Below are 285,261 nucleotides of genomic sequence, written 5' to 3'. Positions count from 1 at the left end.
GAAGGAAAGAAACATCAGTGTGCAGTTGCCTCTCTCGCACCCCAGCTGGGGACCTGGCCTGCATCCCAGGCATGTGCCCTGAGTGGGAATTGAACCTGTGAGCCTTTGGTTCACAGGCTGGCACTCAGTCCACTGAGCCATACCAGTCAGGGCTCATTTTCATTCTTTTGATGGCACCTCCATTTTGTTCACTTTTTAAATTTTGGGAATGGTTCTCTGTAGCTCAGTCCTGAGCCCTTCCTGTTTTTCTTCGCTTTTTCCACAAGTAATCACACTTCATCATGGATCTTTAAATTAGCATATTGTCTATATCCTGGTGGCTTTCAAATTGAAGTCTCTAGTCCTAAAAACTTCTCTTACCACCAGACCTTTATATTCACCCACCTATTTGATACCTCTTCCGACTTCCCATGTTCTAAATAGAGACCTTGGTTTTCCCTGCTGCAACGTGTTTGTTCCCTGGTATACCCATTGGCACCTCACTCAACCCAGTTGTGCTAGCCAAATCCCCTAGAAGCTAGTTAGTCTTTATTTTTTATTTTCACAAGGCCTCCTGCTGACTATGTTTAAAACATACCCGAAATTCATACTCTTTTCTTCCTCACTGCTGTCTGTCAACTGTATTCAAAGCCAGTGCCATAAAGTGGCCAGATTTTAATTGCATTAAAAACATAAAATGGTGCATGTCACTTCCCTGTTGGGTACTCATTGGCTTTTCTTTGTACTTGGAATAAACTCCACAGTCCCTGATCATGGCCATCCTGCCTTTCTTCTAATGTCACCTCATTCCCTATCCCACTTGCTCTCTTCACACCAGCTCTAAAGACCATGTACTTGTTCTCTGTGTTTTCCTCATACTTTTTTGGAACTGTTGCACTTGTAGTGTTATTTCCAGAATACCCTTACCTCTGGTCTTTTTGTGCCTCTCCTTTTTATTTATGTCTCAATGTAAATGACCACATAGGGGAGGTCTTCATTGAGTACCATCTAGCATAAACTGCCACACGTACTGTAACTCCTCACCCTTTTATTTTCCTCAAAACTCTAATGGTTGTCTATTTCCTCTCACTCATAACACAGTAGATATGAGCACCCTAACTGATCTTGTCTGTCTGGTTTTCTATTAGAGCTCTGCTTGGTGCTTGGTCAGGTGCTAAACTAATACTCATTGAGTAGATCCATGCCATTAAAGTGTCTTGTAAAGCTCTCAGAAATCACTGGGCCTTTCTGTCACGTGGTGTACGTGTACCTCATTCAGTCTCAACACTGACAAGAACAAAGTACAGAGCTGCCACAGCTCTCATGGGCATGGAAAGTCTCCCGAGTGAGGATTCTTGTTTGTCCTGTGGTTTCCAAGAGGAGTGCTTGGCATTGGGTCTTAAAGTCTCAGTAAAGCATTTTTTAGGTGCAGCTCAGGTGGCAGTTACAAACTGAGGTCACTGTGTGGTGTTTGCAGAATTTATGTACTTACCTTGTAGCTTATTGTACTCCCTGAGAATTTAACACATCAGGGGAAAAAATAGAAATTTTAGATTTTTTCCTTCTTCAACATTCGAACATAAATGTAGAACCTTAGTGATAATGTGTCTTCTTAATCTGTCAAAATCAGCTAATTAACAGTAAACTAAAAATCTTCACCACTTTAAAAATAACTGTATTTCCAAGAAATTTAGTAAAATAAATCAGATGAAGAACATTGTTTATCATTAGAGATCCACTATAGTGTCATTGTAATCCATGAGTAGCTGACATTTAATAATGAGTATCTGCATGAACAGGCTTAAACTTTGCCCTCACATTTTAGTTCTGGAAATGAGCCTGGTAAAAGAAGCAGCCAAGCCCAATGGCATCATTGCTTCTTGCCAAGCAAGCTTCTTTTTGTGCCACGCAAGGAAGAGGAGTCGATGAGTTCGCCTGGTTGGAGTGTGGGCCGTAAGCACATGCCTAGTTCTGGGGCGTGTGCAGGGGGCAACCATCTGTGCTTCTCTCTCACATCAGTGTTCCTCTTTCTCCCTAAAACCAGTGGAAATAAAAAGGGTTTTGGGTAAGGATTAAATAAGTAAGTAAATAGTTCAAAAAAGAAAGAAAAAGTGGCCAGTGGAAAATATTTTGGCATTGTAGCAGAGGTAAGAAAATAGATAAGAGTTTATATATTATTACATCACAAACAACAAAAGCCTAGCTTTTTTGTGTTGGCAGTAATGGTCCAGCAGTCTAGCGACTGTAGAGTGTGAGAAGGCAGCGGAAATGCTGCTTTCTTTAAATTAAGTCTCCTGGAAGAGGAAGACAAAAACTTAGATTCTCTATGACTGTCAAACACGAACAGTTGGTAAATTCTCACCACAGCAGCCGAGGAACCAGTTGTTCAGCACCTGTGAACGCCTGTGTGTCAGGTGCCGACAGCCCAGCCGAGCAGAAGACAGCAGCCTCCCCCCAGAAAGCATTTATTAGTAAATTAGGGAAAGATGCACATAGTAAGGCAGCAATTGAATATTGGTTACATAAGGTGTTAAGTAGTCGGGGGGGGGGGCAATGAAGCAGAACAAGGGGACCAGCGAGACAGGGTAACTGTACAGAGAGGAGACCTCATTGATGGGTCACCGACACAGTGGGTATTTCTGTTTTCTGAAACTTACGCTCTTCCTCAGCTGTTCTTTTGTTATTTTATAGAAAGTTTGTTAGAATTATGATGATATCCTTTTCTTGTTATATTGAACTGTAATTAATACTACTCCCAGATGAGTGTGAAAGCCTCTTCATATCAAAGAGATTCTGTACTTGAGCCCCTCAGATTTGGTGCTAATGAAATAAAGGAAGAAAATCAGACAGAAGGTGTTTACATTTGAGAATAAAGTCAAATCTAAGAGTCAAAGAGGTGCAGATTAATACTTCAGGGAGGCACTGATAAACCATCAAATTGTAGAATATTTAAATGTACCATACAGAATACAAGGGAAACCTATACATGCTGATAACTGTGTAAATAGTTTGACTCTTGTTTATTTACTTTAAAGATTTTATTTATTTACTTTTAGAGAAGGGAAGAGAGGGAGAAAGAGAAAGACAGAAGCTTGAATTGGTTGCCTCTCTCACACCCCCAACTGGGGACCTGGCCTGCAATTCAGGCACGTGCCCTGACTGGGAATTGAACCAGCAACCTTTCACTTTGTGGAACGCTCAACCCAGTGAACCACACTGGTCAGGGCTGTTTGACTCATTTATTAAAACTATGTTTGGATGTGGTTACAGAGCAGGGATTAGGACTTTCACTTTTACATCTTAAAATTTCAATTTTACACCTGTTGAACAGTAGAAAAATATACCCAATTTTAAATTCAGTGATCATTAAGATTTGTCCACATTTGTTCATCTTTACCTCTTTTGGGTATTGTGTCATTTTTCTTATTTGGTGTGTATCCATGACAGTGTGGACATTTTCTTATAAACATGCACAGTGTCATTTATTATCATACCTGACAGAATTGACTGTGACTTTGTATCCACTCTCATCCAGCCCTTCATTGAGTTTCCTCATTCATCCAGAAAGTACCTTCAAAGCTTTGCTTTTTTGAATGTAGATTTAAATAAGGTTCATACACTAACTTTGGTTGATATGTCTCTTTTAGTCTAAACCAGTCTCTGCTTACTATTTTTATTTCCCATTCCATAAATTCTTCGCAGAGGGTTATTTGCTTGTAAAATGACGCATTCATGTTGTTTAAAGGGTAAGGAATATTAATCTCACAGTTGCAGGAGCTAGTAAAAGAATTATTATACTCAAAACATTAACAAAAACCTCTCTTCAAATATTAAAAAAAGTAGTATTTAAGTTATGATCTTTATTGTGTCAAAGTTTCTTTTGATAATCTTTTAAAGATAATGAAAAATTTTTATGACATTTAGCATTATTAAGATGGTCTTAGAATCAGGAAACATTAAATCTGCCATAAGTCACCCTTGATCAGGGGCCCTTTGTACTTGTATTTGCTGCATTAAGTCTATTTTATTTTAGTACTTACTATATGTGTTTCCAGGGTATACTTAACTTTTTAAAAAGTTGACATGTACATTGCTTTGGATTATACTAAAATTTGATTTCAGTGAAAACTTAGTCTCCTGAATTGCTTTTCTTTTGTTACAGCTGAAGCTTTGGGGAGCACTGAAGCCAAGGCTGTGCCTTACCAGAAATTTGAGGCACATCCTAATGATCTCTACGTTGAAGGACTTCCGGAAAACATTCCTTTTAGAAGTCCCTCATGGTATGGAATCCCAAGGCTGGAAAAAATCATTCAAGTGGGCAATCGAATTAAGTTTGTTATTAAAAGGTAAGATTATAACCTGCAGAAACAAATTTAATGCTGTCTTTAAGAAAAGAGTGGTTTCATGAAAATGGGTCTTTTATTCCCCTCTCTGGTATTCAGAATTAAGGTGTTACTTTAGATTCATTTACTGAGCAAATGCTTATTTACTATCAGGCATCAGACATACAAAATTGTTTTTGGAAGGCTTATTACAGAGATAAATGCAATAAAATGTCACTAAGCACTTTGGGGGAAGAGACAAGCAGTAGCATGTAGATTGATCAGTTGTACCTAGAGATTGGAGAAATGGTGTTTCAAGTAAAGGAAATATAAGTAGGGGCAGGGAGGTGTCAAACGTACTTTAATGTTTACATGACTGTATGATTCTGTGTAGAATAAGTGACATGCCTTGTGGGCATGGCGTGGTAGATGGTGGTAGCCAGGGGGAGGGAAGGCCTTATGTCCTAATACAATCGGAGTTATTAAATAATTTGGATTTGCATTTTAGAAATGCTGTTTTGGCCTCGGTTTGAAGGATAGCAGAGTGGACAGTTCAGGAGCAGGGAGGGACTGTGAACAGAAGGCCTGTCTTTACTACAGAATGATTGTGGTGGGGGTAGACTCTGATACTTGCTTGCTCTTTGGGAATTGTGTATTTGTGTATGTTTGTTGTACTAATTGTAGAAAGGAGTAGCAACTTTAGGATGGCACAGCTGGATGTTTCTAGCTGTGTTGTGGTATATAGTTCATCTGAGGTTTAGAAACAGAAGGTTGAACTGGGAATGGTTTTGTACATTTACGCTTAAAACACCTTTGAGGACACAAAGGTGGTCCCATGGGCATCTCTTAAAATTGCTGTTTTCTGAATAATCTGTAGTCACCAGAATGATACTTTCCACTCTACAAGAAGGCAGAATGAGCCATTTTGAAAATCATTAGCACTGCAGAGATGTGTGGGGAAAGCCTTTAAGGCATTCCTAAATGCTCTGTTACTAATTTCAACTGACTTTTTACAGACCAGAACTTCTGACTCACAGTACTACTGAAGTTACTCAGCCAAGAACGAATACACCAGGTAAAATAATTGTGAATTCCTTTTTTAAAAGCTTATTAGATAAATTGTTTTTAACATTTTTAAAAAAGATTTTATTTATTTGTTTTCAGAGAAAAGGAGGGAGAAAGGAGGGAAGCATCAATGTGTGGTTGCCTCCCACCCCCCTACTGGGGACCTGGCCTGACACCCAGGCATGTGCCCTGACTGGAAATCAAACTGGAGACCCTTTTGGTTTGTAGGCACATTGATGCTTCTCTCCCACTCTTTCTCTTTCCCTTCTCTGTGTAAAAGTAAATAAATAAAATTTAAAAAAAAATTTTTTTAAGTGATGAAATTTCTCTTTTTTTCCAGAAATATCTTTTGAGGAAGCTCAATAGCATATGTTTGATTTATCAGTATGAATTAAGCATAAGCAGTTTTGGAAAAGTTGAGCTTTAAATTTAGACCACTGGTATTCAGTAAGAATAAAAGGTTTGTCACAAATGCAAGCCACATATATCATTTTAAGTTTTCTAGTAGCCAAATCTATGTTTCAACATGTAATTATATAAAAAATACACAGTGAAGAAATTTACATATTTTATATGTTTATATTTTATTTGGAGTGCTTGTGTGTATTTTACACTGTGTCTAATTTGAACTAGCCACATTTCAAGTGCTTGGTCCCAAATGTGCTGATGTGTCAGACCATTCAGACCATGTGGGTTTAGATCTGAATCTGTAGTCACACAGATCCTGTTTTCTAAATGATGAACACTGTAATTCCAGCAGCTGCACTGATGTCCCTGCCCAGTAAAAAGAACCGTGAGCGTCAGTCTCAGTCATATTAATGGTTTTATATTCTTCATTCGAACCATAGTGTACTTTTATTTCTGTACATTTGTTTCTTTCTATTTGTTTACCATTACATAATGTCAGAAAGGTGACCACAACTTTTACAACCTTGGGGACGTCCGTTGCTAAGAACCAGTGGTTGTTTCTGAATTCATGCAGCTTATCATTCTTGTAAACGCTAAGGTTGGGTGTTTGTACTAAAATACTGATCCTTCGGCTTGTAGTGTACCAGTGGTAACTGGTAAAGGTCAACCAATATGCCAAATGGATTGCATAATTTTGTTTTTATCATGGCGTGAGAAGTGGTTGAGAAGTACTGAACTAGGGAAGAAAAATTATCTTGTGCCAGGAATTTAGCAGGGGAGGAGGTATAGTCAATGTTTAATAATGAAGTTGCGCATCAAAGCACAGTGGCCTCCTCAGCATGCTTATGATTTAGGCAAAGAAACAAAGTATTGGTGATGAATTGAAGATTAGAGATGACACAGACTTTACCAAGGGAAGTAATGGAAAAAATACCCCCAAGGGTAGAGCTTTAATATGAATAAAGAAGAATATGATGAAAGTCTGTGTATGAACCTCATTTCTTAAGACCTCAAATTCAAGGCTGTGATTAATGTGATTGATCACTGCTTTTATTAGGGGCAGTTGTAATAATTGACTGCAAATGGAAAAAGTTAAACATATGTCATTGAAAGGGTGTACAGGAATCATGGATGTTACTCCAAGGATTGAACTGTGTCATTTTCACTAGTACTTGATTTGCCATCTTCTAGCATAGAGGATTTAAGGCCTATTATCAAAAGAAGAATCTCAATTCTCTAACATTCTCGAGTCATTGATGTTTGGCCTCCTGTTGTTATTCATAGATTTTGGAAAGAATTGATGGTTATCATTCTTCATTCCAACAAAACCTTAACTTGCTCTGCCAGTGAACCAGGCATTAGCATTTTGCTGGGCCAATTCAAGTCTCAGACTACATGACAAGGATTTTGTGAGCCACTATTGTCATCAGCAATGTCTTTTTAATTCTTGGCATGGCCTGCTATTAGGTAACAGTTGTATGCTTAAATACACTGTGGGTATACTTTGCCTTCAATCTGGTAAAAAATGTATGTCAGCTGTGAGAAAGTTGTCACGCTAGACAAGTAATTGAGCTTCTAGCCAAGTAATTGCACTTTAAATGGGAAGAATGGGGAGGTTTACTTGGCTCTCGTGAGGAGGTAGTTCAGAGATTGTTTTTATTAGAGTAGCAGATAACCAGAGAAGGAAGTGGGGGGTGGGGCAGAACAGGAGACTGAGCAACAAGTTAATGGCAGCTTTTTGCCATGGGAAAGGAGAAGCTAGACATCTTTATGGTAATAATTCAGATTTGATTTATACCAAAGTTACTCTGGTTGAATGGTTAAGTTACCATGTTAAACCCTTGAGATACTAGTACAGTAAAAGTAAAAAAAAAAATGTTAAAAGACTTTCTGAGGCCATCTACTTTAGCAGTATTTGCAGAACTTTCCCAATGTCTTCCACTGCCTTTGTCAGTGAACAGTAGTGACTTTCACACTTCCGCGATTTGTGTACTCTCTGCTCTTCCTTGTGCTCGTGCCCCCTCCTTTCCTTACCGAATGCCCCAGTCATCCCTCCAGTGCCCCCCAGATCCATCTGCTTTGTCCTTAACTTCACCAAACATGCCCTGATTATCTGTCCCAGTGAGTGACATCCGAAATGTCTTCTACAATGACTTATATTTTCTCCATTTTTACATTACATTTAAAAAGGAGTGGTTGTCTTATAATAAGGGATAAGGAAATAAACTGGGTTGTAGATATGTGTAGTTTTTAAAGGTGAAGATTTTTTTAAATATATTTTTTAAAGATTTTATTTATTTATCTTTAGAAGGGAAGGGAAGGAGAGAGAGAGAGAGAGAATATCAATGCATGGTTGCCTCTCATGGATCCCCTGCTGGGAACTGGCCTGCAACCCAGGCATGTGCCCTGACTGGGAATCGAACCGCGATCCTCTGGTTCGCAGGCCCCCCGCGCTCAATCCACTGAGCTATACCAGCCAGGGCAATATGTGTAGTTTTGAGTGACAACTCTCTAACCTCTTTAACATTTATTTCTTCAATTTCCGTTTCTTTACTACCATTTATTTCTTGCTGTGATTAGTGAAGTTGTGTTTTGTGTGGATTTCTGGGCACATACCTGTTCAATAAAACAAGGAATGCCAGTATGGAAAGTGAAGCTGTTGTGGTTGAACCTGGAAGTCTGGACAGCCTTGCACAGCTGGCCTTCCAGTCCCCACAGGATTCTCTGATGTGACTCCGGAGGAGTGTTCGAGTGCCACTCATTTAGGGCAGTCCTGGGAGCAAGTGCTTTATTTACAGTGTGAACTTAAACTCGAATTCTGTTTTCCTCAGTTCTTCTGATATTTGACAAGTATACGAAGTCATTCTCTTCCTTAAGACCCAAAGTTTTTGATCTTAAAATAGAATTAAGAGCATCATTAGATTGTACCCTAAAACTAATACAAAAACAGCTTCCAATCTAATTTTGTGTCAGATCCAGCAAGGAGCATTGTTAATTAGATTTATTTTTGCCTTCTAGTCAAAGAAGATTGGAATGTCAGAATTACTAAGCTACGAAAGCAAGTGGAAGAGATTTTTAATTTGAAATTTGGTAAGTAAAACTTGGTGATTATGTTTTAATTTAAAAAACAAATGAAAGGCAGTGTTCTGAATGAATTATAGCAGTTCAGGACCTGAAGGATGGTCCCAGAAGCTGAGTGGTTTTTTATTTCTGCTACTAAATTCACTACTTAACCCAAAAGTTACTTTATTTCTCTTGGATTCAGTTTTCTCATATGTCAAAATGGGAGAGAAGGTTGGAGGTGGGATAAATCCCAGTTCCACTGTCTTTACTATAAATCTGGCTGATATTGAACGGCAAATAGGTTTCACCCTGTGTTTCAACATAGATTTGTTGATAGCCGTTTCCTGGAGCCTGTCTTGAGGATTCTGAGGAGGCTCAGCAAGAGTGTTTTAGTTTATTGGGTGTGTCTGTCATGAAAAAGGAAATAAGGAGTGAGAGTGATGGCAGGATTTCATGGGCGGTTTCTGTCCTCGTTTTACTACTTAGTAATGAGGATTTTGTCCTAGATCAGGAATCTTAATTCCTCTGCCTCTGATCTGTAGCTGAGGTTCTGCCTAGATGCATCATATGCAGCATATTTTTTTGAACAGCAAATTTGCACCTAGTTGACAACACAAAGGCTGGGTACGTGTCATTTCAGTATGGAATGGCTATATAGTTCATTTCTGCCCAGAGCACAGAAATAATTTTGACTAATAATATAAACTGTTCTTTTGATTTGAAGTGTTAAAATGTTCATCCTAAAAGTACTTACCTTTTAGCCTTGTTCTTCAGTTTTGCACAATATACTGAGCAAATGCCTTCATATTAAATAGATATTAACAGATTATACAGAACTTTTGCATAACGCATTTGATAATATCCAGATGTTAACTGGATTAATTGTGGTGAATGTTGTGCAATATATATGAAGACTGTATTGTTATATTGTAAGAGTACAAAACTTTACCTTCTATAAGTTATATTTTCTTACAATTTCAGCTCAAGCTCTTGGACTCACAGAAGCAGTAAAAGTACCATACCCTGTGTTTGAATCAAATCCTGAGTTTCTTTACGTAGAAGGCTTGCCGGAGGGAATTCCCTTTCGAAGCCCTACCTGGTTTGGAATTCCACGACTTGAAAGGATTGTTCGTGGCAGTAATAAAATCAAGTTTGTTGTTAAAAAGTAAGTTGTTTTTGCTTTCATAGTCATTTTTGGAATTAAAATCATAAAATTTTATTTTTATTTAAATTATTTTCTAGCTATATGTGACAGCTAATGCTTTGACATTCATGATGGAAAAGCATGTCTCTGAGCTACAGTCCTGATCTTTTCCATTACCTTTGCAACTCCTTTCACTTGTACTTTATTTTTCTTCACTAGTACAAGGAGAATTGGAACCCCTGCCTCCCAGTGGTGGTGTTCAAGTTGATTCGAGACACTATGTCTCTTAGTATTCCTAAATAGTTGAATGGAAGATGAAAATGCTGATCGAACTTATGGACAACTGAATTTCATGAATTAAATTTTTTATTTACATGTCTCCAGAATTTTAGTAGCTGAAGAAACTATAGAGTTCATTTGTATTTCTATGAAAGAAGTTATTTGCTCTTCCTAAAATTATGTAGCAAATAGTTGTGGGAAGGAAAAGGGAGGGTTTTGGTCCAGAAATACAGGCATTATTGCTGCATTACAGAATGATCCTAGGATCACCCTTACAAAAAACATTGGTCATGATCATTCTTACTGGCTGTGAAGACCAATATTACACTGGTTACTGTAATGCTTCTTGGTTTTTTCTCTAGACCTGAACTAGTTATTTCCTACTTGCCTCCTGGAATGGCTAGTAAAATAAACACTAAAGGTAAGAGATTGTATATGCTCTTTATTATATATATACTTCAGTGCATTAAAACATTATTTTTCAACATTACCCAAATCATACTGAATCATTGGCCAATATTTTTTAAGTTATTTTATTTAATGGACCTTTTGTTTTTTCACACATTCATTGGAAATTTCACATTTGCAATCCTCCTTCATTCATGTTTCCACAGCTTTGTTGAGACTCATGTGGAGGATTACACAAGCAGTTTAATTCTTCAGGTTTCTTTGAAAAGAGCCAAACTGTATGAATTTTAATACTCTGCTCTATAAAGCATCCCCTTCTGTTTTTTTCTTATAATATGCAAAGGTAATTATGTGCTCACTTTACAGCCTTGCAGTCCCCGAAAAGACCACGCAGCCCTGGGAGTAATTCGAAAGTTCCGGAAATTGAGGTCACTGTGGAAGGTGAGGCCCCTGTGGCATGTTTCTGTGGATTTTCCAGTTCACTCCTTTCATCTATTGATTCTTTAGATTACTGTATATGTTTTTATGCAGATGAAGTTTTACACAACTTGTTTAGATGTGAATAGGTGACCTGATTAAAGCTAAATTCCTGAATCTTTCTGATTGAAATTTTCAAAAACAGTTGCATGATGCTTATTGAGAATATATTGTAAACTGCTTCCAAGAAAATCCCTGAAATGCTTTTCTATCCTATTAAAACACTAAGGATGCAGATGAGAATGTGTGGGATTTTTTAATCTCCTTTTTTTCCTACACATTTTCAGAAAGAAAGTTTAGGGGTGGTTTAAACAGCAATACCTTGTATTAAACTAGTTCCTTCTATATCCTCAGATTTACTTCCATATCTCCACTTCCATTGGGTCTGTGGGAGTCTTAATCTTTTCAGAATCACAGTATTAAAGTACTTTGTACAACATTAAAGACAATCCTCAGCCTACTCTTAGGTGTGCACATCGCCTTCTGTCTTTTCATTAACTCAGAAGAAAAGGGTGGCTTCATTAGGATAGTTCTTTGTTGTCACATAACCTCAAGTTTTGTATTGAGCTGTCATGTTGATATTAAGTGGCGCCTTAGTTCATCCTGTTCAGGAATCCTTGTGTAGTTTATGGGTATTATATGCCAGTTGAATCACTTCTGTTAAAAATGGTCAAGAATTAAATTTAAATGTACTCAATCATTTACTTTCCCCCTTTTGAAAAGATCTGAGGGAGGTTTCTCTGTTACATAACTTTTCCCATACTTTCCTGGAGGACCTCAAGTACCAAGTCTAGGTAGTAAGATACTTGTGGTGTTAGTTTTAGTAGAAAGACATAGATGGTGAGGAACCAGACAAACCTGGGACTGAAACCATATAGATTTTAACAATATGAACAATGTGATACTGCATAAGATGGTGATGGAAGCGTCATAGAAAAGATTACACTTAAATTAGGCTTTGCTGGAAGGGTAGAATATGTTCAGGCAGAAACTCAGGGATGCCATTCTCTAGAAAGCGTAGCATGAGCAAAGGTGCTGATTAAGTATAGTAATACAGGGTGATGACAAATAATCTCGTATTTTAGGGAGCATAATTTTGTGTTTTCTTCTGACTGTACTTGTTATCTTAGGAACTTTTAAGATATCAATGCCAGAAGAGTCCTGGAACCAGCTGATTCTAGGGTCATAATAGTTGTCCTCTTGAAATGATTGGTCCATGTAGTCTTCATTTGATTGATGAGTAGAGCCATTATAGAAGTAATGGCTCCAAAATGTCACTTTTGAGGTTTTGAGATTAGAGATTACAAAGAGAGTGAATGTCAGAAGGAAAGATGGGGCGGAATAACACGTGCTTAAATTAAGAGGTAGAGAAGGGACCTGGCTGGTGTGGCTCAGTTGATTGAGCGCCAGCCTGTGAACTGAAGGTCATTGGTTTGATTTCCAGTCAGGGCACATGCCTGGGTTGTGGGCCAGGTCCCCAGTAGGGGGCACATGAGAGGCAACCACACATTGTTATTTTCCCTGCCTTTCTCCCTCCCTTCTCCCCTCTCTAGAAATAAATCCTTTTTTTAAAAAAAGAGATATGAAATATTTTACAACATACAATATATTCTGTGATATAGGAGTAAAGGTGGCTTAAGAAAACAGCGTGTACCTCAGAAAAGGAGAGACTGCTGTTAAAGAACCCTGGTAGAGTTACAAATTATCTTATTTTAAAACATTGTGGACATTAAGCAAGGCATAAGACCTTCTATACACAGATGACAACATGTAGTAAAAGTCACTACAACTTCTGGACTTCCAGCCAAGGTAGAGGCGTAGGTGGAAACACTGTGCCTCCTCACACAATCAAAATTAAGGACAACAAAGATGTAGAAACAAAAACACAACCAAAACATACAGGAAATTGGTCTGTAAGGAAGTCTGACAACCATTCATCCAGACCGGTAAGAGGGAGTGGAGTCGGTGGCTGGCGGAGAGGGTTGCAGCAGGAAAAAGCGGTGGCTAACACACCCAGGTGAGCCGGTAGCGTGGGGCTAGCAGACCTAGGGTGAGGGGAAGAAACAAGCAGACCCAGTGAGGCGCGCAAGGCCACTGGCTGACCACAGTCACACATTCACACGCAAATAAGGCGAAAACAGGCAGCAAGACAGACCACACAACCCAGGGACCCAGTGATGGGAAATAAAGCCTAAAAGCACCAATTGAAAACATTTTGGGGGGCACAGGTGCTGGGAGAGACTCCTAGCCTCACAGGAGCATTCATTGGAGAGACCCACAGGGTCCTAGAACTTACACAAGCCCACCCACTCGAGAACCAGCACCAGAAGGGCCCAGTTTGCTTGTGGGAAGTGGCAGAGGGGGCCGAAATCCAAGAGAGAGCAACCTCCTTTATTCCCTCTCTGACCCCACCTTCACATACAGCCACTTGGTTGCCCTCCCTGGTGAACACCTAAGGCTCCGCCCCTCACTATCTAACAGGTGCGACCACACCAAAAACTTACGGCGCAAACGGAAGAACAAATCAGAGCCCCAGAGCCAATACATCTAAGCATACATCTAAGCGACCAAGAGATAGCCAACCTATATATGAACAGGTCAAAACACTGGTGATCAGGATGCTCACAGAACCTGTTCATTTTGGTCACAAATTAGATGAAAAAATGAAGGCTACACTAAGTGAAATGAAGGAAAATACACAGGGAACCAATAGTGATAGAAAGGAAACTGGGACTCAAATCAATGGAGTGGACCAGAAGGAAGAAAAAAACAACCAAACAGAAAAGCATGAAGAAACGAGAATTCAAAAAAAATGAGGAGAGGCTTAGGAACCTCCAGGACGTCTTTAAACAATCCAACATCCGAATTATAGGGGTACCAGAAGGGGAAGAGGAAGACCAACAAGGGGAAAACTTATTTGAACAAATAATAAAAGAGAACTTCCCCAATCTGGCAAAGTAAATAGACTTCCAGGAAATCCAGGAAGCTCAGAGAGTCCCAAAGAAGTTGGACCCGAGGAGGAACACACCAAGGCACATCATCATTACATTAGCCAAGATTAAAATGAAGGAGAGAATCCTAGAAGCAACAAGAGATAAGGGGACAGTCACCTACAAAGGACTTCCCATCAGACTGTCAGCAGATTTCTCAAAAGAGACCTTACAGGCAAGAAGGGGCTAGAAAGAAGTATTCCATGTCATGAAATCCAAAGACCTACAACCAAGATTGATCTATCCAGCAAAACTTTCATTTAGAATGGAAGGGCAGATAAAGTGTTTCTCAGATAAGGTCAAATTCAAGGAGTTCATCATCACCAACCAAGCCCTTATTATATGAAATGTTAAAGGGACTTATCTAAGAAAAAGAAGATAAAAAAGATGAACAGTGAAAGGACAGCAAACTCACAGTTATTAACAACCACATCTAAAACAAAAGCAAACTAAGCCGATAGCTAAAACAGGAGCAGAGCTACAGAAATGGAGATCACATGGAGAGTTAGCAACGGGAATGGAAGGAGGACAAGTGAGGAGAAGATATAGAGAATAAGTAACATAGGTCATGGGGAGAAAAATAGGGGAGGGTGAGAGTAGTGTGGGAAATGGAGAAGCTAAGGGAATGTGGGGGGACGAAGTGTGCAGGGTGGAGGAGAGTGAAGGGAAATGGAACAACTGTAATGGCATAATCAATGAAATACATCATAAAAATTTAAAAACATGAAAATGCAGATTATAAAAAGCTGTTTTATAAAAAAAGTCACTACAACCTCTAAACTTTTTTTTTCTTTTGACTAGTATAAAGGTACATTGCATACGCACTGGTGTCCTGATCTCCAAAAAATTAATCTGTGTTTTGAGCAGCCATTAAATACACACCATTTTTATAGGCAGTTTGTAGATTGTTAGAATTAGCATATTTCCCAAATACAGATTAATTCATAATTGTTAGTTCACACACGGGGGAACTTCTGGAAGTTCCTCTTATATTTTTTAACTTTATCCATTGTGCTTGTTAAAGCAAAGCTTATTATCAAGTAAACTTGTTTATCAATTTGATGCTAGGAAACTAGAGAAGTGAAGATGGAATGTAATGAGTTAAAATGATTAGAAGTAAGGTTATAATTTAGGATTGTATTCTGTTATAACCAATAGTGATTTTACCAATAGGGAGATGCCTCCTTTTCTCACACACAAATAATTCGGATGGTAGGTTTCCTTCAGTAGCTCAAGTCCAGTTTGGCTTCACTGTTTCCTGTAGGCCACAGGTGGCAAACACAAGGCTTATGGGCTGAATCTGGCCCTCCACCTGGTTTCTATCCAGTGGCAGCACCGAGCTCTTGCTTAACTGTTAAGGAGTAGTTACATTTATACAGTCCTGAAGTTACATTTGGCCTTTGAAGGCAACCACTAGGCTGATGTGGCCCCCGATGAACATGAGTTCGACACCCCTGCTGTAGGCCCCCCTTCATGGGTGCAAGATGACTTGTAGAGCTTCAGTGGTTGTGTTTGTGTTCATGGCAAGACACAGGAAATGCAGACTCAGTCCTGCCTGCACCCGTTGTCAGGGATAGCAGGGCACTTTTCTAGAATACCTTAACAGATATTTGCTTGAGTCTTCTCGGTGTCCAAGAAAAAAAAAGTATTTATAACAAAGCGCAGGTACTGAGACCAATGTGTTTGGATTTGAATTGTAGGCACAAAACTAAAACCTCTTTATTTCAGTTAGGATATTTGTAAAATGGGGACAAAAATAATACTTAACTCATGCTGTTCTTAAATTGATACATAATTCACACATAAAGTTTATCATTTTAAAATACACAGTTGAGTTTTAGTATATTTATAAGGTTTTGCAACATCATTAGTAAGTAATTCCAGAACATTTTTATCACCTAGGGGGGGAAAACATAACCAGTTTGTAGTCACACCCCGTTACCCACCACTGCTCTTTTTTTTGTCTGTATGGTTACATCTGTTTTGGACATTTCCTATAAATAGAACCATATAATAACTGGTTCCTTGCAACTGGTTTCTTTCATTTTCTGGGTTCATCTGTGTTGTCGCGTGTATATGTATGACATAAAATTTACCATTTTAACCATTTCTAAGTGTACGGTTCATTGGCATTACTACCTTCCATTGTCGTGTGACAATAACCACCTCCCACCTCCAGATCTTTTCCACTTTTCCTACTGAAACCACCTGTTAAACAGGACCTCCCCACCCACTTCCCCTCTCACCCCAGCCCCTGATGACTACCTTCCGGCTCTTGGGAATGATGCTGCTATGAACTTAGAGGTACAAATAGCTGTTCAATTGCCTCTTTTCAGTTCTCTTCATTATGTATCTAGAAGTGAATTGCTGGGTCATGTGGTTATTCTATGTTTAAATTTTTGAGGAATGGCCATTTTTTTCATAGCAGTGGTATCATTTTACATTCCCATAAGCAGTGCACCAATGGTTTGAGTTTGCACACCCACACCAGTATTTTTTATTTTCTATGGTTTAGATAATATCTATCCTAATGGTACCATTCCTTTTTTTATAGATTAATTATATTCCATTATGTGGATATACCACTTTGTTTATCCATTATTTGATGGGCATTTGGATTGTGTCCACATTTTGCCTGTTACAAATAATGCAACTATGAATATTCATATACAGATTTTTGTGTGGTCATGTTTTTAACTCTACATTTATTTTTTTTTTTTAGGATTTGATAATTAAATGCAAATAAATATCTGAATTAAGACAATTTCTTATGGAACTGCAGATACAATATAAAGGACATCTCTACCATCCTAAAATCTTGCCCCCATGCTCCTTAGCTTTTCTTGCTTAGGTAACAGACCTGTTTATTACACTAGCCATTATGTTTCTAAATTGGAAAAAAATACCATCTTAGTGTTAAATCCTCACTTTGCACACTTACACTTTCCTCTGTTTTTGGTGTCTACTTTAAAAGAGTTAATAGCTTTCTTTGCTTTACCCATGCCAGTAATAGAAGTGCTTATCTCATAGTAGCTTTCTAGTGCTATAAATACACTCAGTTTAATTTAAATAGGTTAAAATACTACCAAATAGCTATTAGTACTTTTAAGTGATTTTAGTTGTGAATAGCTGTCTCTGTGTCTGGGCCCTTTTTGTCAGTTTCGTGGCAAGAAAGGTATTTTGGTCGCACCTCACTAATGTTACATTTTAAATTATGTGTCATGCTTGTAAGTGGAATTTTTTATTACTTTAAAAATCAAATTAACTCTGGCTGGTGTAGCTCAGTGGATTGAGGGCAGGCCTGTGAACTAAAGGATCGTGGTTCGATTCCCTGTCAGGGCACATGTCTGGGTTGCAGGCCAGTTCCCAGCAGGGGACACACAAGAGGCAACTGTACATTGATATTTCTCTCCCTCTCTCCTTCCCTTCCCCTCTAAAGATAAATAAATAAAATCTTTTTAAAAAATCAAATTAGTTAGGTATAATAAAATTTATTGGCCCTTTGATTCGAAGGTCAGCACTCAGTTCACTGAGCCACACTGGCCAGGGCAAAAATGTACCCATTTTAATGATACCATTTGAGTTTAAGTATTTGTTATAATCACTTAAGTCAACCCTAAAACGTTTCTCCCTCATGTTCCTTAGCAGTCAGTCCCTTACAGTTCAGGCCACAGACAACCATTGATCCACATTATCACCACAGAATACTTCTGCTGTTCTAGAATTTTATATAAATGGACTATTGGCTGTATCTTTTTGTATGATTGCCTTCCTTTGCTCAGCATAGTGTTATTAAATGTGTACTTGTTGTTGCCTATTGCAGTATTTCTATTTTTTGTCAGTTATTACTCCATGTTTGGGATCGCCACATTTTGCTTATCCATCTGTCAGTGAACATTTGGATTTATTTTTAGTCTTCCTCTAATGAAGATGCTGTGGACATTTGCATACCACATATGATACATGCTTTTCCGGTTTTTGAATAGATATTTAAGAGGAGAATTGCTGGGTTTTTATCTTTCTAAGAAACTGCCCAGCAGTTTACCAGGGTGGTTTTATTATTTTACACTCCTGCCAGGAATGTGTAGATATTCCAGTTGCTTGCTACACATCCTCGCAGTACTTGGTATTTTCAGTGTCTTTAATTTAGTTAATTCTAGTGCATGCATAGTGTTATTTCACAGAAGTATAAACCAAAGGCCAAATTATACTTAGAATGTGAACTGGATATTTTACTCAGTTCTGTTAGCCGATCATACGTTTCTTCAGTCTTGCCCTGTTGTTGCTTCAAGAGCATGGAGTTTAAGCAGAGATGTTAGTCAGATGACCTTGGTAGCCTGATACAGAATTTTGACTAATAGAATATACTGATTTCTTCTGTATTGTTGTATCTGCCTGGTAAACCAAGTTGATAGAGCCAAGTGGTTCAGAAACACCTTGCCGTCTTCACTGTCCTGTCTAAGGAAGCTGTGGTTTTTGTTCAGGAATTCTGAGATACTTTAAGACTAGAATGTTGAATCTTTATATCTCATAGGGAACAACAGACAAATTTCAATTTCATCCATTCCTGTCAGACACTGCTGATACTCTTACGGGTTCTGAGTCGATACCCAGGTTAAATAGGGAAGATTGGGGTGGCTGTATGTGTGCTGTGTGCGCCATCCATTCCCTAGATCTAGAAAGTGATTCATGAAAGTATTGTAAGTGTTTCAGGGAGATAGTATGTAGTGGTAAAGGCTGAGGAGTTAGACTCTGAAGGTTGGTATCCCAGCTCCACCATTTACCACTAATGGAATTGACCACATGACCACCGTGGCTCCATTTCTCCATAGGTAAAGTGGAGATGCCTATGAAAACTAAATTAGTTTTTACATATGATATTGTTTGTACAGTGACTGTTATATACTTTTAGCTGTTAGTAGTATTGCTGCAGAGGTTCTTCTTTAAGCAAAAGTTTTTATGTGAAGATAGCCATGGGAAGTAGGTAACTCAATAGAATGACAATTCAGATGAAAGCCTGGAGACTATACGCACATTTCTGCAAATTGGAAAAATTAGTTTCAGAATGTATCTTTAGAAAGAATGTTGGTTATTTTCCAAAGAAATACGAAGAAATTTAATTTCTTTGAGCTCTTTTGTTTATTTTTTAATTATATATTATTGGTTACAGTATTACAGTTGTCCTGATTTCCCCCTTTTACTCTGTCCACCAAGCACCCCCCACCCTTGTTCATGTCCATGGTTCATGGGTATAAGTATTTTGGCTACTCCATTTCCTACGCTGTAATTCACATCCCTGTGGCTATTCTGTAACTGCCTATTTGTACTTCTTAATCCCCTCACCTCTTCACCCATTCCCCTACAGCTCCTTCCCATCTGGCAACCATCAAAATGCTGTCCATATCCATGATTTTTGTCTCTGTTCTTCTTGTTTGCTTAGTTTGTTTTTTTATCAACTTTTTATAGATTTGTACTTTTTGCCATTTTATTATTCATAGTTTTGATTTTTTTAAGTAAGTCCCTTTAACTTTTAACATAATAATGTTTTGGTGATGCTGAAGTCCTTTAGTTTTTTCTTGTATGGGAATCTCTTTATCTGCTCTTCCATTCTAAATGATAGCTTTGCTGGATAGAGTAATCTAGGTTGTAGGTCCCTGCTTTTTGTCACTTTGACTGTTTCTTGCCAATTCCTTCTAACCTGCAAAGTTTCTTTTGAGAAATCAGCTGACAGTCTTATGGAGTCCCCTTGTAGGTAACTAACAGCCTTTCTCTTGCTGCTTTTAGGATTCTCTTTACCTTTAACCTTTGACATTTTAATTATGATGTGTCTTAGAGTGGGCCTCTTTGCATCCATCCAGTTTGGGACTCTCTGTGCTTCCTGGACTTGCATATTTATTTCCTTCAACAAATTAGGGAAGTTTCTTTCACTATTTTTTCAAATAGATTTTCAGTTTCTTGCTCTTTTCTCTTCTCTCTGTGGCAGCCTTATGATGCAAACATTGGTCCTCTTGAAGTTGTCCCAGAAGCTGCTTTTTGGATTCCTTTTTCTTCTTCTTCTTTTTCTGATTGGTTTTTGCTTGTTTCCTTATGTTCCAGATCATTGATTTGAGTCTTAGTTTCATCTACTCTACTTCTGTTTGCTTGTAAATTGTTCTTTATTTCAATTAGTGTATCCTTCATTTTTGACTGGATCTTTTTTGTGCTGTTGAGGTCCTCACTTAGTTCCTCGAGCGTTCTTATAACCATTGTTTTGAACTCTGCACCTGATAGATTGCTTATCTCCATTTCATTTAGTCCTTTTTTCTGGAATTTTGATCTGTTCTTTCATTTGGGTCATGTTTCTTTGCCTCCTCGTTTTGGGAGCCTCATTATTTTTGTTTCTGTATATTAGGTAGATGAGCTACTATCACTCCCTGTCTTGGTAGTGTGGCCTAATGTAGTAGATGCCCTGTAGGGATGAGTGACACAGATTCCTCTTATACCCAAGCTGGATACTTGAGATGCACCCTTCATGTGGGCTGAGTACACCCTCCTCTTGTAGTTGGGCCTTGGTTGCTGTTGTCAGATTAATGGGAGGGATTTACCCAGGCCAGTTAGCTGCAAGGGTTAGCTGTGACCACTAACCAACCTTTACCCTCCATGGAGGATCAGCTGTGCAGGGGCAGGGTGGTGGTGCTCAAACATGGAATGTACCTGTCCACTGGATGCACTGGCCCTGGGGTTTCCCCGGGCGGAGCAGGCCAAGGTCAACCCCCACCTGTGTTTGGCCCGGGGCCACCCTACCTGAGCTATAAAGCATTCTGAGATGGCTGCTATTTGTGCAAGGCTTGGAGATTCCCAGGCAAGCCAAGCTGTGAATCAGTTCCATGCTTGGGCCTCACCGAGGCCCACTATTGCTTGTTTGATAGGATGTAGGAGTTGTAAAACATGAGCAAAGACCAGCCATTCAAATGGAAAAGCAGTTCAGTTGGCCCATAAGTTGTGTGGGGCAGTCTCTGGGGACCTCTAAGGACAGTGTTAGGTTGGTGGAGTCTTAGGTATGGCACCCACTTGCCAGCTCTGGGGTGGGGGGAGGCTTTAGAAAAGGGACAATGGCCTCTACTAACCTTGTTGCCAGACACCTCAATATCTCCTTGCCTCTTGTGTGTCTCCTGCTGGGAACTGGCCTGCCACCCAGGCATGTGCCCTGACTGGAAATTAAACCATGATCGTCTGGTTTGCAGGCCTGCACTCAATCCACTGAGCACCAGCCAGGGCTCAATTTCTCCTTTAATGCCACTGGTGCCTTTCAGTCTGCTGCCCCTGTGCTGCAGTTCAGATGGAGTGAGTCTTAAATCAGTGAGTCTGTGTATGAGTTCTTCAAGCAGAACTGCTTGGAGCTCTAGCAGTTTCTTCCACCAACTCAATCCCTGCTGGATTTTGCAGCCAGAAGTTGTGGGAACTTATCTTCTTGGCAGTGGAATCCTGTGCTGGGGGGCCAGATGTGGGGCTGGAACTCTTCACTCCTAAGATATTCTGATGGTTTTGAGTGATGGTGGTTCTATGTTTTAGTTGTAATTTTGATGTGACTGTGTGAAGAGGGGAGCAATGTCTACCTATGTCCCCCATTTTGACCAGAAGTCTGTGCATTTTTTTTAATTGTTAGCTTCAGATTAAGATAAGCTTATCGTTCAAGCATTAGATGACCCCACATAAAGAAGAGTTAGGGCCTAGGGTTTATAAGGATCACTGAAACTAGCATTCATTTTCATTTAATGGAAAATGACTGATCGTTTCTAAGTTGTACTAAGAATTTAAAGAAAGGATATGCCAGGGGCAGTTGGCAAATTCAAAGGAAAGGTTCACACTGGAGATAATGTAATTGTACCTAAAGTTGTCCTTGTGTTCAAGAGTTGAAAGGAAAACATAAGCAAACATAGGCAACCAAAAATTACATGGCTCCAAGGGGCATGATGAAGCGTTAAGTGAATTAAAAGAACCTTAGGTGAATCAGAAAGCTAATTCTGATTTGGGAAAGAAGGCCTCATTATAGGGACAGAAGTAGGCAAATGGGTGTGAGTCTGTGGAACTAGCAGCAGAACCCATTTTCATTGCAGGGTGCTTATGTACTGTTTGAATCCAACTTTGTTTCCCAGCACTGGCTAGGCTTCAGTAGGCAAGATGAAATGTTTGTTGACTATGTTTTGTTTTGTTTTGAATTCTTCTTTAGGTCCTAATAACAACAACCCTCAGACCTCAGCTGTTCGAACCCCTACTCAGACTAATGGTTCTAATGTTCCCTTTAAGCCCCGAGGGAGAGAGTTTTCCTTTGGTAAATATGCATTTTATTGTTTTGATTTTGTCATTTGAAATAAAGAAGGAATTCATAAAAATATTTTACTAATTATTTTGTATTTTGTAAGCAGTATATATTAGCCCTTACTCATAGAGTCAGGCTGCTGGAGTTCAAAGCTGGTGCCAGTACCATATAATTATTCCATGACCCCGAGCAAGCTGTTTAACTTTTCTGTGCGTCAGTTTCCTTATTTATAAATGGAGATAACATTACTTTCTGCTTCATAGGGTTATTACGAGGATTGTAAATACTAACTCATGTACAGAGTAGAACTATACATGGCACTTAGTAGATACTACAGTTGTCTTTTGGGCGGCTTGGATGCTTTATTTGTTTTTTATTATTTGCTTTAGTATATGTCATTTATTAGTAGCCAGCATATTAGTCATATAGGCAAACGGTTAAATAATGTGTCACTATATTAGAGTAGTTGTCAAGTCATGACTATTTTAAAAGTCTATGTATTTTCTTATTTTGTATTTAAAATAAACCCCTGGCCATGGAAAGTATATTGGTCAATATTACTAACAGATTAACTGTCTTGGTTTTTTGCATACAGAGGCCTGGAATGCCAAAATCACAGACCTAAAACAAAAAGTTGAAAATCTTTTCAATGAAAAATGTGGTAAGTTTACTTTCAAACACTATTATTAAAATATAAGGCAGTTTTTAAAAATAGAAGAATGTGAGCTAAATAAAATATACAACATTTAAGTTATGCTGTTACTGGAAGCGTGGGTGTATTTCATAATTTCTCCCACTTTTCTGAGCATCAAGAATTTATTTACAAATAAAAATTAATACAGTTTTAAAAAAATGTAATTTTGCCTGCCGTAAAATGTAATTTAAAATGCACTTTTTAAAGAGCTTTCTCTTTTTTTTAAGTTATAAATGTGAGAAGTGTATGTGTGTGTTTTGTAGGTGAAGCCCTGGGCCTTAAACAAGCCGTGAAAGTGCCATTTGCATTATTCGAGTCTTTCCCTGAAGACTTTTATGTGGAAGGCTTACCTGAGGGTGTGCCGTTTCGCAGACCATCTACTTTTGGCATTCCAAGGCTGGAGAAGATACTCAGAAACAAAGCGAAAATTAAGTTCATTATTAAAAAGTAAGGAAATAAGCTGACATGAGATTGACAGTGTTTCACACTGGGTGACGGGCACACGGATCCACCTGCGTGGTAGGGCCATGTCAGCCCTGGCGTCAGAAAGCTCTTTAAGCTGTACTCGTCTGTGTTATAAATATTTCGTAAATGGTTAGAAGAGGGAAGGAAGGGCTCTAGCTTACCGAAAGGATAACAACTTCATTTTGTTAAATCTACCCACAGTTGTATGTTTTAATGGTTTGATGCTACTGGAATTTAATGAGTGGTTCCAGTTTTATGAAACCCTTTTATTTCTCCAACTTACACAATACTTTGAATTTCTCTCCTATTTACTTGGAGATCTATGAATTGAAACAATTAAAACTACAATTGAAACAGATGGATGGAAATAGTTGGAATTAGGAAATACATTGATACCCAGGAATTATTTGAAATTAATTGAAATGAATTTTAGGTTTTGTTCATTAATGCTGACTTTTGAGTCACCCAGAGATGCTGTCAGATAATCAAAGCTGACAGACATTGCAAGCATAATGGCCACTTTCTGTACTGGCATCCAGGTCTGTAGAGGTATGGCCTCTGCTTCTGCTTCTTCAGAAGAAAAACTTTTGCTGAAGTTTTCTCCACCTGTCTGTGTTTCCATGCTACCTGCATACAGGGTGTTTCCTGTTTCCATTCTCAGCTTAACACTGAATCTTTCCAGCAGATCTTAAAATCATGGGAAGAAGCAGCTGTTCAAATCAGATAGGACTGAGTGGATGTTATAATCACAGTTATATTAGTCCTTTTGTCTGTGTTCCTTGAGATAACCTTGCTTTTCTGTTCTTACATTACTAAGAACCTAGAGCATATTTACAGAGAACTACTGCTTTTAAAATCTTTTAGTTGTTTAATTTTTAATGTTTTACCATTGGAATATTAGCATACATGTTTTTTTTCTCTCTTGTTTTTAGGCCTGAAATGTTTGAAACGGCAATTAAGGAGAGCACCTCCTCCTCTAAGAGCCCTCCAAGTAAGCTCTTGCTGCAGGAAACATGCTATTAGAAATTTATTCTGCAGCAGTGGTTAAAAATTGTTTAAAGACCATAATTGAGCTAAAATTAGGAAAGCTCATTCAGAATTGGAGTTGTGATTAGTTTATGGGTTTTAGTTCTTCGGTAATTGAGAATCTCTATGTGTCTGCTATACTAGGCATCACATGGAAGAGAGAAAAGTAAAATGCTTTTTGGGAAGCTTAATATCGCTAAATGACAAAATATTCTGTGAAAACTATCAAACCTTGAACAAAAGTTTGGGTTAAAATACCATTTTGTGTAGTCTGAATTGTAAACATATTATTGAGAATATTTAATTCTTTTTTAAAGAAATATTTATGTAAATAATATGTTGTATGTGTTGTAATTTTATGTGTCTTATTCTAAGGAAAAATAAATTCATCGCCCAATGTTAATACTACTGCATCAGGTGTTGAAGATCTTAACATCATTCAGGTGACAATTCCAGGTATGAATTCTCTGCCTTTATCATAATTTGTGGGGTGTTTTCCTTTTCTGCTTTTTCACTTTCAGCGTATGGATTACTGAGGTTTGCCTTACACTTCAGAGATGCTGAGTACACGTTACATTGTTGCACTCCCCTTCCACCCTTCAGAGATTAACCAAATGCATCCCCTTGTCAGTTTATTGCTAATTTGCTCTAGGCAATTCACTGGACTTGGCATGAACTAAAACCTGCTGACCACCCAGATACCTAGTGTCTTGTTTTAAAAAAAGTCTATAAAACAGCAGATAAAGTTCTTTATAACAGGAATAAAATTGCAGCATTTTCAATTTGGTGTTATTGTTAAATCATTACAATCTTTATTAGTTTAAAATACTTAAATATTCCAAAAACATAAAGTGAGTTACACAGGGAACATAAAATTTACTTAGAATTAAAGTAGCATTGCTTAATTATTATGAGTTTTCTCTTAACTTTTTTTTAGATGATGATAATGAAAGACTGTCAAAAGTTGAAAAAGCTAGACAGCTAAGAGAACAAGTTAATGACCTCTTCAGTCGTAAATTTGGTAAGTTTTTCATTTGCATAGTACAGCTTGCAATAATCGAGGAAATTTTGTTTCAATAAAATTTTTTAAAAGATTTTATTTTTAGACAGAAGAGAAAGGCGGGAGAGAGAGAGGGAAACATCAGTGTGTGGTTGTCTTTCACCCGCCCCCAACTGGTGACCTTGGCTGGCAACTCAGGCAGGTGCCCTGGCGACCTTTTGGTTCCTAGGCTGGTGCTCAGTCCACTGAGTCACAGCAAACAGGGTTGTTTCAATAAGATCTTAACAGTAGATTATGTTCAGATAGTTTATTTGTAATATTATTTAAAATGAAAAGAAGTTATAAAATAATTATTTTGGTTTTGCCGAAGTTCTTTTAGTGAGAATGCATTGTTTAGTAAGAATGCATTAATTGTTTTGTATCAGTACTACTAATAATGGTTAGTATCACGGTGAATAAAATTTAGGTTTATGCGTAAGGTTGTCTGAAGTGTTCAAAGACCTTAGTTAATAGTAGAGGTCGTCTTCAAAGTCAGTGTCAGTCATGTGTTTCGTAAATATTAACCGATGCTTTTATGCTCTTTGTCTCATTATAGGTGAAGCTATTGGTATGGGTTTCCCTGTGAAAGTTCCGTACAGGAAAATCACGATTAACCCTGGCTGTGTGGTAGTGGATGGCATGCCTCCTGGAGTATCGTTCAAAGCCCCCAGCTACCTGGAAATCAGCTCCATGAGAAGGATTCTAGATTCAGCTGAGTTCATTAAGTTCACAGTCATTAGGTAAGTGAGAGAGTCCCCTGCTTGCCTGCAACAATGAATGCAGGTTGTGAGACTGTCATCTTACAACATGTAGTCATATGTAGTAATAGAGTCAAGTTTACCATGTAATAAACGAATAAAGTACTGTAATTATTATAGTATTAGATTTTCCCTTCCCTGAGCTGACTCTCTTAATTTTGTGGGTTTTAAGGCAGGAAGGCAGCAAACCATGGCCTGTGGATCAGATCCAGCCTGCCTCCTGTCTCTATAATGTCTTATTCAGACATAGTCACATGTGTTTGTTTACATGTTGTCTACGACTGCTTTCATGTTATAGTGGTAAAATTGAGTCTTTGGGACAGAGACACTGTGGTCTGTAAGCCCTAAAATATTTACTGTTCAGCCTTTACAGAAAACTGTTGTCAGATTTTATCTTAGGCGTTTCAGGGATTCGGTCCCAAGTCATCCAAATCCCTTCTGTTTTCTGCACTGTACAGTTAGAGATTGTACTTGTTTCCTTTGAGAGTATCAGCTCCTTATCCACAGAGTAGGAATGGTAAGTACACCTCCAACAGCATGACAAGAATCACATTATTAATATGTGCTTATCACAATCCATGTACAGCAAATCCACCACCTCTTTTCTGTCCACCTACTCAGAAGTCCCAAGGTGTCTTCACTCTTCTCTTGCGACTCACAAAAACCTGGCCATCACTAAGTCTACCTCAGTAGTTCATTGTCAAGTTCCCACGGTCTTAGTTTAAATGGTTTAGGACTAGCACTCAAATAGCTAAATGTACTACCCTCCCAAGGCTTTTCTCATCCATTCATCTTCTCCCAAAACTCTTTCTCTAAAATTCCCATATTTTTGTCCCACATAACCAATGTTTATTTTCTGTTCCATGCCCCAGGGGTCTAGGAAACCACCTCCTTCCATTAGACCATTTCACTAGAATTAGTCTATTCCCTTTTCTTTGTTCCTTTTATTTTGTTTGTTTTCCCACCATCTTTAGTGTAACGTTTTCATATTAGGGCTCTTCCATATATATATGTATTAATTGCTCAATTAAAAAGTATGTGAGATTAAGCCCTGGCCAATGTGGCTTGGTTGAAGCAAAGTCCCATAAACCAAAAGGTTGTGGGTTCGTTCCCTGGTCCGTGCACATACCAGAGGCAACTGATTGATGTTTCTCTCTCACATTGGTATTTCTCTCCTGCCTCTCCCTCCCTTGACCTCTCTCTAAAATCAATAAACTTGTCCTCAGGTGGAGAGTTTTCAAAAAAGGATGGAAGATTAAAAAGTAGTGGACAACATTTCTCATTCTAGCACATATGTGTCATGATTTAAAAATTAGTTGTATAGCCCTGGCTGGTGTAGCTCATTGGTTGAGCATGGGCCCGTGAACCAAAGGGTTGCCAGTTTGATTTCGTCGGGGTACACGCCGGAGTTGTGGGCCAGGGCCCCAGTGGGGGGATGTTTCTCTCCCTGTCTTTCTCCCTTCCCTTCTTTCTAAAAATAAATACATTAAATATTTTTTAAATTAGTTGTATAAATTGAATATGTCTGTAAATTCCTGTAGATTAAAACATTGCACAATTTATTTCTTTTTTAGACCATTTCCAGGACTTGTGATTAATAACCGTGAGTATTTTATGAAGTCTTTCTCATTTTTGGAATATGAACAGGTGTGGCTGTGTGCCCATGGACTTAGCTCACAAGATTTTACTGTACTTACAGCAGTAACCATGCAGAGTCGTTGTTAATTCAGCCTTTAGTGTTAAAGCACTAGTCATACATAGAGCACATGTAAGCTTGGGGGAGTTGCTTAACTTTTTAAAATCTCATTTTACTCATTTATAAAATGGTAATAATATTAGTACCCATTTGGGGAGTTTTAGGACATTTTAAATGACTCATTATATGTCAAGCATCAAAAATGGGTCAGCAATCGCCTGCCAGTGTTGGTAAATAAAGTTTTATTAAAACACTGCCATACCAGTTTGCTTACAGCAGGGTTCACAGAAGTTGCAATGGAGACTACGTGACCTGCAAAGCCTAAAATATTTACTAACTGGCTCTTTATGAAAAAGTTTGTTGACCCCTGACTCAGAACAATGCTTAGCCTTATAGTATGTCCTCAGGAAGTGTGATCTATCTGTTATTGTTATCAGTACTATTAATTACATTTATTATTGTTACATGATTATTATGCTGTAATAGATTTTTATTATTTTTATTTTAATTGTTATTCAAGTATAATTTTCTGCCCTTTACCCCCATCCCAACCCACCCCCCCACCCTTGTTATTGTCCATGAGTCCTTTATACTTGTTCCTGCAAATCCTTCCCCTTTCCCCTTGAAATTCCCTCCCCTCTTTCCTTTGGTCACTGTCAGTCTGTTCTCTATTTCAGTGTCTTTGGTTATATTTTGCTTGTTTGTTTGTTTTGTAGATTAGGTTCCTCTTAGAGGTGGAATAAATAGGTCTTTTTAATGTGATTTAGCTTCTATTAATATTAAGCACAGTTTTTGATAGACATTTGCATTAACACATTAAGTGCTCTTTCATTTCTGTTTGTCATTTTAAGTAGTGTGTTTATAGCAAAAACAATTGTGCTCACATGTTTTATTTTCTGTTAACTTATTAAAAATTTTGTAATTGAGAATGATCCTTTTCTACCATTGGCATTCCAGTCTTTTTCAACTTAGTATAATTATTCTAATTCTTTACAATCCATCTGCATTTGCCCTGGCTAGTGTGATTCAGTTGGTTGGGGGTCATCCAGTGAGCGGAAGGCACTCAGGCTCCTTCCCTGCTCAGAGCTTGTGCGGGGGCAGCGATTCTGTCTCTTTTACATTCATGTCTCTCTCCCTGTCTCCCCCGCTGCCTTCCTTTCCCTCTCTCTGAAATCAGTAAGCATGTCCTTGGGTGAGGAGTGAAGAAATACGTGAATATATAAATAAAATTTGTCTACATTCAGTTCTGTAGTTTATTCACTGGGAAAGTGTAATGGAAGCCCCTTCAGTGTCGTGTTCAGGACTCATCAGTGGCCCTGGAGAGACAGAACTTTGCCTGTCTCTCAGTTGTTGGTTTGTCCCCCTGACCTGAGAGGTGTGCTGTCATTGCACCTGTCCCCTGCCATTCCGTCTGCTTCACACTGTTGACCCTGGCCTCTGGCCTTGGTGCTTCAGGACCATGGATTTGGTTACCTCTCTTTTGCCTCCAGGTTTTGAATTTGATTTATCATAAAACTTACTCATTTGCTTATACCCCGAATCCATGAGTTCTTTTTTAACATATTTTGGTTTTGGTATGTGCTCTATCGTGGCCAATACCACTATGTTAGTATTTGGTACTCTCCATATGAAAGAGAGGTATACCTTGCTTCATAGATTTTTAAGTCATCTCTGTGACACTTAGCTTTAATCATGCCAGGGACTTCGTTATTTAAAGAAATCCCATTATAATTATTTTTCTGTTTTTTTTATTAGTCCTAATTTTCTTCTAATTTTTAGTTTCAAAGAACATTGTATTGTAATATTTTTTATCCTCTTCATGTTTAAAATGTTCAATTTTGTTCTCATCATTACTCAGGTCTATAGTAGAATTTTGTGGTAATTACTATGAATTTGTTCTTTGGTGGGAAATACCAGAACTCTTAATGTTTGTTCCCTTCTTGTCATAAGGAAAATAATATCTGTTATGGCAAAACTGGAGCATCAAAATAAAGAATGTTTGTAAAAATACTTTTCGAATATAACAGTATGCCATTACATTATGAAATGAATTTGCTTTATTTTCAGAGTTGGTTGATCAGAGTGAGTCAGAAGGCCCAGTGATACAAGGTAAATTAAGGAGGATAAAACAGGACTGTTCCTGCTTTTCTCAGTAAAATAGGTCAGATAAAAATTGTGTGGCTCCACATACTTTTGTTTGTCCAACTTTGCAGAGTTGGTCAGTCCGCAGTGCACGCGTGTGCGCACTTGGACTTGGCGTCTGTGACTCCTGTGGTTGAAAGCCGGGAGAAGCTCAGCTTGTAGGTCCTAATTGAGAACCATGGGCCGCGTACCATTTGATCCCACTGTCCCAGCGCTTGTACGGGGTCAGGCACCATGAGATCATTGGTGTAGAATGCAGTTTTTCAGTGAGAAGGTCATCTTTTTAAACTTTATTCGTCATGCCATTTGTTTATACTGGTAGTTGAAAGCCAAATTGTGTTGGGTAGAAATGGATGTATTGTAGATTTTAAATTCCTTAGAAACAGATAGTTTAGGCCTGTTACTGTGATTCATTGAAAGTAAGGAAAGGCTTTTATTAAAAAGGAACTCACAGAAGAAAGGGGGATGATAAAAAAGGAACTTCTTGCTCTCATGTTAGAGTCGAGTTGATTAGGATTGTTATTTAAGACTTTGGTTAGGTAAGCTTACTTACCACATTTCAGAAGAGGAGTAGAGTTTTGAAAGTCTAGTTGAGTAATTGTGCTTATTCCGGGAGTCTGTGGCTGTTGTTTTCATGTTAGACTTGTGACTTAGGTACATGGTGTGAAGAACTTTCTCTCGTTTGAAGAGCTGTTCTCTTTAAATAATTGAAAGCACCTTTTGAGCAGTGTCACAGTGAATCTTAACGTGTTTCCTTTCAGAATCAGCTGAGCCGAGCCAGTTGGAGGTTCCTGCAACAGAAGGTAAAAAGGGTGGTCTGGTTGTCAAAAAGTTGCTTAAGACTTTCATTAGGACAAAGGATTAATTGTTTTTACAGCTCTTAAAAGTAGAAGTGTGGTGGTTTTGTTTCATTTCAGGATGAATGGGATCTGTTGTTTTATGACCAGAAACATTGTGTTCAGAATGACTCATGGGTTCTTTGGTTCCATTTCCCTCAAGTGAGTCTGAAACCATGGAATGACTGCTATATGGCACAGACAGTGAGGATCCTTTACATACATATGGAATTAAGATGTGTGTTACTTTGAAAACATGAGTAGCAAAATTTAGGACTTAGAGCTAAAGAAACATTGTTGTCTCTGAAAATGTTACCGTTTTTTAGTATCTTGTGATTCCTGTTAAATCATGTTAGTAAATTGGTATGGGTTTGTAATTGAGCAGATTTGCATTCATAGTGCAATTAAAGAGTTCTCTTTTGTTTTTCTTGATAGAAATAAAGGAGACTGATGGAAGCTCTCAGATTAAGCAAGAGCCAGACCCTACGTGGTAGACCTCTTCCCTCCTAGGGTAATAACTCAGCTTCTGTGTCCGGGACGCTGTGTCGTGTCCGTCCAAACCCACCTGCTATCTACATGCATTTTCCCTGCTTCAGCTCTAATGGGGCCCCGCCTTCAGGGCTTGTGTGGTCCAAGTGTAAGCCATATGGGATTATTTTTAGCTACAAAATTCAGGCAGAGATTTTTTCCTTGGATCAATATGTGTGTTACTCAAAGATAAAAGTGCACTTTTGCCTTAAAAGGAAAAGATTTTAATCGACAGGGTAAATATTGTCCTCACATCAGAATTCACTGAGTCAGTATCACTACACTGACATGTCCACTAATCCTAAATTATGAGCCTGATCCTGTTATTCTGACTCCTTAAACTTGGCCAGGTTAGTACCAGGACGGGCAGCCCGAGACCAGGAATCAGCAAAACTTGGTTCTCATGCCTGCTGAAACTCAACAGGGATGCACTGTTGGGTGTTTAGGACCAGGTGGTAGGTAGGTAGTTCACGGGTTACAACCTGACCGTCCTGGATCTGCGTCTCATGGCGCTTTCTTTTCAATCCGGGACCCTTTGTCATGGAGTTTGCCTTGTACTCTGCATACGTGGGTTTAAGTGCTACATTGTGGTGTTTGTGAATGTTAAATTCGTATAATTAGAGTAACCTCTTTTCTTGTTTGTTTTCTCTCCCTTCAGCTTAAAGTATCAGTGGGTGAGAAGAGCTTTTTGGACCTGTTACTGCCCCAAGCTGTGTAATATACTTGTATAACAGAAATACCTTCTATACAAACCTTTTTTTCTACTTTTAGATAGAAATGTCTACTTTTTCAGCAGTTCTGTGAATTGAATTAAAGAGCAGAGTGACTGTAGATTTGGAATGGCTGGTTTACTTTGGAATGTATTATAAGGATTTTACAGCAATGCTGGAAAAACGACAGGGAAAACGACAGGGATGAATCTCACCAGGTTTTTTTACGGATTCAGCAGAGCCTTCAGCCACGGTGTCTGTTTCCCAATCAAGTGAAGACACATCTCCTGCTGGGACATCTCAGCTTCTGCAGTGAAGAAAACACTTGAGATAGTTTAGTTCTTTAGTTTTTATATTTGAAAAATCATTTAAATCATCCTTTTGTTCACAACTCTCCTTAATGACTGAGTGAACAGTTAGTGTCTGTATATTTGACTAAATCTTTTCCTAAGCTATCTATCATGGTTCATGTATTTTTTATCATAATTAAAAAAAAAAAAACACCACCAGGATTACCTAATAGGTAGTAAGAGGTCAGTAGTATCTCAGCGTGTGGCTTAGAGGGGGAATACAAAGGACCTCTCCACATTTACGTTTCATCCAAATAAAAAGCATGGTGCACCAGAAGTTGAAGACCAGGTATGAGAGTTTGGGCAAGCTAAGCGACACTAAAGCCTCACTATCGTGGAACCTGTTGTTGTGTGGGGGTTTTTTGGAACACTGTTCCGTTTGGATCAATCTCAAGGGGTTTTCATTGCCTTCGTTATTTTATAATTCTACTTGTGACACTGAGGCTCCAGTGTGAGGAGTGAGGGGTCATAAGCTAATTATGCACCCGCTGATATTCTGCGCCGTTTGTAGGAGAATCTTACACGTGTTGAGATTGCAGACAATAAGAGTTGTAAAATACCAGCTGTACGAAAAGCTAGAGTATGTGATGGCATAGCGTGTTCATTAGCTTTATCACAATATTCATAATGGAGAATTATATTACATGGTAGCAGAAATAGGCATTTTTATGTGTTGCTTATATTTTACCTCAAATTAAAATGTAGATATAGGGTAATAAATAAAATCCATCCATGCCTTTCACACACTAATTTATTTCTTTCTAAAGTGTTTTCATGATTATGTCTGGGGAAACGTGTGGGTGGGTCGGCGGTAGGTGGAATGCAAAATGAAGGCTAGGCTGGCACTGCTCAGAGGCTCCGGTCCTCGTAAGTACACCATTGTTTGTGGTGTTTCTGAGACTGCTGTGCATCTAGTTTGAGCGGAGGCCGGAGACCCCCGCTTTTTACCTGTGTACACCCACTGCCTGCCCCTGAAATAGGATGTTGGGGTCGGAGCCCCTCCCAGACCATGTGTACATGTTAGCTCCGCCCAGGTGAAAATCCCACTGGCTTGGGTTATGTTTTGTTCTCTCAGCAGAGCCTCCTGCTTCTGCTGTACCCTACGATCTATGCTCAGGGAAACTAATTTGTCCTTAATCTACCAACCGAAATTAGGAAGAGACGGTTTCTAGCGACAGTAGAATCTCCCAGGCCCTCAAAGTGCTCTAAGAAGGCGCAGACAGCACGCTGCCCTCACCCGCGCCTCTTAGCTCGGCTGCTAGAGAACCATCTCTCCAGAGGTGGCTTCTAAAGGGAGTTCAGCCCCTATACATGACTCCACGTATTATTTTAATCGTAATACTATGGGATCACCGACATACCAAAGAGATTTGCTTTCCTATCCAGTATAAAAAGTCTACCGAGCACTGACTGGTGTGGCTCAGTGGGTTGGGAATTGTCTCACAAACCAAAGGGTCGCCAGTCTGACTCCTGGTCAGGGCACATGCCTGGGTTGTGGGCCAGGTACCCGGTTGGGGGTGAGTGAGAGGAACCGATTGATGTTTCTCTTGCACATCAGTATTTCTCTCCTTCTTTCTCCCTTCCTTCCCCTCTCTCAAAATAAAACAACCTAAAAAATTTTTAAAGCCTGTATGTGCATGCACATTTTTTTGTTTTTATATATTGTTAGCATTTTTAAGTCTGTTATGTATGCAGGAACAAGTATAAAGGACACGTGGAGAATAATGGGGTGGAAATGGGAGGCAGGTGGGTAGGGCTGGGGTGGGGGCAAAAGACAAAACTACTTGAACAACAATTAAAAATTAAAAGCATTGGAGATTCTGCAAAGGTTTTCTAGATCCAAGATCTTTTAAAAAGTCTATTATGTGTACACATTATACACACACACAGTTAGAAAGCATTTTAAAAATATTTATCTATTTTTAGAGGGGAACGGAAGGAGAAAGAGTGGGAGAGAAACATAAATGTGTGGTTGCCTCTCATGTGTCCCCTACTGGGGACCTGGCCTGCAACCCAGGCATGTGCCCTGACCAGGAATGGAGCTGGTGACCCTTTGCTTCACAGCTCTGTGCTCAATCCATTGAGCCACACCAGCCAGGGCAGAAAGCATTTTTTAAGAAAACATTCTCACATCTACCAAGTAGACCAGTTTCTGTACTCTGGATAAGCAGCACAGAATCAGTGCTTATCTTCCTCATGACTTTATAATGGTTTAAGGAACACTCTTGTCCCATTATGTCTCTTCCCTAAATAAAAATCTTAATTCCTTCAAGAAATGTTAAACTTCACCCTCACCAGTGTAGCTCAGTTGGCTGGGCATCATCTTGCAAAGCAAAGGGTCACTGGTTTGATTCCCGGTCAGGGCACATGCCTGGGTTGCAGATGTGTGTGAGAAGCAACCAATGTTTCTCTCCCTCCCTTTTCCTCTCTTTAAGAATGAAAACGAAAAAAAAAATTTTTTTTTTCTGTTTTTTAATGTTGAATGTTGGGTAGGTGGTGCTGCTGCTGCATCTGTCTTCTGGAAAACTCCCAGAAGTGGTACAAGTTCCTTTTAACTCACTGTCTTCTGAAGCTTTAACACTTTTTAGTCTGCTTCCTACAGTCGGGTATCTCTTATTAAAGGCTTCCCTTAGAATAGCATTGTTACCTCATAAATTGCATCCACACCCACATGGCAAAGTTAGCCGTTGTTTCAGTGCTGTGGTCAAAGTTGGGTGGCAGTGTCACCCTGGCTCACTAAACCAGAGCCCAGTTGCAAGATGAAGCCTTCAGCACCTGTAACGACAAATAGTTCATATGTGAGACAATGGATAAAAAGCACTATTCTTTGGCGGGGGAGTGGGGGGGGGGGGGGGTAAAGTTGCCCCCCAAGATCTTTGTGAGATCAGTAAGGACCAGAAAGGCCTTAGAAATAATTGCAACGTGGTTAGTGTTTCTAAAACTCCTGATTCCATAATAGTTCAAGGTTGAACATTTATGAGGGACTGGAGTGACTAGGAATGTAGGCTCCGTGACCTATCCAAGCTCCACTTGTAGACGGCTGTTGTCCTAAGGAAACAGCCACTAGAAAAACAGCGAAACCAAGAAAATGTCTACATAGTATTAAATGGAATTGGGCTAAATGCTAAGTAATCCCATCCCAACTCCGGGACCTTTAGTGGTTGCAAGGAGCAACCTCTGCCCCTGGGTGTTTGCGGCCACGGGGCACTTGGTCCGAGCAGCTGAGGGCGGGCTGAGAGTGTCTGCTGTCCTTTGCCTTCCTTCCTAAAGCTGAACTGCTCAGAGCACAGGGACTGCCATTTTCAGCAGCACACTGTGGTGCTACCTTTATCTCATTGGTCTAAATTACCTGTGATAATTTAGAAGTGAGGTTAGGTGTCAGCCTGTCTCCAAGACTGAGGGCCAGGCCTAGCCCTCAGTACTCCCGTGATGGTGCTGTTCACAGCAGGCAGCCAGTACCCTTCTGAAGCAGGTGGGTTATTCTGAGCATCCTTCTGGCCTCTGTTTCTGCTTGCCTCCCCACTGCCCTGCCCCACCCCACCCCTCCCGGGATAAAAAGGTCTGTTCAGAGGAAGGCTGGGCCTTTTTGGTGTCTGCAACACCCCAGCCCGTGCCCAAAATTCCTGGAACTTGCTTGGCTTAACCATTAGTGGGCATCTGGAAGTGTACTACCCAGTACTTGGCTTTCTCAATGACTGTATGTGTTTGGAAGATGAGTTCTCCCAGCTAGAGTGTCCCCTGTGACAGGGAGGAAGAGGGGACAGGATTTCAAGAATTGAGACGACCTGAAGGGCACTTTATCGACTCGCTGAGCTGCTCAGACCAGTGAGTCTGATGGGATGACCACGAATGGGGCTGTTCATCCTGTTCAGGCCCCCAGGGTTGTGTTTCTACTACATCATGAGAGATCATTAGCATTTTTTATTTTTAAGATTTGATTTTAGAAAGGGGAGTGGAGGGGGAGAAACATCAATGTGTGGTTGCCTCTCCCATGCCCCCTACTGGGGACCTGGCCCACAACCCAGGCATGGTCCCTGACTGGGAATTGAACCAGCGACCCTTTGGTTCGCAGGCCAGCACGCAGTCCACTGAGTCACACCAACCAGAGTGGTCATTAGCTTCTGTATTTCACCTCATGGCTGCCAACCGAGGCTCAAAGAACAGTTTGAGGCAGCTTGCCACTTGCTGGCTGTAGAAACCATGACTTCCCAGGACCCTGGTGGCATACTGACAAAAAGTGGAGTGGACCTAGACTGGCCCGGCAGCCCCAGAGGGGCCTCTGCACCCCCGGGACTGGGAAAACAAAGCAACACTGATTTGCTCTTAGCTCTCCTAGCTTCCGTATGCTGGTCAACAAGGGTCACATTACCTCCCCCTCCTGCCCTGCCTCACCCCCAGACCATGCATAGTTTGTGGTTTTACTTTGAGGAAGTGTCAGAAAAGAGCACTGAAAGCAAGCTATGGTACAATACCCATTTGTAAAGGTGTTTCCTGCCGCATTTCCTCCGAAGCAAGAGCAAGTAGTTGGCAAACGTGCGTGCTCTGAAGGCTGTCGGTTTGAAGTCCACAGTGCCTCAAGTTCTGTAAAGCGATGGCAACCCTTGTCCACGACCATGCCTTTGGCAGTGCCTGAGAGGACCTGGAGGGGGGAGGGGGCGTTGCCCCCACTTCAGTAAAGCAGTGAGGCAGACCCACCAAGAGGCAGCAAGAGAAGAGGCAGCCCGCCTCCTGCCTGGGCCCTGAGAGGATCTAGGCCAGTCATGAAAGGGTCTATTGACTTGGTGCTTTGCATTTAGACCAAAATTATCCTCTCCCTTACATTCAGTCATCTAGATCTTCGAGGAAAAATCCTTGATAAAAGATGCAAGTGCAGGTTTCCAAAAAGGCGAGGTCAGAGCAGGCAATCCGTGGTGTATGGTCATAAAGCCACAGCAAGTGTTGACTTGTTGGCCTTTGGGAGCTTCTGCTCCAACAGGTGGCTTCACTTTGGTTCTGATGGTTGGTGCAGGACCAGCTGCTTCACACCTTTGCTAGCCACCTGCTTACAGGGGCCCATCCCCTCCAGATCTGCGAAAATTTGTATCCAGTCCATAGATTCTACAGTGGGGAAGAGAGGGAGAAGGAGAGGTAGAGAAGCATCAATATGAGAGAAAAACATCGATCAGTTGCCTCTCGTATGTGCTGTGACTGGGAATCAAACTCATAACCCAGGCATGTATCCTGACCGGGAATCGAACCAGCGACCTTGGTTTGCAGGACAGCACTCAATGCACCAAGCCACGCCAGTTGGTATCCTGCGTATCTTTACTGACCTGTATCCCCGTGGAACTGGCAAAGGTACTGAGCTCTTGGCAAATCCCAGCCTGACTTCCTCATGCTGCCTGCTGGTCCCCTGCACTCTGTGTGTCAGGGCTGGAGAGATGAAGTGGCCACCCAGCCCTGGTGACCGGATCCAGAAGCATAATTTCCCCATGACAGGACTTAGTTTCAAATTCAAACACCACAAAACTCCCTGCGATCATAGCTGGCTGCTGGGTTTTAGCCTTGGTGGTTGGTTGCTAAGCTTCAAATCGCTCCCTGTGATTTGACACATCTGGCCCCACAATGCAAGGGAGAGCATCAGGAGGTGGGTCTGGAGAGGGGGGTACAGCAGGCTCTGGGGGCTCCCTGGTGGCCAGCGTGGGAGGAGTCGAAGCTCCTCCAGAAACTGCGTTACAGTGGAACAGACAGCCCTGCCCCCGGGACTCCCAGGCTCTGGTCCGTGGCCCTGGTCACTGTCTTCAGCCCAACCTGGGCTGGGAGAGATGCCATAGGCCTTGCTCTCAGCTCCATCCCTGGGCGGAGGCCCTTCCAGGTGTAGGCCAGAGGCGGCACCACACTCGGCCGCCCACCTCTCTGCCCATGGTTCCTGCAGGTAATACAAGCCTGGCCCATGGTGCCGGCCTCGAACAGGTGGTCCCAGCAACCTGGATTGCCTGCTTTCATGGGACACAGTGGCCCAAGAAATAGGTATATTGGTTAGTGCCATTTTACAGATTAAAGAACAGCATGAAGCCTGAATTACCGAGCCAAAAAACCCAGCTGGAAATGAAGAATCAGAGTCCAAAGCAGGTCTATGTAACTATCAAGCCACTGTGCCCAGGCCAGCAGTCAGTGTGTTGCTCGCCCTTCGGTGTCCAGAGGCCAAAGGGGGAAGGGACTCCCAGAGTGTGCGGTTGCCAGGGCTGTGACTCTGGTGTGCCCTGAGCCTGTGTCCCAAGTGCAGGCACCTGTTTCCCTTCTGATGAGACCTCAAGGTCCAGCCCGGACCCGGCCAGAGCCCACTCCTAGCCCGATTTTGCTGAGAAAGGAAGCCTTGAGGCCCCTTGGGAAGTAGATCGTGAGTGACCTGCATTTCTGCAGAGACGCTTGTGGCTAGAGCCTCAGCCCCACACAGCTGGCGTCACCACCAGTGGGCTCTGCCTGCCAGGCAGCAGTGCCTCAGGCCCCATCCACTCCAGGCTCCAGACAAACCGGTCCTGTGGGCTTGCCCAGGAAGCCTTCATCACAGGGCTGGGCACCGGGGGCCAGGCCGTTCTAGCTCGAGAGGGGACAAGAGGGCTTAAAGTTAAATTTGGAGAAAAGCCCTGGCAGGGCGGCTCAGTTGTTGGAACATTCTCCCATACACCCGAAGTTTTCAGGTTTGAGTCCTGGTTGCCGGTTTCATCCCCATTCGGGGTTGCGTATGGGAAGCAACCAATCAACGTTTCTCTCTCTCCTCCTGTCTCTCTCCTCTCCCCCCTCTCTCCAAAATCAGTAAACATATCCCCAGGTAAGGATTTTCAAACATAAATAAATGAATACACTGGGGAAAGAAGTGTCCTAGAGCGAGGCCTGATCCGGTCCAGTCCCAGGAAGCCCTAGGCTCCCTCAGAGGCGCTGCCGAACCTCTCTCCACACAGCCTGTCCCCAGCCCTGGGGGTTTCCTGGGAGAGGAAGTGGCGCGCCCAGCCCAGCTGGGGAAGGCCCAGTGTGGAGAAAGTGGCATCTGGAGAGAAGCCCTACCTCCCCTCCACTCTGGCCTGATGTGAAAGTCTCCCTCTCCGGGGGTATTCGTGCAGGCCAGCTCCTCCTGCTGAACCCCCCACCATCACTCATTCACTTCGCATTCCGGAGCAACGCAGGGGAGCCCAGTGGTTAAGGGCATGGCCTGGGACCCAGACTGCCTAGCTTCCGACCCGAGCTCTTCGCTTACCAGTTGTGGCAACCTGCTCCCCTCCCGGTGCCCGGCTTTCCCATCTGTAAAGCAGGGGTGGTCGTAGTCCCTGCCTGATGGCCTCATCGGGAGGATAAGATGTGGGCATAGGTGCTCGGCACTGGTGACCCAGGTTAAATCCCTCACTAACACTCGATGGGGGAGACTTCCACCAAGATGGAGGCATAGGTGGATAAGCCGTGCCTTCTCACACAACCAAGTTTAGAGACAACTAAATATTAGCAACAGAAAACACAGCCAGAACACAGAAAATCGAACTTTTCGGAAGTCTATTAACAACAAATTCTTCAGCCTGACCGGTAAGGGGCGAAACCAGCAGCTGGTGGAGCGGGGTTGCACAGGAAAACTCCGTCAGACGGACTCAGGCGTGCGGAATCCAGGCGCAGGGTTGGACCTAGTGAGCAACCAAGTGAGCAACCGCGGGGAAACATCGAGGGAGCAGGGCTGCGGGTTGACTGCGGTCGGGCCTTTGTGCACGATAGACGAGCGAGGGAGTGGGCCATTGGACCGCGACCCGGCGGGTCCCCGCAGTAAGCGGCACGGAGGGCGCCGCCATTTCCCTGCTCTGACCCCACCTCCACATACAGCGTCATAACCCAGCGACTCTGAGTGGCCAGGCCCTGGTGAACCACCTAAGGCTCTGCTCCTCACCCAGCCGCAAGAAACAGCAGAGGGGGCCGCCATTTCCCCGCTCTGACCACGACCCCACATACAGCGTCACAACCCAGCGACCTGGGAGTCCAAGGCTCTGCTTCTCACACTTAACGGGCACGAACAGACCAAAAATGGCTCAGGAAGATCTCAAAGCCCCAGAGCCTATAAATCTAAGCGACGAAGAAATAGCAAAACTCTCAGACGCATAGTTTAAAACACTGGTGATCAGGATCCTCACAGAACTGGTTGATTATAGCCACAAATTAGACAAACATATGAAGGCGAAACTAATTGAAATGAATGGAATTGCACAGGAAACCAATAGCAATGAAAAGGAAACTGGGACTCAAATCAATGGAGTGGACCAGAAGAAAGCAAATAATGGCCAAACAGAAAAGAGTGAAGAAGCAAGAATTCAAAGAAATGAGGGGAGTCTTAGGAACCTCCAGGACATCTTTAAACACTCCAACATCCGAATTATAGGGGTACCAGAAGGGGAAGAGGAACACACACGAGTGGAAAACTTATTTGAACAAATAATTAAGGAGAACTTCCCCTATCTAGAAAGGAAATAGACTTCCAGGAAATCCAGGAAGCTCAGAGAGTCCCAAAGAAGTTGGACCCAAGAAGGAACACACCAAGGCACATCATAATTACATTAGCCAAAATTAAAATGAAGGAGAGAATCCTAGAAGCAGCAAGAGCTAAGGGGACAGTCACCTACAAAGGAGTCCCCATCACTGTCAGCGGATTTCTCAAAAGAGACCTTACAGGCAAGAAGGGGCTGGAAAGAGGTATTCCAAGTCATGAAATCCAAAGACCTACAACCAAGATTGCTCTATCCAGCAAAACTTTCATTTAGAATGGAAGGGCAGATAAAGTGCTTCTCAGATAAGATCAAATTCAAGAAGTTCATCATCACCAAGCCCTTATTATATGAAATGTTAAAGGGACTTACCTAAGAAAAAGAAGTTAAAGAACCATGAACAGTGAAAGGACAACAAACTCACAGTTTTTAACAACCAATCCTAAAACAAAAGCAGACTAAGAGGACAGCTAGATCAGGTGTGGAAACATAGAAATGGAGATCTCAAGGAGGGTTAGCAACAGGGGAGTGGGAGGAGGAGAAGGGGGGAGAAGGTACAGAAAATAAGTAGCATAGACGGTAGATAGAAAATAGATGGGGGGGCAAGAATAGCATGGGAAATATAGAATCTAAAGAACTTGAGACACATGGTCATAAACTAAAGGGGGGGGTAATGGTGGGGACGGGGGGTAGGGTGGAGGGGAATGAAGGGGGGGAATAGAACAACTGTAACAGCATAATCAATAAAAAAATTAAAAAAAAAAAACACTTGATGGGAGGGGGGAAGAGGGTTCCAGGGACTTGGCATTGTTCTCGTACCAGGTGATGTACGGAGTCCAGCACAAGTAATGTCCCTTTTTTATTACAGAATTTTCTATTACAAAACCACAAGCGTATAATTCTGTAACATAACAATAGCACACCCTAGCTGGTGTAGCTCAATGGACTGAGCGCGGGCCTGTAAACCAAAGGGTCGCTGGTTCGAGTCCCAGTCAGGGCACATGTTTGGGTTGTAGGCCAGGTCCCCAGTAGGGGGCACATGAGAGGCAACCACACACTGATGTTTCTCTCCCACTCTTTCTCCTTCCCTTCCCCTCTCTAAAAATAAATAAATAAAATATTTTAAAAATCAATATCACACTCAAGCACACCATATGGCATTCCAGGTGAAATGGTCAAATTAAAACTATAAATTATTACAGTCATATTATTAACCTGCCAACCACAGTCCATCCAGCAGGCGTTACTTCTGCTGGACCCCATAGAGCTAGATATCGACTTTATAATAAAGTTTTATAATCATTGGTTAAACTGTACATTTTTCTGCAATTTTCTATGTATTTCACAATTTAAAAGTTATAAAATGTTACAAAGTTTATCTCATACCCCCATCTTATATTATTACCTCCATTTGTGTTTATTCCTTTTCTTTTTTAATCCTGCGGTCACTCGCTTGTTCTATCCGTGCCTGAGACGAAACCCACCTCCTCCTGACAAAAGGCTCTGAGCCTGCTGACTCAGGAGACAGGAGTTCCCTTCACTCTGTACTTCAGATGCCTCTCTGCCGGGCGAGCCACAGGGAGGCCACAGGAGGGAAGTGGAAAGGTAGCAGCTGGTGGCTCTGGACGCCGTGGCGGGTGTCTGCACAGGCCTGTCCGGCCAGAGAGTTACGCAAGAGTGGAAAGACCACTGGGAGGAAGAGGAGGAAGTGCTGAGGGCCGCCGACCGGCGCTCAGCGGGAGGTCCCGCGCTGCCCTTCCTTTCCCTGCACCCAAGTGACCAATGCTGTGGGTCAAGCTCTGTCGGGGACCTGAGGGACAGCTGCTCAGCAGTGAGCCCCGGCCCTGTGCTGCCGGGGCCGCCTTCCTGCCATGAAGTTAAGTGAGGACAGTTATCCATCACAGGACCCCGCCCAACCCATGCTGTGTTCAGCCTTTTATTACAGTAAAACACACCCACAGAAGAGAGCGGTCCACAAATCTGTGTCTGGGGCTTAGCTTCGTTTTCAGAAAGTGAGCACCCTTGTTGGACTAGCACCCTTACCAAGAAAAGGCCTGCCGCCTGCTGCCTCCTGCTCCCCTCCAGTCGCTACTGGCCCCCACCCTCGCCCCAGGTCACCCAACACCACAGGCTGGCTTGGCACAGTTTAGAGCTCGGGGTACAGGTTCTGCACGGGTGCTTTGCGTCTGCTTCTCTCCCACCACATTGTGTCTGGAAGGTTTGCCCATGTGTGTGACTGTTCCTTTCCACTGTTGTGGAGTGTCCCCTTCTGTGTGGGAAGATCCTGGATACATAAATGGAAATGACCAGAGAAAGGACTTGTAAGGCTTGCCACACCCAGGGCTCATGACCTCCTGGTGGGGTGCGGGGAGCAGCAGTGAGTGGAGGGGACCTCCCAAGCAAACCTTGTCAAGCCAGATGCCGACCCTCTGCCCCCATAGTCCTGGGGGACCTGTGGCTATGAGTGCTCTTGGTGCAAAGTGCTTGCCATGTCTCTTAATCTTAAAAAAAAAAAAATTTTTTTAGAGACAGAAGAGAAGGAGAGAAAAATCAATGTGTGGTTGCCTCTGGGTGCCCCTACTCCTACTATGGGGACCTGGCCGGACCCCCAGGCATGTGCCCTGACCAGGAATGGAACCTGCAGCCCTTTGTGTGGCAGGCTGGTGCTCAATCCACTCAGCCACCAGCCAGGGCCATGTCTCAATCTTGCAGTCTTCCCCTGGGCCGCAAACCGGTCCTGCCCACCAGAGCCTGAAGCCAGACTGCCTGGGTCTGAGCCACTAGCTGTGCGACTTGGGATCAGCTCTGTAACCTCTGAGCCTCCCGGGCCCCCATCTCCCTGGTCCTAGTGCCCCAGACCAAGGGCACTTGGTTATAGTGAGAGAGACCGTGGCCTCTATTCAGGCATGCTGCCCCCTCCTCCCCAGTTCCTCCCAAATCCCCTTCTGGGCAGAGATGGCAGAAATGGTGGTCCCCTATTTTTTTAAATTTATTGTTTTGATAGAAAGAGAGAGAGAGATCCCCTTATTGTTCCGCCCATTCACGCAGTCAGTGACTGACTCCCGCCGGTGCCCCGACAGGGCACGGAACCCACAACCTTCGGTGTATAGAGAGGAGGTCCAACCAGCTGAGCCACTCCGCCAGGGCCTAAGGGTCTAATTAATTAGTTAATTAATTAATTAATTAATTAATTAATTAAGTTTTAGAGGCAGGGAAGGGAAGGAGAAAGAGAGGGAGAGAAACATCGATGTGCGAGACAAACATCGATCGGGTGCCTCTCCCACCCACCCGGACCAGGGACCAGCCCCGCTCGGCCCCCCGGGGAGTCCGCCGCCCACCTTTCACCTGCGGAACCAGGCCCGACCGAGTCACACCGGTCAACGGCGAGGGTCTATTCTTTGATCAGGATTTGAACTCAGGTGAGAAAGTCGGTCCCAGCCGGGCTGTGCGCCCAGGACTCGCACGCCCTCCCTTGGAGGCATTCATTCATTCACTCATTCGCTCATTCATTCATTCATTCTCGGTGCGTGGTGCGGTCACTATTCAAATATTTGTGGAGAGCGCACTGGGCGCCCGAACAGGCCAAGCCCTGGCCCTCACGGCGCTCACACTCTGGGGAGGAGAGACGTCGTAGAAAAGTAAAGTGACGTGTCGGTTGAGGGGAGTACTCAGAATGAGGACAGGTGGGCAGCGCGGTGGCAGCGCGGAGTCTCGCTATTTTATGCGTAGTTGTCCTGGAAGCCCTCTCCGAGCAGAAACCCAGAGAAAGGGAGGGAGGCAGCGACGCGTCTGCGGGGGAGACGGCCGGGCGGGCGGCGCGCGAAGGCCCCGAGGCGGCCGCGTTCCGGGGGCAGAAGCGCAGGCGGCGCGGGGTGGGGCGGCGCGAGGAGAGGGGGGCGGGGGACCCCCCGGCCCGCGAGGCCTCGTGGGGGGCGCCAGGTCGCCCTGGCACACACGCGTGCGCGTGGCCGTCCGCGTCCACGTGGTGGGGGCCGCGGAGTCCCAGCGGCCGAAAGAAGAAGGAAGCCCTCCCGCCCCCTACCGCTCTCCGCGTCCCGAGCAGCGACTTCCTCTTTCGCGCCCTTTTAAGGCCCAGCCCGGGGGCGCCCCGAGCAGTGAGGCCGCACGCAGCCCCGCCATGGAGGACGCCTTCATCCGCCACATCGTGCTCCTGGGCTTCGAGAAGCGCTTCGTCCCCAGCCAGCACTACGTGAGTAGCGGCAGCGCCCCGCCCGCGCGCGCGGGAGCCACGCCGCGCCGCCCCCCGGGCCCCCGCCCGAGACGCCGGCTCCCCGGGCGGCCTCAGCCCGCCGGCCCCAGGCTCCGCAGACTCGGCCCCTGCCCGGAGGCCCCTTTCCGCGCCCTCCGGGCAGCCCTCCCGGACCAGCCCAGCTCTTGGGGAGTGGCGCTCCCGGAGGGAGCGGTGGGGGAGGGCGGCGGGCTCTCCGACCCCTCAGCCACCCGCGGGGTCAGGTACCTGAGGGTCGATTCCCTTCCGGCAGGATGACAGCACCCGGGGGCCGGGGACGTGTCCGCCCGGACGCGGCAGCGCAGCGCGGTGCCCCCAGGCCCAGAGCGAGACCGGGGAGGTCTCCACCCTCCCTCCTCCCTTCCGCTTCCGCTTCCGCTTTCCCTTCCGCTTTCCCTTTCCCTCTCCCTCCCCTTTCTTCCCTCAAACCTTCTCTCTCTGAACATAAATCTTCGGAAACATTTGAGACCCAATTGGAGAGGCTGTTTCTTAACCTCTAAATACTGAGGAATTTGTTAAAAACCAGTGACATTCTCTTGCATTACTGCGACGCAAACGTGTCAAAACGCGGAAACTCGCACTGAGAACACGCTGCTGTCCACCCGCACACATCACTCAGATGTCGCCCCTCGTCCCGCTCGTCCTCCGCGGTGAGAGTGTTTCAGGTCCAGGGTCCAGCCCGGGACCACCTGCTGCATTTCAGTCGTCGCGTCTCTCCAGCCTTCCTTCGTCCCGGTCAGTCCCATCTCTCCTCGCCCTCTCGAGTGGGACGTTTGGAAAAGAAGGGACCAGTTATTTCGTCGACCGTCCCTCCATTTGGGCTCGTTGATTTTAGAGAGAGAGAGGGAGAAAAACATCGATGTGTGAGAGAGAGACATCAGTGGGTGGGTTGCCTCTCAGGCACGCCCTGACTGGGAAGGAACCTGTGACCCAGGCATGTGTCCCGACCCACGACTGAACCTACCAGACATCCTTTCTGTGCCCTTTTGGTTTATGGGCACCCAACCACCTGAGCCACACTGGCCAGGGCTGAGATAGTGATTTTTAAACTCTAACCTGCATTTAGTACTTAACATTTTACTGCAGGGTCTTTCCTTCTCCCTTATTTACTTTTGTCAATAAGGACCCATGGGTTCTGACTATTCAATGAGTTATAATCCATTACAACCATGAGTTGTTTTGATGCTCAGGTCGCTCCCAGACTTGGCCAGTGGGAGCTCCTTCAAGCTGGCTTCTGTGCCTGCCATTCTTTGAGCACATTCTTACTTCTGGCACAAGATGGTCCAGGCTTAGCCTCCTGATCCTTTTTAGTGGGGAGTGATATTAGAACCCCAATCTGGGAGCTAGGAGTGCTAGAGTCTTTCCAGGAGACACACTGGGGAAAATTGCCACTTCATATCATTCTTTCCTCTCGCCGTTCTATATTTGTAGTTCCTTTCTCTCACCCAGGAAGCCTGGCTCCCAACAAAATCAGTATATTTACTCCATTGCTCAGTTCTACAATACATACCAACTTGTTTCAGAATTACTACACCTGCACTGCTATTAATAAACCTGCTAACATATTAAGTCCAACTGAAGGTTTCTTTGCAGTTTTTCTGGTCCTTTTATCTTCAGACTGAGGGAGTAGAAGTACTGTAGCTAAAAGGTACTTGGATTCTTTCTTTTTCATTTCTCTTTAATATGGTTGTTACCCATTTGATATACTGGTAGATTTGTTTCTGTTTGTTTCCAATGTTGAAGGTAAAGAAAAACCCTGTTGACTTAACCTTTGGCATTTTTACTCCGACTGTGCCTTGGTGCAGGCTCTGTGGGCTCCCCTTGTGTGGGCCCCTCTGGGCTTCCTGGACCTGGGTGTCTGCTTCCTTCACCAGGTTGGGGAAGTTTTCTGCTATCATGTCTCTAAATAGGTTTTCTATCTCTTTCTTTCTCTCTCTCTCTCCGTCTTCTGGGCCCCCTGTGATTCAAATGTTAGTATACTTGATATTGTCCAAGAGGTCCTTTAAACTACCCTCATTAAAAAAATTCTTTATTCTTTTTGCTGTTCTGAAATGGTAATTTCCACCTCCTTGTCTTCCAGTGTGCTGACTCATTATTCTGCATCAACTAATTTGTTGTTGATTTCTTCTAATGTATTTTTTTCTTTTCTTTTTCTTTTTATTTATTTTTTATGTCAGACAGGTAATGTGCCGATGTTGTAACAAGGTTTATGGGAGGCACATCTCACACACAAAAGCATGAACACCTAATCATCACGTTTATGAACTACAGAAGGATCTTCTAATGTATTCTTCACTTCAGTTACTATATTCTTCACTTCTGACTGGTTCTTTTTTGTGGTTTCTATGTCTTTATTACATTTCTCAGTGAGTTCATCTATTTTTCTGCTGAGGTCATTGACCATCCCTATAACTAATATTTGAACTCTTTGTCTGATGGATTGCTTGTCTCTGTTTCATTTAGTTCTTTTTCTGGGGTTTTGTCTTGGTCTTTCACTTGGAAGACGTTTCTGTCTGCTCATTTCGGCTGTCTCTCTGTGTTCGTTTCTGTGAGTTGGGCGAAACAGCAATTTCTCCTGGTCTTGAAGGAGCGACCTCGTGTAGGAGCTGCCGTTTTGTTGACTGTGTGGCCAGGCATCTGTGGCGGGCCAGCTGGAGCTGGAGTGTTCGTGGGCCTAAGGGAGTCCTGGCTGCGAGCTTTACTGGGGCCTGGAGCTGTAGAAGGAGTGGGCACAGGCCAAGGGAAGTCACTGGGGCGAGCTGCACCGGCACTGGCTTGGCAGGGAGGGAGGAGTTGTAGCTGGAGTGGGCTCAGGCTTTAGTTAGGCCCTGGGGGGTAAGCTGAGCCAGGGCCTGGAGCTGAAGTTGGTGTGAGCCCCTGCAGGGACTGTAGCTGAAGTGGGCTTGGTCTACAGCAAGCCCAGGGGACAAACCACAGCTGGGCAGAAACTGTAGCTAGGGCAGGTGTGAAGCTGCCCGGAGGCCAGCAGCACAGGGCTGCCCTGACAGGCCGGCTGGAAGGAGGAGCTGGAGCCGGCCAGCGGCAGCAGGTCGCTGGGGACAGGCAGCAGAGCTGCTGGGGGCCTGGGGTGCACCGGGACAGCCTTGGCCTGCAGCTAGAGCACCTGGATCAAGAAGTGGGGGCCCAAATGGCACTCTGTCGCCTACAACCCTAGAGAGTTCCCCACTTCCTGCGCCACTTGGCAAATGCTCTAGGGTTAGTAAATAGATTTCCTTCCGGTCCTTTTAGACCACTGTTTTTCAGCTGTGCCCAGGGGCAGGCGACTGCAGGGTGTGTGTTGGGTGGGTTGCCCACAACCTGCTCGTCTCCTGCACTCACTTCCTTTTCTTCGTGTGCTCTGTCATTTGCTGTGCAGAAGCTGCTCAGTGACCCCCGCTTTCCTTTGGGAAATCGCTCTATCTGTAGGTGTAAATTCAATGTGTTCATGGGAAGAGGTAAGTTTAACATCTTCCTGTACTGCCTCTAGACCTCTTGGACCTGTGCCCCTCCTTCTTGATTTAATTTTATTTTTAAATATGTAAGCTATCCACATGTTATCAGACATCAAAACTTTATAAAAATATACTCAAAGACTCATTCTGGTTCATCTTTTTTGTATTCCTCTTTATGAAAATAAGTGCATGTATGTATACGTACGTATATAGTATATATACATATACTTATTTTTGTGTACATATATACATATGGAGGGGGACCTAAAAAACTGGAATTATCTTTTGGAGGGCTGGCTCTTTGTAGTACAGGCTCTATCCACTAGGTGAGTGTTCTGGTAACCCATCTGTAACAGTGTGCCAGCTGGTGGTGTTGTGAGAGGCTGCATTCAACTTAAGTGAAAAAATTTTTGAACTCTTTCAGTGCATTTGCCCATTTCATGATGGGTGGTCTACAAGCACACCTGCCCACACCACGCTGAGTGCTGGGCAGTTTTTGACCAAAATAAGCATCACCTCTGTGCCCCTCCCTATTCACCTGATTTCACCTGAGCAACTTGGTTTTGTTTCCCTGGATTAAAAAAGTCCTCAGAGGGAAACATTTTGCCTATGTGGAAGAGGTGAAACAAGAAAAATGGCAGAAGCATTAAAAGGCAACAAAATCAATGAGTTCAAAACCGGTTTTGAACAGTGGAAAAACATCTCCATAGGTGTATTGCTTCAAATGGAGAGTACTTTGAAGGTGTCTGAAGTTTAAGCATGTACCAATAAATACACAACTTATTATAAATGAATTCCGGTTTTGGGGTCCCCCTCGTACATGGAGCTACACGACACCCTACTGAGTCCTCACGTTGCGGGGCCCAGGCCTGTCTGCAACTCCTCTCCTGTAACTGTCACACCGGTCCTGGGGGAGGGCCTGCGTTTATCCCCAAGGACAGGCCAGGAGTTTGAGCAAATATGGGAGAGGCTGGTCGCCTTGTCCCGGGCCCTACAGCTGGAGAGTGACAGCTCCGGGGTCCACGCGGTTGGTGTCCTTTCTACCGCCCAGGTTGCCCTAGAGAGCGCCCCAACCCTGGTCCTTCGGGCTCCCACCGGGTGGGGGGGCGCGCAGCCCAGGTGCACGGCAAGGCCCTTGGACGCTGAACTGGCCTCCCCCCGCAGGTGTACATGTTCCTGGTGAAGTGGCAGGACCTGTCTGAGAAGGTGGTCTACCGGCGTTTCACGGAGATCTATGAGTTCCACGTGAGTGCTGGTGGCAGGGGCAGGGACGGGGCCCCCACCCAGCCCCAGCTCTCTGCCTTTGGTGGGGGTTAGTGACCCAGGTGCTAGCTGGGAATGAGGGGTCTGGGGTCTGCCAGCACCAGCCCACAGTTACGGGGGCATTTTTTTATCTTGAAGAAACATTTTACTAATATATTTTTTATTGTGGTAAAATATGCATAACATAAATGTACCATTCGAACCCTTTTCAGCGCATTAAATATACTCACCATGTCGAGTGACAGTCACGACCACCCATCTCCAAAACGTTTTCACCTTCCCACACAGACACTCTGCGCCCGTTTGACAGGAGCTCCAAGGGGCCTTTTGTAGGGACACGCTCTGTCCCTGCAGGGGGCTGGCCGGCCAGTGCCAGCACTGCGGCCATCCTCCCAGGGGCTCGCACTTTCACTCACGGTCAGTGGCCTGATGAGGCTGCTGGTGGGTCAGAAAGAGGGTTGAGAAGCCTGACACCCAACAAACTGGGCGCTCCTCCGTGTGCGCGCCCGCTGTCGCCAAGCTTTGCGTGAGCGAATCCCACAGGCTCCGAAACGCCATGGGGTCCCACACTGGAGCCTGGTTGGAAAGAACTAGGGCGGTCACTGGGGCTCAAGGTGTGCGGAGCTCAGCCGGTGGGTGGAGGGGCCACAAAAGCCAGATGGGTCTCCCAAGAGCCCACTCCATGTTCGGGGCCCTCCTTATCCAGGGAGGGAGTCCTGACTTTGTGGCTTCCTGAATTTCTCTTGTGAGAAAAATTTAAAGCAAAATGCAGATAAATGTGAAGAAAACTAACTGGCCCCAGACACACCCAGCCCCTGTCCTCACAACTGAGGTCACTGGGCCGTTCACTGCGAGGCGCTTTTAGGTCAGGGAAATACAATGTTACCAAAGAAGTGGCAGGCTCCCTGTGTCCCAAACCTCATCCCGGCTCCAGCCCAGGGCTGCTGCGCATGCGCACAGCTCTGGAACCGTGTGTGCGTGGCATTGGGGATGCATTTTCTGTCATCTGGGTAAAAGTCGTCAGAAGGCCACTGGCTTCCGAGGCCACGTTTTGGAAACCTGTCCTTGCCGCTAGGTGTGCGGCTCCATCTCACCTCTTTCAACTGTTCTGAGTTACTTCATTGTAGGATTAGCCTCTTTTATTAATTGGTGGACTCACTCATTCATCCAACAAGTATTTATTGAGCATGAAGCGCCAGGCGTGCTCTACTCGGTGAGCAGGAAACACTACTGAAGGTGATGGGTGCAAAGCCTTGCCTGCCCTTGTAGACCTTAAGTTCTAGTGGAGAACTCAGGATGGCAGGCCACAAAAATAAGTAACTCGTGTAGCATGTTAGATGGTCATTAGAACTATGGAAAAAAATAAAACAAGGCGGGGGAGGGAGGACTGGGTAGGGAAGGAGAGACAGTTGTCGAGGATAAGGCTTAAATGAGGGGGTTATATCTGAGCAAAGACATGAAGAAGGGGAAGGAGAGAGGGCACCGTTGACACATGTGGAGAAAGAATGGGAACAGCAAGTGCAAAGGCCCTGGGGCAGGAGTGGGCCTGAGGTATGCAAGGGGGAGAGGGGGCAGAAGGGGTGAGTGAGGGGGGCTGGGCCAGGTCTGGTGGGGCCTTGCTGACCGAGGTGAGGCTTTCGGCTTCCATTCCTAGTGAGCTGAGAGGCAGGGAGGGACAGGGTCCAACTTAGGTTTTAAGAGAATCCCTCTGGGGGCTGGATTGAGGACAGACTAGGTAGAAGCAGGGAATGACATAAGGTAGTAAAACCCAGGCCTCATGTCATGGAAGCTCAGACCAAGGTGGTGGCAGTGGGGGTAGTGGGGAGGGTCAGGTTCTGGACAGATACCTGGAGTAGAACTGCAAGCGTTTGCTGGTGGCTGGATTGGAGCAGGTGGGGGAGAAAGAGAGGACTGCCAGCGGAAGTTTGTAGTGTGACCGATCAGGAGGGTATTTGGGTCGTTTCCCGTGTGTTTTAGTGTTGTAATGAAAAATACTCTTTCATGTCTTTTATCCTGTCTAGAAAACTTTGAAGGAAATGTTTCCTATTGAGGCGGGGGACATCAACTCGGAGAACAGAATCATCCCCCACCTGCCAGGTGAGGGGCTGCGTCACCGGGGCGGGTTGTCTGGCTCTCCTCACCTGCCCTCCAAGCTCCCCCCTCCTCCCCTACGTCTTCTTGGACTTGACCTCAAGAAATGTGCTCACCGTTTCTCTGGCCCCTCTTCCTGGTCTGGTCAGCACCAAAGTGGTTTGATGGGCAGCGGACCACGGAGAGCCGCCAGGGCACACTCACCGAGTACTGCAATACGCTCATGGGCCTGCCGGTCAAGATCTCCCGCTGCCCGCACCTCCTTGAGTTCTTCAAGGTGCGCCCCGACGACCTCAAGCTCCCCACGGACAGCCAGTGAGTGACCTTGCCCTGGTCTGAGGCAGGTGGGAGAGGATGAGGGATGGTTCCCCGAGTCGGGGGCGGGACTTTGCCCATGTTACAGATGAGGAGGCTGAAGCTCAGAGAGGGGAAGCAACTTGCCCAAAGGCACACAGCCAGAAAGAGAAGGAGGCAAGATTCCAACTCTGGCCCGTGTGACCTCTAACTATTGAGCATCCTTTCCAAGTCTCTGCTCAGCCACCTCCGAGTGGCGTGGCCACAGGAGGCATGGGTTGGGGGGAGGGGGTCCCCAAAGCCTTCTGAAAGCCCTTTATCCGTGTGGTGCGCTCACAGATGGCAAAGTGCCAGAGGGTGTGAGGCCCCGGTGGCCTGTGCTGACTGCTGCACACCTCTCAGGCCCCTGGCTCCCTTTTGTCACCTCATTCTCTGCTTGCCCCTGCCCCTGGGGTCTCCTGGCCTCAGGGCCCTGCATGGAAGTCACCTGAGAGGCTGAGATCTCAGGGGGACAGGCTGGGAAGGTCTCTTTCTGGTCACTGAGTGTGGGGTGACCGGAGGACAGGGCGACCACAGACCACTGCTCCAGCCAGTGCTCCTGAACTCACCCTGGATGCAGGAAGGGCAGCTCCCACTGGCTCTGGCCCCAGAGGCAGGCCCCACCCCCCTGTTGGCCGCTCTGTCCAGGCTCCAGAAGAAGGGAGCTGGCCAGGAGCTGACAAGAGCCTCTTCCAGAACCAGGGTGCCAGGGCAGGAGGCCCTCGCTGTCTTTACAGCTGATGCCTTCCCTTGGGGTCCCCACATCAGGCCGGCAAGACAACCACCCCATAACCCCTGATGCCCCTTCTCTCTGCAGTGGCCTCCTTCCCACATTCCTTTCTCTTGTCGGAAGTTCTGTAGGTCCACCGGGAACATCCCATGTCCCAGTGCGAAGCTGAGCATCTAACCCAGACTGTTCTCTCTTGCAGGGTGAAAAAGCCAGAGACATACCTGGTACCTAAAGACGGCAAGACTAATGTTGCAGGTGAGAGGGCCAGGGGCAGCCAGTGCAGGTCACCCCAGGGGGACTGTTGACCTGGTCAGGGACCTGAGCTCAGGGTGTACAGGGCAAAGAGCAGGAGGTAAGAGCTGTGGTGAAGGCACTCCCCTCGCCTCCGTGGCTGCAGAGCCCAGCACGTGCTGGGGGACGTGGTGGCTGAATGAATGAACAGGTTCAGGGGCAAAGGTGGCCTTCGGGAGTGACACAGCTCTGTCTTATCCAGCTCTGGCTGCCATAACAGTACCACCGTCTAGGTGGTTTGAAAAACAAACATTTATCTCTCCCAGTCCTGGAGGCTGGAAGTCTGAGGTCCAGGCGTGAGGGTGGTGTCCGCTGAGGCCTCTCTCCCGGGCTCGCAGCCGGCTGCCTTCTCGCCGTGTCCTCACGTGGCCTTTCCTCCGCACACACACCCGGGTTCTCTTCTTCTTTTTAAAGATTTCATTTCTTTATTTTTAGAGAGAGGGGAGGGAGGGAGAAAGAGGGAGAGAAATATCAATGTGTGGTTGCCTCTCATGTGTCCCCCACTGGGGGCCTGACCTACAGTCCAGGCATGTGCCCTGACTGGGAATCAAACTGGCGACCCTTTGGTTCACAGGCCGGCACTCAATCCACTGAGCCACACCAGCCGGGGCTCTTCTTCTTCTTATAAGGACACCAACCGTATTAGATCAGGGCTCCACTTTTATGACTTCATTTAACCTTAGTCACCTCCTCAAAGACTCTGACTCCAAATCCAGTCAGATTCCAGAGTAGTGGGGGTTAGGGCTTCAGTGTGAGAATTTGGGGTGTCGGGGTACAGTTCAGCCCGTAACACAGAACCAGCAGCTGCCTCGTCTCGGGGCTGGTGGAAGGTGCAGGCCCTGTGGTCTCACTGCAGACCTGTAGAATCAGAGATCCATTTCAGTTTGAACCCGGGGTGATTTGTGCGCACGCTGAAAGTGAGGGGGACTGCTCACTAACATCATGAAATGAGAGCGAGAACGTGTGTAAAGTGTGTGACTAGAACACACTAGGTGCTCACTAAATGCAGGGCTGCGCAGCTGGTCTCTGCTGCCTTCCAGCTTGCAGGGCACATACACCTGTAGCATCCGCCTGGAGCTGGGTGGATGGGACACCAGCGCCAGTTCTGATGGCCCCACAAGGGATCACAGGGAGGCCAGGAGGCCCCCCCCCCACAAAGCACCCACTCACCCTGTGCTCCCTCTGCCCAGACATCACGGGCCCCATCATCCTGCAAACGTACCGGGCCATTGCTGACTACGAGAAGAGATCGGGCTCTGAGATGGCTCTGGCCATGGGCGATGTGGTAGAAGTCGTGGAGAAGGGCGAGAGCGGTCAGTCTCCTGTCCTGCGCGGACCTTCTTCCCCTGCTGCTTGGGCCCACGGTCACAGGCCCCCCACCAAGGCTCCGCCCTGGGGCCCTGGCTGTCCTCCCCACACCGTGATCTCCCTGTCTCTGAGCGTGCGCTCTGGGGCCGCTGTGGGCATCTGCACACAGGCAGGCTTCGCCGCGCATCTCTGGGGGCCGCATCTGGGCGGGCGGGCCAGCTCCTCATCGTGTGTGTGAAGCGGGTTCCAAATTCTGATTCTGTGACTCTGTGTGTTATGTGTGTGTATGATGGAGTGTGGTGAAGGTGACATTTCTGAATGTAAGTGTTGGATGTCTGTGTGTCTGAGTGTCTTCACCACCCTGTGGCTGAGGAAGGCTGCCAGGCCCGACCTGACTTACTGCCTCACACCCTGGGCACAGGCTGGTGGTTCTGCCAAATGAAGACAAAGCGAGGCTGGGTCCCAGCCTCCTACTTGGAGCCCCTGGACAGTCCCGACGAGGCCGAGGACCCAGAGCCCAACTATGCAGGTACAGGGGTGTGGGAGGAAGGAGTGGGAGGAACCTGGGGATATTGAGAAGCCAGAAGTTACTGCTTTGGGGTTGGACATCATGGGGGCTGGCAGAAGGGGGGTCAGAGCTGAGACCCCACCGTTTGGCTTGGGAGCCGTGGTAGGAGGTGGTCAGGGGAGGGAACCAGGAAGAGGAATGAGGTGGGGATGATGAGGTCAGCCTGGGATGCTGGGTGGCAGTTGACTGGGGCTAGGTCCAAAGGGAACCTGAAAGGTGAATAGACCCGAGGCTCAGGAAGGAGGGCTGCCTGAAGGAGGAGGGCATCATTGCTGACTAGAGGAAAAAACTGGCAGCCCCCAGACCGAATGGGGCTTCAGTAGAGTTTGAAGAAAGTTAGAACTAGTTCCCCATATTTTAAAATGGAAAGGTTTCACAATCTCATGTGGATTTGTGGGTCCTCCTCAAAAACTGGAAAAGCTGTGCCCAGCTGGGCCGCCGCCCCACATGCCCACCGTTGGCTGGAGTCAGTAGACAGGTGCTCCACCCTCACACTTCCTTCGGGGCCACACCTCTGTGCTGGGGCCTGACCAAGGCTTTGAAGTCATGGGAGCTCCTGGCCCCTGGTGTGGTCTGTGGTGGGCGGGACTGGGTCCGGAGGGCAGGACTCCAGGATGCCCCACAAGAGGCCGGGAGGAGCCTGCAGAAGGATGGGTTGGAGGAAGCCCCAGGACCAGAGAGGAGAGGAGGGCTGCTGAGTCCTGTGCTGGGCAGATCCTCACACCATGCCCCTCCCCCTCACTGTGGACCAGGTGAGCCCTATGTCACCATCAAAGCCTACACTGCTGCAATGGAGGATGAGCTGTCCCTCCAGGAGGGTGAAACCATCGAGGTCATTCATAAGCTCTTGGACGGCTGGTGGGTGATCAGGTAGGAGAGCAGGCCTCCTGCCATGGCACCAGCCCCGGCCCCGGGCAGGGCCTGTTTGGGGTCTGGGCTGACTTACTGCTGACTTGGCCGTGTGACGCGGGGTGAGTTCCTCTCTGAGTTCAGTGTCCATTGTGGTAGTAGGCAAGTGGCAATCCCATCCTTCCTGTTTTGGGTTCAGTGTCCTTGTCAGAGTAGGTGCATTTTTCCTTTGTGACTTGGGGTCACTTACCCTGACCAACCATCTATTATCCCTTGTCCAGCAACACAGCTAAGTTTTGTATTAATTATTATGTTCGATAACTGGTAGAATAGACCCTTCATCCATTTTTTCCTGTTAAATCTTTTGCTGCTCATTTCCCCCCTAGTTTTGGGAAAGCAGAGACAGTTTCCTAGAGCCACTGGGCCTCCCCAGGTCCCTGCACAGTGCTTACAGACCCTTGGGTCACAGGCTGGTGCACGACCCCAGTGAACTGTGGCCACAACAGCCATCCAGCATGGCTCCGGGCTGGAGGCTTTGAGACAGGATTTCTCAGCCTTTTAGACTCACACTTGTTAACCCCTATCATGCACCCCTGAGAGTCTGCTTGTGATTCTTCCACTAGCCAAGAAGAATCAGAGTTTTACTGAGTGGATTTTGTATTGAAAAGTTTTTTTTCAGTCCCAAATGCAACCATGAGAATGAAAAAAAAAAAAGTTTTTTCAATGACTTGATATCCATATGGAAGGAAAAACCCCACCTAGACCCCTACTTCACACCATACACATTTATTTGGGTTGGATCACAGGTTTTACCAAGCACAAAGCCCTAACCTAAACAGCTTTTGGAAGAAAGCACAGGAGAACTCGGTGAGTGGAGTTGGGCAAAGGTCTTAGTACACACAAGGCAATCCCCACGAAAGAAAAACTGACAAATGCAGTATTTGCAGACGTTTTACGGCAAACACACGTCCCTGGGGAGGTTTGGATTTCCTAATTTCCTCCCCCAGCATCACAGCTGGTAGGGTCTGTGTTGTACAGATGAGTAAACTGAGGCCCAGAGGGTCAGAGTCTGGTGTTCGCCAGCTGGGTGTCTGCAACCTCCCAGGTGCCTTACCCCAACTGTGTAGAGGGAGCCCTGATCTCCCCACTGCCCTGGCTTCTATTTCTGCTGCAGGAAAGAAGACGTCACGGGCTACTTCCCGTCCATGTACCTGCAGAAGGCGGGGCAGGACATAGCCCAAGCCCAAAGCCAGATCAAGAGCCGAGGGGCGCCGCCCCGTAGGTGAGTCCTTGGGACTGGGGGTACCACGGGTTCCCTCGGTCGGTCCTGGATTGGCGGAACTGGTGCTGGGGAGACAGGGTAGGAGCTCCGAGCCTGGCGGGGAACGCAGCACTCTCGCTGGGTCAAGAGTCAGGACATCCTCCCCAACCTCCCGCTGTGGCACTGACACCGGGGTGGTAGGAAAGCAGGGGTGTGAGGTGGAGGTGAAGGCGTTGATGCCCAGAGTCTTTGGGGATGGTCTTTGTGGCCTGAGGCAGTCCGGAGGGCTTCCTGGGAAGGGGGCCGGCTGAAGGCTGGTGAGAGGCGTGGGAAATGGAGCTGGGCTCTGCGACACAGTAAGAGCCCACGCCGGTGAAGGGCAGCCTCGGTCAGGCCGTGCCGGACCTCCCCACCCCAACCCCCACCGCCGCTCCCCACTTCCTCGGGGCAGTAGCTGGATCCCAGAGGTGGCCATGCGAGTCCCCACGGGCAGGGACGCGGCCGCTCCGGGGCGCCGGGGGCTCCCGGGCGATGACCAAAGTCCCTGTCCCGTTGGGCCCAGGTCGTCCATTCGCAACGCGCACAGCATCCACCAGCAATCACGAAAGCGCCTCAGCCAGGACACCTATCGGCGCAACAGCGTCCGCTTTTTGCAGCAGCGCCGCCGCCAGGTGCGGCCGGGGCCGCAGAGCCCAGGGAGCCGGCTCGGTAAGTGCCGGAGCCGAGGGGCGGGGCCAAGAAGGTGAGAGGAGTCTGGGGGCGGGGCCAGCGTGGTCGGTACTAACGAGCGCTGGAATCCCGCGGCGTAAGTGCTGGAGGGGCAGCTGGGGCGGGGCGGAAGGGCAAAGAGGGCATTGGGGTGAGGACGGGAGGCGGGGCCTCTTACGCGGACGCACTTTCTGACAGCTGAGGAGCCAGAGACTCAGCGCCCGAAGCCGCAGCCGGCCGTGCCCCCAAGGCCCAGTGCAAACCTCATCCTGAACCGCTGCAGCGACAGCACGAAGCGGAAGCTGGCGTCCGCCGTCTGAGACCCGGGTACCGCCCCCAGTGACGCTCTGGCCCCTCCGCCACCTCTGGCCTGGATCCCTGTATATGTTACTAGAGTCTGCGGTCTGGATGCTTAGGGCAGCTCTGGGCATCGCCCTAGCTAGCTACCCTCCACCCTCAATAAATGTTACTTGGAGTGGACAGAGGCTCTGCAGAGACACGAGGGACGTTGGGCTACGATTAGACATGGTTGTGAGCTCTGCTGAGGTTAGGGGGGAAGTTGCAAGAGCTGAGGTCTGATTGCACATTGACCTGGCCTTGGTCAAGATCATGTTTGCGTAAGCACAAACGCAAGAGGAACTTCTGAACCCCAGCTGCCTTCTCATACTCTGGCTCCACTGCAGAACAGTCATGAAGTTGGACACAGTACACAGCAAAGGGGTCAGGGGAGAGTGTGACTTCCTGTGTGCACCTTAGTTGACCAAAAAATTTTTGTAATTTAGGTATAGGGAGGAGGTATCTCTGATTCTTCACCCAGAGCCTGTGCAGTTAGGAGGCCGTCCCAGAAAGCAAATATTCAGATGAACAGATCCTAATCACTTACCCCAGCATTACCCCCAGCCTATGGCCTCAAACATTTTGCTGGTGGATCTTTCTCAAAATGCAAAGACTCTAAGGTGCACACTGGAGCTGCAAATCTTGCAGAGATGCAGCTTGTAACAAAAGGCCATAGGTGACATGAAGAGCTGTCCTCCCGTGGGAAAGTGGCTACCTGGGGGCAGGCAAGGCTGGTCCCTTAGAGACAGAGGAAATTGGGAAGGGGACAGATGCTCTTCAAGAGGGTAAGTGATCATCCAACAATGGAGACAGGCCTTGAGAAAACGACCGGGCCCTTCTTTTGCTTTTTTTTTTTTTTTTTTTTTTTGCAGGCTCCTGTTTGCTGGAAAAGTCCAGTTTTAGGGACTGTCATGCAAAGCTGTGAAAAAATTAACCACAGGCACCCCAACCTTTTAGCTCATTCAGTTGTAATTATAACTTAAAATTAAACACAGTGTAAGATAAAGTACTTAGTTTCATAATTTTTAGTTTTTTTCAAGGTAAAACCCCTTTCCCCCATGTTTTTCTCTGTTTCTAGTTCCCCAGAGGTGGTGATGGGCTGGCCCCGCAACAGCATGCTGGTGTGGAGGACCCTGGTGGTGGGTGTGCCTGAGGTCAGGAGGGCGCCCCTGCAGGCCTCTGCCATGCACAGGGAAGTGGACTAGAACGCTGCCGGGTGGGCATGTGGTAGGCACCAGGGTCTGAGTCAGGCCTGCACTGTCTGGACAGCCAGTTTTCTTGAGGCCAAGCATAGTGCTGGGCTCTTTACATCATCTCTAGTTCTGGCAACAGTCCTATCAGGTAGGTACTTTATGGATGAGAAAACCAAGGCTCAGAAAACGTAGGTGAGTTGTTGAGGGGGGCAGGGCAAGTAGGTAGCAGAGCTGGGAGGAGCTGGGCTTTCTTCTTTCTGACTCCAAAGCCCTACTGGACCCACCACATTATTCTGGCCCTGTGGTTCAGTGCTGTGGTTGAGGGACACTCAGAGGACAGAGTGTGATGTGGGACAGCTTCCGGAGCCCTCTGCAGCCCCCACGTCTGTTTCCTGTGTTGGAGGAGTAAGCAGCTCTTTCCTCTGCCCACCCTGGATAGGAATATAGGGCCTTGGGACACACGCAGGCCACCCCTGCCCCATGAGCTGACAGGGACCTACCAAATCCAGGCCTCAGCTCCTGGGCTGAGCCCTTCCCCATCTCTGGGACTGCAGCTCCCATTCGCAAACACTGCATCAGTATGACTGCTGAAAACCACCCCACTCGTTCAGTCATTTTGCCGTCACATGAGTGACAGTGCTGGTCAAGGCACCCAGGTCCCAACACACACTGCAGGGTAAAGAAGGAATCTAGGGGCCTTGGGAGTTAATGCAAAGCACCCCACAAATGGCCCATCAGGAGAAGGCAGCCCCAGCTGTCCCTTGCCTGTCACCAGGCTAACCACCAGGGAGCTACACATGTGACAGATGAGCTGAGGCTGTACAACAGTCTCCACATCGGGTACAGTGGCCACTTAGAGAAGGAAAAAGAACATGAGCTTTGGAGTCACACAAACCTGGGTTTGAGTCCTGAAGACTCCTCTGCTGGGCATGTGGCCCAGGGCAGCCCTTTCAACTACTCTGCGCCTCAGCTGTCTGTCTCTAAAATGGGGAGGCTGAGCCTTCCCTGCCAGCCAACCAGTGTTGTTTGAAAGTTATTCAAGTTCTCAAGTCTCAGGCAAGTCTGGTTAATGCAGGGCCCCACCTATGATATCTGGGGCACACATCTGCTCAGGTGCGCCAGGAGTTGGTCCCCCCATCCCCATAAATCAGTCCATCCTGGGTCTCTTCCCAGGAAGTAAGCCTCTGAACTAGCAGGACCCAGCTGTACCTGCAGTCAACCTTCCAATGACAGGAACTGCCCAGGCTGGGTCATTTCCCGTGTCTGCGGACAAGCATTCAGGCTCCAGCTGGCACTGGGTGCCTTGCCAGGTAACCACCTGCAGACTGTGGTCTCTCCCCCCTGCAGCCTCCCCTCACCCTTATGAAAGCCTCCTTCTCCACTGCTTCCTGCATGGGCCACTGGATCACGGTCCTTAGCCTGCCTGCGCCCTAATGAGATTAATTCCTGCAACCTGAAGTTTTCACAATTTGGGGTCACTAATTCCAATGACAAATAGAGACCAAGAACACAGATACACACACGTGCACACGTGTGTTTTTCTATGGCCACCCGCCAGGGGGAAAATGCTAATAACAAGGCCCTTACTGGGTCAGCTGACAAAGTTGGAGTATGAATGGTAAAACGGATTAAAGTGCCGCATCAATGTCTGATACACTGGAGTTGGTAACTAAATCTTGGTAATGTTAAGATAATATCTCTTTTTTTAAAGATTTTATTTATTTAAATAAATTTTATGTATTTGTTTTTTAGGCAGAAGGGAAGGGAGGGAGAAAGAGAGGGAGAGAAACATCAGTGTGTGGTTGCCTCTCACTTGCCCCCTACTGGGGACCTGGCCCACAATCCAGGCATGTGCCCTGACTGGGAATCGAACCTGCAACCCTCTGGTTCACAGACTAGTGCTCAGTCCACTGAGCCACACCAGCCAGGGCTATTGATTTATTTTTAGAGGGGAAGGGAGGGAGAAAGAGAGGGAGAGAAATATTAATTGGCTGCTTCTCCCATGTGTCCCAGTGGGAAGCCAGCCTGCAACCCAGGCATGAATCGAACCAGTGACCTTCTGCTTAGTGGGATGACACCCAACCAACTGAGCCACACTGGTCAGGGCAAAGATGTCCCTATTCTTAGAAAATACTCCATAAAGTATTTAGGGGTAAATGAGGTGTACAACTTTCCCTCAAATGTTCATAAAAATTACGCACAGAAGTTTGCACACACATCACAGTTACTCATTGGTTTCTACCCTGCAGGTGCCGCTGAACACACAGGAGACAGGAGAGGTGGGGTAGGCAAACTGGTGAGGGAGCACAGGGTGAAGTGCTCCGTGTGGGCATCCGGCTGACAGGCATACTATCTGCATTGTGGCAGCTTTTCTGTAAATTCGAATTATTTCAAAATGAAGTTGAAAAAAATACAAGTGGGGCAGGGCTCAACTTTCTCTGCCTTTTCAAGGCAAATGCTATTTGTTCAGGGGTTTTCCATTTCCAGCCCTACCTTTCTGGGGTCCTGTGGAGGCAGAGGCCAGTAACACAGGGATACTGCAGCCTGTGAATACATTTCCCACCAACCCTACTTGAACCTGGAACCATGGTAGGTCAAGAGGGACACCATCTGAAAGGGGGGGGGTGATAAATGTGTGTGCATGCGTGCCCCTCAATGAATACACACATCCGTCTACCTCCCTGTTCTCAGTTGACTTGGTTAAACCTGGAGATGCCGGCCCCAACGGCTATAGGCAGGAAGCAAGTATATGAGTGAGTGACACAGGCCAGGCATAAGGAAAGTCAACTCCTAGAAATACAAGAAACCTTTCTAGGTTTTTACTGGACTATAGTGAAGCATAAAATATCATTACAAAACAGTTATGATACTGCAAATTATGTTTCCAAGTCATAGTGAAAAACACTGAAAAACAGAAACATTGAATATTTCACTTCCCCATCTCAAAACCCCTCGGGCCGGGAGGATTCCAGTCTTCCTCCCTGTGGGGAATGGCTGGAAGTGTTCTCATGTCGCGATGTGGAGGACAGAGTCCCACTGTGAGTCCTTTAACTGGGAGGAGTACTTCATCTTACTCAGCTTCAGAATGGAAAACAGCTGTTCACAAATGTAGGTGCTCCCGAACATGGAAAGAATCTTTGCACAGTGGTTTTTGTATTTTGGGTAGCTGCTCCAGAGGTATTTATAGAACTCGGGCACTCCCACCTTGTCATACTTGGTTTTCAGTACCGTGTTGCACTGCAGGTCAATGACCTCCATCTGCAGCGCTTCGTGTACGCTCTCGATCTTCACGGAGAAAGGGGAGCTGAACAGGGTCAGTTCGCTTTCATAGAGTTTGAAATCAGACAGTCTTTTCTGGAATTCAGTCTTCAATTCCACAATTTTGGGAATGTAGTTCAGGCCATCACTTTCACTTCTGGAAACTGATTTCAGTGTGGGGAAGTGGGCCAGATTATTCCTTGCCAGATGAGTTTCCCAAAGGCAGAGTTTTGCCAGAAATGCCCGAATCAAGTCATACATCTGTGTAACGATTTGTGAATGCCCTTGGAGAGATACGTTTAAAGTGTTCAGATGCATTGTCATATCCACCAAGAAGGCCAAGTCTTTCACCCAGTCTTGAGAGCTCAGTTGAGGAATGGGCTTTCCTCTGGAGGACATGAAGGAGTCGATTTCTTCCAACGATTCAAAAAATCTCTTCAGCACCAGCCCACGACTGAGCCACTTAATCTCCGTGTAGTACAGAAGGCTGCCATATTGGCTGTCCAGTTCATAAAGCAGAGTTGTAAACTCACTGTGGTTCAGTCCACGGGAGCATATCCAGTTCACAGAGTTAACCACCACATTCATGACGTGGTCCATCTTTAACTTTTGAGCGCAAAGTGATTCCGGGTGAATAATGCAACAAACGGATTTCAGATCTGAACCCTTGCACACCATTGCCACCTTGGACTTCAGTTTTGTAACAAGCCCGTTGTTCGCATCTACCATGGCAGGGGTGCCAGTGGAGGCCACACTTACTAATTTAGACCAGTCGATATTAAACTTTTTAAGGCTTTTCTCAACACGCAAAAATATCTCATTTCCAGACTTTGTACCTGTCATGGGCACTGTATCCAAAAGTTCTTCGGACACATCAAAATTCTCATCGACCCCACGGATGAATATGGCCAACTGGGTGGTATTATTAATATCTGTGATCTCGTCAATGGCAATAGAGTAGGCCACAAAGGATTTGATTTTTTCACGTAACTTCTCCCATAAGTTCCCAGTCACGTCTTCTGCAGGCTGCACGGCAGCATTTTCTTTTGGACTCGCATTTGCAAATACTTGTTTTTGCTCAGGACACAAAATTTCTGATGACCCTAAGAGATACTTTCTGAGTCCTTTTTTCAACTCATGAAGCTTCTCGTCACGCATCTGCTCAGTATACTGGTCATAGTGCTTACTGTGGTTGGTTTGGTAATGGCGTCTTAGATTGTATTCTTTTGACACAGACATGCTCTGTTTGCATATTAAACACGTAGGGATATTCTGCACTTCCACGAAGAAGTACGCTCTCTCCCACTTTTCTTGAAATACACGGCCTTCTTGGTCTATCTTTCTTTTTCCCACTTTTAATAGAGACATGAAGACAAATATATTTCATTTTCCTTTTAACTCTACTATTAGAAAAACAGCCACAAAAGCATGATGATAAATTGGAGAGAGAAAGCGGCTGGGAGGCGTGGTTAACTGGAGAGTGATTCCCCCTGCAGGGAGGGACGGCTGACACTCAGCCCCAGCAAACTGCTGCCAGAGGGATGTGGGCCCTCCGATGCCAGAGCTTCAGGTTTCTAAAGAAAGCCTAGAAGTGGATTTTCATGAAAAAGCCCTTGCTTTTTAATACTGGCAACTAAGTCCCATTTTTTAAAAGGTATGTGAGCCACACAAAAGACATCTTTGGTGAAGTAGCAAGTAGCTCTATTTGCCACATTTAGTTTAAACAAGAATGATTTGAAAATATATTTGCATTTAACAGATGTTTTTTCACTTGATTTTCAAGAGATCTTTGGAACCAGGGAAGGGAATGAACACAGAAGGTATAGAATTCACCTGCTGTGAGGCACAAAGACACAGGTGGTAGCGTGGGACCGAGCACAGCTCACTTGGTTTAAATTTAATGGACCTGACCCCCGGGCAGGTGAGCTTTACTTTGAGAACAAAAACACAGAAACTTACCTTTGGTCGTCTTTCAGTAGAAAATTAAATGCTTGAACTTCACACCAAATTTAAAAAAAAAGAAAATATATGCAGAGACAGGAAGTGCACTTAGTGGTTGGCTTGCCTGGGGCTGGGGTGGGAATGGGAAACGACTGAAATGGTTGGGAGGAATATTTGGGGGGCGGGGGTAACAGCGATGTTCTAACATCAGACTGTGGTGATAGCTGCACAGCTCCCTTAAAAAAAAACACCCTGAATCGTGTGTACTTTACACAAGTGCATTTTCTGGCATGTATATTATGTCTCAATAAAGTTATTGAAAATGTAAACAATCATTTAGAACTGGAGGAATTTAGGAGTAATAACTGCACATTTGAAAAGGGTACTTAAGTTTCCAAACTTTGAAGAGGTTCCCTAGTAATCCAAGCTCTTGAGAACATCTCTACACCTTCTGCCTCACTCATACTGCAGGATACTGACTTGCTTGCAAGAATTCCAGGGCAGACATTCAGGATATTTATTTACCCAGCAGAGTGCCTGGGGCATTGCTCACCAGAACAGATGTCGACCTCAGCACTTGGGGCAGGGTAGGGGGACTACGGGAGTACCTGCTGTGCCCTTTTTGGTTCTGAACTGGGATTTTGGGGCTGTGCCCAGAGGGTGAGGCTGGGGTGGCCAAGCAGTCACTATCTACCAACTGAGACAGAGTAGTTCAGTATCACGATATGAGCCCAGACCACAAAGGGCTCACACACACACACACACACACACACACACACACACACACAGTCTGCCGTGTAGCAAGCTCTCTCAAACTGATATGTGAAAAAATTCAAGGAACAGAATTACAAGACTTTCCAACTAGCAGGAAAAATAAAATGCGTATAAAGAGCAGCATGCTTTGCTCTACAGCTCAAGAAGCAAGGACCCTGTGGTCAGTTCCCACCGACATTTCCCACTACACGCGGTTGCTGGAATAATGTCACCACCCCAAATACTCACCATTGCTGAACTCAAGGCCTGGAAGAGGTCTGGAGAGAAAGAGACATTGGTGAATCCAACAATGTTCATTTAGTTCTATTTGGCAAACCTTTGTGGGTGCTCCCTCTACACTAGGCAGATGAAACTGAGACAGGCTGCCCACGACCACCAAGAAACAGGAGCAGGGACACAGCTCACAGAAGCAGGATGTGATAAAATGAGCCGAGAGGCAGTGGGTCGCAGCAGCTGCCCCAGGGGCCCACAGCCTGTCTCTTGGAGTAGCCCTGCTCGTCCACTTCGGTCAAGTTACTATCTGCAGATTCCTTCTCATGACCAAGAGGGGACCTCTCACTTACCTGATGACTGTGAACTTGATAAATTCTGCGGCATCCAAGATCCTTCTCATGGAGCTGATTTCCAGATAACCAGGGGCTTTGAAAACCACCCCCGGGGGCATGCCATCAATGACCACGCAGCCGGGGTTGAATGTGATTTTTCTGTAGGGAACTTTCACGGGGAAATCCACTCCAATGGCTTCACCTGTGATGAGATAAACAGCAAAAAATTAGTTGTGTTCATCATTTACTTACTCAAACTATGCATTATCTTTAATGTCAAGATTTAAAAATCCTTTGTATCAAGGGGCAGCACTGGTGATCAGCCATTATTACTTTAATTTCCAGTAGTACTGTGATGTAGGAAGAATCTTACTGATTTTGAAATTGGCAATGGGTAGTACAGCAGACTCAGTTTCTCTGTCCATTAAATAGGTATTATCATAGTATCTACCAGAAAAGAGTTTTGTGAGGATTAAATGTTTAATCATGTGTTGAGCACTAAAAACGATGCTCAGTCATGGTAAGAATGCAGTAAATCAAAGATAGATATTATTATTATTGTAATCAGTGTTTCCATATAAAACCTCTTCAATAAAAATACACACTAATTTTGATCCTTCACATAAAGATCAGTTTCTTAGCTAAAGTAGTCAATTAAAAAGAAATATTGCAAGCCCTGGCTGGTGTGTCTCAGTGGGTTGAGTGCTGGACTGGGAACTGAAAGGTCAAGGGCGTACATCTGGGTTGTAGGCTGGGACCCCACTTGGGGGCATGTGAGAAGCAGCAATCAATGTTTCTCTCCCTCTTTCTGCCTCCCTTTCTCCCTCTCTAAAAAATAAAACCTTTAAAAAAGTTATTAAAAAAAGGAATACTGCAAATATATAAAACTTGGATATGTAATGATATAAAAACTTACCAAATTTTCGGCTAAAGAGGTCATTGACTTGTTCTCTGAGTTGTTTTATCTTTTCAATGCTCGATAACCTTTCCTTCTCATTATCTAAAAATAATTAAACAAATACGCAAACTAGGATTATAAATGTATTTGCCCTCAAGAAAGCTGTTAAGGAAATGCTCATTGGCATATGAAAAATCATTTTACCTGGTTTATCATTCAATTTAGTTTTAGCAAAAATGAAGCATTTTAGAAATTTGTAAATGGAAGCCATTACAGATGACATAAGACTTTTCAAAATTATAACTCTGTATAAACATACTACATACTACTTTCAGGAATATTTTTAATACCATGAAGGACAAGGATGTCTACTTTCACCATTACTATTCAACATTATAACAGCAATCCTAGCCAATGCAGTATGACATGTAAAAGGAATAAGATGTATTAAGATTAGAAGAGAGTATTTTTCAATATTTAAATTTTTTTAATTTAATTTTTGAATAAATAAACTACATGGTTCAAATCCAAGAGATATAAAATAGAGGACTTCCAGTATAGATGAAGGCATAGGTAGACTCGCTTCACTTCCTCGTGCAACCACAAAAAAAAATTACAACTAAATCTCAAAACAAATAACACCCAGAACTGTCAGAAAATCAAACTGTATGGTAGTCCAACAACCAAGGATTTAAAGAAGCCACAATCATCCAGATGGGTGGAAGGGTTGGAGACACAGGGTGGTGTGAAGAGACAGTGGCTGCATTGGCAACAGAACAGGAATGGTGGGTCCCACACTCAGGTGTGGTGGAATAAAATCAGGGGAGATCCCTGAGGGAAATGGGGCAAGTGCCGGGCAAACCCCCAGAAGCCAGGCAGCAGCACAGTTCCCTCTCTGAGTCCTCTGTTGACACAGAGCCACAAAGTGGTAAAGCAGGTTGCCCCAACCTGGTGATTACTTAAAGCTTCGCCCCACACAATTTACAGGTGCCTTTTACGGGGAGTCAAAGCAGCTCTGCCTAATACACAGAAACAAACACAGAGAGGCTGCCAAATTGAGGAAACAAAGAAATATGACCCAAATGAAAGAACAAAACCCCAGAAAAAGAACTAAACAAAACAGAGGTAGCCAACCTATCAGATGCAGAGTTCAAAACACCGGTGATAAGGATGCTTAAGCAACTCACTGAGTATGGCAACAATATAAAGGAAGAAATGAAGGTTATATTAAATGAAATAAAGAAAAATCTATAGGAAACCAACAGTTTCTGTTCCCTTCCTTCCTGAAGGAAGCTGGGATTCAAATTAATGATTTGGAACATAAGGAAGAAATAAACATTCAACAAAAACAGAAAGAAGACACAAGAATTAAAAAAACCAAAACGAGGATAGTATAAGAAGCTTCTGGGACATCTCCAAATGTGCCAACATCCAAATTACAGGGATGCCAGAAGCAGAAGAGGGAGAGTAAAAATTGAAAACCTATTTGAAAAAATAATGAATAAAAACTTCCCTAATATGGCAAAGGAAATACACATGCAGGAAGCACAGAGAGATCCAAAGAAGTTGGACTAAAGAGGACCATGCCAAGACACATCATAATTCAAATGCCAAAAATTAAAAATAAAGAGAGAATCTTAGAAGCTGCAACAGAAAAGCAGAGGGTTACCTACAAAGGAGTATTCATAAGACTGTCAGCTGATTTTTCAAAAGAAACTTTGTAGGCAAGATGGGACTGGCATGAAATATTCTACGTCATGAAAGGCAAGGACCTACATCCAAGATTACTTGGTCCAGCAAAGCCATCATTTAGAATGGAAGGGCAGATAAAGTGCTTCCCAGACAAGGTAAAGCTAAAGGAGTTCATCATCACCAAGCCATTATTACATGAAATGTTAAAGAGACTTATTTAAGAAAAAGAAGAGAAAAACTATGAACATTAAAAGGGCAAAAATTCACAACTATCAACAACTGAATCTAACAAAACCCCCCAAAACAAACTAAGCAAACAAGCAGAACAGGAACAGTTTCATAGGTATGGAGATCATCTGGAGGGTTATCATCTGGGAATGGGGAAGGGGAAGAATGGTAGAAATGGTGTAGAAATTAAAAACCATAATTGTAGGTACAAAACAGACAGGGGGATGTTAAGGACAGTATAGGAAATGGAGAAATCAAAGAACTCACATGCGCAATCCATGGACATGAACTAAGGGTGAGAATGATGGTGGGAGGGGGGTACAGGGCAGCAGGGGACAGAGGGGACAACTGTAATAATAACATTATCAATAAAATATACTTTAAAAGAGATTTAAAATAGTACACAGTGAAACACCTTTCTTTCACCCCTATCTCAGCTCTCAGTTTCCTTCTCCAGAGGAACTATGCTATTAGATTCTGTTGTATCTCTCCAAATATATTTTACATCACTTACTCGGAAAAGGAGATTACTTCACGGGCAGGAAATAAACTTCCCCTGTGTGGCCAAGTCTAATTCAATGGTAGCTAATTTTTGGAGTTGTCTGCCGTTACGTGTTTTCCACGTAATGCCAGGGTATGTTTGGGAGAGCAACGTATCAGTTAACAATGCTCTAAGCAAGACATTCAGTGTGTAGGAATCTGCAGCATATTTTCTATTCCTGAATTGTCATTCCATAGTTGACAGGGTGGATTAAGGAAAACAAAAGATGCCACAACTCCAAGAGACTGATTCATGTCACAAAATGGTTAAAATATAATAAAATTGAAAAATATAACATTACTTATGATAAAGCCAGATAAACTTCCATACCTGGAATTGTCACCTGAACGATGTTAAGATCTTCAACACCTTTTGCAGAACTTGAAGTACTGGATGAATTTATGTTTCCTTAAGACAGAAATTAAAATTTAGAACTTACAGAAAATTAGGCCAATTCTCATCTAAAAATGTCGAAGTGCCATTACTCAGAAGCCCAGAATGGCTTTTTAAAAAATCTTGAGAACATTTAGCTGGAGGAAAGCCCGATGGCTTGGCACTCACTGATATTTGAGTCTCTGCAGTTTCACGGTGCTGTCAGGGGGGAAAGGGCACCGTTGCTTTCATTTAGTTCGTAGCCCCACTACTTCAGTCAGTCTAACTAGATATTGAAAGAAGGATGTTTAAAAATATTGACCTTTGTTGTTATTCTCAGCTTAAAGGGGGAAAATAGGACATAACACATATGTGTCCAGGAAGACAATGAAATAGGAAGATGAAATATGATTTAACGCAGCCACAAAAGTGCTCAGCGCTGACAGTCAAAGCAGAGTTGATGTTTCTGTTTTCTTGTCCAACGATTCACACAATGTTCCCTCAAGCTCTCAGTGAGAAGTGTGGCTCCCGTCTGGTCCTCTCCCAGGAACTTCGGCCCCTGAGGTGATCCGCCTGCATTCAGAACAAAAATTCACGGGGACACGAGGAACCACACCGGCGACAACTGCCGCCAGGTTTTCCTGCAGCCAAACACATATTTCTGAAGGAAATGTGGGGAAATGTGCTGCTCTTTTCCTCAAAATTAGTCATTTTTCCGATCTAATAAATCCCGCAAGCTCCTATTCTTAACAGTCAGACTCAACACGAAGGGACCACTGAACTGCTGTGAGGTCTCCTGAAACATGCAGACTCCCTCAGGGCAGCTGATGCCACTGAGCCCAGAACACCAGGGCCCAATTCAGGGCATTACAGTCAGGTGGGGAGAGCGGGTGCCAGAGGGCGGGCGGCACCATGTCCTCAGAAAGTGCTCACGTTTTACCGTTGGCCTCCTCATAGTAGGAACATCCGTCACAAAACACAGGAAGCACAATTCAAAAACTGATCAAAACCCAGTTATAATTAGTGGGTAAATGGGCAGTTAACCCATTTAAATTACCCTACATATTTCAAATAAATGGATGGCATTTTCACTAATGGGTGAACTCCTCTAAAACTCTAAAATGAGTCTTAACTCCTCTAAAACTCTCACTTTAGGTAAACAATGACTCTTTCTGAACTGACTGCTCAACCACCTTGTAAGGTAGTTTAAAACTGCTCACCTGGTCCGCATTCCATGAGCCATCACAACAATCCCCGACAGATGAAGGGCGTGACTCCTATGATGGACTTCCGAAAGCTTTTAGACCTTTGTAGGTGCACGCTTGTTAGTAGCTATATTAACTGCCAAATAATTTGACCCATTTTTTCTTATTTTTCAGATCTTACTTATTTGTTTTTAGAGAGAGGAGAGGGAGGGAGAGAGAGTGAGAAACCATCAACTGGTTGCCTCTCGTGCGCTCCCAACCGGGGCCCTGGCGGGCAACCCAGGCATGTGCCCTGACTGGGAATTGAACCAGCAACCTTTCAGTCCGTAGGCTGACAATCCATTGAGCCACACCAGCCAGGGCCAATTTATGGCTAATTCTTTAAAAAAAACTTCTATCCAGGACAAAAGGCCGGTCCAGCCTACACTTCCCTTGCAATCCTGATGCAGCACAGTGTAGAGTCTGCCTTGGAGAACACTTCTGGCATTCAAATCACGGCTGGACTTGGATGCTAATGTGGGATACTTCTCTTTATAACTTAAACCATACTTGAAGGAAAGAACGCAAGTGTCCATCAACAGATGGTATTATTCAGACTTGAAAAGGAAGTTTGACACATGCCACAACATGGATAAACCCTGAAGGTTTTAAGTGAAAGCAGCCCAACACAAAAGGGCACATACTGTATAATCCCATCAATATGAAATTTGTAGAAGAGGTGAATCGACAGAGACAGAAAGTAAATCGCTGGCTGGCAGGGGTTAGTTAGCTGAATGGGAGTGGGGAGGGGGAGGAAAGGCTCAGTGGGTACAGGGTTTTACTCCAGGGAGATGAAAATGTTTGGAACTACAAAGAGGTGTGCTGGTTGCCGAACTCTATGGATGTACCAAATGCCACTGCACTGTTCACTCTAAGAGGGCTAATTTTATGTTATGGTAATTTCACCTCGATAAAATATTTTAAAAGTAACTTAAGGGGTTATTTTGGTAGAACTTCAAGGAAAAAAAACTGCATGGCTCAGAATGGTGGAACCTGATGCCACACTGACGTCCGAAGATGACTTTGAACCTTGGCCACGTAAATACATTTTATACACAAACCTACTCAGGCCCCACTGACTTCAAGAACAAATCCAACCTCGCTAATATCTGGGGATCGGGGACACCCTCTCCTCAGCACTCAGGTTGCCTGACAACATCACTCATAATTTCTAGGAAGGCTGTCAGGGCAAAAGCCCAGCAGAAGCTGTCCATGTGCACAGAGACGATCAATAGCTGAATTTTTCCCCTTAATACTTATGTAATATATGCCTTGTTGTGAAGAATTAGGGAAATAGGGGAGGTAGAAGGAGGAAAAATTGAATCCTGTGTATAGTTCTATTTGTATTTTCTTTTATTATGGATTTTTCCTATATATTAATTTTTTAAATATTTTTTTTACTTTTCAATTACAGTTTGCATACAAATATATTAGTTTCAGGGCTACAGCATGGTCATTAGACATTTACATGGCTTATGATGTGTTTACCCAATAAATCCAGTACCCATCTGACACCATACACAGTTATTACAATATTATTGACTGTATTCCCTGGACTACAACCCCATGACTATTTTGTAACTACCAATTTGCAGTTCGTAATTCCCCCCTCCCCCCTTTCCACCCATTCCTTCAATATCCCTCCCATCTGGCAATCATCAAAATGTGCTCTGTATCTGTGACTTTGTTTGTTCGTTTGTCCTTTAGATTCCACATATAAATGATATCACATGGTATTTGTCTTTCTCTGACTTATTTCACTTTGCCTAATAAACACCCTCTAGGCCCATCCATGCAGATGGCAAGATTTCATTCTTTATGAAATTGTATATGTAATATTACTTCACTTATTGACAGACACTTGGTTGCTTCCACATCTTGGCTATTGTGAATAATGCTGCAGTGAACATATGTCTTTTTGAATTAGTGTTTTAGGTTTCTTCAGATAAATACCCAGAAGTGGAATTGCTGGGTCCTTCTTTGTCTCTTTCTTCCCCCCATTAACCCCTCCTCTCTCCCCTCTGGTTATTGTTAGATTTTTCTTTTTTTAACCTTTTTTTAATTGTTCAAGTACAGTTTTCTGCCTTTTCCCCACAACCCCTCTCCACCACCCCCTTCTTTGTCTCTTGTTGTAGCCTTGTTTTAAAGTCCGTTTTGTATGAGAATTATTACCCCAGCTTTGCTTTCATTTCCATTTTCATGAAACATCTTTTTCCAACTCTTTACTTTCAGCCTGCATGTAGCTTTTGATCTGAAGTGAGTCTCTTGAAGACAGCATACATAAGCATCTTATTTTCTTATCTATTCAGCCACTCTATATCTTTTGATTGGAACATTTAATCCATTTACATTTTAAGTAACTACTGATATATACTTATTGGCATTTTATTACTTATGTTTTTGATCTCCTCCCCCTCCTCCTTCTTCCCCTTTTCCTTCTCCTTCTTAAAGAAGTTCCTTTAACATTTCTTATAATAATGAACTTCCTTTAACATTTCTTGTAATATTGGTTTGGTGATCATGAATTCCTTTAGCTTTTTCTGAGAAGCTCTTTATCTGTCCTTTAATACTAAATGACAGCTTTGCTGGATAGAGCAGTGATTTTCAAGTGGTGTTCTGCAAAAAACTTTAAAACATGCAATACTTTACTATTCAGTCAGGGACACTAACCTCTTTTTCTGTAGATTGTCAAATAAAAAAATGACAACAGCCAACACAACAACAGTTCTCCAGTGTGAATTAATCAAAATTATACCTATTTTTTTTGTCAGATTGGCAAAAAATATATTTTGGGGGTGTGCTAATGAACTTTAGTAATTAGTTTATGTGTGCCATGAGATGAAAAACGTTGAAAATCACTGGGGTAGAGTAATCTTGGTTGTAGGTCTTTGCTTTTCATCACTAAATACTTCTTGCCAGTCCCATCTTGCCTGCAAAGTTTCTTCTGAAAAATCAGCTCATAATGTTATGGGAGCCCCCTTGTAGGTAACCAACTGCTTTTCTCTTGCTGCTTTTAAGATTCTCTCTTCACCTTTAACTTTTTGCATTTTTTTAAAAGAGTTCTTTTTTTTAAGATTTTAAATTTATCTTTAGAGGGGAAGGAGAGAAGGAGAGAAACAGAGAAACATCAATGTATGGTTGCCTCTAGTGCATCTCCTGCTGAGAACTGGCCTGCAGCCTGCAACCCAGGCATGTGCCCTAACTGGGAATTGAACTGCAATCCTCTGGTTCACAGACCTGCACTCAATCCACTGAGCTACACCAGCCAGGGCTTAACTTTTTGCATTTTAATTATGGTATGTCTTAGAGTGGGCCTCTTTGGGTTCATCTTGTTTGGGGCTCTCTGTGCTTTCTGGGCTTGTATGTCTATTTCCTTCACCAAGTAAGGGAAGTTTTCAGTCATTATTTCTTCAAACAGGTATTTATTTATTTATTCAAAAATATTTTATTTATTCATTTTTAGAGAGAGGAGAAGACAAGGAGAGAGATATCAATGGGTAGTTGCCTCTTGTTTACTCTGTCCTGGGGACCTGGCCTGCAACCCAGGCACGTGCCCTGACTGTGAATCGAACTGGCAACCCTTTGGTTCTGGGTCCACTCTCAATCCACTGAGCTACACCAGCCAGGGCACAAATAAGTTTTTAATTTATTGTAGTCTCTCTACTCCCTACAGTACCCCTCTGAAGCGATTGTTGGTACACTTGAAGTTGTCACAGAGGCCCCTTAATGGTAAATGATGGTGCACTGAGGCACCATCATTTGTTTAGATTCTCTTTTCCTTTTGCTGCTCTGACGAGGTGTTTTCTGCTACCTAATTTTCCAAATCGCTGATTTGATTCTCTGCATCATCTAATCTACTGTTGATTCACTGCAGTGTATTCCCCACTTCAGTTACTGTATTCTTCATTTCTGAGTGGTTCTTTTTTGTTTTCTATTTCCATTTTTATGTTTACCATCTCTTTTTTAAAAACATGTTTATGGACTTTAAAGAGAAAAGAAGGAAGTGAGAGAAACATTAATCAGTTGCCTCCCACACACTCCTCCACTGGGGATTAAACCTGCAACCCAGGCATGTGCCCTGACTGGGCATCAAACTCCTGACCTTTTGGTGTATGGGTCGATGCTCCAACCAACTAAGCCACACCAGCCAGGGCTGTTTCCTATCTCTTTGTTGAAGTCCTCACCGAAATCACTGAGCATCCTTATATTCAGTGTTTTGAATGCTACATCTGGTGGATTGCTTGTCTCCATTTTGTTCAACTCTTTTTCTGGAGTTTTGTGCTATTCTTTCATTTGGGACATGTTCATCTCCTTATTTTGGCTGCCTCCCTCCCCTTATTAGGTAGAGCTGCTGTGTCTCCCAGCCTTGGCAGCATGGCCTTATGTAGTAGGTGTCCTGTCAGGCCAGCTGGTGCAGTTGCCCTGGTCACCTGAGCTGGCACTCCAGGTATATCCCTTCTGTGTGTTGTATATGCCTTCTTGCTGTAGTTGAGCTTTGACTGCTGTTGGCACTTCAGTGGGAAGTCAACTGACTCCTAAGCTGACTGGCTGTGAGGACTGGCTGAGACTATGGAGGAGGAGCTGTCATGCAGGGGGCACCTTATGGAGCCAGCTTCGCTTTGGCAGGGCTCTGGTGCTGCTGAGTCTGCCCTTTGGGTTCATTTGTTGAGGTGGTTGGGTGTTGCTCTAGTGTGGACTGAAGATGGCCATAAGGTGTGCCAGTCTGGGGCCTCTTAGGAGGCATTTTGGTGTGGGTCAAGTTCAGCCACTGTCTGTGCCCTGCCTGGGGCCACTTGGTATGAGCTTCAAAGTGATCTGCAGATGGCTGTCACTTGTGCTGGGCTTGGAGTTGCCTGGGAGAGGCTAAGCTGCAAACTGAGGCTGGCTGCTAGTAGTCCAGGCTTGAGGCTGCTTAGCAAGAGGTACAGGCACACTGAGGCCAGATGTTACTTGTTTGGGTGAGCTTTTGAGAGATTTTTAGGAAAGTCGCAGTATGAAGACAAAAGACAGGCCATTTGTATGGAAAAGCCACTGAAAGAGGCTTGAGTCCTCAAGTTGGGTAGGTTGGGGTCTCAGGGAATCAACAGGTCAGGATGAAGGGTATTAGCCAGGTTGATGGAGACTCAGATACGGTACTTGCTTCTACTTGCAGGCTGTGGTGGGAGGGAGGAGAGGGAAGGCTCAACAAAGGAGCTAGCACTTCTATCTGGGAGAAAGCTGCCCCTCCAGCCCTTGTCCTGGAACAGAACAATTCAGTTCCTCCCCCTACCTCTCTGGTGCTCTCTGACCTGCTGCCCCAGCGCTGGAGCTCAAGGTAAGTCTGAGTAAGTCGCTGTGCAATCCCTTTAAGGGGAACACCTGAAACTCCAGCCATCCTCTGTCTTATTCAACCACAACCTCCACTGGTTTCACAACCAGGAGTTAATGGGGATTCCTCTTCCTGACAATGGAACCCTGGGCTGGGGAGCCTGGTGTGGGGCTGGGATCCCTTGCTCCACAGGGCGGACCTCTGAAGCCAAGATATCCCTTCAGACTTAAACTGCCAATGTAGGTGTGGGACCAGCCCATTCTATGTCTCTGCCCACTACACCAGTCTGAACGTGGCTGCTTCTTTATATCCTTAGTCACAAGTCTCCTGTTCAGCTAGACGTCAGGGGGTTCTCAGTGACGGTCGTCCATAGTTTAGTTGTAACTTTGATGTGGTTGTGGAGGAGGCGAGCCATCCTGACTGGAAGCTCATATACTAATTTTTCTAAACAAAACTGAGATTCCCACAGTACACTGTGACATCTTTAGTCCGCTCTGTTTTGTGTATAGTTCGTCTTGAGCCAGACAGTTCGGTTTCCTGCTGAATGTGTGTGAGCGTTTTTCCAAAAGAATCACCACGAGCCATTCTCTACCTGCCGGGCACTCCCATTGCCCCGACTTTTTCTCTGTTATACACACTGGCAAGACAGGTATTCTTCCCCCTAAAATAACCAACTTAATGAAACCATTTTTAGAATTCAAAAAAGTGAAGTACATCAGAACAATCAAATTAGGATGAGAATGTTCATTCAATCTCAATTTCCCATTATGGCAAAACCAGTTTAGATGCTGTGATGTTTCAAGGAAGTAATATTATATACAAATAGAAAGGACTCACTGAAAAAAAAAGCAAATACAACTTTGAGGGCATAAATGATTCCTTTCAAAGCATAATTTGTATAGTTTGTATACTATCACTCAAGCACTATGTTTTCTTGTTAAATCATGTGTCCACTGGAAAAATGATAAAATTGCAATTTTATTTATTTTTTTTTAAATATTTTATTTATTTATTTTTAGAGAGAGGGGAAGGGAGGAGGGTGGGGGTGTCATCTTTGCATTAAATTCAGATTTTACTAATGCTATTTTATAATTCAGATTTTCCCAGTTCAAAATCACATCTGTTCATATAAGTGAGATTTTATTACATGCTAAGATAGAATTATATACCTAATGACCTTAATCCCTAAATATATAAAATAAAAGAACTTCTCATACTAGGAAGACACTATGGATCAGCTCATATATTCCAGCATCAGAGATAAAAATGGTTTTAGCAGATTATTAAATGGATCACAGTGAAAGAAAATAGGTACATTCTTTTAACTAAATGGGTTGAGAACCCACAGACTCCAGGATAAATGGTCTCATTTATATGAACAATAAAAAATGTTTTTTAAGAATTTTTAATTGTAAAGAATATCCTTAGAATATGTTTATAACTATTAGGTGTAGTTTTTAAGTAAACATCAAACAAAAATGCAGTCACCCCAATAAATTTAATTTTAGAAAAGATTTAGTTTTAATAAAATATTATGCCACATTAAATAAAAAACCCTAACAGGCTGCGCTTTAAAGAAAATAACCTTACATAGTGGATTGTATAAATCTCTTTAAAATCACACTCTGAAGTCCACCTCCGTGGATGCCTGCACTTAGACTGAGCTCACAGGCTCCAGGCCTGGGTGGCGGCCGCTTCTGAGCTGTTCATCACACTCCCGCAGGAGAGGAATGTTTCCAGTGAACCAGCCCCTGCCTTCCCTGCCCCCTCCTCTGCCCCTCCCCCTTCATTCCAGTCTCCGCTGCTCTGGTCATACAAGCACACACATCAGTTTCCGTCTTTTCCCCGCAATAATGCTTTAAGAAATGAAAACTGTACTTAGCAGTGTGAACGTGAGGAAGCTTTCAGCAACTAACCTTCAATTTTCACCTTGGCTTCAGGGTCCTCATTCGATTCTGAAGGGACAAGCGGAGTAGAGTCTTGAAAAAAAAAATTCTAAAATGACATTCATTATTATGTATTCTCATGTTCTAACATTTTACTGCTCCTAGCCAAAAATGTAGCTTATCCTGGCATTTTAAATACATTTTGTACTTAATAAAGGTAATTTCAATTTTAGAAGGGATAAAAGGGTAATAAAGGATAATCTTATAAGGAAGGAGTAAGAATAAGAAACTTTCAGACAGTATCCAATAATACAGAGTTACCCACACTAATGGATACAGAATATCCTTCTATTTGAGCTCTTCTTGCTGTCATCAGGAATTAAGGGGATAAAGAAAAAGCTGTCTGCTTTGGTTAACAGCTCCCCTCTGATCTTGCTAGCAGCCCCTGGCTGTTCCCAGTCTACACTGCAGGGAAGCACAATTGAGTTTTCCGGTGGACAAGAATCCTGACAGGTTACTAAATTTACATGCAGATAAAAATCTGATTAGATTATCTCATTTAACACTGGCTTATTTTAGAAAGATCTGGCAAGGCTTAGATGAACTGTTAGTCAAGTAAGAAAGACAAGAACTCGAAAGTAATTTTAGCTGTTTTGCTATTGTACTATTGATATGTGAGACATTAACTCTGAGGAAGATGGTGAAGGAATACAGCACCTCCGTGTGCTATTCTTGCAGCATCTTGTGAATCTAAAATTATTCAAAATTAAAAAGAAATCAAACTAACTCAGCTCTATCAAAAATAGGCTTCCCACTCTAGTGTAATAATAAAAATGTCTTCAGAAATAAAGTAATTCAAAGGCCAACATCTAATGAAGTCTTTTTGACTCTAGTTCAACACCAGTTCTACAACTGTTACCCATGTAGGTTTTCTTTTTTCTAAATATTATCTATCCATTAAAAAAATGACAAACACCTTAAAAAAGGGAAGTAAAATGTAGTAGCGGGGGAACAGATTTCAACAGGATTCAAAATAACTGTCCTCCTTCACGTCCAGGGAGGGCCAGAGACTTCGCTGAAGAAAAAGAGAGAAACAGGAACTAGACGGAAGGATTCTGTCACATGCCCCGGCATGGATGGACCCTGAGGGCATCATGCTCAGTGAAATACATCAGTCACCGCAGAACAAACACTATAAAGTTCTGCTTACGTGAGGCCCTTGAGGAGTCAAATTCATAGAGACAAAGTAGAATGGGGTTGCCAAGGCAGGAGGGAAGGAGTTCCTTAATGCAATAGATTCGCAAAATGAAAAGTTCTCAGGATTTGTTTCACAACCACGTGAACAAACTTGACACTTAGGGCTCGGCCAGTACTGAACGGCACATTTAACAACAGTTATGATGTTAAATTTTATTGTATGTCTTTTTTACCACAATAAAATACATATATATTTTAGTGTGTGTATATATGTATACTATATATGTACATATTATATATGTGTGTGTGTATATTTTGTGTGTATGTATATATACATATACACACAGGGTCCAGCACAGATAACACCCCCTTTTTATTATAAAATCTTTTATTACAAAATCATAAGCATATAATTCTGTAATATAACAATGTGACACTCAAGCACATCATATAACATTTTAGGTGAATGTTCAAATTAAAACTATAAATTATGACACCCATATTATTACCCTGCCAATCACACTCCAGCAGGTGTTACTTCTGCTGGACCTTGTATATAATTCAGAAAAATAAACAGAAGTTAAATAATGACAGAATTAACTGTTCTCTTACTTTAAAGCACTTAAATTCAAACGACTAACTTTATGAGTGAATGAACAATTCTAAGACCAGAAATCTAGCGTAGTATGTTCTCTGGCAGAATTTACCCAAATTCTTTTAGGTGAGCAGACTGGACCGATGGCTCAGGAGGCATTGGAATTTTCCTCCTCAATAAAGAACCCCAGACCCCCCAAGTCAGAGAAGCTATACAAATGACTATAACTGTAATAGAATAACAATAAAAAATGATTAAAAATAAAATAAAATAAAATGACTGCCAATCAGCTCCATGGAAAACACTTTTGACTTAAGAGAAAAATACAAATCATTCTGCTACTAAGACAGAGGTACGACTCCTAAAAACAAGGTCATCTTGCCTGTAAATGGACAAAGACGTTCCATTTCTCTAGATTTGTAGAGGAAGTTTACTTTATTAATGTTACTGTGGATATACACAAATCACTTTAAGAGTTCAGGCCTTAAATATGAGGCTCAAGATTTATAAATGAATGGAGGGAAGTATGATCACATTTTAGTTCTAATTCAAGAGCTTCCCAAGCCCTGGCCGGGCAGATCAGTTGGCTGGAGCGCTGTCCCACAGACAGAAAGATCACGGGTTGGTTCCCCCGTTGGGGTGAGTACAGGAGGAACCCATCAATGTTTCTCTTTCACATTGATGTTTTTCTCCCCCCTTGCTTCCTCTCTTTCTAAAATCAATAAACATATCCTCAGGTGAGGATTAAAAAAACAATTTTCTATAATACTTTTCAACTCAGTTCAATCGAATTTGGGCATGCTCATCGAAAGTCAAAATGAAATAAAGCAACAAATGGCACCAGTGCCAACTTTTTCTTTTAACCACTTAACTTCTACATCCAGGCGCTTTAAGCAGAATCACTTATAGATCAGGAAGTACAAGAGTGTGAGCGTTCCCAACATCACATCTCATGCCCTGGCTGGTGTGGCTCAGTGGATTGAGTGCCGGCCTGCAAACCAAAGGGTCACTGGTTTGATTCCCAGTCAGGGCACATGCCTGGGTTGTGGGCCAGGTCCCCAGTAGGGGGTGTGTGAGAACCACACATTGATGTTTCTCTCCCTTTCCTTCTTTCTCCTTCCCCCTCTCTAAAAATAAAAAAAAATAAAATATTTTTTAAAATTACATCTTAGGACTAGGATTCAGCTAGTTTTCTAAGAAAGCACACCAGGAAGTCCCTCTCTTCATTTCCAAACATGTGTTTAAAAGAGTGTGTTCTCTGTAAAATACTGTAAACTTAAAACACACACACACACACACACACACACACACACACTAAAATGCTTTGGTTTTCTAACCTTCCATTGGCAATTCCATTTCTGTCACTTCACTGATTGCAGGGGAATGAAGGCTTTCTGAAAGGAAAGCAAAGGCTGTATTAAAAAGGTGGAAATACAAATTTTAAAAACAAGTAGTTTAAAATCATACAAACAATTCAAGACCTGCACAGGAATGTACATAAAATACTTTGACTCCTTAAATAACATTTGCACAAAAGATCCTTTCTTTATATTTTTCCTTTGTCCCTTTGTTTGTTCTTTGGAAAAATTTCAAACCTACAAAACAGAGAGATGGTACAGAGAAGCCATGTGCTCAGCCCCCAGCCATCAACTCATGGGATCCTGCCTCATCTGAGCCCGCCCGCCAGGCCCCCAGTAGGGGGCGCACAGGAGGCAACCACACACTGATGTTTCTGTCCCTCTCTCTCTTCCTTCCCCTCTCAAAGTAAATACATCTTTTAAAAATTTTTTAAAAATCACAGCATTTAACATTGAAGCAAAGACTTTTATTTTATCACTCATATTCCAATTCTGTCAGTTGCCCCCACTGTCTTTTACAGTTCTTCCTCTTCTGTAGAGCATCCAGTCTGACGTCGGGACGGTGGTTGTGTTGCCGCGTCTCTCTGCGTTCCCTCTCATCTGTAGCAGTTGCATAGTCTGCTTTGTTATTTATGGCATTGCTACTTTTTAAGACTAGAAGCCTCCTCCCCCCATAGAATGCTCCTCATTTCGAGCTCGTCTGATATTTCTTCATGATATGATTCAGGTTTCCCATTTTCAGCCAGAACACTGCCTAGATGATGGTGTACCCTCCTCAGGGTATTGCATCTGGAGGCATGTGATGTCTGCTATAGACTAGAGGCGTCCCCTCAAAATTTGTATGTCGAAACCTTAACCCCCAGTGCGATGGTACTTAGAGCTGGGACCTTTCCAAGGTGATCAGGTCACGAGGGTGGGGCCCTCATGAATGGCATTAGTGTCCTCATAAGAGAGACGCCAGGGAGCTCTTCTGTCCCTTCCACATGGGAGGATGCAGGAGATGATCCTCTATGAACCAGGAAGTGGGTCTTCACCAGACGCTGGGTCTGCCGGCACCTCGGTCTTGGAACTGAGAGGAGTGAATGCCTGTTGTTTCTAAGCCCCTGACCTGTGGTTTTCTCGCACAGCAGCCTGGAGTGGCTGAGAGAGAGTTCATTTCTCTCTCTCTCTCTCATGTGAAATTTGATCATCTGATCAAGGTGTTATCTGATTTCTCCACGGTATCATTAGCTTTTTCCCTCTCTCTTGCAACTGACAAGCAATTTTAAGAGCGTGTGAGTATTCTGCTCCTAAATTTCTCTCTAGATTTAGTGTCCACTGACGATTCCTTCTTGATCCAATCTTTTGTTATAATGGTTAAAAAACAATGACTCTCCAATTCCAGTGTTCCCGCCATTGACCAGTCACCAGTTGACATTCCACAGGAAGCAGTCTTTTTGCAGTTGGTTTGCTCAAATCAGGATCCCAACAATGCCCACACATTACACATCTGGTTGAAATGCCTCTTCAGTCCTTACTACTGCAGAACAGGTTTCTGTCCATTAAAAAACAAACAAGCAAATAAACAAACAAAAAACCCTTGCAATTATATGATGAAGAAATCAGCACATTTGGCTTATTGCTTTTCTCCCATCCTGGAGTTTACTGCCTGTGTCCTTGTGGTGTATTTTCCTATGTTCCTGTATCTCCTGCATTTCCTACAAATTGGTAGTTAGGCCTAGAGGCTGGATCAGACTTAGGTCTGATTGTGGGGGCAAGAATCCCAAAGGCATAGTTCATAATAGGTCCCGTCAGGAGGTACATAATGCTGGGGTACCTCTACTTTGTAAGGTTAACATTGGGCCAGTGAGTTAGGACCTGTCAGCCTGATCCACCTGTGGTAAAGTCCGAATGGTTTTAATGGCCACTGGTGGTCACGGCTGAGATGCACTGTTACATTAGGGGTTGCAAAATGGGTGCATCTTATGACTTCTTCCTGAAAGCCACATGTTTTATTCCCCCAAATTCTTTTGAGAGAGAGAGAGAGAGAGAGAGAGAGAGAAAGAGAGAGGAGGAATTCAGCAATACTTTATTTACTAGGCAAAAGACTGAATCCCAATACATTTTAGTTTTTATTATCAGTGACTCTAACTAATTGATGTCTGTGTGCCAGCTACAGCAAGAAACCCAGAAGCCTTGTTCTCATGCTTTTCTCACTTTCTTTTCCTCACTGTGAAGGGCAGACATGGGCATGGAAGTTAACTGACAGAAAGCTTTTCCTCCAGTGAGTGACAACAGGAGACCTGTCAGCAGCCACTGCTGTCCAGGGTGAGCTGACTGATAGCGTGGGGCCTTCAGGTCCATTCCCACGGCTGACATCAGAGCTGCTGAGGTCACGAAGGAAGACTCTCCAAATGTCTCACATTGGACACTCACAGCCAGTGTTGTGGGAGGGCCCACAGCCTGATATCACAGTTAACTTTCTGCTCATTCACCAATTCTGCAATTGTTTGAAGAGAGCGCTTTTTTCTCTTTCCAGCCCCTTGCCCACGTTTGGTCATATTGGAAGGGAAGGAGCAGGAGGGAGGCTGAGGCCTCAGGAGTGTGCGCTGCGGAGAGGCTGTTGCTAAGAGGTGGAGGGCCGCCCACGCAGACCGGAACAGACCCTGTGGGCCCTCCCACCAGCACTCCCCTGAGGCTGTGTAGTCACAGCCCTGGGACCCCTAACCCGTGACTCTCACCGCCTTGTTAAACCTGCAGCACACCGCTGCACAGCCTCTGTGCTCATGAAGGACGAGTTAATCCTGGGCTGCTCACAGGCAGAACAGATACAGGGACGGCCTTTCTTTTCTTTCTTTATGTTAGGCACTTTATTATTTTTATTTTAAAAAAATCCTCACCTGAGGATGGGAAAGCCTTTCAACAGCTAGAGGGCATAGCCTGACAACTGAACTCGCAAACTGCTGGGTCAGTTCACCTGTACCTGCCACAATTCAGCTGAAGATGAAGCTTAGGGGGCTCCTAGGTGGGGAGGGAGGCAGACTGAAAAGGAGGGGGGTCTGGAAAGAGCAGTAGACATGCTGCTGCCAGTTGGGATGTTACAGGAGGTGAGGAGCCACGGGCAGTGTGTGAGCAGGGGAGGGCAGTGGGCGGGTCCCAGGCTTCAGAGAACCACTGCTGCGAGGGGAGGCAATGGCGTGGGATGGACGGTCCCTGTCCAGTGGGGGGGGGAGACTGGTCGTCAGGGGTTGCCACAGGCGGGTGGGGGCCTGGCCTGGGACAGCAGTAAAGAGAGACACTCCCGTTAGTCTCTACCTTTAGATGTTTTTGTAAAAAAGTTCTTAGTAAAATTTATGGAGCTACATGATGCTGTTGGAAGATTTCAGAGTTAAGATTTTGCAGAAAACATTTCCCATGTGATAACAGGGTTTGAGGACTGAAATTGCAAACTCTCCTGCACTCTGCCCACATTTCCAGAGGAGCACAAAGATGGAGAAAGGACAGGGGTGCGGTGCCACAGCCATCGAAGTGACAAACTGACACAACTGGCATCACGCTGGGGTCCCGCAGGACTCCCATCTTGGGGTAGAGGACTGAGCCACAGAACTGCACAGGCCGCCTACCTGCGTGCACCACACTCAAAATCTTGTGTTTGCTAATAATGCCCTCCTGCCTCCATTTAACCTGCAAGATGTCAATGAAGCAAATATTATTAAGGACATTTGAATTTCTTAACTCTCATCTCCATTTCTTCTAACTTTGAATATTTTCTCAGTAACCCAGGGACAGACTGGACTGGCCAGGATTGAGGAGGAAATATTTGAGAACACACGAAATGAGAGTACTAAGGACAAACTCAATCAAATGCAGCCGGAAACGCCTTCACATGCCCACGTGCTCACGAGCACTCGGATTAGGCTAAACGAGTCCACCTGATGACCGCATGTTGTTTTTCTTAAAGTGATGGCGCTCGAGAGCACAGGGAGGGTGTGGGGGCCTTTATTAGTCTTCGCCTATTTCTCAGACGGGAGGTAGTTAGAACTTTCCCTCATGAATAACTTCTGGAGAAGAAAGTGGTTCTAAAACAGTATTACCTTGCATGTTATATCGATAGTAATGAGGATCCTCCGATTCTTTCTTGACCGACACGGCTGCTGCTTTCAGTGGAAGGCCTTTGAATGCAATGGAAATTACAGAATTGTATGTTAGACCAAACCCACCAACAGAGAAATATGACCAGCTGATAGAATTTCCAGGTTCTGTTTTGATTACCAGAGCAACACTGTGATCAGCAAAGGAACTTGTTCACTTGCTATGAACAAATGGTGTAGCCTATAAGAATATAAATACCATAAAAGTAAAATAGCCCTGGCCAGGTGGCTCAGTTGGTTGGAGCTCCATCCCATACACCAAAAGGCTGTGGACTTGAACCCCAGGCAGGGCAGATCCCTAGGTTGTGGGTTTGATTCCTGGTCAGGCCACATATGGGAGGCAACCAATCGATGTTTCTCTCTCTCTCTCTCTCTCTCTCTCTCCAGCCCTCTCTCACTAAAACAATTAACATATCCTCAGGTGAGAATTTTAAAAAATAATATAAAATCAATATAAGAGGAAAGAAAGAAGGAGGGAGAGAAAAATGAAGGAAGGAATGGAGGGAGGAGAAGATGGGAAGGAGAAAGAGATCTAGATCCCAGTTTGGGGAAACTCCCCTTTTTAAAGTGGCTGAATATATACGTGCATTTATGTGAAATACGTAAACATTCTTCTGTAGTGGGACTTGAACTGGACCGTAGAATCTTAACTCTCAGTGAAATGGACTTGAGAACCTGGGGAAACTACAACAGTAAAACAAAAAAGCCTTCATCAGGGAGAGGTGTGGTGGGCTGAAACGCTTGGCCACAGTGGTCTCCCAGCCGGTACGCACACCTGCCTGCCACGCGGCCTGCCCACTCCAGTTCTCTGGAAGTGAGGCCAGCACTTCACCCTCTCAAGCTGGGCCTGGCCACGTGACTTGTTTTGGCCAAAGGGACATAAGCAGAGGCTCGGAAAAAGTTTGCATCAGAGCCTAGTGTTTTTGAAGCTGAGTGTCCGTGAGAACAAGCCTGGGCTGGTCTCCTGGGGGCTGTGAGGCTGTGAGGAGAGCGGGGCCCAGCTCCCCCAGGTGAGGCCCTGCACCCAGGAGTGAGGCCTCCCAGATGGTGCAGCCTCAGCCCAGTCAGCTCCGACAAGAAGCCATGCCAGCTAACACACAGAATTGGGAGAAAAACGAATCCCTGAAGCCACTAGTTTTGGTGCTTTTAATATAGCAACAGATAACTGCTACCCAAGTATACGTGTCATTCACCGTGAATGTTAATAACATCAAATACAAACTGCGGGGCAGCCTGGGCTTCACTGTTCAGCATCAGTCTACACGTTCTGAGGGGTCTTCGGAAAACGAACAGCTGCTGGTATGAGAATAGTGAGACTGGATTTTTAAAATGTGATTATCAAAAAGGAAAATTTGTTAGAACGACCGAGGACCAGAACGGGTACGGCTGATCGGCATGTTAGTGAAATGGTACATCATGCTGAGGAGCCTGCTCAGAAATGGGACAGGAAGGTAACTTGATGGAAAGATCAAAGGGAAGTCAACAAATGGAGGTCTACTTTTGCTGAAAAAAGAAAAAAGAAAAATGCTATTTATGTGCTTATTTTTAAGTAATATGAGAGAATTTTTACCAACTGGTTAAAAGTTGTTACCCCTACTATGGAGAAGGGATGAGAGTTGTGCAGGGAGCCCTGGGGGGCCGCGGAGTTTTGAGAGGAGAGAGTGAAAGGGTGAAAAAGAATTTTTCTTATTACACTCATAAGTCTGAGTTGTAAAAGAATTTAACATGGATACCTTTTGTTAATAGTTTATAATAAAACTTTGATTAAAGTACACATTCCGAGTTGATTAGGCAGCACAGACTCTACTAAGAGAAACATCTGACAAGCACGTGACAGCTGGGCCGTCAAGGAAAAGTCCCTTCCTAATCCAGGCCACGGAAACCAGCGCTGACAGTGGGGACTTTGGGTGAAAAGCTGATGAAAACATTCATGGCAGCCTTTCCTCAAAATGAGAGAGAGAAAGGGAGAGAGAGGGGAGGGAGGGGAGGGAGGGAGAGAGAGCGAGAGACAGAGAAAAAGGAATTCAAAATTCAAAACCATTTACACACTTGATTTGTGGAACAAGCGCTACACACGTATGACAGGAGACAAGGCCCGTTGACGGCCGGCTTGTAGAAGCCTGGGGGCAGCTGAAAGCGATTTGTATTGCATCACGAAATCCACAGTAGAATTCATTAATAACATTTTTTAAAACAGATGTTTACTTGTTTAATTTTAGAGAGAGGGGAAGGAAAGGGATTAAGAGAGGGAGAAAAACATTAGTGTGTGGTTGCCTCTTGCATGCACCCCAACCAGGACCAAACCTGTAATCTAGGTATGTGCCCTGACTGGGAATCGAACCTGTGACCCTTCCTCTATCCAACTGAACCACACGAGCCAGGGTTCATTTTCATCTTTTTGAGGTCTGGGTTTTAGTTTCAGGTACTTGGTTATTTTGAGTTTTTAAACTTTTCCACTTTTAATACTCTCAATATTTTCCCATCTTTTGATTAAACATTTGAAGGTTTTTTTTAAATCTATTTTTAACCTTTTAACATTTTCCATCCAATCAATGCCATTTTTCTTTTTTGAGGAGTGGGGTGAGGCAGGGATGGAGATAAACTCTTCTGATCCACTGAAGAGGGTTTTTTTCCAATATACATTGTTTCAGTGATGCATGTTTATTATAGAACATTTATTTATTTTAAAAGGTTTTATTTTTAAAGAGAGGGGAAAGGAGGGAGAGAGGGACAGAAACACTGATGTGAGAGAAACATAGATCAGCTGCCTCTCACATGCTCCCAACCAGGGACCCGGCCCACAACCCAGGCCTGTGCCCTGACCAGGAATTGAACCAGAGACCCTTTGGTTCACAGGCCAGCGCTCGATCCACTGAGCCACACCAGCCAGGGCTGTACAACATTTATAAATGACGGAAGAGTTCAAGAAAGTAGTAAAATATGTCCAAAGATGAAAACACTGCTCTATTTGTAAATCAAGTCATAATTCCAAACGTGTGCTCAAGACTTTTTTACTCATTTCACATTCGAGTTCTAATTTAAATATAATTAAAATAATATTTTGTCCACAAATATATCTACTAAATAACATCAAGTACCTAGTATTTACTGAATTAGAAGGCTCTTTCCTAGATAAGTGAATAAAATAGGATTATTCTGCAAATACCTCAATCCCCATTTCTGTGGTTGATTCGTTCAGACTTTCTGCACAATCAGGTCATCTGTGAACAACAGTTTCCTTTCTTTCTCCCCAGTCTGTGTGCCTTTTATTTCCTCTTCCTGTCTGCCCGCATTTGCAGGAGTGGGGAGAGGGGACAGCCTTGCCTCGCTCGGCAACTTAGGGGGCAAGAGTCCAGTTTCTCACCATGGACTCTAATGTTAGTTGTAGTTTTGGGTAGATTTTTAAAAACCAAGTCAAGGAAGTTCTCTATTCTTAGTTTATTGAGTTTTTTTTTTTTTTTAAGTAAAACAAAAGAAAGGAGTCAAGTGACTGGATTCTAAAAGCATTGGTGTACATACCAGAATCCTCCATGGGTTCAGTTTTCACATGGATGGGGCCACAGCTGAAAGGAAAAGGGAGCCCTGGTCAAGACAGGCGGGGGAGGAGCGAGCACAGGTGCTTGGACACGGTGAGTTCAACTCCCCAGACCTCCATGCCGCCAAATCCCTCTTCCCACAACAAACTGAGAGCAAAACTGCCACAGGTTTAACATGAATGTTCTTAATAATGTCACAAAATTAAAGGTATCAACTGAATATAGCCTCATAATCCCAAACATCTTTTTCAATAAAGAACGTACAGCTGACCCTTGGACAGTGGCGGGTGAGGGGCACCAAGCCGCCACACAGTGGAAAACCTGAGTGTAATTTAAGTGGGCCCTCCGCAGATGTGGACTCCCCGCCGCAGACGGAAAATGCAGGGGACCCCGAAGGACGTGCGCCGCGCCCGGTCCACCACGGGTGCGAGAGGGCCGTGTGGTTCAAAGTCAGGCTGTTCACGGGCCGGCTGCACAGCAAAGTCAGGAAGACCTTCTGGTCTAAAAAGTCACCCTTTGGGGCTGGATGCGGGTTGTCTTACCTTTCACTCGGCGATGGCGCTGACCTCTCAGCATGTGTTCCGGCCCCGGGCCCACCTGTGCAGGAGTGAAAAGACACACACTAGCCCCTTTCCACGTCTTGAACTATGACAACGTTCAAAGGCGCCTTAAGTGAAAGCAAGTACACACAGGGCAGAACTCCCATCTCTAAGTCATCATGGAATGGCAGTGCGGGCTGACCGCAACTCAAACCTGACCCCACACTCTGGGCTTGTGTGTGGGGGCAGAATGGGGGCGAGGAGCCGGCTGGGGCTGGAGCTCAAGTGTGGGCCCCATGTCGCTGCTCACCAGCTGGGTGACCTCCAGCAACTTACTAAACCTCCATGCGCCTCAGGTCCTCTGTCTGAAAACAGTGGCCGGTGAGAGTTAGTATGTGTAAAGTGCTTAGAACAGTTCCTGGCACACCATGAGCAATAAAGAAGGGCCGGCCACTATCATTACTGTTCTGTAATGAAAACACAAGTCATCCGGCCAATAATCACCTGGTGTCCTGCCACCCTCACCTTCAAATCCCTCCTTTAAGGTGAGCGAGAGGATCCCAGGAGCTCACAATTGTTCCAGGAGCAAACTCTGCCCCATGAGTGGTCCCTGCTCGGAGCGTGTCACGCTGCCCGCCGTACCCCACGGTGGGCCTTGTGAACTGTGCGTGCCCCGCCCTGCACCCCCTAGGCCTCCCCTACCTCCACAGTCTCAATATGACACCCTTGTTAGACCTGATCTTTCATATCCCGCCACGGTTTCCAATTACATTCTGAATAATAATCTGAGAAAACTGGGTACAGATAGATCTCTAAACACTTCTGGTAAATTACTATTACTATCATTATCATCTGTCGCTTCATAATCACAAGTTCAGGAGATTATAAGGGCTCACTGGTTCCCAACGTGTCCTCAAACACACTCCGCACGGCCTTCTGCCCGATCGCACTGCATGTGCTTCCCGGCAGAACCAGCCTGCCGACACCCTGTGTATCTGGAGGGCCCGTTCCCCAGGAAGCCCCTCCAATTACACACCTCTACCCCTTTCCAGGGGCTCTCGGGATTTCCTCCAGCCATCCTGACAGCGTGGGCCATGCCTGGTTCCCTGCTGGACAGTCTTACTCCTCAGAGACTGTGAGTTTCCGAAGTGCGGGAAGAGTCACACATCCCAGACCCACTCCCGAACCCAACAATGCCTGGCCCTCGGTGGTGGTCAAAGACCAGGACGTGACCCCAGAACGCTCACACGCCTGGGCACAAGGACGAGGTGGGTGTGCTGCTGACTGTGGTCTGGATGCAGAAACTCGCAGGCGTGCGGGCTGCAGGGAGGGTGGTGTCTCAGCTTTCTAGGCGGGCATCTATCCCTGACCGCGTACCCTGCAAACGTCGGGACCACCCACCCTGGAACGTCAGGGGCTGCCTCCTCCAAGAGGAAAAGCAAAGACTAAATGAGCTTTAGAATGTGCCAAACTTGCATTTTAATTAGAAAAGCATAAGTGTTTTGCAGACAAGGGCAGTCACAAAGTAGGAGAAGCTGGCACCTACCTCGCTGATCTGCCGGACCTAAGAAAGGCCTGCAAGAAAACCAACACTATTATTCAGTATGAACACACAAGACAGATTAAATATCGGAATAAACAACTTCTAAATGTAACAGAACATAATTAACTAACTGCAATTAAGCCCTCAGTTTATCTTTAACTAAGCTAACTGTTATGAAAGAATAGAGTCCGTCACCTGTTTATGATGAATGAAATCCCCGCTTTGTTCTCCAAAATCCATTTCAGAGTTGCAAGGTCATAGTTCTCAGGGTGTTTAAAGGCAACGCCCTCCGGAAGCCCCTGCACCACCACTGCCGACTGGTCTCGCAGCATCTTCTCATAGGGAACAGGCACCATTGCTGCTGTCCCTAACGCTTTCCCTACAAGAGGCACGACGACTTTAAACGCTACGAGCACGAAACCCCACCAGTCAGACCCACGCAGTGTGACAGACACAGGTGGTGGCATCTGGCTTTGAAGATACATTAGAAACATAAGGCACCCTCTTTCTCCAAAACCCAAGTTAGAAAAATTCCCAACCAAAGGGACAAAAAACCCTTTGTTTAAGATTTTATTATTTTTTTTAGACAGGGGAAGGAAGGGAGGGAGAAAGAGGGGAACCTGGCCCACAACCCAGGCATGTGCCCTGACTGGGAATTGAACCTGTGACCCTTCGGTTCACAAGCTGGTGCTCAATCCACTGGGCCACACTAGCCAGGGCAAAAAAAACCCCTTTAATATTTATTTTAATCCTTCACATAGGGAAGAGGAAACAACAGATCTCTTTTCCCATTCTCTTGGAGGCTGTACAATCTGGGGTACTTCCCCTGGCACACCAGGGCTGCAGAGAGCACCCCATGGTTACTCAGGATGCTGCCGCCAAAAGAGGACGGGTCTCCATGCAAAGCTTAATTGTCTCTGTGTCACACCGATCAAGCCAGGCCAACCTGCCTGTGGAAAAGTTATGATGTCAGCAGGGTCTCATGTCACCACTGGGGGCGGTGTGTCTTTCTACACTGGCCGCCAGCCCAAAGGTGCTGGAGCTCCGTTCCGCAGGGAGAGGTGTGGCCCGAGGCCCCCAGGCCCCTTGTGCTGGGGGTCACCAGAGTCAGTGCTCACAGGGACCTGCAGGTCACATACGTGTGCGCAGCTGTAGAGGCCCTAAGATGCTGAGGTACCTCTGCACAATCGAGTGTGACACCTGCATAGTTATTTGGTCATCCAGCTTTTCATAACAATGTGTAGGTATGTTAAAACCCTGTCTTAATGCCTGTGGAAAGACGTGGGCAGAGGGAGAGACGGATGAGGGCGAGGCTGCCGACCACGGCAGTAACAAAAATCTCTCAGTAACTGGCCGGCCGAGGAGCGGGGGCTCCTCGAAACAGGAGCAAAGACTGAAGTCCCACCAGGCAGGTTTCCGCGGACCAGGCCAAAGCAACATGTCTTCTGCCACAAACCTGACCTGGCACGTTAAGAACGGGCTCTTCTCACCCTGGCAGGTGTGGCTCACTGAACTGAGCGCCAGCCTGTGACCTGTGGGGTCGCCGGTTTGGTTCCCACTGGGGACACTATGTGCCTGGGTTGCGGGCCGGGTCTCTGGTGCGGGGTGTGTGAGAGGCAGCCACACATAGGTGTTTCTCTCCCTCTTTTTCTTCCTCTCTTCCCCTCTCCTAAAAATAAAATAATAAATAAAACCTTAAAAAAAAAAAGAACAAGCTCCTTGCTTGAACAGAATGTGGATTTTCAAATGTCACCAACCTAGAGTAGCGGCAACACGGTGACCTAACCGCCAGCTCCACAGGGAACTGTTCGGAGGACGCATGCTCCAAGCGCACTTTACCGTAACAAAAGCAGAAATAGTCCTGGACTGCTTTTCTGAGTATTTCCGTCTCCCCGGAGTGGAGCTGTGTCCCGTTCACCGGGCGTGGGGGCTTCACCTCGGGCAGGCCTTCCGAGACGCCTGTGAACGAGTCATGGCACAAGGTCAGCCCGCAGGCATTTGAACCCTGCATGTCCCCAACCTCTATGCTGCTGGTGTACAGAAAAGAAAAGGGGAGAAAGGGGAATGAACGTAACACAAGGTCTCTGTTTATTTAAATAATTATTTATAATGAACGGGATCATCTCTGAAATGAATCTACTGATAAAGAACTGTAAGTCATTCAACACACAAGGAAACATTTGTAGTTCAAAGGAAGTTATTTTCAAACAGACATGTTATTTGTTATGGTCTAAAAGTAACAGTCACCGTGTAGAGACCCTCACCACTGAACATGTTCCAGACCAGCCCCACCCCCTGGTCTGCTACCAGGCCCCCATCACCCCTGTCAGCTGCTATTCCAAAAGTTTTGAAACTGGTGGGTTTATTTATTATTTTTAATCCTCACCCAAGGATGTGTTTGTCGAACTTAGAGAAGAAGGGAGACAGAGAGATGCACCATCAGTCACCTCCAATATGCTCCTGAACTGGGGATTGAACCTGCAACCCACTGCTGCATGGGATGAGGCTCTGACCAACTGAACCACCAGGCCAGGACAGGCGGGTTTAATCAGAGCTAGTCAGGAGACAGAAACCACACGTTAATTTGAACAGGGAAAGTGTAATAAAGAATTCATTAACTATTTTATACCAGCAAGGGATTGACGACTAAGGGGTAAGAGAACTCCAGAGACACGCAGCGTCAGTAGTGGGCGCAGCCCTACTGCTGGGGCTGAAGCAGGGCACTGAGGAAGGAGCTGATCTGGAAGACAGTCCCCCGGAGAGATCGGAGCTCTCTGGGGTGGATGCAGCCACGGCCTATCGGATGGCGGAAACGTCGGCGGGGGTGCGGCAAGCTGTGGCCAGTGAGTAAGGACCCTGGAGGTACTTGGGAAACCATGGGCAAGTTGCCCCTGGGCGCCTGCACGGATTGCTGGGTGTTGCAGAGAAGCTGTCCTCTGGGGTGCTGGTGGAACCCTGAAAACCAGCTGTGGGTGATGCCAAGAGAATTCGCTGGGAAGCCACTCTCTGGGGCCCTGCAGGACCTTCCCGAAAAACTATGTGTGGGAGCAGTATTGCTGCTGCTGAGATTCACTGGGAAGTTCCCTTCTGGAACTTTCTGGGACTTCTGTGAGACTTGCTGGGAAGCCAGCAGGGGTGCCGGGAGAACTGACTGGACACTGGGTGTGGCAGGGGAGCTACTGGGATTCCCAATTGCTTCTGTCACCAGGGGCCACAGGCACAAGCAGCTGAGAACCCACTGGAATCCAGGAGAGAAGCCTCTTCCTCTCTAGAGGATCCCCTCAGCCCTCTCTGACGAAGGTGAAGGCTGTACCCCCCTGAAGGAGAAGTGTTTACAGGGCCCACCTCCAACATCCAAGGCAGAGCAGAGAGCTGAGGACCTGGAGTAGAGAGGCAGTAACCTGGTAACTGTCACACTGAAAATGGTCACGGTAATTTGATGTGGAGAGGCCTGTACATTAGAGTCATGTTCTAAGGTCAAATGTAAAACAAAAACTGTGTACAGGCAATTAAGTACAGAATACATAGTTTTGTGTATACAATTCTGCAAAGCAACTCTGATGCACATTCACATCTGAGACCCAGTCAACTAGGCTAAAAGAAGGAAGCAGTTGAAAACCTATGTGTGGCCGGTCATTCGAACAATTTCGGCTCACAGGTGAAGAGTGAGCGGAGGGATCGAGAGGGGACACCATCTCCCGGAAACAAACACCACATATTCAAGAATCACAACCAGTATTTCAGTTCCAGTAATGGCAGAGAAGTGTATGTTTGCCTGTAACAGTGATAGGCTCTGGACAAAATATTAAAGTCAGGTACTTTAAGGCACTGAAGTACGACCAAAGCCAGGCAGAAACGGGAAGGAAGGCTACCTTCAAAAAAGGGAAAGCTTCCATCCTGAGTGAGATTCACGCTGAGCTGTCTTTTCCCCTGTAGTTCCTCAAGTTCTCAAGGAAATAGAGCTTAACCAAAAAGCAGCATTCCTGCCCTGGCAGGTGTGGCTCAGTGGATTAAGCACCAGCCGGCAGACAGAAAGGTCGTCGGTCCGATTCCTGGTTGGATGGGGCACATGCCCGGGTTGCAAGTTCAGTCCCTGCGCAGGGCATGTGTGAGAGGCAACCAATCAAGGTTTCTCTCACATTGATGTTTCCTCCCCTTTCCCTCTCTTCTCTCTCTCTAAAAATAAAATACATAAAATCTTTAAAAAAGAAAGAAACAGACAGAGAGAAGACAGAATTCTAGAAATAAAACAATAATTGGAAATGAAAATCTCACACGATGGACTTAACGCCAGCACACTTGAAGAAAGAATCGGCATCCTCAAATGTAATAGAAACTGTCCAATCTGAAGCTTAAATAGAAAAAAGAATAGGAGAATAATAATAATAAAGGAAAAAAGCCTTAATAACCTATGGGGCAATATCAATTTTCTTCTATATGTTTAAATAAGGAAGAGAATGGCTCGGAATAAATATCTGAAGAGACAATGGCGAGAATGTCCAAAATTGACGAAGACCACAAGTATATCACGGCCAGATGTGCTGAGACCAAAGATTAAACAGAGCAGAGGGAAACCACACGTTACCTTCAGAACAAAAGTAAGAATTCTAACCTGACGTTGTATCTAACATGATGGAGCCTGAAGGCAACGGAATAAAACTTTGAAAGGGCTGAAAGAAGAAAACTGTCAAGTTAGAATTCCATATCAAGTCCAAATATTCTTAAAAAACAAAAGCAGGAGAGTGATGCCGGCAATATGGCAGATTCAGTAGTAATAGGCCTGCCCTCCGCCACAGACAGAGCAAATTAACGACACACAGACACCTCTGTGAGAACTGCACAGAGCAGCTGTGAAGCCACAGCACCTGAGCCACTGTGAAACCGAGAAGGGATTCCAGGGTAAGGGGCAGGGAAACTCCGGGCATCTGGTGTGACTATTTGTGCCTCTCCCTTCACATGGCATAGCTGCAGAGTAACTGGGAGGAAAACAAAAGAGTGGGTTGTGTGTCCAACATTCTGGCTTGTCTGGTGGCTGAGGGAGGGATGACTGTATTTTGCCATGTATGATGCACACCCACGTTTTCATGCACATTATTCACGGGATTATTATACCCACTGTATGTAATCATTATACCCACGTATAATGTGCATCCTTATTTTTCCCTAAAAAATTTGGGCAAAAAAAAGTGCGCATTATACACAGCAAAATGTGGTAGAATCTGTCTCACATTATTTCAAGCCCTGATGGGATCCATATCAGGGTTTGGCGGCTGCTGAAAACAGGGCTGAGTAGCAGGCCAGAGCTGCAGTTCTGCGGGTAGACACTAAGGGAGAAAGAGACTCAAAAAGGCGGGAGAGGCCCCAGGACCCCAGCAGGAAGGTTGGCGAAGGTCTTTGCCTGCACAGAGCCAGTATGCAAAGCCTGGGAGTGGTGGTTGGTTTTTTCAAACACTCAAATCCCAGAAAAAAAAAACTTACAAGGCATACACAGAAACAGGAAAACAGGCCAAAAGAAAGGAACAAAATAAAAATCCAGAAATAATCCTAAAGAAATGCCGATCTATGGACTGCCTGACAAAGAATTTAAAATAACTGTCATAATGCAAAGATGCTCGATGAGCTGGAGAGAATGCAGATAGATGACTAAATGACACATGAACAAAATGAGAACACTGTCAAAGACGGAAACTATAAAAAGAACTGAACAGAAATTATGAAGCTGAAAAATACAATGACTGAACTGAAAAATTAGAGGTGTTCAACAACTTACTTGATTAGGCAGGAGAAAGAATAAACTCAAAATAAGTCATTTGAAGCCACTAAGTTAGAGGAGCAAAAAGAAAAAAAAGGAAAAGAGTGAAAAAGGTATAAAGGACTTATAGGACACTATGCCATCTACAGGACTCACTTCAGATTTAAGGACATATTTAGGCTGAACATGGAAGGATGGAAAAAAAGATGCCACATGAACGGTAACCAAAAGAGATGCAAAAGGTAATGGTAATGCAAATGGTAGCCAGGAATGGTTCTTCCAAATCAATCAATACAGGCTTTAAATCACAAACTGTTAGAGACAAAGCGGGACATTATATAATGATAAAAGGGCCAATCCACCAGGAAGACAGAACATTGTAAATATTTATGGACCAGATCTCGGAGCTCCTAAATATAAGAAACAAAGGAAGGGAGAGATAGAGAACAATACGATAATGTACGAGACTTCACTATGCCCACTTTCAATAGTGGAGAGGACAATTAGACAAAAAAAATTAAAAAACAACAGGGAATGAAACAACACTGTGAGCCCACTGGACATAACAGACCTATGGCCACCGACAAGAGGAGAGTGTGCGTTCCTCTCCAGTGCACACAGACCACCCAACTGTCAGGCCCAAAACAAGTCTTAACAAATTCAACAAGATCAAAGTCATATAAAGTTATCTTTTTTTAAATCCAAATGGAATGAAACTAGAAATCAATAGCATAAAGAAAACTGGAAAACCTACAAATATGTGTAAATTAAACAATGGCTCAAAGAAGTCACAATGGAAATTAGAAAATACCTCGAGACAAATGAAAATGAAAACACAACATACCAAAACTTATGGGTTGTCACAAAAGCAATGCCAAGAGGAAAGTTTATGGATAAAAATTAGCATTAAAAAAATCTCAAATCAACAAATTAATTTTTACATTTCGAGAATCTAGAAAAGAGCCCTGGCCAGCTAGCTCAGTTGGTTAGTGCATTGTCCTCATACGCCAAGGTTGTGGGTTCGATCTCTGGTCAGGGCACATACAAGAAGCAACCAAGGAATGCACCAATAAGTGGAACATAATCTCTTTCTCCCCTTCTTCCTTTCTTTCTTTCTCATATCGATAAATAAAATTTCTAAAAAAGAAACTAGAAAAGAAGAGCAAACTAAACCCAAAAGTATCAGAATGAAGGACAAAATGAAGACTAGAGCAGAGACAAATGGAATAGAGACTAGAAAAACAATTTAAAAATCAATGAAACTAAAAGTTAGGTTTTTTAGAAGGTCAAATAAATTGAAAACCCCTTAGCTAGATTAAAAAAGAGAAAATTCAAATAACTAAAATAAGAAAGGACATTACAACCAATGCCTCAGAAATAAAGAGTACTGTAAGAGAATATCATGAGTAATTGTATACCAACAAATTAGATAACCTAAAAAAATATGCATAAATTCCTCAAAACACATAACCTACCAAGACTGAATTTTGAAGAACTATAAAATCTGAATAGACCAATAATGAGTAAGGGGATTGAATCAATAATGAAAAATCTCCCAGCAGTGAAAAGCTGAAGCCCACATGGATTCACTGGAGAATTCTATCAAATATTTAAAGAATTAACACCAATTTCCTGAAACTCTTCCACGCAATATAGTTGGAAATTTTAACAATCCATTGGCAGTAACTGATACATACAAGGAGGCAAACTCAAAATGATACAGATGAATTGAGTAACATTATTTAACAACCTGACCTACTTGGTCTATTAACTGCAGACTGTTTTTAGGTGCATACGGAATAGTCAGCAACATAAATGATATGCTAGGTCATAAATTAGGGCTTGATAAATTAAAAAAAAATTAAAATCACATTGAGTGTATTTTTGGAGCAACACTAAATTTAATTAGATATAAATAACCAAAAATCCCCAAACATTAAGAAGTTAAGAAATGGTCTTTAAGTAAGTATGGGTTGAAAAAAATTACTAGGGGTATTAGAAAATATTTTGAACTAAATAATAATAAAAACACAACATTCAAAGTCTTTGGAATACAACTAGAGCAGAACCCGAAGAGAAAATCATAATTTCAATATTTTTAAAAAGTCAATGACCTAAGCTACCAAATCAAAAAGCTATAAGAAAAAAGCAAATAAATCCAAAAAAAAAAATAAGGAAATAAAGATAAGAGCAAAAATAACCGAAAAAGAAAACAGACAAACAATAAAGAAAATCACAAAGTTGAAAGTTGGCTCATTGGAAAGATAAGTAAAATAAATGAATTCTTTGCAAGAGTTATCAAGAAAAAAAGAGAAAACACAAATTATCAATATCAGAAACTAAAGTAGAGAAATCAATAGAGAGTAAAATTATAAAACAAATATTATAAACCATTTAATGCCAACAAATTTGACAACTTAGATGAAATAAAGAAATTAAAAATAAAGTTTACTGAAATGGGTGCAAAAGGAAATAGAAATAGCCCTATATCTGAAAAAATTAACATGCAATTATGAAACTTTACAAGTCTCTGTAACTAGTTTTCAACAATTAGATATCCGATTGCCAACTGACATGAATGAACTGATATATCCCCTTCTTGTTCGTCAGTCACACACTCACCATATCCACTGCTTCGTTTTGCAATCAGTCTTCATGATAGTACAGACCCTACATTTTGGTTTTAGAAGTCAGTCTGAATCAATCAATCTCATATATATATGAAAGTCTCCTGTGAGTGGGAAGGGAGCTGGTGGACATGCCCCATCTCAGCCTGTTTCTTTCTTTCTTTTTTAAATATATTTTATTGTTTATGCCATTACAGTTGTTCTATTCCCCCCCTTCATTCCCCTCCACCCTGCACACACCCTCCCCCACCAGTCCCCCCCTTTTGTTTATGACCATGTGTCACAAGTTCTTTAGATTCTATATTTACCCTACTATTCTTGACTTCCCCCCTGTCTATTTTCTATCTATCGTCTATGCTACTTATTCTCTGTACCTTCTCCCCTCTTCTCCTTCTCCCACTCCCCTGTTGCTAACCCTCCATGTGATCTTCATTTCTATGGTTCCTCTCCTGATCTAGCTGTCCTCTTGGTTTGCTTTTGTTTTAGGTGTGGTTAATAACTGTGAGTTTGCTGTCCCTTCACTGTTCATCTTTTTTATCTTCTTTTTCTTAGATAAGTCCCTTTAACATTTCATATAATAAGGGCTTGGTGATGAACTTCTTGAATTTGATCTTATCTGAGAAGCACTTTATCTGTCCTTCCATTGTAAATGAAAGTTTTGCTGGATAGAGTCAGTCTTGGATGTAGGTCTTTGGATTTCATGACTTGGAATACCTCTTTCCAGCCCCTTCTTGCCTGTAAGGTCTCTTTTGAGAAATCCACTGACAGTCTGATGGGAACTCCTTTGTAGGTGACTGTCCCCTTATCTCTTGCTGCTTCTAGAATTCTCTCCTTCATTTTAATTTTGGCTAATGTAATGATGATGTGCCTTGGTGTGTTCCTTTTTGGGTCCAACTTCTTTGGGACTCTCTGAGCTTCCTGGATTTCCTGGAAGTCTATTTCCTTTGCCAGATTGGGGAAATTCTCCTTTATTATTTGTTCAAATAAGTGTTCCACTCGTGGCTGTTCCTCTTCCCCTTCTGGCATCCCTAATTCAGATGTTGGAACGTTTAAAGATGTCCTGGAGGTTCCTAAGCCTCTCCTCATTTTTTTGAATTCTTGTTTCTACATTCTTTTCTGTTTGGTCATTTTCTTCCTCTTTCTGGTCCACTTTTTTGATTTGAGTCCCAGTTTCCTTTCCATTACTATTGGTTTCCTGTGCAATTCCATTCATTTCAATTAGTTTAGCCTTCATATGTTCCTCTAATTTGTGACTAAAATCAACCGGTTCTGTGAGCATCCTGATCACCAGTGTCTTGAACTGTGCATCTGAAAGTTTGGCTATTTCTTCATCACTTAGATTTATCGGCTCTGGGGCTCTGAGTTGTTCTTGAGCCATGTTTTGATCTTTTCGTGCCTGTTAGGTATGAGGAGCAGAGCCTTAGTTGTTCACCAGGGCGGGGCCACCCAGGTCGCTGGTTTGTGACGCTGTAGGTAGGGGTGGGGTCAGAGAGGGACAATGGTGGTGCCTCTGCTGCTTCCTGCCACTGGGGCCTGCACAGTCTGTCTCACCACTTCCTCCTTCACCGGTTTATCAGTTTGGCTGAAGGGTCCGTTGTTGTCAGACTTCTGTGAAGTTCAATTTTCTGTGGTGTTGGCTGCATTTTTGTTGCTAAAACTTTGTTGTTTTTAAATTTGGTTGTGGGAGGAGGCACAGTGCTTCCACGTATGCCTCCATCTTGGCGGAAGTCTCAGCCTGTTTCTTAAAGTCAAGTGAGCGTCAAGGTCTCTTCCCCAGGCCCTGAGCCCCTTGGTCACATGACCTGCTTTTCTGGTGTCTGAGAGCTGGCTCCCAAGGAGCTTGTTCTCTCTCTCTCCCTGTACATCTCTGAGGCCCCTTCCAATTTCAGTCCTGTTCCATGTTCCCGTATCTCCCCCAGCTGCTCCACTCAGCAAACACCGTGCTGATGGGCTCCTTCAAAGTCTGACCAAGGTGATGTTGTGTGGGTCACGCAACAGGACCCAGATATCATCCTCGAAAAAAATATGTATACATATTTTAATTAAAAACAAATGTCTATCTATCAAATCAAGCTCATATATATATATATATACACACACACACACACACACACATAAATGCATCAAGATTACTCACATGTACATATATATGTGTGTGTGTATGTATGTATATATATATATATATATATATATATGAGCAAATGGTATATATATATATATATATATGCAAATGGTAGCCAGGAATGGCTCTTCCATATCAATCAATACAGGCTTTAAATCACAAACTGTTATATATATATACCCTCTGCCAATCCTTGGAGACATCTACATACCTATATATCGATATCTATATGTATATCTATTTCTATATCTATCTCTATATCTACCCTTTGATTAAACTTTCTTTTTTTTCTTTCTTGATTCCAGGAGATCCAAAATTGCTAACTCAGTACTTGGTAGATGACCTACAGCAGTACAGATAATCACTACACATAAGGCTGTAACACCTTGGAGCAGCGATTTTCAACTGGTGTGCCATAGGAGTTTTTAAAACATGTCATACCTGCTTGTTTAGTCAGGCGCACTCACCCCTTTTCCCTTAGGCTGTCAAATTAAAAAAAGGACAACAGCTGTCCAGTGCGAATGAATCAAAATTATACCTATTTTTTTGTCAGATTGGCAAAAAATATATTTTTGGTGTGCCGCAGAATTTTAGTACTTAGTTATGTGTTCCAAGAGATGAAAACAGTGGGAAATAGGTGCCTTGGAGTGTAATTTCCCTAAAATGTGACCACATTGCTCATTAATGTCCCTGGACACTCGCAACACATACCGGCACACTGAAGGCTATAAAAAAAGGGGAAAAGGAGTATAATGGTTATTAACCAAAAATAATATCTAATAAGCCCTCATGGAGTTTTACCCTTTCTTTTGGGAAGGAGCAAAATAAGAGTATTTTTTAAAATGTGGGCTTATTTTAGGAATTGAAGACAATTTACTTTACGTGCTTCACACGCAGTCTGCAAACCTGAGTCCCGCCTCGGACCCGCTGCCAGAGGCCACGGCTGTGCTCCCCGCTCACTGTCCTTAGCAGCTCTTCCCTGGTGTGTCCAGGCAGAGGAGGGGGGTCAGCACTGTTTTAGAATACTGCTTATGATATCTTAGAAGAAAAGATTACATAAGACTTGTCTGCAAATACTTTAAGATTTATGAACACAAAGGATAAAATTGCTAACACCTACAATATTGTGCAAAGTCCTTCTGCAAATCCGTCCTGGTGTTGACAAAGGCTCGTCCTCTCTCAGTTCCCACGACAAACACGTCTGTTTCATACACCGCGATGCAGGCCACTTCTGCCTTGGACTTGGCCAGTTCTTTGCACTGAAACATAATGAATGAAGTATTTTATTCAAGGGCAGATCCAGACCTTGTAGGGCCTAAGAGGCCTGCTTTAAGAAAACACAAAATTTTAGGTACAAAATGAATATTTATTTCGTATGAGAAAAATCACCAAGAGAATAAAACAAATTTATCAAGCAAATACCATCAACATCACAAAACCTGTAGAAGAACATATTTTTATTAACTATCTGTGATGATGTGATTTATAATAAAAATATATTTATTTGGTCTTTGTCCACTGTTCCTGGCACACAGCTTCTCAAGCCCTTGGAAGTCTCTAAGTGAAGAGAGGAATAAAGGTGAGGTCTGTGACCTGCTCTGGCAAATGAATCAAATCTGAGGAGGGGGTTGTGGGAACCCCTGCTGATGACAGACCAGATATGATAAATCAGAAGCACAGGGGATAACCCTGACTGCAACTGGCATCTAAAGAGGGGGCAGTCTTGTGGGGCTGAGCTGGCAGATCAGATGCTGTCCCTGGGTAGAGGGTGTCTGAACTGAGCTGGAAGTGCTGGACACCAGCTGGGGCTGGAAAAGTGCTGGCTGTGTGGGCAGCCTGCCCGGTACAATGGAATTAGGTGCAGAATCTTTTTTCCTACACTTTTGGCTATAGACTTTTAGACTGCCTCTTTCTATGACAATAATTTTTTAAATATTATTTTAATAATTTAACATTTCCTCCATCCTCGTTGATTACATTTTTATTATTAAAGGTAGGCATGCATAAAACATGAAACCTCATACACACACATACTTGCAGGTTTATGGCCTACAGACAACCATTCTGATACATTCTACTTTGTGTAATTCCTTTTAAGAAGTTAAAAGAATGTTTGGTGTATTTATAACTACATATGCTACACTACTGGGTATATTCCTGACAAAGAGAACTTTGGTTTCTAAAAGGCATCAATGAAAAACAAATCCTCTGTTTACAATTTTACATGTTTCATGAGTAGAATTCCCCCCAGACTAGCTTTCGGCTTCGTACATTTAAAACTTTGTTTTGTCCCCACTACCCAGACACATCCACACCACAATTCAACCTCAGGCTTTGTCCCCTGACGTCATGTTACTGAATGAGTGGACACAGTGGACTGTAGGAATATTCCTGGAAACCATTCCTACACTGAGATGCGCAGCACTAACTTATCCAGACATAAAAATAACAGCAAGCCACATAATACCACTAACCTAAAACTAAAGGTATCCTCAGCCCAACTTCCCCTTCTCAGGACCCTAGAGATGCCATGTCTGCTCCTCCATCACCTGACACAGTGATTCGATTGGCAGGACAACGACCCCGCACAGCTGTCCATGACCTCATCCCCAAACCCTGTAAACAGGGTGCCTAACACAGCAAAAGGGAGTTTGCGGACATGGTTGTCTTTAGGATCTTGAGATGGGAAGATAGTTTTGGACTATACAGGGTGGCCCAATGTATCATGAGGACCCTGACAAGGAAGAGAAGGGGGGGGCAGGAGATGTGACAGTGGAATCAGAGAGCAGAGTGGCACACTGGCTGGAAGGGGCCACAAGACAAGGGACATGGGGGGCTTCTGGGAGCTGGAAAAGGCCAGGCACGGAGTCCCTTCAGGAGCCCCTGGAAGGAACGCAGCTCTGTTAACACCTTGATTTTAGCCGTGCAAAGCCCATTTCCTGCCTTCTGACCTTCAAAATGATCAGATAATAAATATATGTGTTGTTTAAAGCCATGAAGTTGGTGTAATTTTTTTATAGCAGCCACAGGAAACTAGTACAGGGACTGTAACAGAGAGAAAGAGCAGGTGGAGAGAGCAACCTCACCAACGTGGTTAAACTACCTTATTCTAGCAAGTTCGACAAAAACACATGAGCCCTTATTGCTGGGACTCTCCCAGGACCACGGAAGGACCAGGGCAAGTGGGAGCCCAGAGCTCAGGCTCCATTAGCTTCATGGCAAACCTGTTTATGTCAAATGAGCCAAAAATTCAGCAGTTAATCTAACATGGAGACTCTGGTTCCAGGTGAAGGTACCAAATGTTAGCCTCACTTTGGTCGCCATCAGTAGAAAAGATCTTTTTGAAAGTATTTTTCTCATTATGAAATATGTACATTATAAAATCTTAGTGATAGCAGATACAGAAAAAAGAAATCCCCCGTAACACTATTACCAAGAGTTAACCACTATTCACACTTTGAAATATGCATGCACACACACACGCACACATATATATATATAATTTTTAAAGCAAAATTAGAATCATACTACTGTATATAAGCTGGCTTTCTGCTTATCATTATTGAGCATATGTGATCCTGAAAAATATGACTTTTAAACGAATATATAATATTTTGTCCTAAATTATCCAGTTGGGCCCAATGTAATCACCATCTGCCCCTTTAACCATAACATTATCCAAAAGGCTTTTTTTCCTATTATGAACAATACTACAAGAAACATCTGAAAACACAAATATTTCTGTGCAAGTTTGATTATTTCCGTGGGATGGAATCAGATGAACGGAACATCCCAAAGGATATAAATTATTTTAAGGCTCCCAAAACATATGACAAATAACACGTTTGAGGGGCTCACACTCCAGCGAGCTCCGTGCTGCAGGCCGCGTGGCACCGCTGGTACCAGCCTGAGAACCGCGGTTTGTGGGCGGGGCTCAGGGACTGCTTCCCCGGAACAGGACCCGCAGAGGGAAAAACAGTAACTGGACAACAGAGAAATGTGGCAGATGCTCCCTGTATTAGGGTTCTCCAGACAAACAGGACCAACAGGAGATTTTATACATGTAACAGGAGGTTTATTACAAGGACCTAGCTCATGTAGTTGGCTGAGAAGGGCCATGATCCAGTCTGCCAGCTACAGGAAAGCGGGTGGTGAAGGTCAAAGGCATGAGAAGAGGGGAACTGATGGAGTAAATTCCAGTCCAAGTCTGAAGGCAGGAGTGCAGCGGGCAGGAGAAGATCAATGTCTCAGCTGCACAGGGAGGCAGAGAACAAGTTCAACCTTCCTGCATTTTTTTGCTCTAGCTGGGCTCTCTACAGAGTGGACGATGCACACCCACACTGGGAAGGCCATAGGCTTTACTCAGGGTGCAAATTCAAATGCTGCTCTCTTCCAAAAACACCCTCACAGACACATTCCAAGATATTATTTAACTAGCTATCTGGACATCCCGTGGCCCAGTCAAGTTGACATAAAACTAATTGTCACACCACCTTGCCCAAGTGATCAAGGTGAATGTTACCAGTGATTAGACATGGTGGTGCCCTGCACCCCTGATACAAAGTCATGAAAGGGATAAATGGTGATGGGTGGAAAATACACAACACAGTGTACAGATGATGTGTGGTAGAATCGAGCACCTGAAATCAGTGTCGCTCACCCCCAGGAAATTCAATGAAGAGGAAAAAGAAAGACACACAGTGAACTGAACAGATCACAAAACAAGGCCCACATATATACCGTCTGTAAAAGACTCACTGCAGATCAAAAGACACACAGAGACTGAAAGTAAAGGGATGGAAAAGATATTTCATGAAAATGGAAACAAAACAAAAAAGCTGGGGCAGCAATGCTTGTACCAGACAAAATAGACTTTGAAACAAAAGGCTATATATAGCAAGAGACAAAGAAGGACCCAGAACGCCACTGATGATATTTACCTGAAGAAACCAAAACATTATTTACTGAAATACATAAAAATAAAACTTATTCCAAGTTTTTTTGTTTTTGTTTTTGTTTTTAGGAAAAACAGTTTTATTTACCCCCAGATATCTAAGATGATCTCCCCATCCGAAGAGCCTTCACTTAATCACGTCCGTAGAGTTCCTTTCGCCAAATCAGGTCACATCCACAGGCTCAGGAAGAGGATATGGACATCTTTGGGGAGGGCAGTGTTCAGCGTAACACGGTTTGTTTTCAAAATTCTCTTTACTTGGTTTCCCGCAGTTCGGGTATGACAGGTGGACGTGTTGTGTGTGAGCACACATGGGTGTATGTGAGGGTTATGTGTGTGCTTGGCATTTCGCCAATGACCCACTAATAGTCTTTATAGGAAAATAAAAACAAATAAATAGCTACGTATGTATTTTTCTGGTCAGAAATCCAAGTCAGGGTCCCATTTTCTATTTGGTATCCTGTCTCTTCAGTCTCCTTCCATCTGGAACAGTTTCTTCGACTTTCGTGGCACTGATATTTATGTAAGTCCAGTCCATTATTTTGTCAAATGTCCCTTAACTTGGGTTTGTATGATGTTTCCTCATCAGATTCAGGCTGTGCACTTTGGGCGGGAATGCCACAGAACTGGGTCTGCTCCTTCTAAGTGCATCGCAGCAAGAGACACACGATGTTATTCTGTCCCATTTATCACTCGACTAAGGGGCTGTCTGTGGGCTTTCTCCACTTTTATAAAGTTATTGGTTTTCCCTTCTTTAATCAGTTAAGTATTTTGTGATCAGACACTTTGAGGTATAGAAATTTAGCCTCAAATTCTCACACACAAGGTAAAATTTACATTTGGATGTAAACAGATGCATGTTAGTGGCTTATTAATTTACTTTTAAATTTAGACAAAATATATTCTCAAACAAGGTGATACAAGTGCCTTCATTAAATTTTCAGATCTGGAAAGCTTAAATTTATATCATTATATCCATAATGTAAGAAAAGCAAAAAAAAAAGAGAATTAAAAGAATTATCTGACAAGCCCGTTACCCTCAGTGAGGAAGGGTGCGTGCACACCAACAGGAGGCAAACCCAAGTTGAATATTAAACACCACACTGCAGTGTCACAGTTCTGGTATTTCTACAGCCACCCAAACACCGCTCGTGTTACAGAACCGTAGACTGTCTCACCATGGACTCCAGAGCAGACACGAGGAACGTGACCACCATCCTGCTCTCAGAGGATGCCTCATTTTCGATGGGCGGGGCAGACGTTGCTACTTGGGCCATGATCCCTGTGCAAGAGAAGTAAGAAGAAAGTGGGTGAGAGAAACCCAGTGTCCTGCTAAACACACACTTAGGGTCCTCCCCTGACCTCGTTCAAACCCTCCTGAGTGTTGAAGAAACTGGCACTTAAAGACATTAAGTGATTTACCCAAGACCTCTGTATAGAAATGCTAACTTTCACATAGTGTACTTTCCACTCAGTCTAGACATCAATCACCTCCTCACAAAGTAAATTCAGGGGTTATGCCAGAGAAGCGGGTTAGCTACTTCCTAGCTGACCTGGGGAAGGAAATGGCCCTTACTGACCCAGTGAGGTTCTGTCCGATTTCAGCATGGCAGTGCCAGGGACCACAATCCCGTTCACATACACAGGAAAAGGAGATGTGGGGGTTTGCACACTAAAGACAGGGAGACAAAATCCCTTTTCCTTTTCCGTTAGGACTTCTCCTACTTAAAAGCTCACTTCAAATTTTGCCAAAGTCTATATCGGTAGCATTGAAATTTTTCTTTGAAAAAGTTTCTCTAATACCATAGAATGTTTTTTAATATAAAGCATACAACAGTTAATACTTGTCATGCCCCTGCCATAGTAGGCTTAGTTACATTTGTAACGAAAAGGTACATAAAGCAGGCCAGGCTGCTGATGCAAGCTTACGCGGGGTCCCAGGCAGGATGTGCTGGTCCCCGCAGAACCAGCTGCCGGGAGAGCCAGGTCGCGGGTCCCAGGCTACCCAGCGCCGCGCCCCCAGTGGGCTGCACCCAGGCTCTTCTTCTGTGAAGGAGACACTAAGTCAGCCACCTTCACCTCTATTTCTGATCCCCCTCACGTTAAAATCAAGGATACCCCACATTTTATGAGTCCATCCAAGTGAAATGTCCAGAATGGGGAAATCTGCAGAGACAGAGATCAGTGGTGGCTCAGGGCCGAGGGGAGGGACAGCTACAGGGCACAGGGTTTCTTTAGGGCGTGATGAAAATGTTCCACAGTGGACTGTGGTGATGACTGCCCAACACTGAATACGTGAAAAACCATTTAATCGTACGCTTTAATGGGCGAATTGTGTGGTGTGAGAATTTTAGCTAAACAAAGCTGTTTTTAAAAATCAGATGAAGTCAGGTGGGTGGAGGAGGATACAAGGGGGATACATGGTAATGGAAAAGATACAATAAAAAAACAATCAAATGAAATAAAAAAATAAAGTGAAATAAAACAGAGGTTGGATGAAGAAAAAGAAGACTAACACTCAGAGAACACACACTAGGTGCCAGTGCTTCTCCCATAATCCAATTCAACACTCGCACACCCTCTAAGGGAAACATCACTCCCACAAAAGCACCGAGAGTGGGGAGGGGCCTGTCAGGGCTGTGCAGCTGGACCACGGCAAAGCAGGGCTGGGCCACAGCGGAGAGGCACACCGGCACACTGAAGCCCTAGATAACGCACCTCCAAGGGGCAGGTGCCCCACGATTAGAGTGACCACATGTCCGGGCCAGGACAGTCCTCGTTCACCCTGCCTTGCAGGTGAGGTTGGTCACAGCACTCCCTTCCCTCTCAGGTGCCGGAGGGTGCGTTACACAATGTGCCCACACGGGCGCTTTGTGAAATGGAAAACATCATGAGGACATGGCGTGGTGTGGCCTTAAAACCACCTCCAGGCTCAGAGGTCTCCCGATGAAGCGGTCGGAGGCATCATCTCTGAGCTCAGACGCTGTCCATGTCTGCATGCTTTACTTAGCAAGAAGAAAAATGGTCAAAATGACGGTTTGCTCTTTTCTGTTAAGTAAAGGAATACGTTTTTATCATATTATAAAAATTCTTTTAACTGATATAAACTAGAGCATCATTAGAATTGTTTCATTTCTTTGATTATTAAAGGTGAAATACCTGTTCATGTCACAAAAATTTAATTAAGGTATAATTTACATATAGTGACTTCACCCTTTTTAGTGTATAGTTTTATATGTTTGGACAAATATAAGTCTGTAGCCACCACTAAAACCAAGGTATAGGACGGATAGTTCCATCACCCCCAAAACCATGACTCTTTGCAGTCAATTCATGGCCTGTCCCTCACCCAGAACTGAGCGGTTTCTGTCCCTGTAGTTTTGCCTGTCCCAGAATGTCACATACATGGACTCTCACGCTGTGCTGTTCACTGTATCAGTTTCTTTTTATCACTGAGCTTACCACTTTTGGGATGCAACACAATTTATATCATCAGTTAAAGAACTTTTGTGTTATTTGCCGTTTTTTTATGATTATGAATAAAGCCACTAAAACAATTCACATGTAGGTTTTTGTGTCAACCTAAGTACCTAAGTTCTCACTTCTCTTGCGTAAATACTTGAAAGGGGTTTGCTAGGTCTAATTGTAACTACTTCTTTAGCTTTGCAAGAAAGTATCAAGCTGTTTTCCAAAGTGAGTGTACCACTTAGTGTCCCTCTCACTGATACAGGAGAACTCCGGCTGCTCTGCATCTTTGTCAACACAGAGTATTAACAGCTTAAAAATAACTTTAGCCTTCTAATGGGTGAGCAGCGATACCACTTTGTGATTGAAGTTCGTGTTTTCAGTGTCTAATGGTGCTGGGCATCTTCTCATATGCTTATCTGCCATCCATACATCATCTTTGCTGAAATGCCTGTTCAAATCTTTTGTCCATTTAAAAACTGGACTGCTTCCTTATTTTTGTATTGAATTTATAGAATTCTTTATGTATTCTGGAGACAAGAGCTTTATGTGTGATGTGCAAAAGTTTTCCCTTTTGCTGTAGAGAACATTACTGGGCAACCGTAAAACTTAATGAGGAGCCCTGGCCATTGCTGCTTAGTTGGATGGCCATTGTCCCACAAGCCGAAGGTCACAGGTTCCATTCCAGGTGAGGGCGTAAGCCTGGGTTGCAGGTTTGGCCCCTGGTGTGTGTGAGAGGCAACTGGTCAGTGTTTCTCACACTGATGTTTCCCTCTCTTTCTCCCTCCCTTCCCCTTGCTCTAAAAATAAATTAATAAAGTCTTTAAGAAAACTTAATGAGGTTTTAGTGTTATAATGGATTAAGGTTAATTATGATTGTAATATTGCTGTTATGAAGGAGAATATTCTTGTTTGTAGAATACTCATAGTCAAGTATTTGGGGTGATGTGCCCTCAGGTTGATAATTTCTCTTGAGTAGTTCAAAACAAATAAAAGTTCTTTGTATTATATTTGCAATTTTTTGTAAGTTCAAGATTGTTTCAGATTTTTAAAAATCATTTTAAAATTGACCTAAATATATATCATTTATATGGTCATTTCTGTTTTTAATAATTATATGGTCAGTAGTATGTAATTCCTTTTGGGAAAATCAGTATCTAGAATGTTTCATCAAGAATTCAGATCAAAACTTCTGGCCTAGATGGAGGTGTAGGTGGAAACATTGTACCTCTTTGCACAACCAAGTTTAAAGACAACAAAGTTTTAGTAACAAAAACGCAGACAAAACACAGAAAATTGAACTGGACGGAAGTCCGACAACGAACCATTCATCCAGACCGGTAAGAGAGGCGGAGTCAGCGGTGGAGTGGGTCGGGCAGGAAAGATCAGGCAACCGACCCAAAAGCTCAGGAGCACAGGAGTGCAGGTGGCAGATCCCAGGCATGGGGTGGCAACGGGTGGACCCAGTGAGGGCACAAGGCGGCTGGCTGACCGCAGTCACACGTTTGAGTGCAGATAAACCAAGTGAAGGAGCGAGCAGTGAGACAGACCGAGCAACCCAGGGGGGCCACAGCGATGGGAATCAGAGCCTGAAGCATCAATTGGAAAGACTTTCAGGGTTGAGGTGCCAGGAGATGCTCCCAGGCTCACAGAGAGATCGTTGGAGAGACCCACAGGGTCCTGGAAGGTGCACAAGCCCACACACCTGGGAACCAGCACCAGAAGGGCCCAATTTGCTCATAGGAACCGGTAGAAGGGACAGAAATCTGAGAGAGTGGAACAAACGCCATTGCCCCTCTCTGACCCCACTCCGACATACAGCATCACAACCCAGTGACTGGGTCCCCCCGCCCTGGTGAACACCTAAGGCTCCGCCCCTCATACATAATAGACACGACCTAACCAAAACATTATGGCTCAAGCAGAAAAAGAGCTCAAAGCCCCAGAGCCAATAAATCTAAGCAACCAAGAGATAGCTAACCTTTCAGATGCACAGTTCAAAACACTGGTGATCAGGATGCTCACAGAACTGGTTGATTTTAGTCACAAATTAGAGGAACATATGAAGGCTAAACTAATTGAAATGAAGGGAAATGCACAGGAAACCAATAGTGATGGAAAGGAAACTGGGACTCAAATCAATGGAGTGGACCAGAAGGAAGAAAAAAAATTACCAAACAGAAAAGAATGAAGTAACAAGAAATCAAAAACATGAGGAGAGGCTGAGGAACCTCCAGGACATCTTTAAACGCTCCAACTTCTGAATTACAGGGGTACCAGAAGGGGAAGAGGAACAGCCATGAATGGAAAACTTATTTGAACAAATAATAAAGAAGAACTTCCCCATTCCGGCAAAGGAAATAGACTTCCAGGAAATCCAGGAAGCTCAGAAAGTCCCAAAGAAGTTGGACCCAAAAAGGAACACACCAAGGCACATCATAATTACATTAGCCAAGATTAAAATGAAGGAGAGAATTCTAGAAGCAGCAAGAGATAAGGGGACAGTCACCTACAAAGGAGTCCCCATCAGACTGTCAGCTGATTTCTCAAAAGAGACCTTACAGGCAAGAAGGGGCTGGAAAGAGGCATTCCAAGTCATGAAATCCAAAGACCTACATCTAAGATTGCTCTATCCAGCAAAGTTTTCATTTAGAATGGAAGGGCAGATAAAGTGCTTCTCAGATAAGGTCAAGTTTAAGGGGTTCATCATCACCAAGCCCTTATTATATGAAATGTTAAAGGGACTTATCTAAGAAAAAGAAGATAAAAAAGATGAACAGTGAAAGGACAGCAAACTCACAGTTATTAACAACCACACCTAAAACAGAAGCAAACTAAGAGGACAGCTAGATCAGGAGAGGAACCATAGAAATGGAGATCACATGGAGGGTTAGCAACAGGGGAGTGGGAGGAGGAGAAGGCGGGAGAAGGTACAGAAAATAAGTACCATAGACGATCGGTAGAAAATAGACAGGGGGGAGGGCAAGAATAGTAGGGGAAATATAGAATCTAAAGAACTTGTGAGACTTCCACCAAGATGGAGGCAAAGGTGGATATCCATGCTTTCTCACACAACCAAGTTTAGAGGCAACTAAATATTAGCAACAGAAAACATAGCCAGAACACAGAAAATCGAACTTTTCGGAAGTCTGTTAACAAATTCTTCAGCCTGACCGGTAAGGGGCGAAACCAGCAGCTGGTGGAGTGGGGTTGCACAGGAAAACTCCGTCAGACGGACTCAGGCGCGCGGAATCTAGGTGCAGGGTTGGACCTAGTGAGCGACCGAGCAAGCGACCAAGCGAGCAACCGCGGGGAAACAGCGAGGGAGCAGGGCTGCCAGTGACTGTGGTCTCGCATTTGTGCACGGATAGACAAGCGAGGGAGTGGGCGATTGGACCGGGACCCAGCGGGTCCCCGAGGCAAGCGGCAGGGAGGGCACTGCCATTTCCCTGCTCTGACCCCACCTCCACATACAGCGTCATAACCCAGCGACTCTGGGTAGCCCGGCCCAGGTGAACCACCTAAGGCTCTTCTCCTCACCCAGCCGCAGGAAACAGCAGAGGGGGCCGCCATTTCCCCACTCTGACCACGCCCCCACATACAGCGTCACAACCCAGCGACCTGGGAGTCCAAGGCTCCGCTCCTTACACTTAAAGGGCGCGAAAAGACCAAAAATGGCTCAAGAAGATCTCAAAGCCCCAGAGCCTATAAATCTAAGCAATGAAGAAATGGCAAAACTCTCAGACACACAGTTTAAAACACTGGTGATCAGGATCCTCATAGAACTGGATGATTATAGCCACAAATTAGACAAATATATGAAGGCGAAACTAATTGAAATGAATGGAATTGCACAGGAAACCAATAGCAATGAAAAGGAAACTGGGACTCAAATCAATGGAGTGGACCAGAAGAAAGCAAATAATGGCCAAACAGAAAAGAGTCAAGAAGCAAGAATTCAAAGAAATGAGGAGAGTCTTAGGAACCTACAGGACATCTTTAAACGCTCCAACATCCGAATTATAGGGGTACCAGAAAGGGGAAAGGCACAGCCACCAGTGGAAAACTTATTTGAACAAATAATAAAGGAGAACTTCCCCAATCTGGCAAAGGAAATAGACTTCCAGGAAATTCAGGAAGCTCAGAGAGTCCCAAAGAAGTTGGACCCAAGAAGGAACACACCAAGGCACATCATCATTACATTAGCCAAAATTAAAATGAAGGAGAGAATCCTAGAAGCAGCAAGAGCTAAGAGGACAGTCACCTACAAAGGAGTCCCCATCAGACTGTCAGTGGATTTCTCAAAAGAGACCTTACAGGCAAGAAGGGGCTGGAAAGAGGTATTCCAAGTCATGAAATCCAAAGACCTACAACCAAGATTGCTCTATCCAGCAAAACTTTCATTTACAATGGAAGGACAGATAAAGTGCTTCTCAGATAAGGTCAAGTTTAAGGGGTTCATCATCACCAAGCCCTTATTATATGAAATGTTAAAGGGACTTATCTAAGAAAAAGAAGTTAAAGAAACATGAACAGTGAAAGGACAACAAACTCACAGTTATTAACAACCACACCTAAAACAAAAGCAAACTAGAAGGACAGCTAGATCAGGAGTGGAAACATAGAAATGAAGATCTCAAGGAGGGTTAGCAACAGGGGAGTGGGAGGAGGAGAAGGGGGAAGAAGGTACAGAAAATAAGTAGCATAGACAGTAGATAGAAAATAGAAGGTGGGCAAGAATAGTAGGGGAAATATAGAATCTAAAGGACTTGAGACACATGGTCATAAACTAAAGGGGGGGTAATGGTGGGCATGGGGTGGTAGGGTGGAGGGGAATGAAGGGGGGAATAGAACAACTGTAACAGCATAATCAATAACAAAATAAAATAAAAAAAGAACTTGTGACACATGGTCATAAACAAAAGGGGGGAACGGTGGGGGAGGGTGTGTAGGGGGAGGGGAATGAAGGGGGGAAATGGGACAACTGTAATGGCATAATCAGAAAAATATATTAAAAAAAGAATTCAGATGAAATAATTTCATGTGAAGAGGCAAAACTTGAAATGATTTCTATTTTATTCAAACTATATCCATTGGCAAAACTAGACTTTTCTTTCCAATTTCTTGTATTTTTTTAAATTAACTGCATTACTAGGTTGAAATATTAAAATTTTCCCATAGAAGTTATGGATATCTCACAGAGATTTTTATAAAATAAACTAAATATATTAAACATGTGTTCACTTTTTATTTAAAGTAATGCAAATATTTGTTTTAAAAAAAGCATTAATGTGGGTAAATGCACAAAGTTATAAAGATATACCTACTACCAAAACTCTTCAGAACATTATTGATATTTAAAATTATGACTAAGAAACTGGTATTTTTGCCCTGGCAGGTGTAGCTCAGTGAATTTTAGATGCAGAGTGTGGGCTGAGAACCAAAAGGTGGCTGGTTTGATTCCTAGTCAGGGCATATGCCTGGGCTGCAGGTCAGGTCCCCAGTGGGGGCCATGTGAGAGGCAACTACACATTGATATTTCTCTCCCTCTCTTTCTCCCTCCCTTGCCATCTCTCTAAAAATAAATAAATAAAATCTTCAAAAAGAAAGAAACTGGTATTCTTGACCATTATCTTTCAGAATAAACAACTTCAAACACTGTTTTAAAAAAATACAGACAAGGTCTCATACAGCAGAGTCCTATTTACAATGGAAGTAGGTACACCCAAAGGTAAATTCAAGCATCATCCAAGTTATCCAAGGGAGCGGTAAGTATCTGTCCCAGAAAGACTACTCAAGCAGGGACTGGCAAATTCCAGGTCCCCAGTTCATGCTTGCTGCTAAGGCAGATGCTCCTATGTTGGAATGGCAGAAAGTGCCTAAAATATTTTAATAGGTATTCTTCTCATTTCATTTTTACAGCTCAACCATACTGTGACTCCATTGTCTATTATTTCACACAATTCTTTCCTTAGAGAAGACTTCAACAGAGCCTTACTCTAAAACACAAAAGTAAACGGCTTGATCAGTATCTATTAGTGCTAGCGGTAAAGATAATTGTTTCTGCTAATTACACCACTGTTACCCCTAAGAGGACTGTGATGTCAAACTTTGGTTTTTGAGAGAATAAAAGAATAGGCTGAACGAAAGTAGGTGGATCTCAAAATGATATTAGTTGGTATCAACTAGGATACCAGCAAAATTTTTTAAAATTGATATTTTATAATTACTGCTTTGTTTGTATCTTTTACTTAATGAATGAAGGCAGAAACTTTGTCTTTTATATTTTTTAACTTAGAACACACCATGCCTTACTACAACATTAAAAAAAAGAAACATGGTTATAAGCTAACATGGGGTTTCCCCCAACACTATACATTTCCCTGAGAAAAAAATCTTTTCATCCTAATAAAACTAAAAATTCTTGACAAGAAAAGCTTGTGCTGCAGAATAAAATCTCCCAAAGTCTATATGGTAATTAACTTCTTTTCTATCACAGATTTTATATAATATTTAATGTTTTGCTCTTTAGAAACTGGCATGTAAACTAAAAAAGACTCTCAAATCTCACATAGTTCCCTTAGCAATCCTTGAGGACTGCCTCACCTTTTTGACAAATATTTTAATGATAAATCTAGAACAGGGGTCAACAATTTGCAGTCTGTGGGTCAAATCCAGATTGCCACCTGTTTTTGTCAATGAAGCTTTATTGGAACAAACCTTGGGAACCAGCACCAGAAGGACCCAATTTGCTCGTGGGAACCGGCAGAGGGGACAGAAATCTGACAGAGTGGAACAAACGCCACTGCCCCTCTCTGACCCTGCCCCCACCTACAGCATCACAACCCAGCACGACTGGGTCGCCCCATCCTGGTGAACACCTAAGGCTCCGCCCCTTATATGTAATAGGCACGCCCCTAATATGTAATAACCAAAACATTACATCTTGTCTATGGCCATTTTCCCACCAAGGCAGGGCTGTATGCATGTTGACAGCACATGCTGCCGAAGCTGAAAATATTATCTGGCCCTTTACAGAGAAAGTTTGCCCATCTCTGATCTAGAATTCATTTCCATCACTCACAATTTTTACCACTTGGAATGTCATCCACTATGTTTATCAAACCTCTGAAATCTTGAAATGGAGGCCTGGTTTATTTTTTAGAGTGTTTCTAATTTTCCTTTCCAAAGGTTAATTTTTCAGGTCTCTAAGATCTTGATTTTTTAATTAACAAGTTCCTGAGATGCCACCTTCTCCAGAGTTCAGCATTCAACGGAAATGTACTGAGACGGTCAAAAGGTACAAACTCCCAGTTTAAAATAAGTCAGTCCCGGGATGTAAGGTAGAGCATGGTGACTACAGTTAACAATACCGTATTAAGTTGCAAACAGAGTAGCTCTTAAGAGATCTCACCACAAGAACAAAAAATTGTAATATATGAGGTGATGAATGTCTACTCTTACTGTAGCAACACTTACATATTATCAAATATGCAATATTACAAATACATATTCACAACACTTACGTATTATGAAATCACTACACTGGACATCTAAAACAAATATATGTCAATTATATCTCAATAAAACTCGAAAAAATTTTTAAAAAGAATAACAAATTTCACAAAGTAGTCTTTCTATTCTGGAATGATACACGAGTATGGAAAAGAAATACAAGTAACATGTATTTTCAATAAAATTTAAATGATTAACAAATGATAAAGAAGTTTAGCTTAGCCAAATACACTGACAAAAGTTAAAAAAACACCACCAAAAATGTACTGAGCACCTCATATGTGAAAACATACATACTGGCAGGATGGGCAGGGAGGAAACAAAGATGAAAACCCACCTCCTGCACACTCAAGTGAGGCGGACCCGCACAGATAAGGCAAATAGCAGGTAAGAAAGGTAAAATGAAAGCCAGACACTCTTCGACTGCTCCAGGGCATGTGGGAACATAGAGCCAACAACTGGGCACTTGAGCAAGTTCTGCAGCCTGAGAATGAGGAAAAAAACTGTCCCAGCAGGTGTGGGCAAAGCTCTGGGCAGCAAACATCAGGGGCTAAACAACAGGCAGGAGGGAAGAACCGTGACCCACTCCCAATCGCCACCACAGAGTAACACCTGCTGCAGCCGGTGCCAAGCCCTGTGTCCACTGAAGGCAAGGTGGCTAGTCACACTGATCAAGCCTCCCTCCCCAAGTAGAAGAAAAGAGAAAGAGGAAGAAAAGGCTGCTTAATTCTTTAGTTGCAGCTCTGAACAATCTCCAACCTTCTATCTCAACATGTTTACTTCAAATTACCAGCATGAAAATAAACTGTAAAAAATTTCCCCCTTAAAACACAAAACTTGGCCCAGTTATTCCATTTCTTGATATATACCCGAGTTAAAAACATATATACACACAAACACATATACAAATGCTCATAGCACTATTCACAATAGCCAAAATGGAAACAAACCAAACTGACATGAATTGACAGAAAGTGAAAGTGTGGTATACTCATACAATGATTATTCAGCCATAAAAAAGAACCAATCAAACCATCTAAGGTCCTGGCTGGTGTAGCTCAGTGGATTGAGTGTGGGCTACGGACCAAAGGGTGGCCAGTTCGATACCTAGTCTGGGCACATGCCTGGGTTGCAGGCCAGGTCCCCAGTGTGGGCCATGGGAAAGGAACCACACATTGGTATTTCTCTCCCTCTTTCTTCTTTTCTGCCCCTCTCTATAAAAATAAATAAAATCTTTTAAAAAATCTAAGGAAAATATTCAGAATAGTCAGAGCCATAGAGACAGCACATTAGTGATTGCAAGGGGTTAAGGTGGGGCATAGGAAATGACTGCTATTGGAATCTGAAGCTCTGAGAGCCTTTTCCTCACTTTGTCTTTAAACCATAAGTGAAGGACTGCAGTCCTGGGCGAGAAACTCTTCTTGGTGCCTCTGGGTTTATTTTCTGCCACCAGACCGCTGGAGACTACCGGGCTGACCTAGTCCACTACAAACCCCATGCGGCGGATCACTCCTTAACGGGTAAGCGAAATGTGAGGGGCAGTCAGAGAATCTTCACTATGGAACCTGGGCTCCGTTACCAAGCAACAGGTGAAGCCCCGCCCCCTCGTCTAACCAATCAGTCACGCCTTCATGCAGCGCGAGATTCCCGCGTACATTATACTGGTTGTGAGCTCACAGGCAGCGTGCGCAGAAAGCCCTGGGCTTGCAGCATCCACCTCCACCGCTCCGACCAGCCAATCAGAAGGGAGAAGAATGCGCGTTCTGTGCGTAAGACGGTTGCCCCCACAACAGGGCTTCCTCGCCCCACCCCCACTCCTTGTGCCCTACCTTCGAGCAAAGGGGTTCGGCTCCCGCTGAGCCAGCTATTCCAGGGCACGCGCCTATTCCAGGGCACGTCTCTCCGTGCGCCTGGACGGGCGGCCTCCATAAACGTCCCCTTCGGAGCCGCAGGGTCCGCAGAAGGAGAAAGTTTAAAGAAAAGCACCCGCTCTTAATGGCGGCGGGGGCAGGGTACGCACCTGAGGTCCCAGCCAGTGGGCAGCGGCCGGCGGGCCGCGAGGTCCGAGGGTTAGGCAACCGGGGAGCGGCCAAAGGCCAAGGGCGGCAGCCGAGGCGGCGAAGAGTTGGGGGGGCGCGTCGTGTGAATGGCGGTCGAGGGCCTGCTTCCCACCCACTATTCCTCCTTTTTCTCTTTCTCCCCCTTTTTTTTTTTTTTTTGGCTTCCTGGAAGGCAGCCTCAACTCGTGTGTCCGCAGCGCCCCAAGTGGGAGTTGCCGTTTCCGGTGATGCCGAATCCAGTTCAGATGCTCACTGAGTTTGTTCGCAGGCTCTCAGCCCTGTTTAGCTGAAGGCCAGACATGTTCATCCCTCTCCAATCTTTGATCGACTGCTGGCACGTGTCCGGTCTAATCCCTGGATACCGCCCCCAAACGTGGACGTACTTTCTAGCGGTTATTTCATGTGCTTCGTATGGTTGAAATGTGTAGCTTTAGAGGGGTGAGGTCATAAACTCCAATGCCCAGTGAAGCTGCCTTTTAAAGCCATAGAGTTGTTTTTTATAAATTGTAACTGTGTCAGGACACGCTGTGTCCTTCCCAGTGATATAGCCAACCAGTCAAGAGCTATCCATCAGTTGATGGCAATTTAACAAATAGTCAAGTATTACAATAGTGTTATTTAATCTGATTGAGTTAGTTACATATTTATTTTAAATATGTCAAAAGAATAGGATAATAAAACTTTTACCCATTGTTCAGATTTAGGATATTATGCTTTCTTTATATGAAGAAAATACAGACAACTGAAGAACGGCCTCATTTCTCTGCCTTTCCTTGACAAAAGGTAACCGCCGTCTTGAAGTTAATATGTGTTCTAATACTTATTTTCTTTTGTAAAAAGATGTGTCCCAAATATGCTGATAATTTTTAGGTGGCTATCAAAAATATGCTTCCCAGTAGATGGCTGATTTCTTCTTTTTTCATCGACTTTCAAGGTAAAGATAATTTAACAATTAGTTGAGAAAGTACCTGCCTTTTTGACATCATTTAAAAAAGAGATGTTTGGCCCTGGCTGGGTGGGTCAGATGGTCAGAGCAGGGTCCTGACACACCAAGGCTGTGGGTTTGATCTCCAGTCAGGGCACATACAAGAAGCAGATAATGAATGCATAAATAAGTGGAATAACAAATTGGTGTTTCTCTTTCTCCCTTACACTCTCTCTAAAATCAAATAAAATTTTAAAAGGATGTTTGAAAATATTTGTTATGTTAGGGTTGATTCTTATTCGGTAGAGTTCTGTGCTATAAAATCATAACAAATGCTGAACCGTTGCTCCCAGGGGAAATACAAGGTTAGGCTTCTTCCAGGCTCTGGTCATTACATTTTCGTGACCCCATCAATATATCTTATATGTGTGTTTCTGTTTAAAGATACCTTATTTACTATATATGGTTGATTCATTAGGTGAACTCATGGCCAGTAGCATTGTAACTCATGCCTAAGGAAGCTTATCTAGCAAATATTTTCTATATAAGGCACATCATAGCCTTCTTGTGCTTATGAACACTAGAAAACACCTTAGCACTGCACCTTGAGAGGCATTTTAAACAGGAAAACCAACAAAGAGTACAAAAATATGAAAATATAGCATGAAACAGTCCAGTGCAATAGCTGAAGTCAGACCGCTGCTTTGTTCTACCTCAGCTGGGAACGAGTGCAGCCAGCAAGTCAAACCTGCCCCTATGCCCAGGTCTTCAAACGGTGGGGTTTGCGTTTACCTATACATTTTAGTGAGTAGGGGAATTAACAAATACGAAATTTCTCTCATTACTTTTTTTAAAAGGTGGTATTTTTCTTAGAGGGGAAGGGAGGGAGAAATGGAGAGAAACATCAATTGGCTGCATCTTGCCCCAACCAGGGACCAAACCAGCAACCCAGGCATATGCCCTGACCAGGAATGGAACGGGGACCTTTCACTTAATAGAATGACATCCATTCAACTGAGCCATGGCAGTCAGGGATCTCGTTTTTTCCTGAACCAGTTCCAGTTAACCCACATGACTCCATTAAAAGTGCTGTTTCCAAGGTTACAAGTGACCTTCTCATTGTTAAATCTGTAGTCATTTTTCAGTCCATGAATTACTTGATCTATCAGCATTTGACATAACCAATCACTACAACCTCTGAAACACTTCCAGGCTTCTAAGAAACCACACTTGATTGTTGTTCTGTCTACTTTTCTGGCTGTTCTCAGTTTGTTGCAGGTCCTCTCCACCCTTACCTAACCTTGAATAGAACTCTAACTCAGGGTTTAATCTTGGATCTCTTTCCCACCTGCTCTCACTCCCTTGATGACCTCATCCAGTCTTGGGACCTTAAATACCATCGAAATGGTTATGATTCAGTATGTATCTCCAGCACCAACCATTCCCCTCAACTCCAGTCCAACCAACTGCCTATGTTGAAATCTACATTTGGAGGCTAAATAAGCATCTCAAAGGGAACATGCCTTACCCTCCCCTCAGTTCCTCCTGCAGTCTCTCCTTTCTCATTGAAACTCTATTCTTCCAGTTACTCAGGACGAAGACCTTAAAAGCATCCTTTACCTCTTTCATACCCAACACTAACTCTTCCAACTGTTCAATCAGCTCTAACTTAAGATTCTACCATTTTCTGGCCACCACTACCACTGCACTGGTCCAAGCCAATATAGTCTTTTGTAATTAAGTACCACTTTACCCATTGTTCTCCTTGATTGTACCCTTAACCCTTTTCAGATTATTCTTAATACAGCATCCAGAAGAATTCTGTAACTAAGAACTCATTTGATGCCTCTGCTCAAAGTGGCCCAATAACTCCATCTCAGAGTAAGAGTTCAGGTTCTAAAATGTTTCTCAACAAACAACTAAAAAACAAACAAGCAAAATACGTCATACAGGAAAATGATGAGCAAGTTCTTGGCACTAAATTTGCCAATTTAAGTGAAATGGACAAATACCTTCAAAGACAAATTACCAAACCTCACTTAAGAGAAATAGATAACTTGAATAACTCTATATCAAAGAAATTCAAATTTAGTTAAAAATTACAGCCTTCAGCCTTCTTCTTCATAGAAAATTACAGACCTCAATGACTTCACTGGTGATTTTTACTACACATGTAAGGTAAAGAGCAATCTTCCCAAAAGCTGAAGAAAAGGAAATCTTTCTAACTCATTTTATGGTTCCGGCATTGCCATGATATCCAGACCAGACAAAGGCATTGCAAGAGAGGTAAAGCACAGACCTTATCGCTCATGAACATAAATGTGAAAATTCCTAATAAGCTTTTTTCATTTAAAAATTGTGAAAATGGTCAATTTTATTGTGTATATTTTACCACAATAAAAAATTTTAAAGGTGAAAATCCTCCCACTATATGATGCAGGCGATTCATTTACAGGTATTTATCTAAGATAAATGTATGTCCATACAAAGACTTGTATATGAATGTCCACAGCAGCTCAGTTCACTATATCCGATGCAAGCAACAAGCCAAATGTCAACCAACAGGTGAATTAATAAGCAAATAATGGCATGTCCATATAATGAAGTGGTACTCAGCAATAAAAAAATGAATTCTGGATATATGCAAAAACATGGATTAATCTAAAAAATGATCATACTAAGTCAAAGAATCCAGACATAACCGAGTCCCTATTTTATGCCTATGTATACATATTATTCTAGAAAGTGCTTCATATTCTAGGGCCTATTTTCACATATCAATGGGAAAACACACCCATTTCTTAGCACTGACTATAAAAGACAAGGATGTCTTGTGGGGGTGGAATTAGGCCATATGTTGACTGTGATGATGCTCAAACGGGAATGAGTACATTACACATTTTTCAAAATTTATTAAACTGTACAGTTTAAATGAGTACATTTTGTTACATATAAACTATACCTCATATTAAGAAAATCAGCCTTTTACATTTCTGTTTCATGAAATGTTTAAGCATATGCAGACACCTCGTTCTCACTAAAATATTACCACTGCTATTTTCCAACTGCAATGATTTTTTTAAAAGATTTTATTTATTTTTACAGAGGGGAAGGGAGGGAGAAAGAGGGAAACATTAGTGTGTGGTTGCCTCTTGAGCACCCCCTACTGGGGACCTGGCCCACAACCCAGGCACGTGTCCTGACTGGGAATTGAACCAACAACCCTTCGGTTTGCAGGCCAGCACTCAATCCACTGAGCCACACCAGCCAACGCCCAACTGCAATGATTAAAAAAAAATTTTATTTACTTGTTTTTAGAGAGTCAGGGAGGAAGGGAAAAAGAAACAGAGAAACATTGATGTGAGAGAGAAACATCGATTCATTGTCTCTCGAATGAACCCTGACTGGGGACAAAACCTGCAACCTAGGCATGTGCTCTGTCTAGGAATCGAACCAGTGACCCTTTGCTCTGCAGGATGACCCCCAACCAACTGAGCCATACCAATCAGGGCAACCGCAATGATTTTTAATTGGAGCAAGTGGTTTAACGAAATAAGACATTCGTTTAAACATTATTGTTTGCCCTGGCCAGGTGTCTTGGTTGGAGTGTTGTCCTGATGTGCCAAGGTTGCAGGTTCGATCTCTGGTCAAGGCATATACAGGGGGCAACCAGTGAATGCATAAATCAGTGGAATAACAGCTCTCTCTCCCTGCTCCCTCTAAAACTCATTTACAAAATAATTCTTATTTAATCTATTTCATTATTTAAATACTTTGTATATTTTATAAACTATATATTAGTATACTAATGTGTATAAGTAATTTGTATATATTTTTTCATGCTCACAAATTTTAAACATTGGGATGTGTTATCAAAATAATTTGGAGACTACTGCCCTAAAAAAAGGAAGATCCTGTTCTCAGAAAACTGGAAAGAGGAATTTATCTACATGCAGAGGTTTAAAACCATTCAAGAAGGTAATTGAGGCCCTGGCTGGCATAGCTCAGTGGATTGAGCTCGGGCCTGCAAACCAGACAATTGTGGTTTGATTCCCAGTTCAGGGCACATGCCTGGGTTGCAGGCCGGTTCCCAGCAGGGGATGCACGAAAGGCAACCATACATTGATGTTTCTCTCCCTCTCTCCTTCCCTTCCCCTCTAAAGATAAATAAATAAAATCTCAAAAAAAAAAAAAAAAAAGAAGGTAATTGAAACCCATGGTAAGATTAGGGTATACCAAGTCTTATACCCTAATATTAGGATATAAGAAAACTCAAGATTGTAAAGTGTCATTTTTCTCCTAATTTCTCTCAATTAGTTCATGAATTTAATGCAACCAGTAAAAATCCCAGTGGGATTTTTAAATGCAACTTGACAAGATGACTTTAAAATTTATATGAAAGTAAATGTTATGAATAGCAAAGACAATGTTGTAAAAGAACAAAGAAGAGAGACTTGATTGAATAAAAATCAGAGCATATTACAAAGCTGTAGCAGTTGATACCTTGTCATACTGGCTCAAGAATAAATCAGCCCTGACCGGTGCAGCTCAGCTGGAGCATCATCCCATAAACCGAGTGTTGGATGTCATCCCCACAGGGGCACGTCCCCCACAGACAGCCCACGGTGCTTCCCTCTCTGTCTCTCTCCCTCTCTCCTCTCTGTCTAAAAAATCAATTGAAAAGTGTCCTTGGGTGAGGACGAGACAATTTTTTTAATTAATAAAGAATAAATCAGTAGAAACAAATAGTTTGCAGAAATTGACCCATGCATATGGAAATGTATTATATGTTATAAATGGCATTTCAAACTTTTAGGTAAAATCTGTTAATAGTCAATAAATGATTTTTAGACAATCACATAGTTGAAAAATACTGATAAGTATAAAATCTGGTCTCATTCCATTAATTAAAATCAGCTCCAAATCTAAATATAAAAAATAAAAGTAGATTTCCAGCCAAGATGGAGGCATAGGTAGATATGCTTTACTTCCTCACACAAACAAAAGAAGGACAACAACCAGTTTAAAAACAAAAAGCAACCAGAACTGCCAGAAAATTGAACTGTGTGGAAGTCTGACAACCAAGGAGTTAAAGAAGAATCATGTATCCAGACTAGTAGCGGCAGCAGAGATGGGCAGCTGGGGTGGAGAGGATGCACTGCAAGGCAGTGGACCAGGCAGGTGAGGTGGCAGCTGGCAGACCAGGTGGTCCTACATTTGTGTGCAGATAAGCTGGGAGGAATAACTGGGGAGCAAGACAGACTGAGCAACCCAGGGTTCCAGCACAGGAAACTGAAGCCTCAAACCTCTGGCTATAAAAACCTGTGACGGTTGTGGCAGCAGGAGAAACTCCCAGCCTCGCAGAGGAGTTCGTTGGAGAGACCCACAGGGTCCTAGGATGTACACAAACACAGCCACCTGGGAATCGGCACCAGAAGGGCCCAACTTGCTTGGGGGTAGTAGGGAAGGTGACTGAAAGCCAGCTGAGAGCTGAGCAAGTGGCATGGTTCCCTCTCGGACCCCTTCACTACATACAGGGCCATAATACAGTAATGCAGGTTGCCCCTCCCTGGTGAATACCTAAGGATCTGCCCCTTACAACATAACAGGTGCACTGAGACAAAGAAATATGGCCCCAATTTAGAACAGATCAAAACCCCAGAAAAAGAACTAAGCAATGAGAGAGAGCCAACCTACCACATGAAAAGTCCAAAACACTGGAATCAGGTGCTTACAGAAATGGTCAAGTATGGTCTAAAAATAGAGGAAAAAGTGAAGGCTATGAAAAGTGAAATAAAGGAATATGTGCAGAGAACCAACAGTGAAGGGAGGGAAACTGGGACTCAAATCATCAGTTTGGAATAGAAGGAAGAAATAAACATTCAACCAGAACAGAATGAAGAAATAAGAATTCAAAAAAAAAAAGAAGAGAAGCTTAGGAACCTCTGGGACTTTAAACATTACAACATCCAAATCATGGGGGTGCCATGAGGAAAAGAGGAAAAGGAAGAAATTGAAAACTTATCTTTAAGAAATGAAGAAAAACTTCCCCAATCTGGCAAAGGAAATAGACTTCTAGGAAGTCCAGGAAGCTCAGAGAGCCCCAAAGAGGAACACACCAAGGCACATCATCATTAAGTTACCCAAGATTAAAGATAAGGAGACAATCTTAAAAGCAGCAAGAGGAAAGGAGAGAGTTAACTACAAGGGAGTTCCCATGAGACTGTCAGCTGATTTCTCAAAAGAAACATTGCAGGCAAGGGGGGCTAGAAAGAAGTATTCAGAGCCATGAAAGGCAAGGACCTACATCCAAGATTGCTGTATCCAGCAAAGCTTTCATTTAGAATGGAAGGGCAGATAAAGCGCTTCCCAGGTAAGGTCAAGTTAAAGGAGTTCATCATCACCAAGCCCTTATTATATGTAATGTTAAAGGGACTTATCTAAGAACAAGAAGATCAATACACTATGAACAGTAAAATGAAAACAAACTCACAACTATCAACAAATGAACCTAAAAAAAAAAGAAAGAAAAATAATGAAAACAAAAACTAAGCAAACAACTAGAACAGGAACAGAATCACAGAAATAGAGATCACACAGAGGGTTATCAGTGGGGAGTGGGTGGGGGAAGGATGGGGGAAAAGGTACAGGGGATAAGAAGCATAATTGGTAGGTACAAAATAGACTGTGGGAGTCCTGGCTGGTGTAGCTCAGTGGATCAACCAAAGGGTTGCTGGTTTGATTGCCAGTCAGGGCACATGCCTGGGTTGTGGGTCAGGTCCCCAGTAGGTGGCATGTAAGGGGCAACCGCACATTGATGTTTCTTTCTCTCTCTCTCTCTCCCTTCCCCTCTCTAAAAAATAAATAAAATATTTAAAAAATAAAATGAAATAGACTGGGAGAGGTTAAGAATAGTATAGGAAATGGAGAAGCCAAAGAACTTATATGTATGACCTATAGACGTGAACTAAGGTGGGGGAATACTGGTGGGAGGAGTGGTGCAGGGTAGAGGGTGATAAAGGGGAGAAAAATGTGGGACAGCTGTAATAGCATAATCAAGAAAATACACTTAAAAATAAGAGAAAAGTAGAAGGACTTCTGGTCAAAATTGCAGTGTAGGCAGACATAGCTTGCCTTTTTGCACAACCACATCAAACTTACAACTAAAATATAAAAGAACCATCAATCAGAACCATCAGAAATTGAGATGAAAGAAGCCTCACAACTATGAAATTGAGTTGAATGGGGGTCTGACAACTGTAGAATTAAAGAAACCACATCCATCCAGATTGGTAGGAAGGACACAAACATGGAACAAGGTGGTCCCATGCCCGTGTGTGGTGGATAAAAATTCGGGAGGGATATTTCAGAACCAAGGAGTCCCAGCTCCACACCAAGCCCCCCAGCCCAGGGTTCCAGTGTCGGGAAGATAAATCCCCACATCTGGCTGCAAAAAGCAGCAGGGATTGAATCAGGGGAAGAAACATCTCAAGTCCCAAGCAGTTCCTCTTGACTCAGCAAGGACTCATCTACTCAGATTCACTCCCTGTGAGTTGCAGCACCAGGGTAGCAGCTTGAAAGGAACCAGTGGTATACAGGGTGAAACTGAAGTGTGTAGTGTGAAAGCAAGAAGAGGCCATTGTCCACTTTCTAAGTTCTCTCCTCACAGAGCAGGTAAGCTGGTGCCATATTGAGACTCCATCAACCTGGCTAACCCTGTTTGGCCTAACTTGGAGATCCCAAAGACTCTACCCCACCCATCTTACAGGCCCACCCAACCTGCTTTCCCATATGAATGACTGGTCTTGGCTCATGCTTCACAATGTCCTAATTCCTATTAAACAAGTAACAGCAGGCTTCCATGAGCCCCAGGCCCTGCACTAGCAGCAGCCAGTTTAGGTTCACAGCTTGGCTTTTTCCAGGAATCTCCAAGCTCAGCACAAGTAGCAGCCATCTCACATTGCTTTATAGCTCAGGCAGGGTGCCCTGGGCAAAACATAGTGGGGGGCTGACCTTGGCCTACACCACCCTGGAAACCCCAGGGCCAGCGCACCCAGTGGACAGCTGCAGACCATGTTGGAGCATGACCACCCTGCTCCTGCACATCTGATCTTCCATGGAGGGTGGAGGTTGGTGTTCAGTGGTTGTAGTCAATCCTTGTAGCTGACTGGCCTTGGTAAATCCCTGTCATTGATCTGCCAACAGCAATCAAGGCTCAACTGCAAGAGAAGGGTGAACTCAGCCCACATGAAGGGTGCACCTTGAGTACCCAGCTTGGGTGATAGGGGAGACTACCACTGGACCCTACAGGACACCTACTACATTAGGCCACACTACCAAGACACGGAGTCAGAGCAGCTCTACCTAATACATAGAAACAAACAAGGGGAGGCTGCCAAAACAAGGAGACAAAGAAACATGGCCCAAATGAAAGAACAGATCAAAACTTAAAAAAAAAAAAAAAGCTAAACAAAATAGAGATAAGCAATATATCAGATGCAGAGTTCAAAACACTGATTATACTTCTGCCAAGATGGAGGCATAGGTGGAGACACCGTGCTTTCTCCCACAACCAAGTTTAGAGACAACAAAATATTAGCAACAGAAAACACAGCCATAACACAGAAAATTGAACTTTTTGGAAGTCTGATAACAACATTCTTCAGCCTGACCGGTAAGAGGGGCGAAGCCAGCAGCTGGCAGAGTGGGGTTGCACAGGAAAACTCGGTCAGACGGACTCATGTGCGCGGATCCCAGGCGTGGGGTTGCAACGGGCAGGCCCAGTGAGCGACCGGCGCACCCAGCAAGGGTGCAGGGCGGCGGGTTGACTGTGGTCCCACATTCATGCACAGATAGACCAGCGAGGTAGTAGACAGTGAGACGACAGGACCGAGCAGGCCCCAGTGGCGAGAAGCAGCAGAGGGGGCCGCCATTTCCCCACTCTGACCCCGCCCCCACATACAGCCTCACAATCTAGTGACCTGGGCGGCCCTGCCCTGCTAAACACCTAAGGCTCCGCTCTTCATAAGTAACAGGCACGAACAGACCAAAAATAGCTCAAGAAGATCTCGAAAAGCCCCAGAGCCCATAAATCTAAGCGATGAAGAAATAGCAAAACTTTCAGATGCACAGTTCAAAACACTGGTGATCAGGATGCTCACAGAACTGGTTGATTATAGTCACAAATTAGAGGAACATATGAAGGTTAAACTAATTGAAATGAAGGGAATTGCACAGGAATAGATTGGTGCACTATTGCACCAATAGTGATTAAGAGGAAACTGGGACTCAAATCAAGGGAGTGAACCAGAAGGAAGAAAATAATGGCCAAACAGAAAAATATAAAGAAACAAGAATTCAAAAAAATGAGAAGAGATTTAGGAACTTCCAGGACATCTTTAAACGCTCCAACATCCGAATTATAGGGGTACCAGAAGGGGGAAAGGAACAGCCACCAGTGGAAAACTCATTTGAACAAATAATAAACTACCCCAATCTGGCAAAGGAAATAGACTTCCAGGAAATCCAGGAAGCTCAGAAAGTCTCAAAGAAGTTGGACCCAAGAAGAAACACACCAAGGCACATCATTATTACATTAGCCAAGATTAAAATGAAGGAGAGAATCCTAGAAGCAGCAAGAGATAAGGGGACAGTCACCTACAAAGGAGTTCCCATCAGACTGTCAGCAGATTTCTCAAAAAAGACCCTATAGGCAAGAAGGGACTGGAAAGAGGTATTCCAAGTCATGAAATCCAAAGACCTACAACCAAGATTACTCTATCCAGCAAAACTTTCATTTAGAATGAAAGGACAGACAAAGTGCTTCTCAGATAAGATCAGATTCAAGGAGTTCATCATCACCAAGCCCTTATTATATGACATGTTAAAGGGACTTATCTAAGAAAAAGAAGATAAAAAATATGAACAGTGAAAGGACAGCAAACTCACAGTTATCAACAACCACACCTAAAACAAAAGCAAATTAAGAGGACAGCTAGATCAGGAATGAACCATAGAAATGCAGATCACGTGGAGGGTTAGCAACAGGGGACTGGGAGGAAGAGAAGGGGGAGAAGGTACAGAAAATAAGTAGCATAGATGGTAGGTAGAAAATAGATAGCGGGGAGGGTAAGAATAGAATGGGAAATACAGAATCTAAAGAACTTGAGACACATGGTCATAAACTAAAGGGGGGAATGGTGGGGGAGGGGGTGTGCAGGGTGGAGGGGAATGAAGGGGGGAAATAGAACAACTGTAATGGCATAATTAATGAAGTATATTAAAAAAACACTGATTATAAGGATGCTCAAGAAACTTAGTGAGGACCAACAGCATAAAAAAGATCCAGTTGGAAATGAAGGATACACTACTTAAAATAAGGAACAATTTACAGGGAAACAATAGTAGAGTGGATGAAACCAAGAATCAGATCAATGATTGGGAACATAGGGAAGCAAAAAACAACCAATCAGAACAACAAGAAGAAAAAAGAATAAAAAAAGAATGAAGATAGTATAAGCAGTCTCTGGGACAACTTCAAGCAATACAACATTTGCATCATAGGGGTGCCAGAAAGAGAATTGAAAAAACAAGAAGTTGGAAATCTATTTGAAAAAAACAGCAAAAGAAAATTTCCCTAATTTGGTGAAGGAAATAGACATGCAAGTCCAAGAAGCACAGAGAGTCCCAAACAAGATGGATGCAAAGAGGCCCACTCCAAGACACATCATAAATAAAAAGCCAAAGGTTAAAGATAAAGAGAGAATCTTAAAAGAAGCAAGAGAAAAGAAGTTAGTTACTATAAAACTATCAGCTGATTTCTCAAAAGAAACTTGGCAGGCTAAAAGGGGTTGGCAAGAAATCAAAGTCAGGAAAAGCAGGGGCCAATAGCCAAGATTACTCTACCCAGCAAAACTATCATTTAGAATCAAAGGGCAGGATAAGAGCTTCCCAGACAAGAAAAAAACCGAAGGAATTCATCACCACCAAACTATTATTATATGAAATGTTAAAGGGACATATTTAAGAAAAAGAAGATCAAAACTATGAACAATAAAATGGCAACAAATACAAATCTATCAACAGGTGAATCTAAAAAACAAACTAAGCAGACAGGAAGAACAGAGATGGAATCATAGATGCAGAGAGCATTTTGATGGTTGCCAGATGGGAGGGGTTGTGGGGAATGGGTAAAGAGTTGAGAGGATTAAGAAGTACAAATAGGTAGGTACAGAATAGGATGTAAAGTACAGTATAGGAAATGGAGTAGCCAGAGAACCTATCTGCATGACCTATGGACATGAACAACAGTGTGGGGATTGCCTGAGGGAGTTGGGGATGCAAAGGAAAAATCAGGACAACAATAGCATAATCAATAAAATATAAATTTAAAAAATGTATTAGGTTAAGTGTTTTACAACTGTTATAGAATATCTTTATATCTTGGATAAAAACAATTGTTCTAAAGGAAGAGCTCTACTGAATAAAATTAGTAAAATGGACTATATCAAAATAAAATTTTGTAGGTCAAAAGACACTATACTTAAAACAGAATAACATATTTCAGCACATAGGGTTTCTATGCAAAATACACATAAAATTACTCAAATAAATTAATGAGACAAACAACCCATAGAAATGTGGCCAAGGATGTGAATAGAGAAACTATTCTCAGTGGCAAAAACATAAAACGCCAGTTACCATAGATGTTCAAACTTTCTGGAGATTACAGAAATGCAAAGTAAATAAAAATGAGATATGTCGTAGGTATCAGGCTGACAAACATTAAAGAAATTTATATTAGGGGGCTGGGTATACAGAAAAAGTGAATCCACTCATATACTTGAAACACAGCTTTTGGAGAACAAATTAAAAACAGTTATTAAGTTTTTGGAACATGAGCATTTTCTATGACCCAGCAGTTCTGTTAATCTACCCAGGAGATCCCCTCACTCAAGTGCAAAAGGAAGTTGGTACAGGAATGTTCCTTGTAAACGCAAAAAAATGGCAATCACTGAAATGTCCACCAAGAGGAGTGGTTAAGTAAGATGTAGTACTTTATTCACACTAACATGCAACAGTGAAGAATAATGGGGTATGCCTAAAAATTATTATACAATTATCTTCAATACAGTGTTGGCATGAAAAGACAAAGTTGCAGAATAAGATATATTCCAATTTCCTTGAAACACACGCACATAAAAAAATAAAATATTTTTCCATGGCACCAGATATATGTGGAGCTCTTTAGCCTTATCCATATATACTGTTTTTTTAGCTCTTTAATTGTATTTCATATATAGTGTTTCATTAATTTTCCCCCAAGGTAAAAATCACTCATTAATTGTATAATTGAAAGTTAATAAAAATGAAAATATATTAGACTAAATTTACTCCTTCCCAAATTAGAGGATTTCAGCTACTCCAAATTAACAAAGACATCAGAACATCTGAGGACAATGTCATTATAGGTGGTGGGAAAATTTAGCTTATATACATTTTAATACATTTTAGTAGCTGATACTCTGCTGCAGGGCCGTCTTTTCCAAGCAACAAATTGCACAAAAATGCAAGTACTGTATTTGTCACCCTACAGCTAATATACAAGCATAAAACCAATGAGGTTTTGATAGGAAAATATGAAAGTGCAGTTGTGGTTATAACTTAAGCTCTTCTTTGGAAGACACCTGCTTTTAGACTCATTTCTCGTTTCGATTAACAGGAGCCACAGAACTGATAGGTGAGCACTGCCCTCCCGTGGCCGTGGTCTACATTGCAGAGTTTGTCTGGGTGCCCTTTTGTCCCCCAAATCTCAAACCAGAGGTTCTGTGTTTTGGATATCCCTTAAAAGTAAAATGTTTTGGAAATTCAAGAGGCCCACATAGGATTATAAATTTTTAAATTTGGACAAGTAAAGATTTTTGTAAAAGCCTCCCTTCTATAAGTTTGTAAAGGAACAGATATTAAAACCAAAATTTCAGAGAGGCCATAAACTTAAATAAAGGGATAGTTATGAAAAAACAGTTGAAAATTGCATATGAATTTCATACATATATGTTAATAAACTGTATATGTAAATATAAGGAACTGTATTAATAACTGAGATGGTTCATTTTATGTGTTAACTCAACTGGCCCACAGGATGGACGCCCAGATAGGTAGTTAAGCATTATCTCTGAGTGTTTCTGTGAAGGTGTTTCTGCAAGAGACTGGCATTTCAGCTGGTGGACTGAGTAAAGAAAATTTCTCTCCCTAGTGTGCGTGGCCTCATCCAAAGTTCCAAGGGCCCAAATAGAAGAAAAAGACAGAGGAAGGTTGGGAAATGCACAACCATGGCTCAGGGATGGTAGGGGCCCCTGCAGTACCGTGCGCTTGGGGAGTTCGCAGCGGTCCATTCTGCAATGGGCCAAGGGAAGCCTTCCATGGGGAGGCACCTAATAGGAGGGGGAACAGAGTTGCTATGCCATTGCATGGGGGGAGGGAGGGCTGCTGGAGGAAGCTGCCAGCTGCTCTGTGTTGCTCTCCACCAACTGCTGCAGAGCTGGGTGCTGGAGAGGCTATTCAGGCACCTGGAACCAGGGTTGAAGACTTCTTTCTCCTACTGTGTTTCTCCAGGAAAAATATTTATTTATTTTTTTAAAAATATTTTATTTATTTTTAGAGAGGGTAAGGGTGGGAGAAGAGGAAAACACCAATGCGTGGTTGCCTCTGGCACACTCTCTACTGAGGGCCTGGCCCATAACCTAGTTGTGTGCCCTGACTGGGAATCGAACCCATGACCTTTTGGTTCTCAGGCCGGCACTCAATCCACTGAGCCACACTAGCCAGGGCTCCAGGAAAAATATGTAAAGGGTTCATCTTTATTTTTCCAAAGCCTACAATTTAGAGTGGATTTGAAGCTGACAGTCCATAAATCAATACCTGATGTAATTGGCAGAGGAAGATGTGAAAAATGGGCTTTCATTTGTGAAACTAGTGCTAGACAAGACTTGGAAAGCAGATTTTTAAGCTATTCTCTCCCTTACATGAACAGGGTATGAGGATCTAGTGAGGCTTTCACTCTTAGGGATGGTCTGTCAATGGTCACACCAACCACTCTTAACAGGGGTAGAAAATTCTGTTTCTGTAATGCTTCTATCTGCTTTGAGAAAATCTTTCATGCACTGGGCTGGCAGGTGCATCTAAAAAGACAGAGAGCTGACACATTCCTGAACATACAGTTTTACGGGTCGTATGATCCCTACTTTCTAATGAATGTTTTAAAGTAAATGTCTGTGTGAGAAGATCTGGGTTGAGACTTGCTTTTATTATAACCTAGTAATGAAGTTGTGGGGCTTAGTTAACCATGACTAAGGCAAAGATTTTGGTGGCCGTCATCATCTACCAAAAACAACCTAAGAGTTGTACAGGACTGTTTTGGGATAGCTTTGGCTGCTTGGGTCCCTTAGCGGCACAGGCACCCAAGCGCTCTCTCATCTCTGGGCCTCTGTCCTTGCTGTACCTCTTGTCTATGAACACCCTTCCCAGGATATCTGATGGCTCACATTTTCTTTTCTTTTTTTTTAATTTTTATTTTTTTATTTTTTATTGATTATGCTGTTACAGTTGTTCTATTCCCCCTTTATTCCCCTCCACCCTACCCCCCATCCCCACCATCACCCCCCCTTTAGTTTATGACCATGTGTCTCAAGTCTTTTAGATTCTATATTTCCCATGCTATTCTTGCCCTAACATTTTCATTTCTTCATGCATTGGCTCCTTATATGTTAGTTGTATCCTCTGAGAACTAAGAACTATAACACCAAGTAAGAATTAAATAGGCAAGGATGTTATTAGGGAAAATGCTCTGTAAGAGAAAATGAAGGTGGGGCAGAGCCTGGGAAAGTTGGGAGAGCCATTAGGCCTTGATATGAGTCTGACTCTAAAGCGAGGGAGAGAGATGGGGGAGGGTGGGTAAAAGTGTCCTTGAGTGCGGTAATAGTCTAAGGAAGGCTTGGCAAGGCCACTGGGGAGTTCTCCAGCCCAAGCTGACCATCGGAAGTCCAGGTCTGCCTGAGTGTACATTTCTGCTTCATTCACTGAGTCACTGGGAGCAGTCCAAGGGAAGCAAGACCTCAGTGTAAACAGAGGGCAGAGTTCATAGTCCATCAGAGTGTCGGCCTCACAGCTTTGGCTGATTATGTTCCCTGTAGTTGGAGGCCCTTGAGGAGCAGTTTCATGGCTACCACATTTTATCAGTTTTCCCTCATCACCCTTATAAAACAGCCCCATAGAACCGTAGAACACCAACCACATTTCTCCATAGAACAGTAAAAACATGTTTCACAGACTGAATACAAGGTACATTTCAGAACAACAAAGTAACTGGTCTTGAGAGTACATTAAAACTGGATTAGTTGTAGGTATCAAGCAATATGAAGAGAACGAGAAAAGAGGAAGCAAGGGAAGGAAGAAATAGTTTGACCCAGCATTCAGGATTAGGATTTGGAAACGCTGTCATGGTTTATAATGGGCTGCAAGATCCTACAGGCTGTAAGTCCAAACATCTGATTTATGAAAAAAAGCTCATTTCATGTATTAATTTTTTACCTCCTTATTTTGGAGGTGAGATCCAGAGAAGGGAGACAACTTCCCAATACCATGTAGCAAAGTCAGTAGCAGAGTCAGAACTAGAACCGAGGTCCCTACACTTTTGAGTCATTCATTCATGAGGGAGTCCTCCCTTCTTCCTGGTGGCATGCTAAAGCCTAGTAGTAAACGGTTGAGGATGAGCTGAATAAACTGAAGTCTCTGGCTTCACAGAACTTCCAAGGAGGTGCTGGAGTTGAAACTTAGAAAATGAGTAGGAGTTTGCCAGACATCTGCAGGGAGGGGAGGCAGTGGGCAGGGCATTTGAGCCAGTGGGCAAAGTCGGGAGGCCTGAAATAGCCCTAGGTTTCCAAAATTACAAGTAGAACCACCTGACTCACCTGGAGTGACAGGCTAAGGGCCAAGGTGACTTGAGAGGAGGATGCACTGAAGACAGCATAGAACCCCTGCAGGCTTTGGGGCAGCGAATGGCAATGGTAAGAGCTACATTCTGTCTGTGACTGGAGCACAGGCTGAGTGGCTTGGTAGCTCACGCGAACAGGAACAACCGCGAACAGGAACAACCGCAACTAGGTAAGAAATGACGAGGGACAGTGGCAAAGGGAAAACAGAGTTAGGTGAGAGCACTGCACTGGAGTTGCAGAGAGCCAGACAACCTTTAAGTTTTACCTCCGCTGATTGCTAAGAAGTGAAGGACCTTGCTTTCATTTAGTTGCAAATGCTCAGCAAATGAGCATTGTGCGGGAAGGGAAGTGACTTCAGACTACCTGATGGAGCTCGGACAAAGGTCGCGACTAGGCGGGCGGGCCAGAACGGTGTCGCCGCCGTCAGCTCTTTCAGGTTCCGTGGTACTCGGCTCCGCCCACCCCTCCCGCTAGTCTGGGCCCACGGCTGCCCTCCGCACCTTTGCCTTTAGCCAGTAGTAAATGTGGTTGCAGGCTTTTCCGCCGGGGAGTGGGGTCAAGGGTTAAGGGTCAAACAAGATGGCGGCGCCCAGGAGCTGCTGACGCGTGAGGCAGAGGATGGGACTGGCGGCGCTGGCGGTGGGGGCTCGGCTGGGGCGCTGGCTTAGCCGGCCGGAGCTGGGGCTGGGGCCATGGCGAGGCCACTGGACAGCGGCCAGCCGCTCGCGGAGCCGGCGCGAGGCGGCAGAGGCCGAGGCAGACGCGCCAGTGTTCCAGTACGTGGGCGAGCGCGCCGCTCGGGTCGACCGCATCTTCGTGTGGGGCTTCAGCTTTTCCGGGGCGCTGGGCGTGCCCACCTTCGTGCTGCCCAGCTCTGGACCCCAGCCCCGCGCCGGTGTGCGGCCGCGCCGCAGGATCCAGCCCGTTCCCTACCGCCTGGAGCTGGATCAAAAGGTGCAACCTCTTCTCCCTCGCGAGGCATTTGGCCCTCTTTGAGAAGTTGGCAGCACTGGGTGGTCAAACTTTGGGGAGGACGACCCCGGAGCGGGCTGCAGGAGAGGCCCAGGGGAGGAAGGCGTTAGGGTCGCTGCCAACACTCACCGAGTGGCTGAAGTGTGCCAGGTGTTGTTGCCAGCTATTGTCATTCGCACATCACCCCAGGAATCGGGGTTGTCACCACAGTTACAGAGAAGGAAAGGGAGGCTCAGAGAGGTTAAAGGACAGGTCTCAGGTCTCACAGCTGCTAGGTGGGTGCGCGAACAGTGGGATTCTCCCTGGGGCCAGTGAGACTCCAAAAGTTCCACTGTTAGGAAAGGCGACTTTAAAGGGTCAGAGAAAATGGGCCCGCTGGAGTCGATGAACAACTCCGAAAGGAAGGATTTACTGGAGCAATAATAGGAATCAGGAAGGGTCAACAGCCTGAGCGCACTAGAATGGTTTGCACATGAGGCCTCAGACTTGACTCAGATTGGAAAAGACCACAGCAAAGGACAGCTTCAGCCAGGTGGTTATCTCCTGGGTGGCTGTGGAAGTCTTGATGGGTGATGAAAAAGAAGCAGATTTGACTTGTTTGGTTCCTGACTTCTGTCAAGGATAACAAACGATCTTTTAACTGAAACGGGGAGGTCAAGAGAAACCGGGAATTTAAGCTCAAGATGATGAAAGGTTGGATTGTTTACTTCTTAGGATTGAATTGTAAGATTTATTAATGTATTCCGGCCGTAGGTCCTTAATCACATATATGGTGATGCAAATACTTTTCTGGCAGTTTGTACTTTTTCTTTTTAAAAAAATTAACAGTGACCTTTGAAGAGCAAGTTTTTGATTTTGAGGAAATTAAGTTGACCAGTTTTTCTCCTGTGGATCATGCTTTTGGTATCACATCTAAGAAATCTTTGCCTAATCCAAGCTCACAAAGATAATTTTCCTGCTTTCTTCTAGGAGATTTTTAGTTTTAGTTCCTATATTTAGGTCTGTGATCCAGCCATTTAAGTTGATTTTTTTGTGTGTCTGATATGGGATAGGGTTTTATTCGTATGTGGGAAATGTAAGTCTTCCAGATTAAAAAAAAAGATTAAAAAAATTTTATTTTCAGAGAGAGGGGAAGGAGGGAGAAACAGGGAGAGAAACATCAGTGTGTGGCTGCCTGTCACGTGCCCCCTACTGGGGACCTGACCCACAACCCAGCCATGTGCTGTGACTGGGAATTGAACTGGCTACCCTTTGGTTTGCAGCTGGCATTCAATCCACAGAGCCACACCAGCCAGGGCTATAGTTGTATTTCTTGATGCATTGGTCTTTGTTATCATTATAAAATGTCTTCTTTGTTCCCAGTAACATTTTTTTTGTTTTCAATTCTGTTTTGTTTGATGGTGTAGCTGTTCCAGCTCTATTATCATTACTGTTTGCGCCCATCATTTGCTAACTTTTTACTTTCTATCTGTTTGTACCTTTGAGTCTAAATGTGTCTCTTTGGCTGCATATAGTTAGATCCTGTTTATTTTCTTTTTTTTATTCATTCTACCAACTTCTGCCTTTCAATGGAGTGCTATCCCTTTGCATTGAATGTAATTTACTGAAGGTAGGCTGTGCGTCTGCTATCTTGTTATTTGATGTCTTTTTTATTTCTCTGCCCCTCTATTTTCCCCATCTTTTGTGTTAAATAGCTATTTCACAGTGTAGCATTTGAATTCCCTTGTTATTTCTTTATTTCCTCCTTATTTCTTTTACTATGTTTTAAAAAAATGTTAAAAAAATGGTTGCCCTTGGGTTACATTTTAACTTAAAACAATACAATTTGGGTTAATAGTAAGCTAATTTTAATACTATACAAAGATTTTATTTCTTTATAGCTCCTCTAGTGTGCTATTATTGTCATAAATTACATTTATAATTATTGCTTTGTGCTCTTTTCTTTAAAATTAGGAGAAGACGTTAGAAACAGAAAATACATCTGTACTGTCTTCTATATTTTTATCCATTAAAAGTATGTTTACTTATGCAGTGACTTTCACCAGCGCCCCATATTGCTTCTTGTGGGTTTGCGTTGCTGTCCAGTGTCCCTTCGTTTCCGACTTGGGACTCCCTTCAGTGCTCCTTCTCTGTCAGGTCTGCTGGCAATGAATTCTTTCCATTGTTGCATATTGGATAGTAGCTTCCTTTCTTCTTTCTAAAGTTATTTTTAAAAAATGGCTTAATTGATATATAATTCACACACCAAACAATTGCATTTAAAGTGTGCAGTCAGTGGCTTTTGGTATATTACAGATTGTTAGTTTCTAAAATGATGGTAAAAATATATAACAATGTTTTCTGTTTTAACAATTTTAAGTGTAATTCATTGACATTACTTCAACGTTGTGCAACTATCACCCCTATTTATTTCTAAAACTTTTCATCACTTAAACAGAAACTCTGTGACTATTAAGCAGTGACTCCCCATTTTTCCTAATCCCAGTCCTTGTAACTGCTAATCTACTTTTTGTGTCTGTGAATTTGCCTATTATAGATATTTCATATAAGTAAATTATACGATATTTGTCCTTTGGTGTCTAGCATATTTTACCCAGCATAATTTCTACAGGGTTCATCCATATTGTAGCATGTAACAGAAACTCATTCCCTTTTACCACTGAATAATATCCCACTGTGTGTGTATTCCACATTTTGTTTACCCATTCAGCTGTTGCTAGATATTGGGTTGTTTCTACTTTTTGGCTGTTGTGAATATGCTGCTGTGAACATTGGTATACAAGCATCTCAGTCCCAGTGTTCAGGTTTTTTTGGTGTGTGTACATGAAAATGAAATTGCAGGGGCATGTGGTAATTATATTTTTAACCTTTGGAGGAACTCTCACACTACTTTCCGCAGTGGCTGCAGAACTTCACTTTCGCACAGGCAATTTCCCTACATCCTACCCAACAACTTTCTTTCATTTTATTTTTAAACAGCCACCCTTGTTATTTGTTATTTTTTTAAAGGTTTTATTTATTTACTTTCAGAGAGAGGACAAGGGAGGGAGAAAGAGGCAGAGAACCATTGGTGTGTGAGAGAAACATCGGTTGGTTGCCTCTTGAGTGTGCTCTGGCTGAGGATGGAACGTGCAGCCCAGGCATGTGCCCTGACTGGGAATTGGACCAGTGACCTTTCACTTTGTGGAAGGACACCCAGCCGACTGAGCCACACCTGTCTGGGCCCTCCGTTTATTTTTCTTCATTCTTTTCCTGTTTCTCAGATTGGATCATCTCAATTGACCCGTCTTCAAGTTTGCTCTAATCTAATAAGAGCTCATCTAGTGAATTTTTAAATTCAGTTACTGTACTTTTCAACCTCAGAATTTCTATTTGGTTCTTTTTTTTTTTTTAAATAAATTTTACTTAGTTATTTTTCAAGTATTTGGTTCTTTTTTTAATAATTTCTCTCTCTTTATTGATATTCTGTTTGGTGGGACATTGTTCTCATACTGTTCTTTAGTTTTTCACATGTGGTTTCTCTTAGTTCTTTGACTGTATTTAAAGCAGTTGACTTTAAAGTCTTTGTCCTAAATCCAACATCTGGGATTCCTCAGGAACAGTTTTTGTTGACTGCTTTTCCCCTCTCCTGTGGAAGGGCTATAATTTATTGTTTCCATTGCTTGTGTTTTTTCTTGTTGTTGAAAACTGCTCATTAAAAATGATACAAGGTGGCAACTCTGGAAATAAATATTCCCATCACTCCAAGGCCTATTGTTGTTGCTGTTTATTGTTGTTCAGTGATTTCTTTGAACTAATTTGGTAAAGTTTATATTCTTTGTCACGTGTAGGCACTGATGTATCTGTTCAGTTAGCTTAGTGGACAGCCAGTAATTGGACAGAAATTTCCTTAACTGCCTATAAACAATAAATCGCTCCATGTTTGCTAAGGGGTCAGGCCAAATAAAGACAGCCTTGCAAGTGGGGCCTTTGGGGAACCACCAGATAGTTTAAATGAGAGTTCTCTGGAAACGGGGCCCTGAGGCTCCAATCCTATTCTGCCCCCTTCAGTAGCTGCCAGATTTCTGATTTCCACCATGGTTGTAAGCTGTTGGTTTTCAAGGCCACTGCAGAGCTGCGGAGAGGTGAACGGGAATCTAGGGCAAGTTAGAACATGCAGATCCTGCTGTTCTTGCTGAGATTCTGCTGCTTTTCTTGAGTAAACACTCTTCAAATTCCTCCAAGCCTTTGGTGCATTTCTAGAGTTCTGAAAAGTTGACCCTAACAATATTTGCCAGTGTTTTCACTGATGTTACTCAATCCACGTCTTTTTAATGTAATTATTGATAATGTGGGTTATACCTGCCATTTTGCTGTCTTTTTTTTTGTTCCTTCCTCTCTTCCTTTACTGCCTTATTTGTGTGTTAAATAGGTATTTGTCTAGTAAACCTTTTTATTTTCTTTGTTGGGTGTTTTACTATATTTTTTGAGTTCTTTAGTGGTTGCTTTTGGGATTACAACATGTGTCTTAATTTATCACAATCTACTGTGGGGTAGTAGTGACCCAATTCATAAAAATTATAGTAACTTTCTTCCAACATAGCTTTATCTCCTCCTTTCCTTTTTGTGGTTACTGTGATGTATATTACATCTTTTTATGTTTTAAACCTACAGTATAATTCTGTAATTATTGTTTTATGCAGTTGTCTTAAATCATTTAAGAGAAGAGAAAAATATATTTACACAATGCTTTATAATTACCTGTGTAATTACTTTCACTGGTGTTGTTCATTTCTTCTTGTGATTGTTAGTTATCATCTGCTGTCATTTCCTTTCAGCCTGAAGTATTTTAAAAAATCAAGATGTAATTCACATATAACATTGTATAATTTTAAAGTGTGCATGTGTTGACTTTTGATATGTTTATGTATTGCAATCAGATTGCCAACTATGCATTAGCTAACACATATACTGTATCACAGAATTGTTTTTAAAAAAATTTATTTACTGATTTTAGAGAGAGGAAGGGAGGGTGCAGAGAGAGAGAGAGGGAAATTGGTTTGTTGTTCTATATATTTCTGTATTCATTGGTTCATTCTTATATGTCCCCTGACCAGAAATCGAACCTGCGGCCTTGGTGTATAGAGATGGTGCTCTAACCAGTTGAGCTACCTGGCCAGAGCTATTATTTCTTTCCTGTGGTGAGAACATTTAAGATCTAGTCTTACCGACTTTGAAGTGTATTGTACATCACAGATGACAGAAGCACTTCAAGATATGTGGTGCTAGGTCTCCCAGCAGCGAACTCTCTCAGTCTTTGGGAATGTCTGTATTTCATCTTTGTTTTTTAAAGGTAGTTTTGTTGGATATGGAATTCTTAGTTGGCAGTTTTTGTTAGTACTTTGAAAATGTCATTCTGCTGCTTTCTGGTCCCCATTGTTTCTGATGAGAAGTTAGCTGTTAATATTGTTGTTCCTTTGTACTTGAGGAATCCATTTTCTTTTTGATGCTTTTAAGATAGTCTCTATTTTTCAAGAGTTTAACTGTAGTTTGTTGAACAAGTTTGATCTGTAGATTTATGGTTTGCATAAAATTTGGTAAATTTTCTGGCCGTATTTTTTTCTTTGTTTTCAAATACTAATGTTTACTCTTTAAAAATTTTGTTATTAAGTGGTATTGGAGTAACATTGGTTAATAACATTCTATCAATTTATGTGGCCTGACCAGTAATCAAACCCCTGACCTTTCGGTTTGTGGAATGATGCCCAAGCAACTGAGCCATACCGGCCAGGGCAGCATTGCATCTTTTTAATGACTGAGTAATATTTCACAGCATATACATACTATGTCCTCTTCATCCAGTCTTCTGTGAAGGACGCTTAAATTGTTTCCATGTCTTGGCTATTGTGAATACTACTGTAGTGAATAAGGTGTACATATATCTCTACAAATAGTAGATATTTCAGATTTTCAGGTAGATACCAGCACAGGGATTGCTAGAGCATATGGAAGCTCTGTTCTTACTTTTTTCGAGGAACTTCTATACCTTTTCCATAGTGGCTGTACCAGCTTACCTTCCCTCCAGCTGTGGGGGATGGTCCCTTTTCTCCACACCCGGTTCAGCGGTTGTTATTCCTTATCTTATTGATAAGAGCCATTCAGACAGGTGTGAAGTGGTATCTCATTGTGGTTTTGATTTTTCTTATAACTAATGATGTTGAACATCTTTTCATATGTCTGTTGGCCATCTGCATGTCCTCTTTGGAAAAGTGTCTATTTAGGTCCCCTGCCCATTTTTAAATTGGATCGTTTTGTTGCTGTTGAGTAGTTTGAGTTCTTTTTTGAAAAATTCTTTTAAAATATTTTATTTATTTACTTTTAGAGAGAGGAAAAGGGAAGGAGAAAGAGGGAGAGAAATATCAATGTGTGAGAGATACATTGATCTGTTCCCTCTTACATGCCCCAAATTGGGGACCTGGCCCATAACCTAGGCATGTGCCCTGACTGGGAATCGAACCGCGATTGTCTGGTTTGCAGGCCCATGCTCAATCCACTGAGCTACACCAGCCAGGGCTAATTTTTTAAACACAGTTAAATGTTTTCTTTTGAACAATAGTTCATGAAAGTCTTTGACAAATTCATCATCTTTGTCCACATAAGGTCAGTTTCTGCTTTTTCCTCAGTGTAGGTCATACTTTCTTGTTTCTTTGCATGTCTTATTCTTTTTTAATAAAACTAGACTTTCTGATGATATATTATATACACTCTGGAATCAGATAGCTTCCACTTACCTGCTTTGTGAGTATTTTAGGCAAGTTACTTAATCTTTAACTTGTGTCAGAAGGAACCTTGTATCAGCTGATTGTTGTTGGCACAAATTCAATGCCAACATGAATCCCCAGTTTGGGATGCAGTGAAGAGGGATACTTTATTCAGTGCAAACAATGATACAGCACAGCTGTGTGGCTGCCCCAGGGCCAGGCCCCTTTTCAGCTAGGGAGCTCTGCTCAGTTCCACTGTGTGCTGGTCTGCTCCCCTATACTCTGGTAAGACATCTTGGGTGTTTCAGCTCTAGCGAGGGAATGGCAGTCTTCAGTGGAAAATCAGCTCTCTGAGCCAGAGAGGAGCTGGCATATATGGACAGGAATCACTATTCTTGGTCCTTGGTTGGTCCATCCTTATGCAAATGAGGGCTCTGAATCCTTGCAGTTTGACTGGCCCAAAAGGCCCTTCCTTCATCCATCAGAATAGAGCTGCTCAGATTGGTCAGAGCTGTGCAGCTCTGATTGGATGGGGAAAACCTTAGTCCTATTGGTTGAAATAGGATTCCAGAAATCCTGTATAATGGCTGGCTCAGATGGCAAGAAACACAATATGAGGGCAATTCAGCACAGGCTTCTCTGTGAAGTGCAGATTGCATGAGAAGCCCCTGTGCAGAAATGGTTACTAGGCTCTGTTTTTTAACATTTGATCCCATTAGCTACCAGGAGTTCTTCCCACCCTCCCACCCCAGGTTCACACTTGATTTCCTCATCTATCAAATACTACTGCTGGTAGTAATAATAACTACATTAAGTCAGATGCTGTTTACTGTAAGGGCTTTAGCTGTACTAATTTAGTCCTCACACTAACCTAATGAGAAAGGTATTTATTATCTCTGTCTTACAGAGAGGGAAACAGATATAGAAGGTTTAGTAATCTGTCTCGGGTCACACAGCCGGTAAGGGATAGAGCAAGATTCAAACTAAGGCAGGTATCAACTTAACTGCTATGCTAGACTATGTCCGAGTGAGTGGGGATGATGATAATACTTAGTTACAGGGTGGCTGGAAAAATTAAATGAGACAGTTCATGTCAAACACTTAACGCAGTAAATGTTGAATACATGTTAATTGCTATGTTAATAGTATGTGTTCTTGGATTGGGTAAATAACCTGCCATAAATTGCCCAAAACAACTTGATATCACAAGTCAATTAATGCCTTATGTGGACTCTTTTTCAGATTTCATCAGCTGCTTGTGGCTATGGGTTCACGTTGCTGTCCTCCAAAACCAAGGATGTTACGAAAGTTTGGGGTATGGGACTCAACAAAGATTCTCAGCTTGGATTTCACAGGAGCCGGAAAGATAAAAGTGAGCATTCTCACGTTGGCTTCTCTCTGCTGTGACTGGTCTGAGAGCTCCCTTTGGGTTTTCATGAGTATGATTACATAAACCAAAGCATAACAACAAAATAGAGTCTTAAAGGGATGCTGTTTGAAACCATTTGGGTTAGATTGTTTTTCAGCCTCTTTGGTATAATAATATTGAACCTTTAGGCAGAGGCATTTGCTGATAAGTAAAAATGTTCCATTTTGCTCCCAAAGTGATGACCTTCCTTTCTCAGCTGGGAGTTAGCCTGAAACTCTCTGCAGCACCTGGGGCCTGGGCTTGGGGAGTTTGTGCAGCACCTGGGGCGTGGTCTGGGGGTTCAGTGTGGTCCTGATGCTGGAGGCCTCATTCCAGCTGTTTGGAACTTGGGTTGTAAAAATGTTAGAAATGATTTCTAGTGACATTTTAAAAAGTAGACATTAGCCAGACAATGTTTTAAGAACAATAAGAAATGTTTTTTTAAACTAAGGGAGAAATTACCTAGACATACATACTAGGACACACCTTTTCCTTTTTCCCTGTTTTCTCATTTATATAATAGTACATTGTTTTATTTTGATCACAACGTATGTTTTATTTTCTGCCTTTTTCCACTTTATGTCATACCAGAATTCTTTTATAAGTTAGTGTTGAAGTTTTAGTAGCTGTAAGGTGCCACCTCACATTTTTTTATGCCATTTATTGGGAATAATTTTGGGTACACGCAGCAGTGGACAGAGTAGTGGGACGCGTCCGTGTGCTCCCAGCAGCTTCGTCAGCCATCGGCTCAGGCCGGTCTTGTTTTAGTCATTTCCCTTCAATCCACTGGAAGCAAATCCTGACATTATTGATTTCGTTCATAAATATTTCGGTGCATATCTAGAAAAGTAGGGACTCTAAAGTAAGTGCCACATTATCACCTAGAAATAATTAACAATATAGTAGCAGTATGATCTCAGTATCATCAAACATCTACTCAGTGTGCAAATTACTGGTCTCACGAATGTCATTGCATTTTTATTTTATTTTTTAAAATTTATTTGAATCAAGATCCAGATAAGGTCCAGACATTGCAATTGGTTGATAAGACTTTTAAAGGTGTCTTGGGTTTTAGTCTTTTTTCCTTGAAATTTATTTATTAAAGAAACCACATCATTTATCCTGTAGAATTTTCCAGTGTGGGGTTTGCTGAATGTGTCCCTGTTTATGACCTTTTACTTATTTTTATTTTTAAGATTTTATTTATTTTTAGAGGGGGGAAGGGAAGGAGAAAGAGAAGGAGGGAAACATCATTGTGTGGTTGCCTCTCACGTACCCCCCACTGGGAACCTGGCCCACAACCCAGGCATGGGCCCCAGAATGGGAATCGAACCGGCGACCCCTCGGTTCATAGGCCTGTGCTCAACCCACTGAGCTGCACCAGCCAGGGCTGTTTATGATCTTTTATATTCCTGTCAGTTGGTAGTTACATCTAGAGCCAGATTCCTTTTGAATGTTATATATTTACAGCTTCCCCTTAGGGGTAAATGAAGATAGTAATGGGGGAATGTGAGTCACTTCTCAGTATCCTAAAGTGCTGTGTATTTTCAGCTAATAAGGCTGTACCAGCTAACAACATTGTCTCATTTCTTTGATTTTGCCTAGAATTATATCACCTTACTGTGATAAGCCAGTTATTCCATGTTGATCAAAAACTCTGTCTGAATATTAAATTAGTCACTAATGAAACAAATGGGCAAGTATATTATTACAATCATAATAATGCCATTTATTTGGTAGGCAAAATCTTTTTTAACATGGGATTCAAAGGAGAAAGTAGAGGGGTTGTTTAGTGGGGTGTGGGTTGAGGACTGGTACGTTTGCAGATTTTCTCCTAAACTCCAGCCTACATTATAAATGTCCAAAAGCTTATCATTTAAAACCTACGAGAGGAATTCTTTATGGAGACCCATCTAGCTTCTTCAGTGGGATTGTACAGAACAGTAAGGTTCTTCTTTAGAGTGACTTCTAAAAAACTTTCCCCCTTACTTATTTTTTTAAATATTAAAATTTTTATATCATTCAGAATCCCAAAGGCACAGTAGAATAAACAATGACTAGTTTGCTTTCCCCCTCTGTCCTCTCCCCACATGGTATTTCTCCCTGAAGATGGCCTGTGTTCACAGTTCTGGGTTCCCCTCCTACGGAGATTTAGTGGGTATGCTAATAAATGCATCTACATATTCTTTTTGCCTCTTTTTCATATAACAATATTTGCTATTGTTCACTTTACTGAGAAGGTTAAGTGGCTATTGCAGGAAGAAAATGCTTTTACTTTCCTTAAAAATTCAAACACTATTGAATGACATGCAAAGAGGTTTTTAAATAAAACTAGTATACTTTGCAAGAACCCAAAATGTAACGGAGGCAATGGGATGCAGTAGGTTGAGAGTTGGGGATTGGGGTTCTAGCCTCAGCTTTGCCACTAGCGTACGCGTCTTGAGTAAGTCATTCCCGGGATCTGACTGAGTAACAAGGTGGCACTTCAGCAGCATATCTAATATTGGAGGGCTGGGGCTTTCAATCAGTGTGATGAGACCGATCGTTTTGGTTTCAGTGAGGGGATACGAGTATGTTCTGGAGCCCTCACCAGTCCCACTGCCTCTGGACAGACCTCAGGAGACACGGGTGCTACAGGTCTCCTGCGGCAGAGCCCACTCTCTGGTCCTCACAGACAACGAAGGGGGTGAGTTGACTTGTTCAAGACCTGTGGAAGAGTGGGGAGCTGCTTTCTTGCCGTTAGGTTTAAAGTGGCTTATTCGATTGAGCCACGTGTATTGAGGGAATCTGTTGGCATTTCCCGAGCAAGTCAGGAGGATGCCCAAGAGAGCTGTATTGGGCAGGCCTTGCTAAATCTTTTACGCTTTCTGCTCTGCGTGGTTCTTGGAAAACCTCAGGTGTCTGTGAATGGGACAGCACACACCAGGCAGCCTTACCAGAGCCTCCCACTCCCTTCGCATAAAGTCACCGAGCCGGGCTGCTTGTGCAGGTGGCTTTTTCTGTTGTTTTGAAAGAAACCTGCTTGCTAACCTTCTTCCAAGTGGTGGGGGCTTTCAGAGTCCAGGCTTGTGGGTAACCTCAACCCTCTCCAGAAGAGTGGTTTCTAGGGAAAGACCAGCTTGACTATGATTTTCAAGTTTCATTTTCTGTTTAAGTGTGCGTTGTAGGAAAAGGTGAAGATAGTGTTTTTTCAAGAGGGATTTTTGCATCGAGGGCAACCTAGTGACAGGTTCAGGAAATGGGGCGCCGAGGCCTTGCACAGGAGGTGCTTCCCTGCGTGAGGTGGGATTGCTGAGCGGCGGGACTGGGGCCTGGGGGGGAGGGCAGCAGGAGCAGCGAAGGTGGCACACGCTGATGCGGCAGGTCTGGACCTCAGCGCTCCTGTGGCTCTGCCCCCACAGGCTGCGAATGCAGGAGAAGGAAACCAAACAGCAGCTAGGATGAGTGGTTGGACTAGGACCAGTTTTGAGGTCCCCTTCCAGACCTGAGACTCCAGGATTCCATGAACTGAATTTGATTGGGGTGTTGTTTTTTCAGTCTTCAGCATGGGAAACAATTCTTATGGGCAATGTGGAAGAAAGGTGGTCGAGAATGAAATTTACAGGTAAGTTCCTGAAGGGACTTCCCCTTGCCCCAGTTGCACTAAGTATTAAACATTTCTTGAGTGATAGACCCACAGAGCAAGAAGGGAGACTCCCCTGAGAGCCGGGAGAGGGTTCTTCCACTGTAGGCTGAGCCCCCCCAAGTTAGCTTGGTGGGAGGGGAGGGCGCGTGAGCGTTGATTGTGATGGGTAGAAGTTCTTTGAATTAGTTTTTAATTTTTAACCAAATTGATTAACTTCACAAATTCCCCTCTGTTTCAGTCCTACTCATTTAGTCTTTTAAGAAAATTTCCCCCCAGTTCATTGCATTGTGCTGGTGGTTCTAAATACCAGTTTCAAGTCTGGCAGCATATGAAAATCACCAAAGGATTTTGTTTGTTTTCTTTCACTTTCACACCTTGGCCTAATTCCGCCTTATATTTCACCTTGAGAGTTTTCCTAACAGTCACTATGTATGTGGGGGCCACAATTAAAGGTGACAGGGGCGGGGCCAGAACTCCAGCTTCCTGTGAACACATCTTTTGCTTCTCCCCAAATTGCTTCTGGTGCAGTGAAAGTCACAAAGTCCACAGAATGCAGGACTTCGATGGACAAGTGGTCCAGGTGAGCCTCTCATGCTGCTCCCAGGGCGCTTGTGAAAGGGGGAGGTTGGGTAGAGTGGTGGCACATTTGGTAGGCAGATTTTCTGAATTAATAAATTATTTTAGTGAAAAGTCACTGCCTGCCTACTATAGACCAGGATTTGCAGTAGATCAAGGTCCAAAGTTTAATACGGTTTGGGGGATGACACTCTCGCGGGAGAGACAGACTGAAAAAATAGCTGTCAGAGCACTGTGGATGTCCTGGGCTGGCTTTATCTCGCTAAGTTTCTTCCCACCCCTAGTGCAGTGCCTGGCACATGGTCAGTACTTATAATAAATTCCTAACTAAGTGATGTACACAGAAATCTCTATGAAAGTACCAGTAGGGGAGTTGCTGAGTAGCTGGGATGGAATGGAAGGTAGAAAGGCATCATGGGAGGTGGCAGAGGAATTGACCAGTCAGACTGGTGGGAGGAAGAGTTTTCTGTCAGAGGGGAGGGAGCAGCTGGAGACTTTTAACTGTAGAGAACGTGCAGTGTGCTGGGGTTTTGTATGATTATGGCAGAGTTTTGGGGGATAGGCTGGAAGGTTCGGAGTGAGCAATGCGTGGTCTTGAATGCTTTGCTAAGGAATTTAGACTTCATCCTCTTGAGAGTTGGGGCCTATCAAAGGTTCTGAGCAGCAGGAGTGACAGCCACACCACGCTCTGTTTAGAAAGATAACTTTGGCAATGGTGTGGAGTAGAGTTGGAGGAGGAAGTGATGATGAAGGGCACTTAGGAAGCCATGGGGAGAAGGGACAGGTGGAGAGACATGTAAGGAGAATTGACTGGGTTTGGGGCTTGCTCACACGAGCAGGGAGTGAGCTAGAGGGAACTGAGCGTGAGTCTGTAGGCAAATGACTTGGCGGCTGATGTTCTCAGCCTGGGTGGGTGTGCACTGGAGGAGGAGCACACTCGGGTGGCTGGGCCAGGGAAGTGAGGAGAAGCGAGAGAGGGGAGTTGCAGTAGAACAGAGTGCTTCTTGCACAGGCTTCACAGTCACATGGATGCGAGGTTAACTCCTTGCTTCTCCACGTATTAACGGATGACTTTGGGCAAGTTTGCAAACTTCTCTGAGACTCAGTTTCTTGCTGGGTGGTCTTGCTTATTGACTTGGCATAGTGTCTGACATAAGTGTTTGGTGAAGGGGCTTTTCCTTTGGTAGTTAGGGAAAGAGGTTCGAACTGAGATTTGTTGGGACTGGAGAGAACAGTGTGGAGGTGACAACGAAAGCCTTGGGATTAGATGCAGCCTCCCAGGGAAGTGTGAAGATTGAGGAGGGAAGAGGGCAGGGAACAGAATCTTGAAGGGTTCCAGTACTGAAGGGTTCCAATACTGAAGGGTAGGAGGTAGACATGGAGCAACTGACAAAGACTGGATGTTACTAGAGAGGCAGAAGAGTGGAAGAGCAGAGAAAGCTTTTGGAGGAGAGAGTGGTTCCTCAGGTGCGGAGGTGATGGAGGAGCTCTTGGGTTTATTCCTTAGGACACCTGGCACTTTACTTCAACAAGAGCAGTTTCAGTGGAGTGGGAGACAAAAGCTAGGCTGCAGTGCATTGAAATGGATAAAAGATAAGAGGCAGTGCGGGGCAGCCCGCCTCGCTGAACCCAGCCTGCCGGGCGCTCGGGAGCATAGGGAATGCTGCTAGGCTTTGGGTCCCTTGACTAGGACCCTGGGCTTCTAAGGATTTCTTTTCATCAACCTCGCCTCTGTCTGTCTGATAGGTCGCCTGTGGTCAGGACCATAGCCTGTTTCTGACGGATAAAGGAGAAGTCTATTCCTGCGGATGGGGCGCGGATGGGCAGACAGGTATTGTCCCTTTCACCCTGGGGGTGGTGGGATGTGGAGGTGTAGGCCATAGGGCTCTCACTGACCAGAACCCACCCTCCTTAGTTTGGTTCTTGGGGAGCCCGTTCTGCTTCTCGAGTCCCGTTCCCGTCACCCCTGGCTCCCATAGCTATGAACTGATGAAGGGTTGGATGGAGGAGTGGAGCCGCCCCTCAACAAAGGAGCTTTGAGCCTTGTGAAGAAGAAGCCAGTGCCACCTGAAAGGAGCTCGATTCTACCTGAGTTCAGAAGAGTGTCATTAAGGGAGGGAGGAATAAGGAATAAGCTTTATCACCTTGTATATTTAATTTTTTTGTTTCTGATATTCATCTGAAGGAAAGGCCTTTAAATTACAAATTAAATCCTGTATAAATCCTCAGTAACCCTACCCCCACCGGACAGGCTGTGTTCACCTGTGTACACTTCTGTGTTGTAATGGCAGCATGGGTGTGGTTTGGTGCGCGTGGTTTATCGTTTAAGTTTGCATACACACTCTTCCACATTGGTAGAGTTTTCACAGTTATAATTTTGTTATTATATATATTGTAACATTTGTATGAAATGCATCAGACTAATAACTAATCCTCACCCTGTTATCAGGAGACATGCTTCTGGGGGGAGTGGGATGTACAGTGTGATGTATGTCTGTGCCGTCACATACAGAGAGCTGCCTTTTTCTTACATTTGAATTATTGTCTTAGGATAAATTCTCAGGAGTGGGACAGAGGTTTAGAATATTTTCTTTATTTTTAAAGTATTTTTAAAATTTATTTATTTTTAGAGGAGAGAGGAGTGGGGAGAAACAGAGGGAGAGAAAACATCAGTATGGTTCCCTCTCATGTGCCCCCTACTGGGGATCTGGCCCACACCCCAAGCATGTACCCTGACTGGGAATCGAACCAGTGACTCTTTGGTTCGCAGGCTGGCACCCACTCCAGTTGAGCCATGCCAGCCAGGCAGGGCAGATTTAGAATATTTTCATTATTTTCAGAATGTTGTATTAAATTGCTTCCCAGAAGGGTTATTACCAGTTTATACTGCCGTCAGCAATGTGCGGAGCAGCCCCTCGAATCATAACCTCTCTAGCAATGAACAGTGCCAGCTAGAGTGTGCTAAATCAATTACTGTGCCAGTTTTCAAAATGTGCATTTCTTTAGTAGCTATAAAGTTGAAGCTTTTCTCTTGTGGGCTTCTACTTGTTGCATTTTGATGAGAAACTGTTTCAGCATTTGGTGCTTGCGCAGGACTCATTGCACTTGGTAGAACTTGTGTGAGTCACACTGCCGCTCTGCAAGAGAACAGGCTTAACTATGTGTCACTTGCTCGGTACTCGTAGCTTTTGGCACTTGTCCTGAGCTCTGGAACAAATTAACGAGTACTGAGATACCACTGTATTTTTAAAATTGTGTGTGGGTAATTCCGAAGAAGCAGCTTTTCATTTAAAAATTGTTGATACACTTTAACAGCATAGACAGGAAAAAGGCCAAGAGGAAATACCCCACTCACTGGAGGTGGCCACGGCCGACAGCTTCCTGGTGCTGTTCCAGAAACTTGCTGTCAGGTGCTGCGCCTCCCCTGGCCTCACTGCCGTGCTCTCCAGGCTCTGAGTCCTGCCACACGGGGGCGCCCTGTGGTCAGTTTCTGGAGCTTGCCTTCCTCTTTGCTGCGGTAGAGTCTTTGCACAGGTCATTCCTCGGCCTGGATTGCTCTTCCCTGCTCTCCTTTTTATACTGTGGGCCTCAGCTTGGCTGTCGTGACTTTAGTCAAGGCTTGCCTGACCATTCGTTCTAAATTGGTTGTTTTCCTTTTCCCTTGCACTTTCTTTCTTTCTGTTTTTGTTTTTTAAAATATATATTTGTTTGTTTATTTTTAGAGAGGGGAAGGGAGGGAGAAAGAGAGAGAGAAACATCAATGTGTGGTAGCCTCTCATGTGGCCACCCACTGGGGACCTGGCTGGCAACCCAGGCCTGTGCCCTGACTGGGAATCAAACCAGCCACCTTTTGCTTCGTGGGACAGTACCCAGCCAACTGAGCCACACTTGTCAGGATTTTTGCACTTCACATCTGAGCCAGACACAAAAGGCCACGTAGTGTGTCCAGAGTGGGTAAACACATAGAGACAGAGTAGGTTAGTTGTTGCCAGGGGCTGGGAGTGGGGTGGGAAATGGGGAACAACTGTAAATGGGTGTCCGTTTTCTTTTTGGGTGATGCAGATGTTCTTCAATTAGAGATATTGTTTACACAGCATGATTATACCCAAAACTACTTAGTTGTGTACTTTAAAATGGTTGAGCCCTGGCCGGGCCACTCGGTTGGTTGTCCTGTGCACCGCAGTGTTGTGGGTTTGATCCCCGGTCGGGGTGCGTGGAGAGGCAGCCTGTTGATGTTTCTCTCTCTCTCGCCCCCTTCCCTTTCCTTTCTCTCTAAAATCAATAAACATATCCTTGGGTGAAGATTTAAAAAATTTAAATGGTTCAAATGGTGAATTTATGTTATATGAATTTTATCCTAGCTTTAAAATATGTAACATACATGGAGGTAATAAAACACGATAATGAAACAGCACTGGGGAAGCCACTACCCCGGTTAAGACCTAGAGCCTTCTCAGCACCGGGTGCTGCCTGCGTGCTGCTCCTGATTCCCATGCCTCCCCTGCGGGGGGGGGGGGGGACCGCCTTCCCAAATCGTACTTCTGTCGTTCCTTTCTCTGAGGGGACAAAGAGTTGTACACACACATTCACATAGTCCTCAAGAATGTACTGAGTAGTTTTGCTTATTTTAGGGGTCACACTCTGTGTGTCTTCTGTAACTTGGTTTAAACTCAACATTAAGTTTCTCAAGATTCAGCCGTGTTATAAACATTTGCACTTTGTTCACCCCCGCCCCACACCCCTAACAGCTGGAGAGGCCAGTTCCAGCCTTAACTTGTTTTTTGTTTTCCTTCAGTTTTTAACATTTGTGGTTAAATACACATAACATAAGCTTTACTCCGGAACCGTTTTCAGACGTACAGTGCATGAGTGTGAAGCACATTCGCGTCGTTGTGTGGCCACCCCACCACGCGTCTCCAGAACTCTCTCATGCGGTGAAACGGGAACGTCACACCCGCGAACAGCAACTCCTCGTTCCTTCTTCCCCTCTGTGCCCGGCAACCCTGTTCCACATTCTGCCTCCATAAATTTGACTACTCTAGGTGCCTTATGTAAGAGAATCATATAGTATTATTTTTTGTAACTAGCTTATTTTATTTAGCATAATGTCCTCTAAATTCATCCATTTTATAGCATCTGTCAGAATTTTCTTCCCCTGTGAGGCTGAATAATACTCCCTGCGTGTGTGCACCGCATGGTGCTTGTCCGTGCACCCACCAAGGGGCACTTGGTTCCTCTGCCTTTCAGCTGTTGGAGTAGAGCTGCTGTGGACGTGGGTGTGCGGACCCGTCTCTCTGAGACTCTGCTGTCGCTTCTTTTGGACGTAGACCCAGAGGTAGCATTGCTGATCGTATTGTGATTAGGTTTTAAAATATCAAGGAACTGCCATGCTGTTTTCCACGGCAGCTGCACCATTTTACATTCCCGTTGGCGTTGTGTCACGTGCTAATTTCTCCACATTCTTGCTAACACTTGTTATTTTCTTTATTTTTTTCTAATAGTGGCCATCCTAATGGATGTGAAGTGGTATCTTATTTGCATTTCCTTAATGGTTAGTGATGTTGAACATTTATGTCATGTGCTTGTTGGCCCTTTGTATATCTTTTTTGAAGAAGATCATTTTTAAAAAAAGATTCTATTTATTTATTTTTTTAGAGAGAGGAGAATGGAAGGAGAAAGAAAGGGAGAGAAACATCAGTGTGTCGTTTCCCCTCATGTACCTGCTGCTGGGGACCTGGCCTGCAACCCAGGCATGTGCCCTTCCTGGGAATCGAACTGGCAACCCTTTGGTTCACAGGCCCATGCTCAGTCCACTGAGCCACACCAGCCAGGGCTGAAGAAGATCATTTTTTAATTGGGTTGTTTGTTTTTGTTGTACTTGAGTGGTCTGTATATTATGAATATTAATCCCTTATCAGATACCTGATTTGCAGATATTTTCTGCTTTATGTGGGTTGCCTTTTCACTTTCTCGGTAGTGTCTTTTGATGCACAGAAGTTTTTACTTTTCATTAATGAAATCTGTGTATTCTTAAAATTTTTTTTACAATTTTATTAAGAAATAATTGACATATGCCACTGTATAAGTTTAAGGTATACCATGTGATGGTTTAATTTCTATATATTGTGAACTGATTACCAATAGGTTTTGTTAACATCCCTCATCTCACACAGATAAAATAAAACAAAAAAGAAAAGAAATTTCTTTTTTTGTGTGATAAAAGCGCTTTCTCTCTCTTTTTAAAGATTTTCTTTATTTATTTTTACAGAGAGGAGAAGGGAGGAAGAAAGAGAGAAACATTGATGTGAGAGAGAAACATCAATCAGTTGCCTCTCACACGCCCACAGCGGGGGACCTGGCCTGCAACCCAGGCATGTGCCCTGACTGGGAATTGAACTGGCCACCTTTCATTTTACAGGGCAGTGCTCAGATCCACTGAGCCACACAAGCCAGTGCATGATCTACTCTCTTAACAACTTATATTTTCTTTAGTTGCCTGTGCTTTGGGTGTCATATATCTAAGAAATCATTGCCAAATCTAATGTCACAAGGCTTTTGTCTTAGATTTTCTTCTAAGAGTTGTGTAGGTTTAGCTTTTACATTTAGGTTTTTGATCCATTTTGAGTTGATTTTTGTATGTGGTGTTAGCTAAGGGTCCCACTTTATTTTTTTTTCATGTGGGTACCCAGTTTTCTCAGCACCATTTATTGAAAAGAGTGTCCTTTTTCTATTGAATGGTCTTGGGATTCTTTTAAAAAAATCATTTGACCATGTAAGTGAGGGTTTATTTCTGGACTCTGTTCTAGTCCATTGGTTTATATGTCTGCATTTATGCCTGTATCACACTATTTTAATTAGTGTAACTTCACAATAAGTTGAAATCTCCAATTTCCTTCTTCTTCAAGATCATTTAGCATTTGGAGTCCTTTGAGATTCCATATAAATTTTAGGATGGATTTTTCTATTTCAGCACAAAACATTGTTGGGATTTCAATAGGGAGTATAGTTGAACATGAGATGTTTTTCCAGCTCTGTACTTTCTTTAATTTCAGCAATGTTTTGTGATTTTGATTGTACAGGTCCTTTATCTCTTTACATTAATTCAAAAGTATTTTAGTATTCTTGATGCCAACATAAACAGAATCATTTCCTTGATTTCCTTTTTTTGGATTGTCCACTCTTAGTGTTAGAGCTGAGCTGAGTTTTGTGTCGTGGTTTCATGTCCTGCTTCTTTGCCAAGTGCGGTTCATTTTTATAGTTGTGTGATATTCCACTGTGGAGTACACCTCGATCTGTTCGTTTTCTGTTGATAGGTATGTGGATGGTTTACAGCTTCTTGGTACACAGGAATCAGTATTTCCACGGTCATCAGTGTGTCTCCTTGTCCATTTGCTGAGGAGTCCTAGGAGCTCCAGTGAAGCTCCTGTGAGTGAAGTGCTGGGTTGGAGGGTGGGTATATGTATTCCAGCGGGTGTTTTCCAAAGCAGCTGTAACCAGTGACCCTCCGCCACAGCAGCAGGGCGCAGTTCCACAGCCTGGCAAAGTGTGGCGTTGTCCACCTAAAAGGGTTTGCCTGTTTGGAGGATGTGAAGTAGTGTATCGCTGAGGTTCCATTTTGCATTTTCCTGCTTACCACTGAGAGTGAGGATCTTTTCATGTGTTCATGGACCAGTTTTACTTTTTTCTCTGAAATGTACGTGGTGTTTTTACCCATTTTTGTTCTTTCTGATTTTTAGGGATTTGCAGTACATTCTGTATCTGTAGTCTTTATCGGTTAAGTGTTGCACACATCCTACATTGTGGTTTGTCTTTTTTTGTCCATCCATTTGAGTTTTTAATTTTAACTATTTTTTTTCATTTCTAATTGTTGCCTTTCCAAATTTACCTGGCCGCGTTATTCTTGGCCATCTCTTATTCCTTGAACATTGCACACAGTTATTTTTTATTGTCTGTATCATAATTCCAGTGTCGGAAGCCTGGAGGGTATTCTGTTGACTCCCACTCATAGTGGCATCTTTCCTGACAAGTTTAGTTAGTGCTTTTTATTGTGATCTCATATTTCATTGAGCTTAATGTGTGGAGACTCTGAGGGCCTGCTTCGGAGATGCTTCCCTGCAGAGAGGATTTGGGTTTGCCTTTGCTGCTGCCGGCCTGGCTGCCCTGAGCCCCGCCAGGGAGCCCTCGGGAGCCAGGGGCAGGGGTGCTTTAGCGTCGTGCCTCGGCGCTGCCAGGGACGGCCCTCCCTCACTGCCAGCGGTGACACTGTCCTTCGGGCAAGCCCTGTCTTTTCCTGTTTCCTGTGCACCACCCCGTTCGCCTGTTTCCATTTACCGTGTTCAAGGGGTGGGGTGGAGGGTTTGGTTGGGATGGGCTCAGATTTCATTTATTTTCCAGCAAGCTCAACAGTGCATTAGAACGTTCTTATGGTAATGTATGCAATGTCTAATAGGTTCATGGTACGGTGGGATTTCATCTTGAGAAGTTTTCTAACTTTAATTAGACCTAGAAAATTTCAAGGGTCTTAAAACCATTACCAGCATTGCCTGTCTCCTCCTCTGAGGGAACACGGGGTCGGAGTTGCACGGCTGCCGAGAGACAGATGAGGAATTCTGATGTTTGTAAAGTGCTCAAGTGTATTTGGTACCTAGCGAGTCTTTGTAAGTGTTAAGGGAATAAGAAATTAAAAGTCGATGTTTTCCCTTCCCTTAGGTCTGGGTCATTACAATATCACCAGTGCGCCCACCAAGCTGGGGGGAGACCTCGCCAGCGTGAACATCGTCCAGGTGGCCACCTACGGGGATTGCTGCCTGGCTGTGTCAGCTGATGGAGACCTCTTCGGCTGGGGCAACTCTGAGTACCTGCAGCTGGCTTCTGTCACGGACTCCACACAGGTATGAGGTTGCATAAGCCTGCAGCTCACTGAAGACACCTGTGCGACCCCACCCAGGCCAGGCGGTAGGCCGCCAGCAGCCTTCGGGAGCCCTGCCTGTGGCCCCCCCTCACCGCTAGCCCGGCCTCCTCATCAAAGCAGGCCACCACTTATACAATATAGCAGAACCTTAGATGTTTTATTAAGTAAATATAAAGAAAAAGTAAAGCTCACTACATAATTAATCTCTATACCCATCACCCATATTCAACAATTACCAACTAATGGCCCATTTAAAAAAATAGAGATATAATCATGATTGTTAAGTATATAATTTGGTGGGTTTTGGTAGTTACCAGGATGTGCAACCACAACCACTGTCTGGTCCCAGACATTTTCATTAACCTCCCTTCCTTACCCCAAACGCCCATGCTTCCTGACGGCAGTTTTGTTGCATATATAATTTTGTCTACTTCTCTGCTCTGGATGATTTTGAAGCAAATCCTACATATCATATTTCATCTATAGAAGTTTCAGTAGTATCTCTAAAAGCTAAGGACTAGTTTAAAAAACATACTTTGGGGTTAGCCAGAAAGTTCACTTAGTTGTGCTTAGTCTAAGTCTTTAACTTTATCCAAAACAATTTCATTAGACTGTATTGTGCAGCTGTTGTATCAGTACATTAAAAAAAACTTATCAAAACTCATGAACTTTTGTGCAGCCATTTTAATACTGAAGATGGAAGAAGATACACAACATTTTCAGTGTATCATGCTTTATTATTTCAAGAAATACACAAATGCAACTGAAATGCAGAAAAGGATTTGTGCAGTGTATGGGGGAGATACTGTGACAGCTCAAATGTGTCAAAGGTGGTTTGCGAAGTTTCTTGGTACTAGTGACACTTTAGCCCAGTGATTCTCTGCCGAGGGGCTGTCTGATGCACTGGAAGGTGTTCAGCAGCACCCCTGGCCTCTGCCCACTGGAAGCCAGTAGTGGGAGAGAGCCGACATGCTCAGCATATTCAAATCCATAAAGTTACTGGTGAAAATGAAAAAAATGTGTCTTTTACAGAAAAAGCTAAATGGACTTTTTGGCCAACCCGGTACATTCCTTAATATCATCAGACTTCTGAAAAATACAGAAGGATTTTGATACATATTAATGATAAAGAAACTGGCACAAAGGGAAACTGCAGATCAGCTCATAAGATGAAAAAATGCAATTCTCTGTGGCCTGGCACAGTGGCTAGAAGTGGTTGTGGATTTGGCTCTGAGCTTCCAAGTAGCCAAAGCAAGGAAGAAAACATGGTCATTTAAATGATTCATCGTTTCTGTAAGACAAACACACATGAAGTGGTCAGGAGAAGTACTGTTCTTCCTACTGCCAAGGCCTTAGAACAGGTCTCCTGTGTCAGGCCTTCCTCTGCAGAACAGGCCCAGTGTCGGGTCACTGCGTAACAAATGGCCCCTAAACTCAGTGACTTAAAACAACATTTTTAAAAAAGATTTCATTTATTTTTAGAGAGAGTGGGAGGGAGGGAAAAAGAGGAAGAGGAACATCGATGTGAGAGAGAAACATCGATTAGTAGCTTCTCGTATGCCCCCTGACTGGGGACTGAACCCGCAACCAGCGACCCTTTGCTTTGCAGCGCAATGCCCAACCAACTGAGCCACATCAGTCAGGGCAAGACAACATTTTTATCCCATCGTTTCTGTGGGTCAGTAATCTTGGGGTGGCTTAGCTGGGTCTTCTGGCTCTGTGTGTCTCAAAGACTACAGTCAGCTTAGGGTTCAGCGGGGGAAGGCTGGTTTTAGGGCCACACTGGTGGTGGTTGGCAGGATGCAGGTCCTTGTGGTCTGTTGCACTGGGGCCCCAGTTCCTCGCTGGCAGTGGGCCAGCTGATAGTTGTTGGCCTGGCCTTCCGTGGTTCCCTGCCAGGTGGGCTTCTCCACATGGTAGCTCACAACACGGCATCTGGCTTCATGAGAGTGAGCAAATGAGAAGGGAGAGAGAGTGCCAGTGAGACAGAAGCCTGTGTTTTGTAATTTCATCTTGGCACTGACTTTCCCTCACTTGGCTGGTATTCTGCTCATCATAAGCAAGTTACTTAGATCCAGCCCCCGAATAGAGTAGGTTTGCATGTGGGTTTGAATAGGAGGGGACAGGGGTTTTAGGGGGTCATCTTAGAAGGCTCCCATTGCAACTGGGATTCCGTACTGCGGCCTCGGCCTCATCCTGTCACTAACGACAGTGGTATGTGTCCAGTGGGTCTTTGCTGGAGTCGTTCTCAGCACTTGGTGGGACCTTGTGCCAGAGCAGAGCAGGCTAAAGAAGCTCTGTGCTCTCTGCCCCGGGCACCCAGCAGCAGAGGCCGAGCCCCAGCCCTGATGGCCCTTCTTTATCTAGGCACACATTTTCTGGGTTGGTAAGCCCCTTTACTCGTCCTCAGTCAGTTTAGGGACTGTTATCTTTCATCTGTCTCCATTTGGAAGTGACTCTCTGAAGATTCATGGCTATCACCGAAGCACTTAAAATCTATCTTTTCAGAGTTATTCCTCAGTAGAAGTGCCAAGACCGAATCCTGCTGGAAAGCTGAGTTGGCCACGTTTCACTCTCCACACCCCTGATCTTCCCATCTCTCACTCGAAGCAGATCTGGCCTCCTGTTCAATGGAGAAAACAGATGCTGTCGGATGAGAATGCTCTCAGTGTCCCACTGTGACTCCTGTGTTCTTACCGGGGCCTGTTCCTTTCTCCGGCAGTGGAGGGTTGTCTCTTTCTGTGGATCCCACCTTCTTCCACCTTCTCAGAAGCCATACTCCATCTGCTGGGCCTCCTTTCCCGTAACTTCAGTCTGTCCTTCTCTCCATCAGGCTATACCTGACTCGTGCCTTCCCTCTTACAAAGCCCACTGTGGGCTCCTCATCTCCTTCTGTCCTCCCACCCCTTTGCTTTATTACCTCCTGCTTCCCTTCTGGGACAAGCCTCTCAGGAGCTGCATTTGCTACTCTGTTTCCTCATCTGCTCCTTCCGCAGTCCCTGCTACTTAGTTTATACCCTTACCAGTTTGCTGGGTAGCTCTTGAAAGAGTTACCAGTGACATTCATGTTGCTAAAAATAATAATAAAAAACCTGGAGAATATTTGTCACCCTCTGTCTTTCTCGACCTCTCAGCAGCATTTGACATCTTCGTGAAAGCCACGCTTCCCTGTGCCCCTGTGACTAGACTCTTAGTGCTCTTCTGTCTTTCTCGTTCCTTCTCGATTTTCTTTACTGGGTCTCCTCTTGTGCCAGGTCTCTAAGTGCTGAGGACCTCGTGGCACAGACTGTGCTGTTCTTTTCTTCCTGTTCCCCCTTTGGAAGGTCTTATCCACACGCGTGTCTGCAGTTACCGTGTATATGCTGATGGTGCCCCAGCTTGCATATCAGGGTCCCAGACATCACCAAGTAGCACTTGGCGTGTCCACTTGGTCATCTCTAGGCCTTGTGAGTTCGGTACGTCTGAAAGTGAGCTCGTGCTCACTCCCACGCTCCGGCCCTTCTCTACCGTCACATCCAAAATTTCACAGCATCCTGCATGATCTGGCCACCCTCTCCCCTCCAGAGTCCTATACTGAGTGCTCCTTGTCCCCCTGCTTTAGCCTCTCTTACCTTGGGTTTTAAAAAATTATTTTTAGATAGAGGGAAGGGGGAGAGAAAGAGAGGGAGAAAAACATCGATGTGCAAGAGAAACATTGATAAGTTACCTCTTGCGTGCCCCAACCAGGGAAATGGCCCTCAACCTAGGCATGTGCCCTGACCAGGAATTGAACCAGTGACCTTTTGGTTTGCAGGATGATGCCCAACCCGTGGAGTCATGCCAGCTGGGGCCGCCGTCACCTTGTGTAACTTCCCTGAATGTGCCACGCTCACCTCGCTCCCCTTGCACATTCCATCTCCTCTGCTTGGCACGTCCTGCTCTAGTTGGTTCTGCCCTTCCTTCAGGCCGCAGGGGAAGGTGAATCCTTCCCCGACTGCTCTTTCCCTCAAACCAGGTCTGTCTCCCTGACACTCATGCTCAGAGACCCTATAGTTTCCTTGCTTACATTCAGCACAGATGCATTTTATGTTATTTTGGGCTGTCATCTGCCTCCTCCACTAGACTAAGTGGGGGACCAGGTCTCTTGCTCCTCCTCTTATTCCCAACATCCGGTTAGAAGGTTAGCATATGTTCAGTGTTTGGGAAATGTTGGTGGTGTGAATGGATGAACTCTGTGCACAAGAACAGATTATTTCCAGGTTCTCACTGGTTTGTCTTCCTAACAGTGTGGATCCTTCCTTTGATTCAGGTGAACATTCCCCGGTGCCTGCCCTTCCCAGGAGTGGGCCAGGTGAAGCAGGCTGCATGTGGCGGGACAGGCTGTGCTGTGCTAAATGGTGAGACCTGCCTGCAGACTCACTGGGCAGCTCTAGGTGGGCTGGGTAGGGAAGGGTTGGTGTCCAGTGGATTCAGAGGCAGCAGACCTCAGCCTGAGGAAGGGCGTGTGGCTGGGGGAAGGTCCCCTAGACGGCGTTCAGGTAATAGAGGGTAAGATGACATTCGTGCCAGAGAGATGAGAGCTGTGATTCATACGTGGACAGCACAGAGCTTAGCGGCTCTGTAGCAGACCTCTGATACAGAGAGTTAGCCACTTCCTCCCTGCCTCTTGGCTGCGGCCAAAGACCACGGTGCTGCCTTCTCCAGAGAGGCCATGCCAAGAAGCAAAAGGCAGATGGGGAAAGGCCCTCAGGCTTAGGTACTGAGAGCCATGGCTCTGGGGTTAAACATCTGGTACCAGTGATGAGTATTAAACTTTTTATAGGCAAGAATCATCTCTAAGAATTTTAAGCATCTGGCCAAAAGTTGTTTAGTACTTGGCTTCGTCTTCTGATCAGCGGGAAACACAGAGCCCTTACGAGACACTGTCCTTCGGAGGCGCTCCCGCGCTCCCCCGGGGCTTGGGGTGCTTCAGGGGTGGGTCCTGTCTGGCCCCTCAAGATGTGGGAAGTCTGTACTCTGAGGCTGGCGAGCTGGCTAGACATACTCCACAAGCAAGAATTCGAAAGAGGAGAAAAGAAACATTATTTTCAATATCTGTCAGCATGTTCTCTCCAAGCAAGGAGGAAAAAATATGCCTGTGGATATAATGTATCTTGGTGGTGCCTTTGAATTTCTAGTGGAGGGCGGCTCTTGCTTTGACTTACTGACCGTTGTTTTTCCTGTAATGCAGGAGAAGGACATGTTTTTGTCTGGGGCTATGGAATTCTTGGGAAAGGACCAAACCTAGTGGAAACCGCTCTTCCAGAAATGATTCCACCCACTCTCTTTGGCTTGACGGAGTTCAACCCAGACGTCCAGGTTTCCCGCATACGATGTGGACTCAGCCACTTTGCTGCCCTTACCAGTAAGTGAGCAAGCCACGAGGCCCCCGGGGCGGACAGAGCTTTGCTGTCTCAGGTTCAGCCCCAGACTGTGGGCAGCCCTCAGTTCCCATTCATTTAGTGGAGTGGTACCCTCGTGTGGATAATTAAAGAGAGCAGCTAATCCAGAAGTTGTTTGGCTTGAGGTTGTATAATATGTGTCTCTTTTCTTCATCCTGGAGTTTTGTTTTGGTTCATTTGGTTTGTGGTCAGGCTAATGTGAAAGTAAATTTTCTCAAGAAGATACCAGTTGGTGGCAGGAGAGGGGACCCCTGAGTATGTTGGGGTGCTGGGCGAAACCAGCAGAGGTTTGGCAAAGCCACAGTGGGAATTGGGAAATAAATGTGTGGGGCTTAATTCCACTGCCTGGCCAGGCCCAAACCCCGATCTGACCCAGGAACGCAGAGTGGCAAGGGGCAGACTTGCAAGATCCTGGGTTTTCTGACAGTAAGTCTGCCTGAATCTCCCAAGTGCCGGGGGGGAGAACGATCGGAGGGAAGGCAGAAATGGAGGTTTTCTCAAAGGTTTGCCAAATGACACAGCGGTGACATGCCCGGTTACTCTGCAGGCCTCTGGGATGTGTTTTTCTTGATTGCGTCTCCTGCTCTGCTGCCGTGGCTGTTGGCTCAGTTTGTTCCTCTTCAGTGGACTTGAGTCATCAGACTGTATTAATTTAATTTAATTTAATTTTGTGATTCTCAAGCAAATTCACTATTTCCTTGCAGTTAAAAAATCTTTTTGTCTCATGGTAAGTAATTGTTTCCTTTTAAACATCTGGGCTAGGACATTCAGCTCGGGTCCCCCTGGTTTGTGTTCCCTGGCCCTGTGCTAACGTGAGGGCCGCTCCAGATGAGTGCCATTCAATGTTCTCCGAATCCGGGCCCAGAGCCTGGCGGCACACGGGCTGCAGTGCGGGCTGCCGTGCGGTGGGCGGGCCTCGTGCTGGACATGTGCGTTGCAGTACCAAGCGGCAGCAGCGCCTACTGGGGTGGAGAACCCCTCATCACACTCAAGCAGAGCCAGCCACTTCTGTTTGCAAATGAGCCTAGTTCACGTGAGTTTTTCAAAGCTACTTCAACTTAGTAAGTAGGAGTCATTGTGGACTAATTCTGCAGGTGTCACTGGTCTCTTCTCCAGACTTTTCTAACCAGGGGTGTGCAACCCGTGGCTCAAGGGCCTTGTGCAGCCCATGGTGACTATGAAGGTGGCCCAACACAAAATCGTAAATTTACTTAAAACATTATGAGATTTTTGCCCTGGCTGGGGTGGCTCAGTGGATTGAGCGTGGGCCTGCGAACCAAAGGATTGCAGTTCGATTCCCAGTCAGGGCACATGCCTGGGTTTTGGGCCAGTTCCCAGCAGGGGAGGCATGAGAGGCAACCATACATTGATGTTTCTCTCCCTCTCTCCTTCCCTTCCCCTCTAAAGATAAATAAAAATAAAATCTTAATTAAAAAAGACACATAGTGAGATTCTCTGTGATTGTGTGCCACAGTGTATTTAACATGCAGCCCTGGACAACTCTCTTCTTCCAGTGCAGCCCAGACACACCGACAGGTGGGACACCCCTGAGACTGTGTGCAGGGTCACCTACCTGCACACCCATCCACAGGAAGTCGTCCACCAGGCCAGACTGTTTGCTGTCGTGCCATGTGGCCGTTTTGGGTCACACTGAAATGAGATCCTTACATAGCAGCGATTTTCAACCAGTGTGCCGCAGGACTTTTTAAAACATAAAATACCTGATTCTTTTTTTTTTTTTTAATTTTTTTTTTTTACAAATTTTATTTATCTTTAGAGGGGAAGGGAAGGAGAGAGGGAGAGAAACATCAATGTATGGTTGCCTTTCGTGCGTCCCCTGCTGGGAGCTGGCCTGCAGGGAACCGGCCTGCAACCCAGGTATGTGCCCTGACTGGGAATCGAACCTCGATTGTCTGGTTCGCAGGCCCGAGCTCAATCCACTGAGCTACACCAGCCAGGGCACCTGATTCTTATTTTCTAAAAGATTTTATTTATTTATTTTCAGAGAGGGGGAGGGAGAAAGAGTGGGAGAGAAACATCAACATCTGTCTGTCTCTCGAGTGCCCCTACTGGGGACCTGGCCCACAACCCAGGCATGTGCCCTGACTGGGAGTCAAACTGGAGACCCCTTGGTTCGCAGGCCAGTGCTCAATCCACAGAGCCACACCAGCCAGGGCAGAGATCCTGATTGTTTAGTCAGGAGCACTGATCTCCTTCCCCTTAGACTGTCAAATAAAAAAATGACAGCAGCCAGCACAACAATAGCCATCTGGTGTGAATGCCCTGTCTTGAACCATAAATATATAGATCATATAATCGAGTTGCATCTTATTGGTCACACTGCATAAGTTTGCATCTGATTGGTTAATTCTTGGTACCAGAAATCCTTATGTATAAGTATAGGCACCTGATATTTTAAAAAGTCACTTTGGAACAAAAATGGTAGGTAATTACTATTATTATTACTATTTTTTGTAAGTAAAAATTATACCTATTCTTTTGTCATATTGGCAAATATGTATTTTTGATGTACCACAAATTTTAGTAGTTAGTGTGTGTGTACCATGAGATGAAAAAGGTTGAAAATCGCTGCTCTGTAGCTTTCCCCCGAGATGCAACAGCCCCCCTCGGAGAGCCGGTGATGTCCCTCAGTGGGGGGAGCATCAGAGCGTGGGTTGCTCCATCTCTGTGCCCAGCGTCTGCGTAGGGCCAGCTGGGAGTTGGAGTTGGTTGGTTTGCCCTGAAATCTGCAAATATTTTGGGGGCCAGGCTGAATTGTTCCATTAAACACATAAAATCTGAGGGTAGAGGACCAAGGTGATGGCCAGACCAGACGGGCTCTGAAATCTTGTGACAGAAGGACTCCTTATTTAATCAGCCCAGATTATTGTAGTCCTGGCTTTTCCATGGCTTTCCTCCTCCTGCTCGCCACATGTGGGTGGCTGAATGGGCCTCCGCTCCAAGGAGCGCCCGCAGCTGTCGGGGGTGGAGGTGGGGACGGAAGGCTGGGCTGTGGGAAGCTGCCCTGCCAGGTCTGGGTCCCTTCCCGCAGGTGGCACTCCCAGAGCCCAGGCCTAGATGCCTTCTCTGGGCTGTCCTCTGTAGCTCCCTCTCCTTTTCCTTCTCGGCACTTCTTACGTGTGTAAGCGTGTACGTATTGGTTGGATTATTTGTTTATTTCTGGCTGTTCGACTGGTCTCCTGAGGACAGGAACCGTAATGCTTCAGTCATCAGACATAGGCCTGGCCCAAAGAGGTCCCAGTCACCATGCGTCACTTGACTGAATACTCTGGAGAAATGGAAGCCCAGGCATGGAATGCCAATCATCCTAGTTTGAAGATGCTCGGACTTCTGGATTTTTGGAGGGCGGGGTTTGGTTCGACATAGCTGTGGGCGAGGGGCATGTGCCTCGGGGGTGAGCAGAGTGGGCTGTGAGCAGGAGCCGCCTGGGCCCACTGCTCTGCGCGTGGATTCATCTCCCATGTGATGGACACAGTGTCAGTCTGGGCTTGGGCGTGTTTTCAGTAATGGGGGCTGTCTGCTATTCTCTTCAAAAGAAAGCATTACTCTCTGGTAGAAGCTGAAGTTGATCATCGGGTTCTGTTTGTACCAGGTTCTGGAAAGCCTGTTCTCATGACTCTTCTTGGAGACTTGCCCTTGGTCCATTCCCAACCAAGCCACTGTTTTTCTTTCTTTGCAGACAAAGGAGAGCTGTTTGTATGGGGTAAGAACATTCGAGGGTGCCTGGGAATCGGCCGCCTGGAAGACCAGTATTTCCCGTGGAGGGTAAGACTGGACTGGGTGGACTGGAGGGCAGGTCCACAGGGTGGATTCAGCTGGTGTGACAGTAGTGTCCCCTGTGCAGCTGGGCCAGTGCTGGGTCCATGGCTGGGTCCTGCCCCCACTTCTGGGTCATGGCTGCCTTCCTCCTCCCGCTTTGGGGCATCAGGAGAGGCCCCCCCAGGTGACAGCCAGTCCTCTCCTTCCTGGGGCCTGTTGATGAGCAGTGGGAGGGAATGAATAGCCTGTGCGGGGTTCCAGCCCCTGGTGCCCTAGAAGCAGCCTCATCGCAGGCTGCCTTAGGGATGTGGAGCAGGGAGACAGAGGCAGCCTCCGGGACAGCAGGCTGCAGACCCCGACAGGGAGAGGTTTGAAATGGAGAGGCTGGCGTGCCAGGGGCTGTTTGCTGAGGCCATGCGGAGGAATGTTTACAGCGAGTTGAAAAGAAAGCAGGATGTTTAATATTTAGAATGCCTTACCACAGCCACCAAAGTGAAAAAGCAAAGGTCTCCCTTAGGGGGAGGATGCAGTCAGACAACAAGGCTCATTTCAAAATTAAAAAGGAACTTCTTCAATTGTAGTTTATCTCAGTGTTGTTTACTAAGTTTTTTAAGTTCTAAAAAAAAGCTGTTTTTTTGAACATAGAACACATGGCCTGGCTTCAAAGTGTATTATGAAGAAAAGGGTCCCACGTCTTGTCCCGGAGGCGGCCACCAGCAGTGGGGCCTGATGTCCCCTCAAGAGACGGCCTCTGCTTGCAGAAGTGTGTGTGCGTGTGTGTGAGCGTGTGTGTGCCTAAGCATTTTTTAAAGTTTGATTTTAATAATGTGTTTTGAAATTGTGCGAAGTATCTTTTAGAAACACATGTAAAAATGCAAAAGATATGTATAATTTAAATAAAACAAGGATTTGTCTGTCCAAAACCCACTGCAGGATGTTTCGGGGCCTCTTTGGTATTTTAGGAGCTTGTTTCCACTGGCCTTTCCCTCGGCTGCTAACTTTCCTGGGTCCTCGTGAACTTGGCAGGCCCTGCCTCCTTTATAAACACAGTAGGTGCAGTTTCTAAGAGAACAAGTCAAAATGGAGACTTTAAACTTGTTAGGAAAAAAATGATCATGCACCAGAGCTGTTCCCAAGCTGGTTGGTGCTCACTGGCGTGTTCCCTGGAAATACAATGACATAGGAGGAGTGGAGAACCAACTGGTGGACAGTGGGTGGTATCACAGGCAATATGAATGTCCATGACGTAAATTTAGACTTGTTTTCTTGGTAGTTCCTCACTGCCCTCTCCTGAACCAGCCCCTAGCCCCCGAGTACGCACGCATGCACACACATGCACGCGCACACACACACACACATCTTTCTGAGGGAAAGCTTAGGGAATAATAAAGCACCTGGGTTTGGACGAATGGCTGCTATGGCTAGGGGCTCCCCACCTGCCTTCATTTCCTCCAGAAGGTAGTGAGGATACAGGACAGCATGAAATAAGATTTGAAATCTGACAGCATTTCCTTATTGGAATGGCTGAGCCACCCCTGGGCCCTGTCTTGAAGCTGGGTGCAGCTGGCTGCTGAGGCTGACACTGCGCGCCATTCAGACCAGCCCCTTCCCTGACTCCGTGCTCACCCAGCCTCCCTCTGGGAGTGGCATCCTCTGCCTCTGCCGTCAGGGAAGGGGCCTTGGCTGCTTTCTGCCAAGTTGTTGTCCTCCCTCTTGTACTTTTGTTGAGCCTTCACTGTTTGTGAAGCTACCTTGTTTCCTGTCAGCTTTTGATTGGGGTTGGGGGTGGGAGAAGGAGAGGGCTCGGAAAGGAGGTGCTGAGGCCCTGGGACGGGTGGCGGCAGGAGCCAGGTCTTGGGTCAGCCAGGCTGGATCCCTTAAAGATGCGATTGGCCCGTTGTTGAGTAGCTGGACCTTGCTCCTATCTCTTCTGTTATACTCACTTAAAAACATTTCAGGAAGTTTTTAATCTTTAGAAAACTGTGTTTTGTTATTGATCTTCAGTAGGGGCTATGTTGCATCATTTTAAAAGTATTTCAAGAAAGAAAAAGAGTGAAGTCTCATTTGTGGCTCCTACAAAGGTACTAGTTATTCTGGGACTCACAGAGCCTGCCCTTTTCTCTCGGTGTCCTTCTGGAAGCTTTTCAGGATGTTTTGCTGCTACACACTGATACTCAGAGATCAAAAGATTCAGTGATTTCTTCAAGGTCACACATCCCGTAAGCGGAGGTGAGGTTCAGACTCAGATGTGTGGCTGGGAGACACTGGTCTCCTCACGGCAATCCCTGTCCCCTGTGAGGGCCTCAGCTGCAGGGTCCCCAGTGGACGGAGGAAGGACGTGTGTAGAGGCGGACGCACTGCGCCGGTGCCCTCTGGCCTTCGCGGGACCCTCTGACCTAAAAGGCAGCTGGGGCAGTGTTTGCATGGGCCTCACCTTTCAGCCCTGGGAAGAGCGCGCGCTCTCCCCAGTCAGTGCAGCCTTTCTGAGGGGCCGGCGGACTGGCAGTGCACCAGATGCTCTGCTTTGGTTCTCTCATCCTCAGAATGATCTGTGACGTCAGGCTCCTCCCCCACAGTGCGCACCTGCGGACGCTGACTTTAGGAGTCAGAGGGCCTGGCCCCATCTCCCAGGCACTGCAGGTGGGGCTGTGGTGTGAATTTGGGAACCTCATCATGAGCCCCTCCGGTCAGTCCCAGGTCGGGTTTGGGAGCACCAGCTGGGAAACCCGCTGACCTCCAGGCATCTTTCTTGTGTGACCTCCTCAGCAGCCACAGGCCTCGGTGGTTCCGATGGCCCGTGAGGGAGGTGGGCACGCGTCCCTGCGGGCGGGCGAGCTCGCTGCCTTTCTCAGCCTGCTCATTCGGGGCCGGGAAGGAAATTTCAGACCCAGAGTGTCAGGGAAGCCGTGGGTTGGCTGGGCGCTGCCTCTCACCTTCCTCTGCCCTTCACCTGGTGTGTGCCCATTTCAGGAGCGTGTCAGTGTGCAGAGAGGTGTTCCTCAACTGAGTCTGCTTACACTTTCAAGTCACTCAGGCTCAATGTGCTTTTGGGTTTTAGAACTGTTGCCCTTTGCAATAATGTGAGTGTAAGTTGGTTTAGAATAGAAACTGCTGTTAATCTTGATGAGGACAAAAACACTGTGTGGCTGAAGGCATTCTTCGTCTGCACTCAGTTCAGAGGCTGCGAGCGCCTGCTCCACAGGCGAGCCTCCTGCTGCCCACAGGGGCAGGGCCTCAGGGGCCAGGCCCGCGCGGCCCACCCTCCTCAGCCAAGACCACTGTCCTGGTGAGTAAACCAAGGCCAAGTGGTCTACTCTGCTTTGGGCACTAATGGCAGAGCACGTGGGGAACGAGGACAGATGTGCGTAAGTGCCGCAGCTCGGCCGCAGATCACTGAGCAGAGGGCGCTTCCCCGGCAGCGGTGGAGGAATCGTGCTCTGATGGCCTGGGGAGGTTGCTAAGAGTTCACCTGCACCCCGTCAGCACGGAGGCAGCATGTGTCCCCGTGTCCCTGGCCAGCCTGGACGCTCTCTGCATCCACGAGCCTTTGCGATGAACCGGGGCACTGCTTCTTGTTTGTTTAGTGATTTCTCTAATAGGTTTTGCTAAAGACGTTTGTTTAGGGAGGGGGTGGTGGGAAGCCCGACTTGGTTTCTAGCGTTCATTTGTTTGTGGCCAGGAGTCCTTCATGGACTCATCTCCCACGCCAGAGGCGCCAAGCTCCAGGGCCAGCCCTGCCGCCTCTGGGCTTTGAGGCCAGGCCATCTGGATGAGGCTTTTCCCCTCTTAACTCAGTACACTCCACGGGCTGTCACAGATCCCCTTTCCAGCTGTCACACTGTTCAGCCGGGCACTGCCTCCAGGGCAGGGCGGCAGGACTAGGGTCTGGTCAGAAGAGCAGCCTGCGTCCTGGCCGAGCCACCGGAGTGGGCGCGCTGTCTGAGAGTCTGCCTCCAAGGAGCCAGCGTGCGTAGCATTCGCGCCTGGTCCCACCGAGAGCCTCTGGAAGGACAACGAGAAACCAGTGAAAAGTAGTTTCCATGTCAGAGGGGAGGTGGGGCTGGGGCCCCGGGTGACGGGCACAGTGAGGCATCTTTAATGCCTTTTTATCCTTTTTCATTGCATGTTGTTTTGTATTGCAGGCATGTGAATATATTGTCTTTTCAAAACAACAATAATAGTAAAAAATAAGACAAAGAAAAATGTCCCTTTTCTGGAGAACTGGCTTGGGCACACCCATTTCCAAGGCCAGGCTGTAGAACAGTGAGTCGTTTTAAAGGCAGACAGGCTGGAGCCCCCTGACCCGGGAGACTGCCCGCTGCCATCGTGGGAGTGGGGCCTTCCTGTGGCGAAATGTCCGCGTGGATGGGTGCAGTTGGCAGGACCGCTGGCCGGGCCTTGGGCACCTTCTGAGGCACAGTGAACACCCCTCCCAGAGGGTACATGTGACGCGTGTGCCTGTGTCTGGAACTGGTGGGCAAAGCAGGGAAAGACCCTGGGCCCAGGGCAGGCCTCGTTCCCAAAGCAGACCCTGAAAGCGGGAGAAAGGGTTTCCAAAGCCATTCTCGTGGGCCGTGGTGCTGACCACTAGGAAAGGTCACTGAACCTCTGGCGGGGTCACGCTCAGGGGGCTCTGACCGTGTGGGGTGTGCGCTCAGGCTCCGTGCTCGTGCCCCGATCGGCCCCTTGGAGGGGTGGGCGTGAGCAGTACCGTCTGCTGTTGACGAGGAGGGGAGTCGGGAGGGCCCTTTCCGTGGGGGTTGCGTTGACTCGTCCCAGCAGACTTGCTGGGTAGGTCGTAAGTGTCCCCACTGCCAGGGGAGGGAGCCAGGGCAGAGCCAGGATCGGGCCCGGTGGGGCCACCTCTCAGCCTGCCTCCCTCCCTGCTGGTCGGCTCCCCCTCACCCTGTGCTGGGTCTTGTTTTTCAGGTGACGATGCCCGGGGAGCCCGTGGATGTGGCGTGTGGTGTGGATCACATGGTGACTCTGGCCAAGTCCTTCGTCTGAATCTCCCACCTGGCCCGCTTGAGCCTGGCCCTGCCTCAGAACCCCTCGGACTACGAAGCAGAGGCAACCAGTGGGGTTTGATGGGGCGCAGAACAGGTCAGTGCCCTTCGAGAAGTGTGGCACTCTCTCCGACAGCCCCTAGGAGCTACGTACTGGGAGCCCGGGCCGTGGTCCCTGTCGGAGGAGAGCCCTGCTGAATTCACATACAACGGCTGCCTTTACCAGGCTGATGTACGGGAGGTCGAGTCCCAGGGCCGTGTGGCCCCAGCAGGGCAAGGATGATTAGAATGTCTCAGCTCTTTCCAGGGAACATAGGATGGTTTCTGGTGTCACTTCTGGCCCAAGATACTGGTCTTAGGCAATCTTAGCTCCCGTGGCACGCCATTGTGTTTGATCTCTAAAGGAGGCCCGACGGAGCGCAGTGCTCGGGAGGGCTGCTGGGGCCCTGGCATCGCAGCGGAGGGCGCCCCGCCTGGCTGAGGGAGCCGGCCTGGCTTTGGCCCGGGGTTTTCATCCAGGTCCCCCTTCCACGCAGCCATTTCCGGTCAGCTGCCCACAGCCAACCCGCTGCTGGGACACATGCCGAAATCCTTTCCTTGGACAGGGATTCCCCCCCGAAAATACCGGTGGGCGCCAGCTTGGTACCACATGGGCTCACAGCTGTCACCACCCTCGTAACTGTTCTTGGTGCCTGGCCTGGAAGTGGGGAGGAGCCCCCACAGGAAGGAGGTCAAGGCCAGACCCTCGTGGGCTGAGGGCTCTGAACACATCCTGCAAAAGCTGGGCTGGAGTGCCGGCCGTGGAAAAGACAGAGTTGAAATTGCGGGGAGCATCTGAGTTACTGTAACCTGTCTTACTCTTTCAAAAAATATTTTAAGAATTGTTTTGGAATTAAAGTCTATTTTCTGCCTTTTTATTTTTAAGAACTATGGAGGTTCTTTTATTTTACCTGACCATTTATAGAGGTTAGCTTCCCAAAACAAGGCTTTTGATAAAGAGTCTGTTAGAACGCCACAAGAAACAGTCCTGCTGGAAAACTGGTTCCTGAACAGCCTGCTCCCACGCACAGTTCAGCTGGAAGGAAACAGGCATAAAAATAACTGGTGACCGTGTCACAAACTGGGGGCTCGCTCGCGGCCTGCCCGCTGGGGGGGACCAGTTCTTTTGTTCATTACAGCAGAGTCTTTCTATAAGCTTGAAATAGAAGTTCAAAACAATTTGTCATTTTCCTTCCTGAAACTCCCGGACGGGCCGAGGACCCCATTGTCCTGGTGGTGGAGAGCAGGGACCGGTGCTTGGTGAACACACGCCATGTGCACACCCCGATCTGTGGAGGCCGGGCAGCCCCGAATGTCGGGGACAGCGGGTGAGGGGGGTGTGAAGGGCCTCTGTCCATGTAGGGATGGTTGTTAAGTCTCCTGCCAAGTGACAACTAAGATTCAGATGCAAGGACTACCTCCACCTTGGACACAGTAACCAGGGTCTAGTGAGGGACATCTTTGGGTTCGTCTTAAAACTCAGTGTCTTCCAGCTGGGCTTGGTCTGCCTGCCAGGGCGCTGTGGCGTGTTCTTTGTGGGTATCAGGAGTTTCTGGCCGGGTGCCTCTGCCACCGCCAGGCCCTCCCATAGCTGTCCACTGTGGACAACGCATGTCTTTTATCAGCTCTTGGTCCCTCGCCCCCAGCCCCTCCCAGCATTTAACACAGAGAAACCGGTGCCATTAGCTCGATTGCTATGATCTGTCATGTTCCTGTGTGAAGTTGGTGTTTGCAGCTCTGGGCTCCTCTCACTTCAGGGAGTGTGTGGAAGATACTCCACACGATGTGACCACGGGCCAGCTCTGGCTTGTCCTCTGACCGTTCTCTCTTCTTACACTCAGACTTTGCTCACTCATGTTTGCGGTTGGCAGCCACGGCCAGCACAGAGCCCGAGAGTTGCTGGACTCTGTGAAAGGTGCCGCCTGTGAGTTGAGGGGACTCTCGTCACTTGGTGGCCACCACCATCTCTGCCAGTGGACGGTTGTTCCCCCGGTGCTTGGTCTCCATCTTCCGCCCTGAGCTCCTGCCAGACACGCGGGCCACTGCTGCGTAAGCAGGGTGAGAGGGATGCTCCTGTGGGCATTCAGAACCTTGAGTCAGCTACTAAAAGTCACTTCTGGTAGCTGCCGTTCACACAGGCCAACCCCGGACACTCAGAACTGTGGCACTACCGTTCTTGTTTTTTGAATGTGGTTGGCCACTACTTTCATGTGTTCAGGAAACATGCAGTGTGTTCTGTGTGACAGGCCCGGTGGATGCTGGGAGCTGTGAGATGGTGCTCTGTGCCCAGTACTCTGCCTGCACAGGGCGAAGGAGCTGGTTGCATTTGGGAACATCCACACTGTTCTCTCACATCATCCCCTGGTCCTCCCACCTGTAGGGGCCTAGCCCCCCCGACCAGCAACGGGAGTTGTTTGCACTGTTCTGAGGACCCTTCTCACAATTGCTGCATCAGAACTGACCCAGTGCCTCTGTCTAACTGCAGCCTGCTGGAGGGACAGACCCTGCCAGATGGCCTCGGGGCAGTGCCCAGCACTGGCTCTGCAAGGCAGCCATCGCCCCAGCATGCTCTCCCCCCCCAGCCCTGTGATTGGGCCGCAGGAGCTCACCCCTCCCCCAGCCCCCCACACTTGCCTTTCTCCCATGTGCGAGGTGCTACTCAGCTACCCTCAGACTCAGGCTGCCCGGCAATCAAGAAATCCCAGCCTTTCTTTCAAACAGACCTTGCTGTTGAACATGGAGCAGTAGCTGCCAAGGTCAAACTTGAGTTGGAGACCATGGTTGGAGTCCTAGCCATTCTGTTCTCAGAGCTGGGGCCACACTGAAGTGCATGCTCAGTGATCAAGTTTAAGAATAAATCCAGATACTGGTTGTCACCTCCTCAAAGCAGGAGTTGACAGTGTTGCCAGGGGGGCAGACAGGTGGAGACTGGTGGTGGGGGGGCTGCCCGCAGGGGAGCAGAGAGACATCTTGCTGTCACTCTAGTAGCGTAACAGCAGCTGAAGTGCTAGGAGACCAGAGAATGCAAAACCATGCCCATCAGAAAAATGCCCTGTCGGAGTCCGCCCTCGGTGCTGGAAGCAGAACAGGCTCGGGCTCATGGCCATAAGCTGTCGTGCAGCCGTGGTTGTAGACCCTATTCCAGCGGGAAAACGTTGAAGCAAAGGCTTAACGGGCTGTGCATCCACCCGTCCTCCTGAGCACCCAGCACACTCCAGGCCTGGCTGGGCCTTGGGGAAGCATGGTGAGGAGGATGCATTCACTCTGGCTTGTGCGTCAGGGGGTCAGGGGGCCGCTGCCTCTGGTCCTGCCTCAGCATGGAGGGACGAAGGTGAGGCCACCTGCCCGTGGAGCAGCCGCAGAGGAGGGACAGGGCCTCTGGGCAGATTCTACCCCTTAATCCCGGGCTTCTCAGCGCTGGCTGTACCAGAGGATCGCCTGGGACAGTTTGTTCTGTTTGGGGTGCTCACTTTTTGACATAACCTCCTTTTGGTTGTTCATTCTTCAGTTGTTGGACATTGCAGTTGGTTTCAGGCTATTGTGAATATTGCCAACCCATTCTGTACAAGTTTTTTATGTTGGCTCCATTTTTACATTTTCTGGAACATTCCCCTACAGACACTTGTGTGAATGTTTTCAGTTTTCTTGGGTATATACCTAGGAGGGGGATTGTTGAGGCATCTCATTAATTTTTATCTTGGACACTTACATCCTGTAATCCATAACACACTCTGTAATCTTGAGTTCCAAGACACTGAATACTTCTCTCCCTGACTACAACTGGGGCTATTCCCCGCAGGCTTCTTAGGGGCAATCCACCCTGCCTCCTCCCCTCACACCCTGGGGCTCTGGGCTGCAGGTCTGGCCGAGGGCTGCCCAGGCTTCCGCTGGTTCGGCTCGGGCAGAGCTCCTGGAGGCTCCGCAACCTGCCTCGCCAGGCACGCACCTCCGTTGCTTCCCCAGCTCCTTCTCCCCTCCCCGTGCTCCCCCTCACCGTGTTTTCAGGAACTTTCTTTACTGTCAACAGCTGTCAGAGTAACACACATTGCTTTCTTGGCCGTCCTTCCTGCTGTGCATCCACACCTGTTGTTTTCTGTCACATTCTTTTTTTCAAAAAATGGAAATACAAGTTGCATAAAATGAACCACTTTAAAGTGTACAACTTAGAGGTTTTCTGAGCACAGGTTCTCTGTGGTGCAGCCACCACCACGGTCATATCCCACGAATGCCCTCTGAGAGCTTGTGTGCCAGCTCTTTGCCATTGTGACACCATCCCCACCCCCAGCTGGGTTTCTCATGATAAGACCAGGAGAGGCAAAGTGACCACACATGATGCTCTTTCTTTCATGGCTTTGCGTTGTTACTTTTTGAGAACAGGTGGAGATCATAAGACTATACTGAAGCCAAGACCAGGCGGAGTCTGGCCACGGGTAGCCACGCCCCACCCCCTGGGGGTTCCAGTATGCTCCAGGGTGAGAACCCTGCCAAGCAGCAGGCAAAGCTGCTCCCAGCAGGAATCACACCCTGGTTGGGGGAGGGGCACACCCCCAGTTCTGAGGACCGCCTGGAGGTCAGCCAGCTCTACTGGCCAACTGTGCGTACTGGGAAGGCCCCTCTTGAGCCAGCCAGGGTCAGCTCTCCTGAGAACTGAGGCCACCTGCCATCCCACTTCTACTGCCGTAGTTGATGACCCACCATTCAGGGGCTAAGTGGTCTCCTGCACAGATGTTCTCAATGGCTCCCTGTGGCCTGTGGGGAAGTGTGAGGCTCCTGGCTGGTGTCAGAACCCACCTTGCATTTCTGCCCCAGCCCCGGCCAGCCTTGTCCAGTCTCTCTGCCCATCCATTCCGGCTACAGTTCTCCTGTGCACCTTTGCTGTTTCCTCTGCTTGGGTTCCCCCACCTCCAGTCCCTGCCCCATGTTACCAAGCTCGCCTCTAGGGTCCTGGCCTCCTGGTCTTTCTCCTACCGCCAGAGGTCCCAGGGCACTGCGCCTCCTTGTGGTCTAACCTGGAACTGCACTCCCTGGAACAGCTTCTGTCTATGTACCTCCTACAGCCACCCTGGTCAGGACATCACAGGTTCACCTGAGTCCCCAGCTCCTGGCACAAGGTCTGGCACTGCCTGGGTGACAGTGAATGTGAGTGAGCAGTGGGAAAGGGGGCCTTTGCAACTGGTTTGAGAATATTAGGGCAATCAAAAGTCCCCATGGAGGCTGTGGCTCGGGCAGGGTACCTGAAGGACTGAGGGGATGTTAGCCTACAGACACCAGAGAGAAAAAGCCTTCACAGTAGCCAGAACTTCCTTGGGCTCAGCGTGCTGAGTGCTTTGGCCCCCATTTCACTCCCATCTCCAGTGCTGCTGCTCCCGCAGGGGTGAGGCAGGGTAGGGACTGGGTTGGTGGGGCCAAGTGCAGGCACAACCCTGCCCTCCGTGGAAAACGTCAGCGAGGGGCAGGGTGAAGGGCGTCTGAGTTCCAGGACCTGTTGGTCTCAGCCTTGTCTCCCTCACCTGGGCGGTCACAGTGCCCACCTGCCCAGAGGCCAAGAGTCACAGGTCAGAGCACTTGTGGGAGGGACGCTGATCCTCCCCAGCACCAGCAAGGCCCCGCCTCTGCCAGAGGCTTGAGGCACGACGGGCACTGCAGCCAGTCTCCAAGGTGGCCCCAGGGACTGCGGCCTTTTGGTTTTCCCGCCCTCGTGTGGTCTGCTCCTGCGTCAGATCATCGGCTGGGAGCATGGTGGTGATAGTGCATAGATTCTGAGGCTAGGGGAGGAATTTTGGGTTTGGGCTTGGCTCTTGAATCCTGGGCTCTGAGGGAAGCCAGGCACCATACTGTGAGGACACAGGAACAGCCCTGGGGGCAGGCCCGGGGCCTCCTGCTGGTGGCAGGTCGTGTGAAAGTGCCGTGTTGGAGGTGGACGCTCCGGTCCCAGCCAAGACTTCCGATGGCTGCAGCCTCATGAGTGGCTCTGGGAAGCACCCACTGCCCCAGTGGCTCCCGAATTCCCTGACACTATGACCCGTCAACAGTTATTTCAAACCATTAGGTTTTGGGAAAACTTACTCCACAGCATCTGCTAATACAGCCCCTCTTGCTCCGGGGGCTGCTCTCCCCGGTTCTGGATGTCGGGCCGGAAGCCTTTTCTGTCCCTCTAACTGCCCTGCTTCCCGAGCACAGTGTGGAGAACGAGGGGATGAGAGGGGGCGCTGGACCGGGACAAAAATCAAACGACTCACAGCCAAATTTTTCTCCTCCATTTTAATGAACACTTTACAAAGTACAAAATATACTGTCTTTTGGGGGGAACATTAGGTACTTTTTTCTCTCCATCATACAGTACATGAATCTCGAGGGTTTTGTTTCTTCAACAAAGAAAGTAAGTGTGAGGGGCCCCAGTGTCGGGCTGCCTGGTTCTCCCCCTCACCCGGGGACAGATGGAGGCGCCACTGCTACTGCTGGTGACCTGGGTGCGTTCACCCCAAGGGGTTCGCTCCTCAGGATGAGGCCGGGCAGGGCAGAGGCCCCTCAGCGCCCCACTGCGCGTCCCACGGCCACTCATCGCAGGGTTAACGGAAGTGATTTTGGCATGGAGCACGAAAAGGGCTTCGGGGGCTGTGTCAGGCGCCCCCCACCCCAGTTCTGGAGCCAACCCCGCTCAGTTCTTCCCGGACCACCCGGTCTCCATCTTGGGACCCGAATTTGGCCAGTTTTTCATTTTCCCCCTCCTGTGGCCCCCCCGGCAGATGAGGGGCGCGGGCACCCCCCACCGCTCCCTGTGAATACCAGCCTCAGGACTGCAAGCTGGTCTAGGCTTTCAGGCTTGGCTGTGTGGACACGGCCCTGCAAGGGACCCCTCTGCCCCAACCTCAGAGCAGTCTTAACAAAGTCAAGGGCACTGGGGCAGTCCTCACGGGCCTGCCACTGCCTGCCCATCCCGCCCTCGACACATGGCCCACGGAACGCTACCAAGACCTCCAAATACTGATTAAGCCAGCCCCTTAGCTCAGCTTTGGACTCTGCACACACATGCTCTTATACACCCATGAATGTGTATGCCACAGCACACACAGTTGATGCGTAAGAGTAAACACGTGTGGCCATGCACAGAACAGTGTCCTGACTCAGCCTCTCAACCCCTTGAACCGAGGACCACAAACTCCCTCACTGCCTGGCTGCCCACAGGTGCCAGGGGGCTGGGCTGCAGGCTTCCACCGCCTCTCCCCCCAGCCACTCCTGGAGCCCGCGGCCCCCAGCACCGCAGGCACGGTGGCCAGCGGGCGCCATCTTCCCTTCCCAACACGGCAGCCTTCAACAGGAGTGTACGCAGTCGCAGCTGAAGGCCACCACCCACCTGTGGCTTTCCCCCATGACCTGTGCAAAGGTGTGAGAGAGAATTAAGGTTGTCCTTTGGCTGCCTCTAATTTGAAAATAAAAAACAAAAACTAAACAGTTGGGGTGACCGCTGAGACCCAGCTACACCTGGGCTCATCTCCCCTCGCGACAACCTGGGGCCCCTCTTCCCAAGCCTGCCCTCTGTCCACCACCTTGCTGGGCTCCCTCCCAGGCGGCCTCTCTGAACGAAGGGCCACTGCCCGCTCTAGACCCAGCCCCTCCCTCAGCTCAGCAGCCAGGACTTCCCCAGGCTCCTCTCACCAACACCAGTGTTTCACAGTGGCACAGGCGTGTTGGGGTGTCTTCCTCCTCCCTCCCCCCACCCCCGCCCAGTGTTCACGCAGGAAGTGGTGTCAGTCATTTCTCAGGGCTGGAGATCCCCAAGGTTTCTTCCCTTAACCGGGGCTGGGAAGGGCCCTTGCTGTCCCACATCCAGAACGAGAGGCCCAGAAGGGTGGCCCAGGGTGACCGTCAGTCTCCTAAAAGGTCTTCCTGGGAAGCGGGGCCAGGAGGAGCTGGCGGTGGGTGGACGAGTTCATCTCTGATTATCAGGCACACGGTACCCTTGCCTGGAAATCTGGGTCTGCCCCCTCCCGGCCCCTCCGACCTCTGTGGCGTTCTGTTGCCTCAGAGCCGACAAGCCTCGCCAGACCGCACACCGTCTGGGAGCCCACACTAGTCCCCGAGGCCAGGGTCTCTGCCGGGAGTGGGGGTGGTGGGCAGCTCTGGGCCTCCTCGCTCCCTCCCTGCCGGCCAGGGCCCCACGGCCTGGAGGTGGTGGGACGGGCAGCCTGCTGGTGCCTGGGGGCCGACCCCCAGAATCTTGGGGTGGGGGAGTCCGCACGCCTGTCCAGCGGGGTGTGTGCCCTGGGCCGAGGGCAGTGGCGCAGGGGGCACCTCCTGTGGGTCTCTGGGGACCCTCAGGGAGGAAGGAGGTGCAGAGTGGGCACTGCCCATCTGTGGGGTCAGGACTGGGGGCTGGGGCAGGGCAGGAGTTTCCTGGGAACCAGGGGAGCCCAGGCTGAGTATGGAGCAGGGGCAGATTTTTACAACTGGGGGGGGAGGAAGGGGGTGGTCATGACACCCCCCCCCACTCTGTAGTGTAGGGGAAGGGGTGGGCAAGGGGTTTAGATAGTTCAAGCTTTTCTTCCCAGGAAGTGGCACGGAAGCAAAGATACAGGGCCTGCCTGCTCGCTGCGGCTGCCTTGTCTGCCCAGTGTTCCTCCCCCTGCTGCATGCAACCCGCCAGCCAGTGCCAAGAAAGCCTCAGCCCTGATGGGGCACATTCATTCCTCAGGCCACCTCTGGTGGGTCTGGAGACCCCCACACCCAGCAAACCTGCAGATGGAGGGGGCAGCTAACCAGTGGGAAAAGCACTCACGCCCTGCCCTCCCCCACACAAATGCTGCGGAGACCAAATCACTGACTCTGCTAATCACGGACATGCACACACTGCATAGGCCTGAGAGAACAGCCGCCGGCCTCCACGGGCCACCTCACACAGCAGGGCGGGGAAGCAAAGGGCAGGGTTTCCCGGGCAGCAGCTGCCTCGTCCCCTCCCTGGACACAGCATCCGGGGCTCCCTCAGACCCTTTCTTAGACGGGGCCAGCGCCCAGTAGACAGGGGAAGAGAGCCCGAGGTTTCTAAGCTTGCAGGTGAAAAAAATCAGGTAAGCCGTCAGCATAAAACCAGCCATGCAAGGGGCGCGGGCCTGGACGGAGCCTCGGGCGACCATCCAGCGGGCCTGGGCCTTCAGGTCCGGAGACTGGTCTGTTAGAAAGCAAGAGGTCCCACCCCACTTCTCCTCTCTCTGCTCTACAGTCTTCCAAATACAAAGGTTCAGGGGTCTCGGCCGTGGAGATGGAGGTACAAGGAGCTGAATCCAACTTTCCTGGGAGACTGGGGAGAAGGGGGAGGAACCTCGACACCCGACCTGGGGCTCAGCTCCTGAGCTGCTGGTTTTGTTTTTCTCTTGAGGCAGGGCTGAGGTGGCTGGCCCACTCCTTTCCGAAGCTTAGCGCCCATAGACTTGAATCGAAAGCACAGGGCGGCTCCAACGTGCCTGTGTGCACGGCGGACGTGGCGGGCGGGGCCCTCACGCCCACGTGCGTGCACACAGCGGGGTCTGTGTCCACACGTCGCACACATGTGCGCGTGCCCACACGGTATATATTAACATATATATTGCTCAAGTATATATGCTATTTACAGTATATATCTCTATCAACATAAAACACAGGTATTTATACGTGTGTACAATAGATGCGCCCTAGTGGCCTGGGAGCACGCATTTCTGGGGTCACGGGGCCTACGCACTTGCTCAGAAGGAGGAAAAGCCCAGTTACGTGATTGGGGACCGACAGGAGGGGTCTGGGGAGGCACACCGCGGAAAACCGAGGCCTTCCACGGACAGGAAGGGGACTCGGGGCTTCAGGTGCCGCCCCGCCCATGTGGCCACCTCCATTTTGGAACCAGCTAACAGTTTACACATTTTGGTTAGGGAGTTTTGTGCAAAATGAATTAACTTAAAAAAGAAAAAAGGTGGCTTCCTACCCGGGTGTGGGCCCTGAGACCCGCCCACAAGGGCTGGGACACACAGTTCCGAAACCTGGGGCTTCCAGCACAGGGGCCCACACAGCTCAGCGAGGGGGGCGAGGCCCGTGCGGGACCAGAACGCCCCCTCTCCCCACAGCTTCTCAGGGGCGGCGCGGGGCTGCAGTGGAGCCTGTGTGCTCCAAAAGCACCCCCAGCTGGGGAGGAGGCACAGGCCTTACCCCTTTCTCCCTGAATAGCCTCCAGGGGGACAAGCCACCTCAGCTGACCTGCCACCTGGCTGTCCACCCCCCGTGGCCCTCAGGTCCCCTCTGACACTTGGAACCACGGCTGCCTGGGTACCTGTCATTAGGCCTGGCTGGGCAGCCCTGTGTGAGGCACCCTGGGGCCCATCTACAAACGGCCTTCTGCTCCCAGTGTCCGGCTCCAAGGGGGGCCAAGGCCCACAGTCCTCATGCTTGTCCTGGGAGTCACGGGGCACCAGCTGGGGGACGTCGAGCCTCAGGGCCTGACAACCCGGTAGGCAGGCCCTGCTTCTTGAAATGGCTGCTGACCACAGCCTGAGCGCAAATACGTTAAATAAGAAACTAAACAAAGTACGGTTTTCTCTGTTAAGGCTCAGATAAGCTGCCTCCCAGATCAAGTACTGATGAGTGCCACAGGCCCCAGACTGAGGGGTGGGCAGGTGGGGGAGTTGGGGGGCAGAGGCCTTCTATGTCCCCTAAAGTGGGACAAGGGAGGGGGCAGGATGACAGGGGAGCCCTGTGCTGGCCTAGTTGGGGAGGAGGGCGGTGCCTAAGAAACCTCAGGCCCGGAAGGCTGGCAGGACCCTCACCTGGGGGAAACCGAGGCTCCGCCTGCCCGAGTAGGGTGCAGGGAAAGCAGAGGGGATGGGAGCTTGTGCCCCACGCTGGTGGGTCTCCTGGGAATCCGGGCAGGAACCCCCGGTGGGTCTCCCAGGAGTGAGAGCTTGTGGTGGGAGGGTGCGGAAAGGGCCCCGCTGGCAGTCTTGCTGGGAGTTGGGGCACAGGCCCTGTGCTTGGCAGGCAAGATCCCGGGGGGCTCGGTCGCCCCCGGCTCAGCGCTCCACCCGAGCTCTGCTGGAGCCTCATCTGCACATGCCCCAAGGGCTGCCCACTGGACTTCACTCCGGGAACCGGCCCCGAGCTGATGGAACCCGAGACCAGCAACCACAGGATCCAGCTCCCCACCCTCGCGGTGCCTCCCAAGGCTCCATAAACTCAGCCCCACTTGGCCTGCCCCCCCAAAACATGTGAATTGAATTGGGACCCCAGTGTCTTGCAGGAGGTGCCAGCTTACTTCAGTGTCTGCTCCCAGCTGTGGGTGAAGCCAGGTGAGGAGGTGGGTCAGCTCAGAAGCTCCCGGGGCCTCCGGCATCATTTTCTGGAGTGGAGGTGGGAGGAGGAGATGGGTGTTCTAGGGAAGGCCTGGGGGCTCTGGGAAGGCAGGAGGGGGGGTGGGGGCCTGGCTTGGGCTCCAGGCCTGGCAAAGTCAGCAAATGGGGATGGATGTCTCTGAGGCCCTTTCTTTGGAGGACCTAGGGATGATTTTCCAGTCTGTTGAGAAATACTGCAAGAAGAATCTTCAGGTGGGGCTGGGCCCAGGGCTGGGGCGTGGACAAGGAGGGGAGAGATGCCCTCCTAATGCTTCTCTGCTTGGCTGACTTTCAGGGCGCTGATGACGCCGTTGATGTTTTCTTCTGGTACCTGCAAAGGGCAGGAGGCCACCGACATGTGAGCCCTTGGAACCGGCTTCCCTGTGCAGGGCGGTTGGGGCTGGACACTCACCAGTGCATGGTCGAACTTGAAAGTACTGATGTAGTAGGCGGGGATGTCTGCAGCAGCCAAGGGCTCCGAGATTTGGGCCACAATGCCACACTCATCTGGGGACAGAAGTGGGGACCGTGCTCAGCCTCCACCTGACATCATCACCGGGGCGCTGGCCAGTGCGGCCCGGGCCCTCCTTGCTTCTCAGCCCTTCCCGTCCCTCTGCCAGTGGTGCCTGTCCTGTGCCCACAGTCTTCCCAGAAAATGCCCACCTGCCCCCTGAAGGCCCAGTGCAAAGGCTCCCCGACCCAGGAGCCTTCTTGGATTCCCTCGGCCAGCAATGAGCTCTGCAGTGTTAGGGCCCACCAGTTCTGTCTAACTCTGGTCATTCTCTGTTTCCACGCTCCGTAGCCCCATTCTGTCTTCCCCGCGACCTCCCGAGTTCTCTAAGACGGAGCCGGAGGCAGTGTGGGCAAGGGGCACATGGGTTCAGGCCCCCTTTTCTGTCACTGACACTTTTCTAGCCAGATGACTGTGGCAAAGTCGCTTCCTCTCTCTGAGCCTCAGTTTCCTCATCAGAGTCCCCACTGGGCAATGGCCCCTGCCTGTCCTAATGGCAGGGTCAGGTGTTTGGTTGGGCTGGGACGTGACTTCCTATTCCAAGGTGTGGTGCTTTCTGGTCTTCCAAACCTCATCTGATGAGGCAACCTTGGGGTTGCCTAGGGCTGGTCTTATCCTCAACTGCAGCTTCCTCCCTGACTTAAATGTACCACTCAAGGCTTCCTCCTACAGGAAGACCACCTGGACTACTCCCCTTGAACACAACTGTGTGTTTTCCTTCAAAGCTACTGTTCTGATTTTGATGAAGATGCATTTCCCTAACACTAGCCCAGCCGACTGCAGGTGGGGTGGTGGTGGGTGGAGAGTTTAGATCTGGTCACCAGCTCCCATGAAATTCTGGGGCTAAAACCTGGGATTAACCTGGGTCCCACCCCCAGGACCTGTGCAGTGACCCTGGTGGCTTCTCTAAGTCCGTGCTCTGCCCTTGGTCTGCCTGTGCAGACCTCATGCCTACACTCCCGGGGGCCGTCCTGTGCGGCTATGAACGGAGCCTGGCTGTGTCCCGGGGCAGCTGTCGCTACAGACACAGCTACTCCACAAAAGGGGGAGGGGAAGAGATGAGGGTCTAGAACGGTGCATTTCCAACTGCGGGTTGTGACCCACTAGTGACTTGACTTTAGAAGGCTTGTGACCAGTGTTTTATGAAATGACACCACAGAGGAGGAGAGGTCAGGCAGCACGGCCTGTGGCCAGATGAACGCAGTGTTGCGAGACTGTGGTTCAAGCTGCTGGGGGGTGTGATGTAAAATACGCTTACTCCAGCCACGGTCAGACACACGGAATCGCCGGTCTGGAACCTGTCAGAGTCTGCGCTGTTTTCCTTGCAGGGCCCTTCACAGGTAGGAGCGCGGCGCTAAACCCTCCCCCTCCTCGGAAGGCAGATCCGGCTGTCGCCTTCCCTCCTGCCTGCCTGCCCGGCTCGCAGTGGTGTCCACACACCCCTCTCCCCGTCAGCATCCACGAGGCCCAGCCTCGCTCCACAGCAGCGTGCAGATGCTCGCCGGCACCGAGACGGCGGTTCCCTCTACTGTCTCACCTGTACTCCTCCATCCGGGCTTTCTGGGTACTATTACTGTACTGAGTGCATTTTGGTGAACTCAAAAGCAAAGCTGGGATAAAAAGATAAGCAGGTGTGCATGTCTTCCAGCCTCTCCCTGCGTCTCCTCCTGGAGGCTGCTGCCTGCCGCCCCCACCTGCTGAAGCTCTGCAGGAAGACGCGGGCAGACCCCTTCCTTGGTCCGGCCCCGGAACCGTGCTCCTTCACCTGGGAGGGCCGGGCGGGAGCTACGCCGGACCTGCCACCCCTTCCTGCCCGCCCAGTGCCTGCCCACCGGTCGGCTCCAGAGCCACCGCCTTCCAGAAGCCTTCCCTTCCTGGACCTTCTCTGAGCCACCTGGTCCCTATGTGACAGTGACAGCAACGGCTGCTTGCTGAGCACACGGTGCAGCTGACACCTCCTGAGGTGCCCAGAACCACCACGAGGCACTATCTTTATCCTTATTATACAGATAAGGAAACCGAGGCTCGGGGGTAAGCAACACACCCCAAAGTCCAATCTCCCGCCTCCTTCACTGGGCAGCAAATGTGGGAAATGCTGGGGTTTGTGCAGAAGGTGGCCAGAGGGGCAGGCGGGGCCCCAGGGTCAGAGCAGGGGCCTTCAGCACGCACTTCTGGCCCCTGGACAGTAGCGGAATGTCCTCCTGCCCCAGGATGGCTCTGGCTTCGGCTTTGGCGTGAGCAGTTAGGGGACAGTGTCCTGCAGGTCACCATCCACCTGCAAATGTGGATGGTGGGAGCGGGTGGCAGAACCTGGCCCTCACAGACCCGCTGCTCCCAGGTCAAAATGCCCTGCCACCTCCGTGTCCTGTCCCAGGAGCCAAGCCTGCAGGGTGGACCTGAAGGCCCCCGGGGCAGTCTGAGTGTTACTGGAAGCACCCTGCACCCCGTCTATGAGAAATCACGGTTCGCTGGTCCCACGGGCTTGCCAAGGATGCTCCCTGGAAATAACCGCTCTGCGATTTACCAAGGGCGCCTCTGGGTACCGGCTCTGGGCCTCGAAGTCTGATGACGGAAACCAACCCTTTCTCACTGAGACAGAGCTCTACTCCAGGCGTTCTGCTGCTCCCAGCAGGGCCCTCGGCCTGCACCCCACGCTGACAACGTGCGTGTCGCATGGCCCTTCTAACCGAGGGGTCTGAGGCCCAGGGCCCCACGGAAAATGCTTATGGGCACAACTACCTACCAAAGCTACTGTATGGAGAATTGTAGAACCTGACGCTAGACTGAGCCTTAGGGAATCACGCGAACGTTCTCCCGGGGGATCAGGTCACGGCAGTTTCGGAGGAGGAAGTGCCTCCCCCAGAACAGACGAGGTGCAGCCCCCGGACGCCTGAGACTGGCTGTGAGCTGGCCAGTGAGTGCTTCACGGGAAGGACGCAGCCGAGACTGGTGAGCAGGGGGACTAAGGAGTGACCTTCTTTCCCTCTTCCACTGTTATCATGCTCCCAGTTTCCTAATACTGAGCAGGTGTGTATTTTCTAGTCGGGGCGGGGCTGGGGGGGAACAGGGGGGCTCTGGTTGAAGCTGCTCCTCCTGTCCTCCAGGGGCCTGTACCGCCCGTCACTCACTGGCCCGGGACCTGGGGCTCCCATCTGCACCACCGGGTACGACGCACAGGCTGAGCAATTCCCAGTGACACCAGTGCCCAGCTCTTGGAGGCACTCGGCAATGCCAGCCTCCTCACCCCGGCTGTTGAACCCCACGGGGCTTACCAAATCCCAGGGGCTGTCCTCCAATCCGCACCATCTTCCAGAGCTCTCCGGATGCACTCGTGAACAACAGATTACTAGGGAACCTTCGGAGTGGGGGGAGAACCATCCCAGACAGCAGAGGTTAACAGTGCTCCCCGGCCAGCCCTCCACGGAGCCACCGGATGGGCCTGAGGACCCCTGTCGAGTCCTTGACCCACTCTCTCTGCACCCTCCTTGCCTGGGGGTGGGGGTAGGGGGACGGGAAGGCAAGGCTGGGGCTGGGCTCTGGACCAGCACGGGGGGCCGAGGGACCAACGGCGCCCAGACGACCTGGGGCCAGCTCTCCTGCAATGAGGGGCTGTGGTGAGGACCCACCGGGGACAAAGTGGGCGCCGTGCCCATCATGGAGTCTAGCCCACCCTGAGTCCACCTCCGCCCTGTGGCCGGCTCACCTCTGCTGGGTCTGCACGTCCATCACCAGGGAGATGTAGCCCTCAATGAGGGAGAAGGAGAAGAAGCGGATGTGGCCACAGTCATCACTGGCAGCCATCGGGTCCTTCACGCTGGGGGCAGGGGTGCTGGTGAGGGGCAGAGTGGAAGGCCCACTGCCCGCTGACCCCCACCTGGCTCTCTGGCCCCGCCTGCCAGCCTCGGCATGAAGCGTCGGGCAGAGCCCGGCCTGGGAGAGCAGGGCCAGGCCCCGGCCCCGCCCCTGCCCTGCGGGGTCACCCTGAGCCAGGGTCATCCCCTTGGTCTCATCTGTGAGATGCACAGGCCTCCACTGCATTCACGGAGGTGAGCACAGCACTTCGCAGTGCAGAGTCCAGCTGGCCCCGGGCAGGCTGTGCTTGCCCCCTCCCAGGTGGGGTTTCTTTGTCCTTGTGCTGGCCCACGCCTCGGCACAACCCGTGGTCACTGCCAGCTCACTGGCACCTGCACCCACCCGACCTGGTGCTGGCCTAAATTTAAAATCTGTTCTGAGAAAAAAATGTAAAGCCTGTCACCCTCCGAATGAAAAACCCCGAGTTCCTGGCTCCTCCAGGGCTGAGCTTGCCCTCGGAGCAGAGAGCAGCGGGCGCTGTTCCGTCCACACGTGCACCTGGGCTTCCCCGGTTCTGAGGTTCCCGAGGAAGGCTGTCTCCCTTCTGGGGACGGGGCTGTGGGTGGAGACACACTGGCGCCCAGGGCAGGTCTGGATCCCAAGACGGGGGGGCTCCTGGGTTCTGCCACGGCTCCCCTCGGCCTGGCCCGCGGCCCCTCACACCCCAGGGGGACCTACCCGTTGGAGTAGAACATGACGTCCATGAGGAGTGTGGCCACAGCGGGCAGCGTGTCGGGGTCCAGGCTGGTGACACAGAACCTGTTGCTGGGGCTGGACAGTGGGTGGATGACAGGCCTCTGGACTGTGAGACGACAGAGGGGGCGTCGAGGTCGTGAGAGAGCAGCGTGTGGGGCGGCTGGAGGCCCAGGAGGCCCGCCCGTCATTGCTTTAGCCTCCACCTGCACGCACTGCTCCTCTCATCGCCACCCCGCCCCCAGGGCTGGGCCTTTGCACGGGCTGTAGTCTCCGCCTGGAACGCTCTTCCCGACCGTCACTGTCTGGGTCAGCTCCCACGTGGGCTCCACACGTCACTCAGCTCGAGCATCGGTGCCCCTGGGAGGTCCACCCTGACACCGGGGGCCGGGCGGGCTGCGTCCGCATCCACCACCCGTGCTAGACCCTGGAACAGCGTCCGAACCAGGACTCCGGACTGCGTGGTGCCTGGAGTTCAGCTGATGCTGTGAGCCTGGCCTAGGGCAGGACTGGCTAACAACTCCTTTTTTAAAAATTGAATTTGTTGAGCTGCCCTTGGTTAATAAAATTATACAGGTTCCAAGTGTCCAACTTTATAACCCATCATCTGCATACTGCATCATGCATTCACCACCCCAGACAGTCTCCTTCCGTCACCATTTACTCCCCTTGACCCTCATTACCGCCCCCCCCCCTCTGGCAGTCACCCCACTGTTGTCCGTGTCTGTTTTCTGTCTTAATGACTTCACCATTTTCACTCAGCCCCCCATCCCGCCTCCTCTCTGACAGCTGTCTGTCTTGTCTGTTCTCTAGATCAACGAGTCTCTTTCTACTTTGTGAGTTCAGTTTGCTCATTAGAGTCACACTAAGAGAAGTCATATGGTACTTGTCTTTCTCGGACCGGCTTACTTCAGGGACCTGGTGACTCCCTGAGGTCCCTCGCTGACCACAGCCCCCACCCACTCACCCATCTTGGGCTTCACAAAGCCATTGGTGATGCCAAGGTTCTCAGCCGCCACCGTCTCACCATTGACGACCCGCAGAATGGTGAACTCAGAGGACAAGGTGTGGGTGACAAAGGGCAGGTCCCGCTCACGCACCTGGGGAAGGGGAGTTGAGGATGTGAGTGTCTTGTGGCTCTGGATCAACTGGGCCTGGGGCAGCGACCCCTTCACTCTGAGAGTCTGGGCCCCAGAGCCTGCCTCCCGCCCGTGACTCCTGCCCCCTGGTGGGGGACGGGAGCTTGGGGTCAGGGGCACTGCGCTCCAGGGGCAACAGGAATGGCACAGAGGGGAGAAGACACCGCACCGGGGGCTGGGAGGTGCAGGTCCGTCCCTCGTCCCACCCTCTAGAGTGCTGGGCCCAGACCTGTTCCCCCTCCAGGCCCCTTCTCCTGAGGGTGGCCATGCCCCAAGGAGGAAGAGAATGAGTAACACGGTGTCCAGGAGCTGTTGCTGGCCCCCTGACCAGACAACCTGCCATCCCGGGGGAGGGGCGGGGGAGTGGGGAGACAGAGGTCCAGCTGGGAGGGCATCCCACCCACACGTGCGCCCCGCAGACCTCACTTCCTGGCCTCCAGGAAAGCCCAGCATGTCCCCATCAAAGGCAGGTAGTGGGTGTGGTGGGGCAGAGACCTAGGGTCCAGTGCAGGCCATGCTTACATTTCACTGATGACCCTGAGGTCCCCTGACCTCTCTCTGAGCTGATCAGAGAGTGGGGACCACAGAACTTGCAGACAACGCCTGCGGGGGTGTCCGTGTCGCCCGAGGCCCGGGGTGGGGTGAGGCGGTTACCAGGATGAAGTCCGTCTGGTAGGTGGACAGCATGAACACGGAGATGTTCTGGTCGGCCAGCGGGGCGATGACCGACTTGGCGATCTTGGTCACTCCGATGGGCTGGGAGCTGGAAAAGCCGCCGCCGCCCGACACTACATTGAGGGCCAGCCAGGTGGCACCTGCCACACTCAGATGCTCCGAGGAGGGCAGCTCTGCAGGGGGCACAGAAGGCCGGCCTGTGACTGACGGGCCCCAGGTCCCCAGGGCAGGGAAGGTCCCAGGGGTGGGGACTGAGACCTGGGACCAACTGTGTGACCTCAGCCAGACCTGCCTTCTGGGCCTGAGTACCCTCATCTGTCAGGGGCGTGGGATCTGCCTCAGAGGACTTTGGACATGGTGGGCGGCTCAAGAGAGTGGGAAACACAGGGACACAGGGACACAGGGTTTATCAGTGTTGGGCCTCAGTTTCCTCCACTGTGAAATGACAAATACACAGCAGCCAGTAGTGATTTTGTTACTCTTAGACCTCACCGCCCTCTGGGCGGCAGCCGCTGCCATCGCTGCCCACACCAGTGGAGTGGGTCCCCTGGTTTTCAAACTGGGCTCCCGGGAACTTCCCGGGAGGCGGGGGGTGGAGGGGAGGCCGGGAGGAGACAGGACGGGGGCCCGGGGGTCCTCCCTGCTTCAGCCAGACCTGCTGGGCCGCGGCTTCTCTGCAAGAACACACGGCTCCAGGAAGGCTCCTGGGGCCACCGTCAGGTGGGCAGCGGCTGTCACCCAAGCCCCTCCCGAGGGCCTGGGAGTCCTGAGGGGCTGGCAGGGGTGGGGCGGGGTGGTTCAGAGCGACAGCAATTCTGGGGCTCCCTGACCACCTCACGAAGACCTGGATTCCATGCGTTCAGACCATCCGTTTCACTGCATCCTGCAGAGCCGCCAGAGAGGCGGGGGCACAGAATGTGTGCACTCGCCTCCACGAGCACAGAGCTGAGCACGGACTCTCCACGCATCACAGACACCTGCCCAAACCCACCCCACCGAGGGACTGTTATTCCCACCGCAGACACCCCAAACCAGAGCTCTGGAGGGCAGTGATTTGCTCAAGATCACTTAGGGAAGGACACTGCCAGGATCCAAGCCCAAGCCCGATGCTCTCATGCTCTATCTTGGGCACTGAGTGGGAAGAAGGGCCAGGCCCCCAGGAAGAACAGAGGCTAAGAGGGGCCCAGACACCAGTGATGTGGATGATGACGGTAATACCCCAGGGAAGGCTGTGCTGGCCTCAGGCAAGATGGCTCCCAAGGAGGGGAGATTGAGGGAGGCCCCGCCAGGCTCCTACCTGCCCAGCTCTGGTCGTCATGGCGACCACAGCCCAGCAAGTCCATTAGTCCTGCTGGCTGAGAAGGGCCAGTCCTTGGCCAGGCTGGCTGGAGAGGCAGGCCACTTCCCAGAAGAGGGAGGGCAGGGGAAAACGCCTGAAAAGGCGCTGGGTCTCAGGCAGCCACGTCCAGTCTCTGCTCGTCACCTGAGGTGTCCTGGAGGAGACTTCTCCAGCCCGGGTCCGTCTGGGCAGACGCTAGCAATCCCCCCTCTGGCTCTCAGCCCAGAAGAGAAGCCCCCGAGGCTCCTCCAGCGGCAGGACTGGACTGTGGGGGACCCAGACTAGCAGTGACCCCCTGAGTTTTCCGGAAGAGTGAGCTCTGTAAGCGGGAAACCACAGCATTTGCTGCTTCTGGCCCCACAGACCCCGAATGCTGCCCTGCATTCTGAGGGACAGGGAGGGGCTGCAGGGCATCATCCTCACCCCAGGCCAAGCCTCAGCGAGCCCACAGTGCTGCACTGGGGCCTGGGGATGAGCTGGCAGGAGGTGCAAGCTGACTCTTCCCTACAGGGAAAGTGGACCCATTCCAAGACTGAAACAGATTATCTTGTCACTGCCCATTGTCCAAGGCCCCAAAAATAGCTTCTTGGAGCTGAGGACGCTCCCTGGTAGACGAGGTACTAGTGTCTTGCCACCCTCCTAGTCACAAAGTTGGGTGACTGTGCTGGGTGCGGCCCCCACCTGCCCAGGAGCCCGGGGTTCTGGCTGCAGGACCTGCGGTGCCCTGTGGTACACAGCAGCGTCCTCTGCACAGGCCTGTGTGCCTCCGGCTCCCCCTGCCCTGCCTGCAGCGGGGCCAAGCGGGGCCAAGCGTCCTAGGGTAGGGCAGGCAGCTTTAATCCTGGCCACGTGACCTTGGGCCCCTGGGTTTTTAAGTTTTCAAACGTGGGATGATGAAACCAGGATCAACTGGGGAAGTGCTTGGAGGATTAAATGAGATAATCCCCACCGAGCACTGGGCTGAGTGCCTGGCACCCACCCAAGGGCTCGTCCAACGCCAGAGCCTCTCTGTGCTCACGAGGCTGGTGGTGGCCTTGCAGGTTCTGGATGGCAGTTGGGTAAAGTGTATCAAGAGTTTTAAAAATGTTCAACTTCGCTGTAAAGGAGCACAGCCAACCCTTGAACAATACGGGTTTGAAATGTCTGGGTCCACTGACGTGCCACGTCGGCCACGAGCGTGCCTTAACAGAACTGAGAGGAGGGTGGTGACCGTTTGGGACGAGGCCACGGAGGCCCCAGGGTGCTGAGCGGCTTGCCCAGAGTGATAAGCAGTGAGTAGCAGGGCTAGATCCGAACCTGGACCTTCCCCTCTGAGCCCAGTGCAACACCAGGAGTTGCCTCTCAGCATCTTCCTCCTCTACCTTTCGGCCGGTCCTGGCTCCAGGAGCATGTCCTCCTCCAGTGTGGTACAGACCCCGCTGACGCAGGTAAGGGGACTGTGATGCGGGGGCAGTGAAGGGGTCCTGACTGGCACTGTGCCCCGCTTAACTGCAAACCTAAGATGCTGCCCACTACCCAGAGGTCATGGTAGGGGCTGCCGCTCACATTAGCTTGGGTCCCTGAGAGCATCTAGCATTGCACCTAGTAAGTGCTCATTAAATATGTAAAAGATCCAATCATACACACACACCGAGAAACCCCTTTCTCGCCACACATCGACACCCGGCATCCATTTGCACAAAGAACCTCTGCAATTCCACATGAAACAGAGAGCCATCTGGTCAATGTCACTGACAGCTGCCCCACCCTCCCAGGGAAGGCTCAGCATTTTACATACATGTGAGCCACAGACAGCTGCTCGTGCCTACCCGGGAAGGCTTCCCGCTGACAATACTGCCAACGAACAATGACCAAGGCTCCCTGGCCACGGGAGGCCCCTGGGCGAGAAGCAGTGTTCGCACAACCGGGACAGAGCTCCGTCCTTCACACGGCGTGGCACACCAGCACCCCCGCCCGCCCCGCGGCGGTGGCCACAGACTGAACCCCCTTTCTGAAGAGGAGCCTCCTCCCAGAAACACCCCCGCCCAGAGCTGAGGCGAGAGGCTGGAACTCAGCAGCCCCCGCCCCACACCCGGCCCTCTGCGGGCCCTCCCAAACAGCCCACTGCACACCGGCCCATGCTCCTGCTCAGCTGCCCCTGACCTTGGCCTGTGGGGAACCACCACCGCACTTCCTACTTCAAACAGGCCCCCATCACTCAGGGACTCGGGGCACCACAATGTCAGTCTTCCCTCTTAGAAAATGCATCTGTACACTTTACCCTCAGGCCGCTGGAATGATCCCAGGAAGCGATGCATCTCTGCGGCCGGGTACAGGTGAATCTTATTTTGGATACTTCCCCCTGTAGCTCCACAACAGGAGTATGAGAAGTACTACTTTAAATGCACAGTTTTTTCTTGGGCAACAACAGCTATCCAGGCAGCCAGCTTTGCTAGCCTGGAAGGGAGAAGTTACAGAGCCCTGAGGCTCCTGGGGTCAGAGATGGTATCTCTCAATTCCAGTTACATCTCCAGGGCCAGCCAGGTGATGGCGCATCCTAGGTGCTCAGTAAATTCTGCCTCCTGCAACCCTGGGGTTGGCTCCGACAACCGGCCCCTCCTCCGTGGGCCGGTTCCTGCACATGGGCTTCCAGGGCCTGCGAAACTGGCTGATCAGGTCCCACGGCCTCCCTCTCTCCCTCCTCATGCTGTTCTCTCATTAGCTGCTTCCAGATGTGGAGACTTTAGTCTCCTCTCGGGAGGAGGGTTAGATACAATATCTATTCCCGGAAAACATACTCCGGAGCGTTCCTTCTGTGTCCAAGAGGCCATGATTCTCAGCAGTTCTGCATCAGAAGCATAAGTGCCCACGAGAAAGGGAAGAGGTGTCTGGGTTGCCTGAGTGTACAGCTTTCCTGTAGCAGTGGCTCCTGTAGTCAGAGAGCGGCTACTGAATACATGGACGGGTGACTACAGGGGTGCCTCCTAGCCCTGCTCCGGCCATGCAGGTGCCCCGGGGAGGCAGGGGACGACACTGCGTCCTTGCGATGTGAAGGCTGGGCCCGTTCCAGACGCTGGCGTGGTGCCCCGAGTGCCAGTGGGCCAGGATGACAGAACAGAGCTGGAGAGATCGCCTCCCGGGGGTTTCAACATGAGTGGAGGACCGTAAAACAGACAACTTCTGACCCGAACGCCATTTCTCAGATCCCATTTTAGGGATCAACCCGAAGAAGCCCAGACATCACACATTTAGAGAGTCTATAAATTTATCCTCGGAGAAAATGAAAGCAGCTTTAACTCTAACCTTAGGGTGCTGGGCGAGAAGTGGGGCTACTGTGAAAGACTGTGATGTCACAGGGGACTTGAAGCTGTAAGGTTACGTGAAACCATTTGTACACATACTGTGCTCATAAGTAAATTAAAAAGAGACATCCCGTGCACAGAAAAAGCTGAAACGCTAGAAAGTCACTAGTCACTGGGGTGGGCTGCGGCTTCACAATGCCGGGCCTGTCTGTCTGTCTGGCAGGATGGGGTTCGGACGGCAGCTCTGGAGGACACGGCTCCCCCTTCCGTTCTCAGCCTCTCGCGTGTGGGTGCAGTGCCTTCCCATGAATTAATGTGTATCGGTTAATTCACGAGTGAATGTTCGTTGCTACTTTAGAGCAGAACAAACATGAAAACTTTAGTAATGAAACTGCAGTGCAGTCCGGGGAGGGGAGAGTGACTGCCAACAGGCAGCGGGTGTTTCTGGGCGAAGAAGGGTTTGGGACAGAGTGCCGCGGGCCCCGCCCCCACCGGGTGTCAAAATTCGCTCGGCGGTTGCGTACAGCACGTACACTACACCTCGATTTCAAACGTGGAGAAAAGGTAAAGGGAGGTCACGAAGGATGGCCCCTGGGGCTTGCTCCAGTGGGAACGAGGACTGAGTGCAGGGTCAGGCGCCTCAGCCCCGGTGGGCACTGGATGACACGTCTCTTGCTCCCCGACTACTTTAGTTCCTGGCTAAGTCAGCTCTGCGTCTCGGTCACTCTTTCAGCTCTGAGGCCTTTCGGGGCAGAGAGAGGGAGGGGCAACCAGCGACAGGACACGGGGGAGAGAAGGCTGTCGGCCGACGGCCCCCCCCACTGGCAGGTGGGGGCGGAGATGAGGAGGCGGCAGCCACGGAGGACAAGGCGGGGGCATGGGGCAACCACGTCCCAGAGAGAGGCACTCACCCAGGAAGCCCTCCTCATCAACGATGATGGTGTAATCCTCTGGGGTCTCAGTCAGACTGAAGAACTTGCACCTGGGTGGACGGACAGACAGACACAGGATGTCAGTTCCACATCGGTCCTGGCAGAACACTGTGGTGACCCAGCAGATAACTCGGTTTACCCAGAGCTCGGTCCTCAGGCTGCACGTGACCTGCAGTACGCTGCAGTAAGCTGCTTATCTCTCCCCCCACACCCCCCAGGTCTGACTGGGGAGGTCTCAGAGAGCCCTGGCGACGGTGAGCATCCACGCTGAACCCCAACCTTTGGGGCCTGTGAGTCAGCAGCCTCTAGGGCCCGTATAGACCTGTGGGTCGCGGACCCCACTCTTTCAGGGAGGAAGTGGCTGAAGGGCAGCTCTGGCAGGGGTCGTGCCAGTGAACTGTCTTTCCCATGGGCCCCCCATTCTGACCTCTAGGCCTCAGTCACTGTCCCTCTACCCGCAACCATCCAACTGGAGAGCCCCCACTGTCACTCGGGGACTAATTCCTGCCACCCAGGTGACAGCCCGGCCTTCGGGCACTTCCCCCTGCATGTGGCCATCTCTGCGGTTTTGGGGCACGAACCCCTCAACTGCCACATGTCACCTTTGGTAATACTGCTTAGCCTGGGGTGTACAATGCTCACTCCCCAGCAAAGACCACCAACTTCCCAAGGCCAGGGACTGGCAGTCACTCCGTCCCTCCTTCCCTCATCCCTGCTGGGCCTGGATCTACGTACACTCTTGGTGCCTGGCAGACACACTGAGCTCTGCGTCCAGGCTTTCTGTCATGGGGTGACGGGGTCACCACCCCTCAGTGCCTGTCTCTGTCCCCCATGCAGCCAGAATGGCCCCCGGACACTCCGGGTGCAGCTTAGGGAGAGAGGGTGTGCACAGGCTGTGGGACACAGGCAACGTGGTCATTCGCCCGGCCTCGCCGCTCTCAGGCGTGAGGCCCGGCATGGGCTCCACGCCCAGGGCGTGAAACTCACCCGTCACGCGAGCCGTCAGAGAGAGGCCCAATGAGTAGACTCAGCAAGGGCCCAGATATCACTTCTCCAAAGATTAAAATGGAAAGGGGACCTTGAAGGGGGTCGGCGGTGCAAGGACCCGGGGGGGCCGGGAGGCCCGAGGACCTCTCCCCTCCTGGGGCCCCCTCTGCCCGGCCGCACCGAGCCTGGTCGATGGCACCACTGCAGCACCCTTCAGTGCTCTTCTTCACATTTTTCAAAAGGAACGAGAGCAACCAGAACTAGTAGGAATGCAAAATGACACAGCCATGTGGAAAGCCGTCTGGCAGCTTCTCATCAAGTTAAACACACACCGACCACACAAAGGAGCAACCCCACTCCTGGGTAAACCCCACCCTGTTTACCTGGGAGAAGGCAGGCACACGCGCACACAAAGACCTGGACGCGAGGGTTTGTGGCCCTGGTTGGTCACCACCCCGACCTGGAGACAACCCAAGTGTCCTCCCCTCGACTGGAGAGCTGCATGAACCGCAGGGTACTGGCTGGCAAGAGAAAGAAATGAGTTACCGACCTGTGCAATGATGTGGTGAATCACAGATGCATCTTGCTAAATTAAAGCCGGACTCAAAAGGTTCTGATACTCTACGATTCTCTTTATTACATGATATATGGAAGAAGCAAACTGTGGTAAGGACAGAGGACAAATTCGTGGCTGCTGGAGGCTGGCCCAGGGCCAACTTTCGACGGGGGCCCAGGAGCTTTTGGGGCATTGGAAGTGTTTAGTGCCTGACCGTGGTGGTGGTTACGGGATCATAGCCATTTGTCGAAACGTAAAGAACTATACCCCCAAAAGGGTGAATCTACTGCATGTAAATGGTAACTCAGTGAACCTGACCTTACAGGAAATGCTGGTGCCGCGCCGTACACGAGGTGTCATTTATTCTCGTCCCTTCTGACACTCTGCCCGACCAGCAGCGCTCACTCCTCCGCTTCCCTCCAGCTCTTTGGTTTCCAGGTGACGTCTCTGTCCCTGCCTGTCCCACATCAATTTGCAACCACTGCCTGGACAAGTGAGATCTGTAATTGCCTGGGAGAACAGCAAATCATCACCCTAGTAAGTGGCCACCACTGATGTGGCCCAGCTCCCTCCTGGGGACGCCTGTGCACACAGAAAGACCTAGGAAGGCGCCCCCCCCCCCACTGGCCTGCGGGAGCAGGTGCTCACTGGGCGGGGCGGGGCGCGGCCTCCCCACGTCTGGGAGCCCTGTGAAGGCAAAGGGATGTGGCATTTGCTCCCAAGCCCGCTCGACTGTGAGGGACACTCCCGGTAAATCGCCCTGGAGGCACCGACACCGGCCACACTGGCCTCTGAGTGGACGTGACATAAACATGTCATCGACGCAGTCGCCTCCCCCTTCAAGACCCACCACATCCATCTTTTTTTCTTAAACAAAGATTTTTATTTATTTACCTTTAGAGAGAAGGAAAGGGTCCCCCAACTGGGGGACCTGGCCCTCAGCCCAGGCATGTGCCCTGACTGGGAATTGAACCTGCAGCCTTTCAGTTCACAGCGAGGTTCAACCCACTGAGCCACACCAGCCAGCGCCCAGTATAAGCATCTCCTTTGGGGTAAAACTTGTTGTGATTGGTACCAGCCACCGCCCCCCTCACCTTCCAGCATTGGGATGGGTCCCCCTTGAGAGCTCACAGCCTTACACTGCATCTACAAGAGGATGTCAAGGCCACCGTGGGCTGAGGAGTGGTGGTCCACCACGACTCCAGGGGCGACTCCATCCACCTCACGGTGTAGGGCAAGTACACCCTTCGAAGTGGGCGGTGCACAGCGTGAGCAACAGTGAATGACAAGTACCTCCCACAACCCACCCCCAGACCAGGAGCTCTCACAGGTGAGGACGGCGGGTCCCTGTGCACACACCAGGATGAACCCTGGCTGGGCGCAGAATCGGCACTCAGTGTCTGACGGGCAGGGGTGCGGGCTGCAGCCACTCCTACCTCCAAAGACAGAGAGGCCCTAACCAGAACGAGCCCTGCTGGCCCTGGTGTGGCCCTGCCTTGAATCACACCCCCGCCCCCCCGCCAGGGAAACACTGAAGTCTCTAGTTCCACCTCGGCGCTCTCTAATGAGCTGTGGCCAAATCCGCACCTGGGTGCCAGCCCCTGTCAGTGGCCTCTCTGTACTTGGTCTACAGGGAGCTTGAAAGAGGACCGGACCCGAGCGACTGGCCAGCCTGTTAGGAAGCCGGAGGAGATGTTTGCCCTCGTGGTACTGAGGAACGGGACGAAACGACAGGAGAAGCAGCAGCCTGGGGGAGCGAGAGAAAGAGACCACAGTCCTGGAGCCAAGGGGCCTGGGTCCCAGTCCCAACCTGGTACCTGGGGGTGGTGAACCTGGGCTGCTTCATTCCTCTGTACGATGAGGGGCAGCTTCAAGGTGGGCTAGTTCCCATCCGGTTCCAGCTCGGGCAGTGAGTGCATGGGCCACCTGGAACCCTGCCAGCTCCACAGCAGGGTGGACCTCAACAGCTCTGGCCAACCAGGCACGGAGACACGATTCCAGGGGGCGCATCACAGCTGCGGGGAGAGAGCGCACTCGCTTCGAAGTCTGGGCAGCGCACAGGCTGTGCACTGTGTGATGGTGCTGGGCGGATCCTTCAGCAACACTCAGGGAGGCGGGGCACACACTACCCCTCCGACCAATGGGGAGGGGAGACGGGAACTGAGGCTCGGGACAGCCCTGGCTCGCCCTGGCTCAGGACACACCCCGAGAATCATGCATGTCCCCCGTCTAGGGGGTGCGAATGCACCCCTGGGCTCCGTGAACACAGCATGGGTCCGGGACAAGCACAGGCCACACCAGGGAGCCCCTGTCTGTGGGGAGCCTGACAGCCAACATGGAGCAGGCCCCAAAGAACAGTCCAGGGCACCCTAGACTATTTCTCTTTGGCCTAGGGGAAGAGTCCAGTCACCACCTTTAAATCTCTGTGGTCACTGTGTACCATGGATGGAAGCAATGTTGCAGTGTATGGTTGTGTGACCACAGGCAAGTTGGTTACCCTCTCGGTGCCCCCATTTCCTCACCTGTACAATGGGATAACAACAGTACCTGTCCACTTCACAGGGCTGTTGTTGAAGAATAAATGATGTTATCAGTATGACTATGATGAGCACTAAATGTGTCGGTTACTTCTTCTTAGTGGGCAGACAGAGCTAAGGGGGAGGCAATGGGGAGGCCAGCTTGTGTTCTGAGTAAAGAAAAGCTCTAAAGCCAGCTGACGACAGAGACCAATGGGCTGGCTTGGGAGGCCGTGAGCTGTCGGTTCTGAGTGGCTGAGCCCCGGGCGGACAGGCTGCAGTGGTGATGCTGCCTCAGTGGGGAGACGGACTAAGCTGAGTGTCCATCCTTTGAAACACCTGGTTCCCCAACCAACGAGCTTTGGCCAGAAAGTCCATTCAGCTCCCCAGTAGCTCCCCTCTCACCACAGAGTCAGAGAAGGAATGATGATTTATGACAGAAGAGACGGACCCAGCCTGTCACTGCCACTGAACCCGTACTGAAGCCAGACCTGCAGCCCTGGACCCGACCCTGCTCGCTGACACACCACACCGAGGCCTCAGCAATCCTCACAGACATGTGGCGTGTCAGCACAGGGGCCATCCAGGCGGGGACACCAGGGGGGTGGCCTGACAGACCTCCACTGGGTGGAAGCTCCCACTGGCATCTCTCCTGCCTTCTCCATTGCCTTGCTGGCTGTGCTCACTTTCTCACGGTTCCTAGATACCACAAGGAACCCTTGGGTAGTCGGGGCTCAGCAAAGGCTGCCTGTATGTGGGATCTTGCACAGAGGACCCAGGTTTCAGGGAAGTGGGGGCAGCCAGGTTTGTTAGACTGCAGCCTGCTTCCTGCAGGGTCTCGGTGCCCTGTGTCAGCCAGGCCCTGCTGAGGTCAAACTATAACTGCAAAGGTCTGGACTTGTTCTGTGAGTAGCTGGCAGGAGGGCACTGATGGGGGTTTGTGTCGGGACTCAGGCCTCAGAAGGGCCAGCAGAGGCTCTGTAAATGAGCTCCAGGGAGGGCCACCGGAACATGGTGGCCAATTCACTGTGCTAAGGCCCCTGGTTAAGCAGGTTGCTAGGATCCTCTCCTGGTTGGGAAGGCCCAGACCTCCTGAATCGGCCACCACGTTCCAGTGGCCCTCCCTGGAGCTCATTTACAGAGCCTCTGCTGGCCCCTCTGAGGCCTGAGTCCCGACACAAACCCCCATCAGTGCCCTCCTGCCAGCTACTCACAGAACAAGTCCAGACCTTTGCAGTTATAGCCTGACCAGCGGGCTTTGAAATGAACCCAGTCTTCACACAGGACCTGCAAATAGGCTTCCAGTGCATTCCAGGTATCTGTTTACAAACCATTCTTGTTTTTTTGTTCAGGTAGGGCCTCTGAATGCCCATGAGCCTATTTTGAATTTTAGCACCACCCTGGAAAGCCAGGGGTCCTTCTCACAAAGTGCAGTCCATTCCATCTGGAAGGAGGGAGGTCCAGCCACATCTTCCTTTTCAGGACGTCACAGTGGGGACATGCAGGGGCCCCGGCTGTGGCCCCCGCTGCCCCTTTCTGCAGTGCAGCACCGGGGCCTTTCACAACACGCGGCGAGTGACCGAAGTGCTCCGGGGCCTCCTCAGGGCACGGGTCTCACCCATTCCTGGGCCTTTTCCTCCCCAAGGATGACGAGTGTCGGCCTTCGTTCTCTTAACCACGGCAGTGTTTTCATCGTTTCTCCGGGGTCCTCATAGGTCTCTCACGTTACTCCCCTGTTATTTTCACTGTCTATAACTACCACGGGGACCGGCTCGGGGAGCAGTGGCACTGGTTCTGCGATGTGAAGGGCCCTCCTGAGCAGGGGGCTCCTTTCCACTAGGACAGAGAAGAACCCGCGGTCGTCACAGGCAGCGGGACGGATCAGACAGTGTGGGCAACACTGCCTGCAGCAAAAGGGGTGGGCAGGGCCCTGACTGGTGTGGCTTAGTGGGTTGGGTGTCACATCACAAAGCAAAAGGTCACCAGTTCAATTCCGGTCAGGGCACATGCCTGGCTTGCAGGCCTGGTCCCCAGTTGGGGGTGTGTGCAAGAGGAGACTGATCAACATTTCTCTCCTTCTCTTCCTCCCCCCCTTCCCTTCAAAAAAGGGGGGGATGGGTGGGGCAGAAGGAATTAGTAGGGTCTGGATAAAGCCCCTGAGACCCAGACAACAGCTGCAAGCAGTAGCCAGATCATTCAGTCATTCAACAAACCAGCCAGACAGCATTTCAGGTGCAAGGGACACACCTTAAACAAGACAACTGGAGTTTACACGTGCTGGGGGTAATAAATAAAACACAGTGGGTCAGATGAAGGTGTGTGCTGCACAGCAAAAACGTCCTGGGAGGGCAGGGGCTGGCAGAATAGCTTACAATTTAAAAACGGAGCAGGACGTGGTTGCCAGGGGCTGGGGGGGCGGGGAAATGGGGAGCGAATATTTAATGGATCCAGGGTTTTAGTTTGAGATGATGCAAAGTTCTAGAGATGATGGTGGTGATGGTCTGGCAAACAGCGTGAATGGACTGAATGCCAGTGAGCTGTACACTTAAAAGTGGTTAAGATGGTAACTTTGGATTGTGTGTATCTGGCTACAATATTTAAAAATAAAGAGCTGAGCAGGGAAGGGAAGGTCCCCACAAGACCTGCAGGAGGCAGAGGAGCGGCTGCCCCCCCACGGAGGCCACGGCCAGGAGACCGTGCGGGGCCCCGAGGGGCGAATGCCAGGAGTGACAGAGACCGGGCCGGCTGAGCGGTGGGGACAGGGAAGTGACAGGCAGTGACGTCAGAGGTAATGGGGAGGGACGACGCCTTGTGGCCCGTGTGAGGACTGGGCGAAGGCCCATAAGCAGTTAGGAGACCGTTCTTCTTCAAGGACCTGGCAAGAGCTGCTGGTGGTTTGGACCAGGCTGACGGTGGTAGGCGTGGGTCTGTCTGTGGCCAGGAAATAATATTCAACAAATTGGGGAAGAAACGTGAGGCTAAGGCAGGGAACAGCAGTCTCCCGCGGCAAGGGCTCTGGCTGGAGGCACCAGGAAGGAGGCCAGCAGGCAGAAGTGGCAAATTCCGTAAACACTGAATTGGCAGGACTTGCTCACCTTTAAATCTGCCCCAATTGCTTCAGTCCTTTCCTCTACGGAGACCAGGGGCAGGTACGGAACCTGGGGCTGTGGGGCTGCCCTCGCCTTGCCCCGAGGCCCAAAGCACAGACCTCTGGCGGAGGGCTGCCTGTCCCAGTGGCCTGGTGCAGCCGGGCGGGGTCGAAGGGTCACGCCAGAGTGGGAACACAGTCTGGGAAAGGCCAGCCTCTTGCTTTGTGAACACAAGCCCGGGTGCACACATGAAATGAGGACTGGTGGTTTCCCTTCTTCCTCGGGGGACCGAGATGGAAAAGGCCCACGGGTCGCTCTTGGCCTTACCACCTGCCAGACATGAGGCTGGAACATGTCCTGGTCCTCGACTGGCCTTACCGGTGAAAGAGTTTGGAAGTACCTCCCTTGCGGTTTAGAATGTAAGGAGGCACTGAACATACATGGATGTGCTCAAGAATGCCCAGTGTGGTCACTCGGTGCAGCCAAGTGGAGCAGCTGGCCTGTGAGTGGGGGGGAACTGGGTGTCCTCAGCCGCAGGCCTGCCTGGGGGGTGCTCAGGCCTTGGAGACAGGGGCACACCTTCTGCTTGTAGGCTCTTGGCTTCTCTGTGTTCAGTGATCTCTACTGTCTCACGAGGGACCAAGGAGCCCAGCCTGGCTCCTGTGCCCACGCCCTCTTACGCCCACCGGTCTGTCTCCGCAGCCAGGGGAATGCCCAGTGTGGTACAGAGTTACTCATTCAGGTCTGTCTTCACCAGTGAGATCCCTGCTCCTGGAAGAGGGGCCGAGGCTTTCCCATCCAGGCCCCCAGGCCCGCACAGGACTCAGCACAGCCGTGCACGATCAGTGCTGTGTGGATGTGCAGTGCCACCCACTAGTCCCACTTCTCAGACAGGAAAGCGGACGTTGCGAGGGTAAGGCACTCCTGCCTTGTGCCCGCTGCGCTGTGCCATCCCTAAGGTGAGGGCGCCACCTTCTTCCACAGGTGAGAATTTGTAACAGCCTGTTCCCAGTGCCAGAACCTGGCTCCAGCCCGGGTGCCCGTCACTGGAAGAGGGGAACAATGACAGAAGAATACTGCCCAACAGTCCAAACGACCAATCTGCAACGACATGCAGAAATATGAAAGAATCTTAGTGATGTCATAACGGATGGAAAAGTCCCCAAATATGACATACAGCATGGTACTCTTTTTAGAGTTAAACCCAGCTAAAACAAAAACCAACACACCACTGTTGAGATTCCTCACAGCTGCAATGTAACTGCATGGACAGGACGCAAAGGAACGAAGAACACAGGTTCACCAGAGTGCGGGTGCCCGCCACCGCCTCCCCGGCCCAGACCTTTGGTTGAATGTAAGGTATTGTCTAGATCCTATTTCTGCTCTGGCTTAACAGGAGCTGATTACATTATTAACACTGATTAGTCAGATAAATTGAATAAGGCGGGTCATGCAAGGATGCTGATGGGTAAGGGTCATGAACTTGAGCTGAGGTCCCCTGGGGCACAGGAGAGGCTGTCTGGGGTCCAGGGGAAGGGCACGGACGACCCAGCCACAGAACTGGAGCCGGGGCGGGCTGCTGGGCCGAAAACGGGTGTAGGGAACTCAGCAGAAGGGCTGCCGCCGCTGGTGTCCAGGTGCCAGAATCAGGCAACAGTCCCAGGATGAATGCGAGGACTGGTTCCAAGACTCTGATCCCCGACATCTGGGTCATCCAGTTTGACTTTGGCCCGTCAGTGATTTGGGGATTCCCTTTGGCTCCACAGATCTGCCTTCACCCCTTAACTTGGTCCTCACAGTTCAGCCTCTGGTTGACCCTTGGATGGTGCAGTGGGAATGGCTAATGCTCTGGAAAAGGCGGTGCTTTGGAGTCAGGGGGCCTGGGTGGGAGTCCCAGTGACGGTATCAGCTCCTTAGCCTCGGCATTCACACAGCCCCAAGTGGGTCTCCCCACTCACAAAGAGGGCACGACCCTGCCCGTCGCTAGGCCAGGGGAGTGGTCAGCATCCCTTTGTAGATAAAAGCACCAGGCACACAGGGACGCCCCCGCAGCACCAGCTTCCCTCCTTCCTCTCAGCTTGGAAATGGCACTGATGTTCCCTGGTTTGCTCCTGACAGGACTGGACACTCAGACGTTCAGCCTACGTGCTCCGTTCCGCACGCTCCGGGGAGGGCGCACGGCATACGACCAACCGCCCGTCCCGCCGAGGAGGCAGGCGTGCGGACGGTACTCAGAACACATGACCCAACAGCGGTGTGCAGTCCCGTCCCCACCCCACTAAGTCCCTGACACTAGTGACTGGGAACCGAGAGTCCCCGGACGGATGCCACTGCAGGACTTTGGAGCCTCGCTGGGGCACTGCACATGGAGCTGTTGTCCTGTTGCCCGGCAACTCTGAGTGCCCCTGGCTCTTGGGTCACCTGAGCGCCTCTCTCATGTCCTGTGGCCACTCCAATTCTGTGCTGGCTTTGGGGCAGGGTGTCCTGGGTGGCCCCCTGGCTGGCCCAATCCTTAGATGACCCTTGTCCAGCACCGTCGTCCTCAGCAATGACCTCCAGTTCAGAAATCCCTGCAGGGCCCGACTCTTGCTCCCCCGCCGCCCACAGCATCTGCTCAACCCTGTCTCACGGTCGGGCACGATCAGAACCCTAACCTGCACCTTTAGTCTCCTAACATTTGGGCCAAGCGGTGAGACACTCTCTCAAAACACCTCTGCTTTCTCACCCATCTTAGCCCTTCTGTGGCTTCACAGAAACAGTACCAAGGCAAGCTTCTCTCCCCTCCATTCCCACGGGCGCCTCACTCACACTTGGCTTCCCTGTTGAACAACAAACAGGCTCAAGTCTCCTCCATCCTAAATAAAGTCCCCTGCATCCCCATCGCCTCCTCGGGCCACTGCCTTCTCCCCTCCCCTCTGCCACCACACAGGCCTCCAGCTGGACACTGCCAACCCCTCATCGGATCCAGCTCAGCTCACCAATGACCTCTGCCAGACAAACTGGACAGCCTCCTCCCCCACGCTCTCCTGTCCTTGACCTACTGGCTGGACCCCGCATGGCTGGCCAAGGCCTTTCCCTGGACACTAGAATCTCCCACATGCCCTCCTCCAACTTCTGACACTGACACTCCTTTTGTTTCCTGTAGTGACTTCTCTTCCCCTCCCCACGTTGGTGGCTCCCAAGGGAGTCTCACACGACAGCCTCCCCCCAAGTCTCCCCGGGTTCCAGTCGCTGTGACCCCGGCTTTCTCCCTGAGCTTCTGACTCGCACTTCCCCGACTACGCTGGCTGGAATGGTCTTGGACTCATTTCTCACATCTGCCTTCTGAGAGAGGAGTGGCTGTCCCCACTTCACAGATGAGGAAACTGAGGACGGCAACCTGTCACATAACGAAGACTGCAGCTCGAGCCCTCTTCCTGGCGGGGTGGCCCACCGTGGCAGACCACGCACTCACTCGGAAAGCCCACTGTTGTTGCCTGTGGGCTTGGCCTGCAGCCCACCTCCAGGGCAAAGCCAAGGCTGGGGGCTGCCTCTACCCCGGGCTGAGTCATCTCAGAGAACATTCTCCTTTTCAATTGCTGTGGCCAGCTGACACTGGAAACTTGATCTGTTTACTCTCAGATTCCTAACCCAGCAGCAGAGCTGGGGCCTCTCCTCGGGCACCCTGGGTGACAAGCCCCTGCCAGTCAGAGCCCTGTTCCAACAAGAGCCCTTCAACCGGAGGGGGAGGGGGAGCTGGAGGGCCACTGCCAAGTAAACTGGCCCAGCACACCCGCTCTGAGATTTCAGATTTACGAACCTGGTAAATGAGCAGAGGGAAAAGACCTGCAAGTTTAATTTGTGGAACAGTTTACCACAGGTTCCCCATCAAAACCACAAAGGGGGGACTTCCTGGAATCACCCAGACAGGAAGGCGGGCTATAGGGAGGCCTGGGGTCTGGGCAGGAGACCACCGTGCAGCCTCCTCCGGTGATGGAACCCAGGGCAGGTGGGGAACAGCCTCTATCTGCATAACCCTAGGGAGGGGGCGCCCACTCCTTTGCAAAACAATTTATTCCATCCTGGGGTAGCTTATTTCTAGAAACTCTATTAATGTAGCCTCCTCTTAACTGACACACGGCTAGTCTCAATTCTACCCTCCAGGGACCCGTGGACATTCCCGCCACCCGGACACACGACGGGGAGGGCCTGCAACAGGGCTGTCATCCTCCCCCAACGGGAACGGGGCTTGTGGGCAGAAACACTGCATAAAACCCAGGTCTTTACTGCGCGGAGCGCTGGTTCTCACCCGAGAACCCCTGGCTGCACAACGAACTCACCGGGGAACTCTAAAAAGTGCCCAGTGGGCCTGCTGAGGGTGCCTGGCTGAAGACGGAAGACCAGACAGACTGCTGGGCCGGCCTCCCCAACCAGGAGAGGATCCCGTGACCTGCTTAACCAGGGGCCTTGGGGCAGTGAATTGGCCACCACGTTCCGGTGGCCCTCCCTGGAGCTCATTTACAGAGCCTCTGCCGGCCCCTCTGAGGCCTGAGTCCCAGCACAAACCCCCATCAATGCCAGCACCTGGGTGGTGTGTAAGCTGGGCATGGCAATGCCCATTCACCTTGGTGCCAGTGGGGAGGTGACTGCCGGACCGATCGATCTTGGTTTGCCAGGGACTGTCCTGGTTTTGGCACCAAAAATGCTTCAATAATAGAGAGAATCACATGGAGGTGACGGAAGTTGGGATGGCCTGCAGGAGAGGGAGTGGTGGCCAGGAGGCTTCCGGAATGCTGCGAACCTTCTCTTCCAGGACTTGCCTGGGTGTCGGTTCCCTGGGTCTGGCCCATCCGTGGGACTCACTGGCCACTCCTGTACCCGCTGTGCTGTCCTCCTTTGGCCTTTTCCACGTCACGGTCGAGCAGATATGCCGGGTGGCCTGCTTGGAGGTGGCCACATGGCTCACGCCCCACAGTGGGCCTCAAGGGTCCCCAGCATGAGCGTCTGAGGGGCAGAGTTGGCAAAGCAAAGACAGATGAGGACAAAGGATCCTCAACTGACCCGTCAGCGACACCCTGCTTGCCGGACCAGGGCCGCTTTCGGCAGCCCCTGAAAGGCGTGCATCGTTTCAGGCGAGAGAGAAATGCTTTTCATGAGACCAAGTCTGGGCTGGGATCATTTTTTTCCCTCCAGATAATATTTTTTTCCTCCAAAACTTTTAATTTAAAACTCTGGCATAATTTACTGCAATGAAAGAACATACCGGTTTTGGGTGCAAATCTGATGAGTTCTGACAACCGTGCACCCCAATGAATCACCACTGCGCAAGTCCAGACACTGAACATCTCCTCGGGCACAGTCCTCTCTGTCCCTTTCCTGTCAGTCCCGACACCCAGCTGCCACCGTCACGACCTCGTGTGCTAGTTTCATTTGGTGCCTCTACACCATGGGGCACACGCTGCTGTGGGCCCGGCTTCCGTGTATTGATTGTGGGATGAATCTGTTTCATGCATTGTAGTTGTTTTTGTGGATGAATATTTGTGTGTGTTTCTATGCATTCATAATGTATTATAATATATTCCTATTTACCCTTTGTCTTGTTGATGACATTTGGTTGTTTTTAGTTTTTGGCGATTATGAATAAAGCTGCTAGGAACATCCTTCCTAAGGAAATCTCCTGGCTGGCTTCCTAAGCCTCCAATCCCTGTAATTCCACCAAAGGAGCTGGAGCTCGCCCCGCAGAACTGCTCTGCACACCTCAGCCCGCCCAAGCCTGCCCAGGCCTCGCCCTCTCCAGCGGGCGGGTCCCGTGGCCAGGCCTTTCAACACCCTGTGCTGAGGCCGAGCCCCAGCTGAGACGGGACAGGAGCCTGCTACTATGGGGCGCTGGCAGAATCAGCACACAAGGCATCATTGCAGCCTGTTACGGTGAAGGCTGTGGGACAAGGAAAGGTTTGGCCTCCCTTGGATGGGGTGCCTGGGAAGGGCTCGGGAGGGCTGTGTAAGATGAATTCAGGCTGGAGGAAGAGATCCAGGCAGGGGACCCCTAACTCAACCAAGAGCACTATTACACGGCAGTGTGGATGAGTTGCCTGCAGCCATGGAAACACTGAGTACCTTCTACACCTTGGAATGCAACGGTGAGGGGAAAACGCAAGCCCAGAAGATGACACACAGTCATATACCCTTTTCAGGTATACACATGGGGCAAAACCATTTGCAAAAGTCCAGGAAAAGGTAAGCATGGGTGGATGGCAGTTACTGTCGATGTCATGGTTGCAGTGGGGGCACCGTTACCCAAAGGAAAAGCAAAAGGAAAGTAAAGCAGCACCAGTAAGTGTGCCACAAACCAAGGATGGAGGGAAACCAAATTCTGTGCGCCCGAGGTGCATTAACAACAACAACAAAGGCTAGGAAATGTCTGAGGAGCAGATCGGGTGTCTGTCTCAAGCAGCTCACTCTGGCGGCGTACAGGAGGCTGGTCCTGCACCTCCCAGGGGACCCTGCTGTTGGGTCTCCGCATGCCCCTCTCTGCTCCTGCGCACCCCTCTCTGCGTACCCCACCCCGATCAGGTGGTGGAAACTGGGCTCAGGCTCCATCTGCTGTGGCCCACGGGGGGCCCCAGGGAATGCTGGGATGCAGGACCCAGAAACCACAGCCAGGCCTGTGGCCATGTCGGCACTGACACAGCCTCCAGCCCCCGTGTCCCCCCATCTGGGAGCCCGAATGACGGCCAGGAGTGCCAAAGTGCTGCTGTCTCTACTGAGAATCTGCCCAAGTGCCCCCAAGGGCAGAGAGTTGTGTTTCTGCAGGGGTCCCAGGGACAGGAAACAAAACGGAGTGGGAGGGAGGATGGGAGGGTTTAATTAAGAAAGAGTCTGAAAATGTCCAGAACAGGGATTACAGCTCGAAGGCCTGCAAAATGCCCAGGGGAGGAGACCCAGGAATGAGACATGCTTTCTGAATCAAACGCCCAGGAACGTCCTTCATTCGCAGCAAGAAACCTGCGGCCTCTCCCTCGGCTTCCCCTCCCTGCACGTCTGGGAGTGAAGGGCAGGGGAGAAGCCCGAGGACAAATGCGCCCGGTACCCGGCCTCCTGTGGGGTCCCCCTTCCTGCCGAAATGGGGGCAGCTGCCACTCGGCTCTCAGACACTGTCACCATGTGGGCCTTGGATCGTAAGAGCTTCCAATTTTTCAAGGAAAAATGGAAACCCAGATTTTTGTGATCTATATTAATGTTGAAATGTTGGTGTAATTTTTAAAAAACACACTTGGTGGGCCAAAGAAAACCCTTCTGGCCCACAAATGCCCTGTTTTCCTTTCCTGGACCCCCCAAAGTTCTCAAGTGTCTTGGGTTTTAGGGGCAGTCGATTTCCTGAATGCTGAGACGTCTCTGTCCGTGTGGTCAGCGCCTGGAACACCGGGGGCAGGGGGCAGGCAGCTAAGAGCCCGTGGGACTCCCAGAGCTCCCTGACTTGCCTATGCCGTCAGGAGTGGGTTAAGCCAACGTAAACCTGTTAAAACGGAAGTGACCTGTGACATCTGCCAGCTCTGGACACTCACCTGGGAGTCCCAGCAGCTGGCTGCTCCACCGGGGCCGAGGCCTGACTCCTGGAATTTCCGCGGTGCCCAGGCCTGGAGCTCGAAGGCCTGGTCGGCTCGGCCTCACGTGTCAGGCCTCCCGGTCACGCTCCTGCAAGAGCCTCTGGCTGCGAGTCGGGAAGGAGCGTCAGTCTGGACTCTCATCAAGCTGGGTGATCCTGGGCACGTCCTGTGCCTCCCTCTGCATTGGGCCAGCACCTTGTCACGCCCACGTCAGAATGTGTAGCCAGGGACGGAAGAACTGTGGCTCCAGCTCTGCCAAGCCAGTGCCCCGTCCGCCACGGCCCCCCGGGCCCAGCCCTGTGCTAGCTGGTGAGGCAGACGTGACGATGTGTTTGCATGGTGGGGGTGGCGGTGGCACAGGGAATGGACAAAGAAGGGCAGCCGGGGAGTGTCGGGGTCAGGGGTTCAGGGAAGGCATCCTGGAGGCGGCAGCGCCTGGGGTTTCCGAGTGCAGCCAACTCCTGCGGCCCTGCCAGCACGGGCTCAACCTTATCCCACGACACCGCACACAGCTTGGCCCTCGGCGGGTATCCCCGGCACCTGCCCTTGAATGGCAAGGACAGCCAGGTGTGACCCCACCCTGCCCAGCTCTGAGTCAGGTGGCCACTGCCAAAACACACCTAGCATTCTCTCTGAGTCCAAACAACGTTCCAAACCTGTGCTGTTAGGCAGAGCTTCCCAGAGCGACGGAAATGGTCTACACCAGGGGTGCCAAACCCATTTTCATGGGGGGGGGGGGCACATCAGCCTCGCGGGTGCCTTCCAAGGGCTGAACATAATTTCGACTCTGTAACAGTTATGGAGTAGTTACATTTATACAGCCCTAACATTATTTCGGCCCCTGGAAGGCAATGTCGAGGCTGATGAGGCCCCTGGTGAAAATGGGTTTGACACGTTCACGCTGCCCAGCCAGAGAGCCACGAGCCCCACGCGGCTACTGAGCACTGGGACATGTGGCTCATGAGCCTGAAGCACTGAAATCTTTATTTTATTTAAATTCAAATAATGGTATGTGGCAAGAGCCTACCAATTTGGACAGCCAGGTTCTAGAACTTTCCAACCCACCACTCACTTAAATGCAAGCAATTGCAACCGGAAACAGAGCCCATGTCCCATTCCCGGCCCACAGCTCGAGGACCTGCCCCACCTGGTCATTCAACTGCAGTGCACCCCAAGCCATTGGCACTGACACTGTTTCGGGCTCAAGTTGCATCTCAGCTCCATGAGTTTAGAATCTTCAACGAGGTCCTCAAGAGTGAATGAACAGCTGCAGGCATGAGGGATCTCGAGTTGATGTCCACATCATGCTACTTTTCCCAGGAAAAGTCCTCTTGTCGTTTGCTTAGCTCATGGGAGGAAACGTTTAGCACTGACACTGAGCATATCTAATGAGCTCAACCTTGGGCCAGGAAGAAGGGGCAGGAAAACAGCTATCGTGCCTACGAACAGCTGACCTCTGTGCCTCTCTCCTCGCCCTTCTGTTACCAAGATGGGCACCCCGAGGCTTGGGACAGAGTCTCCTCAGTGGGAGGAAGAGGTCTGAACAGGGCAGGTCCCAGGCTCTTCCCACTGGTCCTCACTGCGCCAGGGGCTGAGGGCCGAGGTGGCGGTGACAGAAGGCAGCCACGGCCAGGACTGCCAGGAGAGAGCAGCAGACACTGGGCAGCGTGAAGAACAGAAATTGATTGTCTCCCAGTTCTGGAAGCTAAAAGTAGATCCAGGTGCCAGCAGAGTTTCTACACTAGGCCCTCTTCCTGGCTTGCAGGCGGCCGCCTTCTCGCTGCGCCCTTCCTTCCGTGCGCACACACAGAGTGGACAGGCATGCTCTCCGCTACCTCTCCTCGGAAGGGAGCTAACCCTATGGTATCAGCACCCCATCCTTATGACGTCATTTAACTTCAAGTACCTCCTAAAGGTCGGATCTCCTAGTGCAGCCTCACTGGCGGGAAGGGCTTTTTAGCATATGTTTTGGGGGACACACAGACATTCAGTCCACTGTACCCTGAAAGACATCATAGACACTTACTGGAAGAAAAGACCAGAGGTGACGGATAAAGGGCTGAAATGAATATGAGCTCCTGAAAAGCTACATGGGACTGTCTCTAAGCGGAAGACAAGAGCAAGTCTTAGGAGCCCAACAGATGGAGAAGGTGGAGAGCTCTGGAAGGTTTCCAGGAGGCCCCTCTGAGGCTTCGATTTTAGGTCCGGGGGACAGAGAGGACAGAAAGAGAAAAGGCAGGCCTTTGGGGAAGGGCCCCAGGCAGACGGTGTGCAGTGGGGAGAACACAAGTGCGGGCAGGGAGAGGAGGAGCCGAGGCCACGCCCCCACGCCCCACCCCCTTCCCCATCTCAGCCGCCACAGGCCTGTTTTCAGTCTTCCTGACACGACTATGAGTAAACGCCACCTGCGGGGCCTGGCGCTGGGCCTGGGAGCAGCCTTGGCTGACCTGCTGCGTGGCTCCCCAGGGCCTGTCTGCATGGGATCCCCGTGAGGGCTGCGTGCATGGCAAGTCCTCTCTGTCTGGGGCTCAGTTACAAATCCATGAAACGAGAGCTGAGCTAAAGACGTCAAGGTCGGTTCGGCCCAGAGGGGCCGAGAATCGGGTGTTACCCCAGCAGTGCCGTCCCACATTTCAGGGCTGGGGGGGCAGGACAGGGCTGTAACAACCTCTTTGTCCCCAGCCATCAGCATGGCATGTCCCTGCCCTGCTGCACAGAACTCCTCAGCCCACTCTCCCCAACATGCCCCAGTTCCCTGGGTCAGGGCAGTCTCAGCCCACACAGAGCCCGGTTCACCACCTGGACTGGGGTCAGGAGACCCTGCTCCTTCCAAAGTGCTCAGGCACCTGGCCGGCAGGCCGGGCGATGGCATCAGCACACCTGCAAACTCCAAGCCTGAGCTATGGCGGGGCCCTGCACTCCTGGCTCACAGTGGCATCGATTGCCTGCAGTCAGGACTGGAGCATAAAAGCTACACCAACACCCCCGGCTGGTTCAGCCCCTTACAACCCAACCTTCTCACCAACTGTTTCGTTTTGCTTGGTTTACACCTGTCATCACTTCTCCAAGCTGCCCAGAGCAGCTTGGTGACGGTCCAGTGACCAACTGGCCTTGCCCCACACGTGAGGAGGGCCTTCCACGGGCACTGGGCCAAATAGCTCTCTTTTATTAAAATTCTCACATGGCTATGGCTAACATCCCTGGGGCCACATCCAATCTGCCAACTTCACTGAGTCAGAGAAAGTAAGGCAGACAGCGGTGTTAGAAAAAAAGAGAAAGTAATCAGAACATGACATAAAAGTGCAATTCTGACAAGCTGGCCACGTCAGCGTTACCACCCCACTTTTCGGATGAAGAAACTGAGGCTCAGAGAAGTCAACACCCTGCTAAAGGCTGCGAGCTGCTAAGAGGACAGAATGTGTGCACTTGACGGCGAAGGGATGAAAACCTCTGAGCCGCAGAGCCGCCACCGTCCTCTCTGCCCACACAGGAGCTGGGCGCCCTGAGGGGTGACCGTCACCTTTGGCAGCAGTGAGGAGCCTCTTCAAGAGCCCTCTGAGGGTGGAGGGGGCAGAAGCTGCCTCCTCCCCACCGTGAGGGGGCACGGGTTTTACAGGGCCTGGCGCGCAGCCTCTGGGATGGTGGTCAGCTCCGTGCTCCCGTGGCCTGCAGCCCTGGGAGGGGGATGCTCAGGCCCAGCTGACCCCAGAGCCTGGAGCCTCCCAATCGGATGAGCCCAGCAAAGGGTGAAAGGGCTGCGGGGCTGGGACCTGGCAGCCGACAGAGCCTGGTGAGGGAGGGCCAGCTTCAAGGGCCAGGCGAACCTGGGGCAGTTAAGCGTGGCGCTGGCTACCTGGCCCAAAAGGCCCGGCTAACGGCCACCTGTACCTGCATGTGGGGGCTGGCCTTCGGGATGAGCACATGCCCAGGTGAGAGAGCACATCAAAGTGGGGCCTTAATGATGGCGGGCTGACTATGGGCTGGAAACTCTGGAGGAGAAGGACTCCTAAGACCCTCGCGGCCCACCAAGGACCTGCAAGCTGGCTGGAGAGAGAAGATGAAGAGTGACAAAGAGTCATAAACAAGACCACCAAGTGCCTCATGGCCAGCACACATCTGCACAAACACGCCCACCCAGACAGAAGGGGACGTGAAGGGTTCTTCTATCTACCAGGCCGTCTGATGATCTGCTGGGGGTGAGGGGGCAGGCGGCAGGCCACCCCGTCTCTGTGTACAGAGGGCAGGAAGTGTACACTCTCCCCCATCTCTGCAGGTGCCAGGTGAGGACTTCACTGACCCTCATGTTCCTGGGCCTTCACTACAAACCTGTTTCCACGCACGCAAAACGATGTCTGTGCACCAGGTTGTGTGTTAGAGCACGAGCTGTAACACCACCAAAAAAGGCGGGAACAGATGTCTGCCAGTGGGAGACGGAGTGAAGACAGGACGCTCCCGCTCCGTGGAGAACCACACAGCAGAGTGAGGGTAAGTCAGCTGCAAAGGCCACGGCGCAGAGCAAGAACAGTGAGCGCGGTTTAACAGCAATTTACGGTAAAAAACAAAGGGGGAAAAATGATACATATGCATGTTTGCATACACACAAACAGAAAGTATCACCAAAATTCCCATGAATCTCCCAGTCTGTGGGGGTGGGAACTGTGTGGCCGAAGAACAGAGGTGGGAAGGAGCTTTCACAGAGCAACTTTGTATATCTTTGGACTTTTAATGAATTTTGAATTCATTAGCTATCCAAAAATTTAGGACGGGAAAACAAAGTAAAACAGAGGCAGGGTGGCCTTCCTGCAGGAGGCAGGGCCGGTGGACTGCAAAGGCAGGCGAGCAGGGAAGAGTGGGGTGTGCTGAGGAGGCAGAGGAAAGGGGGTGTACTGGGGAGCCAGACAGTCCTGGAGTCAAGCCCCAGCCCTGCTGCTCACCTGCAGCTGGCTGCCTGGCAGGGTAGGGCAGGGGTGGGCGGGGGTATGGGCATCCCAGCCATAGCCTGCTGCCAGGAGAATGGAGGAGCCTCAAAAGATGATGGGGTTCCTGACTCTCCCACCCATGTGTAATCCACTCTCTATGTGGTGGGCAGGGTTGGCGGGGGGCTCTGACCCTGACCTACCTAACAGGCCAGGTGACCTGTGACCTAGGGCTCTGCCTTCTCTCCATGCAGTGCTCCCAGGAGAAGTTGCCGGGTGCCCCCTCGTAAGCCCGGGCCCTGCAGGGGTGGGTCAACAATGGATGGGGTGGGCTCCCAAGATCTCCAGACTCAACATGAAGACAAACAGCTGGCCGAAGCCTTCCTGAGGCCTGACCCACGCTTCACTTCTGCTTAAAGACCAGAGTACCAGGCCCCACTAGATGGGCCCCAAATCCTATCTCCTGGAGCCCCAGACCACCCCAGGGCACCTGAGGGGTGTGCAGTCTGGCAGATGCTCTGGGACGCCTCGCTGGTGGCAGCCGAGGTCTGCTAAGTGCCTCCTGGACGCTGGGCCCTGGACACATGAGATTCCCACAATACCCCTGGGGTCAGCAGTACCACCCCCATTTCCCAGATAAGAAAACTGAGACTTACTGAGGTGAAATAACCCTCCAAAGGTGGTATTATGGGCTGAATACCTGGGCCCCTCTAAACTCGTATGTTTGGTGTCAAGTCAGACTTGTGAACCAGTGGAGAAGGAAGCTGTGAGGGCCAAGGGCCCGCGCCAGGTGTAAGGAAACAGTAGAGAGAAAGAACCTTCTCCACTGTGCAGCCGTGGCCTTCCCCAGCCACCGGGGGTGGGCCGGACCTCCCTGCCTCAGGGGGCAGGACAAGCCCCTGGAGGGCTGGAGGCACACTTTTCCTGGGTCACACACTCACCTGAACCTCAGGCCCCTCCTCAACCTGTACCTGCGAGAGGGCACTGAGATGTGGAGAAAACCTGCTCTCACAGGACGGATACTGTGTGGGGTGAGGGTGGGGATATGCGAGAACCTTCATTCTGTGCAAGAAGTCAGGGGTCCTGGCTTTTGAGAACCAGCGCTCCCCGAGGCATTAACACAGGGCCGTTTTCCAATGGTGTGATTTTTCAAGGGACACTTTAGCAGCACAGCTGGTGTACAAAGTGAGTCCGAGGGACGAGGGACGCTGTGGAACCCCCATCGCCGGCACCTCCCAGCCCCGAAGCCCCTACGTGCTCAGACTCCAGACCAGATGCAGACCTAAGCACTTTGTCACTTTATCTACATGATCTCATTTAATCCCTGGGACAGCCCTCTGGTGTGGGTGCTACCGCCTTCTCTGTTTTTCAGTGGAAAATGACAACTAAAGGCAATTCAAGTTCAACTGGATAATCTGGACTGAAGCACTGGGGGAGGGGACATGGCTAGAGGGAAGCTGAGGGGGGAATCTCTGAGCAGTTAAGTATTTGGGGAAGAGCATATAAAGAAATGTGGTTGCGGTGTCCTCCAGACCGGCGTTCCCTACGCCTGGGCTACCCACTGGGCCCTGCAGAGCCTGGCCTGAGGAGCCATTGGGGCACCTTGTCATCTACAGGTGGCCCTCCCAATGCCTCTCCAGCCCCCTCATTCCCAACAGTGACCCTGGGTGGACGGCCCACCCCAGAAGGACTGCTCAGCTCAGAGGGTCCAGCCTGGGTGGATGCACGAGCTCTCCCAGGGAGCTCACACAGGGGGTCCGCCCCACCTCGGGGCACCTGCCTGGGGCCCAGTGGAGAGGAACGGGGATCCCTCCAGGGAAGGGGTCCCCATTCCCCCGCCCCCCTCCATCAGTCCCCACAGCTCTCCCAAATCTGAAAAAGCTCCCTTTGTCAAATAAAAATCTGAATTAGTCATTCCATCCTGTGACCACCAGACTGACCTCTCCGATGACTCTGAGGCCGAGCACACCGGCAGCGCCGTGGGCGCAGAGGCTGCCTCCCTGCTGACACCTGCCACCCGGCCAGGGCCGAGCTATAAGCTTGTAGGAAGGTGTATGACAGGTGACTTATCTCAAAAAAGCTGTTGTTCACAAACAAACAAACTAAAACCCTACTCTTTACTTTGTGTTTTTATGATCTTGGGCAAGGCACTGAAGTACTTAGTGCCTCAGTTTCCTCATCTGTGAAATGGGGCTGGTGCCAGCACCTGTGTGGTGAGGGTGGTTCTGAGGATTAAATGAGTTAGTAGGTAACATGCTCAGAGCCACTGTCTTACTGGCCTTAATCTGTGACCGTGCTGCCCTGGCTCTCTGGCCTCCACTTGCCACACTGCCCTTTGATTCCCCACACTACTAGGCTCTTCTTTTAAAAACATTTTTTTTGGAAAAACACATGTAATATATAAAATTTGCCGTCTTAACCATTTCTGAGTGTGCACAGTTCAGCAGTATGCGCGGCCCACGCCCCAGCTCCTCCCACTGTGCAAAACAGAAATTCCATCACCGTTAAACAGCCCCCATGACCCCCCCCAGCTCCTGTCACCCACTGCTCACCTTTCTACGATTTTAATTCCAGGTTCCTCGTGGAAGTGGATTGTACAGTGTTCGTCCCTTTATGACTAGCTAATTTCACTTAGCATGACGTTCTCAAGGTCAACCCGTACTGTAGCCTGTGTCAGAATCTCCTTCCTCTCTAAGGCTGAGTAGCAGTCCCCTGTCTGTGCGTGCCACGTCGTGCCACCCACTCAGCTGTTGATGGACACTCGCGTTTCCACCTTTGGGTGCTGTAGTGCTGCTGCTGTGCACGTTGGAAGCCAGACCAGACCTAAGCTCTCAGACACCTATCTCAGGGGGCAGACTGTGTCCAATATAGTACACTCAAAGCACGGACAAATGGAAGGCATCTGGAAGCGAGTTTCCCTTTAGAAGTTTTAATTTAACATCCCCCCACCCCCGAAACTGATTGGCTAAAGGTTTGGGTGAACTGTCAGCTTCTGGAGAGCTCAGTGGGCTGGCCTGCCTGTGCCAAGGCACAGCACAGGGTCTGGTGAGACCAGGCTGGCTTATTCACCTGATGTCTGTTGTAAGAAAAAAACCTTGCTAGCTGTGTGCAGGCTCAGGAGAGACCAATTCAGTCCTTCACAATGGCCTCTTCATGACCACCAGAGATAGGCTGGTGCCATGGAGCACTGGTCCTGAGGCCTGGATAGGCGTCTGGAATAAAGAGAGAGGGGCACCAGCCCTCCAGCCCCACCCCAAGGCGTGGTGACCCCAGAAAGATGCTCGCCCAGCCCCAGGGGGCTTCCCGGAGGAGCTGATGCTGGTACCAACTCCAAGAAGAGTGTGTGTTAGGTTAAGGACAGAGAGCTGTCTGGCTGGACTAAAGCTAAGGTGATCGCCCTTTCTGCTTTGTCCTGTTGTCCAAGGCAACTGTTTTCGGTACTCTCCCTGTTGTTCTCAAAAATGTCCCCACTAGGATGGTAAACAGTCACTGCATTAGCTATCTACTGCATAGCAAATGACCCGAAAACTTAGTGGCTCAAGACAACAAACCTCTCTCTCTCTCTCATAGTTCCCATGGGTTAGGAACTTGGCTGGGCGTGGCTCAACTGCTTCAGGATCTCTTATGCGATCGGTGGCAGTCCAGCTGCTGACAGGGGCTGCAGACCCAGGAAGGCCCGCCAGAGAGGGAGGGTCTGCTGTCAGGGTGGCTCCCTCACGGGCTGTTGGAGGAGGCCTCAGTGCCTCTCCACTGTGGGCCCTTCCACAGGGCTGTCTGAGAGTCCTCACAACATGGCGGCTGGCTTTGCCCAGGGCAAGGGATGGGGGGGGGGGAGGGAGAGGGGGGGGGAGAGAGAGAGAGAGAGAGATACATGGCAGGCAGCAGCTATCCTTTGATGCCCCTGCCTTAGAAGCCTCGCAGCCTCACTCCTGTCACCTTCTACCAGTTAGAAGAAGGTCACTGACCCAGACTTCATTTAAAGGCAGGGGAGTTCCAGCTTTTGAAGGGAACAGTGTCAAAGAGTTTGGGATATTTAAAAACTAACGAGTTACTCTAAAAATAGGGCATGTGTGGTGTAGGGACAAGACAAAGCCAGAGAGGACACGAGAAGTCAGAGCCAGGAATACTCACAAGGCCAGGTAAGGCAAGTAAACCCAGATCAGGCCCAGTCTGAGAAGGACTTCGAGCAAGCTGAGCTACGGTCGGGGATTCAGGGTGACCCCCGACATGTTCCAGATTGGGCCCCACGGCCTCTGTCAGCTTCTGGAGCTGTCTACTCCACCTGGGCCGTTGGGCCTCTCACCCTCCGGCTTCGGCAGAGAACACACCTTCTCTCTGTGCACAGGGCAGAAGCTTCGTTTCCCACTGGGCTCTGCTCGTGCAGGTGCACGATGCATGGTTTCTGCATGAAGAAAACACACCACAGGCACCAGCCCCACGCAGTGGTCACAGTGGGCCACAGTCTGCACTCTGCATATTCCTTTCTCTTTCCAGCCTCCAGGCCTTTGCTTCTGCTGCCTGGAGGGCTCTGGCTGTGCTAAGTATCTGCACTGCCCTGGAAACAGACAGACAGACAGACAGGAGACCCATGGGATTGGAATTCTGTGGGCATGCGCTTATTGCACATTCACCTTGGGGACTTTCAGCTTCCTGCACTGGAATTCATTTCAGGATAATGGTTTTGCCCCCACCCTCCACTTCCTTGCTGTGGGGAGCAGTGCTATGGCCTTTTGGTGACACCTCTGTTGAGTGGTCCCTGGGGAAGGTGTGCCTAAACTTGTGTGCTTTTAGGCCCAGCCCCACAGTCATCAAGACTGGGTCTACGACTAGACTTCCTTGGTTTGAATCCCAGCTCTGCCACTTCTGTGTGTCCTGGGGCACTCAAGTTTCTCAGTTTGCTCATCTGTAAAGGAGGGGCAACCCGGCCAACATGGAGTTGTCATCGTGGCTTTCACTGTATACTTATTAGGTGTTCCCAGTTTTGCCTTACGGGGTTGCAGAGAACAGACCCACGTCTCAGAAGGGTGGCACTAGTTTCCACCTCCCGGTAGCCACAGTGCAGTGAATCCTGACTGGTCCGTGATGGTCTCACTCCGTGTGCATGTGATTGGTGCAGGCAGGCTCATGTGACCCAGTCTCATCAGTGACATGAGGAAGTCTGTGTGGGAGCAGGGGTGTTCCTGGAAAGGATTTCTCAGAGACACCTCGAGACAACAGCCCTTTCCCTCCACTAGGTTTGCTCCTGCCCATAAGGCCTGGAGTTGTCCCCGCTGTTCCACAGGGAACCACACCATCAAGCTGAGGATGGCCAAATAGACAGGAAGACTGGGGACCTTGATGATGTCATCAAGCCTTTAAATTACCAACCCTAGAGCAGCCTGACTTATAACCTATCATGCAAAGTTCAAACTGCTTATTGTTGAGGCCAGCTAAGTAACCGCCCAAGGCACCCAGCTGATTGATACTCCACAGCGGGTCACATTTCATCTTTCTGAGATTAAGCCCATCACACCAGCACATGTGAGCTCAGCTGTGCACTAAGGGAGGACTTCCTGGAGGTGGTGGGGCTAAAATGGCATCTAAAAGAATGAGCAGGTAGACAAAGGGGGTAGGGCAAAGAGTAACATTCGAGGCAGACAGAACAGAGGCATGAGGCTGGAGACACCACGGCGTGTGGGAGTGGGAGTGGGAGTGTGGGTCTGTACAGCTGGGAGCCATGAGAGACCAGGCTGCAGAGAAGGGTGTGGTGGGTCTTCAGCCAGGCTACAGAACCTCGGTCCATCACAAGGGTTGAGAGGAAGCTCTGTGGACACCCTTGGTTTTGCTCACCCAGGGTCTTGCCATCCAGCCGTGTGCCCAGAATAAGTGCACTGAGCTGGCTTCTGCCCCCTATTCTGGCTGTACCCAGGTGCTGCCCCAAGTGGGGGCAAAGAGCCAGGGCAGGGGTGCTGGGCCGTGCTTCTCCAGGTGTGATATGCCTGCCACGCTTCTTTCAGCCCCCAAGGGCACTCATAAGAGACTTCAGCTGAAATCTGGGTCACCCTGTGCCCGAGTGGAACATCCATCAAACAGGCAGTTACTAAGTGCCTACAAAGCACTGTGCTAAGCACAGTAGAGAGAGGACCTGGTTCAAATCCCAATTTTGTTTCTTCCCAGCGGTGTGACCTTGAGCAAGGCACTTTACTTTCTCCAAACCCAGTGCTTTTACCGGTTAGTGAGAGATGGTGAAATCAATGGTGGCACTGTTATCTCTGGTGCTGGGGGCGGGGGAGTTGATAAAAAAGATGGACAAGAAGCTTCCTGAGCATAAAGTTGAGGTGGGAGAATAAGACAAGCAAACAATATCCTATTACAGACAAAAGTTAGGAAGTGATGAAACATGAAGCGGAGGGAGCATCTGAGCTGGGCCATCAGAAAGTAGAGAGTCTAGATGGGAGGTGATGAGGACAAACATTCCTGCTGGAAGACAAGGGTCACAAAGGTGGAGCAGAAGGGTTACAGAAAGCTGGCAGGTGCCGCTGTGTGCTCCTAAACCCTTCAGAACAGTACGCGCCGCAAACAGAAGTGCTGGGCAGAACTGTTGCACCTGGGCATCATTTACAACCTGTAACAGCAAAACTCTGAGCTTATGTCAGAAAGATGCAGATTCAAGTCCTGGCTCTACCACTTACTGTGTGACCTTGAGCAAGTCACTTAACCTTTGAGTCTCAGTCCTTTGCAAAACAGGTCTAAAACCTGATTCAAAGAGTCGTACCAGGGTATACGCAGGATCTGGGACCAAGACCCCATGTATCACCTAGCTAATTTCTATTTTAAAGCCCTAAGATCCAGCGCCACCTCCTGCAGGAGGTCTTTATGCTTCCCTCAGGCAGTCCCCAATACCCGCCCCACCCCAGGAGATACCCCCCCCATTCTACCTACCTACTGTATTGTGATCACCTCAGTCCTCTCCTGTCAGGCTCTGGGCTTCTAAGAGGGAGGGGCATCTTTTGGAGCCAGCTGCACCCCCATACAGAATGGGGATCTACCAATGCCATATTCCTCCCCAAGCCTCCACCCAAGCAGACACCGGAGGGACAAAGTGACTAAGTCTGCTGGGGTGGAGGGAAGGGGGTTTCAGGGAAGTTTCATAGTGATATTACCAGATCTTGAAGTTGGATAGGAAGTTGCTGGGGAAAGGGGTTCCAGGCTGAGACGGAAGCACCAAAGCACAGAGGTGTGAAGGGAAGGAGAAAACTGTGAGTCACCAGAGTGTTTGCCAGAGAGTGGCTGAAGAGAAGGATTCTGGATCCAGATCTGGAAAGGCCTCAAATGCCATGGCAAGAGTCGACCCTATAGACAGTGACTAAACACTCGCACACAGGTGGCACAGAGTCCCTGGGGTGAGGATGCTGTACTAGGTTGACCTGAACTTAGGTTGGGGGGGTGGTGGTGGGGTGAAGAAAATGACCGGGCTAGGGGCCACCGCTATCGGGTAAATACTGATGGAAAAATCAAAGAGGACCAAAAATCTACCTGGGTGACCAGTCATTCAGAATAGCTTAAACAGTATATCCACACTCCACTCCACTTTATACTTGATAAAAAGCTCATTTCCATAATTACTCCATGCTATACACACAGCAGCTCTCTGAAAACTTGCTGTTCAAGTGGAGCTGTCTTCATCACAGAAAAACTGACAGTCAGAGAAGGAACAGGACCTTGCCACTGTCAAGCAGGCCCTGGGGGGGCTAGTCACAGCCTGAAGCCACTGTCCTGGCCAGAAGTGCCAGGAGGCAGCTTTCAGCCATTTGGCAAGCGAACTCAGCATCTTTTAGAACAGTACCCTAGAGACTTGGAGATGACCTTTGACCCCCGAATTATTTTGAGACTGCATTGGTCACCTGGGCCTTAGACCAGATGCCCCCAGTAGGAGAGGGAGAAGCAGGACCCACTGAAGGGTGGGTTTTCCTTGGGTAGACAGGTGGTCAGGGGCTCGTGCACGGGGCATGCCTATCTATGAGTGCTCCAAACTGGACCCTGGGGCGGGGCTGGAAGAGGGTCAATCTCTCCACAAAGGGAAAGGGGCAGAGGGATTGGCCCTTTTGGGCCTTCCTAAGAAGCCCTCCAATGCCCCCTCCTCCTGGCACCCAGGCCCCAACAGCCGCAGCCTGAGTCATCACCCCAGTTTGAATGGTAGCCGAGAAAGCAGCCAGGGGGCTGCCTGGGGCTGAGGGCCAAGGGTTGGAAAAACAAGGCCGCTTTCTCTTACTCCAGCCTTGGAACTCAAGACAGGGTGGGGGGTAGAGAGAGGGCAGGTAGGTGCAGAATGGTGGGTGTCAACAGCCAGAGGGGAATGTGTGTATATGTGTGTGGGGTGGGGGTGGAGGGAAGCAGAGATTCAGAACCTGAGCTGTGGGCTTTTCCTTTTAAATTAACCTGTTTAATAATTACCTTTACAATCAAAGGAGCCAGGGCCCAGCAAAGACAGGGATTTCAACCCTCCAGACCCCAGCGGGCAGCCTGAGAAGAAAGTAAACAAGATGCCACTGGCAGATCTCATTCCATCTTGCAAACAATGGCGGGACTGAGCTCTCTGCTCAGACACAAACATCAAAGTGAGGTTTCCAGGCAAGAACTTTACCAGGCAGATAAGAGGCTTGGATTGAATTATTTCCCTGCATCCTGGAGCTCCCTCGAGCCCAGCGCCCAAGGGGGCAGGTTAGGGCTGGTCATTTTAACATTAACCTTGACCTGGAATTTATTCATTCATTTTGCAGCGGGGTAGAACCAACTCCACCTCAGCCTCCGAAAAACCAACCAGCAATAACTTCATCCCTTTGAACAGTCACAATGGTGGGCAAACAGGGATTTAAGTTACAGAGGATAGCTCAGCTCACACTCACACTCCACTGGGCTCCGGCTCCTTAAAAAACAAAACAAAACACCCTAATCCAAGCACCCACCAGGGCTCACAAAATCAGACCTGACCTGGCACTAGGAAAATCCAACTTGTTTTTCTTCAACCTCCCAAGGCCTTCAACTATTTTTCCTCCTGCAGCATCCAAGCCCAGCCTCAAGGCAGAGCCATAAACACGCCTGCTCCTCCCCCTTCCACGGTTCGGCAAAACACCCCCCTCCCACCTTCCCGGACCCCAAGGATTAAGAACCGTCGCGACCGTCACCCGCAGCCCCTCTCCTGCCCTCACCCAGCCCCCCACAACGTCAGCAACAGCCGCAGCACCTTGAGATAAACACCCAGTAATGATTTCATGCTACCCGCCGCACTCAGCAGAATCCCTCCCCCCCTCCCGCCCCGCCACCCTCCCGGCCCTGGATGGGGGCCGGCCCAACCGAGGGATTGGGGGATGGGGAGGGTGGTAGTTTGTTTTTTTCACTGCCGCGTCCCCACACCTGTTTTTCATTCATTCATTCGTTCGTTCATTCATTCACGTATTCGTCACTGCAGCCACCCCGGCCCTCCGAATCTCGGGAAGGGTCTGGGAGGGAGGGGGCTGAGATGGAGGAAGACAGCAGCCGGGATGCATTTTAGGGGGTCGGGGTGGAAGGACCCCGTTTGAAGGCAGATAGGGTGCCTTTGTCAAAAGCAGCACGAACTGAGGGGCGAGGGCGCTCCCCGGGGCTGGAAGTTGTTTTCCGAGCAGCGGCGGCGAGGACAACCGCCCGGGTGCGCCTCTTTGTCTCTCCCCGGCCGGCGCTGCGTCCCCGCGCGCTCACCTGGTCTTGGAGGACAGGAAGGCAAGTTTGATCAGGCCGTAGGTGAAGAGCGGGATACTCTCCTTGGCGACGCTGGCAACTTGCAGCCGGTGCTCTAGGATGTGGAGTTCCATCGTCCGCCCGCGCTCCGCCGCGGCTCATCCGCGGGGGGCGAGCCGCGGCTCCCGCCCCCTGCGCGCCCAGCCGGCACCGAGCGCCGCGGGCAATCGCCCCGGGGACCGGGAGCTCGGCGGCGGGAGGGCCGGGGCGGACAAAGGAGAGGCCGGCTAAGCTGCGAGGGGCCACGGGCGGCCGGCTGCGGGCGGCGGGCGAGGGCGGCAGCGCTGGCGGAGCGGCGGCGCACGGCGCCCGGCGCGGAGAGCAGCTGGTGTTCGCTGTAACAAACAACTTGCCACTCAAACGCCGGCCCGCTGGGCATGCGCGGCTACGGCGGGGCGTGCCGGGACTTGTAGTCACTCTCTGCCCGGCGCTGCCCGCTGCTGATGTCAGGGGATGGGCGGCCGAGCGAAGGGTCAGCCTGGTGCTCTGGAAATGCATGAGTGCGGGCCCCCACGGAACCGCTCGGTAGGCGGAGGGCAGAAGTGGGGGCTTTCAAGCCAGCCTGAGCCTAGGTGCAAGCTCTGTCACTTAGCGCTCGGAACTGGTGGCTTTGGGGTCAAAGCTAGTATCCAATGAAGCTCCAGCGCTTGAGGAGGCCCGACTCTGGAAGGGGAGAGATGAGGAGAAACCAGTAATTACAGTGCAGAGAAGCAAAACAGAGAGGGATGCTCGGGTCAGAGATGAGACCGAGGAGTTTAAGGGGTATTCTTGGAGGAGGGGACATCCAGGTTGGGTTCTGAAGGATGAATGGGAGCTCGCGGAGGAGGCGGGCGGGGGCGCGCGGGGACCGAGGCCAGGGGCCTTCCAGGCAGAAGGAACAGCGTGTCCAAAGGCACAGAAGCGTGAAAGCCTCCACCGTGTTGTGTTTGGCTTTGTTGGAGCGGAAAATGTGAGGGAGGAAAGTCAGAGATAAGGCAGGCGCAGTCACCAGGAATCCGGTCGAGAGGGGTTATGTGTGCAGAGCTAATGAGGGGGCCATTTATCCCGCAGGAAGAGGGGTGATGGCGACTTGGAAGGCCGAATTAGGGAAAAGTGTGAAATACATTTGCAAGGCTTCCCACCTCAGGGCCTCTATGTCAGTGACCATATCCCTCAGTGGTTCACCCTTAATGGCTGACCGGTTTTGAAATTTTCTAGGTTAGAGTTACTGGTGCTTTGCTATTTGGTAGAGTAATTTGGAGATGGGATGGGCAGACTGGGAACTCTCATTTTAAGGGAAGTTTGGGCTGTGCTCTTTCACACTTTTTCTCCCCTTCTCTGTTAGGTAGGAACATACTAGGCTCCCTCATATCCACAAAAGGGTGTGAAGCCTGCATGCTGATCTTAGAGCATGCCGGTCCCCTTATGTCTTTTTGTCATTAGAGAATGTATTAGCCTCTAATAAAGAATAGATTTACTTTGCTTTGTTTTTCTGTCTTCCTCTTCTAGAATCTCAACTCTACTGAGGTGGTGATTTTTGTCTGTTCCTGCTGTATTCCTGGTGCCTGCAATGTGACTGGCATGTGCAAGACATGCATTTAATATTTATGCAATGCATAAGTGCATGCATCTATTCCTTTAGAATCTAGAGATCTGGAAGGCCCCAAAAGAATTGCACTCAGGGCCAGGCAAGTAACATAACTGTGTGAAGCAGTTGGGTATCAGACAGTCGAAAGTGGTACAGGAGAAGGGAGGCCTGCCTGAAGGCATAAAATTTAATTTTAAAGTAACCAACAGGTGAAGCCAAACAAGACTAAAAGCAGGAATTGGCCAGCTTTGTAACTGGCTTTGGGTGGCCAAGTCAGTATTTTTCAGTCTGTAGGCCATGACCCATGAGCGCATGGTAAAATTAATTTAGCAAGGCATGACTAGCATTAAAAAATGAATAGAGAATGGCATAGTGCTTTGCACACAGTAAGGGCAAGTTACTGTCATCTTTTCTTTGTTCAGGAAATGCCTGCCTGGAAGTGTACATGTGTGCATTCGTGCACTGGATCTTGATTTGGTGCACACATGCAGGGGTATCCAACCTTTTGGCGACTTAGGGTCATACTGGAAGAAGAAGAGTTGTCTTGGGCCACACTTTAGATATACAAACACTAATGAAAACAAAAAAGATCTCATAATGTTTTGAGTAAATTTACTGTTTTGTGTTGGGCCACAGTCATAGCCATCCTGGGCCGAATGTGGCCCGTGGGCCGTGGGTTGGACACCCCTGAACATGTTCCTTACTGTGGGTCTTGGTCAATAACATTTGAAAACACTGTGGGCTTTTCATTTGATTTGTATAGTGGCTTTGTATTTTGAGTTGTATTTGGTGCTTAAGATTTTTGTAAAGCTGCCTACTGAAATTAATATTGGGATGTTAAAGAAACTGGCCTTTGGGTTGTCAAATCCAGAGGATAGTTTCAGGTTGGGATTAGGATGAGACTTTCACTCCCAAGGTTGCGTAAGCACTGGCTTGGCACTTTCCCAGTGGAGTTCACATCCCTCTTGATTCCTTCCCATGGTGGGTGCTCTTGTGGTTCTTCTCTGATTCTTCTGGGTTTCCCTTTGCCCAACCATAAAATGAGTAGAGGTCCACCTGGTGTTCCTTCTTTTTAAACAACAAAAAAATAAACAACTTTATTGAGATATAATGTATATACCATACAATTCTTTTATTCATTTATTTATTTTAGTACATTTCATTGATTATGCTATTATAATAGCATAGAATGTCCCCATAAAAATGTCCCAGCTTTTCCCATTTTGCCCCCTTCCCCTACCCAGTACCCTCCTTTCCTCCAACAACCCCTCTGCTCCTTAGTTCATGTCCATGGGTCATGCATAAGAGTTCTTTGGCTTCTCCATTGCCTATACTATTCTTAACATCCCCCTGTCTATTTTGTACTTACCAATTATGCTTCTTAATCCCTTGACCTTTTCCCCCGTCCCCCTCCCACCTGATAACCTTCCATATGATCTCCATGTCTATGATTCTGTTCTTGTCCTGCTTGTTTGCTTAGTTTATTTTTGTTTTTATTTTTTAGATTCAGTTGTTGATAGTTGTGAGTTGTAGTCATTTTAATGTTCATAGTTTTGATCTTTTTTTTCTTAAATAAGTTCCTTTAACATTTCATGTAATAATAGCTTGGTGATGCTGAATTCCTTTAGCTTTACCTTGCTGGGAAGCACTTTATCTGCCCTTCCATTCTAAATGAAAACTTTGCTGGATAGAGCAATCCAGGTTGTAGGACTTTGCTTTTCATCACTTTGAATACTTCTTGCCAGTTCCTTCTTGACTGCAAAGTTTCTTTTGAGAAATCAGCTGACAGTCTTATGGGAACTTCTTCGTAGGTATTCTCTTCTTTTTCCTTGGTGCTTTTAACCTTTGGCATTTTAATTTTGATGGTAGGTACTCTCTCTTTATTTTTAACCTTTGGCATTTTAATTTTGATGTGCCTTGGTGTGTTCCTTTTTGGGTCCAACTTATTTGGGACTCTCTGAGCTTCCTGGACTTCCTGGAAGTCTGTTTCTTTTGCCAGATTGGGGAAGTTTTGTTTTTTTTTTTCATTATTTTCCAAGTAAGTTTTCAATTTCTTGCTCTTCCTCTTCTGCTTTTGACAACCCTGTGATTCATGCATTGGTACGTTTAAAGTTGTCCCAGAGTTTCCTAAGCCTCTCCTCATGATTTTGAATTCTTTCTTCTTTCTGATCTGGTTGAATGTTTTTTTCTTCCTTTTGTTCCAAATTGTTGATTTGAATCCCAGCTTCCTTCTCTTCCCTGTGTGTTTTTCTTTATTTCACTTAGTGTAAACTTAATTTTTTCCTTTACTTTTTAGTTGTACTCGTGAGTTCTTTGAGCATCCTGATCACCAGTGTTTTGAACTCTGCATCTGATAGATTGGCTATCTCCATTTCTTTTAGTTCTTTTTCTGGAGTTTCGTTCTGTTCTTTCATTTTGGCCATATTTCTTTGTCTCCTCAGTTTGGCAGCCTCCCTGTGTTTGTTTCTGTGTATTAGATAGAGCTGCTTTTACTCCCTGTCTTAGTGCTGCCTATGTAGAAAAGTGACCTGCAAATCGTGTGGGGCAGAGCCTTAGGTAATTGCCAGGGCAGGGCAACCCACTACACCACTTTGTGGCTCTGTGTGTGTGTGTGGGGGGGGGTGGGCGCTTGGAGAGGGAACAGGGCTGCTGCCTGGCCTCTGGAGGCCTGCCCAGCACTTGCCTCCCTTCCAGTCACCTTACCCACTTCCCATATTGTGATTGGCACCCTTCCAGCTCCTGCTGCGGGGTTTGCATATGTTCTCAGCCCGTATGGGCCCTTTAGGCAGCAAAAATATGGTAGTTTCTTCTGCCAGCTCAACCCACACAGGTTTTTACAGCCAGAGGTAATGGGGGTTTATCTTCCTGGTGCTGGAACCCTGGGCTCTGTGGTCTGGCCTGGGGCTGGGATTGCGTGTTCCCAAGGCATCCCGCCTGATTTTTATCTACCACATGTGAATGTGGGACCATCCATCCCACCACTGCTGCAGCTGCCTCTCCGCCCTGTCTCTGTCACTCAGCCACTCCTACACATCTGGATGAATGTGGCTTCTTTAAATCCTTGGTTGTCGACTTCCATATACAGCTTGATTTTCTTTTTTCTTTTTTAAATACTTTTATTTATTTATTTATTTATTTTTTTAAAGGAATAGACTGACTTTTTTTTTTTAATATTTTATTTATTTATCTTTAGAGGGGAAGGGAAGGAGAGAGGGAGAGAAGCATCAATGTATGGTTGCCTTTCGTGCATCCCCTGCTGGGAACTGGCCTGCAGGGAACTGGTGTGCAACCCAGGCATGTGCCCTGACTGGGAATCGAACCGCGATTGTCTGGTTCGCAGGCCCTCGCTCAATCCACTGAGCAACACCAGCCAGGGCCAGCTTGATTTTCTGATGGTTCTGGGTGTTACTTGTTTTTGAGATCTGTTTGTGGTTCTTTCTGTGATTGTGCGAGGAGGCAAAGCGTGTCTATGTACGCCTCCATCTTGACCGGAAGCTCTGGTGTTCCTTTCTGTAGTGTGTTTTTTTCAGTAATAGCCACTAGTGAGTCATGCCTCCTGGTAAGGCATCCTACATTGACTTTGAGTTTGGTCATGTGATTTTCTTTGGCCAATGAGGTGTTAGCAAATGTGCTTGCTAAGTCCTGTAAATTGGGACTGCCCACTTAAATGCTGCCCTGAGACCATCATGCTATAAAGAAGACTAAATGGAAGGCCACATGGAGAGAGAGGTCCAAGTGCTCCAGTTGTTCCAGTTGAGGCCAGCCCCCTGCTGACAGCTGGCACCAACTACCAGATGCATGAGACTATCTTGGACCCTCCAGTTCCGTGTTTAGCTGCATGTAGCCACATGAGTGAACCAGGTAAAACCAGAACTACCCAGTCTATAGAAACATGAAAAATAAGAAATCATTATTTTTAGTCACTAAGATTAGGAGTGGTTTATTGTATAGCAATAGATAGCTGATATATTCCCTCCGCCCTCATCTTCTCTTACTTAATGGGTGTACCCAGTCTCTGGCTTCTAATATGTGAATGGCCCACAGACTGACAGTTCCAGCTTAGGACATATTGCTGTGGCTCTGATTCACATATTTAACTTCCTAGTAGTTGGCTGCAGCCACTTAAATGTTGACAGGCCTGGCTAACCTAACCTGTTTAAATCTTACCTCATCATCTAGCCTACCTTAAGCCATCAACTCCTCCTCCTCCTGTAATCTCTGTCTTGGTTAGCGACACCATCCCCAGTCCCTCCAGTTACCAACCTGGTATGGCACAGCATGTTTTCCAAGACTGCCCCAACAAGATCTATACTATATGCTCTTCTTGCCACAGGACACTGCTAATCATTCCATTAGGAAGTGGGTCTATGTTCCCTCCCCTTGAATCTGAGCAGGTCTGTGTCTACAGAGAAAATGACCCTACCTGAATTCGGAAGCTAGGTCATAGGTGATATTGCTTCCACCTGGTCTTCTTGGGACACTCATCCTAGAATCCACCTGCCATGCTATGAGGAAGCTTGGGCCACAGGTGGGCATTTGCATGGGTTTGCTAGAGCTGCGTAACAAAGTACCACAGACCGGGGGATGCAAACAACAGCGACTTATTTTCTCACAATTCTGGAGGCTAGAGAGAGAAGGGAGAGAGAGGAACGTTAATGTGAGAGGGAAGCATCAGTGGGTTGCCTTCTCATACGCTCCCTGACAGGGGATCCAACCCACAACCTGGGCATGTATCCTGACCAGGAATCAGACCTACAACTTTTCGGTTAATACTCCAGCCAACTGGGCCACACCAGCCAGGGTCTAATCTCCTTCTTAGAAGGATGCCAGTCCTATGGGATTAAGGCCCACCCTTACTATCTCATTTTAACTTTACCTCTTTAACGGCTCTATATCCAAATGCAGTCACATGTTTTGGTCCTGGGGGTTAAAGCTTTAATATATGAATTTGGGGGTGGGGGCATGGACACAGTTCAGCCCATAGCCACATTCCAGCCAACAGCTGCAGCTGAGGTTCTGGCTGACAGGCAGCATCACCACCAGGCACGTGGTGCAAAAGCTTTTGTCAGAAACCCACGAGAGGCCCCCATGAGGGCAGGAACTACTCTGGTGAGCTTAATCACCCTCAAGAACCATGAAAGATGATAATAAAATACTGTTTTAAGCCACTGCATTTTGGGATGGGTTGCTCAACAGCGATAGGTAACTGGGACACTGTGGAATCAACTTGGCAGTGGTGACGGGACAGGGGAGGCTGACCAGCACATCGTCCCAGATTGCTGCCTCTTGCTTCCTGCCCACCCCCTGCCCCGGTGTCTAATGCGTCACCAGGTCTTCAGGACTGTACCTATTGCACACCTCTGCGGTCCAGTTTCTCTTTCAACTTGGCCATCACGGTCCCATGTCAGCACATAACTTTCCTGTCCTAGATGGTTACGGTGGCCTTCTGGTGCACAAGCTGCACTCATGTTGCCGTGGCAGCTCCTCATTGAGGTGGCCCTGTTTCTGCAACTCCTCTGGTTAGCGCCCTCTAGGGAGCAAGAAGAAACCGCAGCGCTCGTACGAAAACCGAGCCCAGGTCGTCCATGGCTGGTCATATGTAAAAGGGGACAGGCCTCCTGACTCCCATATGGTAACCATTAGCCAAATGTGGCTGTTAAACACTTGAAATGTAGCCAGTATCACGAGAAACAAGTTTTAGCTTGACTTCATTTTAATTAATTTAAATTTCAAAATTGACACTTGATTCAGCTATTGGAAAGTTAGTATGTTTGGAATAGGGTGACCAACTCTTTGGTTTTCCTGGGATTGAGGTATTAGTTTTTTTATTTTTATTTTTTTATGGTCATCCAAGGACATGTTTATTGGTTTTAGAGAGAGAGGATTGGAGGGAGAGAGAGGAGCAGAAAAACATTGATGTCAGAGGGAAACATTATTGATCTTACCTCGCAAACATGACCCAACTGGGGACTGAACCTGCAATCCGGGCATGCACCCTGACTGGGAATCAAACCTGCGACCTTTAGGTTTATGGAACAGTGCTCCAACCAACTTAGCCACAGCAGCCAGGGCATGGGGCTGAAGTTTTAAAACCAGAACTTGGGTGAACTGGGATGAGTTGGTCATACTACTTTGAAAAAACTTGTTTAGGGAAACCTGAATACAGATCAGATATCCTGGATGAGAATAAAACTTTCCGAATGGCAATGAGATAGAAATGTCAAATACACCCTGGCTTTTAAGACTTGATGTGTAAAAAAAAGAATGTAAAATATCTCGCTAATATCTCATTAATCTTTTTTTTATATTGGTTGCATGTTGAAATGATAATATTTTGAATATTGGGTTAAGTAGAATATATTATTAAAATTAAGTTCATCTGTTTCTTTCTACTTTTTAAAATTCAAAATGACATATGGCTTGCATTATATTTTTATTGGACAGCACAGCGGTAGAGTGGCGGTTCTCAAATTGTGGTTGGTGTCAGAATGACCGTGGGTACTTGGGGAGAATACCCAGGCCCAGACCCTACCCTGCGTCCAGGAGCCTGGGCCTCTCTTTTATTGGCTCTCCAGGCCTCAACCACCCTGCTGCGGTTGGGGGGGGGGGCGCGGCTGGGAGGGTGTGCACTGCAGAGGCTCCTTTCCACCTAGGTCTGGAGTCTCTGGACCCAGAAAAGCACCGCCCAGAGATGGGCAGGACTTCTCTGCCTGGCTGAGGCCTTGTACGGGCTTGGCCGGCATGGGCTACTCGGACAGGGTGGGAGAAGAGAAAGGAAAAGAGAAGAGAGGTTCGGGAGAACTCTGTTTGGTCAAGGGGTGTCTGGTTCTGGGGCTCGGGTTTTTTCTGGATCCTTACCTAGTCCTAGGTGAGCTGACCTTGAATCTCCTCCCCTAAGTCACAAACAACAGTGAGGGCCATGGGCTTCTTCAACGAGGAAGAAGCCTGATGAAATGGATGCCCCGTTGGTGTATTCTGAGGGATCCCAGGCCTTGGGCACTTGCCTTTCCCACACATTTCCACAGGGGCCGTAGGAAGAGATTTCTCTGATTTCTTGCTAGAAATGCCCCTCCCACATGCTTCCCTACATCCCCACAGGAAAGGATTACTGGTCACCGAAGTATACTGGACTGGCTTAATGTAAGTAGTCATAGCTTCAACCCCACCAGCCACTATTCTGATCTCAGGGACAGGATCTTTCTTCCCTGCCCAGCCTCGTCAGGAGCCCCCGGGCCTCAGAGGTCAGCCTCTCTGCTGCAAACCCACACTTAGACACAGGCACTAGCATCACTGGGCTATACCACAATACACGGAGTGAATTATGGGAAACCAGCCAACCAGCCAACCAGCCAACCAACCAACCTTGCATCCCAGAGAGCCAGACTTGGTCTGAATTTGACCTCTGTCTCATTCTATACTGTGCAAGTTAATTCTTCTTTCTCTGTTTGGGTTTCCTTATATGTTAAATGGACATAATGGTGACATTCTTCTAGGATGTGCACTTGTGCGTGTGTGCATGAGTTGTGTGTATCCATGTGCATGTGCGGTAGTGCACGTGTGTGCATGTGTGTGCTTGTGTGAGTATGCACCTTTGCATGGAATTAAATGAAACAATGACTTTGGGAAAGCATCCGGCGCTGTTTCTGGCACACAGTGAGCAGATGCTCGGTAAATATTTGTCCAGTGAATGAATGAATGAACCAATAGCTCTTTGGCAGCCTGGCCTCAAGGGCAGGACCCCTCTGGGCTTCCTATTCAGGCTTGCGCGGTTGCCCTCACTGAAGGAGGGAAGGAAGGAAATGGGTGTGCCTGGGCCTTCTCCTCGGGGCCAGCATGCACGGTGTTGCATCTGATCCTCAGGAGAGGTAGGAATTCACATGCTCACACTCAGATTGGGAGACCGAGGCAGGGGGACACCAGGAGAAGAGGAGCCTGTAGACACAGCTTTTCTTGGGTTTCCCAAGGGAATGTGCCAGGGCCGAGCATGCAGAGGTACGTAAGGACCACCCGTGGGTTGAATCAGTGAGTGAGCACCATGGCGACAGCGGGAGCCCCATCCCCTTTCCTGTGCCGTCCCTGGGCAGGGGGAGGGCAGGACGAGGGCAGGTCAGAGGCCACTGGATCTTTCCCTCTTCTCTCTCTCCATCTTGAATCATTTCCTTCCATACCCCCTTTATGTCTCTTCCTCCTTCCTACATACTTCTCAGGCTGTGATCCTTTAATATTTTTTCTTTCTCTTTTTCCTTTTTGTATGTGTGTGTCGCAGTCTGTGCGTGAGGACCAGCCTTTGCAGCCTGTGAGAACCATTCTGGTTGACATGACGGAAGACAGAGGCCAAGGGGCCTCTGCAGCTCTCCCTGTCACACTCCTGTGTCTCGGTTCCCTCGTCTGTAAACCTGAGAGGTTGCAGGGACTCCGAATGGTGAGTATAGGTGCCGAGTACAGTTCTGGCCAATGGGAAGTGCCCGATGGACGTAAATCGTTGCTGTTGTACTTCTGCCCATTCCTAAGGCTGGCCCTACTGCAGTTCTTTAATACTCTGGGAGCTAATTCTGGAGAGGGTCGGGGCCTGAGATTCTGAAGGTGTGATCACTGAACATGCGTCTCCGGATGTCTGCCTGGCAGGAGGGTGGCGAATGGGGGTCAGTAAGTCTCTGGGACAGGAAGACCATAACTGAACCGGGTGGAACTGACACAGCCTAATCTGAATGGTAGGCCCAGGGTGAGCAGGGCCGGGACGACTGTGGCCTTCCCTGCAGTGGTTTTCATTCGAGGTTGAGGGGTGACGCATGGTGCACCTGCGGTGACTGGCAGCTCGTGGGTGGGGCGTCTTGGGTTCTTGAGTGACCTCAGGCCTGAAGCAGCCCCAGAGTTCCTTCTCAGAAGGTCATAGGAGAGGGAGCTGTGCCCAGGGCGTCTTTTTGAGGACAGTGCAAAGAAGATTCGCTTTCTTGGGAAGCAGTTTGGTCTCTTTAAAGTCCTTTGTGAAGATGCAGAAACAGCTGCAGTGGACATGGCTGGGACCACTTATGAGATAGTAGCCACATCTTGGTGAAAAGAGCCATTTATCAGGGGACATTCCTTCCAGCGATGAAGAACCTTTTAGAACTTGATTGCAGTTAATGCACAAGCCTTTTCAAAGTGTTTTATTCCACTCTCAATGAGGTAACGAAGCCCTTTAATTTACTGTTCAAATTCCAAACAGAATGAGAGGACCAGGTGTGGTCCACGCCCCAGGCCCACGCAGATGGAAGGCTGGGCCTTTCCAGCTCAGGGGGCTGAGTACCACCAGTACCACCAGATGTGCTGATGGCCTTTTCAGGTGGAACTGCCCATGTTGTGGGGGAGTTGGTGTGGAGTTCCAGCTGCCTAGGGTCCCTCCCAGCCTTGTGGCTTCCTTCCTGTGTGTCCCTAAGAAAGTCACTTACTCACTTAAAGCCTCAGTGTCATCATCTGTAGAATGGTAACAGCAGCATGGGAGGGCCTGGCTGGGATGGCAGTGCCTGGCACGTGGTAGGTGGTCAATAAGTGGCAGTTGTCGCTGGCCAGTGAAGTTGAGCCCTGAGATCCAAAGTTCTCAGAGAAAACTGTTCTCGCTGCTGGTCCTGGGAACATTCACACCCTGGCTCTGCCCTGGAATCACACCACAGCACCAACTAAAACAGCCTTGAGCTGCCCATCTGCCTCCTTTATCTTGATCATTTCAGTGGATGCTGCCCATTTGGCAAATAGATGATGGGTGGATGGGTGTCAAAACCTAGCCCGCAACAGCATCAGACCCCATCTCTGGACCTTGTCCAGGCCTCCGCCAGGCCCCCGTTTGGACCTGGGAGGTCCTCGCTCTCACGCTCCCTGGATCTCACCCCCTAGTGGACACACATATTGTGTGTAACGCATATGGTGGTGTGGGCCCTGGGTGCATCTAAGGGGCACCATAGACCCGTGTTACCTGCAATGCTGTCCCAACAAGGCAGTAAAGTTGCTCACTGTGACGGAATCAGCATATTATGATAATTTGCCAAAGATGAAAGTATTTGATCCAGAAGTCAGTGTGGGTGAATGGCTTTCCCAGCCCTTCCCCATGGCTCCAGTGGCCTTCCCTGACTCGCCCGTGGTAGGATTTTCTTCCTGCTCTCTTCCTTGGGTGAGGGGTTGGGGAATGGCCAGCTACAGGGGCCTCTTATTTTTAAAAAAGATTTTATTTGTTTATTTTCGGAAGGAGGAAGAGGGAGGGAGAAAGAGAAGGTGAGAAACATCGATGTGTGAGAGCTATGTCGATTGGCTGCCTCTTGCTGCCCCTGAATGGGGACCTGGCCTGCAACTCAGGCATATGCCCTGATTGGGAATCAAAACAGTGACATTTCAGTTCATAGGCTGATGCTCAATCTACTGAGTCACACCAGCCAGGGACAGCCAGGGATAGCCGTAAGGGCCTGTCACTCCACAGTTTGTTCTGTTGGCCTCATCTCAGGCTGGTTTCCTGACCCCAGATTGGTTCCTGTTGACATCCCCTCACTCTCTACACATACCTCTCCATGTTCCTCCTTCTGTTCTGACCTCAGCCTCCACCCTGATCATCATTAAAACTTACCCCTGTATCTGTGCTTGTGGGGGCTGATAATTGCCCCAAAGATACCCAAGTCTGACACCTTGGAACCTGTTCATATTGCCTTTTATGGAAAAGGGTCTCTGCAGATGGGATCAACGTAAGGCTCTTGAGATGGGGAGATTGGCCTGGATTCTCCAGAGGGTCCCAATGTAGTCACAGTAATTTTACCAAAGAGAGGCAGAGGAGGATTTGACACGGATGGAAGAGGGGAAGGTGATGGGACCACAGAGCCATAGGTTGGAATGATATGATCACAAGTCAAGGAATGTCAGCAGCCATCAGAATGTAGCCTCAAGAATTCTCCCCTGAAGCTTTGATTTTAATCCAGTTTTACTGATTTTGGACTTCTTCCCTTGAGACCTGTGAGAGAATAACTTTCTGTTGTTGTAAGACATCAAATTTCTGGTCATTTGTTATAGTAGCCACAGGAAACTAATTAAGTGTTCTCTGGGAATATCCTTTGCTTGGTCATTGGCTCTTGGGATTGACCCTGTTCTGGTGCCATGGTTTTGGCCATGATGGGAGCTCACCAGCCCTTCAGATGGGGCCTGGACACTTGATACTGCAGTGCTAGGTCTCAGTCCTGAGGGCGGCTTGAGGGACCTTTGGATCAGCCTTGTGTGCATTATCTGCGAGGAATCAGTCACAGGGCCCACTGGGTGGCGGACCCCTAAGAGAACCTCAAGCCTAGCTTTCCTGCTCTGTAATAGAATAATCAAGGCTTATTGTGGGTGGGGAACATATTAGAGAGTTTGGAAGAGCAATTGCTGAAATCTTACCATGTGCTAAGCTATGTGATGGGCACTTGACCTACATTTGCTCCTGTACATTACGTTCCTCCAGGCTGGGGATAAAAATGTGGTTGTATCAATGGCAATAAAACATATTCTTCTGACTTATTTCCTTTCTGCTATAATGGGACCTCTGTGCCTTTCAAAGTTTCTGCTGTTTGTTTCCAGGAGCTTCTCCTACTGTGATCGACTTCCAAGCTGGGATGTCTGCTTTTAAGCTTTCTGCTGAGCTCAAAGCTGATGTGCCAGAGCTGGAGTCTGCTTCTCCTGCTGTGGCCCAGATTTCTGGGAGGGCTGAGGATCTTTCTTGCATGAAGCTTGGCTTGGCCACAGCCCAGGCCTCTGAGCTGCCCCTACCACCCTAAAAGAGAGTTTCCTCTCCCAACTTGTGCCTCCAGGCTGGCTGTCCGTGGTCACACAACTACAAAATGTGCATCATCAGCTCTCAGAATTGTGCAGAGGTTTAGGGGAAAGGACTTCCAGCAAATTTTGTATTTTCCAAAAATATCTCCTATCTCACATGGTCTTCATGCAATGTGACTTTGACATTTCTTCCTGTCCTTGAATCTGTATAGACTGTGGCTTTAGCAGAAGTGATACAATGGGCTATAAAAAGTAGTGTAGCTCGTACTGGTTTTCTTGCTCATGGAACCTAGCCACCATGCTATGGGGAAGCCCAGCAGCAGTGGGGAGGAGCTGATATTCTTGACCTACAGCCTGTACTTACCTTCCAGCCACGTGAGTGCACCGTCTTGGAAAGAAGATCGTTTTTGCCTCAGCCACGCCAGCCAGTGCTGCCAGGAGCAGAGATGAGTTGTCCCCACTGAGCCTTGCCCACACTCTGGGCTAATGTGTAAAATAAGTATTTGTGATTTTTTTTTTAGCCACTAAGCGTGGCATGGTTTGTCTCACTGCAATAGGCCACCGATACAGAATTCTTCCACGTCTCTCTCGAATTCTTTTGTAGGGCTCAGACATGGATCCATAGGGTTGAGCTCAGGGTCAGCTTAAAGGAGGACTGATGGACTGATCTTAAAGGACTGATCTTCCTCCAACCACTCGGGCCTTACATTTCTCTCTCCTCAGCATGAGTCTCTTCCTGGGAAGCTCTTGGGTCTCTCTTGCAAACTGACCCATGGGAGTAAGTTCACTTGTCCTCTGAATTAACTGGGTTTTCTTAAATCCCAGAGTCCCAGAGTTTAGATTAAAGTCAGGACATCTTCTTCCCTTCCTCCTTCTCCTCCATCCCTAAGTACAATCCCAGTTCTTTTAGGAAGTAGAAACTGAAGCTCAGAGAAGTTGAGTTACTCCTCAAGGCCTACAGCTAGGAGGTGGGAGGCTGAGGTTTGGACCCGGGTCTGTCTGGCTTCCCACTGCCCTGGGGCTGCTTCCTTGTGCTGCATGCACAGAGGCCAGCACTACAGGGGGTCCCCTCCTGTCTCGGTAAGGCCCCAACACACCCTATCACCTTCTCATGGACTCCTTAAAAAAAAGAATTTACATTCAAATGGCCAATAAGCATGTATAAAGAGATGCTCAACCTCTTTAAGTAGAGGGGAGATGCCAGTTAAAACCCAAAGCCATCCCCCTTCTGTGACTGCCTGCAAAGGTGTATTGCTCAGTCTTTTATGGATTTGTGACCCCACTGGCCAATTTATAAAAATTAAATAAAATTAATTACCGTTGATACTCAATATTATGTTAGTTTTAGGTGTACAACATCATGGTTAGACATTTTTATAACTTACAAAAATGTTTTCTCAATAAGTATAGTACCCAACCCAACCCCATACATAGTTATTACAATATTATTGACTATTCCCTATGCTGTACTTTATATCCCCATGACTATTTAGTAACTGCCAACTTGTACTTCTTAATCCCTTCACCTTTTTCACCCAGCCCTCTAACCCCTCTCGCATCTGGCAACCATCAGGGTTTTTTTTGTAATAATGAGTTTGTTTCTGTTTTGTTTGTTTGTTTTGCTTTTTAGATTCCACATATAAGTGAAATCATATTGTATTTGTCTTTCTCTGTCTGACTTATTTCTTTTTTAAAAGATTTTATTTATCTTTAGAGGGTAAAGGAAGAAGAGAGGGAGAGAAATATCGATGTATGGTTGCCTCTTGTGCATCCCCTGCTGGGAACTGGCCTGCAACCCAGGCCCTGACTGGGAATTGAACTGTGATCCTTTGGCTTGCAGGCCCACGCTCAATCCACTGAGCTACACCAGCCAGGGCTGACTTATTTGAATTAGCGTTATACCTTCTTAATCCATCCATGTTTTTGCAAATGGTAAGATTCCATTCTTTTTTATGGTCCAGTAATATTCCTTTGTATATGTTCATCATGTTTTTATCCATTTATCTGTTGGTGGACACTTAGGTTGCTTCCATATATTGGCTATTGCAAGTAATACTGCAATGAACATAGGGATGCATATGTTTTCAAATTAGTATTGGATTTTTTTTGATAGATACCCAGAAGTGGGGTTGCTGGGTGATATCATAGTTCTAGTTTTAATTTTTCCGAGGAATCTCTATGCTTTTTTCCATAGTGGCCGCACCAACTTGCAGTTCAACAACAGCGCATGAGGGTTCCTTTTCCTCCACATTCTCTCCAACACTTGTTTTGTGTCGTTATTGATGACAGCCATTCTGACAGGTGTGAGGAGACATCTCAACTGGGGTTTTAATTTTCATTTCTCTGATGATTAGTGATGTTGAACATCTTTTCATATATCTATTAGCCATCTGTATGGCCTCTTTTGAGAAATGTCTATTCAGGTCCTCTGCCCATTTTTTTAAATCAGATTTTACAATGGGGTTAAATTTTATTAGTCCTTTATATATTTTGTGTAATAACCCCCTATCAAATGTATAATTAGTGAATATCTTCTCTCATTCAGTGGATTCTCTCTCTTTTTTTTTTTTGCTGAAAGCTTCCTTTGCTGCACAAAACTTGTTCGTGCTGTTGTTTCCCTGGCCCAAGGAGGCATATGAAAGAATATCACTAAGATTGATGTCAAGGGGTTGACCGCCTCTGGTTTCTTCTAGGGGTTTTGTGGTTTCAGGTCTTACATGTAAGTCTTTAACCACTTTTGAGTTTATTCTTGTATATGGCATAAGAAAACGGTTTAGTTTTATTTTTTGCATGCATCGGTCCTGTTCTCCCAACACCATTTATTGAAGAGATTTTCTTTATGCCATTGCCTGTTCTTGCCTCCTTTGTCAATAGATTAACTGATTGTATAGCTTTGTGTTTATTTCTGAGCTTTCTAGTCTATTCTGTTGATTTATGTGTCTGTTTTTATGCCAGTACCATGCTGTTTTGATTACTGTAGATTTTTAGTATAGATTGATATCAGGTAGCATAATACCTCCAACTTTGTTTTTTTTTTCCCTTCTCAAGGTTTCTTTGACTATTTGGGGTCTTTTGTGGCTCCATATATATTTTAGGATTGTTTGTTCTAGTTTGGTAAAAAATGTCATTTGTATTTTGATAAGAATTGATTGTATAGATTACTTTGGATAGTATGAACATTGTAATGATGTTGATTTTTCTTATCTATGAGCATGATATATGCTTTTATTTATTTGTGTATTTTCAGTTTTTCAAGCACAGCTCGTTTATCACCTTGGTTAAATTTATTACTAGGTATTTTATTTTATTTTATTTTTTGAAATGTCAAAAATTTTTATTATTTTTTAATATATTTTATTAATTATGCCATTACAGTTGTTCTATTCCCCCCTTCATTCCCCTCCACCCTGCATACCCCCTCCCCCACCATTCCTCCCTTTAGTTTATGACCACATGTCTCAAGTTCTTTAGATTCTATATTTCCCATACTATTCTTGCCCTCCCCTCTATTTTCTACCTACCATCTATGCTACTTATTCTCTGTACCTTCCCCCCCTTCTCCTCCTCCCACTCCCCTGTTGCTAACCCTCCCTGTGATCTTCCTTTCTATGGTTGTGCTCCTGATCTAACTGTCCTCTTAGTTTGTTTTTGTTTTAGGTGTGGTTCTTAGTAACTGTGAGTTTGTTGTCCTTTCACTGTTCATCTTTTTTATCTTCTTTTTCTTAGGTAAGTCCCTTTAACATTTCATATAATAAGGGCTTGGTGATGATGAACTCCTTTAATTTGATCTTATCTGAGAAGCACTTTATCTGTCCTTCCATTCTAAATGAAAGCTTTGCTGGATAGATCAATATTGGATGTAGGTCTTTGGATTTCATGACTTGGAATACTTCTTTCCAGCCCCTTCTTGCCTGTAAGGTCTCTTTTGAGAAATCTGCTGACAGTCTGATAGGAACTCCTTTGTAGGTGACTATCCCCTCATCTCTTGCTGCTTCTAGCATTCTCTCTTTCATTTTAATCTTGGCTAATGTAATGATGATGTGCCTTGGTGTGTTCCTTCTTGGGTCCAACTTCTTTGGGATTCTCTGAGCTTCCTGGATTTCCTGGAAGTCTGTTTCCTTTGCCAGGGAAATTCTCCTTTATTATTTGTTCAAATAAGGTTTTCACTCGAGGGTGTTCCTCTTCCCCTTCTGGTACGCCTATGATTCGGATGTTGGAACGTTTAAAGATGCCCTGGAGGTTCCTAAGCCTCTCCTCATTTTTCTGAATTCTTGTTTCTTCATGTTGTTTCTTGTTCTTCATTCTTGTTTCTTTTCTGTTTGGTCATTTTTTTCCTCTTTCTGGTCCACTCCTTTGATTTGAGTCCCAGTTTCCTTTCCATTACTATTGGTTTCCCGTGCATTTCCATTAGTTTAGCCTTCATATGTTCCTCTAATTTGTGACTAAAATCAACCAGTTCTGTGAGCATCCTAATCACCAGTGTTTTGAACTGTGCATCTGAAAGGTTAGCTATCTCTAGGTTGCTTAGATTTATTGGCTCTGGGGCTCTGAGTTGTTCTTGAGCCATGTTTTGATCTGTGCCTGTTACATAGGAGGAGGTGTTCACCAGGGCGGGTCCACCTTGGTCGCTGGTTTGTGATGCTGTATGTGGGAGCGGGGTCAGAGAGGGACAGTGGCGGTCCCCTCTGCCACTTTTTGCCACTGGGGCCTGTGCGGTCTGTCTCACCACTTTGCTCCTTCACTGGTTTATCTGCGCTCGACTGTGTGACTTTGGTGAGCCCTCAGTGAGTCCACCGCTTTGTGCCCTCAGTGGGTCTGCCCGCTACTCTACACCTGGGATCTGCTTACAGCTGCTGGAGTGCCTGGGTTGCGTGACCTGGTTGGTCCAGTGGATCTTTCCTGCCTGACCCCGCTCTGCTGTTGGCTCTGCCACTGGCTCTGCCCCTCTTACTGGTTTGGCCGAAGGGTTCATTGTTGTCAGACTTCCATGTAGTTCAATTTTCTGTGGTTTGGCTGCGTTTTTGTTGCTAAAACTTTGTTGTTTTTAAACTTGGTTGTGTGAGAAGGTGCAGTGCTTCCACCTATGCCTCCATCTTGGTGGAAGTCTCTTTTATCAGTTCTTATAAATTTTTTTGTGGAATTGTTAGGGTTCTCTCTCTATAGTATCATGTCATCTACAAATAATGACAGTTTCCCTTTTTCCTTTCCAATTTGGATGACTTTTATTTCTTTTTCTTGTCTGATTGCTTTGGATAGGACTTCCAATACTATGTTGAATAAATGTGGTGAAAATGGACATCCTTGTCTTGTTCCTGATATTAGGGAAAACAGTTGAAGCTTTTTACTGTTGAGTATGATGTTATCTATGGGTTTGTCATATATGGTCTTTATTATGTTGAGGTATGTTTCTTCTATTCCCTATGGCTGAGAGTTTTTTAAGTCATAAAAAGATGTTGGATTTTGTCAAATACTTTATATGCTCCCAATAATATGACTTTTATCCTTCATTCTGTTTATGTGGTATATCCTGTATTTAATTTGTGGATATTGAACAAAATTTACATCGCAGGAATGAATCCAAGTTGATTATTTTATGTGATCTTTTTACTGTATTGCTGAATTTGATTTGCTAGTATTTGGTTGAGGATTTTTGCATCTATGTTCATTAGGGGTATTAGTGTATAATTTTCTTTCTTTTTTTTTTGTAGTGTCTTAGTCTGGTTTTGGTGTCACCACTGGCCTCACAAAATGAGCTTCAGAGCCATTCCTCCTCTTGAATTTTTTTGGAATAGTTTGAGAAGGATAGATGTTACTCCTCTTTTAATGTTTCTTTCATAAAATTTACCTGTGAAGTCATGTGGTCCAGGACTTTTATTTGCTGAGAGTTTTTTGATGAGTGATTTGATTTCATTGGTATTAACGTGTCTGTTCATATTTTCTGTTTCTTCTTGATTCAGTCTTGGAAGACTGTATGTTTCTAGGAATTTATCCATTTCTTCCAGATTATTCAATTTGTTGGCATATAATTGTTTGTGGTATTTTCTTATAATCCTTTATATTTCTGTGGTGTCAGTTGTTACTGCTCTTATTTGAAAACATTTTATTTATTTATTTTTTTTTAGAGAGAGAGTAAAGGAGAGAGAGACACACACATGTTGATGTGAGAGAGGAACATTAATTGCCTCTTATATTCCCCTCAAACAGCGACCAAACCCACAATCCAGGCATGCACCTTGACCAGGAATTGAACCAGTGACCTTTTGCTTTGTAGGATGATGCTCAGCCAACTGAGCCACACTGGTCAGGGTAGTTGTTACGTCCCTTCATTTCTGATTTTATTTATTTGGGTTTTCTCTCTTTTTTTTTCTTGATGAGTCTGGTTAAAGGATTATTAATTTTGTTTGCCTTTTCAAAGAGAATCAGCTTTTGTTGATCTTTTGTATTTTTTTGGACTATTTCATTGATTTCTACTCTGATCTTTATTATTTCTTTTCTTCTACTCACTTTGGGGATGGTTTGTTCTTCTTTATCTAGTCCCTTTAGGTGTAAGGCTAGATTCTTGATTTAAGATTTTTCTTGTTTCTTGAAGTAGGTCTGTATTGCTGTGAATTTTCCACTTAGGACTGCTTTGGCTGTGTCCATAGATTTTTGTGTCATTGTGTTTTGTTTTTTATTTGTCTTAAATTATTTTTTGCTTTCTTCCTTAGTCTTGTAATTAATCCATTCATTGTTTTTTTGCTCTGCTAGTCATTGCCTTGTATTTACTGTTTGTGTTCAATGCAAAAATCAACTCTATAACATGAGAAACCCATTCATTCTGGAGTAGCATGTTACTTACCCTCCACATTTGTGTGATTTTCAGTCTTCTTGTAACTAATTTCTAGTTTTATACCATTGTGATTGGAGAAGATACTATATATGATTTGAACTTTCTTAATTTTATTGGGACTTGTTTTATGACTGAATGTGACCTATTCTGGAAAATGTTCCATGTGCACTTGAAAACAATGTATATTTTGCTGCTTTTGGATGAAATGTTCTAAAAATATCAATTAAATTAAACTGGTATAATGTCACCAAGGCCACTATTTCTTTGTTGTTTTTCTGTCTGGATGGCCTATCCTTTGATGTCGATGAGGTGTTAAATTTCTCTACTATGACTGTATAACTGTTGATATGTCTGTCAACATTTGCTTTATGTATTTAAGTGCTCCTATGTTGAGTGTGTAAATAAGGTTTATATCCTCTTGTTGGACTGGTGCCTTTATCATTATGAAATGTCCTTCTTTGTCTCTTGTTATATATACCCTTTGTTTTAAAGTCTATTTTGTCTGATATAAGTTTTGCTACCCAGCTTGTTTTTCATTCCATTTGCATAAAATATCTTTTCCCATCCTTTGATTTTCAATCTGTGTGCTTTTCAATCTGAAGTGGGTCTGCTGGAAACAGCATGTGTATGGGTCTTGTTCTCTTATCCATTCAGCCACCCTACATCTTCTGATTTGAGTATTTAATCCATTTACATTTAAAGTAATTATTGATAGGTATGTCATTACTGACATTTTATTGTTTTCTGATTGTTTTTGTAGTTCTCTGTTTTTTTATTATTCTCTTTCTTAAGTATATTTTATTGATTATGCAATTACAGTTTTTCCCAATTTTTCTCCCTTTATCCCCTTTCTGCCCTGCACCCCCCAACCATCCAGCATCTGCCCCCTTAGTTCATGCCCATGGGTTGTACTTGTAAGTTCTTTGAATTCTCTGTTTCCTATACCAGTTTTGACCTCTCCCATCTATTTTGTGCCTACCAATTATGCTTCTTATTCTCTGTACCTTTCCCCTGTATCCCTCCCCTCCCCCTCTCTACTGAAAACACTCCATGTGATTTCAGTCCATTTCTCTGATTCTGTTCCTGTTCTAGGTGTTTGCTTAATTTTTGTTTTTGTTGTTTTTCTTTTTTTAGCTTTATCTGTTGATAGTTGCGAGTTTGTTGTCATTTTACTGTTCATATTTTTGATCATGTTCTTTTTCTTAGATAAACCCCTTTAACATCTTGCATAATAAGGGCTTGGTGATGATGAACTCCTTAAAACTTGACCTTATCTGGGAAGCACTTTATCTGCCCTTCCATTCTAAATGAAAGCGTTGCTGGACAGAGTAATCTTGGATGTAGCTCCTTGCCTTTCATGACTTCAAATACTTCTTTCCAGCCCCTTCTTGCCTGTAAGGTCTCTTTTGAGAAATCAGCTGATAGTCTTATGGCAACTCCTTTGCAGGTAACTGTCCCCTTCTCTCTTGCTGCTTTTAAGATTCTCTATCTTTAATCTTGATAACTTAATGATCATGTGCCTTGGTGTGTTCCTCTTTGGGTCTACCTTCTTTGGGACTTCGACTTCCTGGAAATCTATTTCTTTCACCAGATTGGGGAAATTTCCCTTCATTATTTGTTCAAATAAGTTTTCAATTTCTTGCTCATGTTCTTCTCCTTCTGGCACCCCTATAATTCAGATATTGGAATGTTTCAAGTGGTCTCAGAGGTTCCTAAGCCTCCCTTCATTTTTTTGGATTCTGTTTCTTTATTCTGTTCCAGTTGGATGTTTAGTTCTTCCTTTTGTTCCAAATTATTGATTTGAGTGCCAGTTTCCTTCCTGTTGCTGTTGGTTCCCTGAATATTTTGCTTTATTTCCCTCTGGGTATCCTTCATTTGTTCTTTCATTTTTTGACCAAGCTCAATCAGTTCTGTGAGCATTTTGATGACCAGGGCTTTGAACTCTCCATCAGATAGTTTGGCTATCTCCTCATCACTCAGCTTTCTTTCTGAAGTTTTTCTCTGTTCTTTCATTTGGGCCCTATTTCCTTGGCACACCTGATAAATTGTAAGGGGGTGGGGCCTTAGGTATTCACCCAGGCAGGACACCCCACCTCACTGCGCTGTGGCCCTGCCTGTGGGGGAGGGGCCAGAGAGGGAACAATGCAGCTCACCTGCTTGGCTCTAGCCCCACTTTCCAACCAACTGTCAGTGAGACGGAGAGGTTCCCCCACTGGGGCAATGCCTGCTGTAGTCCACAGTCAGCTCTGAGCCTCAGTTTCCCCTTCAGCCAGCCCCGCCCACATGGTCCACCACCTTGCTGCAGCTAGCCCTGCCTGCACGGTTTGCCGTCTTGCCGCGGGTTCTCTCCGTCTGCCAGTCTTACTGGTTCGGTTGGTCTGGTTGACTCTTTCTTTAATTCCTTGGTTGTCGGAGTTTCATGCAGTTTGATTTTCTGGCACTTCTGGTTGTTTATTGATTTTAGATTGGTCATTATCCTCCTTTTGGTTGTGCAAGGAAGTGAAGGGTTACCTTGGTCTCCATCTTGGCCAGAACCCCCATTTATTATTCTCTTGTTCTCTTGTTTGTAGATGACTTTCTGAGGTGATGTTTTTGGATCCCTCTCTATTCAGTTTTTGTATATCTCTAGGAGATTTTTGACTTGTGGTTACCAGGTGCTTTCTATATTCCAAGCTATGCTTATAGCCGTCTATTTTAAGTTGATGATCACTTAAGTTTGAACACATTCTAAAATCACTACCTTTTTAATCACCCCTTTTATGTTTATGTTTTTGTCACTATTTTTTACTTCTTTTTTGTATATGTTTATGTGTATCCTTTAATTTGCTGTTGTAATTACACGTGATATTTCTAGTTTTGCCTTTTAACCTTTTTACTAGCTTTATAGTTGGCTGATCCACTACTTTTATTAGGTGTTTGCCTTTGTCAATGAGAGATATTGTCTTATTTATATTTTAATCTTTCTTCTTTTTAAAGAAGTCCTTTTAACATTTCTTGTAAAATTGGTTTGGTGGTGATGAACTCCTTTAGCTTTTTCTTGTCTGGGAAGTTCTTTATCTCTCCTTTGATTCTATATGATAACCTGGTTGTGTAGAGTAAACTTGGTGGTAGGTCCTTGCTTTTCATCACTTTGAGTATTTTGTGACAATCCCACCTGGTCAGCAAAATTTCTGTTGTAAAATCAGCTGACAGTCTTACAGGTAACTAATTGCTTCTCTCATGCTGCTTTTAAGATTTTCTCTGTCTTTAAGCTTTGGCATTTTTATGTGTCTTGGTGTGGGCCTGTTTGGTTTCCTCTTGTTTGGGACTTCCTGCATTTCCTGGACTTGTATGTGTATTTCCTTTGTCAGGTTAGGGGGGTTTTCAGTCATTGTCTTTCTTTTTTGCTTTCAGTCATTATTTCTTCAAATAGGTTTTTAATCTCTTGCTCTCTTCTCTCCTTCTGGTACCTCCTATGATGCAAATAATGTTATGCTTGATGTCGTCCTAGAGGTTCTTTAAACTATCTTCATTATTTCTGTTCCATTTGGGTGTTTTCTACTACTTTGCCTTCCAAATCACTTATTCAGTCCTCTGCTTCATTTAATCTACTATTGAGTTCATCTAATGTATTCTTTATTTTAGTTATCATATTAAAAAAATTTCTAACTGGTTATTTTTTATGGTTTTTATCTCTTTGTGTAAGTTCTCACTGAGTTAATCTATTCTTGCCCTAAGTTTATTAAACATCTGGTGTTTTGAGGTCTGTATCTGGGAGCTTGGTCACCTCGATTAAATTTAGTTCAATTCCCGGAGTTTTCTCCTGTTCTTTTATTTGGAACATGTTTCCATGTCCCCTCATTTTGACTGCCTCCCTGTGTTAATTTCTAGGTAGTAGGTAGATCTGCTATGTCTCCCACTCCTGGCAGATCGGCCGTATGTGGTAGGTTTCCTGTGGGCCCAGTGGCACAGTCTCCCTGGTTATCTGAGCCAGGCGCTCAAGAGGTGTCCCTTGTGTGGGTTGTGTGTGTCTTCCTGTTATAGTTGAGCCTTGTTGCTGTTGGCATGTCCCTGGGTGGGACTGACCCTCCTGCTGACTGGCTATGAGTACTGGCCATGCCTATAGCTGATAAGCTGTTGTGTGAGGGCTGAACTAATGGAGCAGGATTTACTTTAGTGGGGTTTTGGTGCCTGCTGAGTCCACTCTTTGGGTGTGTCATTTGTGGAGGTTGTTGGGCGGTGCTCTTGTGTGATCTGAAGCCCCCTACCAGGTGTGTTGGTTCTGGGACCACTTGGGAGGTCCTCAGGTGCAGGTCCAGGTCAGTCACTGCCTGTGCCTGGACTGGGGCCACCTCCCACCAGCCATTTTGGCCAAGGCTGGTGACTGTGAAGAGCCACCCCAGCTCTAGTGCTCCCTCTGGGGCCAAGCCAGGGGAAGCACAACTTCTCCCTCTGCTTGCATCTGCTTCCTTTCTGACCACAGGTGTTTATCTCAAGAGCACTTCCTAGTAAACATCCATCATACTAAACTCCATCTCTGAGTCTGTTTCCTGGGAACTTCACTGCTAACAACTATACACCCAATACGATGGCTAAAATATTTTTTAAAAATTACATAGTTTTATCTGTCTAAAATCTTCTTGCTTCCTTCCTAACAGGTAAGGCCCTGACTTGTTTTTTGTATTTTGGAGCTTTATACACTGGAAATAGACCCACACATATATGGACAGTTAATTTTTTGATAGAGGCACAGAAGCAGTTCGATGGAGAGAGGGTAGTCATCTCAACAAATGGTGCTGGAACAACTGAACATCCATATTAAGACAAGAAAGGAAAAAAAGAAGCTTGGCCACTTATATTTACAACTTACACAAAAGTTAACTCAAAATGGATCACAGACCTAAATCTAAAACCAAAAATTAAAATAGTATCAGAAGGCACACACACACACACACACACACACACACACACACACACACACACACAGTACCAGAAGAAAAGAGGAGAAAATCTTGTGAATTTAAGTTAAGTAAAATTTTTCTTAGATATAGCTTCTATATCCAGGAACTATAAAACAAAAATATGCTAAATTAGCCTTTATCAAAATTATATTTTCAAAAGACACTTGAAAATGCAAAGACAAACCACAGACTGAGAGAAAATATTTGCAAAACATATGTGATAAAGTATTTGTATCCATAATAAAAAGAATCCTCAAAACTCTATAATAGGGATTGGTGGGCCAGGGGAGGGATGGTGGGGGGGAAATAGAGACAACTACACTTGAACAATAATAAAAAAAATTAAATTAAAAAAGAAAATGCAAAAAAATCCTCTTAATGATAAAACAAATTACCCAATTAAAAGTAGTCAAAAGATTTGAACAAACCCTGCAGCCAAGAAAATATATGAGTGACAAATAAGCACATGATAGAACACTAATCATCATTTGCTATTAGAGAAATGTAGATTAAAACCACAATGAGATACCACTAGATACCTATTACAATGATTAAAAAATATGAGCAAACTTGACAATACTAAGTGCTGAAAAGAATACAGAGCAACTAGAACTCTTATCCAAAAAAAAAATTTGGAAAACAATTTGTCAATTTCTTATAAAAGTAAATGTACACTTACCATATGACCGAGCAATCCCACTGTTAGGTATTTACCCAGAAGAAATGAAAACTTATATTTACATAAAAACCAGTTCACAAATATTTATGGCAGGTTTGTTCATAATTGCCCTGAACTAGAAACAACCCAAATACACTGTAACTAGTGAGTAGATAACTAAATTGGTACATCCATACAATGGGATAACATTCAGCAATAAAAACTGTGATACATTCAACAACATGGATGAATCTCAAATGCGTTACGCTGAGCGGATGAAGCCTGACTCAGAATGCTGCACACTTTGATTATGGGGGTGGGGGTGGGGGTGGGGGTGGGAGGAGGGATTTGGTGTGCGCAAAGGAGTGCCAGAGCATTTTGCAGGGTGAGGGGACTATTTATATCTTAATTGTGATGGTGTGGGGGCAGCTTAGCCCACAAAGTCCCCCCATCCTCCATGGATAAAAGTGAATCTACCAAGACATGGTCTGCTTGGGGAGGAAAGGTGGCCAATCTCTCAAAGGAGAAAGGCCAAGAGCCCCTTCCTCAAGGGGCTTTTATTGCATTCTTTTGCACAAGCATACAGGTAAGGATCAAACAATAGATAGCATTCAAAGAACTATGAGGGCTTATTCTCAGTTAGAGTCAGATAGCTAAAGAGCCATAAAACTTTGAGGAACAAACTTCTTGTTTGGACCCTTATCATTTAAATGAGAGCATTCTAAACAAAGCAGGTTTCACAGGATTTTAGGAATTCTTTCTTATGCCTGATCACTCCAGTTCCTGCTCTAGCTGGCAAAGGGCTGCATCACCTTCCCAGTCATAGGTTTTTAGGCGTAAGTGAATTAGAGCTAGGAAGTGCTTCTCCCAGACTGAAATGGGGACTTAGGCTATGTCACATAGCTGGGGGGTGAGGGTCCATCACTCCCTCTTTGTTGCAGCCCCCTGAGTCCTTCCATGATGACCTCCCAAGTGATTGTGTCTGGCTTAGGTTGCCCCCCTTCTGAGCGGTTGTACTAGTCATAGACTAACTGACCAAGCACTGGGGGCAGGGGATGAATCAGAGACGAGCTTCGAGCTTCGTCTCCTTAGTGGCTCACATTCCAGAGGTTGCTCACTCAGTCTTAGCTACGGGGGGCAGTTACAACTCCTGAAACCAGGCAGAGCAGTTCCCAACATGATGGTAACCCCCAAATCGTATGCATTTGCCGTGGCTCATAGAAGTATACACCAAGTAGAGTAAATTTTACTAGATGCAAATTATATCTCAGTAAGATAGACTAAAAAGTTGAACCAAAAATATTTTTTATAAGTGGGATCATACTATATGTATACTTCGGTGACTTGCTTTTTTTCCGGTTCACCATTAATGACTTTGGAGATCTGTACAAGTTGATACAATGTGTATAATAATGATACATGTAACTTCTGTTCATTCGTTTTTATACCTTAATGCAGTTGTTCATTCTCCTGCTTGGGAATACGGACTTTGTGTTTTTTCCTCTGTGGTAAACGGTGTTGCAACAATGCATTCTTGTAAAGGTGTCCTGCGGCAAAGGTGCCGAGGTTTCTCTCTAAGATGTTTGCCTTAAATACTAAATGGAATACGTGGGGCAAACATTACACACGTCTTCACTTTCCTCTCCAAGGCCTTACACCAACTGACACTCTACCAAAAGTGTGTGAGAATTTCATTTCTCTACCTCTCCATCAATAATTGCTATTATCAGACTCTAGCCTCTGCTTAGCTGATGAATGTAAAGTGGTGTTTTGTTTTACTTTACAATCTCCCTAATCACCACTGAGGTTATTTCATGTTTGTTGGTCATGTGGGTTTTTCCTTCTGTGACTTGCCTCTTCATATTCTTTTGTCTGTTTTTCTTTCTGTTGAGTTATCTGTATTTTTCTTTGAGGGTTTTTAAAATTTAAATATTTATTTTTTAACTTTAATTTTATTTATTTATTTTTTAGATTTTATTTATCTTTAGAAGAGAAGGGAAAGAGAGAGGGAGAAAAATATCAATGTATGGTTGCTTCTCATGTGTCCCCTGCTGGGAACTGGCCTCTGTGCGGGTTTTTTTTTTTTTTTTTTTTGCTACCTCTTCTGGATTATAGTTCCTTGTATGGTAGCAAATATCTTCTTAGTCTATGGCTTGTCTTTGAACAATTTAAATGGTGATTTTTGTTGATAGAAATTCATAATTTTAATGTGATTGAGTTTATTAGTTTTTTTCTTTATGTTTCATGCTTTTTGTGTCCTTTCTAAGAAATTATTCTCTAACTCACGGTCATAAAGGATATTTTACTGCAAAATTTAAAAAGTTTTGCTTTTCATGTCTAAGTCTTCAGTTCATTTGGGATGTTTGTGTGATATAGAGATCTAATTTTGTTTTTTCATATGCATAATCCTATACCATTTACTGAAGAGTCCACTCTTTACCCATTGATTTATATATGCGTTTGGGCTCTCTATTCTATTTTATTAGTCTACTTGTTCATCCTTGAACAACACCATCTTAATTATATAATAAATATTTCTATCTAATAAATCTGTGTAGGGCTATTCTTGGCCTTTTGCTCTTGTATATATATTTTAGAAGCATCTTGTAATTTCCAAAAAGAGTTTTTTGAATTTTTTTGAAATTCTATTTAATTTATAGGTACATTTGGGTAGAATTGACACTTTTATAATATTGAATCTTTCTATCTGTAAATGTGGCATGTAATTCTTTTTTTTTTTTTTTTGGGCTTTGTTGTTTTTTTTTACTTTCCTTCTTTCCTTGGCTGGGTATGTTAGTGTAATGGTAAAGGGAAGCAGCGTCAGAGGACACGCTTCATGGTTTTGGATTTAACTGAATTGCCACTTCAGTTTTACCCTTAAACATAACATTTGAGTAAGCTTTGAACAAATACCCTTCATCACACTAAGAACATTATATTCTATTTCCAGATTGCTGTACTTTTTCTTACTTTTTAACAGTATAACTGAGTATAGCATTTTATCAAATGCTTTTCCTACAGCTATTGACATGATCGTATGCTCTTTTTCTTCTTTAATCCTATAATGTGGCATATTATATTAATAGATTTATTTATTATTAAAGAGATAAGCCCCACATCATCAGCAACTATCGTTATGTATTTTTCACTGCTAAATTAAATTAGGTGGTATTTTCTTTAATATTTTTAAATACATGTGTATAAGTATATAATGAATCTATAATTTCCTTTAAAAATTATTTTTGCCTGATATTGCCATTAAGGTTATACTGGCATCATGAAATGAAATAGGTAGCTTTCATTTTTTTTTTCTATCCTCTGAAACATTTTTTGTAAAAAGTATGTATTTTCTGGTCCTTAACATTTTGGGAAAATTTACCTCTAAATTTATTTGATCTTTTGATGGTGGAGACCAATGTCTGAATTGATTAAATGTATTTATTAGTGGTAGCTATTGTTTAAATGGGTATCCCCCTTTTTATTCCTTTGTTGCTTATTTGTGCCCTCTTTTTCCTTGTCTAGGCTAACTAGTAGTCTTTTATTTTACTTTCCACCCCTCCCCCTCACCAAACCACCTTTGGATAGTGCACAAATTTGACCGCTATAAAAGAAACCTAGAGTTATTAAAGATTTAAGTAAGTCATGCATGGATTATTTTCTGTTATGAGCTGAAATATGTCCTCCTTACTCCCAGAATTCCCATGCTGAAGCCCTTAGAACAAGGGTGTCAAACTCATTTTCACTGGGGGCCACATCAGCCTCAGGGTTGCCTTCAAAGGGCTGATTGTAGTTGTTTCAACTCCTTAACAGTTAAGGAGTAGTCACATTTATACTGCCCTAAAATTATTTCAGCCCTTTGAAGGCAACCATGAGGCTGATGTGGCCCCCAGTGAAAATGAGTTTGATACCTCTGACTTAGAATGTGACTGTATTTGGAGATAGCAGCTTAAAAAAGCTAATGAAGTTAAAGGGAGGCACCATTATAATAGATGGGCCCTAATCCAATCTGAATGGTGTTTCTTGTATGAAAAGGACATTTGGATACACAGAGAAACACTAGGCGTGTGCGCTCAGAGAAAAGACCATGTGAAGACTTGACGAGGCGGGGCCATCTACAAGCCAAGGAGAGAGGACTCGGAAGAAACCAACCTTGCTGTTACCTCCATCTCCGACTTCCAGCCTCCAGAGCTCTGAGAAATAAATGCCTGTTGTTCAAGTCCCCGAGTCTGTGGTGTTTTGTTATGGTGCCCGAGCAAACCAATACGGAATCTCACAGAAAAGTCCAAGCTTTTATGTGAGAAGCTCTTTCTATCTTGTTGCTCTGCCGTCTTCGACATGACCAGCCAGTATGCTGGCATCTCAGTCAGCGGGAAGAGAGGAAGGGAAAAGGAGAGTTTATATGATTTTGTTTTAAAGGCACGACCCAGAGGTTGCAAGCGGGACTCGTGCCCACTTCCATGTTCCACATCTGGCTGTGAAGGTTACTGGGTGGCCACGTACCTCCTAAAGACTTGATTACATGGTTGAAAAAGGAGAATGGAAATTGAGGGGTCAAGGTAGTCTCTGCTATTGGTTTCTTACAATTCCTTTCGATTGCTCTTTTTGTTTTTTTCTTCTCTATCTTTATTATTTTCATCTTTGTACTTTCTCTAGATTCTGCTCTGTTGTCCCATTTTTCTAACTGCTTTATCGTGTAACTCATTTATTTTCGTCTTTCTTGATTTCCTAGTACATGAGTGTAAGGCTACACTTTTAGCTCTAAAACCTATCTCAGTGTTTTTATTACCAGCGCTACTCTAATTGTCACTTCATTACAAAACATTTGTAATTTTAAGTACGTTTTCTTTTTTACCTAGAAGGTACTTAGGATAAACTTCTCGATTTCCAAAGTTTTAAAAATATCCACTTATTCTTGAGTCCCATTTTCACTGAACTGTGGTCCGAGAATGTGATCTGTGCATTGCCCGTTGCATCTGAAATTTGGTAAAGTTCTCCTGGTGACCTAACACACGGTTAATTTAATATGTTTGTGATGTGCGTGAAAATTGGGAGTGTTCTCAATTTGCTGGGGGCACCATCATGTATCAAACATGTGGTTAAACTGATCTGTGGTGTTCAAGTGCCATACGTACTGTGAGCAATAATATGGTTGAATTTATTACACCATCTCATTGGATGCTATTTACAATGTCATCTTTGATGACATCTTTGTTTCTTCTGTCATCTTTGTCCTCTATTCACTATATGTGTACTCATGCATATTTTGAGGTTTAGTAAAACTTTGCTGGTTTGGAAGGTTTAGATTATATTTCTCTTTTGGTGGTTATGGTTTTCAGTAATTTAAAAGATTTCCTTTTTATCTTTGATCTTATGTGGTTTTATTATAACAGAACCATTAGGGACTTAATTTATATCATCTATTCTTAGAGTGTATTTTTTTTAAAAGATCTTATTTATTGGTTCTTAGAGAGGGAAAGGAGGGAGAAAGAGAGGGAGAGAAACATCAGTGTGTGGTTGCCTCTGGAGTGCCCCCTACTGGGGGCCTGGCCTGCAACCCAGGCATGTGCCCTGACCGGGAATGGAACTGGCGATCCTTTGTTTCACAAAGGATCGGCGCTCAGTCCACTGAGCCACACCAGCCAGGGCTATTCTTAGCATGTATTTTTGATTGGAGGCCTCATCTCACTCTTTAGCTCTCGAAGGTTCTTTCTCATTGATTGTACCATTACGATATTGCTTCTCCATCATTTCTTCCTTTCCCTTTTTTCTGGAACTTCTACTAGATGTGTGCTGAAGTCCCTCTGGTTCCCCTCCAGTTCTCCTCGCTGCTCCATTGTCTGTTTTATTCCATCGGCTTTTGGTGCTCTCATGGTGGTCAGGACCCCTCCTGTGACAGGATGGCCATCCGAATAGGGGTCCACACAGGGTTGTGCTCAGAAAGTGGTATTTGACTTGAGTTCTAAAGGGCGGCAGGATGGCATTTTGGAACAGAGAAAAGTGGGGTTGGGGTGAGTCCTCCAGGCAGAGGGAGTGGGGGGCAGAGAGGTCCCAAGGTGAGGAGGTTCATGACATGAAGATCAAGGGAGGGCTGGAAATTGGAAGCCACCAGGAGACTTTAAGCTAAGAAAAGACCTGATCCATTGGCAGATTCTTCCGGCTGCCTTGTGGAGCAGAGGTCAGGAGAAGGGACAGGCGAGAGTGCAGGGACCAGCCAGGAGGCTATTGCATCTCGAGTAAGAGAGCCGTGGTGGCCAGGACCAGTGAGGGGGCTGCGGTGACGGAGGGAGAGGATGGACAGAGAGATATTTAGGACAGCAGCTGAACAGTGATGGGTTGCGTGGGGGTGGCCTGGTGCAGTAAGGGGATCCAGGGACCAGCTGGAACTAAGAGGACACAGGAGCTTGAGCATAAGTCTTTGTTTTGCTGATCTTTGTCCAGGTGAGAGACTCCTACAGAGAACTCAGCTGCTCTTGGCTTGTACCATTTGAGCCAGGCTCTCTGACCCCTGGACCACCTCCGCCCAGGCCATATGATGAGGTGGCTACAACTGGCCTCACCATTTCTCAGCTTTGTCCTCTTTCTCTCTGCTTAGTTTGGCTTCCCTCTGAAGCAGGCCTTGAGACAAGGATTCAAGTGCAAGTCATCCCAGAAACCCAGGTAGGGCTGTGGTGAAGTGAGGCAGGGAAAGGAAGACAGCCAATGTTTTCAAGCAAGTTGCCGCTGAGGCAGCAGATCTGAATCTGGTGGGGCCTCCAGGAGACAGTGCAGAAGAAGGGCCTTGTAGGTATGCCTCCTGCAGGGTGAGGCTGCCCAGGTGTTTATGCACCAAGTCCCGTCAGCAACTGCTGAAGGGCAGCCTGGGGGGGTCTCTCATTCTCCAGCATTTGCACCTGCCCTGCTCAGGCAGAGCAGACTCAGAGGCTAGGGAAAGCCGTAGCAAAAAACATGCTGCATCCTGGGCCTGAAATGGGGAACCCAGGGCACCCTCCCAGCCTGACCCAGAAGCTGGAGCCTCCGCTCTGCTACCTGCAAAGTAGAGATAATGCCACCTGCCTGTAGCCTTGTTGTGAGCACACTGTGACTTCCCATGTGCAAAGGGCCCTAAGCAGCTTCATGAAGCTGAGGAGGGCAGACAGCCCTCTGTGTCCCTGGGCTGTGCGCATGTGCCCTAGATATAGCAGCAGACCCCGAGCTCTAAGACAGACGGTAATCTTTTTTGCATCACCCCTCCCTCTCTGGTCACTGGTCCCTGCTGATGTGATGTTCTCGGTTCTAAAAACAAGCGAAGCACCTCAGGTGGATTTGCAGTCCCTTGATGGTCTGGCACACAAAGGGCCTCTGCATCTACTCTCTCAGACTGTACTGTCTCACTCGGTAGCAACTGGCTTCTCAGGCCCCAGAGGAGTGAGGACCAGTCTGAGGAGGCTGCTGGGAGGGTGGCCTGTTGCCCCATTGCACCCGCTCCCACTCCAGGCAGTGTCTGGAGTCAAAGCCCAGAGCTTGGGTACAGACTGCTGATGCCCCTGCAGGCCAATGACATGTCCTTGGGTGCTTGTTTTATTCTTGTCCCTCTGGCTTTTTGGTTGCTTCAGATGACAACACAGAGCATGTCCTTGAGCCTGGGGGCTTCCTGTCCAAAGCAGGGTGGATCCAGCATCAGATGGAGGCCTTCCACTTTGGGGCACTGGGGACTAAGGAATCCAGGCACCCTCCCAGGAGGCAGCTGGCACCAGGCACTTTACATAGCGACCAGGAAGCCTGGGGCAGGCCAGGAATGGCCCAGGCATTAGAGTCTCGACAGTGCCCTGGTACACTGGCTACTCCTCTTATTTCTATTGTTCTTCAGCCCTTGGCAGCCAGGGGCACTGAGGCCTCCCCACTTGGGGGGAGGAGGCACTGGGCCCAGTCCTGGTCTGGGCAGAGTGGGGCGCAGAGCCTCCGATCCTCCAGCCTTGGGGCTGGCATTGGTCTCGTGGCCTCAGCCCTAGTACCCAGTGAGTGGGGGAGTCCTGGACGCTTGTGGGCACACTTACGTGGGCCTTCCCTGTACATAAGTGTGCAACTTCTAGCTTCCCATCCTGTGTTGACATTACTCTGGGGGCTGTTCCACCCTGAGGTCTAGCTGATTCGGCTGGGCCCCTGCTGCCCCTCTGCAGCTCCTGCCGGCTCTGAACCGAGGACCATCCTTTTCCCCTTGGTCACTTGCTAGGACCATATACCACTAAAGTCAGTAGCATCTTTCTTAAAATATTTCATGTGTGCACCATGGCATTCAGCAGACCAAGCAGGGTCGTCTTCTCAACCAGGTCACCGGTTAAAGTCACAGAGAATTCCACCTGGCTGGGCTTTGTGCTTGGTAGCGGACAGCTAAATCAGAAGTGCTCTCTTCCCCAACTCCACAAACACTGCCTCTCGAGAGCCCCCTTCATCTCCTTGGACACCGTTTATAGAGGGAGGCCTGTCAACAAAAGCCCTTGATTATCCCTGGGCATCGGAGCACCTAAGTTCCATCTGGTGGTGGCAGAGCTTAGCATCTGCATGGATGTGGTGGCCCCTTTTAAAAGATAAACAATCTGAGATAAAAATCAAGGACTAAGTGCTGAGCCATGTGGCACCCCCCACCCCCGCCTGGCTGTGGTGTTGGTGACAGGATCCCTGGCGAGTCACACCAGTGCAGCAGTCCATATACATGGCTGGCGGGCGCACAGGGAGGAGCTGTGCTGGACTCAGGGACACCCAGGCTGACAACCTGGGTCAAACCTGGAAGGTGTGAAGTGTAACGTGTTCCGAGAGAGGCATCAGAATCTCTGGGTGCACATCTGGTTTTATGGTAACAGGGCAACTTGCACACTGTAACATTTAAAATGGAGTATCTTTTTTTCTTTCCGAGGGAAACACCAGAAAAGGAACTTTTTGTCGTGGAAAATGTTTAATTAAGCCTTCACAAAAGCAGAGCCGGTAGGACGAAGAACCCCCCTGGACCCATCGCCCCACTTAAGGAGCGGTCACCACGCAGCCGGTCTTGCTTCACCTATTCTCCCTATTCTCCCCACCTCCTTTTCTTCCTTGGCTGCAATATATTAAAGACAAGTCATAAAAAGAAAGCTTAAAAATAAAACAGAAAAACAATTACAACGCAGAACGTCATCTCCAAATACGACCCTTCGCGTCCCACTGACTCTCCGTCAGGCGGCAGGGCTCTGGTCGCTGCAGGCGGAGGGTTCTGTGTTCAAGCGACCGCTCATGTCGCAGGGGCTCCATCAAGCAGCGGCCGGGGGAGGCTTGCATTGTCAGAATTCCCGCTGAACCCTCCCGCACATTTCAAACCACCCTTTTCTGACCTTCCTGGGTGCTGCTGTTCTGGTTTCACGCGGAGGCAGTAGAGATCTACATGCTGGCCTCTGCTTGTCCGTATTCACCCGGATGAGGATGCAGAACAAGGAGGGAGACAACTGGGGTTCTGCCTGCCTCCCACAGGGAGGACCAGTAGGGCCGGGGGGGGGGGGGCGGTGGACAGTTGTCTTTTTCCCATTGAGCACAGTGCTGTGTAGATTCTGTAAAGGTTTTGTTGAGAAAGGAAGGGATGAGAAGGGGACTGGAACAGGAAATAGCTCCCTCTTCCCAAAGAAACTGTGTATCAAGGTGTAGAGAGGTGTAGAGAGGTTCGGAGGGAGAGCAGGAGCTCCCGGTGATGAAATACAAGAGAACAGACCGACCCCTTGATGCCAGGACCCAAAGAAAACGAGGAAAGCTCATCAGAAAGGGAAGTTGGACTCCATCAATCTTTGATTTACCTCCTCTCTCTCTGCCCCTGCCCGTCATGCTCATCTTCTTTACCTTCATCTTTGTTTCCTCCTTCCAGGTCCTCCAAGCTGCCCGGCGAGGCTAACACTCCCTCCTACCCCCACCCCGCTCCCTTCATTCCACCTTCTTTCTCCTGCTGGTTCTGGTTATTACTGTTGCATAACAAGCTACCCCCAAATGGAGCAGCTTAAAATAGCTATTTTGTTTTGCTCCTACTTTGTAGGTCAGGAATGGGAAAGGGTTCGGCTGGGTAGCTCCCACTTGGGGCCTCCCACTTGGTTGAGGTTGCCGCTGGCCGGGAGCGCCGTTGTCTGAAGGCTCGACAGGGCTGGCCACCCAAGGTGGCATGTGCGCCTGGCTGGTGGTCGGCGGTGCGACGGGGCCTCTCTAGTGTGGCAGTCTCTGAGAAGTTGATCTCTTACACAGCTGGCTTCCTCCAGGATGAGCATCCCAGTAAAGCCGGGGGGAAGCCACACTGCTTCTTCTACCTAAACCTGGGAGAGTCCCAGTGATTTACACTGTCCTCTGTGGCACGGGGGCAAACACGAGGCCCACAGGCCGAATCCGGCCCTCCACCTTGTTTTATCCAGCCCAGCACCTTGGTTCTACCCGGCGGCAGTGCAGCGCTCCTTGTCCCTAGTTAAGGATAGTTACATTTATACAGTCTTAAAATTACATTGGACCCCTCATGAAAATGAGTTTGACACACCTGCTCTATGGGTAGAAGTAGCTGCAAGCCTGCTGAGACTCAAGGGCAGAGGACAACCTCTTGCTGGAAGAGAGGCAAGGCCACACTGAGGGAGGCATGTGGAAAGGGAGAGAGCACTGTGGCTGTGTTTGGAAGGCGTCTGCTGTACCTTCTGTGTCAGTCCCGTAGGGGGTTGGGCAGACGTCTCTCGGATGGCCTGTCCGAACTCCTGTGCACCTGCCTCGGCACGGTCAGGACACCAGGCAAGAAGCTGCTGCATCCTGCTGCCTCTTCTTGCTGGCTCTCTCAGCCGCCGACCGGAGGTCTGGCCAAGTTCCTCCCAGATTTCTACTAAATTTATTTGACTTTGAAGATGGCACATCTTTCTCAGTCAGATGAAACCGTGTGGAGAGGCTGCTAGTCCCAAGTCAGGGTTCTCATGAAGATACAAATTTATTTAGTGACTCAAATTAACATTTGTCATTTCAACTCTGGTAAAAAAAAAAAAAGCAGCATTCTTCATCTTCCTCTCCAGGCGATGCGGACCTCACAGTGGGTTGATGAACATTGTTTCCTGGAAATCTGGGATTGGGGCAGTCATTTCTGACATATTCTAAAGAATCACTGGTAGAGTTTGGTATGGTGAGGTTCTACTTTGACAATGTCCTTACTGGCGTGTTAGTTGACTCTCTCTCTTTCATCCGGCCTCATCAATATGCTCAATTATTCCCTGTTGATCTGTTTTTCTCTAAGCAGAAGATTTTCCTCCAGCATTGGAGTTGGAACTGGTCTCTGTTACTGGTGACATGGTTGACTTAGTGTAGGGGCTGTGATACACGGGAAATTTACAGAACCCATGTCAGGTTGATGGCCACACTTCAAGGACCCAGGAGTGGAGGGGAGGGCCCAGGGCAGTGTCTTGCACGGGAGACATTCCTGTAAGTTCTGGTACAGCTCCCCAGCCACATCTGCTCCCACTTCCACCTGGTTTGAGGTTAGTACTTTTGGGAACAGAAACAAGGCTGGTGTGGCTGGGACACACTAGGTGGTAAGCTCTTCTCCAGAGGTGACAGATGGGAGCAAAGAGGGAGCAGGTAGCTTAGTGGCCCAGGGTGAAATGTTTGAATTTTATCCCAAGTAAAATGGACTTGAAGCAGGAGAGTGACATGATCTGATTCACATTTTCAGAAAGATCAGTCTCATCAATACTAAGTTTTGGCAAAAATGTGGAGTAAAGAAATCTCTCGTCTGTGCTGGTGGGAGTGGGACTTGTACAAACACCAGGGAAATCAATAATTTCATGTAGAATTTGGCCCTACGTGGACCCAACCACCCAGCCCTCCACATCCGGGTGCATGTCCTAGAGAAATGCATGTGTGTGTCATACAAATGTTCATAACAACTCTGTTCATAGTGGCCCCAGAAGGACCTGAGTGTCCATCAGCAGGAGGATGGGCAAAGGCACTGTACTGTGTTCATTCCACGGAGAGAAGAACAAACCACCACTGCATGCAACAATATGTATGATTCCCACAAACAACAATGAGACGAAGAATACCCAAAAGAGTATATAAAATATGAGTCCATGCATATAAATTTTAAAAATAGTCAAAGCAAAACAATAATGTTGAAGAATGCATGCACAGTTGGTATAGATGGTGAAATTATAAAGAAAAACAAGAAAAAGACTATCATGAAGACAGCATGGTGGTTATTGCTAGGGGGAGAAAAAAGGAGTGTGATTGAAGAGAAACACATGATGGGAGGAGCCAAAAATCACAGGCTCTGGAAACAATGCCTTTCTTCCTTTTTGATGGACACAGTTGTTCCCGTGTGTGAAGTCCGGAACAGTGGCAGCCATCTGGTGACCATGAGGGCAGACTGAGAGTGACAGAGGAAGAAACAGAAAGTGACTGGGCCCCTGATCACATAATTTAGGTACTAAACTAATCCTGGAATCTCCCAACTGTTGGGCTTCTTGTTTGGGGCAATAAAAACCCCTGATTGGTCAGTCTCTTCTCAGTTGGATGTTTTGTTACTTGAAGAAAAAAAGAAAAAACTGCACCATCAAAGTAGCAGGTTTGGGAAGACCAAGCTTGAGGAGGGGAGGCTAGTTCAACACTTCTGCCCTCTGCACTTTGCCTTCAGTTAATCCCAAGCAGTCCCATGACCCTACTGACCACAGGCTCAGGACTGAGGTCAAAGCATTGCCCTATCTCCTCCCTCAGAACAAGATGGACACCTTTTTCAGAGTGAGCTTGCTCAGGCAAATGCGAAGTTCTCGGTTTACTGCCTGCAGTAATGCCCTGAAACTATATTTTTTATCACTTACAAGGATCTTAAATTTTTTAAAAGATAAAAGTACATTAAATTAAGGCACAATTCCCAGTTAATATAAAATATGGTCCAATAAAAAAAATAAAGTCTCAGAATCTGCCAGTGTTCACTGCCCAGGCAGTCTGCTGCACGGTCCTCAGTGGTTCTACAGGTGACTCTGGGCCTTGCCTCACACAGGGAGGGGCTTCTCTGCAAAGACCCTCTGGGTTTCCCAGTGGGGGCCTGAGAACTAGGAGCTGGAAGGGCTAGTTGGCTTGACCCTTGTTGGCCCACCAGGACTGTCTGTGCGGAGAATCCCCTGATGCTGGCTGTGCATTGTTCCCAAGAGCCAACCTGTGCAAACAGCTGCACTGAGCAACCATCGGGGTGCAGAGCCCCAGCCTGGGCTGTGAGCCCCAGGCTTCTCCAGCGACTCCCAGGAAGTTGGCATTAAGAAGGGCAGCACTCACCGCCCCTGCCAACTTGTAGTAGTGACCCCAGGACAACATGGAGGAACTGATGGTTGCTGGGGATTTGAGAGAAAGGGAAAGGAAGATGAGCATCCATTGTGGGTCTTCGAGTACCAGGCACCGTGCCAGGTTTTGAGCTGATGATCACCTTTGCTCCTGATGCCAGCCCTGGGAGGTAGGTGTTATAATCCCCTATTTTAAAGAAGAGGCAACTGGCTCTGACCATCGTGTCTTAGTGTGGTGAGCGTCATCCTGCAAAGCAAAAGGTTGCCGCTCACAGCACATGCCTGGGTTGTGAGCCTGGTCCCCGGTTTTTCTCATGTATTAATGTTTCTCTCCCTACCTTTCCCTATCTCTGAAAATAAATAAATAAGGAAGAGGCAACTGAAGTGGAGAGAGGTTAACAGACTTACTTAAGACACACAACTAATTTTCAGTGGGTTCAATACAAACCCACAACCAGAAAGTCAAGGTTGTTTTTTTTTTAACAAAAACAAAACCATGTTACCTCCAAGTGGAGAAGCAAAATGAATAGAGATCTCTTTGAAATAGGAGTTTGAATTTAAATAATAAAGAAAAAGGCAGTCAGGAGATGGGGCCAAGAGCAACTGGCCACCCCTACAGTGCTAGTTCAAGAACGTGGAACTCCTTGACAGAGACCCCTCAACCCAGAACCTGACCTCTGGGCCTTTGTTCCTTGGGCTGCAGCCATGCCCAGAGCAGAGACCTTGGCCTCACCCTGAGTTCCCATAGCCCAGAGGGTCTGAGCTGGTTGGTTTCTTTTCTGAAAGTGAGAGAAAGCAAAGATAGATTTTTCTCCTGCCCAACTCTGAGCCTGACAGCGTCATGCACTTCCATGCTATAAAAACAAACACAATTATGGCAAAAGTGAGGGTAAGGCAGGCCTTTCATAGATTGCTGGCAGGAATGTGAACTGGTTTCAACGGTCTAGCCAGCCATTTGATATTATGGATCAATAATCGAAAAATATTCATAACCCATTTCCTGGAATTCACTGTAATTCCAGGAAAAAATCAAAATGCAGACAAAGATGTATGTATTAAAATATTTATTTTAAATTAATTTTCATAGTAAAATAAATATTAGAACAAAACCTACATTATATCAGTCATCTTTCTTAGCTGAAGGCAACAGAATTTACTCCAGCTAGTTTTATGCAGGAAGGAATTTATTATGGGACACTAGAGAGCTCACAGAATCTTTGGAAGGGGCAGAGAAACAAAGTCTACACTGGATTTTTGGGAACAATGTCCAGAACAGCACAACTGGCCCAGAAGGGAGCTGCTATTGCTGCCGACTCCACACACACTGCCTCTGCCATGGCCAGGAATTTGCTGCCCCTGCCGATGACCTATACCCAGGCAGCCTCTGCAGTGGCCCATCTGTTTCCTACCTAACTCGTTTCCTGGTCAGTCTCACTTAGTTGCATCTGATTCGCAGAGTCTATGTTAACTGGCCCAGATGGCAAGGTAGGCTGGGAAATGTAGTTCTAGTGATTCAAACTGGGGATCACAGTATTCAAAACATTGGGAAAGTGTTCAAAAGTAATTGGGCATCCACAAACAAGAGTAGTCCCTTTTGCCCAAGCTTAGTGTTTCATTAAAAAAAAAAAGGCTATTTTTTTTAGAACAGTTTTAGGTTCATGGAAAAATTGATAAGAAAATAAAGACCCGGTTGAGATAGAGGCATTTGTACACACGCCTCACCTCCTCTCACAACTACATAAAAAATTACAACTTTACTACAAAACAAACATTGCCCAGAGATATCAGGAAATCAAGCTGTATGGAAGACTGGCAACCACAGATTTAAAGAAGCCACATTCATTCAGATGGGCAGGAGGGGCAGAGACATGGAGAAGCATGGAGAGGTGCAGAGAGGTGGAGAGCAGCGGGGAGGAGCAGGGAGGCACGGACACATGGAACCAGCGGTACCGCATCCACTTGTAGTGGGTAAAAATTGGAAGGAATTCCTTGGGAAAGAGGGATCCCAGCCCTTGGCCAGACACCCAGCCCAGCATTCCAACACCAGGAAGGTAAGTCCCTAAAACTTGTGGCTATAATATCCAATGGGTGTTGGGGCAACAGAAGAAACTGTGGGAATTTTAAGACCCTTCTCTTAAAGGGCCTGCAACTGATTTAGGACTCACAGAGACCCACCCTAAAATTCAGCACCAGGGCAACAACTGGAAGGGCACTAGTGGCATATGGGGAGAAAGTGAAGTGACTGGCAACAGGGAGAGTACCAGAAGACATCTTCCTCCTGGACAGAACTCCAGAGGCCAGGCAGTGTCTTGTCCCCTCTCTGAGCCCTCCCCTACACAGAGCCACAGAGAGGTGACATGGGTTGCCCTGCCCTGGCGATTAGCTAAGGCTCTGCTCCATACAACTTACTGTTGTGCTTTAATACAACAGGCCCTGCTACTAACAGGGAGTCAAAGCAGCTCTACCTAATGTGCAGAACCAAACACAGGGAGGCTGCCAAATTGAGGAGGCAAAGAAATGTGGCCCAAATGAAAGAATAGAACAAAACTCCAGAAAAAGAACTAAATGGAATAGAGGTAGCCAAACTATCAGATACAGAGTTCAAAATACTGGTGATCAGGATGCTCAGAGAAATCACTGAGTACTGCCCTAAAATAAAGGAAGAAATAAAGGATACACTAAATGAAATAAAGAGAAATATACAGGGAACCAACAGTGAAGGGAAGAAAACCGGGACTCAAATCAATGATTGGGAACAAAAGGAAGAAATAACCATTCAACCAGAACAAAAAGAAGAAACAAGAATTCAAACAAAAATGAAATCAAAAACAAAAACAAGGAGAGGCTTAGGAACCTCTGGGACATCTTCAAATGTTCCAACATTCAAATTGTAGGAGTGCCTGAAGGAGAAGAGAAAGAGCAAGAAATTGAACTTATTAAAAAAATAATGAAAGAAAACTTTCTTAATATGGCCAAGGAAATAGACATACAAGTCCAGGAAGCACAGAGAATCTCAGATAAGTTGGATCTAAAGAGGACCACAACAAGATACATTATAATTAAAATGTCAAAGGTTAAAGATAAAGAGAAAATCTTTTTTTAAATTTTTAGGTATTTATTGAGCTTTTTATTGTACAGAACATAACCATCATTTTTGCTTTTTAATATGATCTCACCTTTAACAGGAACCTAATCAATGAAACAAACAAGTAAGCAAAGTATAACCAAAGACACTGAAATAGAGAACAGGCTGACAATGACCAGAGGGGAGAAGGGAGGAAATTTCAGGGGAAAGGGGGAAGGGTTTACAGGAACAAGTATAAAGGACTCATGGACAAAAAACAAGGGTGGGTGGTAGAAATGGGAGGGAAGTGGGGAGGGCTTGGGAGGTAAGCTGGGATGGGAGCAAAAGGCAGAAACTGTACTTGAACAATTAAACTAAACTAAACTAAAATAAAATATGTGAAAAAAATTTGTTTCTTGGATTATGAAGCTAAAGATGCTGACTCAAAAAATTTCTACGAGTTTGTTACTATTTCATTTTTCTACTCTTAGAAAAATCAAACTAACTACATTTGAGATTTTTGTCAAATTTTTCCAATTTAATTTTTTTTCAGGATTCTAATTCTATTTGGGAGTCCAGGGTAAAACCTGTGAACGGTCACTACATATTTCTAATACTAAAATATAATGATTTTCGGAAAATCTAATAAATTTACTGAACTGTAATTACTATTTGAACCCAAATGTTTATATACACAGAATAAAATTTTCTAACATTCTATAGATGTAGGAAGTTTCTTAATTTATATTATTCTGCAAATATATACTGTGTATTTAATTTGATTTAATCAAGTTCCATAGGTTGGATCTGGGGGGATGTTTTTTAAAGTGTTGAGAGTTTAGTGTCTATTTTTGTAATTTAACAACTTTATCCAAAAATGCAGAAAATTTTTCTGGCTGGCCAGGAGGAAGACATCTCAGTGTCTCCAGTCCATGGACTGACACAGCCCAGGAAGCATGCTGCAGGGGCAGCAGAAGAGATGCTGTCCGTATGGTTGCTTTGCCAATTCCAGCTGATGATTGTTCACCAACTTTTCGCTTACAACTACTGTAGGATGATTCCTTTTTTCCAGAGTCTCCACACAGCTTCCTGCACCTGAGTGACTAATAATTAGACCTGCTTTCTCAAGGTCTTTCAATGAATCTTTGTATCCGTAAACATCCAGAGAAAATGACTCAGTTCTGAATGGTTCAGGTACCACCGCTCCTCCACCTATTTGTAGAATGAGTTGGTTGTAACCAAGGCTCCTGATGGTCTCACTGAACCATTAAAGAACTGGTCCCGCAAAAAATCTGACACCAGGCAAGGATTCTGGAAAAGGTGCCAAAAACTCAGGGGAGAGCAACTAGGAGGTGCATTCTGCCCAGATCTGGCTGCACGAACAAGCCATGGGGAGATTCCACGCCATTTCAGGCCCATGGATCCAGTGCTGTGAGGGCACCAGAGGAGGCAAAGGGTAGGTTATGCTCAGGGTGGCTAGGGAAAGGTGACGAGAGGGAAGGCCCTGGAGATGAAAGAGACGAACTGGGTCCAGCCCATTTGAGTGAGAACTGGGCCTGGCAGACCCTGCTCAGGCAATCTTAGCAGTGCTTGTGAATCGAAGTACCCACTGAGCTAAATCCAGCCCTCGGGCAATCTTAAAGGCAGAGATAATCTTAAAGGCAGCAAGAGAAAAGCAGAGCTAACTACAAGAAGTTCCAAAAAGACTGTCAGTTGGTTTCTCAAAAGAAGCTTTGCAGGCAAGAAGGGACTGGCAAGAAGTATTGAAAGTGATGAAAAGCAAAGACCTATAACCTACATTACTTTATCCAGCAAAGCTCTCATTTAGAATGGAAGGGCAGATAAAGTGCTTTCCAGATAAGGTCAAGTTAAAGGAGTTCATCATCATCACCAAGCCATTATTATATGAAATGCTAAAGGGAATTATATAAGAAAAAGAAGAAGATCAAAATGATGAACATTAAAATGACAGTAAATCCACAACTATCAAATAATTGAATCTAAATATAAAGCTAAGCAAACAACTAGAACAGAAACAGAACCACATGTATGGAGATCATTTGGAGGGTTATCAGTTGGGAGGGGAAGGGGGAAAATGGGGGGAAAGGTGCAGGGCTTAAGAAGTACATATTGGTAGATACAAAATAGACGGGATGTTAGGAACAGTATAGGAAATAGAGAAGCCAAAGAACCTATCTGTATGACCCATGTACATGAACTAAGTGGGGAGATTGCTGGAGGGAATGAGGGTACTGTGTGGAGGGGGCAAAGGGGGAAAATTGGGACAACTGTAATAGCATAATCAGTAAAATGTACTTAAAAAAGGATGTAAGGAGACTTCCTATATATTCCTTACTCTGCACTACACACAGCCTCTCCCACTATCAGTTTCACACCAGTACATTTTTTACAATCAATGAACCTACACTGACACATGATTATCACTCAAAGCCCATAATTTGTGCTATGGTTCACTCTTGGTGTCGTGCATTCTGTGGGTCTGGACAAATGTGTAATGACATGTACCAACCATTACAGTATTACACAGAGCAGCATCACTGCCCTGAAAATCCTCTATGCTCTGCCTATTCATCCCTCCCTTTGTGCCAATCTCTGGTAATCACTAATATTTTTATTGTCTCAGTAGTTCTGTCACTTCCAGAATTATGTAGTTGGAATCATATAGTATGCAGACTTTCAGATTGGCTTCTTTCACTTAGTGATGGGCATTTAAAGTTCCTCCATGTTGTTTCATGGCTTGATAGCTCATTTCTCTTTTTTATCACTGACTAATAATCCATTATTTGGTTGTACCACAGTTTATTTACCTATTAATTTTCTGAAGGACATTTTGGTTGCTTCTAAGTTTTGGTGGTTATGACTAAAGTTGCTAAAACATCTATGTGCAGGTTTTAGTGTGGACATAAGTTATCAGCTCATTTGAGTAAATACCAAGGAGCATCATGGCTGGATCATATGTTTAGTTTTGTATGAAACTGCCAAACTGTCTTGCAAGTGTCTGAACCACTTTGCATTCCTGCCAGCACTGAATGAGACTCCCTATTGGTCCACATTCTCACCAGCATTTAAGGTTGTTAATTATGTGGATCTTTACCATCCTAATGGGTGTGTGCTGTTTTAACTCGCAGTTCCTCAATAGCATATGATGGGGAGAATTTTGCTCGTATGCTTATTTGTGTCTATATACCTTCTTTGATGAGGTGTCTCGATCTTTTGGCTATTTTTAATTGGGTTGCTATTTTTCTTATTGTTCAGTTTTGAGTTTTTTAACTATATTTTCATACCAACCCTTTGCTAGATGTGTGTTTTATATTTTCTCCCATTTGGTGGCTTGCCTTCTCACTGTCTTGGCAGTGCCTTTCACAGAGCAGAAGTTTTAAATTTTAATGAAGTCCAGCTTACCAAGTTTTTCTTTATCATGCTTTCATTTTATCTAAAAAGTCTTCAACAAACTCAAGATCATCTAGATTTTCTCTTATGGTAACTTCTAGAAGTTTTATATTTTTTGCATTTAGGTCTATAAGCCATTCTAAATTAATTGTGGTGAAAAGGGTAAGGTCTGTGTCTAAACTGCTTTTCACCTGTGGATGTCCAGTTGTCCAGCACCATTTCTTGAAGAAAATATCCTTTCTGCACTGAATTGCCTTTGCTTCTTTGTTGGAGATCAGTTAACTGTATTTGTGTGGATTTATTTCTGGGCTCTCTATTTTGTTCCACTGATACATTTTTCTGCTCTTTCACCAGTACCACACCGTCTTGATTACCCTAGCTTTAAGTAAATTTTAAAGTTCAGAAGTGTCCGTCATTCAATATTGTTCTCATTCAATATTCTGTTGGCTATTCTGGGTAGTTTACCTTTCCATATAAACTTTTAAAATCAGTTTGTTGATATCCACAAAATAACTAGCTGGGATTTTCATTTGGATTGCACTGAATTTATAGACCAGTTTGGGAGGAGAAAAACATCTTGGCAATATTGAGTCTTTCTACCCAAGAACATCATTTACTGAGATTGCCTTTTAGTTCTTTCATCAGTTTTGTAGTTTTCATTGTATAGATTTGGTACATATTTTGTTATAGATATACCTAGGTACATTTTTATGGTGTTAATATAAATGGTATTATATTTTAAATTTCAGTTAAAACATTTTAAATTCCTCTGTTCATTTCTGGTATAAAAAACAACCAATGGACTTTTGTATATTAACTTCTTATTCTGTAACCTTGCCGCAGTAACATTAGTTTCTCAACTTTTTGGTTGATTCTCTTGGGTTTTCTCCTTTCTTTTGAATTTTCTTCATAGATAATTATGTCATCTGTGAACAAAGGAAGTTTTATTTCTTTCTTCTCCATTTACCTTCCACTTCCTCTTTGTGTTTTGTTGCATTAGCTGGAACTTCTAAGACAGTGCTGAATAGGAATGGAGGGAGTGGACATCCCTGCCTGATCTTAGTGGTAAAGCATCTGGTTCCTTGTCATCAGTCTTGCAGACTAGGAATAAACCCCACTTGATCATGGTGTATAATTCTTTTTATACATTGTTGAACTTGATTCGCTAGTATTTAGTTGAAGATTTTTGCATCTACTTTCATGAGATACATTGGTCTATAGTTTTCCTCTCTTGTAATGCCTTTATCTAGTTTTGATGTTCGAGTAATTCTATGAGAAAATTCTATGTCCTCATAGAATGAATTAGGAAGTATTTCCTCTGATTCTATTTTCTGGAAGAGATTATAGAGAATTGGCATAATTTCTTCCTCAAGTGTTTGGTAGAATTTATCAGTGAACCCATCTGGGCCTTGTGCTTTCTGGTTCAGAAGGTTATTAATTATTGATTCAATTTATTTTGTAATATAGGTTGTTTAATATGATCTATTTCTCTTTGTGTGAATTTTGGTAGATTGTGTCTTTTAAGAAATTAGTTAATTTCATCTAGGTTATCAAATTTGTGGGCATAAATTTGTTCATAATATTTATTATCTTTTTAATGCCCATGGAATCAGCAATGATGGACCCTCTTTCATTGCTAATATTAGTAATTTGTGTCTTTTTTTGTTTAGTCAACCTGGCTAGGGTTTCATCAATTGTATTGGTCGTTTCAAAGAACCAACTTTTGGTTTCATTGATTTTCTCTGATATCTTACTTTCTTTTCTTAAAAATATATTTTATTGATTATTCCATTACAGTTGTTCTATTCCCCCCTTCATTCCCCTCCACCCTGCACACCCCCTTCCCCACCATCCCCCTCCTTTAGTTTATGTCCACTTGTCTCAAGTTCTTTAGATTCTATATTTCCCATACTATTCTTACCCTCCCCCCTTCTATTTTCTACCTACCATCTATACTACTTATTCTCTGTACCTTCTCCCCCTTCTCCTCCTCCCACTCCCCTGTTGCTAACCCTCCCTGCGATCTTCATTTCTATGGTTCTGCTCCTGATCTAGCTGTCCTCTTAGTTTGCTTTTGTTTTAGGTGTGGTTGTTAATAACTGTGAGTTTGCTGTCCTTTCACTGTTCTTTTTTATCTTCTTTTTCTTAGGTAAGTCCCTTTAACATTTCATATAATAAGGGCTTGGTGATGATGAACTCCTTTAATTTGATCTTATCTGAGAAGCACTTTATCTGCCCTTCCATTCTAAATGAAAGCTTTGCTAGATAGATCAATCTTGGATGTAGGTCTTTGGATTTCATGACTTGGAATACTTCTTTCCAGCCCCTTCTTGCCTCTAAGGTGTCTTTTGAGAAATCAGGTGACAGTCTGATGGGAACTCCTTTATAGGTGACTGTCCCCTTATCTCTTGCTGCTTCTAGGATTCTCTCCTTCATTTTAATCTTGGCTAATGTATAATGGGCCTTGGTGTGTTCCTCCTTGGGTCCAACTTCTTTGGGACTCTCTGAGCTTCCTGGATTTCCTGGAAGTCTATTTCCTTCGCCAGATTGGGGAAGTTCTCCTTTATTATTTGTTCAAATAAGGTTTCCACTTGTTGCTCTTCCTCTTCCCCTTCTGGTACCCCTATAATTCGAATGTTGGAACGTTTAAAGATGTCCTGGAGGTTCCTAAGCCACTCCTTATGTTTTTGAATTCTTGTTCCTTCATTCTTTTCTGTTTGGTCATTTTTTTCTTCCTTCTGGTCCACTCCCTTGATTTGAGTCCCAGTTTCCTTTCCATCACTATTGGTTTCCTGTGCATTTCCCTTCATTTCAATTAGTTTAGCCTTCATTTATTCCTCTAATTTGTGACTAAAATCAACCAGTTCTGTGAGCATCCTAATCACCAGTGTTTTGAACTGTGCATCTGAAAGGTTAGCTATCTCTAGGTCGCTTAGATTTATTGGCTGTGGGGCTTTGAGCTCTTTTTCTGCTTGAGCCATAATGTTTTGGTCAGGTCGTGCCTATTATGTATGAGGGGTGAAGCCTTAGGTGTTCACCAGGGTGGGTCAACCCATGTCTCTGGGTTGTGACGCTGTATGTGGGGGCGGGGTCAGAGAGGGGCAATGGTGGTTTCCTCTGCTGCTTCCTGCAAGCTGCTGGGGCCTGCGCGGTCTGCCCCACTGCTTGCTCCTTCTCCTGGTTTATCTGCATGCGAATGTGTGACTGAGGTCAGCCAGCCGCCTTGTGCCCACACTGGGTCTGCCCATTGCCACCTGGTACCTGGGATCTGCCAACTGCTGCCTGCGTGACTGGGTCAGTCTGGCTGATTTTTCCTGCATGACCCCGCTCCCCACCCCTCTTACTGGTCTGGCTGAATGGTTCGTTGTTGTCAGACTTCCGTACAGTTCAATTTTCTGTGTTTTAGTTGCGTTTTTGTTACTAAAACTTTGTTGTCTTTAAACTTGGTTGTGCGAGGAGACACAGTGTTTCCACCTACGCCTCCATCTTGGCTGGAAGTCTGATATTTTATTTTCAATTTCATAAAATTCTGCTTTAATTTTTATTACTTCTAATCTGCTTATTTTGGATTTTATTTGTTTTTCTTTTCCTAGCTTCTTGTGGTAGAAATTTAGATTAGTGATTCTAGAGCTTTATTGTTTTCTAATTTATGCACTCAATGCTATAAATTTCCTTCTAATTACTGCTTTTGATCATTCCACAAATTTTGATAGTTGTATTTTTATTTTCATTTGGTTCAAAATAGTTTAAAATTTCTTTTGAGGCTTCCTCTTTGACCCATCTGTTATTTAGAAGTGTACTGTTTATTTAATTCAGAAGTATTTTGGAAGGTTTCAAGCTATCTTTCTATTACTAATTTGTAATTTAATTCCATTGTGGCCTGAGAGCACACCTTGTATGACTTTCATTCTTTTAAATTTGTTAAGATGTGATTTACAGCTCCGAATATGGTCTGTCTTGATGAATGTTGTATGTGAACTGAACTTGAGAAAAATGTATGGTCTCTTTTTGTTGAATGAAATATTCTACAGTTGTCAATTATATCCATAGATGTCACTTGGATCCAGTTGATTAATGGTTCTGTTCAGTTCGAGTATGATTTTTCTAATTTTCAGCTTGCTGAGTCTGTCAGTTACTCACAGAGGGTTGTTGAACTTTCCAACTACAATAGTGGATTCATCTGTTTCTCTTTGCAGTTCTATCATTTTTTTTGCTTCATGCATTTGAATGCCCTGTTGCTAGTTGTGAACACATTAAGGGTTGTTATGTTTTGTTGGAGAATTGATCTCTATCCTTATGTAATGCTCCTCTTTATCCCTGAAAATTTTCCTTGCTCTGAAGTCTGTTTTGTTTGAAATTAATATAGCCATTGAAGCTTTCTTTTGGTTAGCATTAACATAGTATACCTTTCTTCATTCCTTCACTTAAAAAATTACTACTTAAAAATTTTTAATCGTGGTAAAATACATAGAACATGAAATTTATCATCTTATTCATTTTTATGCCTATAGTTCACTAGTGTTATGTATATATTCACTTTCTTGTGCACTCTGCCTCCAGAACTTTTTTCATCTTGCAGATCTGAAACTCTCTACCCATTAAACAACTCCACCTTCTCCCCACCCCCAGCCCTTGGTAATGACCATTGTACTGTGTGCCTTTATGAATTTTACTACTCTAGGTAATTCATACAAGTGGAATCATACAGGATTTGTCTTTTTGTGAGTGGCATATTTAAATTAGCATAAGGTCTTAAATGTTCATCCATGTTGTAACATCTGTCAGAGTTTTCTTCCTTTTTAAGGGTAGATAATATTCCATTGTATGGATAGACCACATTTTGTTTATCCATTCATCTAGTGATGGCTTATTGTAACTAATGTTGCAATGACCACAAATGTACAAATATCTCCTCAAGACTCTGCTTTCAATTGTTTTGAATATATACTCAGAAGTGAAATTGATGGTCATGTGGTAATTCTACTTTAAAAATTTTGAGGAACTGCCATATTATATTCCATAAAGGCTGCACCATTTTACATTTCTGATATTGTGCCCAAGAGTCCAATTTCTCATGTTCTTGCCAACACTTGTTATTTTCTAGGTTTTAAATTAAAAAAAAATAGCCATCTTAATAACTGTGAGGTGGTATTTTAGTGGTCTTGATTTACATTTGCTTAACAATTAGAGATGTTGGGCATCTTTTCATGGGCTTGTTAGCCATTTGCGTATTTTCTTTGGAGAAATATTTATTCAAGTTCTTTGCCAATTTTTAAATGTTTGTTTGCTTTCTTGTTATTGAGTGATAGGAGTTATGTATTTTGAATATCAGTTCTTTATGAGATATCTAATTATCAGATAGTTTTTGCATTCATTTTTTACTATGTTGATTGTGCTTTTTGATTCACAGAGTTTTTAATGTTTATGTAGTTCAACTTATATATGATTTTCTTTGTTAACTCTGCTTTTGGTATCATAGCCAAGAAATTGCCAAACCCAAAGTTATGAAGATATTCTCCTATGTTTTCTTTTAAGGATTTTATTGTTTTTGTTCTTATAGTAGGTCTTTGGTTCATTTTGAGTTAATTTTTATACGTATTGTAAGTTAAGAGGTCAACTTCATCCTCTTGCATCTGATTATTCAGTTTTCCCAGCACCATTTGTTGAAACAACTTCCCTTTCCACATAGAATGATCTTAGCATCTTTGTAAAAAAAAATCACTTGACCATATATTTGAAGGTTTGTTTCTGGTCTCTCTATTCTGTTCCATTGGTCTAATTGTCTTTCTTTATGCCAGTACCACATTGTTTTTATTACTATATCTTTATTGTAAGTTTTGAAATTAGGAAATGTGAGATCTCCAACTTTGTTCTTCTTTTTCAAGGCCATTTTTTCTACTTGAGTTAATTGAGATTCCATATGGATTTTAGGATGGATTGTCTGTTTCTGTAAAAAATATTGTTGGGATATTGATAGAGATTGCATTGAATCCACAGATTATGTTAGATAGCCTTCCTTTATTTGAAATCTGCCTCTTTATATTTATAGAGAATTTCTTTTTTTTTTTCAAGATTTTATTTATTTATTTTTAGAGGAGAAGGGAAGGAGGGAAGGAGAGAAATATCAATGTATGGTTGCCTCTCGTGTGTCCCCTGCTGGGAACTGGCCTGCAACCCAGGCATGTGCCCTGACTGGGAATCGAACTGCGATCATGTGGTTCGCAGGCCCATGCTCAGTCCACTGAGCTACACCAGCTAGGGCTATAGAGAATTTCTTATCAACAACATATAGTTGTATCTTTTTAAAATAAAATCCACTCCAACACCAATAGTCTCTGTTTTTAATTAGCAAATTTAGACCATTGATGTTTAAAGTGATCTACCCTCTGTGTTACTCGTTCCTGCACATTGCCCTTATTCTTTATTTGTTTCTTTTTTTTTTTTGGCCTTTTACTTTTTTCCTGATTTCTCTGGTTTTAATTAAGTATTTTATGTGATTCATTGTTTCTGCTCTCTTTGCATATTAACTACACTCTATTTTTAGTGATGGTCCTTGAGTTTTAAAAACATCTGGGCCATTTGTGAGTCTGGTTCAGATGCCTGCTCTGGCTTTTCAACTTGTGTGTTGTCTTTGGGGCTGACTTGAGGCACTGGGTTGAAGGAATTGAAGTATACAAGCCTTTGGTGTGAGGTTTTCTGCTTATTGGCCTGGGGGTTATGCTCTGTTTACTGTTTGCTGTAGCTGTAGGTGTCAGAGGCTAAAATTTCCTCTGAGGTTCTTATTTTTGTCTCTCCTGTGGTCTTTGAGCTTCCCTAGAGACATCTTCTTAAGTAAGGCCTGGCATGTGCAGTTGTTTCACTTGTACTTATATTCCTCTGTTATTACACAGGAGACCTATTGATGTGGTAGTGAGAGGTGAGGAGGGGAAGCATCCTGTAGTCCTATGACTGGGAGAGACCGTGCCCTTGGGCTGTGACCTTCACAGAAACTTCTAAATCCCTCCGCTTATCCTCCTTCAGTGAGAGGCTAGATGGGGTTGTAGTTGAAAGTCTCGTAAAACCTTAGCTAGTTATGGTTTGGCTAAATTATTTTCTCTTGAGGTCAGCCCTTGTTAAGAAGAACAGAATGCTCTGGGTATATTTCAAAATGTCCACTCTCTCCCTCTCAATACTGAAAATGCAAAGCTTGAGAATTTCTCCACTCTTTACTGAGAATCTGTTTGAGCTCCTGGTGGCAAAACTTATACATGTATGGGGGTGCTCCTAAGATGGGGCCCCCTGGAGTTTTTCAACTTTTTTTCAGACCTGTCCATGCGTCTCTAGCAATTCAGAAACCACAGTTCAGGTTTTCCTACCCTGGCACTGACTGGTTCATGAGGAGTTTTCTGCATCTGGCCGACTTCTGTTCTGGTAGGTTGTGATTCTCTGCATTCCCCTATGTGTCTCTCCGGTCTCAGGGGCAGTGGTATGCTCTGTGACCTCAGTTCTCTGAAGGCTCTAAAAAGAGTTGTTGCTTTTCAGTTTGTTCAGGTTTTTCTTGCTGTGTGAATGGAGTGATAACTTCCAAGTCCCTTTAATGCCAGCTGGAAACTGGAGGTCTCCATGTCTTTTTGTGGTCTCCCCCATACTGAATCATGGCTGGTCTGCATGACGAAGTGTTATGAATGTGACGGTGGTGTAATTTCTGATGCCTGGTCAATAAAAGACATTGGCAATTTCATGTTGACCTTTCTTGGATACTTGCTCTGGGTGAAGCCAGCTGCTGTGTTGTGGGGGTTCAGAAGGAGCCACCCCAGGATGAACCTCGGTGGTAAATATTCATGTGGTTGGTGATTGGGGCTGTGAAAGAATTCACAGAGAGAGTTCTGGCCAAGATGGAGGCGTAGGTAGAAACCCTTCACTTCCTCGCACAACCAAAAGGAGCATAACAACCCGTCTAAAATCAAGAAACAACCAGAAGTGCTAGAAGATCAAACTGCATGGAGCTCTGACAACTAAAGAATTAAAGAAACAATCAACCAGACCAACCAGACCTATAAGACGGGAGGACAGAGAGAACCTGGGGCAAGGTGGGGGACCTTGCAGGCAGAGCTGGCTGAATGGGAAACTGAGACTCAGAGCTGACTGTGGACTATGGTGGGGGTTGCCATGGTGGGAGAAACTGCCAGCCTCCCACAAGAATTTATTGGAAAGTGGGGCTAGAGCCGAGCAGGTGAAGAAACTGCATTGTTCCCTCTCTGGCCCCTCCCTCACAGACAGGGCCACAGCGCAGTGAGGAGGGTTGCCCTGCCCAGGTGAATACCTAAGGCCCCACCCCCTTACGATTTATCAGATGTGCCAAGGAAATAGGGCCCAAATGAAAGAACAGAGAAAAACTTCAGAAAGAGAGCTGAGTGATGAGGAGATAGCCAACCTATCTGATGGAGAGTTCAAAGCCCTGGTCATCAAAATGCTCACAGAACTGATTGAGCTTGGTCAAAAAATGAAAGAACAAATGAAGGATACCCAGAAGGAAATGAAGCAAAATATTCAGGGAACCAACAGCAATAGGAAGGAAACTGGGACTCAAATCAATGATTTGGTACAAAAGGAAGAATTAAATTTCTAACTGGAACAGAATGAAAAAACAAGTATTCAAAAAAATAAAGAGAGGCTTAGGAACCTCTGAGACCACGTGAAACATTCCAATATCTGAAATATAGGGGTGCCAGAAGGAGAAGAACTAGAGCAAGAAATTGAAAACTTATTTGAACAAATAATGAAGGAAAGTTTCCTCAATCTGGCGAAGGAAATAGACTTCCAGGAACTTGAGAAAGCCCAGAGAGTCCCAAAGAAGGTGGACCCAAAGAGGAATGCACCAAGGCACATCATCATTAAATTACCCAAGATTAAAGGTAAAATGAGAATCTTAAAAGCAGCAAGAGGAAAGGAGAGAGTTACCTGCAAAGGAGTTCCCAGAAGGCTATCAGCTGATTTCTCAAAAGAAACCTTGGAGGCAAGAAGGGGCTGGAAAGAAGTATTTGAAGTCATGAAAAGCAAGGACCTATATTCAAGATTACTCTGTCCAGCAAAGCTATCATTTAGAATGGGAGGGCAGTTAAAGTGCTTCCTAGATAAGGTAAAATTAAAGGAGTTCATCATCACCAAGCCCTTATTATATAAAATGTTAAAGGGGCTTATGTAAGAAATCGAAGATCAAAAATATGAACAGTAAAATGATAACAAACTTACAACTATCAACAAATGAACCTGAAAAAAGGAAAAGAAAAACAATGAAAACAAAAACTAAGCAAACAGCTAGAACAGAGAGTCAGAGAAATGGAGATCACATGGAGGGCTTTTAGTGGGCAGGCAGAGGGGAAGAATGGGGGGAAGTTACAGGGAATAAGAAGCATAACTGGTAGGCATAAAATAGATGGGACGAGGTAAAAAATGGTATAGGAAACAGAATTCAAAGAACTTAGTTGTACAACTCATGGACATGAACTAAGGAGAAGAATGCTGGAGGGTTTGGGGGTGCACAGCGAAGGGGGGATAAGAGAAAAAAACTGGAAAAACTGTAATAGCATAATCAATAAAATATACTTAAAAAAAAGAGAAAGAATTCACAAAGAGAAGAAAGTGTGGAGAGGAAAGCTTTTACTCACTCTCCAAGAAAAGAGAGGGGCATGGTGTGGAGAGATACACCAGCACTGAGGGGTGGGGGCTTTGAACTTTTGTTAGGTTATAATTGGATTAAAAAGGGGGGATTGCTGTTTTTTGGCCTCTGGGCTGTTTCGAGGTTGTAACAGGAGGCTGCAGTTTGTTCCAATGTTATCTTTTGCCTGCGGCTGTAGGGAGAGGTCAGTTCTGTTCTTGTTCCTAGTCCTTTCCAGTCCTGGGGACAAGCTCAGAAGAGTAAAATGCAGTCATGTTTAACAAGGTTACAGGCCTGCTTGGCAAATGGTGCCACATGGCAAACGGGGCTGGCTTTGTCCTTTCAGTACATACATTATTTTGAGCTAAAGGCAACTTTAGCTTCAGGTTTAAGAGAAATTTCTGCTCTTTTCTTGACTACTTGAGAGAATTTGAATTAGAGGCGTTGCCCATAATTCAAGATTATCAGAGATAATCTCTTTTTGATCCACCCAGTTCTGTTCACTAAACATCTGCTCTAATCATCCTGCAATGACCCTTTGAAACCCCCGAGGCACCTTGCCTCATCCCTAGCTCAGGATGTCTTACATACTTCAACCCTCCTTCCTATCCCTGAACCTCTCATGCAAGTGGGGGCCTCTGACTCTTTCATATATGTGGGGCTCTTATGCATAGGTATATATTAAATTTGGTTATTTTCTCTTGCTAATATTTCTCATGTATATTTGATTATTAGATCATCCAGAAGATCCTTGAGGGTAGAGGAAAGTTTGTCCACCGCCCCCCCCCCGCCACCCTCAAATGTCATGAAGGTATGAAAGGTGTCCTGTGGAAGGGTCCAGGGTGAGAGGAGCCAAAGTCTTGGCCAATAGCTAGTGCCAACTTGCCAGGTGGGCCCTCTGGCTCTAGTCAAATTTTCAGGTGGTGACAGGCCCAACCAACTTGCTTTGCATTTTCATGCCAGAAACTCCCACCCAAAGCATTTTCAAATTCTTATCCTATGGAAATTATGAGAGATAATCAATGTTTATTGTTGCTCAAGCTGCTAAATTTTAGAGTACTTTGCTGTATTCTAAAGTAGTAGATAAGTAACACATACCGATGCGAACTTCTTACTTGGGAGGAATGCCTTGTACCCCCCTTCCTGACCTAATCCTCTCCTGCCTCTGCAGTAATGCTTCCAGACACGCTAAGTGTGGAGCTCATGTAATTTCTGGACATAAATTTGGAAATGTTTATCACAGTCCACTTTATGGAAGGGCCAGAGAACTTCTTAGTGTCTCCTTTTGTTGTCCACTTCAATTTAACTGATATCCCACTGCAAGGACATGAAATGGTTAATCAAGCAGCTGGCCACTGAAGGTCAGTTCAAGCCAGTTAGCCAGGCTTGCTTGATGCTGTGGAGATGCCTGTAACGGGGGAGTAACCTGTGGACAATAATGGGAGAGGGTCTCTTAGGTCTTGAAGATACTTTTGGTTTATTATGTTGAAAAACACAGCCAACTGAGTATCACTGAGGGTCAGTCTGTGAGAGAGTCAGGGAAACAATTCATTGAAAGGGAGAACTTGCCACTGCAGAAAGCATTTGACCACTAAATGTTCAAACACAGGCCTACGGGTCACTTAGCACAAATTACCAAACATAGGAGGACTGACATTGAAGGTGCTTGGAAGTCCAGTTCTCTGATGTCTCTTAACAAAGTTGACTATATACTGTCAGTCTGTAACCAGAGGGGAGGTGGGAGGGGATAATGGGGGAGAGGGGGAAGGGTTTTCAGGAATGTGTATAAAGGACACATGGACAAAACCGAGGCGGGGTGGGATCAGGGGAGGGAGGTGGAGATGGCTGGAGTGGGGGAGGACGTGTGTGGTGGGGACGTGTGTGATGGTGGAGTGAGGACAAATGTATTTGAACAATAATAAAAACAACAATAACAAAAAAAAGTCAACTATAAATAAGTTTCTGTGAATGGAATTTGTATCCTCCTATTAAATTTTAACATAATTCCAAAGTCAGATCTGGGGTCCCATAGAAAGAAGCCGTCCAGCAGACCAGTGGAAGTGCTCGTGAGCAGACCCAGGACATGCCACTGAAGGCGTATTTATAGCACATTCTGACTCCGTATGTCCCCTCTTCTGCCAGCTCCCTCAATTTCCCTTGTTTCTTCTCTTGGCTCTTGGGAATCTTGTACTTGGGGATGACCTAATTCCTCGACTCAATATTTATATCAGGGCCTGGCAAATTATGGCCTGGGGGCCGGGCCTAACTTGCTGCCTGTTTTCGTGAATAAAGTGTTGTTGGGCACAGCCTTGATTGTCTAGCTGCTTTTGCACATTGATAGTAGAGTGAATAGTATGAGAGACCGTGTGGCCCACAAAACCTGAGATACTTACTATTCTGCTTTTTACAGAAAATGATGGTCAACCCTGGTGTGTGTTCATGCCCCCTCTCCCTACCCTTTGGTGTAGCCCCTGAGGATGTTTGCCAGAAGCCGTGCACAAAAATCCTGCCTGGTTAGCTGCATGGTAGGTCATTTTGAGGGTAGATCAGCCTCACAAATCATGGCCAGGGAGTGACCATGTTGGGGGTGCTAACTGAGCCAGGGTCAGAGAAGGCCTTGCATGGGGAAATGTTTGAGTAGCAACCTGAACTGTAGGATGGTACCATGGAGAGGCTGTGTAAAGGCTTTGAGAAAGGAAAGAGCTTGGTGATTTCAGGGCCCTTAAAGCAGAGTGGTGGGAATGGAACCAAGAGGAGCAGCACTGGGGAAGGGGCAGCAGGAAGGTGGACCCTTTCAGGCCACACCAAGCTTCTGGGTGAACAGCTGCAAAGGGTGGTGGGCTCAGGTCTGACTGTGTCTCAGCATTTGATTCATAAGCTTATTGGGGCTCCCTGTGACTCAGGCAGTCCTCTGTGGCGAGGCCTCTGGCCAGCTGCTGACCAGCTGGTTAAGAGTGGCAGGAGAGGAGCTCAGCCAGCCAGATGGGGAAGGAAAAGGCCCATGGGAGATGGAGGCAGAGGAAGTGTCTTTCAGGCTGACTGGGGCCACGGGTCCGCAGGCAGCAGGGCAATGGCCTTGGCAGGCAGGGCTCAGTGACTCCACACCGCTGGCCAGACCTCCTGAGTCTGTAGCCTCCACAGCAGGTGGGCCGTGGGGAGGCTCCTAGGGCTGGGCTGGGCACATGGGAGGCAGCAGGTGGTCCCCAGAGTCCACCTCTGGGCTAGAGTGGAATAGAAATAACAGAGGGGCCTTTAAAAAAAGTTTTATTGAAGGCCTGGCTGGTGTGTAGTGGAGGATGCGGGGCGGTTGGGGGAAGGCAATACATTGATGTTTCTCTCCCTCTCTCCTTCCCTTCCCCTCTAAAGATAAATAAATAAAATCAATTAAAAAAAGTTTTATTGGATATACCATATTGTGCCATGTATAATGTGCACACACACATTTTTGTGCACATTACACATGGGATTATTATACCCATGGTATGTAATCATTATACCCATGTATGATGTACATCCTTAATTTTCCCTCAGAAATTTGGGCAAAAAAGTGCACATTATGCATGGCATAATATGGTAATTGGCAAATAAAATTTTAAGATATTTAAAGTGTAATCATGGTGATTTGATACACATTGTGAAAGGATCCCCACCATCTCA

The 285,261-nt window shown here is 46.6% G+C and overlaps 6 protein-coding genes and 1 non-coding gene across 13 annotated transcripts in view; 3 read left to right on the top strand and 4 right to left on the bottom strand.

Annotated features, from left to right (window-relative positions):
- GTF2I (general transcription factor IIi) overlaps positions 1-33,428 on the top strand; it is a gene marked incomplete at its 5' end in the record, with an annotated part of 45,359 nt that extends 11,931 nt beyond the window's left edge. The window contains 18 exons of the mRNA XM_053663483.1: positions 4,142-4,325; positions 5,318-5,376; positions 8,793-8,864; positions 9,819-10,002; positions 10,623-10,681; positions 11,035-11,109; positions 22,345-22,446; positions 23,030-23,095; positions 23,392-23,575; positions 24,526-24,584; positions 24,995-25,075; positions 25,557-25,640; positions 26,215-26,398; positions 27,991-28,019; positions 30,180-30,221; positions 31,016-31,057; positions 31,526-31,601; positions 32,277-33,428. Of these exons, the coding sequence (XP_053519458.1) occupies positions 4,142-4,325; positions 5,318-5,376; positions 8,793-8,864; positions 9,819-10,002; positions 10,623-10,681; positions 11,035-11,109; positions 22,345-22,446; positions 23,030-23,095; positions 23,392-23,575; positions 24,526-24,584; positions 24,995-25,075; positions 25,557-25,640; positions 26,215-26,398; positions 27,991-28,019; positions 30,180-30,221; positions 31,016-31,057; positions 31,526-31,584 (1,565 nt within the window). The remainder of the gene's footprint in view (positions 1-4,141; positions 4,326-5,317; positions 5,377-8,792; positions 8,865-9,818; positions 10,003-10,622; positions 10,682-11,034; positions 11,110-22,344; positions 22,447-23,029; positions 23,096-23,391; positions 23,576-24,525; positions 24,585-24,994; positions 25,076-25,556; positions 25,641-26,214; positions 26,399-27,990; positions 28,020-30,179; positions 30,222-31,015; positions 31,058-31,525; positions 31,602-32,276) is intronic.
- An 11,755-nt stretch (positions 33,429-45,183) lies between these two features.
- On the top strand, positions 45,184-58,756 carry NCF1 (neutrophil cytosolic factor 1). Its single transcript, XM_037135584.2, has 11 exons — positions 45,184-45,383; positions 50,039-50,119; positions 52,159-52,234; positions 52,378-52,543; positions 53,491-53,546; positions 54,773-54,895; positions 55,312-55,419; positions 56,211-56,328; positions 57,482-57,589; positions 58,131-58,276; positions 58,475-58,756. The coding sequence occupies exons 1-11, from the start codon at positions 45,312-45,314 to the stop codon at positions 58,594-58,596; spliced, it is 1,176 nt and encodes a 391-aa protein (XP_036991479.2). The 5' UTR covers positions 45,184-45,311; the 3' UTR covers positions 58,597-58,756.
- On the bottom strand, positions 47,594-47,699 carry LOC119042042 (small nucleolar RNA U13). Its single transcript, XR_005081149.2, has one exon. It is a non-coding gene; the product is annotated as a small nucleolar RNA U13 (small nucleolar RNA).
- A 3,846-nt stretch (positions 58,757-62,602) lies between the features above and the next one.
- Positions 62,603-137,331, bottom strand: GTF2IRD2B (GTF2I repeat domain containing 2B). 5 transcript variants are annotated; one of them, XM_053663476.1, is made up of 16 exons: positions 137,303-137,331; positions 136,779-136,967; positions 108,024-108,127; positions 103,012-103,150; positions 93,230-93,349; positions 91,586-91,769; positions 91,394-91,422; positions 89,851-89,905; positions 89,292-89,335; positions 85,716-85,793; positions 81,622-81,678; positions 70,013-70,090; positions 67,240-67,323; positions 66,342-66,525; positions 66,007-66,035; positions 62,603-64,415 (listed from the first exon to the last, which is right to left on the bottom strand). In XM_053663476.1, exons 3-16 carry the CDS (start codon positions 108,120-108,122, stop codon positions 62,812-62,814), a joined length of 2,784 nt encoding a protein of 927 aa, XP_053519451.1. In that variant the 5' UTR covers positions 108,123-108,127; positions 136,779-136,967; positions 137,303-137,331; the 3' UTR covers positions 62,603-62,811. The 5 variants fall into 5 exon arrangements, with proteins under 5 accessions (XP_053519451.1, XP_053519449.1, XP_053519452.1 ...); XM_053663474.1 differs by lacking the exon at positions 137,303-137,331 and adding an exon at positions 137,068-137,201; XM_053663477.1 differs by lacking the exons at positions 136,779-136,967; positions 137,303-137,331 and adding exons at positions 78,523-78,585; positions 119,846-120,287.
- Positions 137,263-174,157, top strand: RCC1L (RCC1 like). 3 transcript variants are annotated; one of them, XM_037135572.2, is made up of 11 exons: positions 137,272-137,756; positions 145,757-145,886; positions 148,480-148,608; positions 149,460-149,526; positions 150,076-150,127; positions 151,870-151,954; positions 158,833-159,014; positions 163,323-163,410; positions 164,244-164,417; positions 168,155-168,240; positions 168,880-169,571. In XM_037135572.2, the coding sequence occupies exons 1-11, from the start codon at positions 137,421-137,423 to the stop codon at positions 169,015-169,017; spliced, it is 1,467 nt and encodes a 488-aa protein (XP_036991467.2). In that variant the 5' UTR covers positions 137,272-137,420; the 3' UTR covers positions 169,018-169,571. The 3 variants fall into 3 exon arrangements, with proteins under 3 accessions (XP_053519453.1, XP_036991467.2, XP_036991468.1); XM_037135573.2 differs by lacking the exon at positions 168,880-169,571 and adding an exon at positions 173,164-174,157 and having other exon boundaries at positions 137,280-137,756; XM_053663478.1 differs by lacking the exons at positions 163,323-163,410; positions 164,244-164,417; positions 168,155-168,240; positions 168,880-169,571 and adding an exon at positions 162,828-163,010 and having other exon boundaries at positions 137,263-137,756.
- A 5,930-nt stretch (positions 174,158-180,087) lies between these two features.
- On the bottom strand, positions 180,088-226,792 carry CASTOR2 (cytosolic arginine sensor for mTORC1 subunit 2). The gene is made up of 9 exons (XM_037135577.2): positions 226,414-226,792; positions 197,026-197,096; positions 191,474-191,667; positions 190,648-190,780; positions 189,666-189,789; positions 188,839-188,949; positions 188,408-188,490; positions 185,037-185,131; positions 180,088-184,955 (listed from the first exon to the last, which is right to left on the bottom strand). Exons 1-9 carry the CDS (start codon positions 226,524-226,526, stop codon positions 184,890-184,892), a joined length of 990 nt encoding a protein of 329 aa, XP_036991472.1. The 5' UTR covers positions 226,527-226,792; the 3' UTR covers positions 180,088-184,889.
- A 42,609-nt stretch (positions 226,793-269,401) lies between these two features.
- Positions 269,402-272,186, bottom strand: LOC119042015 (UDP-N-acetylglucosamine transferase subunit ALG13 homolog). The gene is given in 3 exon segments (XM_053663482.1): positions 269,402-269,484; positions 269,487-269,651; positions 272,159-272,186. Coding segments are annotated over 3 exon segments (276 nt in total).
- Between the last annotated feature and the right edge of the window lie 13,075 nt (positions 272,187-285,261).

The sequence above is a fragment of the Artibeus jamaicensis genome, unplaced genomic scaffold, assembly GCF_021234435.1.
Source record: "Artibeus jamaicensis isolate MK-2021 breed Jamaican fruit bat unplaced genomic scaffold, CSHL_Jam_final contig_3182, whole genome shotgun sequence".
Lineage (NCBI taxonomy): Eukaryota > Metazoa > Chordata > Mammalia > Chiroptera > Phyllostomidae > Artibeus > Artibeus jamaicensis.
This window is presented reverse-complemented; position numbering and strand designations above follow the sequence as displayed.

What these genes read in the sequence shown, in the direction of transcription:
- NCF1 (XM_037135584.2), top strand. Translation starts at nt 45,312, where the DNA reads ATGGAGGACGCCTTCATCCGCCACATCGTGCTCCTGGGCTTCGAGAAG. An exon ending in CGTGGAGAAGGGCGAGAGCG is followed by an intron (nt 54,896 to 55,311) that starts GTCAGTCTCCTG and finishes CCCTGGGCACAG; the next exon opens with GCTGGTGGTTCTGCCAAATG. An exon ending in GAGCCCAGGGAGCCGGCTCG is followed by an intron (nt 58,277 to 58,474) that starts GTAAGTGCCGGA and finishes ACTTTCTGACAG; the next exon opens with CTGAGGAGCCAGAGACTCAG.
- RCC1L (XM_037135572.2), top strand. Translation starts at nt 137,421, where the DNA reads ATGGGACTGGCGGCGCTGGCGGTGGGGGCTCGGCTGGGGCGCTGGCTT. An exon ending in GCCTGGAGCTGGATCAAAAG is followed by an intron (nt 137,757 to 145,756) that starts GTGCAACCTCTT and finishes ACTCTTTTTCAG; the next exon opens with ATTTCATCAGCTGCTTGTGG. An exon ending in GTCGAGAATGAAATTTACAG is followed by an intron (nt 149,527 to 150,075) that starts GTAAGTTCCTGA and finishes CTTCTGGTGCAG; the next exon opens with TGAAAGTCACAAAGTCCACA.
- CASTOR2 (XM_037135577.2), bottom strand. Translation starts at nt 226,526, where the DNA reads ATGGAACTCCACATCCTAGAGCACCGGCTGCAAGTTGCCAGCGTCGCC. An exon ending in GTCATGTTCTACTCCAACGG is followed by an intron (nt 188,950 to 189,665) that starts GTAGGTCCCCCT and finishes CCCTGCCCCCAG; the next exon opens with CGTGAAGGACCCGATGGCTG. An exon ending in GACGTGCAGACCCAGCAGAG is followed by an intron (nt 188,491 to 188,838) that starts GTGAGCCGGCCA and finishes CCCACTCCGAAG; the next exon opens with GTTCCCTAGTAATCTGTTGT.
- GTF2IRD2B (XM_053663477.1), bottom strand. Translation starts at nt 108,122, where the DNA reads ATGGCCCAAGTAGCAACGTCTGCCCCGCCCATCGAAAATGAGGCATCC. An exon ending in TGAACCCATGGAGGATTCTG is followed by an intron (nt 85,794 to 89,291) that starts GTATGTACACCA and finishes TTGCATTCAAAG; the next exon opens with GCCTTCCACTGAAAGCAGCA. An exon ending in ATCAAGTTCACAGTCATCAG is followed by an intron (nt 66,036 to 66,341) that starts GTAAGTGAGAGG and finishes CTTTCTCTCCAG; the next exon opens with ACCTCTTCCAGGCCTTGAGT.